The 278,180-nt window shown below is 50.6% G+C and overlaps 3 protein-coding genes, 2 non-coding genes and 1 pseudogene across 8 annotated transcripts; 3 read left to right on the top strand and 3 right to left on the bottom strand.

Annotated features, from left to right (window-relative positions):
* Window positions 1-6,401: 6,401 nt before the first annotated feature.
* Window positions 6,402-31,131, bottom strand: LOC109687223 (uncharacterized). Its single transcript, XM_074041142.1, has 13 exons — window positions 31,126-31,131; window positions 30,739-30,872; window positions 30,173-30,471; window positions 26,777-26,940; window positions 21,302-21,381; window positions 20,286-20,409; window positions 17,652-17,772; window positions 15,919-15,977; window positions 14,620-14,728; window positions 10,783-10,980; window positions 9,980-10,071; window positions 7,466-7,595; window positions 6,402-6,570 (listed from the first exon to the last, which is right to left on the bottom strand). Exons 1-13 carry the CDS (start codon window positions 31,129-31,131, stop codon window positions 6,566-6,568), a joined length of 1,521 nt encoding a protein of 506 aa, XP_073897243.1. The 3' UTR covers window positions 6,402-6,565.
* A 20,263-nt stretch (window positions 31,132-51,394) lies between these two features.
* Jakmip1 (janus kinase and microtubule interacting protein 1) lies at window positions 51,395-188,668 on the top strand. Of its 4 annotated transcripts, none has more exons than XM_074042656.1 (23): window positions 51,395-51,689; window positions 115,366-115,631; window positions 119,012-119,506; window positions 134,123-134,332; window positions 135,169-135,288; window positions 138,596-138,742; window positions 139,509-139,649; window positions 141,444-141,503; window positions 153,722-153,850; window positions 155,690-155,818; window positions 157,341-157,424; window positions 160,316-160,378; window positions 161,765-161,863; window positions 164,383-164,484; window positions 165,097-165,150; window positions 165,653-165,718; window positions 171,334-171,402; window positions 172,624-172,701; window positions 175,519-175,722; window positions 179,655-179,720; window positions 181,993-182,037; window positions 183,460-185,772; window positions 188,004-188,668. In XM_074042656.1, exons 2-22 carry the CDS (start codon window positions 115,503-115,505, stop codon window positions 183,487-183,489), a joined length of 2,520 nt encoding a protein of 839 aa, XP_073898757.1. In that variant the 5' UTR covers window positions 51,395-51,689; window positions 115,366-115,502; the 3' UTR covers window positions 183,490-185,772; window positions 188,004-188,668. The 4 variants fall into 4 exon arrangements, with proteins under 4 accessions (XP_073898757.1, XP_073898760.1, XP_073898759.1 ...); XM_074042659.1 differs by having other exon boundaries at window positions 181,962-182,037; XM_074042658.1 differs by lacking the exon at window positions 51,395-51,689 and adding an exon at window positions 52,098-52,119.
* Window positions 95,070-95,175, bottom strand: LOC141411155 (U6 spliceosomal RNA). Its single transcript, XR_012435995.1, has one exon. It is a non-coding gene; the product is annotated as a U6 spliceosomal RNA (small nuclear RNA).
* Window positions 188,669-194,729: 6,061 nt separating the features above from the next.
* On the top strand, window positions 194,730-236,035 carry C9H4orf50 (chromosome 9 C4orf50 homolog). Its single transcript, XM_074042655.1, is given in 10 exon segments — window positions 194,730-194,863; window positions 209,060-209,174; window positions 212,639-215,053; window positions 221,322-221,504; window positions 224,374-224,430; window positions 225,631-225,813; window positions 230,404-230,452; window positions 231,974-232,095; window positions 235,615-235,726; window positions 235,729-236,035. Coding segments are annotated over 9 exon segments (3,330 nt in total). The 5' UTR covers window positions 194,730-194,863; window positions 209,060-209,141; the 3' UTR covers window positions 235,905-236,035.
* On the bottom strand, window positions 231,225-231,297 carry Trnaa-ugc (transfer RNA alanine (anticodon UGC)). The gene has a single exon. It is a non-coding gene; the product is annotated as a tRNA-Ala (tRNA).
* A 10,760-nt stretch (window positions 236,036-246,795) lies between the features above and the next one.
* Window positions 246,796-247,893, top strand: LOC109695707 (small ribosomal subunit protein eS6-like; annotated as a pseudogene).
* The last annotated feature ends 30,287 nt before the right edge of the window (window positions 247,894-278,180 follow it).

The raw sequence follows: 278,180 nt of genomic DNA, 5'->3' as shown, positions 1-278,180 counted from the left end.
GAGGTTTCCATAGCTCTGAGAAGGGGCTCTCCTGAGAGGGCACAGCTGGCTTTCTTAGGGGCTCGCATGGGACGTGGCTGGGGACATGTGCTCACGGCCTCCCTCATTCTCTCTGGTTATAATGCTTTGCTCTGCTCACCCCCAGCGGCCCACTGAATGCTAACGGCGCCTTGTTCTACATGCTCATCTATGGAAGGTTTGGGTCCCTATCTCACCCACTCCAGAGGGGTGGGGAGGGTGGCCACAGCCCCGAGGCCTGCTGGACATCTCTGGCTGCATAGGAAGAGCCGGGGTTCAGGGACACTCAATAGCTGATGCTGGCTGATGTCAGACTCAACTTGAGGACTGTCTGGCTGTGACTCACTCTGGCTGTTGTGGGACACAAGTTATAGTCAGTGAGTGGCTCTCACCTTCAGCCACACACTACACTCTCAAGGACTTTTTAAGACCACGGGTATTCAAGCCCCAATCCTCCCCGCGCCTCACGCAGACTGCTTCCTCCGCCCTGGGGCGGGCTGCTCTGGAGGCGATGCCTGGTGCCTCAGGACCTTTGCACCTGCCAGGGATTGGTTTCTACACACAGCATGTGTGGACTCACAGTGGCAAGGCCAGCCTGGTGACCACTCTCCAAGGCTCAGTCCAGTACAGGAGCACAAGAGATTTTCACAAGTGAGACGTTTTGAACAGGTCTACAAGGAAAGCGGGAATTCAGAGGCAAAGAGGGCATTTCTACCCAGGGTACAGGGAGGAACAGCCAGGTGGGCTTCAGGGTTATGGCATTGGCTCTTAGCTCTAAGAAGATGCCAGGCATCCTCTGCACACAGGTGCAGGTAGAGGGGACAGCTCTCTGGGCTGGAGGTGGGGCAAGTGCAGGTGCCTCCGATGGCCTCCTCTCTTCCACCTTCAGCCCCATCTAGGCCCACAGGCAGGCAGAGTAACATCAGGTGGACAAACCTGTCTAGGGACTTATATAAAATATAAGTATAAAATCAAAATTTTATGTAAAATTTTGGTTCAGTATAAAATCCAAATTCCTTCCAGTTGCTGCTGAAGTCCTGCATGACCTAGATAGGTTGTCCTGGACCCCATCTCCCACCCATTTCATTGTTCTGGTCTTGCTGAGCACAGAGTCCACTCCTGCCGTGGGGCCTTTGCACTTGCTGTTCTCTCTGCCTGAATGCTGTTCCCAACAACCACACAGACTCCCATACTTCATGGTCTGCACTCAGGGCCCATCTTCTCATTGAGGCCTTCCCTGACCACTGACTGTTCTTCCTCCTGCCCTGCTGGATGCACAACCTCCCTGGTGGCTTGTTGTCTGCCTGTCTCTCTCATAGACAGGAGCCTGGAGAGGTGGGGTTTGTCTGCTTGCTCACTGCTGCCCCTCAGTGACAGGAACAGTGGCTGGCACCTGTAGCTCTCTATTAGCAGAAGTGAAAGGTAGCGGGTGGGCTTAGGGAAGCCCAGCAAGTGGGTTGAACTGGCAGAATGGCTGGGTGTGCGTTACTGAGGTGAAGTTGACTCCACAACCGGAAGGACAGTGAATGCTAGTCAAGTAGCTTGACTGTAACTGCATTGTCACCCAGGCAAGAGGGGCCACAAAGGGCTTGTGAGCAGGGGTCCTAGGGATGACAGCCCACCACTGAGGCCCAGCAGACCAGGGGCTAGCATCTCTACAGCCAAGCAGAAGACTGGATGAGAACAGGGGTGGGGGGTATAGAGAGCCCCCGCTCCTGTTATCCTGCAGAAACCCCAAGAGTTCTAGGCCCACTGGCAGCCTCTGCAATGCTGGCGGAGGCTTAGGAGCTCTGCTCTGGGAAACAGGATCTGGGAGGACATCAGTGAGCGCCAGCTTCCCCAGGACCAGGCTGGAGACCCATCCTGCTGCAGGCCCCAGGGCCCTGGGAAAGAGGCTTCCACATTTGGGATGCTGCCCTTGGCTCTTGGACATCTAGTTTCTGGTCCTTACCACCATCTGGCACAGAGGGGCTGGGCCTCAGTTTCCCCATCTGTGAAATGGCTGGGCACATGCCATCATTCTACCCCTCTCTACCCATGCCGAGAACCTGCTCCACCCAGAGGCAGAGCACTGCTGTCTCTAGAATGCTGGGCACCCATGCCTGGCAGCCACCCTGACTCCAGGGAACCCCAGGTCTCCCCAGGTCTGTCACCACGTGTGAGGAGCACATCTCACCTGTGGGGAAGAGCGTGAAGCTTGATTACGTTTTCTTGGCAGGATCCGGGGCCACGACAGAAGGCTGCACAGGAGGTGACCCGAGCTGAGGCCTTGAGCTGAAAGGGCCCCTGGAATCCTGCAGCCCAACGGCCTTCACTTTGTGAATGGAGACCTTGGGCCAAAGAGGGAAAGTGACTCACCCTAGTGCATCCAGGGAAACTGGTTTCTCTGTGGAAACCAGTTCTTTGACCTTGGGGTCAGCCTGCCCTTTGCAAATGCAGGTTTTCAGTCAAACACGCCTTTGAGGAGGTCAGTGGAAAGCTCTTCTGACATTGTTCTTTCTCCAAGCTCCTGAGTGGCGAAAGGAATAACTAATGCCTGGCTCTGGTGCCCTCCTGTGGTCACATATGGAATTGCAACAGTTAGGACTAAATTTACAGGGCAAATCCCCCCCCAACTGTTCACCTCAGGCTGCAGCGCTTAGACTCCGAGGTCCTACACATCATCATGGAATATTGTTAAAATGTAGGGGCTGCCTCAGTAGATCTGGGGAGAGGGCTGGAGATCCTGCATTCGTAGCAAGCATCCAGGATATGTGCGTGCACACTGCTGGGCCTGGAGCCCACTTGAGTGGCCAGGAAGGAAGGTGGCACCTGCGGTCAGGAGGTGCCTCCATCTCACTACTGCCTGACAGAGGAAGGGTGCAGCTGTGACTCCCCAGTGACAGACAGTGGGGAGGGTGGGGTTTCCCGGAGAACCTTTTCACACAGAACTAGCGTTCCCATCTCCCCATCCCACCCCCTCCCCCTGCCAGGTACAGCCACATACACATACTGGTGGATGGAGGGAAGAAGACAATCAAACTATCCGTTCATAAAGTGTTATTTCTGAATTCCTGCTCCTACTTCCACACCCCGCTGCCCCAATCCTCACTGGTTCAAGAAGTCTGAGCCAGACACCTGTGTCACAGCTCGGCTCACTGGGGGACACACTGGTGGCCACCACAGCCCTGTAGTCTTCCTACTTCCAGGTCACCAGGGAAGCCTCCCCACCCCACACACCCCTCTCTGTCAAAGGGCACCCTGGTCTCATTCTGTGCCCTTGTTCATCAACTGAATGTCTGGGTTTCCTGGGTCCTTTAACTCATCCAGAGAAGCAGGTCCTGCTGAGGCCTGGGTCTGAGCTGTCTGGCCAGGGGCCCCTAGGTGACCATCAACAGGGAGGAGTCATGTTTTGGGGAACGGGTGTGTGCTGAAGGCTACCTTCCAGCAGCCCCTCCATGTCCCTGCCTTGCCGGAGGCTGTATCATCTTGCAACCTCAATTCCACCCATGACAGGGGAGAGGCATGGGATCTTGTGAGTGGCAGCTCAATGGATGGGGGTGTGGGGACACCTTGATTTGGGGACTTGTGGGTTAGACAAAATACCCAAACGCTAGTTGAACTCCAACGTGCATGGAAAATGGAATCATTTCAGCAGATGCTCGGCCGGGGGTATCCCCCAGTGTGTGTCAGGCAGTCCTCGAAGGTGCTGTTGTGGCCAGGACCAATCCTGGCAGAATGACTGCCAGAACACAAACAACATCTCGAGCCCTGCACTGTGCGGGTGCTGGCAGGGTGCTTTATAAAATGTGTGTGCTTTACTCTGGGTGTAAATCCCACTAGGTGCAGAGATCCTATTTCTCAGATCAGAAAACCGAGGCTCAGGAGGAAATGCCTTGCTGGGCACCCCACTCAAGCTTAGTGGAGATAGCATTTGTGTCTTCCTTCCTTCCTTCCTCCCTCCCTTCCTTTTTATCTCTTCCCCCTTCCCTTCATAGTGTGATTTGAACTCAGGGCCTTGCACTTGCTACAAAATTGCTGTATCACTAAAGCCAAGCCTCCAGCTGTTGTGTTTTTTTGACATCCAGATTGGATTTATTAGACCTGCTTGTGCAACTCCCTTGTGGCAAGTGGTGAAGCGAAGGTGAAGGGATGGCTGGAGTTCCCACAGGCTTTTCCAGGTGGAGCCAAGAATTGCCCTGACCTCCATCTCAGGTAAGCTGCATATGGCTGTCTGCACCTGTCCCCACCTCCAGGTCCTTCCTCCCCAGGAGCCTGCCATTCCCTGCACCCCTGGCTGGTTAATTTTGTGTGTTGTTTTGTGAAAAACCTCTGGTTTGCTGTGAGTCCTGAGAGAAATTCTCCCCACCAAAGGAAAACTGTTTTTAGGGGTGAGCTACATGAGCTACAGGGCCAGGGAGGCATTCGTCTCAGGACTGTGAAATAAAACACAGGACACCCAATTACATTAGAATTTCAGAGGAACGGTGGAGAGCTTTTTAATCCAAGTATATCCCAAATACGGCATGGGATATACTTATATAAAATGTATTATTTATCTGAAATTCAGATGTGGTTGGTGTCTTGTACTCTTATTTGTTTTATTCATGGTCACACATGGACATGTTCACCAAGGTGGCTGGGCATGCACAGGACCTGCCTCTGGAGGAGCATCCAGGCTAGAGGGGAGGTGAACAATGGCTGATGCAGGGACCACAGGAAGGGGTCAGTGGAAGGAGGTTCAGGGAGCAGGACAGATGCAAGAAAGGAGAGGCTGAGTTGGGCTGGACACAGAAAGACGTCCCCCCTCCTGCAAGGGGCTAATAGCCCTGCGGTCCCCAAGGTTAGAGCACCCAGCTGGAATTTCTGTCACATACCACTTTAATGGAAATGAACCCTGCCTCTTGCCAATGGCCTCCCCAGCAAGGAATCTCTCCCCATCTGTGAGTGGTTCAGGTGCTACATGCATGCAATGAAGTGAGGTGTACAGAACCAGGCAGGCCTTGAAAACCAGTGTAGCCCTTATCAGCTGGCACGAGGACAGAGCTTCACAAGGCCAGAGCCAGCCAGACTACCCTGGCTGGGGTCAGAGCAAGCTGGTTCCTCCTGCTTAAACTGTGTTCATGGTGGCTGACTGCTCTCTGTCCTCCCAATACTTTTCTGATCCCTTCTTCTCTAACCCAACCCTAGTTTTATTTTGGGCAGCCACATTTTCAGTCAAAACTACATTTCCCAGCCTCTCTTGCAGCTGGATATGGCCAAGTGCTGCCATTTTGGTCCTTGAGATGCATTGGAGGTGCTGGTTGGCTCTTTACAGGAGGCAGAGCAGCTGGCACAGGCCTTGTGTCCATCTCCTTGCCTCCTTCCTGCCTGGAGTGCAGAAGCAATGCTGGATGTCAGGCAGCTGTGTGGTGCCATGGGTATCAACACAATGCCATGCTAGAAGAAACTGCGTGGAAAGAGAGCAGGTGCCTGGGCCCCTGTAGACTGCATTGCTCACCACTGGACTTTTCCTTCTGTGGGGAGGCTGCTGTGACCAGGCCTCTGCTGCAGGCAGTCAGCCCAGACCTGGTATTTACATCCTTGTACTGCACAGGGACCATGATGACATCCCCTCCTTTAATTCATAGCTACATGCCCATTTACAGGACATGTAGCAAATACAGATGCTGTTGGCACCCCACCCTCACCCTCAGGGCCCCCAGTGCACCTTGGCTGACCACCGACAGTGGCATTCAGTACATTTCCTGCAGGACCCTCCTGGCCTTCTGTCTCACTCTGCCACACGCACAGCAGGCTGGAAGGGTAGAAATGAGCCCTCTTGGCAGCTCTCTTCCAGCAGAGCCTGAAGGAAGTTGGTGAGTGAACACCCTGGCCTTCCTCAGTCCCTCGCCATCTGGTGGGCCACACAGTTGCATGTCCTGTGTTGGCACCCAGTTTCTGGGAGCTCTAGTTGCTTGGATTCCTGACATTTCATGGCCATCTTCTCTTTCTGCCTCTCTTCCTCACTCCCTTACCTGGGATCAGATCCCACAAAACCTACTCATCTGCAAATCCTGATCTCCAGGTTAGCATCTAGGGGGCCCTAGCCCAGACCAGTTGATCAGTTTACTGCATCTTCACTCATCCTTGAGCCACAAAAATCAATGATTATCCTTATAAGTCAGTGGAGAAAACAGAAACATGACCCAAGAGACGGGTGACAAGGGCCCCAGAGGTCAAGGTCAAGCCTGCCTGTGGCTACCTGGCACCCGGGTACTCTTTGAGTAGGTGTATGTCATGCTCTACCAGGGGGCCAGTGTGGAAAGACAACACTGTTCTCAGGTCTTCCAATCTGTAGTCAAGGAAGAACATTCCCTGGACAAACATTCTGCTGAGCCAGACACAGACGCAGGTGGAGTCCATTGCTTGAACATGCACTCACGTGTGTGCACACATGGTTTATTTCCTCCTCTGTTAGTACAGCCATCCGATTGTCCCTCTGCGAAGCTTCAAGACCTCCCAACTTTTCTCCACCTGGGTGTCTGGGTGATGGCCAGGTCCCATGGCACAGGGCTGGGACTGGTCTTCACACTGCAGAGTGGGGAGTGAGGTGGGGGGGGCAGAGGAGCTTATTGCTGGGCACAGGGCACATATGCACTTTGTTTGTCCACTCCTGACACCTGTGATGCACTGGGCCTGGACACGGAGTGCAGAGCTCCCTCTGCAGGACGGGAGCCCCTACTCCTCCCGTCTTTGCCCAAGCAGAAGGCGACACTGGTGTGTTTTCCAGGGATTGCTCCATCAGGCCAGTAGCTCCCTGCGTTACCTGGAATACCACCCCTTGGAGCTCTGTGAGGTCAATGAAAGGTCCCCTCTCACACCTAGGCCAGGCCTTGGCATGCAGAAGTGCCAGAAAACACCTTCTGGATGGAACAAACTGGGTTGGTGATTGGCCAGGGCATGCCCAGAAGCTTGGCACTTTCTGGACTATACTCAAAGCAGGTGCATTTATCAGAGTAAGTGCTTCTGAGAGCAGCTTTCTTTCACAGCATACCATCTAGGAACCAGGCCGGCCCCAGGAAGGACACTCACATAAACACCCTGGACGACAGTCAGCCTCTCCCAGCACCCTCTACCTGCTTCCCAGAGTGGCCAAGGTTAGGACCCAGGATCTGTCTCCCTGCCTAGAGATTGTGACCGGGATGGGGGGGCCCTTTGTCTTTGTATCCCCAGCCCAGTACCCATCTTGGGGCCCAGCATCTATGGGTGCTGGGTTAGAAAGGACTAATGTCATCCATGGCCACATCCCCCAGCACCCAGAGCAAGCCAGGATGCCCTGGCCATGCAGGAATGTTTGCTGAGTGACAAGAAGAGTGAACACATGCATGAAGTAGTGAGTGGGTGTCAGGAGTCTCCAGGGCCCGGGTTTCATGGACCAATGAGGACCGAGGGGGCAGGGGGGAGGGGAAAGCCCAGCTTGGCTTACCTGCGTCCATCACCTGCAGGCCAAAGTGGGACAGCATCAGCAGCATGTTAAGGTTCTCCAGCTCCTTCTCCAGGGCCATCCCGTAGGTCCTAAGGCCCGCCAGCTCCACCTCCAGCCTCTGCTGCTGCTTCTGAAAGGGTGGTGAGATACGCAGCCACTGGGCCTTGGGCCTCCGTCAAAGCAACACTCAGGGTGCAGGAGTGGTAGGCAAGCAGATGGGTGAATAAGAACACAGATGGGTAAGCAAATAGACACGCACATGTGCAAGTAAGTGCTATGTGAGTGGCGTAACACCAAGCAGGCAAGCAAATGAATATGTAAGGAGTATAATAAGTAAGTGCAGAAGTTAACAAGTAAGTCAAGAAAGATGACGTGCAGGGCACACAGGCCCAGGAGGCAGAGTAACCATCCCCTGGGTCCCCAGTATGAATCTTGCCACTTCCTGCTGGGCCCTCCCCAGCTCTGGGAGGCATCCCTGCCTGGCTTCACAGGCTGGGGAAGCGAGGCTCCTAGGGGCTCAGTGACCTGCCCAGAGCCCCCAGCTGGGGAGGGAGCTGAGACCCTTCTGCCCACAGGGCCTCACATCAGGGCTGGGCAAGGAGAGATCAGGAAAGAGTGGTCTCTGGGAGCTCAGCCAGGTGAGATATTTGGTTCACAGGGTCATGGTCATGATCAGTAAGGGACAAATGACAAGGAGCCTGGGCATAGCTAGTTTTCAGGGACCTGTAGCAGGCTGGCTTTGGATAACAGTGTGTTTCCTCTTATTTGATTTAGTCAGTGCTCTTCAGCAGGGGAAGGACAAAACTCCACAAAAGGAAAAGGGAATTTGGGGTGCACAAAAGTCTGGATGTAGGGCCTATTGGGGGAACTTGAGCAGTCAGCCCTCCCACCTCAAGATTCAAGGTGACTTCTGGGGCACCTGCCAGGTCTGCCAAGTACCCGCCATGGATCAGCTCACTAGTTACCACCATGACCCATGACCCATGGACAGACCCTGCTGGTTCTCTCCCCAGGTGATAGCAGCTGCTAAAGGACAGCCAGGACTCCAGCCACAGAAGCCATGGCGACACCACCTCCTCTCATGGACTTCCAAAGGACTGTGTCTTTAAAGGATGCACTGGATGTGGCACTGGGGGCCCTCCTGAGGGCCCACAAGGATGAGCGCAGATATGAGGACAATGTTAAGCATTGGGTATTTATCACAGGGTAACTGGATGCAACCGAGATGCCCAGGTGGGAAATGGGTGCCCTCTGTACGTCATCCATGTTTGAAGGATCATGCAGACTGAGAGGCATGTCATGAAAGAATGCTGGAGACATATAAATGTGTACACTTGAGAGAAAACAGAACTCAGGAGTCAAAACTGCCTGGCTTAGTCTGTTCTGTTTGTCTTTGTATCTGTCTCCCTGTCTATCCATTCATTTATCTATGTATCTATGTGTCTATGTAACTATGTATCTTTCCATCTATTTATGCATCTACCTATGCATTTGTGTCTATGTATCTATCCATCTATCCACCCATCCATCCATCCATCCATCCATCCATCCATCCATCATCTCTCTATTTACATAGAAACGTAGATATATTTACATGTATTACTTAGCTACACACAGATGTGGTTATCTATAGAGACAGTTACAGATGGACAGACTCCAGTATTTACTGAAGACAAGACTACCACATGCTACAGTGAAACACTAGCAATGCTTCTCTAATGTCGGATTTGAATTACCTTCAGATACTTTTCTGAAATTTCAAATTTTCCTTCAACAATTATAAATTAATTTATAGGAAAATAAGACAACACATTAAAAATGGCTTCCTCTGCTTTCTCCTCTGCTTCCATTAGGACAGGCACCCCTGCTCTGAGCCTGCACAAATGTGTTCAGACTCGCACTGAGGCACGCGGGTTCCCCGTGACTAGGAACCACACCATGGAGCATCCGGTCCAGAGTGTCCGCCACACAGCCCCACCAAGGATGTGAGGGAGCATATTCACCACACCCTTCATGCGGTGTGGGGGCTTCTAGGTGGGGCAGGCCTGTCATGGGTGACAGGTACAGCCCCACTGTTAGAAAGACACACAAGAGCTGCATGCAACGGGGATGAGACAGTGCGAGAGAAGCATGGGACACAGAAGGTCAGGGCATACACTTCTGTACCCCAGGGACCCTGTGCCTTTTAGAAGGACCCATAAAAATGTCCTCTGACACAGGAGGTGGGGAGTGGTGCTGAGGCTTTTTATTGATTTATTTATTTTTGCATGCTGAGGATGGAACCAGGGCTTTGCACGTGCAGGTGAGATGGTTACTACATCCCCAGCTCTGGGGACTGTAGAGGTTGCTTTGTTTGTTTCCTGTGGTGCTGGGGGTCAGACTCAGCGCCCCCCACACTAGTGCTCACCACTGGGCGGTCCCCAGCTCCAGGATAATTTTAAGGGGCCTACCCATCTTAAGCCTCCCTCTTTTGCTTCCTGACAACAGCAGCCCCTCCTGCACCCAACTCCTCACCTGGAACTCCATCAGCTGCCTCTGCAGGGTTGCCTGTTCCACTTGAGCTCTTTCCAGGGACCTCCTCAGCTCTCCAAGCTCAAACTCCTTGACTGGGAGGGAAGGGAAAAGACTGCCTCATTGTCTTTCTAGTCCAAGCCTCACTTTTCAAGCTGTGCAGCCTTGCCCTGGTTACATCACCTCTCTGGAGGTAACACTGTTGCCACTGATACAGGCAATGTCATCCAGGCAGATACATGCAGGTCATCCTGGAAAATCTTTCAAACTGTTTCTCCCTCTGAGCACACAAGTGAACAGAATGTGGCAGGTGCAGAAAGGGATAAAGAACACAAGACCAACCCTCCTGATCCTGCCTGCCAGAGATAGTTGCCAGTCATGTGAGTATGGGCTTCCTGTGTGTAATTTGTACAGTTGGCCTTGTTGCAAAGCAGTGAAAGCAGAGGTGCTGGAGCCAGGCACCTGGCTGTAAACCTCAGCTCAGCTACTCACTAGCTGTGCAACATCAACAACTTACTTCAACTCTCTGTGCCATCTTTAAAAGGAGGTGCTACTGTTGCCTACCTCGAAGTACTTTAGGAGAATCAAAGGATGTCATTTGCATAAAGTGCTTACAACTGTTCTTGGCCCCTTGATAATCCTTGGTTATTGCTCATTTGGTTATTATTTTTCCTGTTCTTCTTCCCCTCATCTTTTCTTCTTTTTTGCTCAGCTTAATATAATAACCTATGATGCAGATACCATGCTAAGATCCTACAGCTCCAGGTCACCAAGATGGCCCAGGCACCAAGGGACCGATCACTTACTTCTCAGCAGTTTACAGATGAACTCCTCCCAGAAGCACACATCCAGGGATGCAAAACTCTCCTCCCGAACCAGCCCTCCTCCTAGCCGTGCGTTGGGCTCAGCCTCCTCCTCGGACTCCACTTTATTCACATGCTGCCCTTCCTCCTCTGGGAGCTCCATGAACCTCGAGTACTCAGCTGAGTCTTTCTCAAATTCCCCTAGAAAGCAAAGATACCCATGGGGAGGCTCAGTCGGAGAGCATGAAGCCAGTAGCTACAAGGGACAGCCACCTGCAGGTGCATGGAGAAGCCCAAGTGCTCCCACCAGAGATGACAGGGGATGCTTCCTGGAGGAGGGGCCTTGACTATTTTGCTGCTGTTGTTCTGTTTTTTTCAGATGGGGGTCTCACTATGTAGACCAGGCTGGCCTTGAACTTGCCAATCTCCTGCCTCAGCCTCTTGAGTACTGGGATTACAGGCATGGCCACCACCTAGGTATTTTTTTTCTAACAGCTCTGCTGAGGTCATTCACCTGCTACACCACCCATGTGCAATTTGCAATGTGTGGTCTGGGGAGGGGGTGTTAGCAGTGAACCCCTTATCCTCCCACACTGTGGCCCAAAGTGGCCAGCAATCTCCTTCCTGCCTGCTGGGGTTTGGGTCTGGCGTGTCCCCCAAAGCCCAAGTATTAAAGGTCTGGTCCCCAGCCTGTGGTGCCATCAGGAGGCAGGACCTAGAGAGAGGAAGTTGACACTGGGGCTGCACCCTTGAAGGGGATTTTGGGATCCCAGCTACTTCCTGTCTCTTTGTGCTTCCTGGCCACCATAAGGTGGACAGATCTTCTCCACCACATGCTCCAGTCCCATAGGGGTGTGAGGCTCATGTCTCCATTCCAGTCAGGACCACACTGCCAGCAGCCCTGCTCTCCAGCAAAAGCAGACCCACAGAAACAGAGACAAAAGAGCTCTGCAGGTCCCCACTGTACCGTCAAACTGTAGGCAACCCAGAGGGAAGACGAAGGGTGGTTTCATCCATCTGTTCCTCTCAATAACTGCAAAGGCCCTGGAGAGTTACACCAGGTCCCAGCCACATGTACACCCACAATGCATCACCCTCCCCCAGGTCCTGGCTGCATTGATTTCAGAGGAATCCTTCATTGTTCCAGTGGGTGACTTATAGGGACTAACTACATCCAGATCACACATTATCCACCCTGGTGGGGAACGAGGCACTTTTGTACTGTTGCTGCCTGGTGTGTTCGGAGGAGCAGGGCTGCCCAGAACCGGACGCCAGCTCGACAGCACCTCCTGTGACTCCTTGAAGATACTTGTCACCTCCTATGGGCAGGGGTGCAAGGAACCACATGGCACCTGCTATCTGCACCTGTGCATGGTATGTATTACTGTGTGCAGCATACTGTGTTAGTGTGTGCTGTGGGTGGGTGTGTGCACAGTCTCTGTGTTGTGTGTATAGTATGTTTAGCATGTATATGTGTGTTGTGTGTTTGCTGTGTGTGTGCTGTCTGTGCTGTGGGGTATGTGCAGTGTCTGTGTGTTGTGTGCTCCTGTGTGGTATGTAATGTGGGTCTGGGGTATGTTATGTGTGTTATATGTGTGTGCTGTGTACTGTGTGTTGTATACTATGTGTGTGGTGTGTCTAGCATGTGGTGTGTGTAGTGTGTGGTTGCATGGTGGTGGTGACAGTAACGGAGGATGGTAATTATGAATTAAAGGGCAAGTGTGGCAGAGCTCTGAGGAGGCTCCAGCCCAGGTCTGGGTGGGTCACAAAGCTTCTTGGAGGAGCGTGACACACTGCATCATAAGAGCCCTATAAAGGCGAGCTTGTCCTCATTTGACAAATCAGTAGAAGGACAGAGTGGTCAAGTAACTGACCCTGTGAAACTCAGCAAGAGTGTGTAGAATAGGGGCTATTTCTGTCTTATCAACATTAAGACATATGTGGGAGAAGAAGACAATGTAGCCCCTTGCACAGTACCTGCCACAGGTCCTCGGGGCTCTTTTCTAGCTTCTGAGCACATGTGTGACTTTATACAGCTGAACCTGGGTGGGGGGTCTCTGTTTTGTGAGTTTCATTTCACTTGAATGTGAGACATTTTAAGGCAGGATGCTCATATTAACTTGTACACTTGGCCCTTGATTTTCTTTAGGAAAGGCCTCTGTCATCTGTGACTGTAGCACCTATCTGGCTTAGTTCCTGGAAGATATATGTGCTCAAGAGTCACCTGTTGAACAAATTCATCCATTCATCCATCTATCATCCACCCACTCATCATCCACCCATCCATTTATCCATGCATCCATGCATGCAGGCATCCATCCATCATGCATGCATGCATCCATCCATTATCCATCCATCCACCCATGCATTCATCCATCCATCCACCCGCATGGTAGTGGACCAATCATCTACCCACTTACACATCTACCCATCCATCTATCCGTCTGACCATCCATCCATCTATCCATGTAACCATACCTCACTTTGTCCATTTGTCATCCATCTATCTTTCTGTCTCACACCCATTCACCCACCCATCCATCCATCTAACCATCCATCCATCACTTACTGAGCACCTACTGAGTGCTAGGCATGCTAGGCATGGCTCTGGCCTCTGCTGTACTGCAGTGAGTTATACAGGCAAAACATCCCTGAATTCTGGAGTTTCTGTTCTGGCAGGAGATGACAGACCATGGCAGAAAGGAGCAAATTAAAGAGGCTGTTAGAAGGAAATGCACTGATGAAGAGGAATGAGGCAGGGGCAGAGGTAGAGGGGGGCAGGGCTGGCAGTCGGCCCCTATGAACAGGACTATTGGGGACAGCTGCCTGGGCAGGTGAGAGTTAATTGAACACTGTGTCTGTGCATGGTGCTGCAGGCAGTAAGATACCAGGTGGAGGTGGACCTGGGACAGGCATGCACAGTGAACAATTTAGGAGCCAATGGGTTGGTGGACAGACCAGAACTGGGGAGCCTTGTTAAGTCAGAGGCAAGTTGATGCAAAGAAGTAGAGAGTGGAGTGTTGGTTGCCAGAGGCTGGGCAGAGGAGTTGGGAGAGGGGAGAGCTTGGTCAGTGGGCACAGAGTTACTGTAGATGGGAGGAATGAGAGCTATCATGCTACTTCATAGTAGGCTGACCATACTCTGTATATGTCAAAATAGCTACAAGAGAGGGTTTTGCATGCTCTCAGCACAAATGATTGATGTGTAAGGTGACAGATATGCTACCTACCTTGAGTTTGATCAATACACAATGTATACATGTATGCAAACATCACAGAGTACCCCAGAAAGATGTACAATTGTTCTGTCGATGAAAAGTGAAGCTTAAAAGAAGCCCATTGGTATGGTGTTTCCTGGAAGACTTTCTCCCTGCTAAACACTGCCTGACATTGGGTGAGTTTGAGTAGATCCTGTCCTAAAATTAAACTGACATAACAAGACAAACCCTCTGCTCAGGTAAAGTGACAACATTGCCAGCTGAGGCACCTGTGAGACTGGGTCACCTGTGAGGCTGGGTTTCCTGAGAGGCAGGTCACCTGTGAGGCTGTCACCTGTAATGCGGGTCCTCTGAGCAGCCAGGTCACCAGTGATACTTGGTCACCTGTGAGTCTGGGGCCCCTATAAGACCTAGTCTCTGTGAAACTGGGTCCCCTGTGAGGTCTGGCCCTCAGGAGGCAGGTCTCCTGTCATGAGGTAGGTCCCATGGAAGGCCTGTCCCCCATGAGTCAGGTCCCTGGTGAGGCCTGCCCCCCATGAGTCGGGTCCCTGGTGAGGTCTACCCCCCATGAGTCATGTCCCATGTGGGGTCTGGTCCTCCAGAGGTGGCCCCACCCCGTCACCTGTGAGGTTGTGCAGGTGCTGCCTGCCCAGCAGGTGCTCCCTCTTGTTGTGCAGTGAGCTGAAGAACTGGCTGCAGGTGCGGCAGTACAGGTCACTGTTCTCGTCCGCCTGAGGACAGGAAGGGCTCAGGTGAGCAGGTGGGAGGCTCAGGGTCTGCCTTCTCTGAACAGAACTAGCTAAAGGACACAGGGCCTCAAGGAGACAGCTGCATCCATGCCCTCTCCCTCTGTAAAGCCCCTTGCTCATGGAGGCTTTTGGAGCCTAGCTGAGGAATTCAATTGCTTGGGTGGGGGCAGAGGGGAGAAATGACCCAAGCCTTGTATGCACATATGAATAATAAAACAATAAAAAAAAGACTCTGTAACCGGTGGACAGGAAATGGCAGGTGCATGGCAGAGATGACATAGCAGGTGGGGTCTGAAGACTGTGGGTGTTTGAAGGGGCACACAGTCATCCTGGCTCTTGCTTACTTTTAGAGTTTGCTTGGAAATCCAAAACCAAAATGAATTCTATGACTAAGTAACAAGAATGTGTCCTACAGTCGAGCTCTCTGCTCCAACTGATCAGGGCTTGTGTCTGTGGAGTGTTTGTGTCAGTGTTCTAGACTGATCATGGTAGATGTCTTGGACAGGACTCATGACAGCAAAGTCCTGCTGTAATCTATTGGTGTGATCTGACTCTCTCTGCCAGGGAACCTGGGACTGCCCTGCCCATCTGTGTGCCCTGAGCACTTGGACTTGAGCTGGGTTAGTGCCCATCTGTCTAGCGAACTCAGAAAGAAAGGCCTGTCTGAGAGTCCTCTGGGTCCAGCTCCAGCAGGACAGGCCCCCGAGGTTAAGTGCGAGAGTGTCTCGGGGTGCTGTGACCACCTGCCACCTACGGGGAGCCTAAGACAACACAAATTCACTCACTCAGTTCTGGAGGTCAGCAGTCCCAAATCGGTCAGTTTGGGCCAAAATGCAGTGTGGGTGGGACTGCTCCTTCTGGGGACCTTCGGGAGAATGAGCGTGTTGCCCTCCCCTCTAGTGACCCATGCTTCACTCCCTCGGTGGTCACGTGGGCTTCTTTTCTGTGTCCAAGCTCCCCGAGTCCCTCTTGTAAGACCCTTGTGAGCACAGTTGCTCCAGCTCAATAGCCTTAACTTACCCACTTCCTCAAAGACACCTCCCCACCCTTTGCCAGGTGAGGTGACAGTCACAGGTTCCAGGGATTAGGAGGAGGACATGATTTTTGCAAGGGACTGTTTTTAGTCTGTCTCTTTAAATAATGGTTACTTTTCTCCCCTCCTGAACACTTACATCAATTACTGAGAGGTCAAGGCTCTCGCTCTCAATTTCACTTCCTGGGGTCCCTGGTCCTGATGGAGAAACAAACACATCAGTTAAAGAAGAGTTTGTCTCAGAAAAGGCTCTGCCTTCTGTGGGGCATGAGTAAGAGGGGACCAGGGTCTTCTCTGGCTGCCAGTGCCCTCTTTGGGGGGAGGGAGCTGCCTGCTGGAGGCTCAACACCCAGCTTCAGCTGCCCAATGTCAGCCAAAGTCTCAAAAATCCCAATAAGCCCAGGAGACACTGGTGCCTCTGACGCCTGCTCCCCAGCACCTGGCCAGGTGCGGCATGAAGATGGAAAGATCAGAAAACACGAAAGCGAGTCATTTCCTAGTACAACAGATTGTAGGTGGTATTTTACAAAAATGTATATTGTGATTGTCACTATTAAACTTTTATACAGCAATTCTTAAAATTATTATGTTTTGAGTAGGGCAGCAACATAATTATTTGTTTAAAAGCCAAGCTGGGTGGAAGGGGCCTTTCCTTGTCATGTGCTAGGATTTCACATGGAACAACAATTTACCACCTCAGGGCCTCAGAACAATGAAGGATTAGCACGATGAAGGTTCTCTGCGAAGCTCTGAGGAACGGTTTTTGGGAGGAAAGTAGGAGTGAGGAGTGGCAGCTGCTCACAGGGACACCTGGAGTCTACACCCTGGCCGCTCAGAGGAGGCTCGAGGTCTCAGGCCCACTCTGATCAGCTCTGGTACCCACAGACTTGACATCCATGAGGAGGACGGAGACCCCCCAGCCCCCTCAGAGCCATCAGAGGTCCACCATGCTTGGTGGGTTTGAGTGTATGATAGACCAGTGGATTTCCAATTGCTGGTTTTTCTCCATTTGAGAACAAGTGCTGGCTGGAAATCCAGTAAGTGCAGTGGGCCAGAGTGGAGCTGCCTCTGGATCATCTTGACCCTCTACATGTTTCTGTCAATAAAGCTTTACCGGCACATAGCCATGCCCCTTGGCTTTCACATTGTCTGTGGCTGCTTTCCTGCTACAGACACAGATTTAAGAGGCTGTGACAGACACCGTGTGGCCCACAGCACCTACAATATTTACCTTCCATCTCTTTATAGGAAAGGTTTGCTGGCCTGCTTTGGGTGAAGCTAGGGTAGGGGCCTCTTGGGTGTGTGGAACACTTCTCAGATTCGTCCCACCATGGGGCAGAGAGAGCTGGTGTCTCTCCTCTGATCCACATGTATTGGCCCACAGATGCTTGGCTTGGCAGTTCCCAGGGCAGGCTGGGAAAAGCCCATGGCAGGGCCACTGGAACTGCCTCTGGGTGCTGCTGACACAGTGGGGGTGTGTTTGGGGGTGGGAATTACTGCGGGGACATAAGGCTCCAGCATCATCAGAGAGTGGCCCCAGACCACCAGCATGAGTTACCCAGGGACGTGTTAGAAATGCAGTTTCCCGCGCCCCACTTGACCCTTATCCAATCAGAGCCTGCCTGTGAGTGAGCTCCCGAGTGACTGTGTGCAAGCTGGTGTTGGAGAAGCGTGGACTGTCCCTTTCCCCAGACCCAAAACATTGCCATGGCCCGGCACTGCCCGACTGCCCTCTGGCCATGCTGACTGAAGAGATGGAAGCCTCCATCTTCAGTCAGAGAAGAGGACGATCCATCAAAGGCCACCCAGCCTGTGGGGATGCTGAGGAGGCAGACACACCACGAGAGTCCCAGGCCCGTGTCCCCCACTCACCACACAGTGCCCTGTGGGCCGCCCGCCTCCTCAGGAAGGCACGATAGGCCTCGGAGCTCTGGTAGGCCTGCAGCTCTCGAATGTAACGTTGTTTGTCCTCATCAGCTTCATAAACGTACCTCTGGGAGAAGGACACAGAGATTCTGAGACTCCTGTCCAATCTCCCCAAGGACAAAAAGCAATAGTCAGCATTGGCTTGCCCACCTCCAGGGACGGGGACCACACTACCCCATCCCCGTTCATTCCTGGTTTGACTGAGCTGACTTGGCAGAAGGTTTTTCTTCTGGTCTGCTGGATGTGGTCTAGTGGAGAGGGCTCTGTAGCTGCCTGCTGAGAGACACTTTTATCACTCCTGCCAACTCCAGTGCTTTACCCCAAAGAGGGGCCAGGATGGCACTGCTGAAGCAGATAACTTAGCCTTCATCCCAGTCCCTGGGATTGTCCCTCAGCTGCCCTGTGGCCCATCCTGTCTGCTGCTGCCTCCTTCCACCAGTAACAGTGCTCCTCTGCAAATCCTGCTTTTCCTTCCAGACCTGCTTCAGCACAGCACTGCCCTGCAGTCTTCTCTGACCACCGTGGGCTGGGTCAGCCACCTTCTGGCACCCCCAGCTCCTGTGCAAACCTTGGTCCTGGGCACCCACTCTGGACTGCATGTGTCCAGATGGACAGCTCTGGGAGGCCAGGGGCTGTGACTCATCTCCAATCACTGAGGCTGGACCCAAGCCAGTGTTTTGAATACTGGCGGGGGTCATTGACAAACCCAGGGACAGCCAGGTAATTGCAGAAGTTACTTTATGCACCTGGCCCTTGATATAGCTAATCACACCACCGAGGACAATTTCCTTCCAAGCACAGCTGAATTGGGATGGTCCTGGAAACTGTGGCACTGGCAGCCTCTCTCCTTGGGTTCCTGGACCCTCTTTCCAATGGCCTGTCCCAGCCCTGTGGGGACATGAGTCTGGCCAAGCAGATGGCTGGCAATGGTTTAGGGAAGAGCTTAGGACTGGGCTTTGGAGGATCCCCAGGAGGGGAGAGTGAGAGGACTTCTGAAATTGTGAATGTAGTCAGAGGTCCCCAGAGCCTGGTACTGGACTTCTATGTCTCACTTCCTGAGCGCTGCTTGCATGTGCCATCTCCATGTGTGTCTGCAAAGCCAGTTCTCATTTGTCTCTGCTGGTCAGGTTCCCAGTGTCAGGCTTAAGTCACTGCAGCAGGGAGAGGCCAGCTGCCCTTACCCAGCTCTAACTACAGTGGCTTTGCCATGGGTTGTTTAACGTATGTGTTTGTGTGTGTACACGGTGCATACGCCTGTGTGCATATGTGCCTTGTGTGCATGCTGGGGTACTCCTTCTCATCCCCTGTGCTGTTTTCTTCTATATGGAGAGAGCTGCCTCAGTTTATCCTCCTGGCCACTCCTGTACTGCTGTCCCGTCCACTGGAAGATGGGCTCATCTGGGTGGTGAGTTTGGGAACCAGAGGCAGAGGTGCCCATTGAGCCCCTCCCTCCTCCTATCCCCTGGGATCTGCTGGCCAGCAGAGCAGGGCTCTGGTCTGCTTTACCCACGTGGTCAATTATCCAGCTCTGCGTACTGCCAGCAGCCACTGGGCTTCTGATCCAAAAACATCCCCACCCAGCTTTTCAAAAATACAGCGGGCACTTCAATCTCTCTTGGTGGCTACTGGGTAGTTCCTGACCAGTCACAAACAAGGGCAGGAGGGAGAGGTGTTATAAACTGATGTCCCTACCTTAGGATTTCTCTGTACTAGTTAACTTAAACCAAGAGTTCTCAATGACCCAAACAGATTAAAATTGCAGAAGTTTAAAGAAGTATATCTCAGAGTCTTTACGCTCGACCCAGAGGAGGGACACTCTGGAGGCTGACTGCTATACCAGGACAAACACAGACATACTTAGAGTAGTCTGGGAGGGCTTCTCAGAGGAAGTGGCACGAACACAAGCAGAAAGCATATGGGACACTGTGTGCTGACATGTGTTTCTTGCTAAAAGGACTTTGCCTGCACCCAAGTCAGTGTTTGCTCCTCTTGTCTCCTAGTACATATTTGTGTAGGAGATGAGCAGCTGTCTAAGGGAAAGGAAGGGCTCCTGGGTAGAAATAGTTTGAGAAATGGTGCCGTCTACAGCTCGCACTCAGAGACGCTGGCGTCTTCTGGTATGCTTGTCTCTGTTTCTCCCTCTCAGCCCTCAGCCCCACTCCAACACAGCGGGGACCTCAAGTGGCCTGCTCTCTGTTGTATCACCAGAACCTAGAACAGTTCCAGGCACATGGTAGGGGCCCAACAAGGATTTTCCTTAACTGAACAAAACTCTATGTAATGTGCACAAAAGTCCTGCGGGAGGTGCTATTTATTGATCTGTTGCACAATTTCGTAAGCTCATTCAACAATTTTCCCATGCTTCACGGATTGGCCTTCCTGCCTGACCTGCTTTAGGAGACTCTGCCTGACCACCAGGGACTGACCAGTGCTTGGAGGTCAGTCAACATTCCAGAAAGGCCCCTCTGGCTCCAGTGTGAAGGACGGATAGGAGAGCTCAGCCCACGCCAGGCTGCAGGCTGCTGGGGCCACGTTGCAGACAGGGACCCTGCCCACTCAGGACGGCGGAAGGAGACTTACTTGCTTTTTCTCCTGAGACAGCTGTGCCCACTGAGCAGCCAACATCTTCGTTATTTCTGTGAAAGGCACGTCGGGGTGTTTGGCCCGCAGCTGGCTTCTCTGTTCGTTCAGGAATATCACATACCTGTGCAGAAAGGAACACACATCTCAGCTCCGGGTGCCTATTTTCCACTTTTCACAAAAATAAAGTCATGATTTTTTCCCAGAGTTTTCAACTTAACCAGCAAAATGGAGACTAACTTAAGGAAAATACTTGTCTGGCTGTCCGTCTGGACCCAGGATCCAGAAGAGAGGCTCCCTACAGGGCAGGAGATGACACATGTCCCAACTCCTGTGCAACCTGCCGCAAGCAGTCACTTAACCTGCCAGAGACCCAGTTTCCTGCTCTGCAAAGGGACACGACACCCCCCTGCTCACAGGCCTGCAGCTCCAGGTTCAGGCCCTCCCACCCTCCTGATAAGAAGTCTTTGTTCTGAGGGAGAGAGAAAGGCTGTGGCCACGCCAGTCTTCAGACTGGAAGACCCATTCCCGTGAGTTACGGGAATACAGGGAAAGACCTTAACCGTAGCACTGTGCACCCGGATGCAAAGACAAAACCATGCAGGATTGAAAAGGGACAATGGGGCCGGCCCCTGAGGGAGTGGCCAGTGGCTGGCACAGGCCCTCTCTTATGTGGCACAAGATGCAGAGGATGAAGGACAAGGTCACAGGGCACTGGGAGGGAGTCGAGCCTGGATGGAGGTCAGCCAGCTTGTTCCTGGCCACAGGGCACCTGTGACTTCAAGCCTGGAATGGAAACCAGAACTGCTGCCCCCAAATCTCCTCTGTCCTGTCTGTGACCTCACTGCAGCTTAAGAACCAAGCAGCTCACCCTGCATTCCCTGTAGTATGAGGACCCCTCACCATCCAGGACCTAAGCCAACAGATAAAAGCCGGGATGGGCTGTGGCCCAGGTCACATGGTGAGTGCCGAACATGACATTCTCTCTGGGTCAGCGGAACTGCCCCACACCTTACCCTGTTGTAGGTGCACGGGGCACAGACAGGTCCCTCGGGGGTTTCCTTTTTTTGCCTTTGGGCCAGCCCCCCTTCCTTTTCTGAAACAGAAACCGAGGAGAAAGATGTCAAAGTGGTCAATGAAGCTTAGCACATGTGAACCAGAGCATCCAACAATGACAACAAGGTCCTCTCTGTGCCACACTAACCTTCTGGCCACTCTACAGAGTGGGAGTAACCTTCCCCTGCAGGGGAAACAGAGGCATGAAGAGATGCAATAGCTGCCTAGCATCACCCAGCAGGTGTGGGAGCCAGGATCTTCCTCCCTCTAGGGATGCATAGAGCCATTGGCCACCATGGAGAAAACAGCCAAAGGTTTAAGTCACTAGGTTCCCAGTGGGCAGGACCCGCCTCAGCACAGGGGCACAGTGGGCGAGGGTTGACCTCTAGGCTTGGCTGGTGCTCACCCTGGGTTCCCGTGTCAGCCCTCTCACTTACCTGCTGTGGCATTTGGCAAATTATTAATGTCCTCATGCCTCAGGGTCCCTACTTACAGAATGAGGGTGACTGCCATCCCTACCTCATGGGTTGTACTGAGGACTGAATGTAGTCCCAAGAGCAGGGCCAGGTACCCAGTAAGTGCTCAGTAAGTGCTCAGTAAGTGCAGGCTGCTGCCACTGTATACAGGACCCTCCCCCACTGAAGCCAGCTCTCAAGGGAAGTCCAAGGTGCAGGCTCACCCTTCCATCCATTCATTTCTAGGTTCAGCAACCAAGTGACTGAGCCCACTGCAGCTGGGACCCCGTGCCATGCTTGGATTCCAGAAGGCTGGACGAGGCACAGGCCCTGCCCTCAGGTGACTCGCTCTGATGGAACAGGCTGATGGGACATGAGGAGGAGGCTTCAGGGGCCCAGGTCAGAGAACAATGACCCGAGTGCATCTGCTCCCAGGGAGAGGCTTCATATTTTCCCTAAACCACTCATGTGTCAAAAATGGAGGAAAATCATGAGAATGTTCCCGTAAAACTTCCGCCTCCACTGTGCTGCCTTCCATGTCTCCAAGCTGTCTAATGAGGTGACCAGAGCAGCATCAGGGACAAGGAGCAGGCCTAGCAGAGCAAAGAGCTGGGGTGCTGACCACACGTGCTAATGGATAATGCTGCTGAGGACGCCAGGTACCAGACATACAGCTGGCGCTCAGTGGATGAAGTCCTCCCTCTCTCACTCCTGAACAAAAGACTGAGCTGTAGTGGAGTCAGATCTTGAAAAAAACAGGACAAGGCTTTCAGCACCTTGGACAGCGCCTGCACCCTGGGCCAGCTATGCTTTCATTTGACAAGTACTAAAACCAGCCGTTCCCGTGGTCCACGGTCACCAGGGGGCTTCACGTGCTCTCAAATGTGAGACTCACATTTACAACTTGAAGCAAATATTACCTAGCATCCCATGCCACCAGAAGTCACTCAGAAAGATGTCATGACTTGGTCAAGCCCAAAGCCTGGAGCACACTCATGGCTTTCACTGGACCCTACAACTTCCTGGTCAAGTAGGACATGGGCTAGATCTCCTTTGCCCTGGTCACATGGCCACCTTGTCCATTTTTCCTACTCAGCTCCTCTGCTGTAGAAGAGAAGAGTTCTGTTTTGCATAATTGCAGGGAATATTTTAATAGATTTTATTGTAACTGCTCATATTCTAGTAGTCTAAGTAGAAAATCAAAATAGATGTGCTTCTGATTTCACAGCCATCCTCAACCCTTTGTTTCAGCCTTTGTATTAAAATCCTTCCTCAGTGCTTTCTTACTTTGCCCAGAAACCATAGTTACTAAGACAAAGGAAGGGATGCTTTCCTTAGAAGCTTTTTGTTCTCATCGAATCTCCCATGCAGGATTCATAGTAAATTGCCTCTGCCCCAAATAGAGCCAGGCAGACGAGCTCATCATTAGCAGAGTGTTCCCACATGGACAGGGCTGCCACACACTTGAGTGCATCAGCTGAAAAGGAACACGACCCAGCAGGAAAGGCTGGCTTTTAAAACAAGTGCAGCCGGCACTGCAGCAGAGAATCAACTAATAGGCAAAATCCAAGGAGAAAAAACTCCATTCTGATGGATTCCCCATCAGCACAGACCTTTTAGGCTCAAATCTCAGCAGACAGTGAATATGGGATATTTGGCTTTAGAAATAGGATTGTGTTTCACAAACACAGTCTCCTTTGGGAGTCAGCAGGGGCTCGGATAACAGCACACTCAGCCCCAGTTCTACCCAGGTGACCTGTCAGCAATTTTATCTTGGCAGTGCTCAACTGCAAAGAGACAAAACACAGCCTGGGGATGATGCACGAGCTGTTTGTAAAAGGGCTTGGCATACAGCAGGCACTCAATGTATGTCCTCCTTCCCTGTCTTTGTCAGGAAGGAAAAAGACTCAAGTATAGGTGGGGTATAGTGGTGCGTGCCTACAGATTCAGCTTCTTAGGAAGCAGAGATTGGGAGGATGGAGATTCAAGGCCAGCACAGGCAAAGAGTTAGTGAGACTCCATTTCAACCAACCAGCCAAGCACGGTGACACCTGTCTGTGAATCGGGAGGCGTAGGTAGGAGGATTGAGGTCAGAGTCTGGCCCTAAGAACATAAAGCATGAGACGCCATAGGAAAAATGACTAAAGTAAAAAGGGCTGGGGGGGGCGGGGGGGGGCTCAAGTGGCAGAGTGCCTGCCTAGCAAGTGCAAGGCCCTGAGTTCAACCCCAGTTCCAGAGAGAGAGAGAGAAAGAGAGAAGAGGGACAGTAGTAAAAACCAGAAACTTTGGTTCTACAAGGTGCCTGGGTAAGTCCCAAGGGGAGAAGAAATATTTTAGTTTCTGTAACTCCTCATGTCATTCCTCTAGGAACAAGACTCCTGCTCATTGCTAGGAAATGGCTCACGGCTCTGTGTTTTACAACCAAGTTCCCCAGCACCTAAGTCCTCGCTGTCCCACAAGAACGACTCTGTCAAAGACGAGCACTTCCCTCCCCCCACACCGTGTGAACGTTAGGATGTGTATTACAAGAGAGCGTCCATAGCACAGATTTCAGGCGGGGCTGGCTTCCTGCCTTTAGATATTGTGGTTCTCACCCGAGTTAGAACTCGGGTTATTTACTTAGGAACTAGGTGAACACGGTGGTGTGTGCTGTGGCCCGTGGACTGTGTCCCACAGGTTCATCTGTTGAATCCCCAAGCTCCTAATCATCTGGAGATGGGGTGTTAGGCTGTACTTAAGGTTAAATGGGTTAGAAGGGTGGGGCCCTAATCCTGTATTAATCCCATATGTAGGACTGTGTCCTTACACAAAAGAAAATATAGATTCGGAGCACGAGATTTGGGGCCAGCCCAGGCAAAAAATTATCAAGATCCCATCTCAACCAGTAAACCAGTCATGGTGGTAGACACCTGTAATCTTAGCTAGGTAGGAACAGGTAGGAGGATCGCTGTCATGCCAGCCCCTGTACAAACTCCAGACTCCATCTGAAAAATAACCTACAACAAAAAGGGAGGGGGGTGTGTCTCAAGCTGTAGAGTGCTTGCCTAGCAAGTGAGAGGCCTTAAGTTCAAACCCCTGTACCACCACCATCACCACAAAAAAAAAATCCACCCTCTTCCTTTCTCTCCCCATCAGGAAAAGACACAGCAAGAAGGCAGTGAGCCGGAAGAGGGATCTTATCGGAACTGGACTATTCTGACGGCTTGCTGTTGGACTTGAGCCTCGGGAGCTGTGAGATCCTAACAATCTGTGTCCCTAGCATTCCGTTCCAGCCTGAGACACTGGCACAGAGGCCCTTCACGGGTTTTCACAGAGGAATGCTGGACACCAGTGGTAGCCCTCTGCCTGTTGTCCCACTCACTTCAGCCAGGTGTCCAGGCACCTGCCCAGACACAGTGGTGGGCAGTGGTGACAGCGTGGGTCCTGGAGGCCAACTGTGGGGAGCTGAGTCCCAGTGTTTCCATGTTTTGGCAGTGAAACCTGAGCACATCCCCAGCCTCTCCTGCCTCGGTGCCCTCTCTGCGCACAGGTACCCAAGCTTTCCCCTCACCCACGCTGTGGGGAGCAGGACCACAGGACACCCTTTCGGGGGAGGGTTGCTACTGTAGAGGAAGTCAGCCTCATGTACTAATCCTGCTCCATCACCTTCCGCTCCTGCTTCCTGGGGAAGTCACTAGACCTTTCTGAGTGTTTCTGTAGTTGTCTTCATTCTACCTGTAAAATGGGCTGGCTCATTGTGAAGGTCACACAGGGAAGGTCAAAACAAAGGGGAAGTGTGTCCATTAGTTTGGACCTGGCGCAGGCTCTGAGAGCAAGGGCCTGAGCTAAGCACAGCACAAACTTCTCTGTGGCTGTGAAACATGCTGCCAGTTGTCTACCCTTCTTCAGGCTGGCCATTTCTTAGCCACCTGGAATAGGTATGTTTCTTAGCTGCCCTTGTAGCCAGGTGGCTCACATGACTAAGTTCCGGCTAATAAGACCAAATTGAAGTATAGTATGCAACTTCTGGAACATATTCCCAAAGACAGGAATGGTATCTTTTTTCACCCTGCTGGTTAGAAAGAAGACACGAGGGGTGGTGCTCAGCGGCCACCTTGCACTATGAGGTAGCAAAGTAAGATTAGCAGAACAGTGAGCTGGAAGGGGTCTGGGCCCCTGCTGAGTGAGACGCCTCCATACCTGAACTACCCACCTTCAGATGTCCTTCACATGAGAAAGAAAGAAGCATCTATCTCATCTCAGCCACCATTACCAGGGGAGTCTTTTGTTATGTGCAGCTGAGTCTGATTGTAACTGACACAGACAGTTACTGCTTCTTTTTTGTCATCTCTTGCCTAAATTATTACAAGAAAGTAGAAAGACAAAAACTCAGTTGTGTCCCTGTTATGGCCAGACACTCTGATAGGCGAGAGCTGTCAGGCTGCAGAAATCCTTAAAAAGTAAGGCAGTGTCACTCTCATTATATCAAGAAGGAAAGTGGCATAAAGAGCTGATGTGTCCTGGACAGTGTCACTGCCATGTGGGGTTCCCATGTCCACGTATCTGCCTCCAGAGCCCATCCTTGGCCTCTACAGCCCTGCCAGATGCCCCCCTCCCCTCCAGTCCTTGACAGCTAGCTGCCTTTCCCACACCAATAGCCAATGCACCAGGGTCAGTGCCCAGTGAGAGCTGCTCATTTCCTCAGAACACTTCCCAGCTGCCCCAAGTTTCCTGGAGCATTAGGCTCAGGAGACAGACTCAGTTCAGATCCGGCTCTGCCAGCATCCTGTGTGATCCTGGGCTAGTTCCTTTGCTCCTCTGTGCCTCGGTTTCATCCTTACTGAAAAGTGGGGGTAAAAATACAAACCTCACAGGGCTGAGAGGGTTCAGAGGGGATGCACCTGATGCCCCCGCCTAGAGCGTGGAGCACGGAGAACACAAAGCACGAATGACTGGCTGTCGTTTCTCTTGTTAGAGGCAGGCCCTGGGCACCACACTTGCCTTTGGCTCCTCTGTGTCCTGCTCCTTCGGGTGACCCTGGTCAGCCAGCACGACATGCTGCACAGGCAGAGATGCCAGGTCTGGGCAGTGGATCCGGAGCACGGAGCTCCCAGGGGGCGGTGCACACAGCCCACTGGGAGGCAGGAAGAGGAAGTCTGTGGGTTCTAAAACAGCAAGAAACGGTCCCATAAGGTGGGACCCCAAAGTATCAGCACCCATTCTCCACCAGCAACCTGTGCATTTCAAATGTCCACAAGTGATAGACAGCAAATGCAGGAAACCTGAGCCAATGGCCACTTTTCTGGGCACTGTTCTGCCCAGGGAGGCTGTGCATCGGAACTAGCCAATCCCCAGCAAGGAAGTGGGACCTGGGGCCTGGGGCCTGCCCCTCAAGCCCACAGTTGTGGGAGCTGACTCTCAGCCCGCAGCCCAGTGGAGCATCATGGCTCAGTGTGGGCTCTGGCCCTGGAGCAGATGGGTTTAAAGCCAGCTCCCTGCACTGGCTGCACTGTGTGAGCTGCACCTGTCACGTGTGGGACCTCAGTCTCCCTGCTGATAAATCAGGGTGAATTCCAGGCCAACTTTATCAGGCCACTGAAGGCCCATCAGCCAGGGTGTGTTTGCAGAGTGACTGCTGTGTACCAGCAAGGCAGACCTCAGTGCACAGACAACCCAAGCTTCCTGAGGTGACCTTCGGGAAGCAGGAGGGAGCCAATGAATGCATGGTGTCCTCCAAGTAGTCCCAGCCTTGGTAAATGTCAGCTGGCAGTCCAGAAGCATGTGCAGCTCTCTGTCACTTGAAATGTCAAGAGCTGACTGAGGTCAAGTTACTTCCTCCCCTCTCCCTTGTCTAGGAAGGAAGCAGGGCAGGGATTATGGCCTCATTCTACATATAGGAGGGAGGGAGGTGGCCACTGGACATTCCAATAGCTCAGGCCCCTCAGGTGTACACACACACGAACCCACATGTAGATGGGGAGTGAGGTGTAGGGAAGCAAGTGACAGTCCAGAACCACACAGGTGGAAAGGGGCCAGGCAAGGTCTTGAACCCTGATCTCCTGGCTGCCAGCCCTTGGGGCTCACCCTCCACATCCCTGACGCACTCATGGCTCCTCATGCTGAGCAGGAAGTAACAATTCTGAAGGCTTCACCCTCAAAGGTGACTCATCAGTGCTCCGTGCCCTTACTTAACAAGCCACAAAGCAGAGCCCAGCTACCCGCTGCAGCATTCCAAGAGGAGGGAAGCCAGGAGAGGTCCTCTGCATCTCCTTGGGGCTCCCCGGGAAGAGGTGATACCCAGAGCTCCAGCCCTGTCCTCCTCTGTCCCCTTTTCTGTGTCCACATGGCCAAGTTTGGTTCAAATTTGGGACCCATTGCTGAAACTATGCTTACTCTTTCTGTGGAATTTCAGTTTTGAATCATAACTGCTGAGTGCGGCTCAGAACTTGAGAAGGATCTGGGAGGCAGAACTGGCTCTGTGCTGGCACACAGCCCTCCCCAGAGGCAACTCTTCTGGGAGCTCACCCTGTCCCCTTCCAGATCTGTGCCTTTACAAACACTAGCACACTGAGCACATGCCCTCTGCAGCTGCTTTGGAGGACAGGGTGCCTTGGAACCCTTCTGCATCTGCACATTCCGAATCTCTACCTCTCGCCATGCACACAGACAGTGAGTCAGCTGCCCTGGTACATCACGCCTGGCCTCTGCACACGTGGCCCTGCATGCATGTGATGAGCTCTCTAGGAACCAGGCTGCTGGGTCAAAAGGCACAGGTGCTCGTAATTCAGACAGACTGGCCAGCTCATTCCCTGATTCTGGGCTGGGCCACTTTCCCTTCACCAGCAGTGGACAACTGGTCTTCCTCCCAGAGACTCCTGTTTCTGGGCCTACAGGCAACTTCCACTACCTCCCTCTAGGCTAATGCCATCCCTGGCTCCTTCTGCCTTTTGGCATGAAGTCCAGATACCCAAGCCTGGCATTGGAGGCTCTGGGAGGCTCAGCCTCATTTCTCCTTCAGCTTCACACACAGTCAACCCATATGATTGACTCTGAAAGATGATTATCAAATGGATCACAGTCAGACCTTTTACACATCACCCCAGTGGGACCAGTCTCCCCACCTGGAGCTATTCCTAGGGCCCTGGCTCAGCTGGGCAGCAGGGCTCATTCATTTGGCAGACAGACATAAGGCCCCAGCAGAGGCTACGGGAGAAATCACAGTGGGAAGGACGATGAAGCCTGCAGGAGGCTCAGTCAACACCAAATCTTAGTTCCATGGAGGTGGGGAGAGGGGCAGCAAGACAGTGATTGCCTTGCCTCATACTCTTATTTTAATTACGGGTGAACCAAGGTTCAGGAATGGTCTATGACTTGCCCAAGATCTCCAATCCAGACAGGGAATTGCCTGCCTTGAGCCCAGGTCAGCCTCCAGACCAGCTGGATAGTGCAGTGGCCCCACCTGGGACTCAAATAGTCTAGCTTTGGAACCATTTGCCCATGCCTCAATTTCCTCACCTGTGAGAGGGGGCTGCTAAGAGGGGACCACTGAGGATTAACTGGGTTATTGCCAGGCCTGGCACCCAGAAGGTGGTAAAAACCCAGAACAGCCGTTTTTACAACTCCAAGGTCTTCCCCAAACATGAGTTGCCTGACACCACTTGACCACCCAGCAACATAGGCACAGGAGCCAGGAGCAAATGTGAGTTTCCCTTAATTATCCTTCAAGAGCCTGAATGGGGGTCTGCGTAGGAGAAAGTGCTCAGCAGAAACTGAACCTTTCTAACATCTGCATGGCTGGTGCTGAAGGCTGACACCTATCCACCTGGGTTCAGCAACTGTTTGCACCGTTAACGAAGCCTGAGGACAGGTTCCAGACACTGAACGCCTTTGGATTCACTGGATTTGGGACAGTCCCCTCTGATGTGGGCGGCACATAGGACAGGTGAGCACTGGTGTGCTGAGTGCAGGGCCTACAGGGCCCCATCAATGTCACTGGTCTCAGGAGGACAAGAGTGACCTCCCTCGTGTCGCCGCCCGTTCCCAGCACTGACCCAGACAGCAGGCCAGCTCCTAGCCCGCGGTTCCTGTTTCAGCACCGGGGCCGCGGACGGCGCCAGACCGCGGGAGGCCCAGGCGGCTAGGGGGAAGGTCACCGCGGCGCAGGGCGCGCGCCGGGCATCTGCGCCAAGGGACGCGCGGGGCGCCGACCTGGCCAGGAGCGCAGGCCCCAGTTGCGTGCCAGGGCCTTGGGGACCGCCCAGGGCGCCAGACTGCACAGCCGGGCTGGGCTGCATATGGGGACCCGACCCCAGCCCGGGGAACCCCTCCTCCCCTCCACCTGTGGGAAGCAGGACGCGCGCGACAGAGGGGGCGGGGGACGCAAGTCCAGCCACTGACCCGCAGCCTGGCCGCCGTCCCGCTGCATGTCGCCCGCCCGCCCGGGCCGCCGCTCCGTCCCGCGCCCCGTGGGCAGTGCCCTCCACAGGGCCGGGCCGCGGTCGCCTGCTGCGGTCCTGGGGCGCCGGTTCTGACCGCTCTGGACCGGGTCGCGGGCGCGGGACGGGGGTGCGGGCGGCTCAGCGTGCTCCGGGCTCCGGGCTTTGCGCGCAGCCGGGGGTGGGCGGGGCCCTGGCGGGGGCGGGGCGGATGGCCGGGAAGCCCCGCCCCCGAGGCTCCCGGAGCCTGGGTTCCTCCACCTGCAGCGCAGTTACGCAAATGCGCCCAGGGACAGGAGAGAACCGGCTGGCGAAGGCTTCTCTTCTGAATCATTTATGCGTCTTTTCCTATTTGCGAATCACACCGGAATATGTGACGCACGACAGCTGTGGCAAAGTTGGAAAATTCAGAGCAGTCGCTCTGCGAGAATGCTATTAAGAAACAGCCACCTGTTAACCCTTCGTGTACCTCCTTTATATTAGAAAATTCAAAATATAATTTAAACGATATTTCAACACGAGCTGCACCCCCTCTTTCCAATGGCAATGCTCCCACGCTTGCGTATCAACTTCTGGTCTGTGCAGGTGACCCGAAGGCAATCCTGGGTTCGTGCACTCTTTGTGGATGGTAATATTTGAGGTTGTCCGTAGGACAGGAGTCCCTGGAGCAAGACGGTCTGCTGAATGACCTCTCAGCTCTGGGTCTCAATCTTGTCTCCTAAGTGGGGATAATAACGGTGCCTGTGAGATAGGAAGGATTCTGGGATTCATAGGAAGTACTCAACAAACATAGGAAGCACTCAACAAACACCTTAGCTGTTATCACTGCGTGGATCAAGGATGCTGACGTAATGTGGCCATTTCACACGCCCACAAAGCGCCGCGCTCCGTTTCGGGTTTTCTTTTCTAACCAACCAACATCGTCAGTAAATAAGTCACCCAGGCTTTCTCTGTAGGATGGAGGCAGTATTTATAGTATCTCCCAAGGACGTCTGAGAAGTAAATGAGGCTGGGGGCGATAAGTGCATAGTACTGATCCGTATTGATGTCTGTTATCTGGTCAATAAAGACATAAACAGGTGGGGGTCCTGGGGGTTCTTCTCTGCTGGGGAAGCCCAGGGCTGGGACTTCAGAGCAGGAAGAGGGCCCAGAGCGCGGGCATTTCTTCCTTCAGTAGAGGAAACAGCCCTGGAGAGGGTCAGAGGCTTGTCAGGTGACACTCCTTCCTCCCCAGGCAGCTTCTCAGTTCTTTCCAATTATGAATGGCCTACGCACACCGAGAGCCATCTCCTTGCAAAAATGAGTAAAATTGTTCCCTGCAAAGCAATCCTGGAGAATAGCCAAGAAGGTTACAAAATACAACGTTCAAGTGAGATACCTGTTGCCCTACAATGGACAACGCAGAAGCCTCTGGAATACAATCAGTATGTATTGATATGGAGATGGACCAATAAGTGAGTGGGACAGAAAATGGACCATGATTAAATCCAGAATTTGACAACGACAGTAGCTGACATCAGTGAAAGAGAATGAATTAAAAATAAATATAGCTGATAACTATAGCCATCTGAAAAGGGGAAAATGGACTCCAATCTAATTCAAAATAAGATTCTAGATAAAGAATGTGATAAAGTGAACAATAGACATCTTCAAGAGGCTTTGGGATTCCAACAGTATGGAAAACTAGAATTGCTCAATGGAACTGCCCTCAGGGATTATTTACAGTAGACTTAAAATGTTCTGCTAAACTCACAGGAAATACCCAAGAACCACAAGAAGAGGAATCTTCAGTCCACACCAGAGTGGCTATGACTATGGAAACCTTGAGTCGGATGGTCAACCACCTGCAAAAGAAGGTTTATTGACAAGATCGTCTATTCCTGCTGCCTCTGCATGCAAAAACATGAAAATGATGGTCTTTCCTGAGAATATGGAGCCAGAAGACGGCTCTGCTGTGGCAAGGAACCTCACCCATACTACCTTCACCTTAAAATGGTTACTGGTTAGTAGCACCCCCTAAAGCCCAGATGAAGCAAATGCCAGCCCTCTATGAGAGGAGCATCTCCTCCATCCAGATCCATCCCCACACACATCTGGGCTCCCACTAAGACTCAATGCCAGTGTGCATCAGCAGAAAAACAAATAGGTCTAGATCGTCAAGCATCTCTGGTAGTAGATAATGCTTTGCAGAGCAAAAAATAATCAGGTAAGTGCACAAAATATTTTCTAAAAATAAAAAAACGGAATTACAAAAGTTCAAAGAACAATAGCCAAACAAATAACCAAGAAGATTTTAAAAATACTTAAAACATCTTGTAGTAAGAATGTAATAATTGAAAGCCAGGTGTGGAGGTGCACTTCTGTAATCCCAGCTATGCAGGAGGTGAAGGTAAGAGGATCATGGCTAGAGGCTGGTCAAAGCAAAAAGCTCAAGATCCTATCTGAAAAATAAACTAAAGCAAAAAAAGGCTGGGGTGTGGATCAAATGATGGAACACTTGCCTACCAAGTGCAAGAACTAGAGGTCAAACACCAGTTCACCAAAAGGAAAAAAAAAGATTATAATAATTGAGATAAAACTCTCAAATGATGGGTTATGCAGCTGATCACAATGGCTGAAGAGAGAATTAGTGACTTGAAGGACAGATTTAAGGACATTACCCAGAATGTGATTCAAAGTAAGAAGGTTGTAATAAAAAAGGGAGGCTGGAGTTTTCTCGAGTGTCTGGGTGAGGACTGAGCACAGGCCAGGTGAAATGTTTTGAGTCCTTGTCCAAAAAAATAAAGGTTACAAGTGAGCAAAACTCTGAACAACTACTGGATCTGTGGGAGGCTGCTGCGTCCTCATCAACCCCCATGGAGAGACCTTGTTGAGGGGAAAGCCTGAGTGGCCCTGCCATAGGACCAGGGCTGATGTAGTGCGAGTGTAAAATCAGTCCTAGGACCAACACCAACAAAAGTGAAAAGTAAACTTCAGAAGCATCAAATGGACCTGCAAGTATTTTAACTAAGAGAAGAAAGCCAAACATTCTTTAAAGGAAGAAAACAGATTAAACACTCAGCAACATAAAAGTGACAACATCCAGTAAACAAATGACTAGACAAATATTTTCATGTTTAAAATAAATTTTTCCCATTACTAGGGGAAAATAAATGAATACAAATGTTCCCAGATATGTCAGAATTGACACTCAAGGAATTAAGAGAAGTTATTATTAATATGCTTAAGAATTTAGAGAGAAAAATGAAAGTGCTGGAGAGATGAAGTAAGATAAAACCCAGACTGAAATGTGTGAGATTCAATGACACACACATACAAAAGACTGGTGAATATTAAAAAAACCCATAGAAAATATCCAAACTGGGACTGCAGGTGTGGCTCAAGTGGTAGAGCACCTGCCTAGCAAGCACAGGCCCTAAGGTGATCAAACCTGTTCTTCAAGGAGAGAGAGAGAGAGAGAGAGAGAGAGAGAGAGAGAGAGAGAGAGAGAGAGAGAGAGAGAAAAGAAGAAAAAGAAGAAGAAGAAGAAGAAGAAGAAGAAGAAGAAGAAGAAGAAGAAGAAGAAGAAGAAGAAGGAGAAGGAGAAGAGAGAGACAAAGAAAAGGAAGGCGAGAGGGATGGAGGAAGGAAGGAAGGAAGAGAAAAAGAAAGAAAGATCCAAATTGAAGTATAAGGAAAACCAGATGAACAATGAAGAGTTGTCAGTGACTTACAGGGTAGTATTAACAGGTCACATATAATTAGCCTTGGAAGAAGATGTCAGGAAAGAATATTTGAAGAAATAATGGCCCCAAATTTTAAATTTGATGAAAGCTATAAAAGATGCAAACAGCTTAATAAATGCCAAGTGTGCACCCCACCACACCCCTTACTCCAACTGCTGAAAGTCAATAGTAAAGAAAATAATCATAAAAGCAGCCAGAGAAAACATTCTATAAGGCATTAGAAAATCTTGTAATTAAGTGTTACTGACATAAAAAAATAGACAGATTAATGGAGCAAGACAGTTTCCAGAAATAGATCCACACATACACGGTCAACTGATTTTTGTCCAAGATGCAAAGAAAATTCAGTAGAGAAAGGACAGTTCTTTTTTTTTTTTTTCAACAAATGGTATTGGGTACTATTGGAAAATAAATTTTGATCCATACATTGAACCGTATATGGATGAATTATCTCAAAATAGATGATAGACCTAAATGTAAAAGCTGAGCGTATGCAACTTCCAGCAGAAAACACAGAAGAGAATTGTGCGGCTTGGGTCATGGAAAGATTTCTTAGCTACAGTAGCAAATGCATGAGATATTGTTAGACAATAAAAAGACAAAAAACCTGGGAGAAAACTCAAAATGTTCCCGGCTCAACGAGAAAGCAAACAATCCAATTAAAACAGACACTACTCAAAGAAGACACACAAGTAGCAACTCAGCACATGGAAAGAAGGGCCCATCATTAATCATGCAGATCAAAAGCCCAGTGACTTACCACCACAACTGACGAGCATGACAAAAATGAAAAAGACCCATGCAAGGTGTAGGTGAGGAACTGGAGATTCCCTGCACCACTGTGGGAGACACAAGTTCAATGTGCAGAGCAACCACTTCAGATAACATTCTGTTGTTTTATATTTGTTTATTTTTATGTATGTATTTTGCAGTACTGGGATTTGAACTCAGGGCCTCACACTTGGTAGTGAGCCAGGCCTCCAGCCCTCTTTGGCTTTTAGTTTGTTTTTGAGATAAGGTCTTACTAAATTTTTTCCCAGACTGGTCTTGGAACTGTAATTCTCCTACCTCTACTTCCTGAGTGGCTGGGATTATAGCTGTGTACCACCATGCCCAGCCAGTCCTTAAAATGTTAAATTTACATTTACCTCATGGCCTGGGCATTCTTAGGCATACAACCAAAAGAAATGAGAGAACGTGTTCAGATTTAAATACAAATGTCCACGGCAGGTTTATTTGTAATAACCCAAAACTAGAAACAACCCAAATGGCCATTTGGATATGCATGGATAGATAAACTGTGGTCTACTCATAAAATGGGACACTCCTTAGCAATAAAAAGGAGAGTTCCTGACATGTACCTCAGCCTGGACAAATCTCAAAATAAAAGAAGTCCTGTAAAACAAGACCAAAAAGGAAGCCAGGGGGTGTGAAGGAGGGGGAGGAGGGGGAGGGGGTTGGAGAAATGTGGAGGGTGACAGAGATGTCCACTGTCTTGGTTGTGCTGATGTTACATGGGTATATACATTTGTCCAAATTTATTTGCATTTTACTAAGTGAAGTTTATTCTAAACCCGCCTTACCTCAATAAAATGATTGCAAAAAGAAAAATATGTAGTTGACTGTTTTCAGTAAAAATAATTATAGTGCAGTTTTTTATTTAAAAGAAACTTAGAATGATCTGACACTAGCACAAAGGGAAGGATGGGAGAAACAAAGTATATGGTTGGAAAGTTTTCACAGCACAAAGGGAACATTATATTTTATTTGAATTATACTGTAATAAAGATGCTATAAGCCAGGTGCCAGGGACTCATGCCTGCAATCCTAACTACTTGTGAGGCTTTGATCAGAAAGATCACAGTTTGAGGCCTGTTGGGGCAAATAGTTTGTGAGATCTTATCTCCAAAATAACCAGAGCAAAATGGATTGGAGATGTGGCTCAAGCAGCAGAGCACCTGCTTTGCAAGTGTGAAGGCCTGAGTTCAAATTCCAATCCCCCCCAAATGCATATTATAGATCCTAGACCAATCAGAGGAAAAATAAAATAGAGGTATGGCTAATAAGTTAGGAGAATTATACAAATACGTAATTCCAAGTAAGCTTAGGAAAATTAAAAAAAGAGCAATTGGGGAAAATAAGAAGAAAATATCAAGATGGCGGATTTCAACTCAGCCATGTCAATATTGGATTAAAGAAAATGACCATGATGTAAGAGACAGAGCTTGTCAGACTGGACAAACAGGGAGAACTGGGGTTGCCTTCTCTGCAGGAGACCCACATTCAATGTGCAGGAAGATGGGCCGACAGTGAGAGGTTGGAGAAACAGACCCCATGGAGACCAAGGATAAGAAACTGAGTATGTATGAAACAAACTCCACCACAAGGAACACTGCCAGGCTTGTGATGAGTGATGAAAGGGCCAATTATTTGAGAAGATGTGACAGTCCTAGATACAAATATCTGTGATGATAGGTTCCCAGATACACAGGTCAAACACCAGAAGAACTGAAAGGAGGAGCAGACAAGTTCCCAACTATACCAGTGGTTTTTCATGGTTGCTTTCTCCATGTTGGACAGAAACAGTGGACACACATTAGTTAATGTGTGAGATCGGCACAACCCTATCACCCAGTGGCCTAGTCACCATTTATAGAACCCTCCCCCCAATGGCAGCAGAAGTCACATCATGTCAGGTGTGTGGAAAAGTTGCTCAGGTAGGCTGTGCTGGCCCACAGGACACGTGTCAACACATTTGGAAGGACTGAACGCATACCCAGCATGTTCCTTGATGACAGTAGACTTAAAATACAATTTAGTGACAGCAAGAGGTATACAAAATCCCCAGGTCTTAGAAAATCAAGAAATACACTTTCAAATAATACATGGGTCAAAGAAGAAGTCAAGAGAATGACTGAAAACAAGGAAAAAGAATAGAACATATTTTAAATCAAATAGTAATACATTATGCATATGAGATTAGCCAGTGGGTCTACTTTGTAGGGTAAAGGCAGAGAAGCCAGAACTAAAACACGGGCAAGACCCACCTCATCTGGGAGAGAGAGAAGGGGCGAGGTTAAAGCATCCATTGCTCATGGTGAAAACTGAGATTTTGATTAATTTAGGCTTTGTGAAATAAACACGGTAAACACCTAATCACTGAAGATGGAGAGAACCTGACTTTCAGACAGAGGAAGAAAATGGAACAGGAAGGAAAGCTGACAAGATCTGAAAGAAGGGATGATGGAGAAAAAGGCAAAGGAAACAAGAAGGGCAAGTGTTTATTTATTTATTATAATAATTACCTTTTTATTATCACATCATCATTGTACTTGGGGTACATTGTGACATTTACAAAAGTTCTTAGAATATATCATAACTGAATTCACCCCCTCCATCATTCTCCCCCTCCATCATTCTCCCCCTCTTCCCATTCCTGGAATAGTTTCAATAGGTCTCATTTTTCCATTTACATACATGAGTGCATAATATTCCACCATATTCACCCTCCTCCACCCTTTCCTTATATACACCCTCCCACTGGTGCCAACTCCCAGACAGGAACTGTTTTTCGTTCTTGTTTTCCATTTTTGAAAAAAAGATGTTTTTGTTTGTTTAAGATAGCTACACCTGGAGTTTCATTGTGGTATTTCCATGTATATATGTATTATAACCTGAATTGGTTCATCTCTTCTATTTTTCTCCTTTCTACCTTAGTCCTCTTCTTATGGTTTAAAAATTCTATATTCATTCTTGTATAGGAAGTACATCAACCATGTTCACCTTCTTAACTTCCTTCTTTTACCCCCCTCTCTTGTTAGTGACCTCCCTTAGAAACGTAAAATCAGGTGGGTAGAAAAGTCCCATGGCTCATTGAAGCGGAGTCAGGTTGGGTAAAATACAAATCTTACCATGTGCTGTTTTCAAAGAGTGAGGGAAGCCGTGGGGAGGTAGAGAGTAAGTGTGGAAAAGGAGGGTGAAACAGCTGTAAGGGCTTCAATATTGTACACAACCAGCCTTAGACAAGCCATCAGGATAGAGGTTTCCTACCAAGTGACATGTCCACCAGCAGAGGGTGCCACCCTCAACTTCACGCATGGACTATGAAGCAAAGATCAGAAAGCAAAGGTCAAGGGGGCTAGAAGGAGGAGGAATGAACAGATCTACTGTCTTAGTGGGCATTTCAACACACCTCGTAACATTTCTGTGGCTAAAATACACATAGCACAACATTTGCCATGCTAACCATGCTAAGTGCACAGTTTAGTGATGTTTGTTTGTTTTTGTGGTACTGGGGTTTGAACCTTGCTAGGCAGATGCTCTACCACTTGAGCCACTCCACCAACCCCCACAGTTCAGTGACGTTAAGTGCAGTTGCCTGTTGGGCCACCATCGCTGCTGTCTCCAGAACTATTATAGCTTCCCAAAGAGAAAGTCTGTCCCCCAAACACACCAGCTCCTTGCTCCCCTCGCTCGGCCCCTGACAGCCCTCCCTCTCTCCTTATGACTTGACTCCCTTAGGACCTCATAGAAATGAAATCATAAAATATTTGTCATCATAATTGGCTTATCTCACCTAACATAACGCTATCCATAGTGTACCATGTGTCAAAATTTCCTTCCTTTTTGGATGTATGAGGATAGGTAAGACACCCAAAAGACTAGATAGCATTTGTTGCCCTCAATGCAGAGAAACTAATGCAGATACTTCAAAGCAACAGAGGCCAATAGGACAAGGGGACCAGGAACTAGAGAAAAGGTTAGTTTGAGAAGAATTAACCTAGAAGGTAACACACATGCACAGGAAAGCAATGCGAGCCAACTCCCTGTATAGCTATCCTTATCTCAACTAGCAAAAACCCTTGTTCCTTCCTATTATTGCTTATACTCTCTCTTCAACAAAATTAGAAATAAGGGCAAAATAGTTTCTGCCTGGAAGCGAGGGGGTGGGGGGGAGTGGGAGGGGGTGGGGGGAAGGGTGGAGAAAAGACCCAAACTTTGTATGTACATATGAATAAAAAAATTTCCTTCCTTTTTAAGGGTAAGTAATACCCCACTGTATATGTATGTCATACATTATTTATCTGTTCTATATCCATGGACACTTGCTTTGCTTCCCCTTTCTGGCTGCTGTGACTAGATATTTGGGGGTACAAATATCTGTTTGACTCCCTGCTGCTTCCTTGGGTACATCCAGAAGGGGAAGTTCTGGGTCATGTGTTAATTCTATGTTTATTTATTTGTTTTCCAGGCGCTTCCATACGTTTCCCAACATGGCTGTGCCATCTTACATCCCATGGACAGTGCACAGGACTCCAGTTCCTCTACATCCTTGCCAATACATAATTTCCATTTTTTTTATAACAGCCATTGTCTTAGTCTGTTCTACCATAGCTCACAAACAGTAAGACTTCATTGCTCACAGTTCTGGAGACTGACAAGTGCAGCAGAGTCCACGTCTCTCTGCGTTGTAAATGGTGACTTCTGCTGTATCTTCACGTGGCAACCTTCCTTGGTCCTTTTCACAAGGGCACCATCCTCATGACCCAATCTCCTGCCAAGGGCCTCACTTAGTCCTGTCACATTGGGGATTACATTTCAACATATGAATTTGGGGGGTGGGAACAAGCTTTCAGACTACAGAGTCATCCTGATGGGCCAGGGTAAAAAGCAATAAGGATGGAGAAGATTGGAATACAGCCATTGGGTTTGATTTAATAAATGCATGCAGAATTTCCTATCTCTCAAATAAATAGTATTGTAAGAAAAGATACCATTTACAATAGCAACCCAAATTTACTGAAAAACAAATCTCTTGACAGATGTGCAAGACCTTTACTCAGAAAATTGTAATTCCACTGAAAGATGTTTCAAAGTCCTGAATAGAGGGATGCATAAATGGGAAGACTCTATCTTATAAGCTATCTTCTTCCAATTTGGGTAATACATTCAATATAGTTTGTATCAAAATCCCAACAGGGCTCTTCTCAAAATTTATCTGGGAGAGAAAAGAGCTAAGAATAGCTAATGTGCACTGGCAAAATGACGGGCTTAGGAGGGTTGCTGTGAGGGACGTCAAGACTGGCTCTAAAGCCGAGGTAGTGTGGCAGTGGCTTTAGTGCAGAGACAGATAGGCAAGTGGAGCGAGAGAAGTGGACACGTGGGATGGAAACTCGATTCATGTCACGGGTTGAATTGCAGTTCCCAGGGAGACGGGATGGAGCTGTAAATAAGTGATGAAGGAAAAGTGTGTGTTCCTTGGGGTGAAAAATGAAGTAGGATCTCAGTTCTCGCTGTTCATAAAACTGGATCCCACAGACATCAATTCCCAAAATGAAAAAGCAAAGCCTTAAAGGTTCGGGAGGAAATAGGGGAGCATATTTTATCGCCTCAAATAGAGAAGAATTTCTTCAAACACAAAATGCCCAAGTCACAAGGGAAAAGACTGAAAAGTTGGCTATTATTAAAGGTAATATTTTTGTTCACCCGAAGGAAACCATAATAACGTGAAACAATAAACCCTTCGCTGAAGGAAGATGTATGCAAAGCAGACGCCCAGCAAAGCATTAGTACCTGAAGTTATAAAGAATCCCTGAATGGGGATGAGAAAAAGAACCTGAGGAGAACAGCAGGCGGTCTTCTTCAGAAAGAAAGCACAAAGAGCCAAAAGCTCACGCAGCTGCTCAGTCAGAGACACCCAAGGAGCCACTTCACTGGGAAAAATGTAGCATTCAGCCAGTATTGCATGTGGCAAAGGGTAATGGGACTGGATTTCTCATGGACTGCTGGTGTGACAGCTCAGACGTGTATAAGGAACGCCATGGACTAGATTGGTTTGACAGAGACATTAATTCCTCGCAGCTCTTGATGCTGGACGTCCAAGGTCAGGCCAGCACAGTGGGGTTCTTGTGAAGGTCCTCTTCCCAGTGTGTAGATGGCCCTCTTCTGGCTGTATCCTCACATGGTGGTGGTGGGGAGAGAGAGAGAGAGAGAGAGAGAGAGAGAACGAGGCTCTCCATTCCCTTCTGATCAGGGCACTCACCCTATTCATGAAGTCTCCACTCTTGTGGCTCAATTACCTCCCAAAGACCCCCATCTTAGGGGAACTCAACATATGGATGTGGGGAAGACACAGATATTCAGTCCTTTGCAGTTGAACAATAAATGGGCGTAAACACTTTGGGAAATTATTTTATAGTACTTATAAAGATGAAGTGCTCATGTCACTTGAACTAACCAGTCAGCCATTCCCAGGGCATGTCCTCTAGAAGAGTGGCACCCAGCCAGGGGTGACTTTGCCTTCCAGGGACATTTGGAAGGTGTCACACCTCAGGCGAGGATGTACCTGGCATCTAGTTGGTAGAGATGGTGCTGTGCAATTTGCAGCCCCTCTCAAAGAAGCCCCTTGTCCCACATATTGATAGTTCTGCTGGTGAGAAACTCACTCTAGAGACCAGAAGATATAAATTCGATGATCTCAGTCTCACCATTTAAATATTGTAATAAAGAATGTTTGCTCTCGGTTCAGCAACAGGTATCAAATAGATGAATTCTGAAAAGTTGATACTGAATAAAAAGTAAAAGGCAGAAGAATATATACAGGTATGACGCCATGAATGTGGAAGTAGGAAGAAAGATAAATCCACACCTGAGGACTGTGGTTGCTAGCTGGGGACACGGCTCATTGTCTATTGCTGAGCTGAACAGTGGGTTCCCCATGTTTGGCATTTTATACTCCTTGAATATAGTAAAAATCTTGAAGTAATGTGTCCTGTGAGAGCACAGGCCCCTATTTAACAGGAAGTGCCCTCATCAGGACTCTGTTCACTCTTGTTCTCAGAAAGGGGAAATCAAAATATCTCCCTGTCTGGAGGGGCAGTGTGGTGGAAATGACTGCTATCTGGGATTGTCTCAGGTCTAGACAGGCCACTTGCTCAGTGTGATTTCACTCTCTGTTTTGTGCCTTTTCTTTTTGAGGCAGTTTTGAAATGCAAGTGACTTTTAAACCTCCTTACTAAGCTTTGGAGAATGTATGGTGTTCCATTATGTTATTCGGCAATATTGCAATATTTCATACAAAATCCTTTTAAATAATAGGAAACTTCTCTATTTAAAGATATTTTTAGGGGTTCATATTTTTCCAACCAGGTAACTTTTTTTTTTGTGGGATTGGGGTTTGAACTGGAGATGGGATCTCTCAAACTATTTGCCCAGGCTGGCCTTGAATTGCGATCCTCCCAATCTCAGCCTCCCAAGTAGCTAGGATTACAGACTTGAGCCGCAGGCACCCAGCTCAGATAATTTTTTTTTAACTTCTAACTGTGAGTACACACTGCATGATAACTGTCCAAAAGAACCTCGTTTGCTTGTACATGTGTAGTATACAGATCTTGGAGATTTTCTAACCAAAGATAAAACTTGAAAGCTATAAAAAAGTGAAAGCCATATTCACCTATACAAAGTTTGTCATGTGACAAAAGATGCCACCAAATCAATATATATAAATATATACCCTACATATGTATAAACACCTTTAGATTTGTTCTTTTGACTGTATGTGTGTATGCCTCCAAATTCACCAATGGACAGAGAGATGCAAAGTGGAATGACAAGGACCTGTCACGTACACCCCTGACAACCCCACAGCTGCTGTGACCTGGGTTGCTGTTGGGAACACAGGAAATGCATACATGAGGCAGATGGGTGACATGTTCCAGAGTCCTGGGAAATTAATCTGTCAGCATCTATTAAAAAATAAGCTCAGACCTTCAAGACAGCCACTCTCTGCATGGGAATCCATCCCACAGAAGCAGAAGAGCTGTATCTGAATGCCTGCGTGAAACAGTATTTAGTGCCACGTCCTTGGTTGGGAGTGATGAAGAGGCTGTCTACCAAAAGGAAATGGACAGTGAGCTGAGGTGTAGACATGGCACAGTGTGCAGCCTCTCAGAGGAGTGAAGTAGGGACCCAGAGATGCTCAGAGTGAGAAGCAGAGCAAGGGGATTACGATGGATTCATTTTGTACAGCTCCAAGCCCTGGGGGTCCGTGTGCATGCATGCGTGTCTGTTACACATCTACGTGCCTATGGGGGGAAGATGGAACAAAACAAGCAAGGCTCTGAAGATGGGCCACCTGGGGGTTGTGGGGAAGGAACAGGCACACAGTGTGTCAATGAGCCGGTTCCTGGAAAGTTCTACCTTGTGTCATTATACAAGGAGAGACAGGAAGGGAGCTTATGAGGTTGTCCTGGGAGGCAAGAGTCAAGGTGACCCTTGTTTTCGTCTTCATGTCTGCCTACACTCTTGGATTTCCATGGTGTCTGGGAACAGACAGAGCACACAGAAAGTCGCACTTGTGGAAAGGTGCAAAGAAAAGCAAACACACACCGTGGCAGAGGAACCGGGCTCCTCCTGTTGCACGCCTACATTTCCGGAGGGAAATCCCACTGGTGCCGCTCCCACCTCCCTGCCTGATGAGGAGTCCTGTGCAGCCCAAAATCCTTTCTTCAAGGTCACTGGGAGGTGAACAATGTTCATCTTTGCCTTTTTAAAAAATATTTTTCTATTTTAAGATAATCGCAGTGTCACATGCAGTTGGTAGAAATTACGTAGCAAGGTCCCTTATGCCCTTCCCCTTATTTTCCCCAGATGGTGACATCTTCCAAAACTGGCACAGTGTCCCAGTCAGGAATTCACATGGGTTCCATCCAGACACCTGATTCAGACTTCTCTGGTGCGACACGCACGTGGGTGTGTTTGTGTGTGCGCATCTATGCACCTGTTCACATGTGGATCTGTGTGTCCCCCACTGCAGCCAAAATACAGAATGACTCCATTCAAGGAACCCTCACGTCGCCACAACCACCTCCCTCCTCCCCTCCCCAGTGCCTGGCGACGACTCACCTGTTTCTTAGCTCTATAATTTTGCCATTTTGATGAGGGTATATAAATGGGATCATGCAACATTTTTCACTTAGCTTAGTTCCCATTCCTGTCTTTTTGGATTTTAAAGTTGAAGTGCCAGAGACAGGACCCGAGCTGCTCTTCCTGTTATGCAGATGAGGGGACCAGGGTTCAGGGTGACAAAGGGAGTAAAGGTGGAGCAGAACTTCACACCAGTCTGGTGGTGGAAGGAGGAGGGGTGCAGCCTCACCTCTGTCACACCTGAGGTTCACAGGTGTGACAAGACTTGTCCCAGCACTGAGCCAGTGACAAAGCTGGGCACTCTCTCCCATTCCTCTCCCCACACTGGCTTTCCTCTCTCCTTTGGCCTTGGGTGGGACTCTCTCTTCACTTCTCAGAAGCACTGAAGCAAGTTCCTGCTATGACAGAGACACTTTGCTGGGTTGTGGGTCCTGCTCTTCCCCTTACCAGCTGGTGACCTGAGGCAGGTTATTGAACCTTCACATTCCTCCTGTCCAGGATAGGATAGGGATTAAGAGGAAGTCAGTGCAAGCTGGGCTCCAGTGTCTCATGCCTGTAATCCAAGCTACTCAGGAAGCAACGATCAGGAGGATCGAGGTTCAAAGCCAGCCTGGGCAAATAGTTTGCAAGACCCTATCTTGAAAAACCTATCACAAAAAAAAGGTATGGTGAGGTGGCTCAAGATGTAGGCCCTGAGATCAAACCCCAGTACTACAAAAATAAACAAACAAATAAATAAAATAAAAGGAGTCGGCAAGTGAAACTCAACCATGCCTGGCACAGAAATGTGCTGGGAGGGTGTCATTATTTTGCTTTGTTATTATTTATTTACTCCTGCAGCCAAGCTCCTGGGGTTTCCGTCTTGACTGTCCTGGCTGTGATCTTGGACAGGTTCTCCAACCTCTCTGTACCTTGGGCTGTTGAAGATTAATGGAGTGCTACCTGTGCTGCTGAGCAGGTGTAACAGGTGTTGGCTCTGGTTATTATTACTACCCCCTCCTGTTCTGGCAGCCCAGCTCTGCCCAACAGCCCACCACTGAGCAGGCAGGTCCCTCAAGAGGGGTCCTTTTTAATCACCCGACCCAGGAGGTGCCACTGGAAGGGCTCTGGTCTCCTTCTGGGGCCCTGGCTCTGGCCCTCAGCCTCCCTCACCCACTTGCTGTTGATCAACCTCCCCCCGACCTTTCCACACAGACCCTTTGCAAATGGTTCTAACCTCGTCCACAGGTGTTGCTGTTCAAAACGTGCCAACAACCAGGTGGCCGGTGGGGACTGCAAGACTCAGATCTGGCCAGGGCAGTCGGTAGTGGGCAGTGGCTGGAGATGCATGTTGGGGTCTTTGTACTTCTGGTCCCTCTGCAGGTGGTGCTCTATGCCTGGCAGCCTTGTCTCTTCCTTCCCACTCAACCTCAGCCCAAGCCTCTTTGTCCAAGAAGCCCTCCAGACCCAGGGAACATCCCTGGGCAGCTCCTTCCTGGGTGCTTCCATGGCCCCAGGCCACCCCAACACAATGATCCCGGTTCTCTCACCTACTACTGGCTCATGAGCCACCTACTACTGGCTCATGAGCCCTTGAGAGCAGAAACAACTGTTTTCCTGCTGTGCTCCTGGTGCCTCTGCAGAGCCTGGTATATAGGAGATACCAGTGGGGCCAGCCTGCCCTTCCACAGGTGTGCACCAGGTTTCCTGTCATCCTGCCACTCCTGCTCCTCCTCAAGAACCCTCCATAGTTCCCTTCAGTGGGAAGTATGAACTCACTTTGAAGGACATTCTTTTCCTCTTCTAGCTGGGACTCAGAGCTAACCTCTCCAGGAAGATTCTCTGCCCCTCAGGCCAAGCCAACCCCCATGTTGGTCCATCTCCCACACCTGTTCCTCCTCTGTAGGAATTATTGCAACTGTGGATCAATAACTTTAATCAATGATTTAAGTAACTAAAGAATCCCCATCCTGGAGCTTGTGATTTGGGAGCTTATTTGGAAAAGGTTCCCTACAGATGTTGGTAAGATTTTTTTTTGTAGTAGTAGTGGGGATTGAACTCAGGTCCTTGAGCTCGCTAGGCAAGCGCTCTTCCCCTTGAGCCATGCCTCACCAACCCTTTTGCTTTTAGTTTACCATTTAGATAGGGTCTTCCACTTTTGCCTGGTCTGGCCTCGAATCTTGAACCTCCTGATAGCTGGAATTACAGGTGTGAACCACTATGCTTAAGGATTGAGGTAAAATCACCCTACATCATAAATCCAATGACAAATATTCCCTTAAAAGAATGAAGAAGTGACACAGAGATGGCAGACAGAGGCAGAGGCTAGATCCCAGCAGCTTCAAGCCAAGCAGAGCCTGAAGCCCCCAGAAGCTGGGCGAGGCAGAGAGGGTTCACCCTTAGCACCTGAGGGTGACTCGTAGCCTTCTGACTCCTGGATTTCAGACGCTTGCCCTACAAAGGTGGAGGCTGACAAAGGTCGGTTGACTTGAGCCTCCTAGCGTGCGTAGCGTGTTACGGCAGCCCTAGGGAAATAACACAGATTCAAACATAGACGTTCATTACATTTCTACCAAGCCTCGGTTTTACAGATGGAGAAACTGAGTCACGCGAAGGCTCCATAACTCACCCAAGGTTGCTGTCAGGTCTCAGCAGAACCGGGGTTTCATCCAGGCAGCAGGAACCCCAGGTTCTTCCCAGGCCTGAGGTCTTCTTCCCCAGGACTGGACATCCTGCCACAGGATAGAGAACCCTGACTTCTCGGAGGGGAGCCTCTCTGATGACCCTGCATCTTCACATGGAGTCGAGGTGCACCTGCCTGGGACTGTCAGGCCTGGGCACATGCCTGAGTCCCATGGTGTCAGGGGGCAGCTTTGGATGTGGACACTCTGGGCATGCTGGCTGTGTGTCCCCAGACACTCAATTCCCCGGGTCCAGCCTCTCATCCTTAGCCAGGAGATCATGGTGGCACCCATCTGCCTTGAGGGTTATTCAGTGAGCACATGGTGGCACTAGGATGGACTCAGTGCCAGGGAGGGACGCTAATGCAGCAGAGCTCACAAGGCCTGGCAAGCCTTGAGCTACAGGTTCATGAGGTCATGGGGTTTGCAGTATTTGGGAAAGTGAGACATTTTAGCTGTGATGGGTTCAGGGCTGCCATAACAACAACAGAGGGCTTAAACAACAGCCCATGACTGTCTCACAGATCTCCCGCAGGAAGGCCACGGTCAAGGTGTTGATGGGGCCAGGCCTCTCTTCTGTGTCCTCCCCGAGGACACCAGTGTACACCAGTCAGATGGTACCCTCCACTTCATCACCTAATTTTGCCTTAATGACAGTTGTAAAGACCTTGTCTCAAGCACAGCCATGTTCTGAGATGCAGGAGTTAGCACTTTAAGCTACAGATCTGGGGGCATGATGAGGAAACCAGCAACACCCTCTGTCTCTTTCCATCTGACTTTTTTTTTCTGGTACTGGGATTTGAACTCAGGGCCTGTACTTGCCAGGCCTGCATTCTACCACTTAAACCATGCCTCCCACCCCTTTTTCTTTTAGATCTTTTTCTTTTTCAAAAACATTTTGTTAGTGTAACAAGGGGTTTCATTGTGACACTTTCATGTATACATACGTTGTACTCAGGTTTGGTTTATCACCTCCTGTTTTAGTTATTTTTCTAATAGGGTCACACTTTATGCCCAGGCAGCCTGGCCTGAGAGCCTCCTATTTATGCTCCTCTCACAGCTGTGATGGCAGATAGTGAGTCACCATACCCAGCTTTTTATTAGCTGACAAGGGGTCTCTCAAACTTTTTGTTCAGACTGGCCTAAAACTGCAATCCTCCTGGTTTCTGCCTCCTGAATAGCTGGGATTACAGGTATGAGCTACCATGCTCAGACTGATTTCTTATCACTACTTCCTTTCATTTTGGAAGCTGCCAGGGTGGCCAAGAGTATTTTGGGGATGTAGCTGGAGGGAGGTGGAGTTGGGGTGCCTGGGCATGGATTCAATGGGATGTGCACTTGGGGCTGAGCCAGGCTGTGGGGGTTCCGTTGGTGCTCACTGAGTATGTGACAGTGCCACCAGAAATGTCCCTTGCCCATTGTGCCAGCCCACACCATTATCCAGGAGCTTGTACCACAATGTATGGCACCAGAAGTACATGGCAGAGGCAGAGGCACAGGCTTATAATGAAATTCCCCCAGCAAGGGAGATTTGCAGACCTTCAGAGGCACAGGGTGATCTGGAAGTCACCTACTCCAGGACCACTTGGGCTTTAGCAGGTGTTGGAGTCAGGTGAGGGCCCTGGGCAGAATACCACTTTCCCCGGCCTGCTTCTCAGGGGCTGTGTTCCTCTGACTGGGGGTGGGGGAGCATCTGCGTTTTCACCCCCGTTGTTCCCCAGGTGCTCAAGATGGAGGTACTGATTTGAAATTCTACAGCTGCCTTTCACCATGAAAATTAATACATTCACGCCGGGTACCAGTGGCTCACACCTGAAATCCTAGCTACTTAGGAGGTAGAGATCAGGAAGTCAGCCCAGGCAAATAGTTCATGAGACCCTATCTAAAAAAACCATCTTAAAAAAAGGTGGAGTGACTGAAGTGGTTAGAGTTTCTGCCTAGCAAGAGTGAGGCCCTGAGTTCAAACCCCAGTACAGCCCCTCAAAAAGAAAGAAAATTAATATATTCACAATACAAATAGCAAGAGATGATTCTTCTAACCCTAGCATTCATTTACGCAGATAGACATTTCCCCAGTTTGAAAACTGTTGATCTGTATTTCCAGTCATGAGTTACAAGGCTGAGAAAATGTTTGCAAGTCAACATTAAATTTTTTTCCTCCACTGATCAAGAATCCTGAATTATCTATTTTCTCCATAGAAAAAAATATTATAAAATCATTGTCCCAGAAGAGGTGATGCAAATGAAGAAGCAGAAAGGAAATGGACACAGATGCCATAGTGGGTGTCAGGAAGTCAATTGTTAAAATTGCCGTGTTATTTTCCTGGATTTTGTAATGTTTGAGGGATTTGTAGCTTAAAACTTTGTTGTGTGTACTTGTTATTCTAAATAAGTATCGATGTATCAAAGTTTTATTTATAATTTTTTGACTCTTTATCTTAAGAAGGCCTCCTAGTCATAGCAACTACAGGTCCTGTGAAACTGGATCTAGCCCAGATAGCAGCCTGCTGGACTCCACCCTTCCTTTAGCTCTTCTTCACTAATGGAAGTACGGAGTTTTGTCTTTAGGCATCTGAAAAATGCCTCTTTAATTAATTATTATTTTTTTAAAAAATTTCCCAGCCTTCTCTGAAGCCTGAGGTTGTCACACACAATTCTGGCCAACCAGATTTAAAAAAACAGAGGTCTCCGGGGAGAATTTCTAGAAAAGAAGTTGAGGTCACTGGCTCAGAGGGGTGTGCCTTTTGCCTTTCCCCTGTTGGAATGAAATCATGATGGGATGCTGTAAGAGATACAGGCAGCCATCTTGCCACCTTGAAGCTACTCTGAGGAAGAAAATTACATGCTGAGGATGAAAGAGTGACAGATGGATAAAGCGAGGGGTGGGCTACCTTTGTGCTTCTTGTTGAGTGAGAAAAAGCAATTTGTTTAAGCCTCTGTATAATTATGAGTGTGAATACCCACAGGCAATCTTAAACTGATACACATGTATCAAAGCAGTGCAATCAGAATGCTTAAGCAACAGCAACCTTCTGTCTCTGCTCTGTGTGAGACCTGGGAAGGTGAAGGGAAAGCCTATTCCCAGCCTCTGTCCCAGCTTCTGTCTCAAGAGGGGGTTCTAGTCTTCCAGGTTCCTTGGCTAGTTGAGGCACTGCCTGACCTCTGCCTCAGTGTCAGCTCGCATGTTCTCTCTGTGTACCTGAGTCCAAGTCCCCTTTTACAGGAACAGGAGTCAGATTAGATGAGGGACACTCTTATCCCAGTATGACCTCAGCTTAACTCATTGCATCTTCAGTGTCATTCTCTTCCCAAACAAGGTCACATTCTGAGGTATAGGGAGTTGGGACTTCAACAAAGGAATATTTCTTTGATGGGGAAGAGACACCAGTGCTTTCTCCCTCCTGCCCATGTCCAAGTCACGAGCCCCACGAGCCAGGCCTGTCAACCCCACCACCTGGGCCTCTCTGATGCCCCCCTCCCTTTCCTCACCATCACTCTTCCACTCCACCCCCATCACCTTCTTGTGTCTTCACTTGCCACAGTCCCTCCAGCAGTGCATCTGTTAATGACAGGCTCCGCCCCCTTTGGGAATCTTTCAGTTCCTCCCTGGGATCATGGGAGGTCTGCACTTCCCACTTGCCTGTGGGAAGTTATGCATGCCCATGTGACTTGCTCTGGCCAATAAAATGTGAAGGGAAGTGCCCGTGACTCTTTGGTTATGGCAGCTTTAAAATCCAGTACAATTGCCCCTTTTCCATCATCGCCACCAGGGAGACTGTGGGCACTCACTGCCAAGGAGCCCCATCGCCTTGGGTCCCAGATTGACTTCAAGGAACACAGTCCCAATGACCCAGGCAAGATGAGCAGGGTGAACAAGGAACAAGCCAGTGAGATTTGTGCTTGGTTGTTACTGAGCCTCAACATAGCTATTTACAAAATGTAAATCTGACAGTGGATCCATGCACCACCTTCAGGCAAGACACTGTCAGGATAAACACCAAACTTTCTCATAGCCTGTAGGATCTCACAAGTGCTGGCCTCTGCCCACCTCCCATTCTCACACTCTCTCCTCACCTCTCCGCACCAGAGACACCCACTTTCTCAGATTCTCAAATATCCCCCATTTTCTTCCATGCTGTTTCCTGCGTGCATATGCTCTTCCCTCTCGTCTCCTTGCATCCTCCACTTCCTCTCTGTTCACTATGGCATCCCTACATCTTAGGGACTACCTGGTACATAGTTACTGTTCAATAAATATTTGTAGACTCACACCGAATGAATGAATCTTTGGCTCACCAAATGCTACCCTCCTTCAAGACTCAGGTTGACATCTTATGATTCATTGAACTACGATTTGGCGAGGTGGTTTTGACCAGTGGTGAAGCTTATGGAGTCAGGTCTAGGATTCCCTAGGTTGGAATCCTGGCTCGGTCACTTGTTACTTGTCACCTTGAACACTTCGCTTTAACCTCGGACCTTCGGTAGCTCCAAAGGAGGAGCTACAGTATCTGCGATGATTGCGCTCTTTCCGAACCACGTTAAAGACACTGTCAGGTCCCACGTTAAATACACACGTGCCCCTCCTGGGGATCATGTGCCCCTCGGGGATCTTTTGCCCTCCCAGGCATGGCTGGGATCCAGCAAGGCGCCGGGGTCCCGGGAGGGCGAGGGGCGCTGCGCCACCGGACCACAGCGCTCCGGGACGAGCGCGCACGTTCAGACCGCCCAGGCCTCGGGCAGAACCGCTCCCAGTGTCTGCCCCGGGCGGGGCGGGGTCGGAGCCACGCCCTCCTCCTTGACTGACGGGAGGACGCACCAATCGGAGAGGCGCCGCGGGGGAGGGGCGGGGCCGTGCTGCGAGCCGGCGCCCGGCAGCCGCTGGAGCTGCGGCCGCTAGCGTGCGGCACACGCCGGCCGCCTGTCCAAGCCGGGTCCCCACGTCGCGTCCCTCGACCGCCGCCTGACCGAGTCGTGTGCACATCTGCTCGTCTTCCTCAGTTGCTTTTTAACGATTTTTTGCATGCTTTTTTTTTTGTTCCATTTAATCCATTTTAAGGCGGCAACAGCGGCGTACGCTCGGGGCGGGGAGGGGGCGGCCGGAGGATGCGGCGCGGGACTGCGCTCGCTACGCCTGCTGCTGTTGCCTGGCTCGGGCCGGAGCGCCGAGCAGGTGGGTACAGGTGCGCCGGGGCGGGAGGCGCGCTGGCAGAAGGGACCCGCGGACTCCGCGACCGATGGGCGGACCCGGTGGCCAGGGACTGGTGTCGCCCCGCCTCATCGTCCACCTTTCCCTCCTCTAGCCATTGCTCCCCCTCCTGATCCTACACCCCCTCACTCGCGTATCCCACCTCCTGGACCCCCCCACCCTTCCCTTCCCATCCCCCACTCCTCTCCAGAACCCCCTGCAACATCTTCCACCCGCGGCGTCGCTTCCCCCAACGCCCTCTCCCCGTCCCGCCCCCAACCCCCCCCCCACGCCTCACGCCACCCTTCTCTCCATTCCGCCCCGGAGCCTAGGAGCGGGAGGGGGACACACCCGGTGCCTCCAAGGAGTGGCGCGGGGGGCGTGGCCGGCCGGTTTCTTCAGTGTCCTCCGCCGGGTAGGTCGTGGACCCCCGCCGAGGTGGCACCGAGAGTGGAGCCCGGGATCGCTCCGCGGCGGCGGCGGGAGTCCGGGAGGGGGAGAGGGTCCTGCCTGCACCCCACCCCACGCATGACACACGCCGCAGCGGTCCGCGCCACGCACACCCTCGCGCTGCTCCGCCCACGTGGGCGCCGGGGAGGAGGCTGGAGAGATGGAAAGAAAGGCTGGTACCCACCCTTTTGCCGGGCGGCGCGCCCCGGGCGCACTGGGCTCCGGAGATGGCGCGCAAGGATTGGCTCCGCGGTGCCAGCACTGGCACCCTGAGTTCCGGCAGGCGATCTTTGTGGCCTGTGTTAGTGAGCCGCCTGAGCCGCGGCCTCGCCTCCCCAGCCCCTTGCTCCAGCCCTCTGGCCTTCCATTCTCTCTGCGGTGGGCTCCGGTAGGCAGGCCTCGTCATCCCAATAGAGGCCGCTTGCCAGGCAGGAGCCTTTTGCCTTTGAAGCTACCTCCCCGTGCATCCTAGGCCTCCCCATTCCTGAGGCTTGGCTGGCCTCGGCCCTCTGCCAGCCTCTGCCACAGTCTTTAAGCATCAGTGATATAGTATCTATCTGCCACCCCTCCTCTGTCTCTCGCCCTTCTGCTCTCTCACAGGCACACTGTCCTTGGCCTTTTGCCGTGAGTTCCCTCTGTGGGAACGCCCTTACTCATCTAGCATGCTCCTTGTAGGCCAAGGTCAGGGAGAGCCCGTTGCCCCGCCTGAACTTCTCTGTATGGCAGGGCCTGTCACTCTCTTGTCATGGCTGTGCTTCCCAGATCAGAAGAGACCAGGAGGGCAGGAGCAGTTTCAGCCTCCCCCTCCCTTCCACCTACAATGAATGTCACCCCCCAACTTAGGGTAATCCCCTGGTAAGGGATGAGGCTGTGGGAAGAGCTGGCCCTATTTCCAGGGCCCTGGATTCCTGGGTGGGACATCCATTAGCTGGAACCTGAAAGGGGGAGGGGCAGTTTGGGGATGGGTGTGGTGGTCTCCTTTCTTCCCAGCACTTCTTGCTTAACCCCGTTCCACATTCTGCACTGTGGAAAACTAAGGTTGTACCATCCGCTGGAGGCCTGGGGGGGTTGTCACAAAGCCTTTGTTGTTTTTGAGACTTCCGACCAGGTGTGCAAGCTGGACATCTTTGAGGTAGCTCTCTTCTGGGTCTTTTCACAGCAAGAAACCTCCAAAGCGTCATGGTGCAAGACTATCACCATTTTCCCCTTCACAGACCTTCCGTATCTCATTGCCCCCACTATCAGGCATGCTCCTCACGTCCGGGCTTCTCTGGCCCATCTGTCCCCCTACCCTGTATCAGCCCCAAGAAGGACCACCTTTGTGCTCTGTGGACATGTCTTCACGCAGGTTTTTCCACATGTAATTTTTTTCCCATTTCCCCTCTCTTGTCTGTGTGGAGAACTTCTATTCATACCGTAAGGCCCAACACTCAAGCTGCTTTCTTTGTAGCTTTCTCTGAATCTGCCAAATTGGGGTTCTCTCACCTGGGCCTCCCAGGACTTCACATGCGTGTACAGCATAGTGTTTGTGTAGTTTTTTCCTTAAGCAGACCATGCTCACTAGACACTGGGGACACAGGAGATCTGAGAAGCTGGTAGCCTGTCTTTGTTGGGGCTCTGTCTTCCTGGGGAGGGGGTCACACTGGCAGTGTCAGGGCTGTAAGAGAGACACATGCAGGGACGCATGACAGGAAGACTTTGTGAGGAGGTGGCAGATGGGGCCTTCTCCCATGGTGTGGGGCCAGGGACAGGCAGGAATAGGACCAGTTTCTAAGGCGTAAGCTAGCAGTAGTCTCCACTGTGCTCATGGCTGTCTTTTTTACTACCTGAAGACATAACCTGCTGGCCAGTGATTGTTTTATTCAGACCCCTCCCCCACTCACCCTTGGGCTTCCCAACTAAATGGGGTCCTCCCTTGGACAGACTGTGGGGTCTTCTCCCGGTCAGTCTCCTCCCTACAGCCTTGGTGGTGGCGGAGGGGCTGGAAATCTGCAGGGCTTCTGAACTTGGGCTCCCCTGTGTCCCGTTTCTTATTGCTGTGTGGTCTTGGGCAAGGCAGTTAAACTCTCTGAGCCCTCATGCCCTGTACCAGTGGGGAGCAATGGTCCCCATTGGTCCCCCGCTCTGGTGGGGACCAGCAGTGTGTTCTACGAGGAAGACTTTTTCTTTAGTTACGTCATAGAGCAGATGCTCACATCAGAGGCCCTCTTTTGTCTTTCTCTGGCTGACAGTGGAGATAGTGATGATAAGTAGCAGCCACTGGCTAGGTGAGCAGGGCTGGGCAGAGGGACTGCGGTGAAGACCAGCCCAGCTCTACTGGCTGTGACCTTGGCCGAGTGACTTAGCCTTTCTGAGCTCAGTGCATTTTTCTGCAAGTGGGAGTGAGGGTTATATAAGGAGAACAGCTCTCATTGCTTCACTCCCACTCCTGCCAGGAGTGCTCTCCTGACAACTGCACAGCCGCTCAGGTAAGGAGCACTCGATGAGGAAGAGCAGTTGCAGGGCACAGGGGTTCAGCCAGTCTCCCTGGGACCTCAAAAGCTGTCACCCCACAGGCACACTGACCCCTGCAGTGCAAAGTCACCTCCTTGCAACGCCATCTCCCTGAGAAATTGCTCAGCCACCTGCTCAGTGGAAGGGTAGCAGTATAGTGTAATTTGTGGCCACTGCTGAAGTCAGGCTTAGAGAAGGCTCCCCAGGCCGGCTGGTAGTAGGACAGATCTCCAAGTCTTGGCCCCTACCCTGATACCTTTAGAAAGTGTTTTGTTTGCTCCTGCTTTTCCTGGACCAGGTGGGCAGTGAGAGAGGGGACTCTGAGCCTGCTCTGTGCAAGGGTGGCATATCCCTCCTCTAGGTGGTGGAAAGGCAAGAGCCTGGCAGGGACTGGCCAGGAAGGCGGTGACACATGCATGTGGCAGGATCCCAGTGGGGAGCAGAAGAGAAGGCAGCCCTCTGAGGGTGGCAGGGTAAGGGAGGACACTGTTGGGGTAGAGGTACTCTGCTCTTGCTTTGGCATGAGTATTTATTCGCAGAACTGCCCCAGGAAGTATTAAACCTCTTGTATATCTGCAGAAGTGGGCTAGAAATTATCTTTCTAGAACAGTTAACATTTGCCAAACGCTTATCAAGCACTGGGGTTCTTGCCAGGAGCTGGCAAGCTAAGGCTTGCTGCCTGTTTTTGTAAATAAAGTTTTATTGGAACACAGCCACACCCATTTGTGTATGAATGGTGTATAGCTGCCTGCACCACACTGGCAGAATTGAGCAGTTGGGGCAGGCAACTGTGAGGCCCCAAACATTTACTGTCTGGCCCTGTCTAAGAGGGTTTGCTGGCTGTGTCCTGTGCTATTGTGACCTGACTGAGTCCATCCGGTCCCTGAGTGGAATTTTTAACAGATGGGCACAGAGAGTCTCTGAAGCCTACCCAGAGTCACGCAGCTGATAAGTTCCACGGCAGGGATTTGAAGGCAAGAAGCCCATTTTCTTTTTGATTTTTTGGTTCTCCAGAAGATTTATGTTTTTTTGTTAGCTCTAATTGAATCTTGCCATGTTCATACAATGTAGTGTATATAAAAAATGTGTTGACAGTCTAGTACCTGACCAATGTAAATATTTGTAGGTTAAACGGATGTATTTGATATTTAATAACAGCTAATATGTTAACTCTTTTAAGTATGAGACTCACTTACATTGCTGCACAGTCGTCACTGCCATCCACTCTAGAACTTTCCATCATCCTCCACTGGCACCTCAGATTCTTCACTGCTGGCCCTTGCTGCCTGTTCAGTTTGCAGAGAAAAGCAAACATTAACAACTTCCTGGTTGGTAGAGAAGGCGTTGACATCAGCCTCAGGTTGCCTCCCAGCTCTGTTGTTCATCAGCTTTACAAGCCCTCAGAACCCCCATCTTGGGGAGAGAGGGTGACCCCATTTCCATCCTTGCATATCACGAGGGTGTGAGGATGAGGTGGAAGAGCAGGGAAAGGGCCTGGCCTAGGATCGGGTTGTGGACGGTAGCCCCAACCCGATGGTCCTTGGGACCGGCTGCTGGGTAGCCTGTGCCTCCCATGTGGTCTGCCATGTTAGAAGCATCCTCAGGACCCATCAGGTGTCCCAAACTCTTAACCTGGACTGTGGAGACCCAGAGCCTGGTGCAGGGCACCACCCTCCTCTCCCATGGCTCAGGCTTGGCTGAAGGGCCACTTTGAGTGAAAGGGATTTCACATGCACCAGCAGGGACTGCTCTTTGTACCCGTAATGCCCTTGTGTGTGCCAGGTCAGAGGGATGTGCTGGCCCGGTTCGCTGGCCTCTGAGCATCTCCCTTCACTGTGTTTTGAGCCAGAAGCCTGGGACTGGCCCTGGTTCCTTCCTTAGGGCTGGAGGGAGTGGGATGCACTCCCAGGGGGATGTCTTGCTTCCCAGGAGGCATGTGGTCAGGTTGCCAGGCTGTGATCGAGTGATGTCTCTGTCCTTTTCTTAAGGCCTGGGACTTCTCTTGTCGCACTTTCTTCTGGTGCTTCTGGAGGCTGGTGCTGTGTCTGCTGTTCTGACTTGTGAGTTTTAATTAGCGTGATCACGATTCTCATTTTTCATTGAAGCAATTCTTTTCCCCATTTTAAAAATGGAGATGAAATTCACCTAACATAAATTAACCATTTTAAAGTGTGCAATGTAGTGATATTTCGCACAGCTTTGGCAGCCACTCCCTCAGTGTAGTCACCTTCATCTCTCCCTTAGAAAACCCCATGCCCATTAGTGTCACTTCCCCCATTTGCTCTCCCTAGTCCCTGGACCCCCTGATCTGTGTTCAGCCTCTGCATTGACCTCCTCCGGACATTTCCTAGACACAGAACCATGCAGCTCATGGCTTTGTGTGACTGGCTTCTTTCACTGAGCATCGTGTTTTCAAAGTGTGTCTGTGCCTCATTCCTTTTGATGGCCAAATAATATTCCATTGTGTCTGTCCACTCATCTGTTCATGTACATCTGGGCTGTTTCCACCTTTGGCTATGAGGGCTGGTGTTTGAAGCAGTGCACATAGTGCTACAATCCTCTTCTTCCCCTTGCCCATTCATTCATCAGTTCAGCCACTTGTCAAACAGTTGTGAATACGCCCTCCACGCCAGCACTGTACTGGGAGCGTCTGGCCTTGGCTTGTTCTTAAAAAGCTGGAGATTGGTGTATGGACTCTTGTTTTCCCAGCAAGAGCGTGGGAGCATCCTGGGGCAGGAGGGACAAGGTGGAGGCTGAGGAAATAGCCAAGGGAGGCAGCTGGCATGGTGCAGGAAGCCCTGGCTGCCTTTCTGCTGGTTTCTGGAACATGCTGGACTCTTCCTGCTTGGAGCATTTGCTGTTTGTTGTTTGAAATGTGCTCCCTGCCCTCACCCAGACTGGCTTCTTCCCATCTTTATGTACCAACCTCAATCACTGACTCACGTAGGGACTCGACTTTCCCTCACCCTCAGCACTCTTTCTTCCAGAATCATTTCACTTCCTCAGATACCATCATTTCTCCCTACTCCCCCAGAGTAGAATAAAGCACCATGAGGGGCCAGGTGTATTCGTGCATGCCTGTAATCCCAGCTACTCAGGAGATGGAGTTAGGAGGCTGGTAGTCTAATGCCATCCTGGGCAAAAACATAAGATCTTATCTGAAAAACAAATGAAAGCCAAAAGGACTGAGGTTCAGTTCAAGTGGGAGAGTGCCTACTTCACGTGTGCAGGTCCTGGGTTCCATTCTCATACCACAGAGAAAGGAAGGAAGGGAGGGAGGAAGGGAGGAGGGAGGATGTGGGGAGAGAGAGAGAGAAAGAGAGAGAAAAGAAGGGAGGGAGGAAGGGAGGGAGGAGGGGAGGAAAGAGAGGGAGGGAGAAAGGGAGGGAGGAAAGGAGGAAGGGAGGAAGGAAGGAAGGAAGGGAGGGAGGGAGGGAGGAAGGGAGGGAGGGAGGAAAGAAGGAAGGAAAGAAGGAAGGAAGGAAGGACCATGAGGGCAGGAACTGCCTCCTGGGTTTTCTGGTCTCAAAAAAAGTACTCATTGTTATTTATTGGAGGAAGCTGTGACTTAATTTCCTAATGCCACCTGGCTTTGTGGTAAGGCTGGTGACTTAATCTTTCTGGCTTCACTACCTCTTGTGAAATCTGGAGGATGTCCCTGCCCCTTGGGATTGGTGTCAGTAACACATAAACTAACAGAGCAGACAGCCCAGTGCAGGGTTGGCCTGCAGTGGGCACTTGTAGGCTGGCATGGCTGCTAGTGGGGGCTGTAGATGTCTCGGTCATCGTGATCATGAGCAAGTCTCCTAAGGCCCAGGACTCACAGACTTGCCCCGAGGTGGCCAGAGGACCTCCTGGAGCTGAGATCTTGAGTGAGTTTGCTAATGCCTGGTGACTCACACACTTGCCCCAGATGGCCAGGGGACCTCCTGAGCTGAGCTGTCCTGTTACAGCAGCCACTCTCTGCTGTGGCTCTAGAGCACTGGAATGTGGCACCGAGATGGACTGTGAGTAGACAGTAAACAGTAATCCCTGGATTTCAGCCTTTCTATGACAAAAGGAGAGTGTAAGAGAGCTCAGTCATGACTCTGACATTGAGTGTGTGTTGACATGGTCCTACTTTGGATATTTGGGGTTAAGTGAAATGCATTCTCAATTTCACTGTATTTTAAAATTGTTTTGAAATGTGACTACTAGGAAATTTAACATTATAGGCTGGGAGATGTAGCTTGGTGGTAGAGCACTTACCTAGCATGCCTGAGATTCTGGGTTCCGTCCCCAGCACCACAAATTACATGTGGGGCTTACATTGTATCCCTTCCTGCAGAGCCACTGTAGGCTGTAGTCCCCCTGAGGACCAGGCTCAGCTTGGTGGCACCCAGGGTCCATATCCCAGCTCCACTTCTGTTGCACGTGCGACCTTAGGCAAGGAAGGTGAATGATGTCTGTGTTTGTTCCCTTTGTAAACAGGAAGCTGAGTCTGATGGCAGTGACAAGGCCTCCTTGTGTCCTGCTAGGGCCTGGAGCCCCATGAGGCCTAGACATGGTGCCCTCGGCAGCTTACTTTCTGGGGGAGGGAGACCCACAGTCCATGCAATTTAAATAGACTAATCCAGTCACCAAAGCTCACCGTGAGTTCTTCGAAAGCTACAAGTAGGGAGATGTGACAGTTTCATGGGGGTGACAGCCAGTTTCTAGCTCTGTGTCCCCAGGAGAGGCCTCATAGCTGTTTCTTGCCACCGGCAGCCAGGTGATGACTTGGGTACGGCCTGGAAGTGTCCGGCCACTTCTGCCTGGAGTGACTCCCACTGATGGCTCTGGCCTGTCAGTCACTCGTGGTGTTCATTGCACCAGGATTTAAGAGCTGGCAACCTCATGGTGTCCTGAGGGAGGCAAGTACTGGCGACCTTTCCCGCACCTCCCCATGTGGCCGCTGCTACTGCTGTCCCCAGGCTGGGGCTGGGCGTCCGATTCTAGGGTGTGGCACAGGCCACTGTCTTGTTTTGTGCACCCACTCTGCTCCACTGCTTTCTGCCACGAGGGAGGGGGACTGTGGGCTGGATCCCTGGTATAGCCAGGAGCCACGAGGGAGCATGTTCTTTTTCAGCATGGGATATCACTGGTGGAGAGAAGCATGGGAGGACACCGTCCTGAGTGTGTCCTCCACGTCTTACTCAAGCACATGTGCCTGCAGGTGTCTTGTGTTGTGCCACCTGCGGGTGTGGGATGGGAGACAGCTGTACTCACCCATAAACTAGCATGAGCCGTGGGTGGAGGGGGTTATTGAGAGCAGCAGTGGGTCATCAGCCCTCTCCAGCCTGCAGTGGCCTGGCGCCATCTCGCTGGTACAGAAGGAGTGACAAGTCTGTCTGCCCAGGCAGAAATGGTGGTGGTGGGTTTCAGACCAGCCTTGGTCTTTCCCGGAGGAGCTGACTACACATGGCAAGAGTGCGGGGTGAACAAGTCTCGCGAGCAAAGGTACAACGCAAGGACTATCGTGATAAAGTTGTATTTGTGGGAGATCTTTGTGAAATATGCAGATGTTAGCTGCGCCTGTCACATGCACAGTGACTAACTCCCTCTGTGTCCCAGCCTCAGATATACACAGTGAAGTTTACTAATGGTAGAGAGTGCAGTCCCCTTAGCCTGGTACGCAAGGACCATGGCAGGCCCCCAGCTCAGGTCCCCTCATTCTTCCTCCTCAGACCTTGCTGCCTGCTCCCGTATCACGCTTCCAGGCAAGACCCTGGCCTGTCCGGGTGCCTTTTTTGGCCTTGCTTAGTCTATAAGTGCAGATTGAAGGAATGAAGTCAGGCTGGACTAGGATGGGGCCACCCCAGGGCGGGGGGATGGACCGAAGGGGCTTCCTCTGCTCCCCTCTGCTTTTGCCAGCTTGTGTGGCATGGTCCACTTTGCCTCCCTGTCTTGCCATGCCTGCCCTGGAGCCTATGTCCAGCTGCACCATCCACTTGCTGTTTCTCACTGAGCCTGGTCTTTGCACAGGCTGTCCTTTCTGATGGAGGTGGATCAGCCGTCCATATGGTGAACACTTCCACTTGGACCTCAGATCCATTATGGGCCTTCTGAAAAACCTTCCCTGACTGCCTTCCTCCCATGCCCAGGAGGGGCCAAGCCTGTCCCAGGGTCTCTGTTACTGCCCTGGACACTGTACTGTCACGGCCTGAGACTCGTCTGAGTCCCTCTTGAAGGAACGACAAGGCTAGACATGCTGTCTGATTCCTAGTGGGATTCCCAGGCCTGGTGCAGGGCAGGGCGCACAGTGGGTCATACTCTTGGCTTGTAATGTCAGCGTCTCATCAGGAGCACAGCCTGCTCCTCTATCTCTTGTTCACATCCAATCCACCTGCCCTCAGTGTCACTGTGCTCTCTGAGCAGCCACCTCTAGGGTGGCTGTCTAAACCCAGACTCCATAATGCTGGGAGTTGAAACACCCCAGGTTGTTGTATCAGCCCCAGGATGACATTTGGGGAGCACCTCTAAAACTCATAGGTCCCCCCGCCCCTCCAGACTTGCAGCCTTTTTCTAGTTTAGGGCAGCAGAAAATGTCCAAGAGCTACTCTTCAGAACCCAAACTGCCCCGCGTTTCTGGGAGGCTGCATTTCTTCTGAAATTGGCTTGGGTTTTCTTTCAACTGCCTGCTCACAGTGCACTTTGGAAGCCAGCCTCTCTGGATGTTGGCTGGGCTGCTTGCTGGGTGAGTGCACATTAAGCCTGTATAGACAGATTCTGCTGTGAGGCTTGGTGCCTCCGGGTTTGGGTGCAAGGAACTGCTTTTTTCCTACCAACTGCCTTGCTTTGAAAGGGGCACCCTTTCAGGGAAGCACTACATTTGCCCTGGGAGAGCCATGTGCGAGAGGACCTGTGCCTTACGGACCCCCCGATTTTTCTGGGGGATGGTGAAACACAATGCAAGATGCTTCAGACTGAAGACACCAGCAAGGCCTGTGGCTGGATAGCATATCAGAAATTGGGGGTCCTGCAGCAGAAGATGGGTGGGGGTGCCAGGGTGCTGTTTCATGGCATAGGTTGTGAATTTGGGATTTTACAATTCCCAAGCTCCTGGGGTTTGCAGCTGCCCTTCGTTTTCACTGGTGAACAAGAGAGGGCTTTGTAGGTAATGTAAGAGGTCAAGCGGCGAGGAGGTTTGGGAGTACATGGCTCTCTTAGCAGCGATGCGGATTGCGGTCTCCCGTGCTGTCCTCTCTGTCCATTGCAGCAGCCAAAGAAAGGGCCTCCTTGTCACCTGTGCCACGTTACATGACAGCAAGGTGGAGCATATGCCTACCTTCCTGCCCTTCCCTTTCTGCCTTGATGTGAGCTTGTCACCATATGCCATGAAGCAGATCCCAAAACACCGAGGCCTCACCCTGCCTTCTTGTGGGGAGGTCAGCTTGTAAGACCTCAAACCCTCCAGCCCAGGAAGCTGGCAATGGATGTTTCTCTGGATGGCGTCCTGTGACCATTAGACAAATAATTGATTTGTCCTCACTTCCTGGAAGCAGAGAGAAAAAAATCATGATCGATTTGAAAATGTGCCATTTAGGAGCTTAAAATGGTCAGCGAGGTAAATTTTCTATCTGAATTGAGTGGCAAGAGCTCTTTGAATCATATGCCCAATGTAATGCCTGAGTCATTTCATGCAGAAGACAGCAATAAAGAGGACTAGAGGGAGAAAAGTGATATGAGACAAACAGAAAACAAAAAGCAAAATGACAGGCATAAATCCAGCTATAGCAGTAACAATAGCAAATGTGAGTGGATTAAAAAATCCAGTCAAAAGATAGATATTGTTGGACTGGATAAAGTAGATGATCCAACTATATGCTATCTTAATCCTCGTGGATTACTATAACAAAATGTCGTAGGCTGGGAAGCTTATAAACAATAGAAGTTTTATTCACATGGTTCTGGAGGCTGGGAAGTCCAAATTAAGGCACCAGTGGATTCAGTCCTCATAGGTGCTTTTCCTGTGAGGTCATCACATGGCAAGAGGGGCTAGCTAGCTCCCTGGGGTATGTATGTATGTATGTATGTATGTATGTATTTTGATGGTACTGGGGTTGAACTCAGGGCCTCATGCTTGATAGGCAGGTGCTCTACCACTTGAGCCACCCTGTAGCCCTTTTTTTTTTTTTTTTAGTTTCCTGGTAGGGTTTTTCCATTTTTCCCTGGGTCTGGCCTCAGACCATGATCCTCCTCCCTACAGTTTCTCACATAGCTAGGATGTCAGGCATGCACCAGCACACCTGGCTTATTGATAGAGATGGGGGCCTCCAACTGCAATCCTCCCAATCTCCACCTCTCAAGTAACAGATTACAGGCATGAGCCACCATGCCTTGTTCTGAGGTTTCTTTTCTTTCTTTCTCTTTTTGCAGTACTGGGGTTTGAACTCAGGGCCTACACCCTGAGCCGCTCTGCCAGCCCTTTTTTTGTGATGGATTTTTTTCGAGGTAGGGTTTCATGAACTATTTGCCTGGGGGCTGGCTTTGAACCATTATCCTCCTAATCTCTGCCTCCTGAGTAGCTCAGATTACAGCGTGAGCCATTTTACAGGGCAAAGCCTCAGGAACCACCTCCCAAAGGTTCACCTTCTAATACTGTAGCATTGACTAAAATTAGGTTTCAACATATGGAGTCTGGGAAGACAAACTCATTCAGACCACAGCACTGCCTGTAGAAGACACACTTTAGAGTCAAGGCACAAATGGATCGAAAGTAGAAGGATGAGAAGAGATATGCAAATGGCCACCATGAGGAAGCTAGTATTTGGCAAAGTAGACTTTAAACAAAAAAAACGTTACCAGAAATAAAGAGCAATATTTAATAATGGTGAAAGCGGCAATACACAGAAGTATGTAACAATTGTAAACATATTTGCACCTAATGACAGCGCACTAAAATACATGAAGCAAAACCTAAGGAAGTGAAGGAGGAAGTAGAAAAGCAATAATTATGATTGGATACTTCAGGACCCCTGCCCCCTGTGGATGGGGATGGAACCCAGGGCCCCTACATGTTAGGCAGGTGCTCTACCATTGAGCTACACCGCACCCCAAGACCCCACTTTCAAAAATGGATGAAACAACCATAGGAAACAAACACCATCGTAAACCCACTAGAGCTGACAGATGTCTACCGAACATTCCACCAGCAGCATGACAATACACGTTCTCAATGCACAGGAGTCATTCTCCAGGACAGACCTATGCTAGGCCACAATACAACATCAGTTAAATGAAAAGCAGAGAAAAAATACACAAGAAACCTGTGACCACTGAGATCAGAAGTCAGTAGCAGCAAACACCTGGCCATAGCTGACCTCAGCTCTGACCTTGGCAGCCAGACATCCACAGCCCCACCTTTCCCTTCCATCCTCTCCTTAAGTGATGGACTCCTTACCTGTTTACTTCCTGGCTGAACTGACCCCTGGCGTTTCTCTCCCACTGTTTCCAGCTCCCCTGCCTTGGCTCATGCTGGCCTGCTGGACTGCCCACTTATGCCTTCCCCACCCTGCCTGCCTATCTTGCCCCTGATGGGCTCCGGGCAGCCTTTACTGCTCTCCCTCCCCTCCCCTCCCCTCCACTGCCCGGCAGCCTTCCCACTCTGGGCCTTGGTCATTTGCAGCACCACTTCTTTCTTGGCCTCCTTCCTGTGCCTTTACCAGAGTTGAGCACCCCGCTGGGTGCTTGGTTCTGTCCAGGTTGGTCCCAGTACCAATGGGAGGGCTCTGGGGGTGGAGCCTGTGACTAGTGCCTCTTCTCCTTCTACTGCCCAGCACCAGTGGGAAATGACCTCTTCAATGAGGTGACATGATCTGAACTATTACAATAGCTACTTCAAGTCTATAAATATTTTTTCAATGTAATTTTAATAGTTTAGATAGCAAAGTTGATGCTGGGCTATGAAGGGTGATGCCTGGAACACTGTTGTCATCAGCCTCACTGGGGTTTGTGCAATGCACAGATCAGAGCAGTGGGGTCCTGGTTAGCAAAAGCAGCAGCAGCAGCAGCAGCAGCAGCATCCGGGTCTTGTAGAACCACATGTCTTCTGGTCCAGTCCTGACCTGTTTATGCTGAGGTCCTGGGGAAAGCCCCAACAGTCTTGTATTTATTTATCTATTGAGATACTGGGGTTTGAACTCAGAGACCTGGGCTTGCTAGGCAGGCACTCTACCACTTGAGCCACACCCCTACCTCTTTTTGTATTAGTTATTTTTTGGGTAGGGTCTGGTGTTTTTGTTCAGGGCTGGCCTCAAACTTCAATCCTCCTACCTATGCCTCCTAAGTAGCTGGGATAGCCTCCTAACACTGTGACCAGCCTGAAGAACTTCTGATACATCCTCCAGTTCAGAAAGTAGGGACAACAGGACCCCTTGCTACTCATTCTATAGTTCTGTTCTGTCTGTCTGTCTGGTTCTTTCTGAATAGTTGACAGTGGGCAGAAGTCGCTCTTCTCTCCTGCTATACACTGTCCTCTCTGGCTGTAGGTGAGTGAGGGGACTCCGGCTTTGTGCAGTGCACAGGTGTTTCCTCTGCATATGCAGACGCGTGTGCTCAAAATTGGCACTGAGAGGGGAGGGTGTGCTTGGCTTTGCATGTTTTGTGGAGGAATGAAGTTGTCCTTGCTTGCACTGAGCTCCCCCTGCACTCTCTCCCATCTCATGATGGTGGGTGTGGCCTGTGCCATCCTCTGGAGGGAAGGAAGGAAGGCTAAGGGATGTGGAAAGCAGGTAGGGGCCAGGAACTGGGGGAGAGGGTGCTGGCTTTGATTCTCCCCTACTGCCTTTCTGTGATGCCTTAGGCTCTGTCCGCTGTGTGCAGAGCAACTGGCTTCTGCCCACTGAGCAGGGATGAAGTCCTAGAGCAGTGTGACCAATGTGATACCCTTACCTCATTCTGGTCTCTTTCCCCATCTGCAAAATGAAATTAAAAAAAAAACAAACAAACAATGAAACCATCCTGCCCTGATACACAAAACTGGGAAGTAGTGATTTATTAGCGCTTCTGTCCTGTCTCGGATAGCACTATTTGTAAGGCAGTTTTTTACTTTAGTAACATGGCTTTTGTTTGTTTGTTGTTTTGTTTTTGGTCTTAAAGTCTTTGTACTTGATGAATTTAATTTTCTTTCTTTTTTTCTTTGGCAGTACTGGGTTCTCTCTGGTTTTTTTGGCAGTACTGGGGTTTGTAGGGCCTCATGCTTGCTAGGCAGGTGCTCTACCACTTGAGCCACTGTGCCAGCACTTTTTTTGGTAGAACTAGGGCTTGAACTCAGGACCTTGTGCCTGGCAGGCAAGCACTTTACCACTTGAGCCATGGCCCCCACACTCCTTTTGCGTTTAGTTTGTTTTTTCAGATAGGGTCTCGTGCTTTTGCCCTAGTACTCAGACTCCTATCTCCACAACCCAAGAAACTGGGATTACAGGCGTGCATCATGATTTAACTTATGTAAGGGACGCATCCCAAGTGTTCGTGGGCTTTGCTGTGGCCCTGAAAATGTCCTGTGTAGTGACAGCTGTCACAGCACATCTGCAGCTGGCAATGTCTGTGAGTAACTTGTCTCTCATGCTCCAGCCTTTCACTGGAGAGGGCAGGAGTGGCTGTGACCCGAGACTGGGACTTGCTGGGTGCTCACCTGACCCAGGCTTCTGCAGTGGGATCTACAGAGGATTAGCGTTTGGGGGTGAAGCTTGTTTGAGTTTGTGCGATGTTTGTGGAATTTTAGATGATTACACCTAGAATAAAGAATGAGACATTTTTGGTATCCCCCGAGAGTTCCTCCCCCAGCATCTTCGATGAGCACCCAGGCTTGGAGGAACGGGGTTTAAAGACCAGTGCCCTGAGTGCTGACAGTCCTGCTCCATTTCAGGCACAGGCCACCATTCCTCACAGGTGTGTGTCAGTGTGTTGTCGTCTGCTCAACGGCATCATGGTTGGCCCGTCGTTGTGTCCCAACCTCCAAGTGTCCTCATGTTCCTAAGGCCGAGATCATCCAGCACCACCATTGGCTGCTCTAAGCCCCACACTTGCCTTCCTCCTAGTCTCAGGGAACAGACGTGGAGAATCCTGTGCTGTCCAGGACTGATGGGGCTCCTCTGCACTCCACCTCCCTTGGAGTGGCTCTGGAATTCATGGAATGCTTGGGAAGGGAAACCAGGGTACCCAGCTGGGGTGACATCTTCCTGAAACCCGGATGAAGCCCAGATTCCTTGTTGCCACATGTGTGTCCTCACCTCTTGACATTCCTGTTAGTGCTGTCGTAGTGACTTGTGGCTGCTGTAGTAAGCACCGTAGGCCGGGGGCCTATCTTTAGAGACTTGCTAATCACGGTCTGGAGGCTGAAGTCTGAGGTGGAGGTGCCATCCAGTTCCGGTCCTGGGGAGAGCCCTCTTCCTGTTTGGCAGGCAGCTGCCTTCTTGCCTCATAGGGTACAGACAGGGGAACTAGCTCTCTCATGGGTCTACTCCTAGTGTCAGTGATCTTCACCTTCACCTTCCCGAAGACTCCACCTCTTCACACCATCACGCTGGGGGCTGGGGAGGATCAACGTACGCATTATGGGAGTCACAGACATTCAGTTCCTGACACCCCCTCCTCCATCACAGAACTGTCTATATTCCCTGACCTCATGGGGCCCTCCCTCTTCCTGTGTGCACAGCTGAGCTACTCTGCACCCTTTCTGCTGCCTCTCCCATTCCTCAGGGACTTCCCTCCCCTCCAGGCTGAGGCAGGTACCTCCTGCTTCTCTCTGTCACTGTCCTAGCCACACTGCATGGTTCTTGTCTTTCACAGTCTCTCCTCCCCAGAGCAGGAGCTCCAGAGGGCAGGGACCATGTGAGACTCACGCCTGAGGCCCTGCACTCAGCACAGGGCCACCATAGGCCAGGCGTGGGATGCTGTTGAATGGAATGAATGAATGAATGAAAGGGGCAATGTGTTCTGGCTGCTGTCCCTTAATCTTCTGCGGGCCTCCATTCCTCTGCCTGCATTTTCTGATGCTCCTTCTAGATGTCCTCTCCGTCATCGCACTGGTCCCAAGAGCCCTTGGTCTACCCAGATACCACCTGGACTTGTTAAGGTGTCTTTGCATCTCATCTGGGAGCTCCTCATGGCTGTAGTGGGAGGGGGACACTGGGACAGCCAGCCTCCGGCTGGTCCCATGCGTGAGTCTGCAAAGACTGCCCCCCAGCGGTTGGTCTTAGACTTTCCTTCCCTCCCTGCTGAGCTGGTCATAACCTGACATCAAGTGACTGAGTAGCTTGGCAGTGAGCTCATCTTGTCAGAGCACCTCAGGCCTGTAACCAGTGTCACTCTTTGAGTCCCTGGTCTCTCCCTACCCATCTCAGCCCCACCCCCATGCCTCTTTTCTGGAGACACTTTCAGGAGGGAAGGTGGCACCTGTGAACTTGGTGTCCCCATCCCCTGCTTGTATCACAGAGCTCTGTGCATGCAGTAGATGCTGGCAGGTATCTGCTAGGACTGTCCCGGGTCTACCAAACCACCGTGAATGACTGGTGTCAAAGGATGTGAAAACCACATAAAGAAGTTGCTCTCTGCCTGGGTGTCGCCAACACCCTTGCTTGCTCTTGGCAGTGTTCAGCCTTGTGACTCATTTCAGCAGAGGTGGGATAGAAATGACCTGATGACTGGGGCCAGTTTGGGGACTTCTTAAGCGACCCTTGCATGGTAAGGGGAGGGTGCTAAGTGATGCAGGCAGTGCCAAGAGTCAGCAAACAACAGTGGAAGAGCAAAGGCTTTGCATTCAGGTGGGGGCTCGAGCAAGTCCTAAGCCTGCTTGGTGCTCAATGTCCCCCTCTAAAGTGAGACAGTAGCAGGTCCTTCTCAAGGACCCAAGGAGCACCAAAATCATGTGTGCAAGCCATCTACCCTCAGGTATGTCTGCAGAATGGCTGGGACTTGTTGCCCTATACATGTAGTTACTTTGTCCTTCTCTCTGATGGAACAGTGTCTGTGCCACCTTTGTGGCTCTATCCTCAGTTCTAGTGTAGTACCTGTTACCTGGAAGCCACACAGCAGAGCAGGTGAGAGCACAGACAGTGGGGTCACACTGCTTGGCTCTACCCTCTCACTGCCCCTTGCTGGCTATCACATTGCTCAAAGTATTTCACCCTTTCCTGCTGGGACCCTAACATGATCACCTATTAGAGTGGATGTACCGATGCCCTGGGGATGCAGAGTGCAAAGTACTTTGGAAAGCTTAGAATGGTTCCTGGCTCATAGTGACAGGTACGTAAGTGGTGACCGTTGTTATTACTTGGTGTGTGCTTGTTGAATTGTGTTGAATTCTGTCTGATCGGGAGAGGGTATAGAGTCTGTCGTGGTCCTTAAATCCCCTTGCAGTACGTATACTGCCCAACCCCACCTTTTCAGCACCTGATAAGAGTTTACAGTGCAAAGCTCAGGAAAAAAGAAAACTCCACATGTCCAGAATGTTCTAAAGGAAGCATCGCTATGTCCTGGATTCTGATAAACAACTCTGATTCCTCCATCTGATGCGTGCATCCTGTGGATTCTGCACATGTTATGAGTAGCAATTTTATCAGATATTTTTTGTGTTTTGGTGGGGAATTGAAGTGGGTGATTTTTTGGTGATACTGGAAACATTTCATGAGCTGGAATATTGAGAAAGTCCTGTTTTCTGGGACTGTCTTGGTGGCATTTCATTTTCTGTCAATATGCTTTGTTTTTGGCAGTCTACAGTTTGATGTGCAGTAAGGAACTTGTCTGTTCACCCCAAATGTGCTCTTGGATGTCTGCTGTGAGCGTGCAGGCTCTGCTGCTCCCAGGGACAGAAAACTAAACAGATGCAGTTCTTAGGGCCATTGGGAAGTGGCCTGAGAGCCAGACAGGTCTGGGGTTGACCCCTGACTCTTCCATTTAATGCTTTGGGTCTTGGGAATGTGACTTCACCCCCTCCAGCCTCAGTTTCCTTATCTATCCAATAATACTGTTACCTGTTTTACAGGAGGCTTGGAGGATGGGCCCAGCACACTGCCCAGCACAGAGCAGGCTCTTACAAATAGCTGCTCTTGGTTTAGCTGCGCTTCTGGGCCTGGGAGCCTGCTTCTGATGCTCTGATTTTGGCCACCTGAGCCATTTCCTTGCTCCTGTTCTCTGTCTGGTGCACTGGGCAGAGGTGTGGGAGGGGACTGAGAGGTCTGGTTTCCTGTGGGGTTTGGCTTTGCCTCTTTGTCCTATTGGCAAGGATTGTGGGGGGTTCAGAATGGCTGAGGAGGCAGGGCCTCATGCCTGGGGCTCAGCCTTCCTATCCCTCCCACAGTCTGCCTCTGGGCTGCTGCATTTACTGAGTGCTCCATGGGGGGGAGGTGCTTTGTGTTCCTTCTGCAGCCTCTCACCCACCATGCCGGGTGGAGGAAGCCAAGGCACAGAGTCATCAGGGTCAGAGTTAGTGATCGGGGGCCTGGAGTGACAGCATTGCCCCTTTCCACACACAGTACCGTCTTTGCAGGTGGTTCAGTGAAGTCGTATGGAAGGCAGTTGGGAGGGTCTTTCCAAAAGCAGTTTCACGGGCACTGCCAGATATTTCATTTCATGAAAAAGAGAAAAAACTGTAACTATTTGAAAAGCACCTTTCAGTGTTAATTTTTTCACCCTCTGAACATCTTTCTAGTTTTGTTTCCTAGGAACACAGTATAACATGGACTTTTAGGATGCACTCATCCACACCAAGACTGCCCCATTGCTTGCTTGCTTTGGAGTATTTTCTCTGTCTTGGACAAGCAATTGGTAACCAATGAATGACCGGTGCACCTCCCAGCCAAGTACTGGAGGTGGGGACAGATGTGAGCAGTCTCCCTGTGATAGGGAAGGGACTTGGGACAAGAGAAAGGGATTTCAAAGGAGATAGGCATGTGAGCTGTGTTTGGGTGGGTATGAGGTCAGCAGAGGCCTCCCTGGGGAAGTGACCATGGGGCATGGTAGGAAAAGCTCCTTACCTGAAGGTAGCCAGCTCTCAATAGTGGATATAAAACACTAAGGGATCAATTTTTCAATACCCACCTGGAGTGTGGCTAGTTATGCCAAAGGGCTGGACTTTTAATTTCTTCCCCCCCGTTCCTCCCCCCAAACCCCAGGGAGGAGGGGCCAGGACAGAAAGCAAGGAATCTTGTGTGGCTTGGAGAGGTGGACTTAGGGCAGGGCCAGAAGCAGAAGGGAGGGGCTCCATTGGCTTTAACAATGTCCAGAAGTAAGGACAGGTGCTCAGGAAGTAGAAGTGGTGTTTTAGGGTTCATTTCCCCTCCTTCTGGCTTAAAATTGACTTTGGAGTTTAGGAGGCTTAGCAGGGCTTGGGGAGGAGAAGAGTCACCGGCAGAGGGATGGGCTTGGTGCGTGATGACAGTGGCTCTGACTTAGGTAGTGGCATTAGAGGTAGGGCAGAGGGGTGGATCACTGATGTTCAGGAGAGGGGCAGCCATTATCAGTATGGCTCTTCCCTGTGTCTGTGAGAGGGGCTGCGTAGCCTCAGGCCCTGCAATGGTGTCTGAATTTGTTTAATCCACACAGAGTCTCAGGACTCAGAGAGGTGAGGCCATTGGGATGAGAGTCTCTCAGGCAATTTAGGGGTTGGGGCTGGGATTTGACTGTACATCCCACGGTGAAGTCCAGGTGCCTTTCTCTATGTTCTGCTGCTCTCTGGGGAGGACCACAGTAGTCATGGGCAGGAACTTTGGCTGTCATGGAGCAAGTGATAGTGTAGCTTATAGGCCTTTATTGCTGTGAGTCAGTGACACGGTAAGAAGAGCAGAGGACTGGGAGTTAAGACTCTGGGTTCAAATCCTGCCTCCCTGCTTTCAGATACACACTCTTCCCTTGACTTGGACCTCCAACTGTGGAGCTCATTCCTCTACGTCAGTGTTTCGAAGACTGAAACTGGAGTTTTAGCCCCAGGGCCAAACTTCTGGGGTTCCTCATGTCAGGTCTGGTCACTTGCCTCAACACTCCAAGTAAAGAAATGAGTATTGGTGAAGGGCAGAGAAATGAGATTTTTACACAACACAGACTTGAAGTAAGCATGTCAGCCCATCTGTGGGGTTCAGACATGAGGTATAGGTTTAAACAGAGAAAGAGAAAGAATTTAGGATGGGGGAAAAGGTATGCATAATTAAACAGTTCCAGCCAGTGGCCTGGTTGATCTCTATTTCAGTCCTGGCTCTGGGAAGGGTTCAGGGGGGTCACTATTGCTGTCATCACTTGAAGGGAACAATCTGGTCAAGATAAGCAAGTCACAGGCCTGTTCTGTGAAGGCCCTGCTCTTCCCTTCCTTGGGTACAGCTTCCTCTAGCCCTCCTACCTCCTTGTATTTTTTAATTTATTTTTTGGTGGTACTGGGGTTTGAACTCAGGGTCTCATGCTTGCTAGGCAGGAGCTCTACCACTTGAGTCACTCCGCCAGCCCTCTTCTTGTTATGTTATCGATCAGTTCTGTTCTTCCTGGATTGCAAGGTGGTTAAAAGGTGGCTCAGAACACAGATGAACACAAAAATGAAGGCAGGGATACCAAGTTTTTTACCTGCTTTTTGTTAATTTGTGGGTCCATGTAAGGAGTGAGTGCTTTTCAGCAAAAGCAGCTTACAGACCTGACGCAAGACTGACATGTGTCTATAGGTAACCTTCTCCCATACCAAGTTCCTTTGCGGTTTCAGGATGCCAGTAAGTGCCCAGGCAGGGCCGCTGTTCATGGCAAGGCCAGTGTCCTGCTGGCTCTTTTAAAATAAGCATCAATACTTTCTGGCCATACAGGCTGATAGTGCTGTTTTGAGGTTCACCTAGTGGGGCACCACGCAGGGAGCTCTGCTGCCTGGCACTTCTGTGTTTGAAGTCTGGGTTCACTGGGCTCACTGCTGTGGGCCTCAGTTTCTCCAATGGTAGTCATGGAAATCTTATCTCCCAGCCCCTAATCTCTTTGATCTTGCTGTGCCATCCTGAGTGAGTCCGGGGACATGGCACAGTGCTGCTTCCCCTTTCTACAGAAAAGCAGCCTTAGTAGGAGTGATAAGGAGCCAAAGTAGATCAAGATGTACAGTGTAGCTTAACCCATGCCTTAGGAATTCTTCCCTGTCCGCATTCAGTTGGGCTCTAAGTCCTGTCTGGTTTTGCCTCCTAAAATGTTCACATCCCCTTCACACCTCAGGCCTCTTTGCCCCCCCTCACCAGACACAGCTTTACACAGCCTCCTCACTGCCTCTGTGCTTCCAGGGGGTGCCCTCCAGGCAGCTCTCCTTGTTAATCCAGGAGTACTGCTCTGCAAAGCACCAGCCTTTTCTTTTCAGCCATAAACCTCTCTGTGCCCCAGTCTGTGCTTAAGGTTAAGTTCTGGCTCTCTAGTAACAGACACTCCTTCTTTCTCTTCATGAGCCATAAGGGAGGTGGAGGTCAGCCGTGGAGTTTGGCTTTTACCCCCAAGACAGCAGGGGAGCCAGGCATGGTCTGTGGATTTGCTGTCTTCTGATGCTGAGGAAAGTGGTGGTAACTACTAGGGTCAGGGGGCTCATGGGGATGTATGGGTGGGGCAGATGGGGAGGAAGTGGCTAGGGGCACAATGGAGTGGGGGGCACAGAAGGAATGGTCCTTGACAGATGAGGGAACTGGGTGTCATGGTCTAGTTCAGGGGCGCTAAGGGACCAGAGTGACAGACCAGGGATAGCTGCAAGGACCCCTTTCAAGAGAGCCTGCAGTAGTTGGGAGCAAGTTTAGCTGTTTCAAGAAAGAGCTGATGCTTTGCAAATGGGGAAACTGAGGCCCACAGCAGCAGCGTGACATCTCCACAGTGACTCAGCAGGTAGAGAGGTATGAGAGCAGGTTCCTGGCTCTTCAGCACTGTGGTCCCTCTCTGACTGACACTGCCAGCTTCCAGGACAGAGGCCATCATGGCTCCGGGATCATGGCTTCTGATTTCCCAAACATGAGCCCAAGACCAGACCAGGCATCAGCCGAGGATTCCTGTCCTCTGTCACTGGGCCTGGATGCCCTTCTGCCTGCCTGGCTGTGCTCTGCTGGCTGCTGTGGTTATTGTTGATTGTCACTATTTTGGGGAGGTCTGTGGTTCAGAGCACCTCCGACAGACCCGACTGCTTTTCAGTAGCGCTCTGTGGCCTGGATCAGGAAAACAATCCTTTTGCTATACACTTGGTGATATTTGAGTGGTGACAAATGATCAATGACAAAATTTCTGATTTTGATAATTGTGCAATTGTGCTTCAGTATCCACAGGGGATTGGTTCTGGGAACGCCTCAGGTATCAAAATCCAAGGATGCTCAGGTCCCTTTAGGGGTGTGTGGTGTTTGCATAGAACCTATACACCTCCTCCCGTGTACTTAAAAGCATGTCACCCAGTGCAGTGCAGATGCTATGTAAAGGGTTGTTGTACTGCATTGTTCGGGGAATAATGACAAGGAGAGAGTTTATATGTGTTCAGTACAGAAGCAACTTAAAAAAATATTTTTGATCTGTGTTTGTTTGAGTTCACAGATGTGGGGCTAACAGATAGGGAGGACTGACTGCTTTGTGATTTTATAGTGTCCTCAGTCATAAGACATCAAAGTCTAGGATGAGATGTCATGGTGTCTGAAGCACCCAGATGGAAATGTATCTTTAGAGTTGGACAAAACAGGTAGGGAAAAATGGGAACGGTTGGTGAATCCAGGTGAAGGTACAAGAGTTCACTGTGCTATTCTTGGAACTTTTCAGTGGGTTTTGAAACTTTATAAAATAAAAAGTTTTAAAAAATGTGTTCCTAGTGGCAACAGCATCTTGGGGAGTCTGTCGTGTTCCCCAATCTACCCTGTGGTCTTGACCCCTCCATGTCTCCATCACTGTGCCTACCTACTAGTTGAGATGGGGGGGTCTCACACACAAAACAATTTGTCTGGGCTGGCCTTGAACCATGGTTCTCCCAAGTAGCTAGGATGATAAGTGTGAGTCACAAGTGTCCGGCTTCCTCATAGCTTTAGCATGCCTGTGTGTGGACCGATTTTCCTTCTCTTCCATTTTTCTTAGTTTTATTACCTTTTAAAATTACTAAAGTGTCATTGTACTATCCAAATAGAGAAGGGCATAGGAAATGAATAGGCTGCTTTCTCTTTAGCCCTCTGGCCTGTCTGTGTGTTGGCAGGAGACTTTTCCCCCTTGCTCTGCTTGTGGAACATATACATCTGAACATGCATAGCTTGTGGGATGCAGGCCAGGCCTCCTCTTTTCGTTGTTTATCCTTTGCGAACCTGGGTAGCCTCCCAGAAGTCTCAGTGAGGGGCTCACCTCCTCTAGGAAGCCTCACACCCTGAGTGCTACCTCTCGCAAGTAAGTCATCTGATTCCAAGCTGCCTCCCCTGTCAGCTCTCAGGTGACAGGAGGCAGGAGGCAGCAGCTGTTCCCCTCTCACCACCCATGCTGGAGCTGGGGGCCCAGGAGATGTGTGGTCAGTATGTGTTGTGAGCCAAGAGCCAGGGGAAGTGGCCTGGGTGAGGTAGCCATGTGTGCAGACCCTCTAAGGAAGAGCAGCTTTCTTGGCCAATCACCTCTTCTAGCCCTTGGGAACAAGTCCTGGGCCCTGAGAATCTAGGTCAGCGGTCACTTCGGGAAACTGGCCACTGCCATCCTGCAGTTCCTGTGCCCTGGCACCAAGGCCCTGTGTGGGTTGTGTGGACAGGATGGCCATGAGCTGCCTACAAATGAACCAGGACTGGGTCCTCTCTCCTCCCCCCAGGTCCAGAACAGGCCTGGCCAGCTGGGGTCTGAGGTGACAGGAAGGAGGACGGGCCAGTTGCCAGAGCAGCACAGATCTAGATATGGGCCTGGCTGTCTCTGACTTTCCACAACCCCTCTGCTTCCTCCTGGGAGCCCTGGCTTTCTGCAGCTGGAATTACTAATGTTATCTGCAGATTGTCTGGTTGGTGCCAAGGAACCAGGCACTGCCACCGAAGGAAGTGAGAAGTCTGCAAGATGGACAGCCGAGGGGCAACTTCTCAGCCAGTGCAGTCTGCTAGGTCTTGGCTCGAGCAGCTTTCCTGAGCTCTGTGCCAAGGCAGCTCTAGGGGATGGGCCATTGAGACTGGGGATCATAGAGAGTAAAGCACTAGACTGGAGATCAAGACTTTCCCTTCAGGGAGGGCAGTGGGCTGGGGACCCTTGGGTGGCTTGGGATAGAGTGAGTCAGGGAGTCACCATCTGTGGTGTTCTGGGAGCCAGTGAAGAGAAGGAAGGGAGATATCAGGCTTCATTGTTAGTTGCTTATTAACAATAAACAGCAGTAATGCTTGGCTAGTGAATGTCAGCATGGCTCTGCAGGAACATACACACCACCAGGTTCAAAACAAGCATTGCCCCAGCGAATGGAGGCACAGACTGGGCGGTGCAGAGACTGTAAAGTTGGTGCCTCTTGGCACCGTCAGTCACCAGAGGAGCTCTGATCCTGCCCTGCACTGGGTGAGGAAGTGGACTCTTGAGACAAGAGAAGGCCATCCTGCCTTCAAGGTCTCCTGGTCTAGGTGTGTGGTCTCTGGAAACTCTGATCAGAAGACACTTAGGTTCTTGGGTCCTGGATGGAGGAATCCAGGCAGCACACGTGGATTTAGTAAAGGAGATAATGAAGTTTATTATAGGTGAAGGAGGGAATCACAGGGTGGTGTGGTCTCTGCCAGGTGGGGTGGAGAAGTGTCAAGTAGGAAAAAATGGTGGTCTCTTTGTTTTAAGGCATTTTAAAATCACCAATAACCTGTAGGCGGGGAAGGATCTGGACGGTCCCTGGGTAGGGCGATAGATCATTCTGCATACATTTATGCTAATTTTCAGGCATCCTAACTTGAAGTGGATAGAATTTTCCCTAGTTTGTTGTTGTTGTTTCTGGCTAGCTCTGTAGCTAGCAAAGGATTTGCAATTGAAAAGAGCCCTGAGGACTGCTAAAATCTTGCAATTGGAAAGAGACTCGGAGAGAGTGATGAAAGTGTCTAATCTGAAATGTCCTAGGCTAAGGTATATGATGCCTGCCTAAGAGTCCCAATAACATCCTTTCCCTGTTTTTAACCTTCCTTAAAGGTAGTTTTGGAGGTTGAAATCATCAGCGCTTCAGAAATGAAGAGCTGGGTGTGGTGGTGTATGCTTGTAAGCCTGACTACTCAGGAGAGAAAGGCTGGAGAATCTCAAATTCCAGGCCAGCCCTTAAAAATGAAATACAAACAAAAGTGTTGGGGGCATGGCTCAAGTAGTAGAGTACTTGCCTAGCAAGTGGGAGGCCCTGGGGTCAATGCTCAGAACTGCAAAGGGGGGGACCATGAAGACTGTCTTTCCACACTGTCAGTATTTTGCTCTGATGCTCTCTGCCTTGCATGCTGAACAAATATGGAAGAGAATCAAGATGGCTGCACTACAACAGGCTCTCTTTTTCTTTGGTTCTTGTCTGCCTTTCTACCTAGATTGGTGTGCTTTGATGGCTGGACTTGGTTGTGAATGCTCCCGAGTAGTGATGGTGGTGGTGATGGTGAAGGTGATGGTGGTGGTGAGGGTGGTAATGGTGGGGGTGGGGGTGATGGTGATGGTGGTGGTGATGGTGGTGATGGTGGTGATGGTGGTGGTGATGGTTGTGATGATGGTGGTGGTGATGGTGGCGATGATTTTTTTTTTCATTTTTCTTTTATTATTCATATGTGCATACAAGGCTTGGTTCATTTCTCCCCCCTGCCCCCACCCCCTCCCTTACCACCCACTCCACCCCCTCCTGCTCCCCCCCCTCAATACCCAGCAGAAACTATTTTGCCCTTATCTCTAATTTTGTTGTAGAGAGAGTATAAGCAATAATAGGAAGGAACAAGGGGTTTTGCTGGTTGAGATAAGGATAGCTATATAGGGCATTGACTCACATTGATTTCCTGTGCGTGTGTGTTACCTTCTAGGTTAATTCTTTTTGATCTAACCTTTTCTCTAGTTCCTGGTCCCCTTTTCCTATTGGCCTCAGTTGCTTTAAGGTATCTGCTTTAGTTTCTCTGCGTTAAGAGCAACAAATGCTAGCTAGTTTTTTAGGTGTCTTACCTATCCTCACCCCTCCCTTGTGTGCTCTCGCTTTTATCATGTGCTCATAGTCCAATCCCCTTGTTGTGTTTGCCCTTGATCTAATGTCCACATATGAGGGAGAACATACGATTTTTGGTCTTTTGAGCCAGGCTAACCTCACTCAGAATGATGTTCTCCAATTCCATCCATTTACCAGCGAATGATAACATTTCGTTCTTCTTCATGGCTGCATAAAATTGCATTGTGTATAGATACCACATTTTCTTAATCCATTCGTCAGTGCTGGGGCATCTTGGCTGTTTCCATAACTTGGCTATTGTGAATAGTGCCGCAATAAACATGGATGTGCAGGTGCCTCTGGAGTAACAGTCTTTTGGGTCTATCCCCAAGAGTGGTATTGCTGGATCAAATGGTAGATCGATGTCCAGCTTTTTAAGTAGCTTCCAAATTTTTTTCCAGAGTGGTTGTACTAGTCTACATTCCCACCAACAGTGTAAGAGGGTTCCTTTTTCCCCGCATCCTCAGTGGTGGCGATGATTTTGATGTGGTTGTGGTGACTAAGTTGTAGGTGCTGATGGTGCAGGTGATGGTGAGGGAGATGGTGATGATGGTGGTGGAGGTGGTGATGGTGGAGGTGATAGGATGGTATTAGTGGTGGTAGTAAAACTTATAAAATTACAGGGAGCATCAAGGCCCTCAGTGAGCATTCTCCTAGTCTACTAGCCCACTGCCTTCTTGTAACAACCTATGAGGTGGAAAGCACTCCTTGCCCCATTTTCCAAGTGAGACCCTGAAGGTCCAAGGCCACATGGCTCAATGCCTCCGGAGAGCAGCTCCTCCCTCCTCCAGAGCCACCTGATGATGGCCTCCTCCTGTCTGGTATCCCGCACCCCTGTGCCAATCCCTGGCAGCCAGAGCCATTTCCTCCAGGAACCCTGCCTGGACCCCAACCCCAAGCCTTTCTGGGTCCTCATTCCTCAGAGCCACCTGGTAGCCTTCCTGGTGGACAGACAGACCTCCTTGTCAATGCAGGGAGATAATACCTGGAGTCTCCTCCAGGGCCTGCCTTTGCAGGTGTGTGGGACCAGCTGTGACACTGAGTACCTGTGTGCCAGGCACTGTGCCAAGGCTGGGGCCACAACAGAGCACACAAAAGTTCATATGCCTGCCATCATCGTGACAAATGACACTAGGGGTCAGCTTGACTGACTAAGGCTTCCCTTTTCTCTTCTTCCTCGAGACTTTCTTTTCTCCTTCCCTGAGCCATCAAAGCCCCAGGCTCTGGCCTTGAACTCCAGGACTTGTACCAGATCCTGTCTCCTGACACCTATGTTCTCAGACCCTGGACCTCTGAGTGACAGTGAGCCATTGTCCTCCCCTGTTTTGAGGCCTTTGGACTTGGAACAAGCCATTCTGCTGGCACCCGAGGGTCTGTGGCCTGCAGATAGCTGACGGGAGACTTCTCAGCTTCTGCCATCATCTGAGCCAGTTCCCCTAATGAGTCCTCCTGTATCTCTGTCTCTTTACCTCTACCTCTACCTCTATTTGTCTCTGTCTCTGTCTTCTATTGACTGGGTCTCCCTAGAGGCCTCTCGCCAATCCTAGACCAGTCCTATTGGCAGGGAGTCAGGAGAAGTGGGCAGGTTGTGCTATGAGGGGCTGAGGGCATCCTGGTCTGGGGAAGGAGTTAGTGATTGTTGCTGTGTTGGACTTGGTGCTTATCATGATCCTTGTCCCTCTTTTTTTTTTTTTGGCAGCACTGGAGTTTAAACTCAGGGCCTCATGCTTGCTAGGCAGGGACTCTTACTACCCGAGCCACTCCACCAGGCCTCCTGTCCCTTTTTTCCTTTTCAGCTCTCAAATCCTTCTCCTGGTTGTCAAAGACCTTGAAGGCTGTGTCTAACAAAGTAGGGAAGAAGGTCTGGCCCAGCTTTTGGAGTTTTTGTCCAAAGTCTGGTGAGGATTGGCTGATGAGATGCAGAGCAGGGATGACAAGTCTGTTCTTTCAGGGCCCATGGTGGTGCATTTGCACATGGCCTCTGCCAGCCTACAGTGGAATAGGCTGCATTTTCAGTAGGGACCTGTGTGGTTTCTCCTAATTTTTTTTGTAATTGGCTGGCTTAATTATCGCCTTCTTCACATCTTCTACAAGACAGGTGATCATATACTCTTGGGAGTCCCTACCAGCAACCCCTGCCTGGGAGACCCAACTGGGGTTTGTTTTAGGTTGCAGTCTCTGAGCCAGGGGATCGTGAGTGTTGCAGGCATGAGCCCAGGCCTCAGCCTGGATCTCTCTTCATGAGTGTGACAGATAATAAGGACAACAAGGTGATCCCACCAAGTTAGGTCAAAGGTGGTGGTGATTTTGATGTGGTTGCATTGACTAAGTTGCCTTAGATTGTAAAATGAAGGCAGGGGTTCCTTTCGTTTAGCCAGGAAGCAAGGCTGGCCAATATCTTGTCCAGGACAGCCATGGGGAAAGGAACATGAACCTTGATGGTACCATTGTTCTGTTTGCAATCTTGTGGAGGAGTAAAGGCTCTGTCTGGGGCCTTCTTGAGTTTTAAACTTTTGCCCCGGCTTTGTATGTGAGAAAGGGATTCAGTCATCTGGATAAGGTGGCGTTGGGTGTGCTAATGTGAGGAGGAGGAGGAGGAACTGGGAGAATTAGGGGGTAATATAGAGCAGTGGAGTAGCACTGAAGAGAGTCGGGATCCTCTAGACTGTCCTGAGATTCTGAAGGCTCTGGGAAGTGGGCCAGATGCCTCTGGCATCCTTCCTACAGGTCCCAGTTCTGTGAGAGAGACCAGATTTCCTGGTCTGGAAGCTTGGATGCCAAGCTATATTGCAAAGAAAAATCTTTTTTTTTTTAAGAGTCTGAGAATCAAATTTTGCAACCAAAGGGGTGAGTGTGAGGGGATTGAGGCAGTTTGACCATGTTGAGGTGGGAGTTCCCATGACCTTAAGTCTTATTGGGGCATCCTTCTGATAGAGCCCAAGCTGTCAGCAAGAAACCCAAGGTTCACCTAGTCAGAAGTCCCTCTGGGGAGCGAGTGAGGTCCTCAGAGGTGAGGGAACTCAAAAGACCAGTGTGACTCTAAGAAATGAGGGAGGGACTTGACCAGGGAAGAGGAGCAGGGGAGGGAAGACTGGGGCTGGACCATCTTCCAAGAGACAGAGATGGCGTCTCTGAGGAGGGTCAGAGGGATTTGAAAGGGAAAGGAAAGGTGGGGAAAAGTCACCCCCAGCGTATACAGACTCACCCAGGACAAGCTGCTACTGACACTGTGCTGTGTGTTGGAAGTGGGACATGAAATGGAGAGGACAGTCAGACTCTTCACCCTTGTGAGCTTGTAAAAAACAGGCCCCTGTTTCCTCAACCTTTGGATCTCACCAGAGAGTAGGCTTGGCCAGAAACCCATAGGTATCAGTAGGTTGTTCCACTGAGGAGTCTGTGTAAGGCTCAGATCCTTCACCCCTAAGGGCAATGGGTCCCTGATGCCTGAGAAGAGGGGCTCTACCATGGAGTCTCCCTGGCCAGAGACCTGCAATTGTCCCCAGGTCTGAGCGCAGTACTACCGAAGTTACCAATATGAAAAAGAGAAAGCTAAGGTCCCTGTACAGGCCACCAAAATGGAAATTTTCAATGCTACAGTTTGGTAAAAGAATTCACCAAGACAAGCAAGTAGGAGAAGCAAGAAGTTTACAAGGACAGGCGCTGCCAAGAGAAGCAGCAGGCAGCAGCACACGAGGGAGTGTTACCCTGGTATATTTGGGGCAGTCTTTTATGGGGGCGTTTCTTAGTCTGGGTGGGCTTTACTGCTTGGTTGGGAATATGTAGCTGTGGCCTTGACTTTCTCAGAACATTCTGTGTAAGTATTTTTGTAGCCATGCACTGTGGCCTCAGCCCTCTGTACACTGTGGCCTCCACCCTCATTTGCTCATTTTGCTTGGGTTAGCAGTTCCCTCTCCCACACTGTACCTTCTTAAGGGGTGGGTGTTCTCCACAGAGACCTCGGCCCATATGCTGGTGGGGGGCAGGACATATGCACACAGACAAGGGTGTGGCCTGTGAAGGGTGCTTTGCTCTGGAAAGATGTGTCTGGGTGGTAAGGAAAGCCTCTGAGTAGGCTGGGTTTGCCCAGTAGGCCTGAGGAAGCCATTGGGCATTTGGGGAAGAGAGTTCCAGGGGAAGGAAGTGACAGGTGCAAAGACCCTGCAGTGGAACATTCCTGAGGGGCGCCAGGAGGCCAGTGTGGCTGGGGAGAGTGGCTGAGGGTGGAGGACATGAAGTCTGATGGAGTTCGGGGTGGTAGGTCTAGGTAGGTGAGGAGGCAATAATGCCACCTCATCAGAGACTTCCATTTTACTGTTGACTATGGGGGATTTTTTTTTTCTGGAGGATAGAGCTCAATGTCCCACTCTGAAAGTCATCCCCACATGCATCATGCAGTGTGGAGTGCTGGCCGGTCACTGCACAGTGCACCAGACATGGCCAGGGGAGCCCCCCGCTTTGGGAGGCCATGTCTGTCTGTGTGTGATGTCCTCTGTTTCCAGGGACCCTCCTCTTCCCCCACAGCTACATAGGACCGGGAAGAGCCTGGGCTCTGCATGGGACCAGCCTGGGCAGTTGTGTCCTTGGACTATTTCCCAACCCCACCCCACCTACCATTGCCTCAGTGGTCTTTTCTTACCTGGTCTTGTCAGGAGCTTTCTATCTTCTCTTTCTAAGGATTCTGTTTTCAAAGAGCCTCGTTCCCCTAACCCCAAGTAGAAATTCTTTCTTGGTTTCATCCAGATCATTAGGGCTGTATGTTAATGAGAGTTTAGTGAGGTCTTTCCCCTGATAAGTGGGCTCACACCCTGTGTGACCCATGTTCAGACAGCAGGTGTGATGAACACCTCCCACATCCACTGAGGTTTGGTGGTCTGTGACCCCCTTTCCCAGCCCCTGGCCGAGCTGTCTTTGTGGGTTAGCCCCTAGGGCAGATTCTAGAAGTGAGGCTGTCTTCCTGAGAGACTGCAAAAAGTTGCCAGTTTTGACCACTGAGAGTGAGCAAGAATAGCGATTTCCAGAGCCTTGCTGGGTGAGGACCTTCAGTCTTTGCGACGTGACGGGTGAAAACCCTCACTGTGGCTTTTATTTGGTTAGCATGGAGCTGAACCCCTTGGCTGCAGGGTACCATGTGCTTTTCTTTCTTCTAAGAGTCACTTCATTATTTTTCCAGGAAGATTGATTTTTATCTTTTTATTAGCATATGTTAGTTGGACAAAAGGGTTTCACTGTGATATATCCACAAATGCAATGTACCCCAATCAAATTCACCCTCTCTAGCCCTCCCCCTCGGAGGGCTTCCCTCTCTTCTTGAAACAATTTCAACAGGTTTCTATTTTCTGCATGGGTATAAAGAACTTCGACTTTATACCCCCTTCCTCCTCCCTTCAACCCCTTCCCCCTCCTGCTGGTACCTGCCCCAAACAGAGCCTGTTTGCCTTCCTGTCATTCTTTTTTAAGGACTAGACTCTGTAGAGGAGAGAGAACATGTGATATTGTCCCTCAACAGGGGGATGATCTCTAGTTCCCTCCCCTTTTCCTGCCAATGACATAATTCCGTTCTTCTTTATGGCTGAGTAATACTCCATTGGGTGTACATACCACATTCTCTTTGTCCGTTCATTGGTTGATGGGCATCCAAGTTGGTTCCATATTTTGGCTGTTGGGAATGGTGCTGTATAAACATGTCTGCCTATGGGCTGTTTGCTTTTCTTCTGAGAATTACTTCCTTGTTATTTTTATGAATTTTTCTTTTGGCATGTTGCTTAAAGCAATCTGATTTGTGAAGCCTCTTCTTTTAGGAATACTAAGTTACAGGGATACTAAGTTACAGGGATCTGTCTCAAACACATTTTCTCAGCTCATGGCTTAGTGTGTTTGTTCTGTGAGGCTTTTGCTGTGCAGAGGTTTAAAGTTTCTCTTTTTTTTTTGGTGCTGGGGTTTGAACTCAGGGCCTACACCTTGAGCCACTCAACTAGCCCTTTTTTTGGGTTTTCTGAGATAGGGTCTCACAAACTATTTGCCTGGGCTGGCTTCAAACCACGATCCTCCTGATCTCTGCCTCCTGAATAGCTAGGGTTACAGGCATGAGCCACTGGTGCCTGGCTAAGTTTTTCCTCTGTGAATGCTCAGACCCTTTCTCTTCCCTCCTGAGAGTCTTTTTTTAATTAGTGCATATTAATCATACAAAGCAAGGGGTTTCATTGTACAGAGTTTCAAACAACTCTGGCGGGGTGATCTCGCCCTTCGCCCCCAGCCCTGGGATATCTTCATCCTTTTCTCTTACCCAGTCATGTCCTGCATGTAGTTCCAAACCCAAGCACAGCCCTCTGCTTCAACTCCATACATCTGCTACCATGCCCTGTGGTGGGCACTTTACTGGGTAGCCAGGTGAAGGTAACAGGGCGCCCACCCCCAGAATCCCCCAGAGCTCTTCTCCACCCACTGGGAAGCCTTCTGGGATCCAAGACCAAACTATCTGGAAGCAGATCAGCAGGCAGAGGCCCTCACACCCCGCTACTGTCCTTCCCCATGGTGGAAGGTTCTGGGCTTTCAAGGGCTTCACACCTCTGTCGTGACCACTGGCAGGAAGCCTGGTCCATCCATGGGACAAAGCTGGGTGTGTGGGGCCCTCTGGGCCCTCTTCTCCTCCAGGTGGGGGTTGGAGGGGTGGGGAAGCAGGAGTAATGGGGCCAGGGTCACACATGAGAAGGGGGCAGGGTCAGCCCACCATTCAAGTCTGCCTTGGGTGTGATTCTCCGTTGCTGTAGCCCTGAAACATGGCCCAGATAACTCTTCTGAAGTTGCAGACGCTTCCTTAGTGCCATTCTTTCGTGGAAAAAAATGAGCCACAGAGAGCGAGCCATTTCACTGACAGCAGCGCTGTGGATGTCAACAAAGCCATCTCTGTGGGTATCTCCCTCAGGTCACTCAGACCCCTGTGGGGCTGCTTCAGGGCTGGCACTTTACTGAGAGGTGGTCTGACCTCATGGTGACCATGAGACCAGAGACAGCTGGCATGTCCCGCTCCTAGGAAGGTGGCTGAGCTGGGCTTCCCGCCCCAGTTGCCTGGGTCTTACTGGGGTTCTCTGTGACCCTGGCTCAGGAAGGGGCTGGGAAAAGGAGGGCTTTAGCCCACAGAGGTAATTACCATAAAGTATATGCTGCTGCTGATTCCTGTATTTTGCTGTCAGGAATTACCTCTATGTACGTAAGGACTGTGGCTTTTCAGAGAACGTAAGCAAATCCATCTTCACATCACAAAGCAGCCCTGGGTTCTGGGCCACAGTCCTGGCCTGGCCTCCATCCTGCTCCCATCCCAAAGAGCATTTGGGGACTGGAGGTGTGGCTAAAGTGGTAGAGTGCCTGCTTTGCAGGTGCAAAGCCCTGAGTTCAAACCCCAGTCCTACAAAAAAAAAAAAAAAAAGAAAAGAAAGAAAGACAAATAAAATTCTCCAAAGAGCATTCATCTCTCACTGGCCATGAGAGTAGTGGGGTGTGGGCCCCCAAATAATCACAGCAGGACCAACAGCTGTCACTGACAGACCAAAGTCTGTGTGCTATGTGTGACCTTGAGAGTCCCAATGCCAAACATCAGGGACCATGGAGCTGGGCTGTACCTCGGGCAAAGCCCAGAATTGGCCTTGGCCTTCAAGGAAGGAGGGAGTACAGAAACCCAGCCATGCTGTCCAGAGATCCCAGAGGAAGACAGATGAGAGCCTTTCATTTGCCTGGGATCTGCGATGTGCACCTCAGTGCTGGGTCGTGGGGCACCAGGATGGCAGGGCTGGTGTTGAAAGCACAGAGCAGATGGACTGGATTTATTTTTGCAAATTGGAAGAGGGGGCATGCACAGCAGTCTGGAGCTGTGTGGACACCTGCTCTACATTCTTAATCCGACTTTTGGACTCTGGTAGGTACTCTATTTTATTAAACGGAAGATGTCACCTAGTCAGTGATGACAGAGTGTCCCAACAGCATTCATATTAAACATACACGCCAGGGTCCATGCAGTATGACAGATGACTTCCCAGGGCTGTCCGTGTGCCTATCTGGCCCTGCAAGGTGAGAAGTTTGCAAAACCTGTTTGTTCCCAAGAAGCATGAGGATAGGTCAGGTGCTTTAGAATAGCTTGTGGCTTGATGGGTTCATTCAGTCAGGAGCTTTTTCTTGACCATCTGCTATGCCAGGCACTGGGGCTGACCATGGACAAAATTGCTCAGAGCTGACTCTATGGCAATAAGCAGCCATCCCCAGCAACTATGTGGAAAAATCTCTGTGCAGGAATTTTGGTTGACAGATCCCATGTCCAGATAGCCAACCGTTCATCCTGGATGGGACACAGTGCTCTGCACCCTGACAGACACACTGGGGGTGGGCACGCAGGGCTGCAGACCAGAATTTAGGAACCAGAGCTTCAGTTTGAAGCACTTCTATTACTTTGTCATATGAATGCTGCATGGCGTGTTCAGCTGTGGCTATTTATCAAACATTTGCTTGGTTTCTTACCTCCCTCTTGTAAACAGCACATCCATGAAGGCCTCTGCAGCCATACACTCCTGCACATCCTTGGTGGGTTTCAGAGTCCAGCAGGCAGTGATAATTCAGGTGGGTTTCTAAGGGTGACTAGGAGTTTTTTGGCCTTCCTCTGCCACTGCTACCATCCTGAAGCCAGGCTGCCTATGTTCCAATCCCGCTTATTAGCTGTGCACTTTTGGGCAAGTTCCTCTGTCTCTCTGTAATTTTTTAATTCCTAAAATGGGATAAGAGTAGCCCCCACTTTTTTAGGTTATTGTAAGGATTAAACACAGAATGCTTGGAACAGAGCTGATCCCTGGCAAAGGCCGGGTGAATCTGCCTTGGTGGCATTGGTTGCCATTGTCCATTGTGCAGGTGATGCTGTTCTCTCTGTGAGGGTCACAGCCCCTGCTCCTTGGACACCTGGGGCCACTGTAGAGGGACACTCTGGACAGGAGCAGCCCAGCATATGTATGCTTTTGGATGCTAGAGGATAAACTTTGTGGTCCCAGATCCAGCTTTTTTCTTTCCCCTGCACTGTCACAAGTCTCTTCCCACCACACTGGTCTGGGTATATGGGTGGCTCACATCTCTTGTCTGGAATGAGAGGCAAATTCCTTTAAACACTGAACAAGGAGGAAGGTCACTTAACCTGACCCCACCCAGCTAATGCCTCTCCTCCCTTCTCTGGAAGCTCTGTGCAGGTTTATGGAGGGAGAGACTTCCTGGGAGAAGGCTTCCTGTGGGAGGTGGGAGTTGAACGGGCCTTTGAGGAATGAGTAGGAGTTTCCCAAGTGGAGAAAGAAGGAAGGGCTGTCTAGTAAACTGGCACATGCAAAGGCATCTGTGGTGTTTAGGGAAATGTCTGTGGTCTGTCATGTTGGGTGGGGAGCTGGGACAGCCTGGACAATGAGGCAGTTGATGCAGGGCTGTCATCTGACTGTTGTGACATGATGAAGGCTTACCAGCCAGGGTTGTAGGGAGGTTGAGTAAGGCTCCTGCTTGCAATGCGGTATGTGTCCCAGGGACCTTGGCAGTCCTCCAAGCTTCCCTGCGTCTGCCTCTTCCATACTGTCTCTTTCTAGACTGAAACACACCCCTCCCTCCATTCATTGTACATCTCCGTTTTTTTAGCACTGTAGACATCTGACACAGTCGTCGAGAATTGCTCAGTGCAGCAGGCTTCCCTTCAGTTATTTAGGGTTGTGAAGTGGGGTGTGGAGGGTGAAGCCTGCTCACACCGTGTAGTAAGCCCCTCTGGACTCCAGACCCCACTTACTAGGGCTTTGCAGGCAGTGGGCTTGATGTGAATTATTAAAATAATGTATGGGTCAAGTCCAAGCAGGTGATGGAATTGGGGCAGCTCCATCAGGTGGGTCCTCCATGCTTCCATAGGTTTGTGGCTCATTTCTGCCTCTATCTCCCCCTGAGCCCTGTGGTTCCTCTGTCCTTACAGCAGGTGTCCCCTGCTTGCAGATCTGTCAGCTCTGCTTCTCACCTGGGCAACAGGGCTGTGTTGCCGCAGACAGTTGGGGGGCTACAAAGATGAGCCTTGAATTCCCACTCTGGCTCAGCTGCCAGAATCTAGGATATGACACTGTATACTGGCCTGGGGCTAGACTCATTGGTGGGTAAAATATGGAGTACAGGTTTTTGGAGTTGGAAGGGGTCTCAGGGTTCTTGTTTCATTAGGCATTTCTTTCTTTTTCTTCCTCCCTCCCTCCTTTCCTGTGGTACTAGGGTTTGAACTCAGGGCTTTGCACTTGTTAGGCAGGTGTTTTACTGCTTGAGCCATACCTCCAGCCTTTTTGCTCTGGTTATTTTGGAGATTGGGTCTTGCTTTTTGACCAGGCCTATCTGAATCATGATCCACCTATTTTAAGCCTCCTGACATCACTGGGATGGCAGGCATGTGCCACTACACTCAGTTTTTTCCTATTGAGATGGGGTCATGTGAATTTTTTTTTTTTTTTGGCCTGGACTGACTTAGAAACTCCCCATCTAGCTTCCCAAGTAGCTAGGATTACAGGCATGAGCCACCAGTGCCTGGCTTCATCAGGCATTTCTTAGCAAGACTGTGCTTCTGTTGGTGCAAGACAAGATTTTAGGTCTCATGTGGGTAAGTGTTTATGTTAATATGTGTGCATGTATTAGGGAAAATAAAAGCACACTAAGCCTTTGATTTCATGAAATACTTTTGCTTAGAATAAGGCTGAATTGATATATGTATATTTGAAAAATCAGTAATATTAAAGACAAATTTTAAACAAATAAGGCAGACTTGAGGAAGCTTTTTGAGGGTCTCTCAAAGTGTTTATATCTCCATTGTCAAAAGTCTTTGAGCTGTATACTTAAAGTGTGAACTGCACTTTAGTAAAGTTGATTTTTTTTTTTTTTGGTGGGACTGGGATGTGAACTGAGGGCTTCACACTTGCAAAGCAGCCACCCTACTGCTTAAGCCTCACCTCCAGTCCATTTCTCTCTGTTTATTTTGGATATGAGGTCTCAACAACTATGCACCCCAGGCTGGCCTTGAACCTTGACCCTCCTGATCTCAGCCTCTTTAGCAGCTAGGATTACAGTGAGCCACTGATGCTTGGCAAAATTAATTTAAAAAAGTAAATGCAGGGCTGATTACGTAGCTCAGTGGTACAGCACTTGCTTAGCATGAGCCCTGGGTCCCAGCACTAAAAAAGAAAATGAAACGCGTATCAGATGCTGTAACAAAATGCCTGACACTGACAACTTAAAGGAGGAAGGGTTTATTTTGGCTCACAGTTTCAGAGGTTCCAGCCCAAGGTCAGCTGATCCATTGCTTTGGACATGAGGTGAAGGGAACACAATGATGGTGGGAGTGTGTGGCAGAGGAAGCTGCTCACCTCGTGGCAGCCAGGCAGGAGGGGAGAGAGAGAGAGAGAGAGAGAGAGAGAGAGAGAGAGATCGATCGATCGAGATCCCTACTTCCTCCAGCCAGGCCCCACCGTTACTGTTTCTGCCTCCTCCCAGTAACAACATCCATCCAGAGATGAACCCATTGATGAGGTCAGAGCCCTCAGGATCTGATCACTTCTCAAAAGCCCATCAGCTAGCAATGAAGCCTTTAGCACATGAGCTTTGGGGGACATTTTAGGTTCAAACCAGAGCAGATGCACTGCAGGCAGACATCACAGCAGCAGAGACTGGACGCCTGGGAACCCTGACTTGTCCAAATGCCCACTTTTCAAAGAATGAACTCGAGACCTAGAGAGGGTCAAGGGCACACAGCAAGTTGGTAGGGAAGCAGGCTTCAAAGTTCCAGGCTTGTTTTTCTGCCATAGATCCTCTCTGTGGCCAAGCTTGCTGTAAGGAGGCTGGGGTGCCCATGCAGGAACCTCCAGAGAAGAGGCTAAGCAAGAATCAGGTGCTGCTGGGGCTGAGCCTCTGCTGAGGCAGGTGGCAGAGCACATCTGGGTGGAGCAGAGGCCTTGGCTGGAGGAGAGTGGTTTCCCTTGTGCAGTGGTCATCAGGCAGGTGGGAAGGGGACATTGTGGGTGGCTGGCTACAGAACACTGTGGGTTTGTTGTGGCAGGTTTATGGGTTGGTTAGCATTGCTGGGAGGGTGGCACTAAAGGAGATTGTGAGGATCTACTGCAAGAGTGAGGTTTCATAAGTGTCACCATCAAAGAAGCAGAGTTGAAGTGGAGGGACCAAAGAGTTGCGCAGACATTCCCAGTGTCAGGGAAGATGCTGGGTTTCTCTTGCAGACACTGAACCAATGCTTCCCCCAACAGGCTTTGCCTTTATTTGGAGCAGAGCCCCAGGATGGTTCCCAGCAGGGTGGTGGCAGATGGGCACTGGGAGTCTGGTGCAGCTTCCTCCAGAGTGTAGGAAAGGAAGACTTGGCTTCAGGACAGTTCCTCTGTCCAGCGGGTGGCCTGGCCAGGTGAGAAGGAATGTGGCCCTTTGGCTCCCGTTTAGCTGTCTGTCATTCCAGGTGACATGGTCAGATAATGTATTTGCACTTCATCCTGGCTCCTGGTGTACAGCTCCTGCAATCCTTGGAATCCCCAAAGTGGTGTCTTGTGTGTGCTAATGACTGACTGGTGGCTGGCTGTCCCTTGGTAGCTTCAGGGTGGGGAAGGGAGAGAGGGTGAGTTGCTCACCACTGGCCAGTGGTTTAATGAGCCCTGCCTGAGGAAGCTCCCCCGCCCCCAGCCTCACTAATACGTGAAATGTAACTAAATTGTTTTCCCAAGTTCTGTGAGTCACTCTGGCAAGTTAGTTGAGCCCAAGGACTGGTCACAGGTAACCTTGATTTATAGCTGGGCAGTAGGAGCCCAGGTGGTCATACAGAGGGCCATCTAGCAGGACTGGGCCCTTCTGTGGGATCTGACCCTGTCTTCAGGTAGATAGGTTGGAATTGATTTTGAGGAAGCCCAGCTGGGGTCCACTGCAGAACTGATGTGGGGACCCTCTCCAGTGTGTTGGAAAGGTGTGAGAGTACAGTGGAAGAAACAGAATTTAGCCCTGTGTTCTCAGAACTGACTTCCACCCTTTGTCCCACCCTTTTCCTCCTCCTCCTTCTTTTTCTTCTTCTCCTCCTCCTCCCCCTTCTCCTCCTCCCCCTCCTTCTCCTCCTCCTCCTCTTCTCTCCCTGCATCCCTCCATCCCTCCCTCCTTCACCCCCTCCTTCCTTCCAACCTTGACACCTTTATTAGGTGGTTACGGTGTATCAGACCTAGAACTGAGGCGGTACACTGGGAAGTTACCATGTGTCTACTCTGCCCCTACTAGCTCACTTGACTCCTAACAGCATTATAAGAGGGGTGGCTATTTAATCCCATTTTGCCAGTGAGGAAACAGGTCTAGACAGGAACAGCTGTGCCTAAGAACCTCCCTCAATACTCTTACCACTTTGCTGTCTAGCTGCCATCACTTTTAGCTCTGGCCTGCAGAGCACCTTGAGTGTGAGGAGAACTGGTGGCTACAGCCAGGAGGACTGGAGGACTGTGAGGAGTCCAGCCTGGTCAGCATGGACTGTGAGCAGGGGCCTGAAGGCAGAGGCCAGCCTGGGCAGAGCTGGGGGCCCACAAGGGGGTGCTGTGCACTGGTAAGCAGCAGTATGGTGCAGTAAGAACAATGGTCTTCAATCTTGGCTTTGCCATTGCAAAGCTTAAGATCTTAAGAAAGCTGCATAAACTCTGAGCCTCTGCTTTCCCATATGTGAAAATGGGCTAATAAAATTTGCTGCTTAGGGCTTCTGAGGATTAAGTGAGGTAATGCATGGAGCACACACATGGTGGCTGTTGGAGTCTGTCTTGGTGTGTGGACTGGTGTGGCCATGTCACAGTTGGAAGGGAGGATGGTGACAGGCTTAGGGGCCAGATGATGGAGGGCTTTTTTTCAGACTAAAGCTCCTGGACTGTTGCCTGGAGACAGAGGGGGCACAGGAAGCATATTGGATGGGGCTGGAAAGGCTGGATAGAAGCCAGGGCTCACAGAGAAAGAGCTGCTCTCCTCAGTAGCCTTAGGCTTTCACTCTGGTGGATGGTGGCGAGCCACCAGTGGGGTTGTGAATGTGTGGCAGTGAGCACACTGATGACAGCTGCTCCAGGTGTGAAGCTGGGTTCTCCCATTGGAGATGTTAGTGCTGTCTTGCTAAGATGGAGGAGGCTGGGCGTGGCTGTATCCTCCATGCCTTCTTATTTCTGTGGAGGTCTAGAAAGCTCATTTTAGAGGCCTGCAGCTGGAGGTACTTTTGGAAGATTTTGCTTCCTACCAGTGGCATCAGGATGATTTTATGGGCCCAGGGAGAGTCTGTTGGGTTTCAGGGAGGAAGCCAGACAGACACTGAGGTAGGCACTGCCCGCATTGGGTCTATTCATTAAACTCAGGCCAGTTGAGTGCAGTGGATGCTGCCTCGGATGCAGGTGTTTATTCCTGGATGCAGAAACACTCAGTTCAGCAGGCAAGGCTGAGGACCTGTTGTGTCAGGCCCCAGGCTGGGTCCTGGGGATGCAGAGGTGGACAAGCCTGGATAGGCCTTGGATGCTGCCCTTGAGAGGTACAGGCAGAGTGGTGGTTTTAAACAGACAGAACCCTGGTGGCAGGTGCCATTTCCAAGTCCCTGGTCACAGGCAGGCCACTTATTTCTCTTTCTCCGTAATGGTGCAAGTGGGGGGAATGATGGCGTGTGTCTGAGGTCCTTCAAAGACTCCGAGCTAATACATACATGGCATGCTGCAGGGGAAGGCCTGCCGTGGCAGTTGTCTGCTGCTCTCTCTAATGGAGGGGAACATGCTGGGCTGTAGGGAAGCAGCCGTGTGGGGTGGAGGGACAGCTCCACCTGTCTCACTCACTGTTTATCCCCAGTGCTTGCCACACAGCAGATACTCCACAAACTTGCTGGTGTGTTCAATGAAAGATGAAGTGTGAAAATGACTTTGGAGAATGGAGACATGGGAAAAGGGTGGTGGTGTCCTGGGGAGGGGGTGATAGATGGAGCGGGAGAGAGGCTGGCTGGAAGGGCCATGTGCAGCGAGGAGTGAGGGCTGACTGGGGCAGCCAGAGCTGTGTCTAGATGTTGCCCATCAGTGGGAAGGGGCTTTTGAGCCTGAGTGAGATGTGTCTGGCCTCATCTTCCCCAGGTGGTGGAAATGAGGGTCTTCTCTGTGCTGTGTGACAGGTGGTAAGAGGTACAGGTCCCTGGTCAAGTTGGAAGAAAATGACCACATCACTTCAGCTCACTGAGGCTCTGTGTTTGCATCTGTGAATCCTGAGGTTTGTCCTCCTAAGGCCTCTGGGTCCCATGGAGCGGCCTGCCCAGATGGAGCCTGCCCATTACTGCTGATTGCTTCCTTCTGGGAAGGCACACGCCAGACCAGATCATGGCTGTGTGTACATGTGGTGTTGTAAATTTATTTTGTCTTCTCTTCTGACCCTTCTATGAGGGTGTGATTTTATTTTTACTTTTTTTTTTTTTTGCAGGGAAAGGTGTTACAGTGCTGGGGATTGAACCTAGGACTTTGCAAGTGCTCTTCCACTGAGCTACACCCCAGTCCTTGATTTTACTTTTCTCTTCTCTTCTCCTTTCTCCCCCTCCTTCTCCTTTTTCACAGGGTCTCTAACTTTGAACTTGGTTCTCCTGCCACATCCTCCTAAGTGCTGAGATTAAAGCTGATTTTATTTTTATAATTAAGAATGTTACTTACTAGAAACAGACCTGGCAAAGTAATTCACTCACTCAGGTCTCTGCCCTGAACACTGGCCCCATGCGCACTGGGGCAGGTGAGGGACTCAGGAGCCCCTGCCCGTGGTGAGTTGATCAGAGCCTCAAACTGTTCCAAATGCTGAGGCTTTGTAGCAACCAGGAGGCAGGAAGACCCTCAAACTCAGGTGCCTCACCCATGTGAGCCTCAGGCTGGCCATCCCACAGCCCTCCAGCTTCCACAGTACGTCTCTAAAGCCATGGTCCAGGTTGGGACCTGGGGTTCCCCGTTTGCTGGGTGTGTGTTCTTGGACAGCTGTGTTTCCTCTTGGAACTCCCCTCTCCCCACCCAAGACCTAAAGCTTCCTGTGGCACCATGGGTCACCTGTGTGTCATCCTTGCCTCTTCTCCTTTTCACCGCCCCCAGCCCCCAGACCCTGTAGGGAAAACCTTGTCTCCTATCTTAATGTTTGTGCATGGACATCCATTCATAAATAAAATGTGTGCTTCTTCTAGGCCAGGCCTTTGGTCACATCAGGAGATGAGGTCCTGGCCCCTGGATCTCATGCTCTAGAGTGTGTGAGGGTGCACATGGGAGGGACAGCAAGAAGCAAATGCAAAAGGAAGAAAACCCACAGGCATGCATCCCCTCCCTGTGCTCCTGCTTCCCATGCCTGCCAGGCACCCGGGAAATGCTGTGAACTGCACTGAAGAAATATGGAGAAACTGGCTCCCATCATCCTAGGACCCACTCTACAACTTCCAGCACTAAGAACATTTTCCTAAGGGAACTTTGGGGCAGACAGGCACAGCTGTTTACAAGGGTCCTGCATTGGCTGCAGATAAGAGTGGCAGATGAATGCACGGGATGAGAGTTCGGGGCTAGAAGGTCATAAAGAGGATGATGCCTCTGCATTGTTGGTGTGCAGAAGGGTGTGCTGGAGCCAGGAGTGGTGATGCGCTTGAGTTCAGGTTTTGACATACACTGAGGAGTGTGAACCAGGCTTCTGTTGCTTAACTGGTTAACCTTCCTGGCTCTCCTCCCACCATCCTTGGCCCTTGTAATTAGACGGAGGACATATCAGAGTTCTTAACACCTTACCCAACACGTAGGATTGTCAGAATGCCACCCTGCCAAGGAGGTCACCCTGTTTTCATCCTGCTCTTGAGGCCTTGCTCTTAAGGAATGAGAAGTCAGGATGTAAGCCTGAAGAGGGAGGGATTTCTGTTGGTCTTGTTTACCCAATGCTGAGAACAGTGTCCCACCCATCAAGAGACTCAGTAAATATTTGTTGAATGAATGAGCAGTGGGAGGGAAACAAGTCCATAGGTGATGCCAGCCTGGGGTGGCCAGTATGGACGTTGGTGGGAAGCATAGGACAGTTTGTAGAAGCTTCTGGGGTAGGGGGAGACGTGACCAGAAGGAGGTGGTGTCCCGCTGAGAGCAGGCCCTCTGGGTAGGGGAGGTGCCAGGCAGACCCATGCCTGTGGGTCTGGAAGGTTGGTTATTTTTATAGACTGCGGGATTGGTTTTCTAGTGTCTTGGTGAGGATTTTTGCATCTGCATTTATCAGCATGTTAGTCTTTGGTTTTCTTTTTTGCATAAAAGTATGAATACTTCACAAATTTTGGTGTCACCCTTGTGCAGGGGCTGTGCTAATCTTCTCTGTATTGCCCAGTTTTACCATATGTGCTGCCAAGGCCAGCGTGAAGCTCTGGTTTTCTCTCCTTGTGATGTCTTAGCCTGTATGGGGATCGGTGGTGTCCTGGCCTCCCAGAAGGAGTGGGAGGGTTCCTTCCTCTACTTTTTGGAAGAGTTTAGTATTGATTCCTCTCTAATCCTTGGTGGAACTTCCCTGGGGCCAGGTGTACATCATGTTTATTGCCTTCCAATGTCCTCTCTTCTGTGGTATTGCGGGTTTACCCAAGTTGGAAAGGAGTGGCCGACAAGACCGGGGCTCTGAAGGACCGATTTGCAATAGAGTACAATGCTTTGCATATCCAGGGTGCACTGCAAGGCAGGAGGGCAGGTGTTTTGCCCAAAGCCACCTTTGCTGGCATCGTGACACAACCTCTTCCCGAGTGTCTTCCGGACACCAGGCTCTGGGCTGGCAGGGCCAGCACCCCCCTTTGCATCCCAGGTGACTGCCGGGGCCCTGTGCTGTGCTTGCCCAGAGTCACCAGCTGAGAAGTGGAGTGGGGAGGGCAGGGCGGGTGGCACAGGCCTTCTGTCATCCCCTCCTGATTGGAGAGAGACTGAGACCTGATCAGGTCAGTGTGGCACTGGCCACTCCTCAGGGTGTCTTGCAAAGTGCTTCCCTAGCTAGAAAATGATGATGGACATGAGTTTAAAACGTAAGTAAAAATTACAGCTAGAGAAACAGCCTAGGAGGACGTCGTCAGAATGTCAGTGGTGCTCTGGTGGGTAAGGGGACATGAGAGAAGTTTCCTTTTCTCTTTCTTTTCCTTTCCTGTGTCCTCCCAAGTTTCTTTCATGGAGTATTCTTGACATGTATTCATTCATTCATTTTTATTTTGGGCTTTGCGCTCAGGGCCTCAAGTTTACTAGGCAGGTGCTCTCACTCCAGGTGTACCTCCAGCCCTCTTTGCTTTAGATTATTTTTCAGATAGGGAATTGGTTTTTGCCTGAGGCTGGTCTTGGACTGAAATTTTCTTTCCTCTGCCTCCTGAGTAATTGGAATCACAAGGTGTATCACCTCTCCTGACTTGTTTGTTGAGATGGGGGTCTCAATAACTTTTTGCCCAGTCTAGCCTTGAACCATGATCCTCTTGATCTCTGCCTCCTGAGTAGCTGGAATTACAGGCATGTATCATCACACCTGGCCCCTATTTATGTCTTCCTTGATGTCCAAAAGATAGCAGCAGGGGAGAAGAAATTCTGTTCCACTAAGTTTTCTGGGACACTCTTCCATCCTTTTTTGTTTGTTTGTTTTACGATTGCATTTTCATGTGGAAGTTGTCTTGGAGAAGACAAAGAGGTAATTAAAAATCCTTTTCCACCCCTCGGAAATCCGTGAACAAAGGCCCACTGAGGCCCTCACGGTGCATTCCACTGTTGCTTCTCCTGCCCCAGGAGAGACCCCCCCCCAGCTTCTGTCAGACCAGGGATATGGAGACTCTGCAGCACCCCTTCCTAGTGAAGCCCCAATGCAGCCTTCCCGGAGGCACACCGCAGTGTGCCCCAGCAGTTTGGGGAGTGGGACTCCCCTAAGACAGTTGTTCCATGTGGGGAAGTGATGGCGAGCCCATCTTCAAATGTAACGTGTATCCCGCAACTGATCACAGTCCCCACTTAAATAAAGACAGGGAGGCACAGCCTAGATGCTCAGGGGCAGAGCCCTTGCTGGCATTCCTGCTACTTCTGTCAGGCCTTTCTCCTTTTGTGCATATGTAATGGGTCTCAAAAAACTGGGACAGTGTTTCCTGTCTGTTCTTATTATGAAGTAAACACTTGAACATCCTAAGCCTGCTGTATGAGGTATAGACAGTGGTGTGAACACCAGAAATTGGCTGTCCCATCATAGTCTTGGAGGCCAGAAGTCCAAGGTCAAAGTGTGGCCGGGCTGGTCTCTTCTGAGGCTTGGCTTTTATGTCCTAATTGTTTCTGATAAGGACACCAGTCACAGTGGAGTATAGCCCACTAATATGGTCTCTTTTTGTCTTCATTATGTTTTATTTTTCTCTTTTGGTGGATTGGGGTTTGAACTCAGGGCTTTGCACTTGCAAAACAGGCTCTACCGCCTGAGCCACACCTTCAGTGCCTTTTGCTCTGGCTAGTTTGGAGATTGGGGAGGGGAGGGGTTCATTAACTATTTGCCAGAGTTGACCTCAGACTGCAGTCCTCCAGATCTCAGCCTCCCAAGTAGCTTGGGATTACAGGTGTGAGCCTCCAGCACAGGGCTGTTGTGCCTTTAAAGGCTCTGCTTCCATGACCATGTTCCAAGGTACGGAGGGATAGAAGTCCACATGTGTGTGTGGGGGCATGGTTTATCCTGTCACATGTATCAAGAGCAGTTTCCATGTCACTCACTGATGAGTTCTGATGAGGTGGTTTTCAGTAGTGTTTTTGTTTGGTGTGGGGCCCTTTTAAATCATGAGAGCTTATCTTGGAGCCCATGTGAAACACCCTAAAACAGGTTAAAGTTGGGAGGGTAGCACCCAGGCTTCAGAAAAGTCCAGAGGAGAGCAGTGCTGGCCCTTGCTGTGGTGTGAATGTACCCATGAGGGCACATGTGTGTATGTTTGCGTGTGTATGAACAAGATTGTTGTTTCTCTGCTTCTTCATTTAAGATTGTTTTGTATGACCTCCCACTTTTTTTGGGGTGCTGAGGTTTGAACTCAGGGCCTCACACTTGCTAGGCAGCTGCTCTATCATCGGAGCCACACCCCAGCTGCTTTTGATTTAGGTAATTTTTCAGACAAGGTCTTGTACTTTTTGTCAGGAGCCAGCCTCAGATTGCAATCCTCCTACCTGTGCCTCATACATTGCTGGGATTTCAGGCATGCATTGCCATGCCCGGCCTTCCTGTGACCCTTTTAAATTCTACTCAGGCTCTGGGTGCCCCAGCTGCAGCCTGTGTCCAGAGGTAGCCATCTGTGAAGATCTACTGATGAAGAGGGACAAAACCCCATTGTGCTTGGGAGGAGGAGCAGGGGCTCAGGACTGGCCTCCTGGGACCTGCCACCTCTGCCATCTGGGATGCTGGTGTTGGGGCCACATCTCAGAGCTAACCCCAGCCTCAGCTCTGAGCCAGGGATGAGGAGGCTGTGGTCATCCATCATCACATGGGTCATGGTCAGTTGGCCGGGGGTGGGGTGGGGTGGGAATCTTATGTATTTATTTATCGTTGTGTCGGCTCTCTTTTGGAATTATAGATTCTTTACCTTGCTTTGCATCTTTACTAGCACTAGTCACCTTCAAAAATAAGAAAAGCAAGACAGAAGAGCATCACAGAATGAGGGCCATGGCAGGTGCTGGTGTGGCCAGCACGCACTGCAGTGTCTCATCTAAACACTGGAAAACCAGGCCTTTCTGCCCTCCTGGGACCTCTGGGTTAAGCAGACCCTCTGTGACACTTGCATGTTCCAACAGGACCTGATTGTGGCTTCCTCCCTCATGCCTGCTCCAGAGTGCCTCAGTGTTCTTCGTCTATTTTGGTGTAAACAGACGTGGGCCTCACGGAACTGGCAGGACACTTCTGAGTGCACTGAAGGGGTGAGAAGTCCCACATTGCTTATTTCCAAATGACTGCCATTTCCCAATTCCCTGGGGCACTTGTTCTCCGGGGCGTTGGGCAGCAATTGGAAATGTAAGAACTTCTGTGAGGGCTGCTGTTCTGCTGGGCAGTGGGGTTCAGGGAGGAACCCTAGAATGGGCTTAGGAGACTTTGGTTCAATCCCAGGCTGACTGTGGTCTCTGAGTCACCACGCCTTCTCCAGGGTTTTGATGCCCTATTCAGTGACGTGCATGGACAGATTTTTTTCAGTCTGCAAAGCCCTGTGTACCAGATGACTTTTTTTGGTTGGTACTGGGGTTTGAACTTGGGGCCTTGTGCTTACGAGGCAGGTGCTTGAGCCTCTCCCTAGCCCTTTTTGCTTTTGTTTATTTTTAGTTAGGACCTTGTACTTTTTGCCTGGACTACCTTCAAACCTCAATCCTCCTTATCTCCTTCTTTCCCCACTGCCCAGTAGCTGGGATTACCAGATGGTGTTTTCCTTAAGGGTGGGCCTAGCTAAGCCTGGGAGGTTCCTAGACGAGGGTGGGGGAAGTCCATGGGCATTTGTCTGCCATGGCCATTGTCACCCAGGCCTGCAGGCTGGGGCCTCAGGAACAGGTTCACTCAGTTCTGAGGCTGGAAGTCCATGACCAGTCAATGGTGCTGGTTCTTCTTTCTCTGGTTTGCATGTGTCTGTCTTCTCCTTATGTCCTCACATGGTCAGCCTCTGGTGTCAAAGTCCTAATCTCCTCTTCTTTGTAAGAATACCAGTCAGCTTAGATGGGGTCCATGCTGCTGACCTCATTTTACTTTAATGAGTTCTGTAAAGGCCCTGTCTCCAAATGTAGTCTCAGTCTGAGGTCCTGGGGTTAGGGCTTAGCATACAGATTGGGAAGGGACATGCTTTAGCCCCCCCATACCATGGCTTGGGCATGGGAGAGGAGTGGGCCACAGGGACACTAAACAGCCCTGCCCCAAACTCAAATGCCATCTCTACTTGCCCAGGGCCTCCCAGTCGTTCCCAGGACAGCTTACACGCTGTCCTTGGCATGGAGCCTCTGGGCCACAGTGGCTCATCCCCACACCATTTTCTGCTAGGGCTGTGGTGGTCTGTGGACACGTCAGCCTGCCCCACTGGACTTGAGACTCTGGCTGGGGAGGGGAGGGACACACCTGGCTGTGACTCATGTCTGCACACCTGGTACAGCATGGTGTGTGCATGGAGGAGGGCGTGGCTGTGCCACATGGGTGGACACAAGCAAATCCACTTTGTAGGCACTGAGCCAGGCTCTTGGGAGAATGAGGCAGGCAGAGCCCCAGATGTCACAGAGAGACCGGCAGTTACAACACAGCATGATCGGGTCTGAGCAAAAAGGGAGCTCAGGGGACCATGGGTGTGTAGAAAAGCCTCCCATCTGCCTGGGGGCAGGAAGTGACCCAGTGAACGTGTCCCTGAGGAGGTGCTACCTGAGCTGGTTTTTGAAGAAGATGAAAGACAAACACTGGCTTTTAAATGCCTCAGCCTGGAAGTGACCCAGGTCACTGCTGCTAACACACGTCATTGGCCTCGTATAGTCACATGACCCTCTACTGCAAGGGAATCTGGGGAGTGAAGGGAGCCAGCTATGTGGGAGACTTGCAGAGCACATCCTGGGGCAAGAGGATGCAGGAAGCTTGACACAGCTTCTCGCTGCCCACTGCCCACCACTGGCCACTAGCATCATGGCTGGAAGCAGACGGTGGGAGGAAGTTTCACAAGGTAAACCAATCTGCTTCCTCCATGCAGGGAGGGATTGATTTATCAGATCTTTCATTTCTTAGGGAATTGGGGTTTTACATTGCCTCTGTCTCTCTTTCTTGCCTTCCTTCCCACCCTCTGAAAGAATGAGTAACGTGGAGCATTTGCAGAAGGCTATATGTGTCCTCTAAGCCTTACAGACAAGCTGTGAGCCCAGCCACCATCCCCCCCAATCAAGGCGGACATTGGCAATGGCAGTGAGCAGGAGGGAGACCTGCTCATAAGCTATTCAGGAGCATGCAGCGAGCAGAGTTCTGCCTAGCCAACTTTGCACTTCTCCCTGGCATGGGTTTTGCCTTCATTCAGACTCGTTATTTTGCCTTCCCGTGTTCTACGGGACTGCAGTATCTCATAAAGTACTCTGGTGTGCAATTTTTATAATGTAATCTTACCTCGTTGGGTTTATTACAAAGATCTTTCTTTAATCCAGAAAGGGGGGGGGTTGCTTGTTTAGTTTAGAGATTATTCAACAAACACTGAAGGGTTAGTTAGCAGGAACTGGGAATTAATTCATGCTTTTCTTTTGTAATTTTCTATGAATGTGCACAAGTTGGGTGGCTTTGCATGTACAAGTCTTAAGATTCAGTGCTTCTTTTTTTTTTCGGTGGCACTGGAATTTGAACTCAGGGCACCATGCTTGCTAGGTAGGCATTTTACCACTTGAGCCACTCTACCAACCCTTTTTTATGATGGGTTTTTTCAAGATAGGGTCTTGTGAACTACATCCAGCCTCTGGATCCTCCTGATTAGCTAGGATTACAGGCGTGAGGCACCAGTGCCTACCTTCAGTGCTTTCTTGAAGACAACAAATAGTTGGGTCTTATTTTTTGATCTGCTCTGAGAGTCTCTGTCTTGCATTGATGCATGCAGACCCTAATGTTTCAAATGATTATTGACATATGTGGTTTGTATCTCCCATCTTGGTTACTGTTTCCTATTTGTTACTCTGTTCTTTGTTACTGTTTTGTCTTCCACTCTGTTTCTGCCTTCTGGGGTTTTAATGTTTTCTACTTTCTCTTCTTTACGAGGATATCGATTGTACATCTCTTAAAACTTTGTTAGGGGTCACAGGAGACTTCGCAATATACATTTACAACTAATCCAAGTCCACTTTCCAATAGCAAGGTAGCAATTCATGTATAGTGTGAGGACCTTGTGACACTGCTGTCATTCATTTTACATAGCCATCAGCTAGAATCATTGAACAACTTGTTGCTCTTAAATTGCTTTTGGACAAACTTATCTGTTAAATCAACGAAGAGTAAGTGAAAACTTTTATCTTAGCTTTAGTTACCTCTTCTCTAAAGCCCTTCCTTTCTTTATGTAGATCTGAGTTTTTAAATTTTGGGTTTTCCCTGCTTCTGTTTAGGTCTGAGTTTTTAACATATGTCATTTTCCTTCTCTCTGAAAAACTTCTTTTAACTTTTTTTTTAAAAGCAGGTCTATATGACAGTTTTTGTCTGTGTGAGAAAGTCTTATGTCTCCTTTATTTTATTTTGGTTTTTTGAAATAGGGTCTCACTGTGTAGGCCAGGATGGCCTCGAATTCTTGATTCTCCTACCTCCACCTGCCAAGTGCTGGGATTACAGATGTGTGCCAGAAGAGCCAGAGGTGGTGGTGCACACCTGTAATCCTAGCACTTCTTTGCTTTTGAAGGATTATTTACAGAATACAGGATTGTGGATTCATTGTTTTCTTTAAACACTAAATATTTTACTCTGCTCTTTCTTGCTTGCATGGTTTCTGAGCAGTCTGATGAAACTCTCATCTATGCTTCTCTTATCCTGACTTCCTTCAGGATATTTTCTTTATCTCTGATTTTCTGTAGTTTCAGTGTATATTTTTTTTCGGAGGCATTTATGCTGCCTCCCAAGTGTTCTACACTTTGTGGATCTGGGGTTTGTTGTCTGACATTAGTTTGGGGAAAAATTCAGACATACTGCTTTAAATATGTCTTCAGTTCTTTATTTCTGGAGTGAAACATGACATGGAAGTTACACCTTTTACAGTCTGACAGTCCTGGAATATTCTGTCCTCATTTGTTCCATCATCATTCCACTCTTTTCAGTGTGGGAGCATTCTGTGACATGTCTTTAAGTCACTGACTCTTCAGCTGTGTGCAGTCTATCATTGAGCCCTCCAAGAGCTTTCTTCCTTTTCGTTACAGTATCTTTTATTTCTAGCACTTCTTCTCCCCACCCCCCACCTTCTTAGAAATTTCCAGCTCTGCCTACATTAGCCATCTTTGCTTACATGTTGTCTGTTTTTTCCTGGGGCTCTTACCATATTAGTCATAACTATTTCAAAGTCCTGACAATTCAAGTATCTCTGCCATATCTGAGTCTGGGTCTGATGCTTGCTCTTACTCTTCAAACTGTGTTTTGCCTTTTAGTAAACCTTGTAATTGTTTGCTGGAAGCCAGGCATGATGTAGTTGGGGAAAGGAACCTGAAGTGGCATCTGTGCAGGTCTCCTGATTTTCATCTGATTTACCTTATTTTGGTAGCCATGACTTCCAAGTACTTTACACAATGGGCCACAAACTACAAGTCTGGCTCAGTTCTTCTGTGTCCTCACATCCCCCCACCTTCCCATCTGTACCACACCCCTTCATTGGGCAGTGCTCTCTACCAGAGTGGCCACGGAGCAGGCCACAGTGTTCCCTGACTGGAAGTGTCTTTTTTTTTTTATTTGTATGTGCATACAATGTTTGGGTCATTTCTCCCCCTTCCCCCATCCCTTCCATTACCCCCCCACCCCCTCAACTCTCCCCCCCACCCCCTCAATACCCAGCAGAAACTATTTTGCCCTTATCTCTAATTTTGTTGTAGAGAGAGTATAAGCAATAATAGGAAGGAACAAGGGTTTTTGCTGGTTGAGATAAGGATAGCTATACAGGGAGTTGACTCACATTAATTTCCTGTGCATGTGTGTTACCTTCTAAGTTAATTCTTTTTGATCTCACCTTTTCTCTAGTTCCTGGTCCCCTTTTCCTATTGGCCTCAGTTGCTTTCTTTCTTTCTTTCTTTCTTTCTTTATTTTTAATTTTTTTATTTTTTTTTCATTTTTCTTTTATTATTCATATGTGCATACAAGGCTTGGTTCATTTCTCCCCCCTGCCCCCACCCCCTCCCTTACCACCCACTCCACCCCCTCCCGCTCCCACCCCTCAATACCCAGCAGAAACTATTTTGCCCTTATCTCTAATTTTGTTGTAGAGAGAGTATAAGCAATAATAGGAAGGAACAAGGGGTTTTGCTGGTTGAGATAAGGATAGCTATACAGGGCATTGACTCACATTGATTTCCTGTGCGTGTGTGTTACCTTCTAGGTTAATTCTTTTTGATCTAACCTTTTCTCTAGTTCCTGGTCCCCTTTTCCTATTGGCCTCAGTTGCTTTAAAGTATCTGCTTTAGTTTCTCTGTGTTGAGGGCAACAAATGCTAGCTAATTTTTTAGGTGTCTTACCTATCCTCACCCCTCCCTTGTGTGCTAAAGCTTTTATCATGTGCTCAAAGTCCAATCCCATTGTTGTGTTTGCCCTTGATCTAATGTCCACATATGAGGGAGAACATACAATTTTTGGTCTTTTGGGCCAGGCTAACCTTACTCAGAATGATGTTCTCCAATTCCATCCATTTACCAGTGAATGATAACATTTCGTTCTTCTTCATGGCTGCATAGAATTCCATTGGGTATAGATACCACATTTTCTTGATCCATTCGTCAGTGGTGGGGCATCTTGGCTGTTTCCATAACTTGGCTATTGTGAATAGCGCCGCAATAAACATGGATGTGCAGGTGCCTCTGGAGTAACCTGTGTCACAGTCTTTTGGGTATATCCCCAAGAGTGGTATTGCTGGATCAAATGGTAGATCGATGTCTAGCTTTTTAAGTAGCCTCCAATTTTTTTTCCAGAGTGGTTGTACTAGTTTACATTCCCACCAACAGTGTAAGAGGGTTCCTTTTTCCCCACATCCTCTCCAACACCTGTTGTTGGTGGTGTTGCTGATGATGGCTATTCTAACAGGGGTGAGGTGGAATCTTAGTGTGGTTTTAATTTGCATTTCCTTTATTGCTAGAGATGGTGAGCATTTTTTCATGTGTTTTTTGGCCATTTGAATTTCTTCTTTTGAGAAAGTTCTGTTTAGTTCACTTGCCTGTTTCTGTATTGGTTCATTAGTTTTGGGAGAATTTATTTTTTTAAGTTCCCTATATGTTCTTGTTATCAGTCCTTTGTCTGATGTGTAGCTGGCAAATATTTTCTCCCATTCTGTGGGTGGTCTCTTCAGTTTAGAGACCATTTCTTTTGTTGAGCAGAAACTTTTTAGTTTTATGAAGTCCCATTTATCTATGCTATCTCTTAGTTGCTGTGCTGCTGGGGTTCCATTGAGAAAGTTCTTACCTATACCTATTAACACTGGACTTCGATGGTGTTTGTTGTTATCTCCCCTTTTGCATTCCTGATTCTACTAATTTGGGTTTTTTCTCTCCTCATTTTAGTCAGGTTTGCCAGGGGTCTGACAATCTTGTTTATTTTTTCAAAGAACCAACTTTTTGTTTCGTGAATTCTTTGTATGGTTTTTTTGGTTCTATTTCGTTGATTTCAGCTCTTATTTTTATTATTTCTCTCCTATTTGTTTTGGGATTTTCTTGTTTTTGTTTTTCTAGGAGTTTGAGATGTATCATTAGGTCATCGATTTGGGATCTTTCAGTCTTTTTAATATATGCACTCATAGCTATAAACTTTCCTCTCAGGACTGCCTTTGCTGTGTCCCATAGGTTCCGGTAGGTTGTGTTTTCATTTTCATTGACTTCCAGGAACTTTTTAATTTCCTCTCTTATTTCATCAATGACCCATTGTTCATTAAGGAATGAGTTACTCAGTTTCCAGCTGTTTGCATGTTTTTTGTCTTTATTTTTGTTGTTGAGTTCTAGTTTTATTGCATTGTGATCAGGTAGTATGCATGGTATAATTTCTGTTTTCTTATATTTGCTGAGGCTTGCTTTGTGCCCTAGGATATGATCTATTTTGGAGAAGGTTCCATGGGCTGCTGAGAAGAATGTATATTGTGTAGAAGTTGGATGAAATGTTCTGTAGACATCTACTAGGTCCACTTGATCTATTGCATATTTTAGATCTTGAATTTCTTTATTGAGTTTTTGTTTGGATGACCTATCTATTGATGATAATGGGGTGTTAAAGTCTCCCACAACCACTGTGTTGGAATTAATATATGCTTTTAGGTCCTTCAGGGTATGTTTGATGAAATTGGGTGTGTTGACATTGGGTGCATATAGGTTGATAATTGTTATTTCCTTTTGGTCTATTTCCCCTTTTATTAGTATGGAATGTCCTTTATCTTATTTGATCAATTAGGTTTGAAGTCTACTTTGTCTGAGATAAGTATTTTTTATTGCTACTCCTGCCTGTTTTTGGGGACCATTGGCTTGGTAAATCTTCTTCCAGCCTTTCATCCTAAGCCTATGCTTATTTCTGTCAGTGAGATGGGTCTCCTGTAAGCAACAAATTGTTGGATCTTCCTTTCTAATCCATTTCATCAAGTGGTGCCTTTTGATGGGTGAATTAAGTCCGTTAACATTAAGCGTTAGTACTGATAGGTATGTGGTGATTCCTGTCATTTAGTTGTCTTAGTTGTTTGAAGGTTTGATTGTGTGTACCTAAGTTGAGGTTACTCTCTACTGTCTTGCTTTTTCTTTTCCTGAAGTTTGGTGCTGACTGTCTTTTCATGGTTAGGTTGGGTTTCACTTTCTGTGTTCAGAATCCCTTGAAGAATCTTTTGTAGTGGTGGCTTTGTAGTCACATATTGTTTTAGTTTCTGCTTATCCTGGAAGACTTTTATTGCTCCATCTATTTTGAATGATAGTTTTGCTGGGTAGAGTATCCTGGGGTTGAAGTTATTTTCATTCAGTGCCCGGAAGATCTCACCCCATGCTCTTCTTGCTTTTAATGTTTCTGTTGAGAAGTCTGCTGTGATTTTGATGGGTTTACCTTTGTATGTTATTTGTTTTTTCTCTCTTACAGCCTTCAATATTCTTTCCCTAGTTTCTGAACTTGTTGTTTTAATGATGATATGTCATGGGGTAGTTCTATTTTGATCTGGTCTGTTTGGTGTCCTGGAGGCCTCTTGCATCTGTATGGGAATATCTGTCTCTAGATTTGGGAAATTTTCTGTTATTATTTTGTTGAATATATTATGCATTCCCTTTGCTTGCACCTCTTCTCCTTCTTCGATGCCCATGATTCTCAAGTTTGGTCTTTTGATGGAGTCAGTGAATTCTTGCATTTTCTTTTCACAGGTCTTGAGTTGTTTAACTAATAGTTCTTCGGTTTTTCCTCTAATTACCATTTCATCTTCAAGTTCTGAGATTCTGTCTTCTGTTTGTTCTATTCTGCTGGATTGGCCTTCCATTTTGTTTTGCAATTCTGTTTCATTCTTTTTTCTGAGGTTTTCCATATCCTGAGTCCCTTCTTGTTTAATGTTGTCTATTTTTGTCCTGAGTTCATTTATCTCTTTATTAACCGTGTTCTTTGTTTCACTTTGGTGTTTATACAGTGCTTCTATGGTTTCCTTTATTTCTTCTTGTGCTTCTTCAAATTCTCTATTTTTGTTGTCTTGGAATTTCTTGAGTGTCTCCTGTACATTTTGGTTGACCTATCCAGTATCATCTCTATAAAATTCTCATTGAGTACCTGTAGTATTTCTTCTTTTTGATTGTTCTTGTGGGCCTCATAGGGTTCTTTGGCATAGTTTATCTTCATTTTGTTGGAGTCTGGATCTGAGTATCTGTTTTCTTCATTTCCCTCTGGTTCCTGTACTATTTTTTTGCTGTGGGGAAACTGGTTTCCCTGTTTTTTTTGTCTTCCTGTCATTGCCCTTGGTGTTGTTACTGTCCCTGTACTGTGTGCAATTAAGTATTTTCTAGCTTGTAATAATAACAATGGTGATATTTAGAATGGAAGGGTGAGGGGAGATGGAAAGCAAAGAAGTTAAAGAAAAAGGGAAAAACAAATAAAGAAGTAGGAAAAAACAAAACAAAGAATCAAACAAAAAAAGTTTCAAAGATATAAACAGGGAGAAATAGTGTACTAATCAACAGTAAGCTGAATGGGCATTAGAGAGACAGAGGATTGAAAATAAAAAAATAAAATAAAAATAAAAATAAATAAATAAATGAAAAAAATCTCCAAGTTTAAGTGCAATAAAGTTTCAGTATTAATAATTTTGGTGTTAGTTCTTCAGCCTCCAATCCTGGAGATGGTGTCTCAGAAGTAGTTCTGTCATTGTCTCATCAAAGGGAAAAAAACCTAAAACAAAACAACAACAAAAAAACACAAAACAAAAGAAAAACCCCACAAAGTGTCCCAAGTTCAAATGCAATACAGTTTCAGTAAGTTTTTCAGCATGCAGGTGTAGTTCAGTTGTTGTCTCATCAAAGGTAGGGAGAAAAAAAAAAAAAGAGTCTGGAGACAGGTCTGTGAATGGTATCTGAGGCTGTGGCTCGCGTGCCCGCTGCTGTCAGCCTGCTGTTGCTGGAGGCGTTATTTATGCAGATCTCAGGGGTGAGCTTAGCACTCACCTGGCCCTGCAGGCTTTGTTTACTCAGAGTTCTCCTGTGCGGGAGCCTCTGCTACAACCTTTCCCCTTTCCAAGCACACTGGGGAAGGTGACACTGCACCTGCTTTCTCAGGCTGGCTTGTTTATTTACAGCTCACGTGGGAAGTGGGTCTTCCCCCTTCTCCTGTGGAGTTTTCTTCCCACTGCTGCTTTTACAAGCTTTTCCGCTCCTGGTTGCTGGGCGTGTGCGGCGCTCCTGCCTTCTCCAGCTGGCTTGTTTATTTACAGTTCCATGAAGGAATTCCCCTCCCCTCTTCAGCGCTCAGTGCGCCCCACCCTCTTTGCTACGTGTCTTTATTGTTCTTATTGCTTATTACTCAGTTTCTCTTTTTCCCCCAGGTGGGGGTCAGTCTGTCCAGGGGGCTATGCTGATCTGGCCCAGGGTTGTCTGTGGGAGTACCGTGTACCACTTAGCTCACCTTGTGGTCTGCATCTTCCCAAGCCGTCTGGGTGCTGCCTGGAAGTTTCTCCTGTCTTTAGGGGTTACATGATGAGTGTGGACTGGGCTCTGGCAATGAGGCCTGAAGTTCCAGAGTCTGCCAAATTTAGAGAGGCCTCACTTGCTTGGACTTTACTTCTTTAGGACATATCAAGATGGCCACTTTAGGACCAAGAGGTGGAGGGTATTGTAGATTCCTGGGCCCTTCCACCCCTGGGAAAGCAGCATCCTCACAGTGTCCAGCTGTCACTGTGTCACCTGTGACCCTTCTCGTGGGCTTGAGCTTCAGTGATGAATGTGCTGATTCTGTGACTGGGGTGACAATGACAGTTGACACAAGTGGTGGCCATTGAGAAATCCCATTCTAACATCTGTGGCCATCTTTAAGATGACATGGGTCTGATTTCGTGCTGATCTGCATGTGCACTGAAAGGTAGGAGCCTGGAGGAAGGAATTTTAGGTGAGAGAGGCCTTGGGCATCCTGCAGGCAGAGCAGGCAGGATCTGCTTTGTATCCTCAGCCCAGGCAGCATGGCACCTGTCATGTGGGAGGCCTGCAGCTCGTGCAGAATGACTGTGAATACTGTGTCCAGCTCACTGACTTCTTCCCTGACTCCTTAGGTCTGTGGCCTTGTAGACTACAGATAAAATGCACACAGCTTTGTTTATCTCACAACAAGGCCCAAGCCCTGGTTGGTCAGTATGTTAGTATTGTGCTATGGCCATATCAAAATATGGAAGGTGTCCAGCAGGCACAGGGAGAGGCCAGCTAGGAAGTGCTAAGCCAGCACCAGGAGCTGGCATCTGTGCACACACAGCTGGCTCTTATCTACTTACACTCAGCTTTATACAGCGTGTGTGTGTGTGTGTGTGTGTGTTGGGGTGGGGGAGGTTATATGCACAAGGGACTATCTATGTACCTTTAAGGACTTTGTGTTTCTTTCTGCCTGAACTTTGTCATGTGAATCCACAGTGAGTGTGGACTGGGCTATATGATATTGTCAGACCTCCTAAGGGAACTCCTGGTATGGCTTAGCCCTGCCCCGGGATGGGCTCTTTGCTTGTTACTCAAGGGCCTAGATTTGTTCAGAAGGGCAAGCAGACCAGTAAACAGGCACTGGGGGAAAGGGGCCTAGAAGGTGTCCCATCAAGGTCACCACAGTTGTGATTATTATTTTCTCTGCAGGGGTGGGACTTCTGCTTTGGGAGACGCCCTCCCATGGCTGTGGTGACTATCCAGGCTGCAGGTGGCAGGGCTGGGGGAAGTGCAAGGACCAGGTAGGTGGGCTTGGGCGGTACCGGAGTCAATGAAGAGGTGGGGACCAAGCTGCTGGGTCAGCTCCCTGGGCTGAGTTCTTTCTGACAGTGTGTCCATTCACTTTCTTCTCCACTTGAAAATGCACATTCACCACCAGCAGGGGCTCCTATAGTGGGGACAAATCCCCCAGGCCACAGCCTGGCCCTGATGCCAATAAAGAATCTCTTGCTTCCCTGCACTTCCCACCCCACTTCTTTCTGAGCTCACTTGCTGCACATGGCCTGGGCACCTTCCATACCTGCATTTGGAAAGACACAGCCCCAGCAAGCCCTCATTGCTGTGTCTTCATGGGGGCTTCCACTCACTGAATGCTGAGAGTCTGGAGGCTTTGCCACTGTGCAAAGCCCCCATTTCACAGATGGGGAGACAGAGACCCAGAGAACTCGGAGCCCTTACTCCAGATCACGGAGCAACTAGTCCAGAATTCGAATGTACATCTATCTGACTCCAAAGTGAGCCTCAGGGAGGAGAGTGACCTGCTGCTTTGATGGCTCAGTGGCGTAGGGCCGATTAAAGGGAGGCCGGTGGTCTAGGGCCCACTGTAAGCCCACTGATTTTGACCTTAGTAACCCTCCCCTCCTGTACCATATATCTGCACACTTCCCAAGACCCTGTCCTGGCAGATTTTGGAGGGTGGGCTGTGGTGAGCCGAGGGTGGCATTATTCATCCTGGCACATTGAATGTGGGCTTCAGGGGTCAGGGCTTGGCCGACCGAGAGGAAGTCAAGCCCCTAAAGGTCTGTGTGTGTAGGGGTGCTGTCAGGGATGCAGACCCAGGTGTGCACCTGCTGCCAAGTGGCCTTTTCCTTTGTGGTGGGGGTGGGGCGAGCTGTACCTAGCCATACCTGGGGCCCAGCAACCTCCATGCCAGCTGTCAGCACACCATTGGGCAAGTGGCCCAGTTAATTTTTCTCTGGCTTTCTTCTTGTATCCTCCCAGCTAAATGCAGGTGTTTTTCTGAAACTTACCTTCCTTACAAAAACCATCTACGTGGCTTTCTTTCTTTGAAAAGCAGTAACATAAATACAAAATTAGACTTATCTGGAAAAATAGGGGAAATTAAATGTCATCTGTAGTCATATTAGCCTTTTGGAGGTGTGGCTATCTAGTTGTCACCACTGTATCCCAGAGGACAGGGACAGTCACCTTGCAGGTGCTCAGTGAGTATTCGTGACTGAGCAAAATGAATGAACACATGTGTATGTTACAGAAAAGTGAGATCATAAGTGACATCAGGCTCTGCACCCTACCCTTTTCACTCTTTGTGACATTAGCCTGCCCCACATAGAGTGTGCTCTCAGGGCTGTGATATGGCTTATGTAATCCATCCCTTAGTGCTGTTGGGACCGACATCAGGTATGTGTATCAGAGACAGAGTCTCTGGTCATTTCCTTAAGCACATTCCTAGTGGTGGCTACAGGATGGACTAAGGTGATGTAGACTTCCACCACAGAGTTTCCTGTGGGTCAGGGTGAGGGGAGGCCTTGGAGCAGAGGCTGGATCCTGAGGACCCTGTGGCTGTAAGCAGGCAGGTCTGAGGCATGACAGATGGGTGATGTAGGAAGTTCTGATGGTCAAATCAAAGCAGATGAAAGCCATTGGCTCACACCTATAATCCTAGCTACTCAGAAGACAAAGATCAGGAGGATCAAGGTTCTGGGCCAACCTGGGTAAACAGTTTGTGAGAACCTATCTCAAAAAAACCCAACACAAAACAGGGCTGTCAGAATGACCCAAGTGGTAGAGCTCCTGCCAAGCAAGTGCAAGGCCATGAGTTCAAACCCCAGTATTGCCCCACAAAAAAACCAATGGAGCCCATGCTTACCTAAAGACAGCATGTACCTTTCTGGAACCGGCCAGTGGGGATGCTGGTTGCCCCTGGGTAATCCCTGCTGGTGTGTTAGAAGCATCGAGCTCTCCTGAAAGAGGCACGTGACCTTCCTCATGGCCTTCCAGATTTTCCCATTAGGATGGACATCCCAGGCTCAGATCTGGCAGGGCATGATTGACTTCAGCTCACAGCACTGAGAATCTTGCTGGATTCGCTGGCACTGATGAGCCAGTTTCCTTCTCCTGCCTCCCTGCTCTGTACTTCCTGTCAGCACAGCTGGCTGTCACCTGCAGGCTAGGGTCTCACTGACTCCATGTGGCTGAATTCAATAGCCAGTTTCTGGTTTTCATCTGGCCTCCCAGGAGCTGGCCACTATTGCCTCCAACCTTCTAGAACACGTCCTTCTGTCAGTTTCCCTGGTTCTCCATTTCTTTTCTTTTCTTTTTTTTTTTTTTTCATTTTTCTTTTATTATTCATATGTGCATACAAGGCTTGGTTCATTTCTCCCCCCTGCCCCCACCCCCTCCCTTACCACCCACTCCACCCCCTCCCGCTCCCCCCCTCAATACCCCGCAGAAACTATTTTGCCCTTATCTCTAATTTTGTTGTAGAGAGAGTATAAGCAATAATAGGAAGGACCCAGGGTTTTTGCTGGTTGAGATAAGGATAGCTATACAGGGCATTGACTCACGTTGATTTCCTGTGTGTGTGTGTTACCTTCTAGGTTAATTCTTTTTGATCTCACCTTTTCTCTAGTTCCTGGTCCCCTTCTCCTATTGGCCTCAGTTGCTTTAAGGTATCTGCTTTAGTTTCTCTGCATTAAGGGCAACAAATGCTAGCTAATTTTTTAGGTGTCTTACCTATCCTCACCCCTCCCTTGTGTGCTCTCGCTTTTATCATGTGCTCATAGTCCAATCCCATTGTTGTGTTTGCCCTTGATCTAATGTCCACATATGAGGAAGAACATACGATTTTTGGTCTTTTGAGCCAGGCTAACCTCACTCAGAATGATGTTCTCCAATTCCATCCATTTACCAGCAAATGATAACATTTCGTTCTTCTTCATGGCTGCATAAAATTCCATTGTGTATAGATACCACATTTTCTTGATCCATTCGTCAGTGCTGGGGCGTCTTGGCTGTTTCCATAACTTGGCTATTGTGAATAGTGCCGCAATAAACATGGATGTGCAGGTGCCTCTGGAGTAACAGTCTTTTGGGTATATCCCCAAGAGTGGTATTGCTGGATCAAGTGGTAGATCGATGTCCAGCTTTTTAAGTAGCCTCCAAATTTTTTTCCAGAGTGGTTGTACTAGTCTACATTCCCACCAACAGTGTAAGAGGGTTCCTTTTTCCCCGCATCCTCGCCAACACCTGTTGTTGTTGGTGTTGCTGATGATGGCTATTCTAACAGAGGTGAGGTGGAATCTTAGTGTGGTTTTAATTTGCATTTCCTTTATTGCTAGAGATGGTGAGCATTTTTTCATGTGTTTTCTGGCCATTTGAATTTCTTCTTTTGAGAAAGTTCTGTTTAGTTCACATGCCCATTTCTTTATTGGTTCATTAGTTTTGGGAGAATTTAGTTTTTTAAGTTCCCTGTATATTCTGGTTATCAGTCCTTTGTCTGATGTATAATTGGCAAATATTTTCTCCCACTCTGTGGGTGTTCTCTTCAGTTTAGAGACCATTTCTTTTGATGAACAGAAGCTTTTTAGTTTTATGAGGTCCCATTTATCTATGCTATCTCTTAGTTGCTGTGCTGCTGGGGTTTCATTGAGAAAGTTCTTACCTATACCTACTAACTCCAGAGTATTTCCTACTCTTTCTTGTATCAACTTAAGAGTTTGGGGTCTGATATTAAGATCCTTGATCCATTTTGAGTTAATCTTGGTATAGGGTGATATACACGGATCTAGTTTCAGTTTTTTGCAGACTGCTAACCAGTTTTCCCAGCAGTTTTTGTTGAAGAGACTGCTATTTCTCCATCGTATATTTTTAGCTCCTTTGTCAAAGACAAGTTGGTTATAGTTGTGTGGCTTCATATCTGGGTCCTTTATTCTGTTCCACTGGTCTTCATGTCTGTTTTTGTGCCAGTACCATGCTGTTTTTATTGTTATTGCTTTGTAATATAGTTTGAAGTCAGGTATTGTGATACCTCCTGCATTGTTCTTTTGACTGAGTATTGCCTTGGCTATTCGTGGCCTCTTGTGTTTCCATATAAATTTCACAGTAGATTTTTCAATCTCTTTAATGAATGTCATTGGAATTTTGATGGGAATTGCATTAAACATGTAGATTACTTTGGGGAGTATCGACATTTTTACTATGTTGATTCTACCAATCCATGAGCATGGGAGATCTCTCCACTTTCTATAGTCTTCCTCAATCTCTTTCTTCAGAAGTGTATAGTTTTCCTTGTAGAGGTCTTTCACATCTTTTGTTAGGTTCTCCATTTCTGTATCTCCATGTAGAGATGTTCTTCTTGCCAGTACCATCTTTTCTGTCATCCCTCCCTGCTGGGATGTTCTCTTGTTCTCATCTGCACTCTTTTCCCAGGTGATCTAATTCTGGTACCACTTCTTACTAGCTGTGCAGACTTAGGTAGCCTGCTTAACTTCTCTCTGCTTCAGTGTCCTGGTCTGTAAGGGTTTAACAACTATACTCCCTCTTCAGGTGTTCCAAAACTTACAGGGTAGGATGCCAGCTCTTATCATAGGATTTGGCACATAGAATGCCTCATGATTGTTCCCTGTTGTCACCCAGTCATTCATCCCCTCATTCAACCCATGTTGGAGGGCCTTCTGCATGCTGGACTCTGTTCTAGGCACAGAAAACCTGATAGGTAACAAAACAGACCCAGGTCTTGTGGACTAGGTTGGGACTGCCATTCCAAAGTAGGGAAAACAGGTGAGATGTAGGTAGACACACAGCTTGTCATGGAAAGCCACAATATGGTGTGGGGGGATGGGGACCAGGGATGGGCTTACCAGGCCATGGGGGCGTGTGGTTAGATTAGCACAGTACATGGACCTGGGGAGTCCGGGCGGGTGCAATGCAGCTCTTATCCCTGACTCACAGCTGTGGACCTCGATCAGGTTAACACTGTTTCCTCTTATTAGCTGTGTGCATGGCTGGAACTCAGCCTGTGTGTGCCTCCATTTCCCCTCCTGTAATACTGGTGACATCTACATGATAGGGAAGGAACTGCTAACCTCATGAAGCCTAAGAGCCCATTTCAAAGTGTGGTCCCTTGACCCTGCTCTGGAGTTACTGGGGGTGTGGACAGAGGATGCTGGGATGAAACTTGGACCTGCCTTTTGAACCACGGGTCGGGTGGCTCAGCTCACTGAAGTTTGCAGACCATGGCCAATGAGCTGTGTAGCTGGGTCACCTCAACCTGGTGAGGGAAGGATTGGAGCAAATGTACAAGAGGTGTGGTTACCCACGTGAATCAGCTCGGAGCTTGTCAGAAATGCAGGTTGGGTCATCAGGGGCAGAAAGACCCTGTCTTTCTTAACTTGCAGGTGACTCTGATGCAGCCCAAGGGAGAAGCATCAGTTCAGTCCTGGGGGTGGCAGGCATCCTCCAGATGGGAGAGCAGCCCCAGCCCCTCTGCTAATTCACTCCCCTCCTTCCCCAGGTTCCCGAGTGATGGTGGGTTATGCAGAAGAGGAGCGGAACCCTGCGCCACTGGTTAACACGGCCGAACTGGCAGCCTTGCCTGCTGGTGGGTGGGCGTGAACCTCAGGACCCCAGCATCTCAACCCAAGAGGAAGCATGTCGAAAAAAGGCCGGAGCAAGGGCGAGAAGCCCGAGATGGAGACTGACCCAGTGCAGATGGCCAATGAGGAGCTGCGGGCCAAGCTGACCAGCATTCAGATTGAGTTCCAGCAGGAAAAGAGCAAGGTGGGTGCATGAGTGGGCCCTGGCCTCCCTGGGGGCTGGGCTGTGCACACTGAGGGCAGCACTGTCAAGGTGTGTGGAGGGCATTGTCGGGACACTGCCCCTCCCTGGGCTCTGCCTTCCTGAAAATAATCGCACCAGTGCAGAGACCGCTGGCGCACTTGGTGGCCCTGCCACCTGCTGGCTGTGAGCTCTGTCAGGCTGAGATACTCATATGATTCAACTCCCCTTACCTGAAAGATGGGGCTGGAATGGTTCCCCAGCAGGGCTGGAGTCAGGACGGTGCTACACAAGAGCCTGGAACAGGCCTGGCTCTTTGCCATGAGCATTTTGCCCTGGTAGAGCAGGCAGGAGCTTTGAAACTGGTCATGATGATGCCTGGTGGGGGCCAACCTACAATGGGAGGTGCAGCCCACCACAGTGGGAGGAGCCCAGGCTTCCTGACCTCTCAGATTGGTGTCCATCTTCACTTGTCCCAACTAGCTTCACCATCTTGAGCAAGTGACTGAAAGTGTCCAAACCTCTCCATTCGGCTTGCAGTTTAAGGTTGCTGTAAAGGTTTCATGTTCTGACACAGTGAAAAGCCCCATAGCATCTGGTGTTCAGGTGCCACCCTGGTCCATTTGGTTGGCATGGCTCTGACTTGGTGGGGTTGAGAGCCAGTCAGGGGTTCTGTGAGTGCAGGAGGGTGAAGACTCTGGCTTGCATTTGAGCAACTGAGCAATGGAGGGTCTCTGCCCAGCTGGGGAGGTTACCCCCAAAGCCCTGAAGGGGCCCTCAGCCCTGTTGTGGCATCTGGAGTATGGGAGGAGGCCCCTTGGGGAACTGCCTCAGTGGCCCATCCCACCAAGCACTGGGGCCCAGGCAGCAGCTAAATGGGCTGGGGCCTTGGCCCCAACCCCAGGTCTGAATGGCTGTGCAGAGAGTTCAGTTCAGACCAGGGGACTGGGGAGGAAGGTTAGTTTCAGGAGCTTAGGGACAGAGGTGCCCCTCCCAGCTCCTGCATTCAGGACTCCAGGCCTAGTGCACCCGGCCTCTTCTAGTCATGGTTGCTGGTGATGCCAGCCTCTGCATACCCTGCCCTCAGGAGGGACCCACCTGCTGGGGATCCTTCATAGCTGGCGGCTGAGAGCTCAGGGCAGCAGGTCTGACCCACAAGGAGCAGTAGCAGCTGCAGTAACAGTGGAAGCTGCACACCCAGTTCAGACAGTAGGGCTCCATCCCACCTCCTCCACCTCACCATGAAACCAGGTCACAGCCTCATACCTCAGTATTTCCAGCTGTTAATAGGGCACACTAAAGTGTCTGCCTCCCAGGTTGAGGAATAAACAAGAGAGTCACATACAGGGCCAGAGGTCGCCAGTCCTATGTACTCCTGTGGACAGGGTGCTGACAGTACCAGCTGCCTTAGAGGCATCCTGACCTTGCAGTGACCTGTGACTTTATCCTCTCTCAGCTCTGGAAGCTGAAGCCTGAGAGCCTGGTGTGGTAGGGCTGGTTCCTCCTGAGGCCTCTCTCCTTGTTATTCAGATGGTGTCTTCTCCCTGTGTCCTCATGTGGTCATCCTCTGCATGTGGTGGTGGTTATCTCCTCTTCTTATAAGAACAGGTTGGGTGCAGTAGTTCCAGACCAGCTTGCACAAAAAAGTTAGTGAGACCCCATCTCAACTAATAAAACTAGCATGGTGCTGTGCACCTGTCACCCCATCTCTGAGGGAGGTATAATTTTGAGAATTTGGGTCCAAGCCAGATTGCAAAAAATGCAAGACCCTGTTCAAAAAAAAAAAAATAACTGAAGAGAAAGGGCTGGGGGTGTGTGTCTCAAGTGGTAGAACACCTGTCTATCAAGCATGAAGCCTGAGTTTAAACCTCAGTCCCACCAAAAAAGAAATAAAAAACCACAAGTCAGATTGTATTAGGACTCATCCTGATGACCTCATTAAAGCCCCTGTCTACACACACAGCCACCTGCTGATGTCCTGAGTGCTAACCTTTAGCACATGAACTTAGGGTGTACCCAAGTACACACAGTATACACTGTGTTACCCGCTCTCCAGAGGTGGGCACAGTTGTGGGGGCACTTCTGGGTGGAAGCCAGTCCTGCAGGAGGAGACTCCCCATCCCAGGCTGCCTCCGTACTTCCGGGACACACAGAAATTCCCATGTGGATACAGCCTGGCTGCCCATTTTCTCCATTATCCCCCCACCACACACACAGCTGCTGGGTCCTCCTCTGCAGGGCTTTGCCTGTTAGGCTGCTGACAGAATTTCTGTTCTCAGAGAATTCTGCAGTGTGCTCTCTGGTTAGTACAAAGGCATTAGTGTAAACTTTATATTTGAGTGCTATTTTCTATGATCTCATAATAACCATCGATGTCACATTTATTCATGCTTTGCTATTTCACCTGAGGATCCCTGTTAAATATTGTAGGCAAGGGAACATGTAAACTTATCTGCATCTTACCTTGCAGTTCTTGGAGCCCGCTGTTATGTAGAATGCAAATAGAGGGGAAGGTCCAGTGGGATGTGTGATGTCTGAAATGAAATGCTCCAATAAGGCATTTTGGAGTATCTTCTGAAAGCATTGCCTTGGTTCATTTTACAAACGATATTTTAAAATGAGTAGACTTGGCGAGGCTGGTGGCCTGGTGTCCACAAAGCATAGGCTGGGCCAGGTGTCCCTGGAGAGGCTTGAGTCTTGGGTTCCTTGTGACAAACTGGGGAGAGGGAGGAAGGAAGAGCCCTTCTCTCCCTGGCTGGCACTGCCTACTCCTTCCCTCCCCACCCCTGGGCCTGTCCTGTCCTCCTCTAACTCCCATGCATAGAGGCACTGGGAAGGTGTTTCTGGTTTATAATCCACTCAACCTCAGTGAGAGATATCTGCAGTGTGTTTTGTAATGGGCACATTGTCCTTCCTCATAAATCTTAGAATTTAGCCGGGCATGGTGGCTCACACCTGTAACCCTAGCCACTCAGGAGGCAGAGATCAGAAGGATGACAGTTTGAAGTCTGGCTATCTCGAGAAAACCTATCACACACATAAAAAGGGCTGGTGGAGTGGCTCAAGGTGTAGGCCCCGAGTGCAAATTCCAGTACTGAAAGAAAATCTTAGAACTGAAGTAGTGTCCGAGGCTTGGCTGTTGCTGCCACCATCCTCAGGTGTTTTTCCACCGCCATGGAAAATCCGAAGACAATAACAAAATCCCCAATTGTAGTAGGAAAGATCCAAGATGGGGCTGGGGGTGGCTTGAGGAGAATGGGAGAGTGGGGGCCTGGGAAAGAGTCCCGATGCTGCTGCTGGTGTGTGTGTGTTGGGGGGGGGAGGCGAGGGGAGGTCTCCCCAGCCTTGACCTGACCGTGACCCCTCCCTCGCTCTGGCTGTAGGTGGGTAAGCTGCGGGAGCGGCTGCAGGAAGCCAAGCTGGAGCGCGAGCAGGAGCAGCGGCGGCACACGGCCTACATCTCGGAGCTCAAGGCCAAGCTGCACGAGGAGAAGACCAAGGAGCTGCAGGCACTGCGCGAGGTGCTCATCCGGCAGCACGAGCAGGAGGCGGCGCGCACGGCCAAGATCAAGGAGGGCGAGCTGCAGCGGCTGCAGGCCACGCTGAATGTGCTGCGCGACGGCGCGGCCGACAAGGTCAAGACGGCGCTGCTGGCCGAGGCGCGCGAGGAGGCGCGCAGGGCCTTCGACGGCGAGCGCCTGCGGCTGCAGCAGGAGGTCCTGGAGCTCAAGGCCGCGCGCAAGCAGGCGGAGGAGGCGCTCGCCATATGCATGCAGGCCGACAAGGCCAAGGCCGCCGACCTGCGCGCCGCCTACCAGGCGCACCAGGACGAGGTGCACCGCATCAAGCGCGAGTGCGAGCGCGACATCCGCAGGCTGGTACGTGCGTCCCCGCAGCCCCGCCTGGCGGTCCAGGCCCGCGGTCGGTGCAGGGTCGAAGCCCCCGCTGCCTTGGGTGTGGCAGGCAGGCTGTCCTTGCTTGGTGTGGTCCTTGGTGGAGCATCAAACCTGGAGCAATTTGTCCAGGTGTACGGGGGAAGTGAGAAAGGGCTGCGAGGTGGGGTTGCAGACTCACACCTGCAGGTAAGACGAGGTGGAGGGGAACAGCTGTGCTGTGGACTGGTGGAAGAAACTAAATTGCAAAAAATCAGACTTACAGCTGTCAGGGATCCGTGAGGATGTGAGGTGTAGATGAACCAGAATTCCAACGGAAGGGGGTGGAGACTTTCCTGGGCAAGCCGGCAGTCACAGCCAGGTCCTCCTGCGGCCATTCAGAGTCCAGGTGGGGCCGAGGATCGGGCTTCTCCAGGCAGCGATTCTCCTGGAGTTGAGAGGCGAGTAGGACTTTTTGCCATCCCTCAGTGTGGCGTGAAAGAGGAGCCCCCCAAATAGGCCGGCCTGCTCTGTGGAGTGCTCTCTGAGTTGTGGGGTGACGTGGGAGGCCACACCTGAAAACAGTGACGTCTACCACAGCCTTACTGGTGTTGGAGGCAGAGCTCGATAGAGGAGGGAGCTGCCGCACACCGCCCACCCTGCCTGCCCCTCAGTGCATTCTCGACCGACGTGATGTGGTGTGGTGTGGTGTGCGCCGAAACCCTCCGCTGAGATTCCCAGACTGCACGGAACAGCAGCCATATCTGTAAGAGCTGCGTTCTGATGATGAGCGCGGGGTTAGGTGCAGCTGGGACGGGTGGGAGGAGGCACCGTGCAAACATCAACCAGAAGTGAAGCTGGGCTGAGTGGGGATACTTCTTAATAATAGGGGACCAACTGAATAGGGAAGCCATTAATAACACAACTTAAAAAAAGTGAAAGAAAAAATTCAAAGGAGAAACTGATGCACAATTATGGTCAGAATGAATGAATTTCTACCAGCAATGATTGAACACACAGACAAACAAAAGACTAAAGATAGGAAGGTTTTTTTTTCTTTTATTATTCATATGTGCATACAAGGCTTGGGTCATTTCTCCCCCCTGCCCCCACCCCCTCCCTTACCACCCACTCCACCCCCTCCCTCTCCCCCCAACCCCCTCAGTACCCAGCAGAAACTATTTTGCCCTTATCTCTAATTTTGTTGTAGAGAGAGTATAAGCAATAACAGGAAGGGACAAGGGTTTTTGCTGGTTGAGATAAGGATAGCTATACAGGGCATTGACTCACATTGATTTCCTGTGCTTGTGTGTTACCTTCTAGGTTAATTCTTTTTGATCTAACCTTTTCTCTAGTTCCTGGTCCCCTTTTCCTATTGGCCTCAGTTGCTTTTAAGGTATCTTCTTTAGTTTCTCTGCGTTAAGGGCAACAAATGCTAGCTAATTTTTTAGGTGTCTTACCTATCCTCACCCCTCCCTTGTGTGCTCTCACTTTTATCATGTGCTCATAGTCTAATCCCATTGTTGTGTTTGCCCTTGATCTAATGTCCACATATGAGGGAGAACATACGATTTTTGGTCTTTTGGGCCAGGCTAACCTCACTCAGAATGATGTTCTCTAATTCCATCCATTTACCAGCAAATGATAACATTTCATTCTTCTTCATGGCTGCATAGAATTCCATTGTGTATAGATACCACATTTTCTTGATCCATTCGTCAGTGGTGGGGCTTCTTGGCTGTTTCCATAACTTGGCTATTGTGAATAGTGCCGAAATAAACATGGGTGTGCAGGTGCCTCTGGAGTAACCTGTGTCACAGTCTTTTGGGTATATCCCCAAGAGTGGTATTGCTGGATCAAATGGTAGATCAATGTCTAGCTTTTTAAGTAGCCTCCAAATTTTTTTCCAGAGATGTTGTACTAGTTTACATTCCCACCAACAGTGTAAGAGGGTTCCTTTTTCCCTGCATCCTCTCCAACCCCTGTTGTTGGTGGTGTTGCTGATGATGGCTATTCTAACAGGGGTGAGGTGGAATCTTAGTGTGGTTTTAATTTGCATTTCCTTTATTGCTAGAGATGGTGAGCATTTTTTCATGTGTTTTTTGGCCATTTGAATTTCTTCTTTTGAGAAAGTTCTGTTTAGTTCACTTGCCTATTTCTTTATTGGTTCATTAGTTTTGGGAGAATTTAGTTTTTTAAGTTCCCTATATATTCTGGTTATCAGTCCTTTGTCTGATGTGTAGTTGGCAAATATTTTCTCCCACTCTGTGGGTGTTCTCTTCAGCTTAGAGACCATTTCTTTTGATGAACAGAAGCTTTTTAGTTTTATGAGGTCCCATTTATCTATGTTATCTCTTAGTTGCTGTGCTGCTGGGGTTTCATTGAGAAAGTTTTTACCTATACCTACTAACTCCAGAGTATTTCCTACTTAAAGATAGGAAGGTTTTAACATGAAAACCAACTTGAGCTAAGTGACAGAAAAACGTAGTCCAGCCAGCTGTAGGGGACTGCAATGGGCATGACTCCCCTGTTTTCAAAGTAGGCTACATTTCAAAATGCGTGGGTTTCAGACAAAAAGAAATGGTGAAAATCAATCGTCTAAGCTTCCATCTCAGCAAGAAAGAAAAGAGCAGCCATCCAGACTCCCAGAAAGGAGAATGAAGAAAATCATAAAGAAACAGAATCAGGCTGGATGCAGTGGCTCACGTCTATAATGCAGCTTCTCAGGATTGTAGTTTGAAGCCAGACTGGGACAAAAAATTATTGAAAGCCCCATTTCCACAAATAAGTTGTGTGTGATGGTTCATGCCTTTAATCCCAGCTACAGGGAGGCAATTACAGTCCAGGGCCATCCCTAGGCAAAAATGCAAGACTCTATCCAAAAAATGGCTAAAATACAAAAAGGGCTAGAGGCATGACTCAAACAGCAGAACACATGCCTAGCAAGCATGAGGCCCTGAATTCAAACCCCAGTACCACCACCACCACCAAAAACCTAAGACTCACTGAAATATCAATACAAGCAATCCGCATATTCAAACGTTAATAAAAGCAGTAATTAGTGCACCTCTTGTAATGCTGATGGGGGAAGCAGCTGTAGTCCCTGACAGAAGATTGTAAAAGGGGAAGCCGGCAGTTCTTCAGTCAGCAAGGACACTGAGTGAACGGCCTACGCCAGCAAACTTGAAGTGAGACGTGGGTGCGATGGGCAGAGGCCTTGAATTTACCAAAACCGACACACGGGAATGGAAATCTGAGTCGTCCTTTAGCTGTTCCAGACGTCAAGTCTGTAATTAATAGCTTTCTGCACAAAGGAAAGCCTGGACTTGGGTGCCTTCGCAGGTTAAGGAAGAGCTCAAGCTAACTGTAGTCAGACCCTCCCAGAAAACAGAGTAGTGCTGCCATATTCGCTCTCATTTAAGAAGCCAGCACAGCTGTGATTCCAAACCAATGTGATGATTTAAAACACCAAATGTGCATTTGGTGGGGGAGGGGGCGCTCCTATAAACATAGGTAAGAGAATATTAATGAGGTATTCACAAATCAAATCCAGCAACATATCAGGACCAAGGTGAGTTTATTCCAGGAATACAAAAATTAGCTTAATATTCTAAAGTCAGTATTAATTCAACATAGTACAGCAAAGGAGGAAAAAAACCCTTATGATCCCTTTAGTAGATGGCAGAAAAAGCATTGTAAAATTCAACATGATGATATAAACTCTCAGCAAATGAGGAAAAGAATGAAATTTCCTCAATCTGACAAGCTGTCCTATTGATAACCTACTAACAAGGCTGGGCACAGTGGTGCACACCTGTAATCCCCTCACTTGGAGCTGAGGTAGGAGGATTGATAGTTCCAGGCAGACCTGGGGGTGGGGGGAGAGAACCAACAATGTACACAATGATGAAATAGTCACCATTTCCCACCCAAGTCCAGGGCCATAAGCCAGAATCACCACTTCTGTGCAGCACTCCACTGGCTAGCACATCAAATACAAGAGAAAGTTTGAAAGTCTGGAAAAAAGGAAGCAGAGTTTCCAGATGCTGTGGGTGTAGAAAGTCCAAGGGACCTGACTTAGCTTGACCTCCTGCTGTAAGAAAATACCACAGGCTGGGGGATTTATAGACAACAGAAATTATCCTCACAGTCTCCAGGTTGGGAAGACCAAGGTACCAATGGCACTGTGTCTGTGAGGACCTGGTCCTCACTCCCAAGATGGCAGTGTGGATGCTGTGTCCTTATGCAGTGGACACAGGGCAAAACGGAGGCGGGCAGCTCCCCCACTCTTGTCCCTAAGGTCGTTAGTCTTATTACTTCCAGCAGCCTCCACTTCTTAATACTGTCAGATGGCAGGTAAGGTTCAGTGTATGACTTTTGGCGGGACACGTTCAGACAATACAGAGTGTCGCAGCTAAGGTGTGACTTTGTCAAAAGCCCTGGACACAGATTAAATACACAAAGGCACATTTTATTTCTGTATACAAGCAGTGAGCAACAGGAAAGTGACAAGTCTTTAAAGTGCATTTATTATACAGCACCAAGTTAAATACCTAGGAATACCTGTAACAAAGTCTTGTGAGAGTCCTCGGCCGACACTGTAAAATATGGCTGAGAAAAACCAGAGGAGTTTTAAATAAGTAGAGATGCAGCCTCACTGCTGAGTGGACTGAGCACAGATGCACCTCTCCCATGGTGGCTTTACTAATCAATGCGATCTCTACCAACCCCCCCCCCCAACTTTTCATTGTTGACGTTGACGAGCAGATCCTAAATTTGATACAAAATTTAAGGGACCTGGAATCGCTGTCTTTTTTCTGTGTGTGCTCCTGGGGGTTAAATTCAGCCTCCTCCCCGTGCCGGCCAGCTGCTCTACCACTTGACCACACCCCAACCTTGGAGTCACCATCCTGAAGAAGGACACATCAGAGGTGACACACAGCATGCAACAAGCCTTGCTCCAAACCTGCAGCAGCCAACACAGTGACACTGAGGGATGAAAGCAGAGGGAAGAGGAGGCCAGCACAGCCTGCACTTACACGGCCACCCGACTTGGGTTGAAGATACAGCTGACTGCAGGTCTGTACAGAAAGGGTGGTCTTTCCCTAACGATGATGGAACTGCGGGGGATTTGTCAGAAAGAAAGAAAACAAGGGTGTTGCTCTCCAGCTCTTCCCAGCCACAAAGATTAATTCAAAATTGGCCACAGACCTAAGAGTAAAGCAGCAGGGAAGCTCCTGGAAGAAAACAGAAGGCTATGCTCCTGGTCTGGGGCAGGTGACTCTTTCTTAATCAGGGAGCAGGTGCCCTGTCCATATAATACCTCACTCTGGACAGGTCGTACCTTGAACACTAAGGAATTTCTGCTCATCTCACTGGAGGGCACCAGTGGACGAGACAGAAGACAGGGAAAAGATGCTTGCAAGACGCACGCCTAGGGAACCCCCACTCAGATTGTGAAGCAATAAGGAAAACAACCCCGCTGAGAGATAGGCAAAAGCCGGGCTTCCCAAGGGGCACTTGAATGACTAATTGACCCAGAAGAACTTTCCTGATCTCATGGGCATCAGGGAAATGCAAAACTGCAACGAGACACCATTTTGCACCCACGGGAGTGACAGTCATTGGAAACCAGACACGGCCAATGTCGGCTGGAGGGTGGGGACAGCAGGTTGCTGGGGGCACAGGTGTAGAATGGTGATGCCTTCCACTGTGGAGAATGGCGTGGCTGATTCTTCAGACATTAAACATTGGTTTACCTAGCGACACAGCAGTTCCATGTTAGATATCTGTCCAGGAGACCTGAAGACTCAGGTCGCTAGAGAGACCTGTTCCAGTGTCACAGCAGCAAGTGGAGGTGACCAGGGTCCACCACTGGGTGAATCCGTGAAGTGCAGTGTCCCCATGGGGTGGCTGTCGTAATGACAAGGAATGGAATATTGGTGTGTGATGGCAGGAGGACACACAGGAGCATCATGTTGAATGAAAGGAGCTGGACACCAAAGCCACCTGCCGCAAGGAGCTGTTCACGCGAGATGCCCAGGACCAGGAAACCTTCAGGGAGCTAAAGGATGGTGGGTCAGGCATTGGGCGGGGATTGGCTGTGAGTGGTGTGGCGGGTGTCACTGGGCTGAGGACCGGCTTCTAAAATGGTTGTCATGACCGTCACACAGCTCTGTAAGCTTATTAAACAAGGGGGAATTTATGACATACAAGTTATCTCAAAATGTTTAACACAAAGTAGAAATCTAGGAAACTTAGAATCAGCGAAAATTTAACTGTGGATCTTGTGTTTTTTTAAAAAATAATTTTTTTGTGGCTTTGGGCTTTGAACTTGGGGACTAGTGCTTGCTAGGCAAGTGCTCTACCGCTGGAGCTTTGGCCACTCTAGTCCTTTTTGCTTTCAGTTATTTTTTAGATAGGGTCGTGTACTGCGATCCTCTTGCTTACGCCTCCCATATAGCTGAGATGACAGATGCGTACTACCAGGCCAAGCTTCTTTGTTGAGATGGGGCCTCACTATTTGTCAGGACTGGCCTCAAACCTCGAGCCTCGAGATCTTTGCCTCCTGAGTAACTTCGATTACAGACGTGAATCATCATTCTCAACCCCAAATAACCCCAAATAACCTATGCTTACAAGAGGATAAAAAGCATACTGCGAGACGCCTCTCCGTAGGCAGCAGGGTGACCAAACTTAAAGGGTCAACAGTATTAGAAATGACGAGGGTATCAAGCAACCAGAGCTCTTGTATCTCACACAGGAAAGTGCCTTGAGACCAACCAACAAAGAGTCTGTCAACTCAGAATTCCATGTCCTGAAATAAAGACATTTTCCATTCTATAGAGGCGAGTTACTTTGTCACCAGAGCCCACAGCACTGAAGATGCTAAAGGGGGCTGTGGCAGTGAGGGGACAGTGCTGAATAGGAGGAATCTAGCTCTATGGGAAGGGGGTGTTGAGCATCGGAGCCAGGGAGAGAGGGCAAGTGTATGGCTTGCCTGCTCTTCTTGTTTTTTTAAGACACCAGTGACTGCTCAAAGCAGAGGAGAGTACCATCCTGTGAGGCTGATGACATGCAGTCAGAGGGGCAGTCAGAGGACCGGGCCTCTTGGAAGTCCTTCCATCTGACCCTAGGTAATTCAGGCAGACTGTAATAAACCAAGGACAAAAGCAAACCAAAACAAAAAAGAGCTCAGGTCAAAAGCTGATTGAAGAAATAAAATGAGAAACATTTGTTTATACAAGGAAGGATCAAAGAAATAAAACAGGCCAAGTGGTAGAATTCAACAAATCCAATCCATAGTCACAGCGAACATAAATGGAATAACACGTTAAAAGGAAATTGCCAGGCTGGATGCAGAAGTCATAGTTTTAATATAAAGGCCTCTGAAGTGGAAGATTAGAAGATGTGCAACACAGGTAATAAACTTAGTAATAGAACAAATAATGGCATATCCAGTTGAAGGATTATTACACAGCCATGTAAAATAATGGACTTCTGATATGCATGAGAGTATGATGAATCCTGCAAACTTAATGCCAGGAAGAAACCAGAGACCATCAGCAGAAGCAGCCTGCTCTGCTGTCAGGTTCCAGGTACATGAAGTGTGGGAAGGGGAGGCCAAGGTGGATGCTAGAAGTAGAAGCATGGCTGGCTTCTGGGACCAGGTTGCTGAGAGAGCTGTCTCGGATGTTGTAATGTTTCCTCACTTTTCTTTTTGTTTTGGCAGTACTGGGGTTTGAAATCAGGGACGTAGTGTTTACCAGGCAAGTGCTCTATCACTTGAGTCACACTTTCAGCCTTTTTTGCATGGGTTATTTTTGTGTCTGCGCAGGCCTGGACCTCAGTCCTCCCTGTTTATGCTTTCCTGTGAGCTGTGATAACAAGCACACGCCACTGTGCCCAACCATTGGTTGAGATGGGTCATCTGAAATCCTCCCCCCACCCTCGCTGGCCTCAAATGGTGACCCTACCAATCCACCTCTCATGTAGCTAGGATTACAGGTGTGAGCCACCATACCCAGCCTAATGTTTCCTGGTTTGATGGGGCCGTGGCTGCAGCACCAGTGCTTGCACACGGGCTGTTGCTGATTCGCACGGTACCAAGGCATATCTGAGCTGTGCCTCACTTTGCATGTTTCTGGATGACCAAGATCAAATCAGAGCTGTCACTCTGAAGCAGGCAAGGCAAGGACTTCATGCTGAGGTGCCTGCCTGCCCATCACAGTAGCACACCACAGAGGAGCGTGGACTGTGTGTGCCAAGACTCATTGTTTACCTCACTCTGTTTTGATATTATATCTCAGCTAAGAAATTAGATGCTGAAGAAAGATAAATTGCCAGCATGGTTAGGATTTTGAGGGGCCCCATGCAGCACCCTAGGACCTTCTGCACTGACTGCACTCATTGAAGAATAACCAACGATATCAGCAGAGGAAGATGCAGCTTGGCACCTTTACTGCTGACAGAGCCTGGGCGGGAACATCACAGATTTCTGGAAAGGCCAAAATGCCTTTCTGACTTTTGTCCTCAGTCTAGACCCTGTGGTGGCCTAGTTGAGGGGACATCTGAATCTGCAGAGCAGCTGTAGCCACTGAAGTCCCTCCCCTCGCTGAGGCAGGTGAAGGGGGTAAAGGCAGGACGTTCTGGGCACTCAGGACTTCCATGGCCTGGCTCCATTGAGTTGAGAACATGGAGGAGGAAGGGGTGGAACAAAAGGCCAGGGGTGGGCAGGGAAAATTGTTCTCCAGGAAACCCTGGGGGTGGCATAGGGGGTTCCACCTGGCAAGCGGGAACAAATTGTTCTCATTGGGCCCTTTCAGGTGCAGGGGCAGAGAGTGGAGCAAATATGGGGATTGAGAAACCACGGGTGTCTGGCTTGCTGGATGGAAGGGCTCCTTTCTCTGTCTCTCAACTCTGCTGTCCCCTGTGTTGGTGTCACTGCCGGACCACAGGGGACAAGATGGCTGTGGGCAACATAACTTTCTCTAGCTCAGAACCTGGTGACTTTGGTCTTCAATGGAGAGAGATGTCAAATGGTGCTGGACTGGGCCAGCTGACCCAGCAAGGGACACAGGAGCAGCCAGCCACCTGACCCACCCAGCTGACAGTGAGGAAGGCCACCAGAACGAGGTGTCCACAGGGACTGGTGCGGTGGAGCCCACCTTCTGCCTCTCTGGGAAGAGCACTGGTGCACACCTGATGGAGGCCACCAGTCCAGTTTCCTGCTTCCTGTGGTCCAGGTCACAGTGCTGCCCCTCTGTCCACCAAGGAAAGGGATCTGTAACCACATTGCATTTAAATTATTTTCTGGCTGCTCAGAGAGAATTTTCATGACTCCTCAAATCACCAAAAAACACAACCTGCCATCCTGCCTGTGAGTGAACTTGGACAAGGGCAACAAGATGGCTTCCCCTTGAGGTCCAGGGACAGGCGTGGCTCTGGCTTTCCCTGTGGACACATGACTGACCAACACCACTGGCCTCACGCGTTTATTGTCACAAAACAGGGCCACAGTGTTACAGATCCCTGTCCTCCCCGAGATTTCTGAGCATAACATTCATATGCCCTTTTTACAGGCTAAAGTGGAGTAGGATTTTATACTCTGCCTCAGGCCACAGGTCATCTTTAGAAAATTGTGAATGATCTGGTGTTAAAAGCAATGTCCAGGATTGGTATGGTGGCCTGTAATCCTGGCTCCTGGGGAGGCAGAGATTGGGCCTGGGCAAAGAGTTCATGAGACCCCATCTCAGCCAACGGTCAGACATGGTGATGCACACACACCTGTCATCCCAGCAGAGAAGCACAAATAGGAGGATTGTGTTCCAGGCTGACTGAGCATAAGGTGAGACCCTATCTCAACAATCACCATCGATGGAAGGGCTAGAGACCTGGCTCAAGCAGTAAAGCACCTGCTTGGCAAGTGCAAGGTGAATTCAGTGAGCTCTGAAATGAATTTCGGGTTGTACTTGTAATGATAAAGGTAAATGTTCCTCTACCTCAGTTTTTCCAGCTGAGTGTTTCATACATAGACCAAGTGCACAGGTCTAGAAAGAGGGGGCGGATATAAATTGGGGACATTTTAAACACAGGGTGGCAGAGAAGTAACATTCTTAATATTTGAAGAGTTTGCAACCTACGAGAAAAACACCTCATTTCATCCTTCAGCACACAGCGTGAATACACAGTTCACAAAGGAGAAAAGCCATGCCCGTTGGCCAGCTAGGGCAGCAGAAGAAAGGAGGGGCAGGTGGACCCTGGAGCCCTGGGCACCCGTTGCCAGACCCCTGGTGGAGAAAATCTACCTTGGGCGACACTTCTAGACTCCCCTCCCCTCTTGTTCTCTGTGTGGCCCTGGGGAGGTTGCTTGCTGTCTCTGAGCCTCTGGTGCCTCAGCTATAAAATGGAATAGTCGTGTCTGCCCCAGGGTTATGAGAACGAAGTGAACTGAAGCATCCCTGGCAGCTGTGTTTCTGTAGCACAGGATGTGTAAAATACGATCCTCTGTTGTGGGGACACTGTACGTGCAAGAAGTAAAATGGGAGCAAGCCATGTATTTGCACAGAAACTGCTGGTGTTAATTTTAAATGCACCAAGGATTCAGTGACAGAGAGGCTGTGTCCATTTTGGAGTCAAACAAAAACGTTCCCCATTCAAGTATTTGTGTGTGTGGTTTCCATGTATAGTGCTCAGCTCAGGAGGGCAGGAGCAGCAGATGTCCCTTTTACTGTTCCGTGGTACGATAGATGTCACTCCTCAGCAGATCTGTTGCCCAGGCAACTTCCTCATCAGCTGGATCGGATTAGATCTGTAAGGAGGCTTTCTGACTCTGCTTACACACTCAGCATCTCTTAAGAAAACACTGGCTGGGCGTGGTGGCACATGCCTGTAATCCTAGGTACAGAGGAAGTGGAGATCCAGAGGATAGTGGTTCAAGGCCAGCCAGGCAAAGAGTTAGGGAGACTACATCTCAACCAATAAGCTTGGTGCCTCGCAAGTCCCGCTGTGGTACTCTTTTTGCTTCCCAGGGCTGCCATAACAAGCTCTTCTTGGTGTCTGCATCCTCTGTTCTCCTTATAAGAAGTCTAAAGTCAGTGGGTTCCCCCTCTCCGGTAGGACCTCCTCTTAATGTCTTCCATCTGGAAGATCTTACTTCCAACAATTGGTTGCACTATTCACCCAGTGGGGTGTCAAGGAGGAAATGGGGATGGATGTGGGATATTGGCCTCTGCTTCTGTCTTTGATCCCCCAAAACATGGCAGAGAAGGGTGCTCACACAGTTGTTTAGGAAGAGGTGGGCTGATGGCAGCTGCCCAGTGGCAGCTTCTGCTGAGCTGCGTGCCCTGGGGGCCTGCCTGTGAGAAGTGACCACATAGACCCTGGTTCCTGCATTGCAGAGGGGATGGGAGACTTGGAGAGGTCACTGCATTTGAGTCATGACTTTGCTGCCACCCAGAGTGTGGCCATGGTCTCCTCTCTGGGCTGAGGTTTGTGTGTGGAGTTGGGTAGATAATGTCTACTTCAAGGTCTTTAGAAGACTGCAGAGCGAGTGTCTGTGGTATAGCCAGAGTATTGCTCACACAGCCCATAAGGAGAAGCGGTGACCATTGTTGAGCTGGTTTCTCTTTCCAGTCAGTGCAGGTTCTTTTGGTTGCAAGTGACAGAAACCCCACCTCATGCCAGCTTCATCCTTGAGAGTCTATGGGCTCTAGTAACTGAAGTCCTAGGACTGGCTTCAGGCACAACCCCAGGGGTACCAGTGATGTCACCCAGGTCTGGGTTTCTCAGACTCTGCCTGTGGCTGATGCTCAGGCTCAGGGTTTTCACATTGTGTTACTGAGATGCCACCCCTGTGCATGTCCACATCCTCAATCACGCAGTTCAGAGCCCTTTCCTAACTCTCAAGAACAAACGAGAAGGTCCTAGAGATGCTACTTCAGGATGTTGGCTCTGATTGGGTGGCACATGCATCCCAGGCCAGTTATTATTGGGTGGTCCATGTGGGTGTCGAGAGCCAACCAGGGACTTCCCTGGGAACTTGGGATGGTTTCAACCCCTCCCTCCTTCTCCTTACCCATCGATGGATGCAGGGAGGAGACCAGAACGTCCTGCACCAGAGCAGGTTCAGTGAGTTTTGAAGTTCAGCGTGGATGATCCACCACTTCATCAGGCTTCTGAAGGAGGGCAGTGGGGCAGACCACCCAGAGCTCAGCCTGGGACCAGATGAGAGTGGCTGCCATTGGCTCTGTGGGCTGGGCCAGTGACCCAACTCTGGACCCTCAGGGCTGGGGAAATACAGCTGTCTGGAAGATACTGACTCCAGAATGCGTTCTGCATGGCCCAGCCATGCTTGGATGGGATTGTTTTCTAGAAATCTTTTTCCATATCTCTGTGCTGTCACTTCCCAGGATAATGGGGATTGGTGCTCTTCTTGAATTTGGCTGGGAATGTGGGGTCCTTGAGACGCCCTGCTCTGGATTTCACGGGGAGCTCATGCAGGGTGGTGGTGGTTCCACTGTGACTCCAGTGCAAAGTAGGCAGTTTGCAGCCAAGATGCTACTGTGAGAAGGGGACAGACTGCAGCCGTACCTGCCTAGGCTACTAATGTGTGACATCCCTGACTGCCAGTGTTGATTCCTCTTGCTTCAGTTTTCTTTCTAGCACTCCTCACTCTGGAATCTCCAACTGCGCTCACTTAATTCTTATGTTTACTCCCTGCCCCGCCTCCCCAGCGAAGCTCTGAGGACTGGGCAATGGGTCTGTGGAGTCATGCATGTCTCCCCCTCCCACTGATGGTGCTTGGCTCAGTGTTTACTGGATTCTGGAAAGCACCCATGGATTCTGCTTGCTTCTGCATTGGCCAATCTCATCTGCACCTTTAGGGCATCCTCAGCATCTTTAAGGGTGCTGCCCAGCTGCCAGCAGATTTGCCCAAAGCAGGTGGATGCTGGTGGGTCATCAGGAAGGGGAGCAGTGGGTACCCTCTGCAGCTGCCTGAGGAGCTGGCCTGGGACACTTCCTGGGTGGCAGGTGGAGAGCATCCTGTGTCTTCGAAAGAAAGGTGACTCAGGGTGTCAGGATGACTGATAATCTGGAATTTGGTGGCACCACTTCCCTCCTGCCATAATCTCACGTAGATTTTTTTCAGTGGCTTTTCCTTTTAACTGAGACAGCCTAGTTAGGTAGAGCTAGAAGAGAGGACAGGTGGCAATGGATTGTCGTGCTTCTGACATGTTACCTCCTTTCTGTGCTTGCTGAGAGCTCGCCACCAATTCTACAAGGTAGCATCTGAGGTCTGCTCAGTGTCCCCACATCCCCATTTACCAGAGACAGGCTGTCAAGGAGGAGGCCAGCCTGCTGCTCCAGTCCCACAGTAGGGCACTGTGAGCTGGCTTCCACAGCCAGCGCTGTCTGCTGTGGCTGTTGGGGTCTGAGCAGAGGGGTGCAAATTTGAAGTAAGAGTATGGGTTACAGCAGACTGCAGCATGCATGTGCATGCACTGCAGGTGAGGGATGTTTGTACCAGCCTGTGCAGCAGCCTTACCTACATGCTTAGAGGCTCAGAACACTGAAGCATGTTCTCTCGTGGTCTGGACTCCCGTAAGTCCAAAACCAAGCTGTGAGCAGGACCGTGTGCCCTGCTCTGGAGACAGGGCCTTCCCACCTCTCCCAGCTCGTGGGGACACCTGTAGCTCTTCCATCCCCTGGCGGTGACTGCCTTGCTCCAGTGGCTTTCCTGACTGCTGGCTTTGTGTCATGTGGAAGTTGAAATGATGACCTGGGGCTGGAGTTTCCTCCATCAGCATGGTTCCCTGCCATTACCTGGCTATTGTGCTCAGGCTGTCCCTGTCTGACATGCTGTCCTGGGGAAGGCTGGATGTGACCGGGCTGGGGTGAGTGGGGGCTTTAAGTGCAGCTCCCACCTGCAGACGCTTAGGACCTGTGGAGGTTGAGCTGAGCTCAGGTGACTCTGTGACTTTGGAGTGTAGAAGGAAGCTGGGGGTGTACATTTCAACATCAGATGCATAAGGAGAGAGTTTATGTCACGGTGGGGAGACAACATGGCTGCCTGGGGACAGGACACAGGGAAAGGAGCGAGGTCCAAACCTTGGGGGCTCCAAATTTCGATAGTAGCCAGAATAGGACAGGACACACTTGTGGAGAGGAGGGAGCTGAGGAGTCACTCACATGAAGTGGGGAGTATGGACTGTGTCTGTGTCACGTGCTGGTCAAGTCAGGGAGGACAGACAGTTGTCCAGTGGACTGGGGGCCAGGAGAGCAGTGGTCACTTTCCCGGGAGCTGTCTTGGTATGGGTAACGGGGGACAGGCAAGAGGGGGTCAGTGAGTGAGTGGGAGACAAGAACTTGGCAAAGCCCGGGGGCTGGGCAGCTGCCTTTGGGAGGCAGAGCAGGTGCTGTACGGTCTGTGGGTCCAGCGTTCACACACTTCACTAAGGTGAGGAGGCATGAGTGGGGCTGAATTTGGTGACTGTGCAGGTCCTAGAACCCAGAGCTCGGGGCTGTGGGCTCTGGCAGCCCTGGGTCCTGAGTGTGCCCAGTTCAGTTGATCCGGGTCCGAGGCCCAGCTCCGTATCTGATTTCCCATTCCTTCTTTTCCAGATGGATGAGATCAAAGGGAAGGACCGGGTGATTCTGGCTCTGGAAAAGGAGCTGGGTGTGCAGGCAGGGCAGACCCAGCGGCTGCTCTTGCAGAAAGAAGCTTTGGACGAGCAACTGGTGCAGGTCAAAGAGGCCGAGCGTCACCACAGCAGTCCCAAGAGAGAGCTTCCGCCTGGCATTGGGGACATGGCTGAGCTCATGGGCGGCCAGGTGAGGGCAGCTCCCACAGCCTGGGCTGGGCTGGGCTGACCACCCACCAGTGCCTTCCCTTTAGTCCTGCTCAGCTTCCTGCCTTTCTCAGGCCTTTCCTCCATCCCCTCCCTCTCTCTCCTTCCCGTCACTCCATCCTTCCCTCATTCCCATAGCCCCTCCTTCCCACATTTACAGTCACCCCGTACATGCCAGGCCCAACGCTTGGCACCAAGAACAGAGAGGTGCAGAATTTGCTGCCTTTGCCTGCTGTGGCCTCAAAGTTACTATGCAAAAAAAAAAAAAAAAAAAAGACAAGGTGCTCAGAGCAGGACACACGACAGGAGCTCCAGAGGGGACTAGAAGGACAAAGGCAGAGTCCTATGGGATCAATAAGAGCTTCCCCAGTGGCCACCCTAGTGAAGGCACGGAGGAGCACTGGCTCATTCGTCCCCTCACTCATCCATATCGGAGCATCTGTGGTGAGTGCTGGCACTTCAGCGTTGAGCAGGGGGAAGGACACAGTGTTGCTCCTGAGGAATGTACCAGTACATTCTCGGGGCCCCAAGGACTGTGGGATGGGCCTTCCTAAGAGACATAGGTGGATGAGCTTTATCCTGAGGGCCTCCCTCTACCCACTGCCACCAGATGTTTGGGAGCCGTTGAGGGACTTAAGTCCCGGTCGCTGGAGGTGGAGTGTGCCCGCACCATGTGGCAGGCTTCGTGTGCTGTCCACCGTGCCGAGTGGCACACGGTCCTCTTAACAAGCACCTCACCTGCTAGGTCGTCCTGGGGATTTTCTAATGCTGAAGGGAATGGTTTCTTCAGAGTACGTTTGTGTCTTGATTTCTTTTCAGGATCAACATATGGATGAGCGAGATATGAGACGGTTTCAACTAAAAATTGCTGAACTGAATTCGGTGATCCGAAAGCTGGAAGACAGAAATACCCTCTTGGCAGACGAGAGGAATGAACTGGTAATTGGCTCGAGACAGATGATGTCTTGCGGGACACAAGGAAGGGTCCCGGGGCCAGGAAACACTTCTCAAACAGGAAATGGAGGCAAAGGCCTCCTGGGTTTCTTTTCTTGCTTTCTCTTTTCTTTTTGTCATTAAAGAAATCGTCCATGCTGTTGTTTCTGCAGGAACTTATCCTTAGAAAACAGAGTTCAGGGAGAAGTGTGGAGAGGGTGATAAGTGCAGAAATATCTGGAATAGCAGCCGAAAACAACGATAACAGAACCCAGTTAGTGGTCGCATGCCTTTGGCCAGGGTAACCGTGGAAACGCCTCACGTTAGTCTGTACAGTCGCTAAGGCTCATGCTGTAGACTAAATTTAGCCAAAATGGAAATGTGCTCTGAGTAATTAAAATGGTAAAAGTAGTTTACAGAACCAAGTTAAATTGCCACTGCTCTGGCTTATAACGAGGAGCGAAGAGCTGAGCCCAAGGAGCAAACGAGGGTGTTGAATCCCCAGCACTTGATGGCAGAGGCCTGTGGGTTCCGGGAAGGGAAGGGCTGGCACGGCTTGGGGCTCGTGGCCCTGAGTGGTCAGTGGTCACCTCTTTTGCCACGACAGGCTTCCGTTTCTCCTATGCAGCGCGTCACTGGGACCAGGAGGCAGGTCTGAGCCTTTGAGTGTGGAACTTGGAAGAGAAGTCCCAGCTAGAAAAAAAATAAGTCAGTCGTCAATTCCAGTCTGCCGGGGCACTTCCTGGGTCTTGCTGCTATGGATAATTTGACCCACAAACCCACTTCTTTTCTTTTTCTCTGTAGTTTAGAGGCATAATCAAACCTAATTACTCCGATATAATCCGAAAAAACTTGAAGGGAAGTCCTACCATTTCCCTGGTTCAGATTATCCTAGATCATGCCTCAGGGTAGGGAAGGGACACAGCCAGCTTATTAAAATGCAGTTTAGGGGGGTTGGAGCATGGTGGCTCATGCCTGTAATCTCAGTACTTGGGAGGCTGAGGCAGGAAGATTGGGTGTTTGAGACCAAGATTGGGCTACATAGCAAGACCCTATCTCAAAAAAAAAATTTCTGGATATTGAAAGATATTCTTTCAATAGGTGGTAATAGTTATGAATTTTATTATTGTTGTTATTATTTCTGGTGGTACTTGGGTTTGAACTCAGGGCCACACACTTGCTAGGCAGGTGCTCTACCTCTTAAGCCAAAGCCCCAGCCAAGTTTTTATTTTTTATCTCCTTACTTTCCTTTGCATAAAAGTTTATGCACTTCTAACTTTAAAACTATTGAACAAGGACTCCTAGTTAAAAAACGTATGTACATCTGGTAGAATATAGCAATTTCATGCATGTGTTTAAGTTGCTGGATAAACAGCTAAAATAATGTTTATACAGCAGCAGTCTGTACATAAACCTTAACAAATGCATCATAATTTTTTGCTTATTCTAATTTTTCCTATGAAGGGAAGTGTTTGTAAGTACCACTTCAAGACGGCTACATTACTCAGGCCCCTTCTCCCTGTCTTCCCTGACCTCAGGTCCAGCCCTGACACTTCTATTCTTCTGTGACTCATTCATTTTTTGGTTTGGTTCTGTGGTTGCAAAGTGGGATTTTTTTTCCCCCTGTGTATTATTTATGATTTGCTTTTTTCACTTTGATTTGTCAATTACAGCCCTCCCTGTTGATTTTTTAAAAATTTTTTTATTTTGTGAACTAGAGTTTGAACTCAGAGCCTACACCTTGAGCCACTTCACCAGCCCTTTTTTGTGATGGGTTTTTTTCAAGATAGGGTCTGGAGAACTATTTTCCCAGGCTGTCCTTGTACCGTGATCCTCCTGATCTCTGCCTCCTGAGTAGCAGTCTGTCTGACACGGTGGGCTTATATTCCCCTGCATGGGTACACCAGGCTCATCCATCCCCTCCCCTCAGGATGGATGTTCAGGCTCCTCCTAATTTTTTTTTTGATTGTACTGGGGTTTGAACTTGGGACTTATGCTTGCTAGGCAGGCTCTCTACCACTTGAACCACCCCACCAGCCCCTCCCCTCCCAGTTTTGTTGCTCTTATAAACAATGCCACATAGAAGATCCATCTGGCTTTACTGTCTTTACTGGGGAGTAGATTTCTGGAAGTAGAACAGAGTCATGTGGTACACTCTATCTTTTCACAGATGCTATCAGAGTATTTAACTTACAGCCAGCGACTGAAGGCTGGGGTCTCCGTCAGTCCTGTATTTGGTTCTTGGTTCTAACACTGTTTCTGTGGCTGTTGTGCCCTCATGGCCCACCTCTCTGTGCTCAGGTTCTTGTCGGTAGTGTGAGGTGGGGCTTGTCTCTCCTTGGTACTGGTAAGGGCCAGAACCGTTTCAAGTTCACGGTGAAGACTTGGTAACATGGTGACTGTTGTGTAGTTGCGACACTGATGGACATTTGAGTTGTGTATTTTTTTTTTTTTTTGTCTATAAAACTACCTGGTGAAGACCACCAGTATGCATTTAATTCTCACTATGAGTGAGAGGCAGGTGCTACATTATCTATATTTTTATAGATGAGGAAACTGAGACTTAGAATTTGACCGTGATCATGCAGCCAGTGAGCCTGCTACCGGGGATACTGTGCTCAGAAGGAAAGGAGTGGGTGCCTTACAATAAGAGGCTCCTGGTCTCCCTCCTCTGTGACTTCTCACCAGTCTCTATTTTACTGGTCCAGCCCAACATCACAGTCAGAGCCATAGATTGTACAAGAAGGCAAACCATACAATATATTTCTCCTGCTTCAAAGACCCCAGGGGTTGGAGTGGAGACCAGATGGCCAAGAGGGGGCTCCCAGAGGTTTCGGAACACCTGACATGTCACAGGGATTGTCTGCTGTGCTCTCCTCTGTGCCCAGCACTGAGCCTGGCCCCAGTTCCTTCTGGGCTGCTGTCTGAAAGGCATTGAACCTCACCAGCCTTGTATCTGGGAAGGGTCACCAGCAGGGACTAGGTGAGTGGTCCATGACCTCTGGAGGTCATGCCCCTGCAGAAGGGTGCACTCATCACAGCCACCTGACAGCTGGCAGCCTGAGTCCATATGTGAGTTGTTCTGCAGGCTGCAGCCTGCTCCTGGGGCCTCTGGCTTGGCTGGTGCAGGCTTCTGTGATGCTCAGCCCGGGGAGGTTCTTTCTGGTATTTGCATCACCCCAGAAATGTGGTCCTCATGGTACAAGCTCTGAGGAGGCTGCCTTGAATCTGTGCTTGCCTCTGTGGCATGGCAGGGGCTCCACAGCCCATAAGACCTTCAAGTTGCCTGCCCTGTGTCTGTCCCCCACCACAGCTGAAGCGCTCGAGGGAGACAGAGGTGCAGCTGAAGCCCCTGGTGGAGAAAAATAAGAGGATGAATAAGAAGAACGAGGACTTGCTGCAGAGCATCCAGAGGATGGAGGAGAAGATTAAGAACATCACGAGGGAGAACGCGGAGATGGTAAGGCTGGTCAGGACCACATGGGGCAGTCCTGAGCCTCAGTGCAGGGCTTGCAGGCCACCCAACCCTGCCCCCAGGATCAGGACGCCCTCAGCAGGGCCATCTGCAGCCTCGCCCCTGCCCTGCGCTGCTGGGGGCATCTGTGCCTGGAGGAGCCGGACAGCTGCGTCCTTAGACACTTCTCTCACTCTCTCTGAGCCTCAGTTTCTCCACTCATACAATGGGAAGGAGGAAATCCACACTGTGGGATCACACACACAAAGGCCCTATAAAATATAGGATCATAGCAATGCTATCTGTTGATGGTGGCAGAAGAGATGGTTTTCCTCCCACAAAGATGGTAGACTTTGTGGTCAGGGCAGGATCTAAGACTATGCTTAGGTTTGTAGTAGTTTCACAGCTGGGAAGGCCAGGTGTGGTAGGAGTGGGTGCTTTTCTTGCTGTACCACAGTAGGTGCAGGTGGGAGTTTGGGGACTTCTGGTTCGGGATCCTTTTCTTCTGCCTTTCCTCGCAGCTTTCAAGGCTGGTTTCAGGCCATCCTCTGCCCTGATGACCGGCCACCCTTACCAGTGAGCATCATAGCCATGCCTCAGGCTTTGATGTGACCTGCAGCTGTCTACACCCCTAGCTTGGGGACCAGATGGCTGTCCTCCCCCCCAATCCTTCCACCTGTCTTTTCATTCCCCAAGTCCAGACTCCAGCACTGTCCCTAACACTGCTGCAGCACAGGTCACCCTATATAGCACTCTCTCCCTTCTGTTGCAGAAAGAAAAGCTGTCAGCCCAGGCCTCTCTGAAGCGCCACACGTCCCTGGATGACCTCAGCCTGACCAGGGATGAGCAGGAGATCGCCTTCTTGAGGCTGCAGGTGCTGGAGCAGCAGCACGTCATTGATGATCTCTCGCTGGTATGTCTCTGCTCGGCTCAGGTGGCACCATGTGACGTGGCAGTGTCAGGAGTGGGCGTTGGGGAACCAGGGCACAGTCAGTTGGCACAGTTTCTGGCCGCCCCCCCCCCCGAGTTCCCTGTGCTGCACGCACTAGTTTCATGCTGCTGGGAAACGGCCTCAGCTCCTCTGCAATGAGACCACTGCTACCTGGGAACGGTTTCCATGGTTACATTTGCTTCTCTGATTGTCTCCTACTTTGCTATGGTTAGGGGAGCCTGGATTTTAAGAAGAATGAGCACAGTCTGTCTCCGAGACACCTTTGAATGATCGATTGAATGACTGATCAATAAATTAGTTTTTGGTTTTTTTTTTTGTGACAGGGTCTTGCTATGTGCCCCATGCTGGTCTGGGAACTCCCCGTGTAGTGTATTTCTATTTTAAACTTAGCAGTTACTGACCACGAATGCGATTCTGCAAACATGAACCTTGTAATCAGACCGGAGTTTGAAGGGCATGCTAAGGCTGTGTGTGGGTGTTTCGTGACTGTCAGGGTGAAGATATGTTAAGGGAGTGAGGTGGGGAGTTGGCCTGCTTTGGGGTGTTTACCCAGAGAATTCATGGGGCACCAGCTGGGCACCCCTGCAGTGGGCTTCAGCTGCCTCTTAGAAGCAGGGTGAGTTCTTGCCCAAGAGATGTGCGGTAGTCATCCATGGGTCTTTGAAGAGCAGGGAAGTGGGGAATTAGATTCTAGGAAGGGCTTGACCAGACTTGCTCACTCTTCTGCCCCTCTCCCTGTCCCTGTAGTCCTCCCTCCCTCCCTCCTTTCCTCCCTTCCATTTATGCATCCATCTATCTTTTCTTTATTACACAAGACTTGATGCAGCTTAGGCTGAAAACATGTACTCAGTAAAGAAATGATAAGTGAGAAGAAGGAGGAAAAGGAGGAGGAGAAGGAGGAGGAGGATGGGGAGGAGGAGAAGAAGAAACCAAATCAAGAAGAGGAGGAGAAGGAGGAGGAGGAGAAGAAGAAACCAAATCAAGAGGAGGAGGAAGAGGAGGAGAAGGAGGGGGAGAAACCAAATCAAGACTAGGGAAAGTAAAGACAGCATTGACAAGCCCAGGCAGGATAGACTCCAGACTGAAACTAAGAACCAGCTGTGTTCTGGGGGAGGAGGATGTGCTTGGAGGACAGGCCCTGATTCTGTCTGTGCACAGTGCAGCCACTGCTGCTCCTGCCCCAAAGGGCCTGTTTCTACCAATACTGGCCCCCAGGAACCCCCAGGAGCCCCCAGGCTCTTGTCTCTTTCTTAGAGCAATGTCGCAGGGCAGGTTTCAGCTCCATATAGCAAAGGAAGAAATAGAACCAGTGAAACAAAGTGGTCACCTGACCAGGAGGAGGCTCTAGGGGATTTGATGTACACTCTGGCCAAGTTCAAAGTCACAGGTGTCCTCACACTCTCCTGCTATCACAGGCAGAACTTCTGAGGCAGCAGAGCTAATGAATAATCCACACTGCTTAGTGTGACTGCCACAAGACCCTGATGAAAAAGACAGTCATATGGGGAGATGGTCAAATTGGGGCCTGTTTCCTGGAAGGCCTGAGTCCAGATAAGGGCTTGAGTAAGTAGCTCATCCCTGTAGTTTTCAGAGTAGCATCACTTGGGTGCCTAGAACAGGCAGTGGACCAGCCCATGCTGGGGGAAATGGATGGGTGCAACAGGGCAGTGAGAGCTCCCTTTGAGAACCAGCCAGTGGCATGGCTTGGTGTGACATGAGGCTAGTGAAAATGCTAACCGTTGTGTTTCCTTGCAGGAGAGAGAACGGTTGCTACGTTCCAAGAGACATCGAGGGAAGAGTCTGAAGCCACCCAAGGTGAGCCCACAACAGTACCCTTGCCCTGCTTTGGTGCCAGGTCACAGACCTGCAGGGCAGGCAGGCTTCAGGAGGGGTGAAGTGTGAGCCATTCACAGAGGGGCCAGCAGCTGGGGACACATGCCTGAATGTTGGATGGCTAAAACCTGTTATGACCATCTCTCAAGGAATTGTAAATTGTGGCTGCAAGATGTGACCCAGTTATGGTAATTTATTCATGAAGACTTACTGATGAGATTCTGGACTTAGGCACTGGTTATATTCACACAGAATTAAAAACATAAGTACTCAGACCTTTGGAAGGATTGAAGGGTGCTCAGGTGCTTTGTGCCTTTTTTAGAATAATGCAGAACTCTGTGTGTGTGTGTGTGTGTGTGTGTGTGTGTGTGTGTGTGTGTGTGTGTGTGTGTGTGTGTGTGTGTGTGTGTGTGTGTGTGTGTGTGTTTTTAAAATGTAGTTCTACTAACTCCCAGTGGCAGTGCCCAGTGTTCTGGCAGGGATGTGGGGAGCTGGGCTTGTGAAACTCAAACGGCCATGGGGCCACGCTCGGTGTCAAGCAGCAGGTGGAGGGAGTTTAAATGAAGACATAGCTTGCACGCCAACCTGTAAACCTATCTTCCACCTGCACAAAGACATGGGCGTCCTGCCTGTTACTGAACCAGGTACCCTGCCTGTTTTTATCTTCTGATAGAGAGATGATTATAAAGCAGTATTTCTCTTCTGTAAGGAAAATAGCTGTGCAGATGTGATGGTGAATATCTAAAGACATATGGCCTTGGAGTCAGGGTGATGGTAAGGAATGGTGGGGACAGTGCCAAGCCAGGCCCAGAATGCTGGTCACTGTAAGCAAGTAGGCCAGACAGTATGAGACGTTCAAAGGAAGTGTAAGACTTTCTATATGAATTTTCTAGGGCTGTCTTAACAAAGTACCACCAAATGGTTCACTTAGAATGACAGAAATGTAGGGGCTCACAGTTTTAGAGGCTGGAAGTCTGAAATCAGGGCGTTGGGAAGGGGCATGCTCACTCCTTCTGAGATCTGCAGGGTCCTTCTGTGCCTCTCTGGTGGTTTCCAGGCCACCTCTGGCATTCTAGACTTACAGATGCCTAAGTCCACTGTCTGCCTTTGTTGTCACATGGCTTCTCCCTGTGGGTCTCTTTGTCTTCACGTGCTTGTCTTTAAGGACACTAATCACTGAATTTGGAGTCCTTCCTGCTCCAGTGTAACCTCATATTAACTTAATAATGACATCTGCCATGACCCTGGTTACAAATAAGGTCATGTACTGTAGGACCAGGGCTAGAGCTTCAGTACTGCTTTCGGGGTGTGTCGGGGCGGGGGGCACAATTCAGTGCAGACACCTTTACGTAAAAGGTAAGGATTTCAAATGTGCATAGTACTGTAGACCACAGGCTGACTCCAGGTGGCCTGGGGGGGCATGTTAGAGTTAGTGCCACTAGCAGTGGCCTGGGCTCATTGGTGCTTTGCTGTGTCCTGGATGCTCTGGTGAGTGGTTATTTATGCCAGCTCATTTAATCCTCACAGATGCCACATGAGGTTGAAATTATTTGTTCCATTTCAGTTATAGGAGACAAGTAGAGGTATGAAATAGAGAAACGGCTCAAAGAGAACAGTGGTTTAGGCTCAAGTTCAAGCCTGGTACTTAAAGGCCTAGGTGTCTCCCACAGACAAATCGAACGTGGCTCAGATCTCTGCACACTGACCTTCAGAATCTCAGAAACAGGAAGTGATTCGGACAGAACATGTTTACATCTTAACATATATTTTTATTATGGAAATAATATAACCACACTACAGAATACGCAGGAAATAACAAATGATGCCTCCAGTGCAGTCCCTCCCCTCTGTGGTCAGTGATGCCGTCAGGATGTAGCCCCTGGCTGTGACTGGAGAATAGGTTTTGTACCCTGGATTCGTCCTAACAGTATTCTGTAACATTTGTCATAAATACACCTTTTATGGCAGCATTTTCTGCTGAGTGCATGGTCATAAATTCGTTTACTATCCTGCAGCTGCCAGGCACATTTGCTTGCAGCTCCACGGGGTTGCAAATGCTGCTGTAATGAATGTTTCTGCCAGGCGGCCTTTCTGGGCCAGTTCTGTTTCATTCCCTGTTGAACATTTCATTCGGTGACTATGCAATTATCTAGCTACCCTTTCCCCTAGTGTTGGACTTTCTGCTTCTAGCAATATCGCCGAAGCAAAGTCCTTTTGTGCAGAGAGCTGTGTGCACAGTCTGGATGGTTCCCATGGATGGGTTCCCAGGAGTCGGAAGGTGGACCTGCGGGCTCTGGCGGGCAACTGCGCCCCCTGCTGCTGTACGGAGGTGTTGCGCCATTTTGCACAGCAGCCTCGGGTTTATGCCTGTCATTTTTATCCCGAGTCAGAGGCTAAAATGCAAGGGGCGCACATCCTGTGCGGTTGGCCAGCCGGGCTTGACAGACGCATTAAGCTTCCATGTGGGGTTTCCCGGACACCCAGTGTTGACCACGACTTTATTTTTCAAACCTCTACAGGTTGTGACTCCCTAATCCAAAACCCCTACGTCTGAAATTAAAATTTTTTTTTTCTTTGACAGTATAGGGGATTGAACTTGGAGCCTTTATGCTTATGATACGCCTACCTTCTTTGCCTCCCAAGCATCTGGGATTACAAGCATGTCCCACTGCACCTGACTTGAAATCTAAAACTTGTGAGCATCAACATGGTGCTCAAAAATTTCAGATTTTGAAGCCAGGTGTGGTAGCATATAATCCCTGCAATTCGGGAGGTGAAGGCAGGAAGATTGTGAGTTCAAGGCGGGCACAGCTCAGGTGGTAGAGTGTTTGCCTAGCATGCACAAAGGCCTGGGTTCAATCCCCAGCCCTACCAAAAAAAAAAAAAAGCTTCAGATTTTGGACTCCAGATTTCTGGATTAAAGATACTCAACTGGTAAAATTCTATACAAATATTCCAAAATCTGAAAAACTCTGAAAGGGTAGGGCTACCTTTCCTGCCCACCATGTCCTGGCCAGCGTCTCCTCTTTCTCTCAAAATTCAATGCAGGTCAGTTTTCCTCCCACGCTCCTACTTGACCCCAGGGTAGGCCCAGATGGGTGTATATTTGGGGCCACCCAGGCCTGCAATGTTTATCCCCAGGGCTGCCTTTCAGCCCTGGTTCTTCCCTTTCCCCTCCCACAGGCCACAGCACCGTGCAGGAATGCCTTTCCCTATAAATGGCTCCCTTGTGCTCTGCCCCTATATAACGAGGCTGTGCTCCTTTGCCAGGGCCTTTGCTTGACAGAACATCGGTGTAGTTCATAGAAAGGTAAAGAATGTTCCAGAAGTCTGACAGTCCTGCCCCTGCTTTCAGCTCCTGACACTGCCTCAGAAGGATCCTTACTGTCGCCCAGACTCTGCTGTGACCCCTGAAGGAGAGCTCCTCCAATTCCACACCCACCCCAGGCTGTCTGCCCAGGAGTCCTATGTTGGGTCCTCTCCAGGGACAAGGCGATGACCGTTTCTGCCCGTGACCTGCTAGTTCAGGGCAGGCTCACGTTGTCCCTCCCTGTCAAGAGGGTTTCTAGAGAAGGACCATGAGCGTTCCTTGGGCCCTGTCCAGGCCGGGGCCGGGGGGAGGATGTCTAGCCACAGAGAGCCCCGGTCATGGGGTGGTCCATGCTGCAGGCCACTGAAACCTGCTGTTCAGCAGGCACAGAAGGTGTAGCATAGCAGAGTTCCAGATGTGTGAAAAGTGACTGAAAAGGAGCAGAGTTTGCTCCCACGCCTTGTTGAAAGCAGATTGGGGGTTCTTGGATGCGCTGAAGAACTGAGGCCCTGAACCACACGGGGGTGAGAGCCACCAGCTCTAAGGTATTAGGCAAGGTGTCTGAATTCTCAGAGCCTGCCTTCTGATTCCTAAGATGGAATTCCATCCACAAGATCAAATGAAGCTTCTGACTGTGTGCCTGGCGCATAGTAGATGTGCAGGAACTTATAGCTTCTCATCCTCCCTTCGTCTTAGAGCAATGGCCGTCCTGAAGAGGAACTGATAAATGCAGGCCCTTCTACTCCACGGTGCACTCTGCCAGCTAATGTGAGACAGCAGTAAGGGAGCACTCGATGCCCTCGAGGTTACTGTTCTCTCTGGGAAGGCTGGGGGGTCTGCTGGGAAGGCCCCAAGCACCCCCTGGAAACTCCTCAGTCTGCATCCCCTCCTCTCCAGGGACCTTGGCCTGCTGCCAACAGGGAGCCGCTCAGGCCTGAGGTCTGACAGGTTCTCTTGGCCAGAGTCTCTGTTGTCAATTCTGATAGCATGTGTAGGACACATCCAACCTTGAGCCTGACCCCAGAGGCCAGTCTGCCGCCCCAAGGAAGGCAGGACTGGGACACTGATGGCTGCCCTGGAACAGAAGGTGCGTGGGTGCCTTTGCCTGTCTGGGCTGCCGGGACACATGCTTTTTGTCATGTGTCCAAGATTTTAGCTTTTAAACAGAGGTATCTTTTTGCCTATGGTTGTTTGCAGCTGACCTCATTCCTAGACAGTCCTTCACCATGGCTCTGCCACTAACTCATAAGCTTGTTCAACCTGACCACACCCTGTGTGTCCAGCTGCTCTCAGCAACCTCCAAGGACTGAGTGGTGACTGCATGAAACTGTCAGGTGCTTCATGTCTCACAGGCCTTTAGGCCTGGCTTTTGTGCTTGGCCAGGAAGGACAAGGGCTTGATCCTCCTGGCTCAGTAGTGTCCCCATCACCTGGTCCCTGCTCTGCAATAGCCATAATGGCTCAGTCTGTGTAGTCCTGATCAAAGAGACCAAAACTTGTGGCAGACCTGCCTGCCAACCTAGCCAGGCAGGTGGGCTGGGTTCTGCATCAGAAGCATGGGAGGCCACTCTGGGAATTGCTCTGTGCCCTGCCTGCTGTGAGCCTTTTGGTAAAACCCTCTGGGGGAGATTTGGGTCCTAGACACAAGACCCTGGGACAGCCATGAGAAGACAGGAGCTGTGTCTGGTGCTATATCCAGGCACTTAGTAACACAGGCGCCCACACAACCTGAGCTGCTCTCATCCCTGGGGAAATCTTACAGGTTGCTAGGCAACAGAGGAAGATGGAGCTGGCCCAGGTGGAAGCAGGCCTTGGGATTCTGATCTAGCCACACAGCTGCCTAGGATACTTTGTCTGGTGTAGCAAAGACCAGGGGGGACATCCAGACCCCATTGGGAGGCTTTGGAATCAGGAAGTTCCGGTGGCTCTAGGTCATTTGATCACAGGGGGCAGGGAACTTAATGCTAGGAGGGAGCATGGCAGTGAGCCTTGGGAGGGAGTGGTGGTGGAGGCTGGGTCTGCAGACTCCTGGCCCTCCTGCCTGAAGTTAGGAGGGGACCCATGGGGAGGGCCTTAGGTAAAGGCTCTGGATTGAGATCCTGCCCCTCCAGGCCGCTTGGGGTCTCTGCTCAGGATTTCTGTTGCCTTGGTTTAAGCTTTTATCCCTCTTCCTGAGATGATTGCCACAGTGCTCCTGCTGCACACCCTGCTCCTAGCACCTTCTCTCCCCTCCAGAGCTGTGTTGTGAATGGCAAGCACAAGTCTGGCCTTGCTCCCTTCTTCCTAAGCAGTCTGCAGCCTCCCCATTTTCCTGAGGCTCTGTGGCCACATTCCCAGGCCTGTGGGAGTCACCCTGCTTGTCTGCTGCTGCACTGTCCTCCTGGGCTGGTGCCCTCGCCTCTCCATGCAGCCTCTTCTCTACCTCTGCACAGGCAAGTGCCCTTCACATCCTTTACTCGCTGCCTCTGCTCCTTCGGGGTTGGGCTCCATTTCTCTGGGCCTCCTTTGCCCTTGAGTCCCTTCTGCCCTGACATGGGTGCCGCCCCTTGTCACTGTTCATTTCTATGTCTGCCTCCACTGGGGCTGAGCATCAGACAGGGCTCAGAAGATGCTGGTGGCTGAGTGAGGGAGTGTCAGGGCAGTGGGGGAGCTGGATCGAGGCCATATTGTCTGCCTGGCAGCCTAGGAGCAGGGCTGGAACCCAGTACTATATCTGACGCCTCAGGTGTTCAGGTTGGCTCCTGGGATCGAGGGCTGAGAAATGGAGCGGCTGTTGTCATCAGGCATCCTGCCTCTTTTGAGTTGGCATAGTCGGCTCAGTGGTGAAGGCTGAGGGTGTGTGGCTTTCAGCCCTTCTTGTCCCCCATTCCTCTAGCTATTGTCTGTGGCTTGTCTGCCTTAGATGACAAGGTATAGCCTTTGAGCAGAGGTGGGGAGGTCTCAGTAGCCCTAGGAGCCAGCTCAACTGGACATGTTTCCTGGTTTCTCCACAGTCTCCCAAGGGCTTGTGCAGCCCTATTTCTTTGGCTTTGCCATTTGCTGTCCACATGGCCTTTCTCTTGGGTTGGCTGCCTACAGCTTTCCTTAGCAGATAGTCCATGCTCCTGGCATCTCCCACATCTTGGGGTCTCCACTGTAGCTTAGGGTTCCCTCTCACAGCTTTATTATGCATCACCCTTGCAGGGGCTGCCTGCAGGGACTCTGACCCTGTCACACATTGCCTGGTCTCCCAGGCCTTTCTTTGAAATCTGGGTGGAAGCCTCCATGACTCCATAACTCTTGCATTCTTCAGTCTGCAAAACCAACAGCACTTGAATGATGCCAAGATCTGCTGCCAGCTCAAGCAATAGTCAGGCCCCTTGGACCATGGCTATCGTGGCCTTTAATTTCCTGGGCAGCTGAGCACAATGAAACAAATCCTGAGAACACAACTTCCTAGGCTGCCCTGAGTGAGCAGAACAGAATTCTTAAGCGAAAGTCTTTCACACCCTTGAGCCTGTGATGCTGGGATCTGGCCAGTTCCTTGGGTACCTCAGGTTTCTTTCCTATTGTCTCATGTAAGGTGCCTGGCTTCTTTCTAATGGGACTAATCTCTTCAGAGACCATACCTTCCTCAGCCCCGACTTTACACTGACTTTTTTTTTTTAAACCAAATGGCAAGTTTTTCAAGTCTTTCTATTCCAGATCCTCACTGTAAACCTGGTTCAAAGTAGCTGGCAATACCTTGCCACAGCCTGTGTGCTGGGCTGCCTTAGAATTCCTTCCACCAGATGAATTAGTCTGTCACCTTTAAACTCAACCTCCCTCAAAGTCTCAGGGCATGGACAAAATATAGCCACGTTCGTGGCCAGCAGGTAACCTGAATGGCCTCTGGTCCAATTCCCAAGAGTCATGAGCCTGGCCTTCACTGTCCACGTTCCTGTAGGCATTCTGGTCTTCTGAGCTCCCACCAGAATCACTCACTGGGCTGTGCTGTAGCCTCCACATTCCTACATCTCCAAACATCTCCAAATCCCTCCCACAAGCCAACTGCAAAGGCTTAAATTCGCATGGTCTGGTTTAGTCACAGCAAGGACCTCATTTCTCTGGTGCCAATTTTTTGTGTTAGCTACTTTTCTTGTCTCTGTAACAAAACACTTGACATGAACAGTGGACATTTTATATTCCAACTAATAACACAGGCCCAACCCTACCCCAGGTGCAGCCCTGCCCAGAAGGCATCACTGGGAAGCCCTACGCAAAGGACCTGTGAACCATAAGCTGGGGAGCACGGTGTGGTTCCCAAGCTCGTGAGGTGGTTGCTTTGTAAGGAGAAAAGCATCAGGCTCTGTTGAAGCTGAAATGTGTCTGCACGCAGCTATCTGCTTCTCCTTTCATGAATTGACCATGGCCTTTGAACGAAGCCTTGGTATCTGCTGAAGCATACGAGTCTTACCTTTTTATGGTAAAAGCTGTGCATGTTTCTGAATATGAGGGTCTTTGCTTCTGATGTCAAGCCTCTCTTGGATGCCTGCTCCGGGCAGAGGACCAGGACTCTGTGTGACCGGGATTCTCCTTCTGGGGTATTTCCCCAGCAGTGGTTTGTTTATATAAATAATATTGCAAATGCTGAGGGAAAGACTGGAGGAAGCCAACAGTTTGGGCTCACCCAGGGCACCCAGCAGGGACATTTTGCAGACACACGAGAGAGGAGGTGCCATCTCATTTTAGGGCTTTGGTCCAAGAGCAGAAGTCTCTCGCCCAGCTACCGTTGCTATTGCTATACCTGGGGACCTCGCTGCTTCAGGGACCCAGGCCTGGGTGGTGCTGTTGACAACTGCTTCTGGTACAGAGAGGCTGTGTCCCAGGAGGCAAGTCCCCAGAGGACAGGCTGACTTGCAAGCTGTCCTCGTGATAAATGCACCAGACCAGCCTAGAGACTAGCTTCTCTCCACCCACAGCTGCATTGCCAACATCTGGGAGCAGCCCAGTGTCACATCTCTGTAACCAAGAGGGTGGTTTGGGGGCATCCCTGACCTCAGGCCTCTGCAGCCGATGACTCTTCAGGAAGTCATGGTTGCAGCAGGGCAGGCATAGGAGAGGACAGGCTTTGGGGGAGGCTCAGTGCTTTTTCCGGGGACTGGAGAGGTGGAGAATGGTCAAGCCAGCCCCCATGGAGTAGCAGTGCTGCAGCCGTTGCCATGGAGTACATCCTGTTCGTGCTTTACTTCTCCTTCTTCCTCTGCCTCTGTGCCCTCGTGTGCCTCTACTTCTCTGGCTGCCAGGAGATGACCTATAGGCATGAAGGTAAGAGCTGGCTCAGGGAGGGGAGGTTCCCAGCTTAGATCAGAAGCTGCTCATGTTCCAGGCAGAAATGCTAGAAAGACCAGAAGAGAGGTGATGGCTCAATCCAGTGGGGGAGTTGACTATTATGGAGGGGGACTCCTCACTTCTTCTGTCCCTGTCAATCTGCTGAGCACAAGTCTCCTGTCACCTCAAATGTCCAGGGAGAAAAAAGGTTTACTCTGCAGTCATTTTTGCCAAATGTAGATTAGTTTGAAGAAAGAAGTTCTCCAGGCCCACTGGGGCCGTAAGAAGAAGGGAAGTGTAGAGGGGCAAACCCTTTTCATACAGGCCATGGCGGAGATCTCAGAATGGAGACAGAAAGTGTGCCAGTGTCTTTCATGCTGAGAGTTTTTGCAGAGCTCACTCTGTACCAGGCACACAAGGAAGCTCTGTCTTCCAGGTGGTTCTGCTTGGCCCTCAGGAAGCTGGTATTGGGTGGCCTCCTGTGTATCTGGGGAAAGCAGTGTAGAGCAAGCTGCCTCATCATCAAAGGATACAGCCCATGTTCATGTTCGACGTGAAGACAGCCTTTTCTATTTGGTTTGTGTTAATAAGACCATAAACAGACTAACTACATAATTACTTAGGAAAACGAACCCATAAAGGATACAACTGACCCACTCTGCATGTCCTAAAGCTGAGTGGGCTCCTCGCTGCTGGGGGAGTTACGTGGTCCATACAGAGCTATGGGTATTTGTGTTGGTTTCTGCCCTGCGAGCTGCTTCCTGCAGCCTGGGTCTCTGTGGTCTTGGCCTCTGGAGCTGTAGTCCACTGCAGGAGACTCCACTTGTGTCTGAACTTGGGCTGTTGACACAGGCAGCTCAGCTTTAAACACAAGTCAGCAGCATGGACAGTTAGCACTCTGTTATGAGGACTCGATAATGAGTACTTAACTAGCAGTCTCAGGTAGTTTCAGAAAGCCATCATCTTAGGTCCCTGGACAGTCATCAGTCCCCAGGACGGTCTGTGATGCCAAACACAGATGGCCACAGCCCAGCACGGTATTTTGATTATTTGAAAGTGTGTGACTTCAGATGCTTCTCAGGGCCTCCTCATTGTGCAGGCAGAGCCCTCCCTGCGTCATGGTGTCAGTCAGCACAGCAAACACACAGAACTGTCCCCTGAGGCGGGGCAATTAGCAGTGTTTATGGGAAATAAGGTTGGCCCAGTGGTGGCGCAGCAAAACATGCGCCTTTGAGCTGGGGGTAGGGGAAGGAGGAGACTGTGTGTGCAGAGGTGTCATCCATGATAGGTGCCATTATCGTCACCATTGTCATTTCCACTGCTCTCTAGAGATGGGGGAGGGACTTCTGGTGACTGTAGTCAGGTGGGGCTTCACATCTGTGGGAAGGGTTGAGTATGCAAGGTCCCCGACCCCCCCTAGAGAAAAAGGCCATTTGGAGCAGATGGAGCCTAGTAGGGTGTCACAGCCCCACCTGTTACAACACTCACATGGATGTGATGCTCGCTATATGCACAGTGGAAAGAACGTCAGGTGCAAACCAGAAACCACTGCGGACAAGCAACTAGTTTGGGTTGAGTTAACAGACACCTGCTGGGAGTACTCACTTGTCAAGCAGTGCTTCCTGTGAGAGGGTCCTGGGCTGCAGTGGGGAACAGAAGGGCCCAATCCCTTCCTTCATGGATGTTCCATTCTAGAGGGGGAGGTCAAGCAGCAAACATGCAAGCAAAATGTGCCTCACAACAGGTGCTAAGTGTACAGAGAAAAATTAAGGAAGGAGGGTAGAGGCTCGGTGGGGCAGGTAATAGGAATGTGGACCTGGTGGTCAGGGAAGCCTTTTTGATTTGGTTGCATTTGTGTAATACCTAAGGGGAGTGTGGGGGAGAGCCATGTGGGTGCTGGGGGAAGAGCATCTCAGTCGTGCAAAGGCCCTGTGGTGGGTACATCTAGGGTGCAGGAGTATGCTGGGCTGCGTGGCTGGAGCAGAGCTGAGGAGAGGAGGGATGAGGTCAGTCTTGCAGGACCTTGCAGTTCCCTGTGTGGACATTGGCTTCACTCAGTTGTAGTGGAATTGCCACCTGGGGGTTCTAAGCACAAGACTGGTGTGACACAGCTTTTGTTTCATAACAGTTACTTTGGCCATCAGGTGGAGAGACAAGGGCAGGAGGGAGCAGGAAGACCAGTAGGAGATGGGTGTAAAAGTTTTGGTGGGAGATGAGGGTGGCTCGGGCCAAGATGACGGTGCAGGTTGATAGAGGGGTTATGGGGTGAGAGGGTGGATGCTGGGTTCAGGGTGAAGCTAGCAGGGTTTCTCCTTGAGGGGCCAGGCACAAGGGGCAGGAAGAATCAGAGGCTCCCTGGGTTTGGAGCCTGAGAAACTAAAAGTCAGGGGCTGCTGTTGTACACAGGTGTGAACGTGGGAGGAGCAGGGTTGGGGTGCTAAGGTGGCTGCCCTCAAGGCCCTTGCTGAGGGTGAGGCCGATGTAAGAGTCTGGAGTTCATCAGGGTTGGGTTCATGCTTTGTGCAGGTCAAAAACAAAAATGTAGTGTGAGGTGAAGGCCATGTGCAGAGGATCAATGCCAAGTACAAGAGAGAGAGTGTTGTGGGTGGTGTGTTGTGCCAGGTATCTCCTGACAAGCCCCTTTAGAAGCCCTAACTGTGTAAAGGGGCAGGTCACCCCCCCCCATCTCGTCTCCTACCTGTATCTGATTATTTCCCAATTGCATTATTCATGGTAGCCCCAGTCTCATTTTGCTCATCTTTACAGATGTGATTGCAGTTGTGCTGGCTTAGGCCCACAGGGTGGGAGGCGCCCTCTAAGTGAGATGGGAGGGACTCCACTTGGTTTAGATTTTTGTTCCCCAAGCCTGACCCTGCTCAGTCAGTGTTTGCTGAGTGAGTGAGCAGGTGAATGGATGGATGAAGCCCCAAGTCCTGTGCTGTTTGGATTGGGGGTGGTGTAGGGTGGGGTAACCTGGAGGCCGGCACACAGGGCATGAAAGCTGTCTCCCAGTCTGAGCGACAGGTGCAAAGGTGCTGTCACACTATTCCTTCTGATTTTGTAATGTTCTGAGTTGCCTAAAATGAAAGGGGAAGTGAAAACTGTCTCTTAGCAGAGGCCTGAGGATGTGGGCTGTGTATTTGCTCCTCTGGCCCAGCTCTGGGGTCGGTTTGTGGCCTCTCCCCCTGGAACCTTGCCTGCTCCTGGTTTTCACACTCATCCAGATCCTTCTTTGTGCAGCAGGCATCAGTCTCCTGCTTAGTACACACATGCCTACTGTCCACTGAGCGTCCTGGTGCTGGGCACTTCTCAGGGCACAGGGCAGGCCCAGTCCCAGAAGGCAGGGGAGTCAGGGCTCCTTCCACTGCTAGAGAGGGAAGAGGGCTCAGGGGGGCTCTGTAGTTTGTGGGACATCAACAACCCCCAGGCGGGACCAGCCCACTCTGGCTGTGACCCCCTCGGTCAGGTCTGAAGTCCACAGTGACCCAGATACACATTGTAGCCCCTCTGTACTGGGAGGGCAGGGGCTGGGGCTGCCGCCATCCCCCTGCCCGCCGTCCCCCCTCCCCGCCGTCCCTGACATCCTGCAAATTGCCTTACAGAAGCATGTTGTGGAGACATTTTTTGGATTTGACGAGGAGTCCGTGGACTCAGAAACATTGTCAGAGACATCCTACAACACGGACAGAACAGACAGGACCCCGGCCACGCCTGAGGAGGACCTGGATGATGTAAGTGAATAGCAGATATACAGGGCCTTCCCAACTCTGACACTGCCTGGGGGGTGACCTCTGATGGCTTCCCCAGCCCCGAGGCCAAGGGAAGGTGCCCTCCTGTCAAAGTGGACAGTCGTAGTGAGGACAGCAGGTGGGCCCCTCCTTCCTCACTGTGGAACCTGTGGCTGCCAAGGCCACGTTCAGCCATGGACCGTGTGGCTCTGGAGTGCTTACTACTCCAGTGTTAAAGTTTCTGTGTGACATTCTGCTCCTTCTGCACCTCATCCCCTCACCCACGTGTACACACACACGCCACCCCATGGACATGGCATCATTGTCTTTTTGAGTAGAAAGATGAAGCATCCTTGTAGAAAAAAATCCAAGCAATGCTTAGGGGTGGGGAGCCAGGGAGCCACCTGAAGTCCTGTCACCCTGGGTGGCTGCCATGCCCTTCCTGCCCATCTGTACCCATGTCCCTGCTGTGGAGCCAGCCTTGTCCTTGGGCTGTGCAGCGTGGCTCTTTTACTCTCTCACCCATCTGAGTCCCCTCAGGAAAGTCATAAACCCAGTGGGTTCTGGGACTTCCAGTGACAGGAGTGGAACTACCTGGTGACTTTCCTAACTCCAGATTTCATTCAGCACAGACTTCCCCTTCCTGCCCACTGGGCCCACACCAGCTGAGCTGCTACTTCCAGCCCTTCCTTTTCTGCCTCTCCTCCCTGCACCCCATGGGGGCTTTTCCTGAACCCAGGGAGGGGCCTGGGTGAGAAGGATGTGGGCAGACATGCAGGGGCAGGGGGACTGCAGGGATAGGCCTTCTGCTGGGGCAGGTGGCTGCAGACTTCCCTCACTTTCCCCAGCTCCCTGTGACTTGCTTGCTGGGTGTGGACATTGCAGTTCCCAGCACTCCTCATTCTGCACTCTGGACTCACACAATCCCGGGTGGGTCCTTTTCTCCCTCCTGGCAGCCTTTTCTGTGGAGCGTCTTCTAGAATGGTGTCAGGCCAGCTTTTCCATAGCTGAGGGCACTGTCACGTCTGCCCCAAAAGCCCTTCCTCATTGCTCTGCCATTTCATGGTAAACTCCAGGGGACACTGTCACCTCCCCACACGGTCCCCTTGACACCCCTTCTTATGCTGGGAGGAAGGCACACTGTGTCCTGTCAGCCTGCGGCCTTAGCCTGGGTGTCTGGATGGGGCTTTGTTCTCAGCCATGGGCCTTGCCCCAACACGGAGGCTCAGTTTACATCCTGTTACAGTAACTTAAGTTGGACCAGCCGGACATGGCTCTGACTTACTTTTCCAGTCATCAGTAGGTGATAGGCATCTTTTATCAGTGAAACTCACGACCCTGCCCATGCTGTCTGGTGGCCACACGGGGGCTTCTCGTGTGGAAGCATTTAAGGGGTCTCTGAGGTTGGTCATTACGTGGTGTTGAGAGTCCTTCACAGCTGTAAATGGTGCTCTGATGCTCTTTTGTGACTTGCATCTTTGCCATATGGCTGTCTTTGGAGAAGAAATTCCCAGATGTGTGGGTTGAAGGGGGCCCTTACGGTTTAAACCGTCACCTCAGGAGGTGTGCCAGCTCCACGGTCTCCGTGCCCCTTCTATGGGCTCCCACATCACAGTGACTCCCAGGAGGTCGGTGAGCTCTGGGAGGGGCACCGCCAAGGAGAAGGCGTGTCCTCTCAGCAGCCTTCACTCTGGAGTCCTTTTGCTCCCTGGCATAACCAGCTCATTCAGCACTGCAGGCAGCAGTGCCGAGAGATGGCATTGCCTTCATCTGCGTGGACTCTGGCACTCTGAGACTCATTAAGTCACATGCCCGTTATGTTTTCCTCTCCCTTGTATTAAGACCACAACCAGAGAAGAGGCTGACCTGAGGTTCTGCCAGCTGACCAGGGAGTACCAGGCCCTGCAGCGGGCCTACGCCCTGCTTCAGGAGCAGGTGGGGGGAACGCTGGATGCTGAGAGGGAGGCCCGGGTAAGTGCGAGGCCTCTGCCTGGCCAGCAGGAGTGGGCAGAAAGCTGTGGTGGGGTTGGAGGGCAGGGCAGAAGACTAGGGGCGGGGCTGGCAGGACACATGCCCTGCAGGAGCTTGGGAGCTTGGAGTCATGCTCTGTCTGCATGCCCTCTGCTGTCTGTTATACTTTCAGAATTTAAGACCATCATGAGGCCACTCAGTAATGAGCTAACCTTGTAGGCTTTAGGCCCATCTTTCTGCATGGTGGAGGACCCCAAAACATCCCTGCGGGACACTCGACTCTCAGGAAGTCCCCCACCCCACAGTCACCTAGGGTTCATCAGCCACCTCGGTCCAGGCCCTGCCTCCCTTGTGTGGACCGAGCTCTGCCTTCTAGAAACTTCCTCCCCCGGGCCCCTCTCCCACCTTGGAGTTACACAGACCAGGATTTGCTTGACCTTCTGAAGCCCAGGGGACGCCCAGAGAGCACACACCAGGGCCAGTGCTGTCCCATGTGCCCCCGAGGTGGGAGGCATTGGCCCCATGTTCTAAATGAGGAAACCTAGGCTCAGGAGAGCCTGAGTGGCTTGCTGCAGGTGTCCAGCTGGTCCCTGATGGGGCTGAGGACAAGGCTAGGCTGCTGAGGCTCCGAGTGCCCTGAGAAGGGTGTTGGAATCCATGTGGGGTAGACTTCAAGCAGCACAAGGATGTGTGTAGTCCGTAGGCTCTGCCAGGTGGCTGATGCAGATAGGTGCCACCACTCCAAAGTGAGAAGCACCCTGGGAGAAAAGTGGGGGGCAAGAGAGATGGGGAGCAAGCTGCCACTGTGAAATGCTTGGTCTTTCTCCTCTAGATCAGAGCAGGTACGTGACTGGGCTTTAGCTGGGTTGAATTGTTTTGCTCTGTTGTGTTTAATGGTATCTACTCATCCACATTCAGTCAAATGGTTTCCTAGAGAAATGTAGATTCCTGACTTCTCTCAAAAGATGGGACCACGTGACTTCCCATCCCCAGGGCAGCATTGGGCTATAGCTGAGTGGCAGTGTCTCTCTGGGTTGGGATATGTCCCTTCACTTTGTCACAATCATCACCATTCCTTGTTGCCCTAGGCTCAGTTTGGTCCTTGTCTGGGTTTTCAGCGTTGGCTAGAAGTGGTCAAGGGCCACTAAGCCAGCAGGAAAGCACTCTGTAGTTTTGCATGATTGCTGAATGAACAAAGCTGACCAACCTTGGTCAGAGCTGGGCTTGGGACCCTGGTGAGTCTGGCTTCTGACTCACTCACCTCTGGGAGAAAGTGTCCCTTTTCATCCTGTTTGCTGCCTTGTGAGATTGGGGAGGTAGAACTGGCACTTCCTACACTTTCCGCGAGGCTCCAGCCACTGGCAGATGAATGAACCTCAGCGCCACCAAGTGGGCGAGTGTGAATATGCACTCCACACATGAACCCGGTACCAGGCTCTGCTCAGACCCCAGCAGAATTAGTCTGGCTTCTCCTCTCACTTTGCAGGGTGACCTGCTCACTTCCTGGTCCTTTTCATTCCAGACTCGGGAACAGCTGCAAGCTGACCTGCTGAGGTGCCAGGCTAAAATCGAGGACTTGGAGAAGCTACTGGTGGAGAAGGGACAGGTGAGGAACAGGATGGTGGTGTTCCTGATGTGCCTGGAGGGATGATCTGAGGAGCTATATCAGGAGCTCTGGGGACATTAGGGAGAAAACCCTAGTAGGATCCAGATGACACTATGTTGCCATTTAAAAAAAAATCAAAGCATGTTATGAAAGTCCAGATTGGCTTTTTCTTGGTTTGCCAAATTCATAAAAATAGGAGGTAATTCCAAAAGCAAAATGGTGACCAAAATCTTTTTTTTGACTTGAGCTGAAGAGAAGGTGCCATTGCTTGCCAAGATTTAATCCTGGAGCAGACTGATGCCTGTGGCTAACTGAATTACTACAGAGCCACACAGCAGGCCCCATAGCAACCGGGATCCACACTGTGATTGTGTCATAGGCTGGCACTTGAGCTTCTCAGACTTGTGTCACCCTCATGTACCTACTCTGAGTTTGATCAGGCCGGGCCTGGTTGACAGAGAGATGCAGAAAGTCAGTGCCTGGGCCTAGACGGCACCCTGGATCTGGGAGACACAGAGGACTCTGGGTGGAGCCAGCCTCTACAAGGTGGCACCCAAGGGCCGTGGCAACAGGAGGCCCAGAGGTCAATGCAGAAGGCCATGCTCTGTCAGAAAGTTCCTGGCCTGACGGGACACCTAGTGACCACCTAGTAGCTTAAGACTATCTCACCCTTAAAGGGTGTGAGGAGGCTCATCTCCAGCTTGCACCTCAAAGCCCCTGCAGGCAAAGAGTTGTCTGCTCTATGTGGTTCCTCAGGGACCCAGTGATGGAGGCGCCATGTTGTAACTGCTCTACCTAGAATTTGCCTCTGTTTGGCAAGGTAGGTAGAGGCTGTCACATGGCCCAACAGGTACCATGGTCCACGACTTCACAGTGCCTAGAAGCGTGTGTGTAAGGGGGCCCTGCTTCCAGGTGGAGGCCAAGGAGGACCCCAGATCCTGGGGCCTGGTGGGGCACTCGGAGCAGGGATGGTGTGGAGGGGAGGGGTTATGAGAGGTTCCAGCAGGTCCAAGGGTTGCTCGGGGTAAGCTCTGCAGAGCTGATGGCTTGGAGCCAATTCCAGCTAATTTCCTGTTAGGGGAGGGCTCAGGACTGTGGCTGAGATTCAAACTCAGGGGAAGGGCCCATGATCAGAACTCATGCGGGGGCCAAACAGTTTGCCACAACAGACTTTATGCGGGATCTGAGTGTGGGAGGTGGGGCACACAGCCCCCAGGAGCGGGGTCCAGGAGTCGCGTGTCTCTTCCCTAGAAGCAGGTAGGTGGTACTGAGCACACACCCTGGTTGTTGCACAACCTTGGACAAGTTACATAATGTCTTTGTGCCTCGGTTTCTTCATTTATAAAATGGGGCTGGTATGAACACTTTGCCTACTGGGGAAGGGCAAGTAAGGAGACACAGAAGTGGCCAGGGTAGGAAGCAAGGTAAGCAAGGACCAGACTTTCTCAGACTCCATCCTAATTTGCCATTTGCCTCAGTGTCCCTCTTCCAGGCTTAGTTCACCTGTTTGTAGCTTGCCCAGTTACAGGCTATGTCTGTCTTTGCCTCCCACCCTACGGTGCTAGATCCTGTTTGTGGGCCAGCTCTGCCCTCAATATCTCCTGAAGGAAGAGGCAAGTTTGGGGCAAAGCAAATGGTCATTAGGTCAGCAAGCACTTACCAGAGCCCTTGTCCTACACCAGGCCCCTGCTTAGTGCATGAGAAAAATGTGTCCCTTAGCTACTACTGTGTAACAAATCACCCTGAAACTTAGTTTCTTAAAACAATGTTTCATTTGCTCTCCTGTGGATTGGCACCTGGGCTGGGCTCCACTGATGTTTGTTCTGCTGGCCTGCTGTAGGGTCAGTGTAGAGACTGCATTGGTCAGGTGGATTAAGTAGGGCTGGAAGGCTTGGAATGGCCTCACTCTCCTGTCTGGACATTGGTGCCAGCTGTGGCTGGTCTCTCCTCCTTAGTGAGGAAGGCTGTCCTCTTTACCTGGTAGTCTTGGGGCAGGAAAAAAAACAGTAAGCCCCTCTCCCCCCCAAAAAACACTTAAAAGTCTCTGCTTATATCATATTTGCTAATGACCCAATAGCCAAAGCATGTCACAGTTAGGCACAGGTTCAAGTTTGGAGCAACAAGCCCCATCTCTTGCTGGTAGCAGGTGCTAGGTCACATTGAACAGGGTGTGCACACAGATGGGAGGAGAGGTTGGAGCTCACAGGATTCAGCCCTGTGAGCCTATGTGTGGGTCAGCACAGCCATCATCTGGGGTGACTGATGTCAGGTGGAGAAAGCCAGGAGGTGACCAAGGCTCTTCTGGATATTCCCTGTCAGTGGGGTCAGACCTTAGGTCAGACTCTTTGCTGTGAGCACTGGAGTCCAGAGCTGGGTGAGGTTGGAAGGGGACCTCTGCCCTGTCCTCGCTCTGTGACTTACCAGCAGGGGGAGGGAGGAAGAGAGCTGGAGAGGGCTCCATGCCTTTACGTGATCATCTTCCTCCCACCTGACACTGCCCAAGCTGGCTGTGTGTGGCCCTGGCCTGGTCCTGGGGATCCTGGGGTATCAGGACAGACTATGTGTCATGTGCTCGTGGACTGCTCATGAGTGAGATCCCAGCAAGGAACCGTGACAGGGCAAGTCCACAGGATGTGGACTGGCCTTCAGAGTGCAGATGTGCTACCACGGAGCGGTGTCCTGTGCATGACATGGGGACTCGTGCCTGGGAGAAGCCGGATGAGGAGAGAAGGGTGTGTCACAAACTACCATTCTCTTTCTTCAGTGGAAGGGTTTAGGGGGATGATGGGGTCACATAGCTTCTGTCTGCTTCTGTGACCTTTTCCTCATGGGGCTTTGTTGCCTGGCTGATGTCTGCTCAGGCAGGAGTGAACACCCAGTGTTTCCCACAGGACTCCACGTGGGTTGAGGAGAAACAGCTGCTCATCAGGACAAATCAAGAACTGCTGGAGAAGGTATGTGCCACCTTGGAGCTGCAGACAAGGTCATGTGACCTCCAAGGCCAACTGACCTGGAATTGCACCCATGTGGGGACTAGGAGGCCCAGGTCTGAATGGCTCTCACAGGACAGGTGTCTTCTTCTGAGTCAGAGCCCGACTCCTGGGTCTGTCCTCTGGGGTAGGCCTAGGACCTGGACGAGATGAGACTCTTGGAGGGGAGAGGGGGCCTGCACTCCTGGGTTAACTGTAGGAAGGGTGAGGCTGGCTGTCCTCCCAGCATTGGGCTTCCAGGATGCCTCTGTCATTTGGGGTGCAGAGTCTACCCTCATCCCACATCCTGAATGGAGGACATCTGAGGCACTGGTAGTGGGCAGCCCTCGTGCTATCTCAGCCCAGGTCATCCAACTCACCCTGGTTGCTGAGCCTCTGTCTGAGCCTAGACCTCTCCACACCTGAGGGAGTCTCTGTGGGTAGTAGAGACAATGCTTTGGGTGAAGACTGTAGCTCCCCCCTCCTTTGTATAGGAGTCAATTATTTTTAAAGTCAATATGAGCTGTGCCTCCTTTGCCCTATGAAATGGCACCTTCAGAGCCATTTCAACCCTGTGTGAAGCCCCCTGACCAAGTGGTCACTCCCCCTTCCCTCCATTCCAGCCCTGCACCCAGCAGCCTTTCCTGTGTGTCTGTAGACCCATCTCTTCTGGCCATTCCAGGCCAGTGGGTCTGACCCTCGGTTGGCCTTCACTTTTAAGCATCCTTGAATGCTAGTCCTGGATGACCTGGACCTTGCTCTTGGGGAGAAGGCCTGGTCTGTCTCAGCTCTGCTGTGAGGCCTTCTCTGGCTCACACTTTGCTTTTGTCCAGGTGTCTGGGGTGGGACAGTCACCGTTGTGTGACAAGCACATGTGTCAGGAGAGCTTGGTGACCTGTGCTCTTGCTCACCAAGTTCTGGTGAAAGCTGTCACACCACTTCCACATGTCCCCTGGGGACCTTCTGTGATCCTATGACAGGGGAGAAGGGAAATGGGGACCAGGTGGGCATTCTGGGGCCCTCAGTTCTGCACCTTGTCTCAGGGAGGTGTCACGGCCTTGGGGCTGTGACACTGCTGTTCACTCTTTTGGGCAGAAACTGAGTCATGTAATGTGTCCCCATTTCCAGCTGGGTCCAAATGCAGGCAGGCTAGCTTCTGAAGGTGGTCTGTGCTCTCTGGGTAACTGCTACTGTTGAGGCTCTGGTAAGAGTTTTGTGGGTAGTAAGAGAGCCCTGAGAGCCAGCTGCAGCCAGCTGGGGCTTGGACCAGGGGCTGCTCCTGCCCTATCCTCTAGTGGCTGGTTCCCTGCCACTCCTAGTACAAGACTGTGGCTGCCACTGCCCATTAATGCACAGGTGTCTTTGCTCCAGATTTACAGGCTGGAAATGGAGGAGAACCAGCTAAAGAGTGAAATGCAAGACGCGAAGGACCAGAACGAGCTGTTAGAATTCCGAGTGCTAGAGCTCGAAGTAAGAGACTCTCTCTGTTGTAAGCTCTCCAATGGAGCAGACATTCTCTTTGAGCCCATGAAATTCGTGTAAAGCTCCCTGCCGTTTCCACGCATGTGTGAAGGGACGTGTTACCGTTTCTCTCCTTCCTTCCTTCCCTCTTCTTCTTCTTCTTCTTTTTTTTAAATCTGTATGTTCAGAATAATTTCACTGCCTTAACGTGTTCTGGAGGGGATGCTCGCCGAAGTCTGTGGACCTGTACCAGAGCTAATATATTTATTGCCTATGGCTTGTTTTGCACTTAATAAAATAATTTGTTTTTGCAATATTTTGCCTTTTTTATTTGTGTTTCATTTCCATAACTACTTCTTTCCTGCATGCATAGTCACTGGACGTGCCTTCTGCACACTCAGACAGAAGCACTGTTGCAATTAATAACACACCTTTTTAAGTGATCTTGCATGTAGCAAATTTCACTTTTTGAAACAGCAGGGTCTGACCCAGCCAGCTGTTGACTTTCCATTGTGTTTAGTGCCAGTTTGGGCCTGTTTTCTGTTTGCCAAGGTAAATACAAGGTAAGTGGAGGCAGGGCAGAAGGCTGGATTAGAATAGGTGACAAAATTAGATACATTGCTCAAACTCTTCTATCCAGTAAATACAGACGCGGGCACTGCAGCATTTGCACTAAAGAAATTATTATCTGTAGCTCAAAACTACTGGAGGGAGACTGGATGCTGTTCACATGTAAAAAGTGTGTTCCCTCCAGGAACTTCCACGGGGCACCGAGTGCGACTCAGTGAGAGAACATTGATTGTTTCATTGCTCCCGACTGAAGTCTTGCCTCGGGTGTGTTACTGCATTGCCTTGCTTTCATGGTGCCTCACAGTCCCTTTTGTTTCTGTTTAAAAGTCATCAACATTTAAACATCACTTAAGTTTTGTGACGAGCTTCTGTAAGCTCTGTGACACGGCTCTGCTCTCTCAGCTGACACCTCTGCATGTGTGAGTCCCCTCCGTCGAAGTGAGCGACTTCACTTGTCTGTGGCTTCTCTGATTTTGTTTTCCCCTCCTGCTTGAGTTCAAGTTCTGTCTGCATTAGAATCTTCCCACCTGAATCTTGTCCTGCTCGTAGGGACCAGGCTGAGTATCTCCCGATACCAGGTGCCACTGTGTTACTCAGTTCTTGCTTGACCTGAGTACTTTATTTTGGAAGTCATGTGAGGTCATCATGAATATCTCTGCCACTGTTAGAAACCTTCCTTGAATGAGCCCCTCTCAGGAGAATTCCACAAACACTGCTTGGGTTACTAGAATTTTCTTTAAGTGTCTCCACTGGCCTTCAGAGCCATTGGAAACCAGTTTTCTGACTTTTGTTTGTGAAAAATATAAATTTCTTGAATGTCTTTTTTTTCTATGGGAGTCCCGTTAGATAAGTATCCATGGTGGGAAAGCGAACACTGCAAATTCTGTTCTTGCTCGTAAGCCTGTTTCACAGCTAGCATGGCCAAGTTGGGGCTTCTAGAAATTCACTGACCTGAAAGCCCCCCTCCTTCCTTCCGCCCCCCCCCCACCCCGCCCCAAGAGCAGCTTAGTTGAATTCTTAATAGAGCCCACTGGTTGTGTAGCTATATTCTTCCGGAGTGGTCCAGAGCAAGTTATTTTTTGTCGTACTGTAATTTCTGTGAAATAAAAGCAGCTTGACTTGAGATACAATTATTAGTCAATCCTAACTCACCTGCTCGTGCCATGGGCTTAAGCCTGCTCTGGGTGGGAGGCACATTCAAGACCAGGACGCTGCTCTGCTCGTGTGTTTTATCCCTGGAAGCAATGTGGTTCCTCTTGGCCTTTTAAAAACTTGTCGCTTGGTATTTGATTCACGTGCACCTCTGTTGGGAAAATCCTTCCTTTGCAATTGAGATTTGACAATAAATCTAAGGCAGGGGTAGAATGATCACTGGTTGTGTTAGTGTGGTTCAAAAAAAGAAAATGGTGAGCTGAGCAACAGATTATAGTGGAAAAAAAGTAAGGCGGGGGCCAGGCCCTCCTCTGCCACTCACAAGCAGGGGGACCTCGGACCCAGCTTTCCTGAGCCTCTGTCTCTATCTACAAAGTAGAGTGATGGTGCCTGCCTTGAGCGGTTGTCCGAGGATCAAACAGGGTAAAAAGATGTGTGTGACACAGTTATCCACTGTAGCTGGTGGCTTCTGTTCATCCTTGAAATTCAGTGCAATTATTTTTCTCAAATTTTGTAATTTTGTGACTTCCTGGGTTTTCAGTCTTGCAACAGGCAGATTTGTGAGACCCTGTTAACCATTTCTTCCTAGCTGAGTGGGGAAGAAGTAAGCAAATGCCCAAGGAGGTCTCCTGTTGGAGACAGGTGTGAAGACATCGTTTGTCATGGACGAGGATTGTGAGGTCCTAATGTGTGCCATATGTTAACCCTTTACCAACTGGAACTCGGTGTTTGCAGATAATATGGGAAAACGGCAAGTGGCAGATAAACCAGTCAAGTTCTGTCTTTAAACCGAATCTTTTCCCCAGGAGAGAGAGCGGAGGTCGCCAGCCTTTAACCTCCAAATCGCCACCTTCCCCGAGAACAACAGCAGCGCTCTCCAGCTATTCTGTCACCAGGAAGGAGTTAAGGTAGTGTGCTTGTTGGGGGGGGAGGTGCCCACTCACCTGACAGCCAAGGGCTTGCTGAGTGATGGGCTCCATACTGGAGGGGGGTTGTGTCTTTGGGTTAGGGACAGACTCACTTGTCATGAGATACCTCTGGGCTCTAAATTGAAAGCCATAGGGAGTTAATATTTTAAAGGGTCACCAAGTGTTGCCCTATGTTTATCCAGAGAGTCTTGGGACGTTGGCTGACTGCAGACTCAGCCTGGCCATGGCCTGGCTGTGGCCTGGAATCTCTCCGAGACTGTCTCTTGATTATGAAACCCAAATGGCAGTACCCACCCAGGAGGCCAGAGTAATGAATAAAGTGTCTAGCCCAGTGCCTGGCACACAGGACTGGAGCCCTGCCAGCCCCGGCGGGTGGCGTGTTGTGGACTAGCATGACTCTGTGAGCCTCCAAGGCAGTGTGTGTGCTGGTGGGAGGCTCAGCAAATAAGCAATAGCTGTGCCCAAGATCAGAGCTAGGTGTAGAGGTCCCCTCACTGTAGGAACCAAAAGGAAAGGAAGGCACGAGGCCATGGCTCTGGGAGTTGGTGTGGACGGTCTTTGTGGCTCACAGAAAAATGAAATCTCTTCCAGGATGTGAATATTTCTGAACTTATGAAGAAATTAGATATCCTTGGCGATAATGGGGTAACTATGAGCGATCGGTTTCTGGTTTTGTGTTCTTATTTTGATCCGGGTTATTCTGTGTGACTTTTTTTTTTTTTTAATTTCTCTTTGATTTAAGAGATCTAATAAGTGCAATGTAAGGCTTTTGTATGGCCGTGTTCCTGTGTGGGTGGGTCTGCACTTGTCAGAGTGGGGTTCTGAAATGAGATTATCCTTACAGCCTATGAGTGACAATGGGGGACAAAAGCCCCCAAGAACCAATTCCAGAAAGATGGTGCAATGACTCAAGATTACTGAGATCAGAAAGTGACGATCTGCCTTTCTAAAAGATTGGCTTGAATGAGGTCCTTTTCTGAACACCTTCATGCCACAGTGGAATGTCCCCGTCAGAGGCACAGGAGCCTCTGAGTTAGCGAGAGAGGGCCAATCGTTGGGGTGCAGCTCAGAGAGGACGGTAGTGTTGACTGACTGCCCGTGCACTGGGATGCGCTATCAAACGCCCTTGCCCGTTTTTGTGTTTTAGAATTTGAGAAATGAAGAACAGGTTGCAATAATCCAAGCTGGAACTGTGCTTGCCCTGTGTGAAAAGGTAGACCCGGTGGCATTTCTGTGCTCACATCTTGTTCCCGCACCCAGCACCATACAAGAAACTGTACATTGGAGTGTCGCTTTGTCTGGGCGCATGTGTGTGGGTCCGTCCGCGTCTGCATGCACATCTGCATGCTTTTTGTGTTCAGGTGGAACGTCACATGCTCATTGCAGAAAAACTCAGACCACGAGAGGAAATAAAACTTCCGTCAGGGAAATGCGCTGTGACATTGGCTCATTTCCTCAGTTTTAGCTCATGTCCACTTTTCTTAGCTTAGTTCAAATCACACTTACCGTCCATTTTTTTTAACCCTGTGGAAAATGGCTCACATGTGGGTTGCAGTGGCTCTGCACATTGCCACACACAGTTGCACCTAAGTCCTTACTTGTCCCTGGCAATGACGTGTGGGGGTGTTGCCATTTTTTCCTATTTTCTTGCATACACTGGGTGGGCACCCTCACACACAAATTTCCCTGTACGTTTGAGAGCCTGTCCATAGAGTGTGTTCTAGAAAAAGAGTCCTTGGAACAAATGGTAAGACCATTTACAAGGGCTTTGGTATCACCAGCAAGGTTTCCCAGAACACTGGTACCAGTCACAAATCCACCTGCAGCATTGCCGTGGGCGGATCTGATCTCATGCTAGCTGTGGCATTTTACCACTAAGAAATTGACTGGCAGAAAGCTCATGATATCACGGTTTGCATTTTCATCAAGGGAAGTTTTCGATGTGTATTACCTATTTTCTTCTTCCTTGTGAATCATAAGTGATATTTCTTTTGAGGATTTTCCACTGAGTTTGCTTATTCATTCGTTCATTCATTCATTCAGTCATTCATTCATACAACAAATAAGCATTTGTTGTAACTGTTTTTCTTACTGACATTTGTGTGCTTTACATATTAAAGATGCTAACTTTTAACCTGTTTTCTTTTTTTTCAAAATACATTCCTGGTGTGTTTGCCATCTACCTTGGTTCAGGACATTGTAGATACACACAACTTTTCCTGTTCTGTCTGTGGATCTTTTCCTTTCAGAGCACACAAGTGAGACTTTAAAAGGCTCCTTTTGGGACAATTAGGTCTTCATGATCATCAGAACTCCTTCCAGAATCTTTGGAAGGACATTTAAGTTAAGAGTTTTCTTCCCCTCGCCCCAACCAAATAGGCTGGTGTTAGAATAGCAGAACTCTGTCCAAGGTCACATACTTGGGAAAGGGTGACACGGGACTGGAACCTAGGTCTCCCTGGCTCTTCTCACATGGCTGAACTGGACAGGATGGATGAGACAGGGCTGGTGAGAGACAGGTCTGGCATAATGCAGTCATATTGGGTACACAGCCCCTGTTGTCAGCAAAACTAAATGTGTCCTGTCTCCCGTAACAGGGCTCTGCATGGTGTCATCTCAGTGTGACACCACGTGGTATGTGCCAGTCAGCCTACTCCACATAGAAGAGCCTCTGGGCCCTGAGGGTCTCACCAGCAGCAGGGGTTGGCAAGTCAGTCACTCAGGCTCCCAGAGCCACCAAAGTGAGGGTCCCCATGTTGCAGGGCCAGTGTGAGGACCAGCACCACACATATTTACGTGGAGCCAGGCACCACTAAGCCCCAGGCCAGGCTGGGTGCCTGAAGGTGCTTCACCAATGCTGTGGTTTGATGGACAGAGTGGGAAACTGCCCGTGACACAGCATGGCTGGGTTGCAGAGGGACAGGGCCAGCAGGTGTTGGGGGACTGCTGTTTCTCCAACCCCCATAGTTCTAGACGGCCAGGACTGCAGGTAGATGACATTAGGGACCTTGTGGGAGCAGCCAGTGCAGAGTTTTCCCATCTAAGCTTTCCTGACATGTGCCTCCCACACCTGACACACAGGTGCGTAACAAGCCCTGCACCCTAGGTCCCCAGGGCACCTCATCTCTCCCACCTTTTTACAGTGGAGGAAGTGGGGCCCATCTGGCATTTGGCTACTGCCTGCTTTGACCCTGCAATCTCCCGCTCACCTCCCAGCCTGTACTCTGCCTGCCTTTGCCAGCCCCATGCCAGCTGCTGCCTGTCTGTCACTGACCACCAGAACCTCACCAAACTGCTCAGACCGACTGCTTCGGGCCCTGAATGCAGTGCCTCATGTGCCCCATGAAAGTGGGAGGAAGCAAGGGGCTGATGTCCATGAACCCCAACTCTGAGTCTGGTGCAGAGGCGCCCAGCTCCCATGTGGGGACTGGACTTCGATCAGATTCTTCTCAGATCTTGTTCTGGGAGACTCTGGCCTTCCTGTTTGTCTATGAATAAAGGTCAAATCAGTTTGGGAGTGACTGTGTATCTCCTCCCTGCTTAGAGAGAATGTTCAAGAAAGAAATGGGCTGGGCTGGTGGGGTGGCTCAAGTGATAGAGCACCTGCCTGGCAAACATGAGGCTCTAAGTTCAAACCCCAGTACTACCAAAAAAACGAAAATAAAAGAAGCCATTGAGCATGGTGGAGCTGGACCCCTGAAATGCAGGTCGCACTGCACAAGGGCATGGCCAGTAGTCCACTTTTCCAGGGACCTGGGGGTGTCTTGGGACTTGGGAATTTCAGCTAAAATGGACAGTGAAGGGTAGACAGAGGCAAGTCAGTTACCTGGGAGTTGAGAGCAGGGCTGAGATGGGGGACCTGGCAGTGGAAGAGGTCAGTCACAGGCCCCAGGTAAGCCCCTCTCCAATAAAGACACCTTTCTTAAAAACCTGTCATTCAATGCACCGTGGATCTGAACCAGCACAAAACCTGTTTCTTGTCAGTGAAGAACATCCCACAGTGGTCAGGAGCATCCTGAGATGTTCCTGTGATGATCTCACAGCAAGTAGCACCCTCCGCCTGCCCATGCCCTGCTTGTGTCATTCACTGAACCCTGCTCTAGGATGCAGGCCATCCCCATCCTGACCCTATCAGACCCCGCTCACCTTGGCACAGGGCACCTGGCCAGCAGAGATGCTCAGATGCTCAAGCTTAAGGCACGAGGACTTGTGGATCATTGTCAGACGTGCCTCTTCTCCCTCAAGTTCAAGACCATTCGAGAAGTAGACACAGAGCTCAAAGAGATGGGTCTTTAAACACCCGTGTTCTTGCTGGTTGCAATGGACAATGAGGCTTAGTTAGACCTGTGGTCACCGCCAAGCTTTCTCATAGTTAGCCCTGAGTCAGCTGAGGTCTTGGGACCTACCCTGAATGGAGAGGACAAATCAGCTTCCAGCTGCAGTGGCCCAGGCTCTGCACAGAGGAGCCCTAGGAGCAGAGTGTAGAGCTGGCTTTACACCTGTGACTGCCCAGAGGATGCTCAGTTCCTTGTCAGCGTCTCCCAGTGGGCGAAGCCACCTCTCCTCCCTGCCCAGACCTCACCCCACTCCCACCAACCCCCAAGTGAGATCGAACTATAAGCAGTAAATAATGTCTCCTTGGAGTGAGTGAGGCTCAGTAAATATAAAGTCCTGACACCCATGGCCACATCTCCTGCCCAAGTTTCTCTGCCCTTCAGATACCGTCTACTGTCCCAGGTGCTGAAAAGGATACCATGCTAAGGTTTCCTTCACGTGCACACTCTGCACACTCAGGTCTACCTTTGACCACCACCACCATCCAGCACCCCAGGCACTGCAGAAACTTCTGAGAGTAGCTTGGTAATGACTCATAACTGGGAATTTTCCCATTTTAGTTCTATTCATTTTGCGATTGCTTGCATTAGGATATTTCAAATGAAGCATTTTAAGTTCCTTATCACAAATACACTTATCTATTCCCGAGAAGCCTGGCCCCACACCCAGCAGTTTTTAAGATCCTACTTGGTTGGGGTCACCTTTTGCTGCTGCCCCCAGAGCCATGGGAGCAAGCTGACCTTGACGTTGTGGGGGTCTCTGGCCATGGCTTTACCATCTCTTGGTTCCGTTATGGAGCCCACCCACACCCACCAGGTCCTCACACCCCACAGCCTCCTTCACTCAACACCTGTTTGTTTGGCACCCACTGTGTGCCAGGCTCTGTGCTGGGCGAGGACATGGGACAAGAGTCAGGTGTATCTCTACCTGTACCACTGGGGAGAACTAAATAGACTATAGCGTCTGTCAGGTGAGCGTTGTGTCAAGGTGTTCAGATGACAACCCTGTGGACTTGGGAAGCAGGGTAGATTTCCTGGAAGAGGTAGAGCTAATTTGGGACTAGAAGCTGGGTAGCTCTGTAAAGGCCTAGGGCTGAGGCTGGGATTGGGACTGTTTGGGGGGCACATGAACAGCATGTGCAAAGGTCCTGAGGTGAAGGAAGGTTTGGCTAGTCTGAGGAGTTAACTGTAGCTCCGGATGACTAGGGCTCAAGTTTTGAGCAGGGAGCAGAACCTGCTGGGTGACACTGTGAGACTCAGCAGGGCCACCCTGTGCCTGGCCTTGCCAGCTACATTGTTAGGAGTGAGGGGATGTCTGGAGGGCTCTGATCAGGAGCAGCTAGTGAGGACAGGGAAGCTTTGGGCAGTGTGCAAGTAGTCAGAGGTGCGCCTGGGTCCTGGGAGGTATCTGAGTTGGGTGGTGACCGTGGTTGAGAAACAGGAAGGGTGTCCTGCCCCAGGGGATCTGTGCAGGGCAGAGACACATCAGAGTATAGGGGAGGGCAGAGCCAGAGGGCAAAGGTCAAGGCAGGGTTCCAGGGCAGCAAGAGTTCAGGGTGGCTCCCTGGGGCCAAGGGGCTGCAGCCAGAGGAGGAAGTGGGGAGCCCAAGGAAGCGAAGGAGAGCCTCAGAGTTAGGAAGAGGTGCAGTCACTAAGTTAGACTGCAAGGTTTAGCAGTTAGCATGTCAAAACCCGGACACCCGTCGGTGACACCCCCTCTCCTTCCCTCCCCGCAGGTCAGTCACCTGGGGATGGGCACTTCCTCCCTCTCGGGTGGGCTCCCCACCTACCTACACCTGCCTCTGCCTGCCTCAGCCTAGGCCTAAGAGGGGTGCAGACAGGCCTCTTGCCTCCTACCCACTGTTTGGGAACACACTCCCTTACGGTCATGGCTGTCTGAGGGTCACTTTGAACTCTGCTTTTATGCCCTTGCCCACCCTGGCCTCGACCTCCTCTGTCAGCCCCCACACCACGTGGAGGGAAGAGGACAGAGGCTCTAGAATCTGATAGGCTGGGTTCCATATCCTGATCCCTACTTATGTGACCTTGAACAAGGGACTTAGCTCAGCCTCCATGTTTTCACCTGAGAAATGGGGAGGGGTGCTGCCTAACCCTGGAGGGGTCACAAGAGGATCAGACGAGGTCACAAGTGATGCACTCAGTACATAGCATTGATGACAGCAACCGCACACATGCTCACTGAACTGAGTCTCCCGAGCACACACAGCCCTCCCTGCTCCCGTCCCCCTGCACTGAATCCTCGCTTCCACGCTGCATACATGTTCCCTGCACACCTGTCACCTCTTCACATGCAGGCCTGCTGTGCACACACACCCACACCCAGGCACAGGTCTGTTTGGCCTCCACAGCCTCCTCCATCTCTGAGCAAACACCTGTCATGCATGAGGCTGAAGCACCTGTGCAGACTCTGAGCCCTATCCCGAGCAGAGGTTCTCACCTGGTCTCGTCTCCTCCCTGCCCCGCTGTCTTCTAGTGGCTGAAGCAAATAGAAGGAACCGAGGCGGCCCTGACCCAGAAGATGCTCGACCTGGAGAAGGAAAAGGTAAGACCCACCACCTGGGAGGATGACGAGAGTAAGTGCACACCTTCCACACTGCAGGAGGGCCGCCCAGCTTTTTCCACATTTATTTGTTTGCACACATTTCTAAAGCTGCTTTTGCCTTCCCCTTGGGGCTGTTCTGGGTAATTTCAGGCAGTCACTTCCTCTCTCTTGCGCACTTAGTTATTCTCCTAAGACACATTCTCAGAACCTTTGCTATGTCCCAGGCTCCCAGGCCCAGGTCCTGTGGTCACACGAGTAAGTGCAGCCTGAGGACATTATAGACACGGTGGTGATGCCCAGGCACTTGGCCAGTGACTCTTGGGGACCTGGGCTTGGTCTTCTCATCCATAAACTGGGGTTTTGAATCCATGCCTTGCTGGGTGTGCCCATGGGGGTGCCACACACATAATTAGTCTCGCACAGTGCTGGGCACCAGGGGTCATAAAGGGTGGAGTGGGGAGGTTGGTGACTCGTGAGGGGCTGTGGCATATTGGGGAACCATTGTTACGAGCTGAGGGAGGCCAGAAAGACCTTCCAGAGACCTGGTTCTTGAGTTGTTTAAGGCCAATTTGAGTTTTCCATGTGGAAATGGCAGGTGAAAGAGGAGGTGGCAGAATCACACAGGCTGGGAGCATTGTGTGGGATGTGAAGAGCCTTGAACAGGCCCCAGAAACCTCCAAGGAGCTGTGGACTCTAGGGCAAGACTCTGGTCCTCTCTGGCCCTCTGTTTCCTCGTCTGTAAAATGAACTGGCAGAGGCATGAGGTCTGGTTTCCAGACCCTCATGTCAGTAATGGAAAGAGATTCCCTACTCGGGTCAGCTCATGCTTGCAGGACATAGAGGGACTTGGAGGCTGGGGTGGTGCTTGGCAGTGACACCAAACAGGAGGAGGGGCTATATTCTAAGCAGAGAAGAACCACAGCGAGAAGTACTGGTATGGCTTCAGGGGTCCCCGGCCATGGCAAGAGGAACCTAGAAGGACTCCTGCAATTTGGGCTTGGGAAGGCGATTACAGGTGATGTCTCTTTATTGAAGTCAGGCACCCAGTAGACCAAGGTCCGCACAGAACCCCAGGGCAGTGAGGGCCTTGCTAGGCACTCAAACAGGGCTAGCAGGGAACCACTGAGTCCCTTCTCCTGAGCGTCTCCAGCCTGGCGAGACAAGGTGAATAGGTGGCTCTCACTCAGGGCTCTCCCTGACTGGTGCCTCCCTCTCTCCCAGGACCTGTTCAGCAGGCAGAAGGGCTACCTGGAGGAGGAGCTGGACTTCAGGAAGCAGGCCCTCGACCAGGCCCACCTGGTAGGACCGGAAGTGGGTTGGACACTTTGGCTTTTTACACTCATGTTAGAGGCTGTCTTCCCTGCCAGGCGCTGCCTGCTTCACGTGTGACTAGAGTGACCTGCATGTGGTCACTTGTTTCCAGTCACCCACGACTTGAAAAAATGCTCAGTTGCCTTGGTGGTTTCTTTAGACATATTTATTCAATAGTAGCAACCGTTTGAGATGAAGAGGAAGAAGCTTTCCTGTATGTTTGTTTATATTTAAATGTTTATACTTAAAATCCCATGGGGTGGATGGGGGTGGGGGGAGTTGAGTGAGATAGTGGACATTTCCAGGTTGTCACCATGGTGGAGAATTGAGAGTTTGGGGCCACCTCTGTCAGAGGCAGCTGGTGTCATGCAGTTGTGAGCCAATCTTTGTCTAGATTGTTTGCAGTTAAAATCATTTTACAAAGTGAGTTTGCACCTAAGAAATGCAGAGTCTATGACAAATCACAACTTTCAACCTAGTTTCCATGAGAGACTCCTGATCAACGACGGAGCAGGACACCTGGCAAAGCTGGTCCACGTCACTGTGACTGGGCACTTCCTGTCTAGGCTGAGGCTTGACCCCATGAGACAGGGAGCAGGAGCTGAGGAGAGATAAGGATGATTAAGCCCTATAAAGACACAGTATTGCCCTTCCCATTCTTGTTTTTGACACATGATATGACAACAGTCCTGGGGGCAAATGACAAATGAAAATACTCTTATCTGTACTCTAGGCCAACTCCCTCTCCCCCCTTTAATCACTTTGATTTTTCCTTGCCTTCAAGTTTTGGTCCTTGTAAATAACCCCAAATGACATGCCATTTCTGTCCACACAGCCTGGCCCTCCAACCACCTCTTCAAAGCTTTGGGGAGCACATCTCTACAGCAGGGTGCTGGAACTTGGCAGCCCCAAAGAGGAAGTGTGGTACAATACACTTGGGAACTTTCAGGGATTTCCGGGGCCTTAATATGCTGAAGGATGGGCTGAGGCTCCAAGAGGGATGGGGTGAGCCATTTGCTAAGCCCCCTGCATTACAGGGATTTTCAAGGGGCCTTTTACAGAACTGGCATGTTCCAAAGCACACGTTGGAAAACCATGGTGTTACACTGTTCCTTAGTCTAAGTCCTGCTTGCAGGAAGGCGTTTGGGACCAGGGAGATTTGGCTGTGCAGAAGACACCTTTTGCATGCTGATCTGTGCCCTGTAAAGGCTGCATTCATGCCTGAAAAATGCCCCCAGCCTGAAGTGGGCAGGGGACTTTAGTCTCATGACCAGACAGGAGTCATTGTGCAGCACTAGAGACTAGAGAGACAGAGAAGTCAGTTGCTCCCTGAGTCCAGGCTGGGGCGGACAGGTGCTGGACGCAGAGTGTGGAGTGAGGACTGAGTGAGGTGGGGCAGTGTTTTGGGTTTGGGAGAGGTGTCCTGTCTGGAAGCTGCTAACCCCAGGGTCTCCTAGGAGTTTGGCTATTGGCCACAGGGTGAGCCAGCAAGAACAGCACCACGGAGCCCAAGTGGGCCTCCTTGGTTCTGCCATTGTTTGGACTCCACCTCTTCACTGCCCAGTGGCAAAGCAGGCAGTGGGGAAGGCATTAATGCCTGTAGGTACAATCGGTCATGGCCTGATGGGTTGGGATCCGGTCTAGAAGGTAGATAGTCTGCTGTAGTGAGGGTGGTGCAGGGCCAACAGCTGGGCCCTGGGCTTCACCCTGCCTCGTGGCACTGACCTTTGAGATGATGAGGGGCTTGTGGTTTCTTTGCAAGAGAAGCTGCTATAGAGCCTTTGGGGTGGGGCTTTAGGGAGACAGCAAGGGAGGCAACTCTCTCCTGTGTCCCCAGATGTCTGGTGAGGTGACTATGTGAGTGGAGTGAAAGGATTAACGTCTTCTAATGACTCAAACCCCGAGCTCCCCCAAGGCACTCCAACAGCACCAATGTCTCAGTCACCTGTGTCAACAATGGGTGTCTTGCTGTTTCGGGGGAGGTGGTAATCAGAAACTCATTACCATTGCTTTGGGTTCAAGTTGCATTCTTAGAGCAGCTGACCCGAGATGTGTGCACGTGAGACACCTTTGTCACTGGCACATTAGTAAAGGAAAGATTTGTCCTCCCCAGGGCAGGACAGCAAGCTGGAAGCCACAGTTGAGATGTAGCTGAGTCACAGCTGTTGTGGGACTGAGACCTCCCCTCAAGGGGGTGTGTGGGAGAGTTGGATTATTTCTTCTTGTTCTTGTCCTCTCATGTACAGAGGATGGCTTGGTTGCACTGAATAAAACACTGAGTGATGTGCGCATGGGCTGAGGGGACTCCCCACTGCCCCCTGAAGGCTTGCTGCTCTGCTCAACCCTGCATGCCCCTCCCTGGCCACGAACCCCTCCCCAGCAGCCTCTGTCCACATTGAGAAAACCTAGCCTGGCCTAGTCCCCTTAATCAAGAGTGCTAGGTCAAATTACGGTGCTGCTTGTCAATAAGTTGATGACCTTAGAAGACAAAGGGTACCCCAGTTCAATATTCCTAGGGCTTTTTTTTTTTATTAGAGGATACTATTTTAATTGAGAGATTAAAAATTCCTTCTAGCTGAAGTTCTAAATAAATGGGCTGTGCCTTTTACCTAATATGATTATGGTTCTTTTGGGGGATTTGGCAAGGTATCCGTGTATGTTTCTGCTATAGGCAGAGAATTTATAGTGAGAGTGGGGGTAGAGAGAAGTTTGGTGGGCAGAAAAAGCTCCCCATCCGCATGCATGTGCACACACGTGACTGTCACCTCGCTGCAAGCTCAGCTGTCTGTGATTTGGGCCTCGCAGAAAATCCAGGACCTGGAGGCCACGCTGTACAGCGCGCTGCAGCAGGAGCCGGGCAGGAGGGCCAGTGAGGCTCTGAGCGCCGGGCAGCGCGCGGACCTGCAGGCGGCCGTGGAGAAGGTGCGCAGGCAGATCCTGCGGCAGAGCCGGGAGTTCGACAGTCAGATCCTGCGGGAGCGCATGGAGCTGCTGCAGCAGGCCCAGCAGGTAGGGGCGGCCACGGAGCGGCTTCTCCACCCCGCCCCCCAAACACGACGGGTACCTGGTGTCTCCCGCACGTTCATAGGAGAACTGGTAGGCTGTGTTTTGTTTTCGAGATAGGGTTTCTAACTTTGCCCGGACTGGCCTTGAACTTGAAATCTTCCAGCCTCTGCCTCCTGAGTAGCTGGGATTACAGGCGTGTACCACCATGCATGGCTATATGGCAACCTTTTATTCTTTTATGAAGCATGCATACAAGCCAAATCCACTCTCTGGGCACCTGCCCTCCTGCGCTGGGTTGGCGGCCTGTGGCCACAGACATTGGCCAGATGTCTTGCCATATTTTGTGATGATGAGTAAGTTGAGGTTTGGGCCAGGAGGCTGTGTCAGTTGTAACTCTGAGGACCTCGCTGTATCCCAGGGTTTGCTGTCCTCTGTGCTGCTGAGCATGGAGGGAAGCAGTTCCAAGGCTCCTGCCTGCAATGAAGAGTGAGTGACTCAACTCGGACAGTGTGCACAGCCTCCCTGGGAAAGTGGCACAGCTCCAGTGGCGGGCAGGGCCTCACGAGGGGCTATTTGCGCCCTGTGCTGTCATCCTTTACCTCACGGTGCCCCTGCTGGATGGGTGTTTTCCCCATTTTCCAGATAAGAAAACTGAGGGTCAGGAGGTTAGCCCAGGTGCCTGAAGGTCATACAACTGTCAGAAATCCTATCGGTGCTGAAGACCCCAGGTCACCCTTGGGGGTGAATGTGACAAAAAGGGCGTGATTGATTTATTTTAAGGAATTGACTCAGGAAATGGTGGATAGTCTGGAGACCAGAGAAGGGTTGAAGTTCAAGTCTGAAGGCCTCTGCTCCTAGAATTCCCTTTCCTCAGGCGAGGTCAGTCTTTTTCTTAAGGCCCCAACTGACTAGGCAAGGCCCACCCACATAATGGAGGGTCATCTGCTTTTCTCCAAGATTTAGAAATTTATCTCAGATAAAAAATACCTTTGTAGAAACATCTTAAATAATGTTTGACCAAATATGTGGGTGCCATGACCTAGCAAAGTTGACGTAAAATGTTAACTGTCATCACAAATGAGAAGAGCCTTCCTTCCAGACAGCAGAAGAAAAAGGTGTGGCAGCTGAGGGTAGTAAGCAGATTGAAAACACAGGCCCAAAACCACCCGGCCTGGCTTTGAACCCTGGCTCTCCCAGTTATTAGCTGTGTGATTTGAGACAAATTATCTACCATCTCCAGGATTCAGTTTCCCACTGGAGATGAAAATACAGCCTATGTCCTTGGGGTGCTGTGGGGTTTAGATAATCATCTTGTGTGAGATGGTCTTGGCATGGACTGTTGGTGTCCTATGGGTAGAGAGTAAGCAGACGGGGCAGACATAGGCCAGATGGGGTGTGTGCAGGGAGGGTTTCTGCTGAGCCAGGCATGAGTGGCGGGGCTGACTTCCTGTTCAGGACTCCAGCTCAGAGCAAAACAGCTGTGTGTTGAAAGCACAAACATCATGACCTGAGGACTTGAACTCACAAAATGTACCGCTTTGGGAGCCAAGTGTGAGATGAATGATGGACTGGGAGGGGTCCCTGAAGACCCAAGGCAGTGCTGAGAAACAAACCCAGGACCAGGGTGATTTTAAACAGCACAGAGCCAGCCACAGAGCTTGTCCACCCGCTGGGCACTCGAGGACCAGGATCCTTGACTAGAGGGAGCCATTTGTGGTGGCAGCTTTGGGGAGTCTGTGTAAGGCCACATGGGACCAACTTCTTCACATCTCTGCGTCCATGTACGCAGTAACCTCATGGGGACAGATGACTGGGAGATGACATGGAGCTAGGGCGGGCTTGTCTTCTATCTTTGCATCATTTTTGAATTAGAGAGAATTCCACAGGAGGTAATTTAATAGACACCCCTTCCCCCTGCTGAACACCAAATCGACCCAGGTGCCCCCTTGTACTCAACCTCAGTAAGGCATAGGTGAGCCAGTGTCATGAATGCACTCAATAATGCATCACCTGGTGTCACCACCAGATGAGGTCACACACAGTTCCACCACGTAGAAGACTCAGGAAAGTATGACTTCCCCTGGACTCAGTGCCACTCTGAATATAGAACAAGATTCCCTCCATCCTCCATCCCAGATTTACATGCATACCAGGCCATCAGGGGTTGGGAAACTGGCCCAAGTTGCAGGTCTGAGAGAAGAATTTTCTGTCCCTGTCACGCCAGCCCAGTCTGTTGGCTGCCATTCTGGTCTTTCTGAAATCAACTGTCATTGTTTCCCTGCCTACAGCCCTTCACTGGCTACCTGCAATAATTCCTGTCTGTGGACACCTCATGGGGACATTGCAGGCTCTCTAGGCTCCCCTCATCTCTACCCAGACCCCTAGGCTCCTTGCACACACCATTCTGTCTGCAAGGGCTTCCCTCCCCTCCTGTGTGTCTGCCAGTCTATTATGGACCCAGGCTGGGTTGCACGCCTCCTCTGTGCCCCACAATCCTCAACTCAATTCTTCATCCTCCTCACCTCTCTCCAGTGTGACCTTACAGTGAGACCTCCCTAGCACTCATGTAAAGATAGCATCTGGCTGCCACCCTCCCAAATGCCACCTCTCCATCCTCCAATCCCATTCCATTCTCCCCCTGCAACCTCCCCCTCCCCCTCCAACCCTCCTTCTTTTCCCTCCTCCCTCTCCTCTTTATCTCCCACCCACTCTATCCCCATCTTCCCATCCCCCATGTCCTCTTCCCCTTCTCTCCCCATGCCCACCCTGTCCTCTTTCTTTGTCTCTATGACACTTCGCTCACTTGTCCCACTGTCCCTTTGTTTGCATGCTGCTATCTTCTGATCCCTAATTAGACTAAACGCTCCTCAGTAGTAGGGTGCTCGCCTGGCTCCCCAGGACACGCAAGGCACACTTGCTGAGTGAGCGAATGCACCTACAGCACTGGTTTGCAAAATGGGTCCTCAGTCCAGCCCCATCCACGTCACTGGGGGCCTGCTGGAAACACACTTTAGGTCCCACCTGATGCTCGGGGCTGGGGCCCAGCGATCTGCACAGCACCAGGTGATGCTGACCAGGTGGAGCGCTATGACTGCCTCATGCATACCCTGGTGAAAGGGCCATGGAGCCCATGTGCTCATTCTCACAGGCCTCAGTCTGCTGCCCCTCAGTTTGACAGCGTCCTCCTGATGAATGACATCTCTGTGTTCAGGGCTGACAAGGAGCTGCAGCCTGCTGGGCATTGCCTGGGGTGCCATACCTGGAGTGCTGCAGTGCAATTGAGCACAAGACAAGTTGGAACTGGGGGATGGAAGGAATGAGGGATAACCTGCTGGGGTGCCCACGGGGAGCACAGCGGTGCAGTACCAAGTAGAAAGAGCAGCAATCCTGGTCTGCCTGGACAGAGGGCTTCCCAGGACTCAGCATGGAAGTGAGGAAGTCCTGGCAGACCAGGACAAGTGGGCAGTGCCCAGTGGGTAGGTGGGTCACAGCAATGACTGCCACCAGCATTACTCTCTCTGCCCCCTTCCTCCCTCCCACAGCCCCAGCCCCCAGCTGAATAAATGTCAGGCAAGTTGGTGATTTGGGGTCCCCTCCAATCCATGATCATTTTAGCCTGCCAGGGATGTCTACATGTCTTGGTCCTGCCTTGACGTTTATACTTCTAAAGGTCACCTCTTACAGTTCTGCTTCCATGAACTTCAGAACAGGCACAACCCTCCCTTAGTGACAAAACTCAGAACAGAGTTTGGGGGGGGTGGTGCTGACTGTACGGCAGCAGGGCCTCCCAGGGTGTGGTGGCCATGTGGGAAGAGCATGTATAGATGCCCATAGGGCTGTCCACTGAGGATCTGATCTTCCTCTGCCTCCCTGCTGGGCTGGGCTTCCAATCTGGGAAGTCTCCTCTTAGTGAAACTGAGCCCGATGTGTTTCAGAGAATCCGGGACTTGGAGGACAAGCTGGAGCTTCAGAGGCGGCACCTGAAGGAGCTGGAGGAAAAGGTGGGTGGCGGGAACCTTCTGTGTTCCTGCTGTTTTCATTAGGTCCTGAAAACCCATGCCTTCCCCAAATGCTCTGTGGCATAGACACTCCTGTCTCAGTGACTGTCAGACCTGTGCAGCCCCGGCTGTGTGTGTATGTTCCACAAAAGCCCCAATTCCTGTGCTGCTACCTCGCTAGAAAACATGAGGTGACCTTTGTCACCAGGTTAGCTTGTGATGAGATTGTCACATCCCCAGACACAGACATAGGTCATCTTCCATGGATTCATCCATTTTAAATGATGCCTGAAGGCCAGTGTGCTCCTGGAAGACATGGCTTTTTCCCTCCAGGAAGGAGCAAGGCTGGCCTTTCCCGGCCTGGTGGTTTTTTCATTCTGTCCCTACTGCTTCGTTCCAGTCTGTGAGGGACAAAACCGAGGCTGAGGTAGATGAGGAGACTGGCCTTTGGTGTCAGTGAGGAAGATACAGCTGGGGTCTCCGAGAGTGATGTGACTGCTCCATCTGCCCCCAACCTCATGCTGCTGCCCGGGCAGTCCATGAGTCTTGCTCAGGGTCACAAGGCAGGACTGCTTTATCACAGCATTGGTCACTTCCTGTACACTGCCTGGTGGCCACACACTGCTTGAGGACAGGGACTGAGTCTTTTCAGCTCTTCATCCAAGGCAGAGATTGGAGCTCTGTGGTTCTTGTGGACTGAGTAAGTGGATGGCCACGGATGAGGACTGAGGAAGGCAGTAAGGGCATATTGTATGTCACAGAGACAAGGGAGTAGGACACACATGTGCAGCGACAAGGTGCAGGGCACCTGACCCCTCTGTTTGCCTGAGGAGGTGACCCAATCTGAATTGTCAATGGCCATGTGCAGACAATTGGTGAAGGAGAGAGAACAGGTGTTTCTGGGCTTAACTGTCCAGGGCCTGTCTTCTGGGAGAGGAAGCTGACTCCCCCAGGGCAAGCTAGGGCCTGGGATACCATGAAAGGCAGATTTCAGGACTGTCCAAAAATGGGACAGCAGCCCTCCCTGTTCTGTCTGGCGGTTCTCTAACATGATAGCACAGAGACTGGACGACTCTGAAGATGCCACATGGGCTCAGAACTTCCTCTTCTGGCTGCCATGAGAGTTGATTTTCCTGTACTTTAATCACTTTCTGCCGCCATCCCTCTGTCAGCTCAGGACTTCACTGGCTGCACCCCCTGGGGTGTCCTCAGGGGGGCGGCAGAGGTCACAGCCAGAAGTGTACTGGGCACTGGGCCAGTTCTCTGGGGCCCACCTGGGAATCCCTTACATTTTGGATCCTGAGTCCTCATCTGCCAGATGCCTTCCCACCCCAGACCCCCAGGGTTCTCTGAAGACCAAGAAGGTCTTGGGGGTTCTGGCTTTGCCCAGGTGGGCCCGAGATCCTGATCCTTGGGGGATCCTTAGTTTCTGCTGGGGTTCTCACCTGCTGCTGGGATGAGGCGCTCTGTCTCCCAGGGTGGGAGCAAAGATGTGAAATGCCTTAGGCCCAGATGAGGTGGTGGGTAGCACTTCCAGGGGTTCTAGAGAAGGTGGTGGCTCTCTGTTGGGCTTTTACATTTCTCAGTGAAAAACATTGTTTGGTGTGGGGGAAGGGAAGAATTATTTTCAAAAGCCCGATAGGATCCCATATGTTTTATATAACACTCTATCTGAGCAAAGCAAGTTGTGAATAGATTAAGAAAAAAAATATTCTTCCAAACTGACCTATATGAGTTTTTGCTCCTGTAGGCCATTTTTTTTCTTGCCATTTTTTAAAGTTGACAAATCAAATGGCACAAAGAATTTTAACTACCAGGTAAATCTCTTGGCAGGAAGCGCTCTGGCAGGGATAGTGTAGGGAGAAGGCTTGTCTGCGAGTTGGACTGGCCGACCTGAAGTGGCTCCTTTGTTGTACAGCCCGCCATGCTTGTCTCTTGGTGGGAGCCACCACTCATGAGCTTTGGAAGGTCCTTCCTGTACACTGTCCTTCCCAGCCCCATCTTCACACTAGAAAGGCCCGGTTGGTTGGTGGCACAGATGTCTTGGGTTAGCAGGACACTTGGGGAGTACTTTGGAATAACACCAGGCTACCCTGGTGCAATCCACTCCTGAAAAGAGTTCCACTCTTTTTTACCCAACCCCAGTGTTCTTGTAAAATGCTGTCATTGAGTTTCATACCACATATCTTACATCTTTTTTCTTTCCTTTTCTTTTCCTCATTTTCTTTTGGTCTTATGTTATAGTTTTTGTTCCTTTTTTTGTTTTTCTCACTAGCATTCATTCTGTGGCCTTGACGACTCCAGTGATCCAAGAACTCGGGTTGGTGTCTTTCCTTTCCACCCATAAAAAACAACTTTCTAAAAGTGGAGTCCTTCCATCGGGCTGGAATGTGGATCAGATGAGGAGATGAGAGGCCTAGAACGTGGCTTTGTGCCGGGCTCCTTAGTTCCCTGGCTCCTTGGGTACTGGTGGTCTGGGTTTCTGGGGTTCCCACTGCAGGAGGAAGATGGGAGTGCAAATGACCTGGGGATGGGTTGCCTCTACTCAGGGGCCTCTGCTCTGTTCCCAAGGCTCCTTCCAGTTGGCCTCACTTCCTGGTGCTCTGTTGTGGACCAATAACTCTGCCTGGGCCAGAGAGAGGGGGCTTCTGGGTTCTGGGGTCTGCAAGAGGGAGAGGTTGATGGGGCAAGCAGCTCATGAGACCAGACCCTGACCTACCTGCAAGACCTGATGTACCTGCAAAATGCCCAGGCAGCCGTGTAAAGAGCCGCCCAGCACCCTGTCACGGACCCCAGGCCTGGATTTTGTTTTTTGGTGGTCCTGGGGTTTAAAATCAGGGCTTTGTGTCCTACCACTCGAGCCATGCCTCCAGCCCTTTTTGTTGCTCTGGCTATTTTTGAGATGAGGTCAGCCTGGCCTGTGATGTTCCTATTTTATGCTTCCTGTCACTGCTGGGATGACAGGCATGCACTGTTGCTTGTGATGGGGTCTCTTAACCTTTTTGCCTGGGTTGGCCTTGAACTATTCTCCTCTTGATCTCAGCTCTCCAAGGAGCTAGGATTACAGGTGTGAGCAACTAGCGCCCAGCTCTGTGCCTGGTTTTGATGCCTGCAAGAAGGAAACCATCTTGGCCACTGGTCCTGCACTGACCATTGGGCCCTTGTGTCCCCACCACCCAGTTGTCACCCTGAGTCCCTGATTTGACACCTAGACCCTTCCACAAGTGGCTCACAAGTCTCACCACGCTGAAAATTCATCTCAGGACAAGTGTCAGCTGGAGCCCCTAGACTCTAGGATTCTGCCCCTGAATCCAGCCCAAGTGAGGGACAGTGAGCTCCAGGAGTCACACTGAGAGTGTCCACTAAATGCCTGGACAGCCTGGCTGAGCTCTGATGCCAGGTCTGCTTGACATCCCCACAGACATCCCTGGTGCTGACCCCTACCCAAAAGGGCTCAGGACCGGTACCTTCTGCACCCCAGGGTCTGGCACATAGAGGCTGTCTACTAACATGAAACAAGTGAAAGATGACCTCGGGTCTGGAGGTTGCCAGTCTCACAGATGGGGGTGAAGGGGCGGAGTGGGCATTGCTTGTCTCCTGGAGTGTCCAGGAAGCTCCCTAGGGTTCAGCTGGGGGGGTTCTGGAGGCAGTGGGGGATGAGCAATACAGAGAAGCCAGGGCTCCTCCAGACATCCTACCCCTTGGATCTTGGGTCACTTCAAATTATTTTTTAATCTTACAGGATAGAAAAAGAGTGTATGGGATAAACTGAGTCCCCATGGCAATCCCCACCCCACTTGAACCAAAACTCAACAGTGAAACAAGCCAAGTCTAGAGGCTGAGCACAGAATCTGCGTGCATTTGACCGCAGATCTACGGGGAGGCCTTTGGACATCAGGCTGGGTCCTGGCGAGCCCCAGCTACAGAACTCTTGCAGGGACGGACAACGGAATGTGTCAAACTCAGAGCCACACCCGTGTCCCAGCAATGGCACTTTCAAGAGCCCAAGGGCCAGGAAACTAAGTGCAATTAGCAGAAACCCAGGGGTTGGACAGCCACTGCATCATCTGGGGACAGGGTAGAGTCCCTGTCCCCCTGTCGCATGCCTCCAATACCCTTGGTGTGTGTGCCCGGCTGGACACAGACACCCCCTCTGCCCTGTGTACATAAATCTCCACAAACCGTGTGTGTGCATTGAGTCTGTCTATCAGAGTGACTTGCAGATGTCCCTGTGATCTGAACCTATGACAGTCCTGGTCAGCTGAGCCTCTGATCCCTGCACAGAGAGGTTTGGAGCCTCGCCACTGCAGAGAAGACCGCAGATTGTCAAGAGAAGCTGAAACACCCACCGTCAGTCTTCATGGCAAAAGTGCCAAGGTGTGGCTGACCCTGGGGCAGTGAGGACTGGGAGAGGAGACACCATGTCTGTCTCATGCCTCAGTTAGAACTTGAAGGGGCTGTTGAGGATGAAGGCTGGCTGGTAGAGCTGTGCCCAGAACCATGCAGGAACTGGGCTCTTTCCCTCGGCAGGGCTGAGGCCCCGCACTCTCCTGTGACCTTGGAGAAGCTGAGCGCTCCCTGTCCTGGGAGCAGGAGCCACCCTTGAGAAAGGACAGAGGACAACGAGGAGGATGGGACACCGGCCAGGAGGAAATTTTTGGAGAAGAAGTGACTGATGTTCCTGTCATTGTTCTTGGGTGAGTGGGGCAGGGCCACTTCCAGAAAGCACTTGCCTCTGTGACTGTCCCCTCCCAAACTTACGACAGGTAAGACATTCCCGATCAAGCTAGGCAGGGTGACAATGAAGACACGGACGGCCAAATGTGTGTGGAGGAGCTGGCCACAGGCAAGGATGCGGGGAGGCAGCAGCTGGCCGGGTGACCTCCATGTTCTGCATTTATTGGGCCAAATTGCAATCTTGTGATTTCCATTGAGAGGGACCCGTGGAGAAAACAGAAATGACTATAATTCAGGTCGCTGAGGGGACCCATGGGGCAAGGACCTGACAGAGGAGCTGAAGTTCTCAGGAGGCCAGATCCATGAGTGGAAAGGCAAGGCTCCACACAGAAGGGGACACAGAGAGGCCACACACACTAAATCTAAGGTTTGGGGGCTTGAAGCACATCAGGACAGTTTTTGAGTGCTTGTTCTCTGCTGGAATCCAAACGCCAAAGTCCCCCAGCCCTAGCTCCCAGGACTTACCAACACTTGGTGACCACATATGAAAGGAACTGGAGACTTCAGCTGAAAACACAGACATGCACATCCGAGGCTGTGACACGAGTGCACATCGCCAGTGCGTGAAAAGGAAAGCACTCAGGCATCCTCAGGCCGGTCAAGAGGTACAGAAGCTGCTGTGCTGAATTCTGTGGAAAGGTGTCCCAGGGTGGCTCTGGAAGAGCCCATAGCTTGGTCCCTGCAGCACCGTGTTGTCCAGTTCTGCACACTCTGCAGAGTGTGGTCCTCATGCCTTCTGTCTGTGTCCTTCTGTGAGGGAGAGGACAGTGTCCCTGTCTGCCTGGCTCTCCCTCTCAGACTGGTGACAGTGGCCTTGGCTTTGAAGTCAGCCCCATCTGGTCACTCTCAGCCAGCCACATCTCTGCTAAACATGGGCCACATTCTTATGGTCCTGAGAAACAGGGGTGACGGACCCCATGCCACATCTCACAGAGGTCTCCTGTGGCCACGGCAGCCAGGCTTGGGAGACTCCATCAGTCCCTCGGCACCCCAATGGCTGCTGGCAGGAGCAGGAGTGACTCTGCTTTCCCTCATGGGAGTGGGCCTCATGGGGGTCTGCAATGATCCCCAGGACTGTGCACATCCTCTGTGACCCTGGGGGGCTGCTCAGGCCTGAGAGAATGTGGGTTGCACAGGCATGTGTGCACACTGCCCTGTGAAAGCCCAACTAGGACCCAGTGTTTCTTGTCATCATCCCAGGCATAGCTGCCCAGGTCCTGGCCAGGGACAGTCCTGGGTATAGGAGCCGTATACTCTGGGGAGCCTCTGAGATGTGGGAGCTGCCAGACTTCCATCTTTTCCACAGCCCTGGGTCCAGGTGAGCTGTAGCTTCCTCTGGCTTAGGACTGTTGTGACAGCTTTGTGGTTCCAAGGAACCCCAGAAACACCAAGTCAACCCCCAGGTCACTTTCTTCTGCAGAAAGGAGAAGGGTAGTCCACCTTCTCCACAATTCTTCCCCCAACCACTTAGAGGATGAGGCCTGGACCCCACGGAAGCTCCTGGCACAGAGCCAACAGACACAGAGTCCTGTACCTTGTCCTTGTGTCCCAAGCCTCTGTAAGCCTGTGGAACTTGCAAGGAGCTGGCAAGAGAGGTGGAGGGTCAGAACTGTGCTGCCACAGTTCTGGAAGCCCACAGGGGCCGAGGAATGAGGCCAGGCTTTGGCCTGGAGGCCATCTGTGTGGGGTGATGAGCTAGTCCACGTGCCTAGGACTGAGGGCTTCTGGTTTCCCCCATGGCTGCTAGGCCTCTGTCACTGGGTGCCCCTTTGCTTTGGGTCTCCAGCTGGTGTTGGACAAGGTTTTGCTCCAGTACTGAGTGGAGTTTTCATGGGGCGCAGAAGGCAGGGCCCAGGCTCTGGGCCAGTTTACCAAGTCAGTGTGACTCGAGGCCCCACTATCCAGCTCCAGCCTGGCAGGAAACACTGCACTGGCAGATGGAACGCCCAGGCCCCTGGATGGGGCCGTGTCTACCCTGGGTTTGTTTCCCCTCTTCCCCAGTGTTACGTCTATAACCAGTGCTATACCTGGAGTACTGCCTGCCATCCACCGTGCCACAAGCACAGGTGGATTTTTGTTTATTTCCGACTTTTAATTGGAACCTGCTAGGGATCTGCCACATTGGGTGGGAGATCCCAGACCTGCCAGTTTGGAGTCCTCTTTCTCCCTCAGGTTGTCTTAGAACTCCTGGGGGCTTCCTCCCATGGCCCCAGAGTCCTGCTCTGTGGGTGTAGAACCAGTCTCCAGGGGCCTGTCTCCTCCCTTCCTCCCCTACCTCTCCAGGGTTGCTGTCCATCTGGGATGGGGACTCCAGGGCCTTGCTCTTGGCTATGACCTGTGTCCTTCCTGTGACCACCCTTAGCCCTGTCCTTACAGCAAACTCTACATCAACCTGTTGTCCCCTCTACTCTCTCCCAGGGCCTGTGTGTCAGAGGAGACTGAGGGCTGCATGTCAGGGAGGCTGGAGAGTGCCTGGGCAGCCAGGAAGACTGGGAAACCATGTACCTGACCCATCTCTCTGTCCATATTATTCTCCCAAGCATCTCAGCTACTCATCTAAGAAGAGCCTGGAGCTCCTTCCTCAGGCAGAGGCCCTGGCTCCAACTTCCCAGAGGAGGACAGGGTTGGGAAAGGGCTGCAGTGGCCTCTCAGGAATCTCCCAGCTTGTATCTCTGCTGCCTGCCTCTGTCCGTCAGTCCTCCTGGGGAAGGGGCCCTCTAGGGTGCCAGTGCTCCTGGGGTTCATGTGCCAGGCTCTCAGGGAATCCTCATGGGAGCCTGCGAGGGAACTGCCCTCAGTCTCACTTTACAAGAGGCTGGGACACTGCCTAGGACCATGCAGCAAGTAAGTGGCAGGGGTGGACGCAGCCAGGACCATGGGCCACGTGATCCAGGAGGCACGTGACATGGTCTCTACTCCTAGCATCCAGCTAGCACATGGTGGATGCCAATCCAGTGTGTGTTGAGCACTCAGCTGAGTGCACTGCAGGTGTCAACTCATGTATTCCCCCACTGGACACAGACCCTCCCAAGGAGATAGTGTGTGTCCCCTGTCCCTTATGGGATGCTAAGTAATTTGTCCAGGATCACAGCTGGGGAGGGGATGGACACAGGGTTGGAATGCAGGCAGTCTGGCCCAGCACACAGGATCCTTCTCCCTCTCTGGCCAGCATTGCTCCTTACCACTCTACCTGACATGTGTGGCCACCCAGACATTGCCACTGTTGGGGAAATATTAAAAACAAAAGCTGTTGCCAACTGAAGGCCTCTCTGCAAGGTAGAAAAGAAAGCAGTGTTATTACTGAACAAGAATTAGGCCAGGGTGTGGTGTGTGCTCTGGGCAACCCTAGGATTGCAAAGGCAGACAGGAAGCTCCTACCCCACACCCCACACGGGACCCAACACAAACCATCGCAGGTCCACAAGTGCAAGGGTCTGATAGAGTCTATGACACATGGTTCATCTAAGTTCACCTGCTAACTGTGTGCCCCTCTGTACGCATTGAATTCTTTCATACAAAGAATAAAATAAACTTCTATCTCTATGGCAGGAGGTGATTTTACACCTTGGAACCAGGCACCCCCAAAAGAAGCGCCTGCTCTCCAAAGGAAGAAAGGGGTGCTGCTCACCCTGGATATTTACACTTCATAGAGAGGGTCCCCAGTCCTTGGGACAGACATTCTTGAGCCACAAAGCTGGCAAAGGCTTATTTAGCTCAAAAAAAGGACTCACATATATGCCCGTTCTTCTGTATCCAGCTGTGGATTTGACCAATGGCAGAGAGAAAACATTCAGGAGAGAAGTTGTGTCTGTACAGAACACGTGCAGACTTTTTTTCTTCGTCGGTATTCCCAAAACGACACAGTATACAAAGCCTTTGCGCTGTATCAGCGCTGAGTCATTTCGAGCCTGTGGAGTGGTGTGTGTAGGTTTGGGAACTACTACACTTCTACATAGGACTGTGAACATCCACGGATTTTGTGGGCACCCTGGCATGCCAGCCCTCAAAGCAGGAAAGAGTCTCAGAAAATCACTTGGAATTAAATGCTAGCAGTGTGCGCAAAGCTGTCCAGAGAGGACCTGGAGATCCCTCCAACCCCCTCCAGACACCAAGGGACAGCTGTATTTCAAAGAGATGAACGCAACACTTGTGAACTCTCCAGGACAATTGCCCTAAGAAAAGGGAGGAGGGGACCCTCTTCCATTACTTTTACTAGAGAGGTAAAGTCTCTTGTTTTCAAATTTGTTTGTCCTTTCACCATTCAACCTCAACCTGGCCTCCTGCATCGGTGGCCAGCCTCAGGTCTCATCCCCTGCAAACCCTGACCTGCTCTGTCCTCAGTGTCACATTGGATCAGCCAACTCCTTGGCTCTCAGTACCCCAGTGACCACCCAGTGCCAATTTCCTTGAGCACCTGCATGGTTGTTGTCCCCAACCCTCTCTGGGTTCCACTGAGCCAGCTATACCCAGCCCCTCAACTCCCACGGGGCTGTGGCCTGAGGATTGCCCCCCGGGAGTCTTCTGCCAACTCTAGCTGCTACAGTCTACTACCCCTCCTAGCTCTCTCAACCTTGGGCTCCCCCCTCTCTACCTCTGGGCTCCCAAAGACTGTTTTTTCCAGCCCTGTTGCACTCCACACCAAGGGTTGGAGTTCCTGAGCTAGAACAACACTGTCCAGTGTTGGAGTCAGATCCAGGTTTGAGTCCTGACTCTGCCACATTTCTTACCATCTGTGGGGCCTGGACAAGGTCCTCTGCCTTCTGGAGCTTCCATTTTGACATCTGTAAAATGGCCACACTAATGCCGGCCTCAGAGGGTCACCAGGAAAATCGATTAGGTAGGCATGAGAACACCCCCCCTCAATCCTGTGTCAATTTCCTGAGAGCTTTGCCTGGCAAACTATAGATCTTTGATAAATACATGCTGTTGCCAAAGAGATGGAGAATGTTATTCATTAGAGGGTGAAAACTGGGGCTTCGTTTTCAAGTGAGAATTTGTAAATTCTGAGAGAGCTTTCTGGCAGTCTTATTTTTCCTCTTTGTATGCATTGCTGAGCACTTAATTCCAGGTGGTTTTTCTGTGCCTTGTTCCTGCTTTGGGCAAGTTCTGGCAGCTGGCTTGTAAAAGGAGAGGCTCTCATTCATATTGTATGTCCTGTGCGAACGAAACGGAGTCCATCCACTCATGAATAATCCACCTGTTCTTGCCCTCCTCAGAGGACATTTTCCTGAATAATCTGAAGACCCAGCAGCCACCTCAGAATCTCCCGAAAACCTATGTTGCAACTGCACTTGATCTTATTAAGTCTGGGTCCATGAACTAATTCAGGGATGGAGCCCACAGCCCAAGGACGGACTGAAAAATGTTTCAGCTACATCGTCAGAGCCCCCAGCAGTGATGGGTTTGATGTCATGAATGTCGATGTGAAGATTGACACGTGCTGGGTGTTTCAGGACCTGGAGGAGGGCAGTGAGGAGCAGGGAGGTCTTCTGGAAGAAGCTGTCAGCAGCCCAGATGTGGACACAGGGCTGCCCCAGGAGCAACTGGAAACCTCGGAGCAGAAGCTGTTGGCAGCAGTGGACAAGAATGTGATGTCAGAGTCCGGGCTGAGGAGCAGGTGGGTGTGCCCCAGGAGTTCTTCTTTGTGTGTTTGGCAAATTCTGGGTGTCACCTTGTGCCATCCTGGTGTGTTGAATCATCACTCCAGCTGGGGTCCATAACCTGCCTGCCAGTTGGTCAGGTCATTTGCTGTTGCACCCTGTCCTTCCCATCCCTGCTCTGCACCTGCAGAGGTGGTTTCTCAGGCTCCCCCGCTCATGGCTTCCACCTGGGTCCGGCTAATGGGAGGCACTGAAAGGGAGGGAGGGAGGGAGAAGGCAGGTCATCCTCTGCTCTTTTCTGCCCTGCTGTAGCTGTACCTCAGATGTGCTCTCTGCCTCTTCTGTGGTCCCAGCACTGTTGGGGGGCCTTGATCCTAGGCCCTTGGCCCTGGTCACATCTCCTTGTGTGGCCCTCCAGCCCCAGGGACAGAAGTAGCTTTAGAGTTGCTAATCTGGGCTGATACCACCTTTGGCCTTCTGGTTTCCTCATTATCTTTGTACAAGGAGTTCCACACTGTTTCTGTCTGCCGAGCTCCTGTCATGGGCTCCGTGGCCCTGACAGAACTGACATGGACCCAAGGGTGAGCATTTGAAACCAAACATCGTGCTCTTTCCTGATGATTTCTTTCTTTCTTTCTTTCTTTCTTTCTTTCTTTCTTTCTTTCTTTCTTTCTTTCTTTCTTTCTTTCTTTCTTTCTTTCTTTCTTTCCTTTCCCTCCCTCCCTCCCTCTCTCTGTCTCTCTCTATCCCTCTCTTTCTTGGTGCTGGGATGGAATTCAGGGCCTAGCACATGCTAGGAAGGCACTCTGCCTCTGAACCCACCCCTCACCCGCTGGATCATTTCTTGGTGCTTGTCTGCTAGTTAGTTTTTCCAGTGCTATCAGAGATTTGAGTTTATGGCCAGTTGGCTCCATTACTTTTGATGCAGAACGTCATGGTGAGAAGCACATGGTGGCCAGAGACAGACAGAGAGCACAGAGGGACCAGGACCAAGACACATCCTTCCAGATCATGTCCCCATGTCCTACCTCCTCTAACTAGGCCCCACCTCCTAGTCTACAACTTCAAATCATGAATCCATCAATGGCTCTATTCATTGATGAAATCAGAGCCCTCAGGATCCAGTCACTTCTGCAAAGCCCCAGCAACTGGCACCACAGGTGTGCTTGGGGACATTTCAGATTCAAACCCTAACACCTCGGCCAGCAGAATGAGGCCCACCTTGCTTCTCAGAGGCGCCCCAGCAGTTACATCTGGGTCTGTGGTGGCTTTGTGACCTTCCCAGCAAGTGCACCAGGTTTTGTGGGACTTCCCTGTTTGTTGGTATTTCCCTTAGTTTCCATAAGGATGAGTCATTAATTGTGAATTTATCTGGGATTTACTGTTTTTCTTCTTTGTAAAACTTTTCACAGGAAGAAATTCATACCTCAGGGATAGTCTTTCTTTTCACTGGGTGACTGTGCATTCCTTCATTTCACCCCCAGGCACGTCACTGGCTGTGTCAGTTTGCTTGGCTGCCCTACACAGAGTGACTGAGCAGAAACTTATCCCTTGAATTTTTAGGTGTCAGAAGGCCAAGGCCAAGGACTGGACTCTCCTGAGATCTCTCTCCTTGGCTTGTTCAGTGTCTTCCCCATGTGTCCTCACACAGTCGTCTCTCTGTATGTCTGGGTCTTTCTCATAAGGACCCCAAATCAGGTTGGATTAGGCCACATTTGTGCCTTTCATTTTTCTCAATCACCTCTTCACAGCCCCTGCCTCCTAATACAGCCGCATGCTGAGGTCCTGGGAGTTGGGAATTTTGAGGAGGGTTCAGTGTCAGTTCATAACACAGGCTCTGGGTGCTGAGAAGTAGTTAGGGCAGGGCTCTGGCCCCGAGGGACCAGCAGTGGAGCCCGCACATCATGATGCCTTCTAATCTTCCTGCACAGAGGAAAAGTAAAGACCAGAGATCAGTGGGCTCGAGGAGGTGACCAATGCTATCCATGTGAGAGAGAAAGAGAGAGCCCCAGGCACACCATGAGTGCTGGAGAGGAGGGGGCCTCCACAGCTGGGGCTTGGGGGCAAGGCCATCCTGGAGGGGTGCCCTGACCTCCCATGGTGAATGTGGGCTGTGTCCTCTGCTCTCCTCAAAGAAGGGCTGTGGTACTGGGCACCAGCGGCTCATGTCTATAATCCTAGCTATTTGGGAGGTTGAGACTGGGAGGATCACGGTCCAAGGCCACCCCAGGCAAATAGTTCAATCAAGAGACACCCACCTTCAAAACAACTGGAGCAAAATGAAGGTGTGGCTCAAGTGGTAGAGCACCTGCTTTGCAGGCACAAAGTCCTGAGTTCAAACCCCAGTCCCACCAAAAAGAAGTGTGTTTGTGGGGGGAGCTGTGCCATCTTGCAGGAGACGGGTGGCAGGGGCAAGGAGGAAAGGGAGTTTGCTGTGCTCGCCCCCAGGCTGGCCTCACCTCACCTCCCCCGAGCCCTGTGATACATAGAGTGGTATCATCGTCTTTTAAAGATGGGGAAACTGAGGCAGAGGATGGACTGTTTCCCAGGCTGGCTTAGAGCTGAAGCCAGGCCCTGTGTGCACAATTATGAACGCAGATAGTAGGTGAATTTCAGGATGGATTTGGCCATGCTAGAGAGCGGTGATTGGTTGGATTTATTTCAGTCAAACAGCTAATATTTGGCTGTAATTATAGAAACAATGGAATCACATGGTTAGAAATTTGAGAAAGGAAACCCTACTCCCATTTTCTTAATGGTCGTTTGTTGTGTGCATTTCTCTCTTTTTTAATTTGAACTCAAGCTCTCACACTTGCTAGGCAGGTGCTCTTCCACTTGAGCCATGCCCCTAGCCCTTTTTTACTTTAGTTATTTTTTTTAATAGGGTCTTGCATTTATGCCCAGGTCTGCCTGGCCCACGTTCCTTCTATTTACATCTCCCATGTAGCTGGGAATGCAGGCATGCACCACCACACCCAGCTATTGGTTGAAATGGGGTCTTGTGAACTTTTTGCCCAGGCTGGCCTTCAACCATGATCCTCCTGACCTCCGCCTTCTGGGTAGCTGGGATTATAGAGTGAGCCACCGCGTCTGAGTTCATGTTCATTTCTCATGTAAACACAATTCATACAGCTGCGCACTTTCTTGGCAGTAGACGTTGCTTACGTACTTGCAGTGTTAACACGATCAGTTCTTAATAATGCTAACAATAAAATATTCGGTTCTTAATACTAACACGGCCTGGGTATTATATAATTTATCCAACCCTTCCATCCCTGTGGGGCAGTGCGACTTGGACCAGGCAATGAGTGGTGTTTGTGGCTACAGTGGGTAGTGCCTCCTGTTGCATGTGGAGGCTCCTGGTTTCACCGCACTCTTGTCACTAGTTTAACCAGCAAACCTGGTGCCCTCCTGTCCACGTGGTAATTGTGGGTGTTTGCTTTTCCCAAGGCTGCCATAACAAATGACCACAAACTTGTGCTGAAACCAGCATCATTGCTTGTCCTGCAGTTCTGGAGGCCAGAGATGGCAGCCAGGTTCCTCGGGCTGAAGCAGGGTGTGTGCAAAGCTGTGCTCTCTCCAGAGACCCTGGGGACACTGTTGTCCTGGCTCATGGCCCTTCCCTGTCTTCAAGTTCTAGAATGGCACCTTGCCTCAGGGGTCATGTGGCTCTCTTCCCGATGGCCAGCTCTTCCTGTGCCTCCCTCTGACAAGGACACTGTGATTGCAGTTAGAGGCCACCTGGGTGGTCCGGGGACCTCTCCTACCTCACAGCCTGGCTGAACAGCTTGTCCGTGGAGGCCATGGGTCCACTTTTCCTGTGCCTGGTGGTTTTCCAGCATAGAGGCAAGCTGGCACTGAAGGGGGCATGGGAACTTCTAGTCTTTGTGACACTTCCTCTGGGCTCGGCCACTCTGACTTTCTCTTTGCACTGTCTCCCCAATCCTCTGAGTGTCTCCAGACCTGTGGTCGGGGTTTGCTTGCAGCCCAGCACTGCCTTTGCTTGTCACGGTGTGTCCCAGGACGGCACAGAGCCTCTGTGTGGCTTGAGACTCCCACCTTCTCACTCAGAAGCGGAGATTATTCAGAGATGAAGTTTTTCTCATTGCAGAAATCTTTTCCGGAGTTTCAGTCATTTCCTTACAAGAGAGTCACCAAAAAAAAAAAAAAAAAAGGTAGCCAAAATAGGAGGCAACAGAGCACAGAGGTGAAAATGTGAATTTGGAAGTCATGTGGCATGAATTCCATAATGCTGTGTGAGTGTGAGCAAATTACCTGACCTCTCTGGTCCTGTTTCCTCCCACGTGAGGTATGGGTAGCATCACCAGCCACCACAGCCTGGTAATGTGTGAAGAAACAATGCAGATAAACCAGTTAGCCCGGGCTCAGCCACCCTTGGTGACATATTCCATACCTAGATATGGAATGACTGTCTCATGGGTGAGGACGCTCTTAAGATTTCGGATGTATGATACCTTACTATTCAAATGATGTCTTTGAAGCAGTGTAGATAATCTTTAACAAGATATGTATGGATATTTTTTTAAATGTAATTTTGTCAGAACATCAAGTGGCCAAATGACATGAAACAGCCTGGCTGTCCCGGTGGCTGTGGAAGCCTTCAGGGGTTTCCTTGCACTGATCAAGTGCCTCCCCCTCCCATCCCACAGGGTCCAGGAGCTGGAGCTGTCAGAGAGGAAGCTGCTCAGAAGGGTGGACCAGCTGAGCGCCTGTGTGGCCCAGGAACGAAGCGCCTCTCTCTGCGCCCAGGAGCAGCTGCGGGCACTGCAGAGGGAGCTGGCCAGCAGGGTTCGTGTCCTTCCTCCTCCCCACGCTTGTTCCCAAGCAAAGTGAGGGACACCACAGCAGCTGCAGCTGAGCAAAGCCAGTGTGGGGGCATCCAGGAGGGTCAGAGGAATCCTTCTGTAAGAGGGGACCCCACCCTCCCAGGCTCCCTGGGATGCACTCGGGGTGCAAGAGCATTGGGTGGCCCATGGACTGTCCCCTTGGGGCTCTTCTCAGAGACTCATTGTTGGGGGGTTGTGTCTGAGGCCTCAGGGTCAGGCCTCCGCTGAGGATAGGAGGTGACTGAGCAGGTCCCTGTCTTCAGGGAGATGCATGCAGGTGGGGGGGCAGATAAGAAAGCCTGAGGCCATAAGACTGGGTGCTGGAGCTGGGAGGAAGTGTAGGCACACTGTGTGTGTGCACAGAGGTGGGGGGTAGAGAACTGGGGCCATGTGTAGGAAGGACATGCAGTACAAGGGATGGCCTGTTGCAAAGGCACCAAAGGCATGGGGCTGAGGAAGAGCCTCCAGGACCAGAGGGCAGATGCACACAGGGAGAGGAGGTGGAGAGACAGAGGGAAGGCTCTGGGGCCACTGCAGGGACCACCTTCTGAATGGCCTTAGGGGACCCAGGTGGCAAGGCTCAGGGTCAGATGATCGTGTTAGGGATATCATTCAGGTTGCATGGGAGATTCTGAAGGCAGGGACACAGGATAGAGAGCGCTTTGGAGAAGTAGCAGAAGCTTAAAGCTCAGGCTCTAAAGGCAGAAATCTGGAGCCAAACCCTGGTTCTACCACCAAACTAGCTGTGCGACATCGGGCAAATGACCTAACCTCTCTGGGCCTAGTTTCCTCATCTAAAAAATGGGAATAACAGGTGCCCCCCACTCTTAGATTTGTTGTACAGGTCGAGTGAATTCATGTAAAACACATTTAAATAATATTATCTGCATTTATAATTCTTAGCTATTATCAAAATATCCAGGAAAGAGAAATTGAGGATTAGAGGGTGAGACCACAACTAGCAAACACTCCAGAGGAAGAAATGCAAGACCTCGGAACCACAAGGGGTACCCAGGAACCACAAGGGGTACCTGAGGCACCCTGTGATGGCAGATCGTTATTCAGTGCACAGCCCAGGGATTTTCAAGTTGGGGGGTGTAGCCGGTCAGTGCAATGTGAAGTAAACCCAGCATCAACCAGCATTTTTAACTGAAGGAGGCCAGGAAACGTGAGAGGCCTGGTGTGGGCTAAGGGAGGCATTATTTTGGGAGTCTTTTGTTACGTACGCGAGTGTGCAGCATGGTACGGTGTTCCTACGTCTTCCTCCCTCCCTCCCTCCCCTTTCATGCAGTACTGGGTTTGAACTCAGGGTCCTGAGCTTCTGGGCAGGAGCTCTACCACTTGAGCCCCGCCCCCAGCCCTGCTGTGTGTTTCTGCCAGTGGGATGCCATCGGGACAGGCTGAGAAAGCACCGATCCAGCATTAGCAGATGGAAAGTGAGGAACCATTCCATTCCACCTAGCTCAGTCCTTGGTGTGCCAGGAGACCCTGGGGAGAGGGAGTTCTCCTCTTTACCCTGGCCCTCCGAGGCAGAATTCTGTTAATTCCTTTCCTTGATTCACAGCGCCCTGTCCCCTCCTTCCCAAGGAGAGCTCTTACTGTGCAACACAGGGCTGTTAGGGGGCTCCTCCTCCCTAGGGAATGTACCTCTGTGGAAAGCACTGTGGCAGAGTCTGTGGGCTGTTCTCTCTGGATACCCACAAGTCCTAAGGAATCAAGAGGTCCACAGGGCCATGGGAGATGAAGGACGAGGGTGACATGCAAGCCAGTGCATTGGGCACTGTGAGGTGCTGGGGACCCGCAGTTTCCATGGGGGAACACTAAGATCTTTTCCCTACAAACTTAGACTTCTCACCGTGTGCTGTGATATGTGTATGCCTGGACAGACCTGTCAGGAAATCTTCTTTCCAGGTGCAGGGCAGAAGGTCAATGTAAAGGGGTCCCTTGGCTGCCACTTGGCCAGCCCCAGTCCAGCTCTGGCCTCCAACCCTCAATCTTGTGCTGGAGCCATCTGGACTTGGAAGTTAGTTTTGCAGGGGACATGAGTGAGTGCCCTTTGCATGGATACTTGCCAAGTGCTCTGTGGTTGACCATATCACCAGGAAGTATTTGCACACAAAGAGGCCTCATTCCCTAGCTACCTGTGGTCATCCTGAAAGCTGTCAACAGAGCACCCACCCAGGCCCTGGAGCCCATCCACCAGCATCCTGTGACACTAGCTACAGAAGTCTTTCTTACCATGAGAGCTGAGCCTCATGGTAAGAGGCTCAGCCTGAGCTGGTCCTGAGTTTTGTCTGATCCCTGTTCCTTTCATCTGTAGGCTGTCGGGCAGTAGTGTCAGCATGAAAAAAGCTTAACACAGAGGTTGCCTTTGCTTCAATTAATGAATTCTGAAAATCAGGTGAAGGCTCCCAATTTTCAAGGTTGTGCACCCCAGGCCAGTTCAGAGCATGTGATGGGGAGGAGCAAGGCGTGGAACACCCAAAGATGTTCTCGGGACAGGCAGGTGGCCAAATTGAGTCAGAGGCCAGGCTTAATGGTGAATCCCAGCTGTGATATTACACACCTCACTTCCCAGTATCCCATGGGACTAGCGACAGCCCTGTCTCCTGGGGGACCATTCACAGTAATGAGTGGTCACATTGGCCAGCTGACCCTGCTGGGGCAGGTGTTAATATTTTAGGTACTGGGGAAGGAAAGTTCTGGACGGTTCTGGAGTGGAAGTTGGATGTTGGGGTCTCTAGGCTGGCGAGGACTGGTCCGACTGGAGCAGCTCCAGTGGTCCTCCTAGGGTATACCTGCCCTTCCATCTACTGCAATCCTTCCAAAGAACTGGGGGGCTTTTAAGGGTGCGGGCCAACCGAGGATGAGGTGCAGATGGCCCTTGGCTCTGTGCCAATGGAAAGGGAGGACCAAACACTGAGTAATGGAGATAATGCAGCAATATTTTAATGCAAAAACATTAACACAAAAACCACACCGTGCACAACACAGGGAAATGTTAGGACAAGGCAGGGGCATTGTGAGCGATGGTGTCCTTGGGGGCTTCTGACGCCCTCATCACCGCCAACCTGTAGGTCCGGGAGGAGGAGAGCGCCGCCCGGCGGCAGCGGTGGCGGCTGCAGCGGCTGCGGGAGCGGCTGAGGTGCAAGGACCAGGCGCTGGGTCGTCAGGAGACGGCCCTGGAGCTCTGCCAGCGGACACAGCGGCGCCAGCTGCGCCTGGTGCGCGAGCAGGAGCGGGTCCTGCGCGCGCAAGTGCAGCGGCTGGAGCGCGATGTACGGCGCCTCTGCCATGCCGCAGGCCTCCTGCTGGCCCAGCTGGACGTCGCGGTCCGCAGCCGCCTGCGGAAGGTCCTGGCCAGCCCCCCGGACGCCCCTGAAGTGGCCGCGGATCTGCGCGCCCTGCGGACAAGGGCTGAGCGCAGCGAGCGCGAGCGGGAGGAGGCTGAGCGCAGGCTGCGGGAGCAGCGCGCCAAGGAGCACGTGCTGCGCGGGCAGCTGGAGGAACTGCGCTGCTGCATTTACGGGCTGAAGCTGTCAGAGATCCGCCTGCAAGGCCAGGTGGAGGAGCTCGCCCAGCACAACCAGCGTCTGCGAGCCAAGCTGGGAGCCCAGGCCCCTGCTGGTCTCTGCAGCCTGGTAAGTGGCCAGAAGCCTGGGCAGGAGTGATTGTTCTCGCTTCTCCAACTCTCTCGTCCAGCCACTTGGTCAAGTCATTCCGCAGGATCCCCTGTATACACCCACCCGAACCATCCACCTATCCAGCCAGCCACCCATTTATCACACGTCCATCCACCCATCCATCAATAAGCCCATCCAACCATCCACCTATCCATCCGTCCATCCATCCATCCATCTGTCTATTCATCCATCCCTCTGTCCATTCATTCACCCAGCCATCCACCCACACAACCTCACTACCCACTCATCAACACATTAGCCTCACCACCCATCTGCCAGTTACCACGTTTCAATCCATTCACTAATGCACCCTTTCATCAATACATCCATCCACCCACCCACCAGACTGTTTTTCATTCAAGTTCCTGTTACAGAACACTGTCCATGCCGAGCTTACAAATAGCAGCAATTTCTCACAGTTCTGGAGGCTACAAGTCCAAGATGGAGAGGCTGACAGATCCAGTATTAGAGGTCACCATCAAACCAGACAGACCCTTTGGCTATGTCCTCACATGGTGAAAAGGGCGTGGTAGCTCCCTAGGCTTGTTTCATAAGGCACTAATTCCATCCAAGGGCTCCACCCTTGTCCTAAACCCCGCCTCCTGACACTATAGTGATTAGGCTTAAACATAGGAATTTTGGGGGGAGTGGGAAACAAACATTCAAGCCACAGCGGCCACCCACCCAGCTACCTGTGCGCCATGTTTTCTCACCATCCTGCCATCTTCTTTTCCATCTCTCCACTCAGCCAGCCACTCACCAGCAGCCAGCCACCACCCCATGTCTCTTGTGGTCAGTTCCCCCTCCATCCATCTACTCAGCATTTTATGTGTCCCTGCTGTGTGCAGGCCCTGTGAGAGAAGAGGTTCTTGATCACTCTCACATACTCTCAGTGTTTTCTGACCCAGCACCAAGGGTGACAACTGCTCCTGGTAGCAGTACTGGGTAGCATTTTCTAAGCGTCCCTAGACTGTGAGCTCCTTGAGAGCAAGGTCTAGGTTCTGTTGCTTGTTGTCTGGGCACCCAGGACTGTGGAAGGTCTCATAATTACTGTATGACTTTGGGAAAGTTTTTTAAACTAGGGAGGGCAGGCTGAATGTTGATTTCTTCATTTCACTGATGGAAGAGTAGCCATGCCATTGGGTGCTTTTTTTAATGCTCACGAAGACTGAGCCAGGAACTCCCACCATCCTCATTCCATATAGGAGGAAACCGAGGCTCAGAGAGGTAGCGTCTTTTACCTGTTGTCACACAGTTATTAAGGGACCAAAACTGAAATTGGATACAAATTTGATGTGAGTCATAAGTACATGGTTTTTATGGTGCTGCTGCCTTCCTGAAAAGGAAGCGTTAACTCAATCTCTCAGAGAGTCTAGGCTCGAGTCTGCATTGGTCAATGTACACTGAAGAAAAACTCAGCTTGTACTATTGCCCAAAGGCGGGGCTCACTGAAAAAATTCAAATCCATCCATTAACCATTACTTGAAGTGTTCCTTGAAGTGTTCCTCATGTGCTCAGGCTAATAGCGTGTATCTTGCCTAGGTCACTTCAGTGATGGCGTCATTCATGGTCATAGCTTGCCTTCTCACTCCTGTAGCCTCAGTTGTCCTCAGAGTGCATTCTTGCTCTTCTCTCTCTGTTCTGTTCATCAGGTGAAAGGAACACAAAGTGTACACTTAATACCAGCACCCGCTTGTAATTTTGGAAAATAAATCATGTACACATGGAAATTGTCATTTAGAATCTTTCCTGTAACTGACCTGAATTCAGGCTGTTGCCTTAAGTCCTTATTCTCCTATGATTTCCTATTTCTTCAAAACCACTATCCATGAGAGAAGAGTACCTCAACACTCAGCAGGTGCTGTGTTCTGTCCAGCGTCTGTTCTCTGTAATCCATAGCACAGATGAGTGTGTCCCCTCACTATAGGATGGAGAAACAGCCTGGGAGGATAAGGGAGGCACCACAGGCACCAGTGACCAGGACCATCAGGGAGCTGTACCTGCACCCTGCTGCCTTCCCTGGAGGTCAAGGACCAGAGTTGGTTTTGATTCTGGAGGGTCTGGGCTCCTCGATGGCTGAGTCCAGTAGGTTCTGTGCCATCAGTGCATGAAACCCTTGCTGACATCGCTGTGACCTTCTTGATGTTTCCCATAAGGTCCCAGTGCTCCAGTGCTCAGACCCATGTCTTCTGTGGGGTAGAGCCATCGGGGCTGTGCTGGAGGCTGGCAGGAGTCTCCTGCCTGTCCCTGAGTTGTGGGTAAAGTGTGGCCCCCAGGGCTGCATATAGCCCTGGAAGACACCAGCCCCTCACCTGCTGAGCAGGGGGGAAACCTGGGGAACAGAAAACCTGGTCCTCAGCTGAGGAATCATGTGCTAGAGGGTGAGGTGCTCATCTGAGGGCTCCGGGGGAGACCCATGTGGGGGGCAATCAGAGATTGTAGTGCAGCCACCTGTGGAATGATAATTGCACTCCCTGGTAATTACACTCCCTGGGTGAGCATGAAAGGAAGAATTACAGGGAAAGCTTCTAGCAGAGTGCCAAGGGCAAACACGCGATTGCTCACATTCAGCCCCTGTTGTCCTCACATACTCTGGGGTGGGCCTAAGGTCATCTGGTGTGCTGTTAGGTGGAGTCACCTGCACTTCTTACCACTTCTTACCCCCTTTTTGTTCACTTCCAAGGGCTGATTCTTTGGCAGTGTGGTTTGTCTGCCTGGATCTGCCAGGAGGGCTGGCTCTGCACAGGCTAACAGGGCCTAGGAAGGATTTGTTCTGTGGTCACTGTCCCCTGCCTCACAGTAGCCTGGGCAAGGGCCAAGGGGGACAAGCTGCAGTGGCTTTCAGGAAAGGGCTGTCCAGGGTGGGGTTCCCTCAGTTTAAGGATCTGAGAACGTGGTGCCAGGGGCTGATCAGGTACATGGGCTCCCAGGCTGGAGAAGACTCAGGTGGAGGTAGGACAGGGGAAGGGGCTGGCCTTCTTCTCAGGGGCTGCCCACCTGTCCTTCATTCTCTCCTCAGGGGCCCCTGCTGGGCCCTCCTGCCTCACAGACAAGGAGAAAGGAGCCAGAGACAGTGTCCTGCTCCATCCCACAGCCACAGGTGAGGGTCTGGCTTTGATTCCAGCCCCTAATCCCCCATCCCCATCCACCCACCTTCCAGGTTTAGGGACTTCCCAGGGTGGGACTTAGTTTGCTCTTGCTAGGAGTGCAGAGCCCCTGCCCATGGTGGAGACTGCACCTCAGCAAGGCAACAGGACAGGTAAGGTGCCCATGGGCTGGAGCTGGCTGCTGCAGGGAAGGGCCCGGGCACCTGACTTACTCTGGGTGAGGCACTGTGTCTTCATTTCTTTGGAGCACAGTCTTACAAGCCAGGCAGCTTAAATGGCTGACATTCACTTTCCTAGCTCTGGTGGCAGAGCTCTTGAGGCCCTAGGGGACAATCTTTTTCTTACCTCTGCCAGGTCTGGCAGGCTGGTGGCTCCTGGCAACCTTTGGCTTGAAGACACATTGCTCCAGGCTCTGCCTCCTCTCTACATGGCCTCTGTCCTCTGTCAGCCTCTGGCTCTTCTTTTCTTTTAAGAATACCTATCTTACTGGATCAGGGCCCAGCCTATACCACTCTGACCTCACCTTAACTCAATTATATCCAAATAAGGTCACATTCAACATGTCTTCTGAGAGACACAATTTGGCTTGCTACATGATGGTTCTGGCCTCCTGTCACCATCCTCCAGGTGGTGTTCCCTGACCCATGAGCCTTTCCATCCTCTCACAGCCCCAGGCTGCCCTTCTCTCTGCCCTCATGACACATATTGCCAGCACCAGAGCAAGGTGAGGCTGTGAACCACTGAGCAAAATGGTGGCAGGCCAGGGTGCCCCATGCATACCTGACATGTTGGCAACCTACACGTTTGTTTACTCTTGCTTCCTTACACCATGAAGTGGCATCTTGTGGACAGGCACTGCCCTCCACTCTCTGCTGTGACCCTGCTGAATGGAGCACAGTGCCTGAGGTGAGAAATGTACCTGGTAGATATTCATTAAGAGCAAGAGAGAGGAAGGGAGAGACCACTGGCTCCTGGCTACTAGAGCCCAGGTGAGGGCTCCAGCCCTTCAGAGGCCTTGAGAGGCTGTGGATTAGATTATGTGGCTTTGGGTGTTGATTGGGGCCCTGTGTAGGCTGCGTGGGTTTCTGCTGAGTGGCAGATGGTGCCTGGCAGTGCCAGTGCTGGCTGCCTCACTAGTGGTGTCAGAGGAGAGCATGAGATGGCACAAGGCTGAGGGAAAGATGGGTCACATTCCAGCATAGAATGTCTTTGGACAATCAGGACTCTGACTTCTAGTTGTCTAAAACAGTGGCCCATGACAAACTAGGCTCAGAGAGTTTAATGAGCAGGGGGCTGGCTTGGACACCTCCGTGTTTATCCGGTTTTCATGGTGTGTGTATCTTATTTGTTCTTCCTTCCCGTGGAGGCAGACTCTTACCCCACTTGCTGATGAATGGCTCTTAGCTTCTTGCTGAGGCCAGGGACAACTGGTCTCCGTGGTATAGACAGGTAGGACCCCGAGTGACCCCACCTGGGTGGGGCTCTGTGGCAGAAGCTCTGCAGCCTCCCAGCCTGGACCCTTGGAGACTTAAGGGCTTTGCAAGACATTTCCCCTCTTCAGCCTTGATTACCCAATAGATAGAACGGGGCTGAAACATGGTATCCGTTCACCAGCTCCACTGTAACAAAGTATCCCAACCAGATGCCTTAAGCAGACGAAATTTATTTTCTCTCAGCTCTGAAGGCTGGAAATTCAAGGTCACAGTGCCACCAGAGTTGGGTCCTCCTGAGGGAGGGTCCATTCCAGGCCCTTCTCCTTGACTTTGAGGTTAGTCTTCATACCAGCTTGCTTTTGGATCTGTGTCCTCATTTCCCCTCCTTATAAGGACATCATTCATATTGGATTCAGGTTACCCTGCTCCAACAGGACATCATCTTTAAAAAAAAAATTATTAGCATATTGTTGTACAGGGAGGGTTCATTGTGACATTTACATATAGGAAATCATCTTAGTGATGACACCTGTAAAACCCCTATTTCCAAAAAGTCACAGTTCGTTCTGGGGGTTGGGACTTCAACATATGAATGTGGGGGAGGAGGAGGTCATGATGCAACCCACAAGACTCCCTCTGGATGAAGTGTTGTGAGGACCCAGGAGGTGATAAACTGTGGGCTCCCATCCTTTCTAGAAGGGAACCCAGGCTACTGCTCAAGCTTGCCTGGGCGGATGTGAACAACCCTCCACCTTGCTGAGGGTGTTTTGTGGCAGGCGCTGCTGTCGACCTTTTCCCTGCTGTTCAGAGGAGCAGTGGGGTACCAAGAGGTCTACAACCTGCCCAGGATCACACAGGTGTCAGTTCATGTGGCTGCCACAGCAAGTTGCCATAGCCTGGGCGACTTCAACATCGACATTTCTTATAGTTCTGCAGAGTTGGTGTCTGGTGAGGGCCCAGCTATGGTTTTAATAAATGTCCCCCAAAGGCCCATATGCTAAAGGCTTGGTTGGCAGCCTGTGGCATTATTGGGAAGTGGTGGAATCTTTAGGAGGTGGGGGCCTTTGGGAGGAAGTGAAGTCACTGAGGGTGTGCCTTGAGGGGATATTGGGACCCCAGCCCCTCCTCCCCTCTCTCTGCTTGCAGCTGCCATGAGACTAGCAGCTGGTCTCCATCATGTGCTCCCCATCATGACGTGCTGCCTTGCCACAGGCCCTAAAGCAGTGGGGCCAAATGACCGTGGGTTGAAACGTCCAAACTTGTGAGCCGACATAAACCTTTCCTTTTTGAAGTTGATTTTATCAGGTGTTTGATGCAGTCACAGAATGCTGGCCAACATGGTGCCATCTCACTGTGTCCTCATGTGGTAAAGAGCAGAGAGGAAGTGAGCTCTCCCTCTTCTTACCAGGGCACCAATCCCATTCATGGGGGCTCTACCCTCATGACTTAGTCACCTGCCAATGGCCACATTTGGGTTAAACTTGAATTTTGGGGGCACAAGCATTCAGAGCACAGCATGGTGGGACCAGGCTTTGAGTCCTGGTGGGCTGGCACCATGGCTGTGTTTTAAATGCAATGGTTTCCCTCCTCCTGTACTCAGTGGGTTCTGGTCAGCACAGCATTTTGCCCTCTTAGTGCCCACACTCAGCATCCCCTGGGCTCAGTACAGGGGCTGGAGAGTAAGATGAGACCCCTGCCTACAGGGCATGGCAAAACAGCCTGGTGACAGTGGAGAGGACAGAGGAAGAGGCAGTGGGAGGCCCCTGATCTGCGGACACTGCCCACAGGGAAGGGAGATGTCTAGCTAAAGGGAATGCCTCAGAGAGGCAGTGCTGGAAAGTGAGACACGGATTAGGTCAGCAGACAGAAAGTTGTTACCAAAGCTGATGTCATTGACTGTTTATTGCCTGGCATGGCAATATTATGCTCCCCACAGCAAGATCATGAAGCAGCAGAATTGTCGATCCTCATTTTTCTTTCTTTCTTTTCTTTTCTTTTTTTTTTTTTTGTTTTGAAGTTCTGGGGCTTGAACTCAAGACATCCACCTTGAGCCACTCCAGTAGCCCTATTTTTATGAAGGGTTTTTCGAGATAGGGTCTTGCAAACTATTTTCCTGAGCTGACTTCAAACTGTGATCCTCCTGATCTCTGCCTCCTGAGTAGCTTGGATTATAGGCATGAGCCACCAGCACCTGGCTTGATCCTCATTTTTCAGATGAGGAAACTGAGTCAGGGACACAAGTCACATGTTCCAGGAAATGAAGGAAGCAGAATCTGAAAGGAGCATGGGCTTCAGCTCCACCTGAAACAATAAGACTCTTGCTTATTGTTTGATGTGCTCTGGGAGCCGTGGTGTGAGTTATGGTGAGGGCAGGCATTATGAGAACGTATTGTATTTGCTTCATATTTACAAATCACTTTCCTGAATAGGATCTCCGGCATGCTGTAGGCAGGCAGGGTAGGCATTAGTGCCCCTGTCCCCAATTCCAGAGTCTAGAGGAGTTTTTTAGAGCAAGTGAGTAGCTCAGGTCTGGGAAGGAATGGGCCACTGTGAGGACAAACCTGAATTTGGGGAGGAGTTGGGGAGAGGGTTGAAAAGGATTGTGTTGGCAAGGTGTACGTGGTTTACCTACTGATGTGTTGCATGCTTTCTCTTGAGTGTCCACTGGGCACCTGCTGCATCCCAGGCACAGTGTGAGCAGGTGTGGCCCTGCTTTTCTAGAGTTCCTAAGGGAGGCAGACAAAGGTAGTGAAGATTTGGGTCTTAGGCCTGCTGCAGCAGAGCATTGTGCAGGACTAGCCTGTCCCCGAGGGGGCAGAGAGGCTCCTGCAGAGAGATGAAATGTCAGGCTCTTGTAAGTACCAGTGTGTTGCCATCTGGGAACTGATGGGTGTGCTGGGATGCTCCCTGCCCAGCAGTGTGTGTAGAGTAGCCCCCTTTTGTGGGTAACTCAGCCTCTGTGCCCCCTGCTTGCTAGTGGTGTTGAGCTTTTGCTGCTCACTGGGGCAGCAAGTAAAGGCTTTAGAAAGCAGTGTCAGTACTATAAAACAAGCAGACAAGGTCTACTAACACACAAATAATACAAATGGCCAGCGTTCTCACCTAAAAGGTCAGCTCAGGCTGGTGGAGTGGCTCAAGTGGTAAAGTGCCTGCCTAGCAACATGAGGCACTAAGTTCAAACTCCAGTACCACCAAAACCAAACAACCAACCCCAAACCCTGTAAGGATATAGACGCTAACACATTAACGCTTGTGTCTGGGTGTCGTTGCATTCCTCCTTGTCTTCTATTGTGTTTAGCTTTCCAAATAATTAATTGCACATCCAGGCAAAACCAGCAAAGCTGCAGGGAGGGACTGACAAAGATGAGCAGAGTGCAACACGGGGGGAAGACTAGGGACTCCAAGGTCAAGTTCAGAGCCGCGTGTTCAGCTCCGTTTTCCTACGGACTGTTGTGTGACGTGGACAATTCACCCTCCCTGGCTGAGTGTGGATTTCATCAGTCATGAAATGAATGGGTACACATTGGTACCAGTGGTAACATTTCAGCCAGCATCATCTTCTAAGGAGGTCCCTCTCAAGGCGGGGATGAGTGTGCATTTAGTCACAGCCATGGTCCCCACTCCAGAACAGGGCTGGCTGCATTGCTAGTGCTCAGTAGTCATCTGTGAAATTGCATTGAAATCGACCTACAGATTGTCCTAATAAAATTCAAGCAGGATTTGCGATAAGCACAGGCGTGACCTTTCCTATCTTTGTGAGGTGAACAAATGACTGCTGACACTGCCTCGCAGCCTCTTCCTTTCTCTGCCCATTCCCTTCCTTTCCTTCAGCTCCTCTCTCTTTACTCTTACTTTGAGTTTCTGTCTCTTCCCCCTCCGCCCTCTTCGATCTCTCTTCTTCCTATCTCATTTACTTTCTTTTCTGCCTTCTCTCTCAATTTCTGTTCTCCATCTTGCTGCAGTGAGTCTAAGCTGTGGACAAGAGTGTTTAATTCTGATCAGGTGAGAGACGGATGGACAAAAACAAGAAACAGGTGATAGTGCTGTGAACACAAGGACAGCAGCTGGGCTGGCCAGGCCTGTCCGAATGTAGACGGTGCTACCCAGGCACCACAAAGCTGCCCAGGTCCCCTGGTTTCATTGGCTGGGAGATTTGCGATGTAGCCAGGGTTGAGGTCCCTGGTTCATGAGCAGAAATGATACAAACCCTTGCACAGATAAATAGAAGGCCACAAACTTGGAGCAGGTGGAGGAGAGGCCACAAGGCAGAGCAACAGGACTTGATTTGGGGAAGGGTCAAGGAAGAAAACCTCATTAATGATGATGCCTGCAGTTCCTATAGGACACTAGGCACTTTTCTACGCGTGTCCCTTTATTTATTGCCATCTCCTGTGATGTATGTGCACCAGGACAGACCTGTCACCTAACACATATTCCAAATATGGGACTGGTTCATTGTGATGGGGTCTTTTCCAGGGTCCCTCAGCTGCAGCTGGCCCAGCTGCAGCCCAGCTCTGACCTCCAGTCTGTGATCTGAGGTTGGACAGGGACACAAAGGCAGGTGGTATGGCAAGTGTCATCTTGCAGTGCAGGGGAAGAAGGCTTGGGAACAGCAGGGGGAGGCAGAACTGGTTCAGTCCATGGAGATGGAGCACTGAATGCTGAGTGGGGCAAGCAGGGAGGATTGCCCATGGGTGCCTTCTCTGGAGATTCCACCCCAGGCAGAAGGAGCCACCTATGCAGAGGCCCAGAGGCAGGGAGGATGAGGCAGGATGGGGCAGGTCACGAGGCCACTGTGAATGGGGCCAGGATACAGAGTGTCGGGGCCACAAGACACCAGGGTGGCCATGACAGCTGTAACAGCTCATGGATGGCCTCAAGTGCCTTACTGTAGATTTGAACTGAATCTGTGGACTGGTGGGAGCCAAACACAGCATGCAGGTTATGGGAGTGGGGTGGGTGGGTCTGTGGAAGGGAGAACAATGTGAGAAGAAGCAGAGGGATTAGCCAGGAGGGTGATATGGGATCTGATAAGGGCAGGTGAGGAAGGGACGGGACATTTACCCATTTCCTTCTAGCCTACAACAGCACCTGACACCTAGTCAGACCTTATGGAGCTGGGCTAAGTAAAAGCATCTGCCTTTATGCTGGTTCTGCCTGTCCCTTGAGCATTTATTAAGCACCTACTGTGTGCCAGGCCAAGAGGAGGTACGGACAAATGAAGTCAGAGTCCTTCCCTGAAGGAGCTCACAGTTCAGCAAGAAAGGTGGCCTCAGCCAACAGCACCATGGGAACATACGGCAGGAGTGGCCTGGGCAGTGGAGTTTGGGGCCCTCATGGATGGTGGGTGTTGGCAGGTGGAGCTCTTCTGCCAGCCCCATACCTCTGGCCCGTGAGCGTTGGGGCAGGAGCTTCCCTGGTAACCATGGCCAACACTGGTGCTCACTGGGCTGCTCCCTGGCACATGTTCAGCTGGCCTCCTGAGAGGCCAAGGGACACAGTGCTGCCCATTGCACCTGGCTCCTTTGGCCTCTGGCACTTGTTGACAGTTGAAGGACAGGATGGTGCAAAAACCCTGGCTAGACAGAGTGGGACACAGAACTGCACAGGAGGGGTTTGTGGACCTGAGCCCCTTCACAGAGCCCCTGTGCATACTGGCCAGATGGACAGACTCCTCTGAGGATAGAAGGCTGTTCCCTGTTCTCTAATGAAAGGAGTCCAAGGGCCAAAAGAAGCATGTAGCCTTGTGGACAGGAGCACGGTGTCAGGCTGAATGTCTGGGTCTTGCATCCTCTGCTCTCTGAACCTCAGAGACACCCCCCCACCACCTTGGAGGGGGTCCAACCCTGGCTGGGGAGCAAGGGACTGTGGGATGGGCTGGGAGAGGACACTTCAGCTGGGACACTTATGATGCTTAAATTCTGTCTCTCTCAAGGGTACTCCAATCTGTGTTCAGGGTGATGCAGGGCCCCTGCCCTGGACGGAGGCCTTAGGTTCCTGCAGAAGCCAAAGCTGCTATGGTGATGCCTGTGGACACCAGGCCTCAGCAGGTTTGAGAGGGCCCCAGTGTGTGGAGGATGGGATACTTTGTCTTATATCCACTGCTTAGTCCTCACAATGTCCTGATGATGCTGCGTGGCAGGGGTGGGGGTAGGGGGAGAGCAAAGTGGTCTCCCTGTTCTCCGGATAGGAAGCTGAGGCTCAGAGGGGCAGTGGCCCTTGCTCAGTGTCACACAGCAGGACAGAGTCCGTGACACACCAGGGGTCTTTGACGTAGGCTCAGGTGAACATTGAGACTTGCACCCTCAACCCTCAAAAGAGTCAGCTGGCAGCTTGCCATGCCCGTGGGCAGCAGTGGGTCTTGCTTTTGCAGAAGCCCTTGTGATGACCAGGAGCTATTCTGTCCCCACCCCACACCAGGTGTTACCTCAGTTTGATGGGTTGGTTCTTGCACCTGGTAGGTCAGGTTGCTGCCAGGGCTTCATAGCCCGAGTCCGTCAGCCGTCTGTCCTGTAAGCCGTTGTGTCTTAGAGCAGATGTAGGCATGGCTCCCTGCTCCAGGAGCCCTGCTGTGATCCATTTGCAGGTACCTGGGCCCAGAGGCGGCTCGGCATTGCATAGTTTTAGACCTTTACACTCCAGCTGTGGCCTGGCTTCCAGCTGATGTGGCTGACGTCTTCTTCAACTCACGTCTAGTAATGGAGCTGCCAGGTCAGCCTGGGTCAAATCTGACCTGCCAGTTTGTTCATTCATCCTCCCGCTGGCTGTGCAGGTGGGGCTGGTGGTTATCACCCTATGACAGTGGGGACCCCAAGGGTATGAAAGGTTTCGGGGACATTGTCCAGTGTATGAGCACTGTGGTCAGCAGAGACTTGGAGAGAGCTGGTCATTTCACATCTCTGTGCCTAAATTTTCTTACCTGACTGGGGACAGGGCCCATCAGGAGTTTCTGGATGGCCAAAGGCCTGAGTCAGAAAGGTCTATCCTGGTCGTTAGTGGCTATCATGGTAGAGCCTAGCAGAGTCTTTTTAACCTTGGAGTCATGTTGCTCCCAGGCCAGCTCTTGGAGGGGCCCTGCAGTGGCAGTGGAGCTGGACGAGGCTCCTGTGTGGTGACACCAGGCGCAGGGACCGAAGATGAGCTTCAGGGAGACCTTGATGTGTCCAGCCATGGACAGGTGAGGACTGAGGCTTGTGCACAAGCAGGGGCCACCTGGGCCTCATCAGCCCTACTGTGTGTAGCGCAGTGTGGCTGCTTTCAGGATGAGGAGTGAGGAATCTCCCAGTTTGGAAGAACATTCTAGAAATAGCTGAGAGTGAATTGTGAGGAGGTGAAATGAAATGTCTGAGACTTATGTGGGGAGTGGAGAGGAAGGGGAACCGAGATTGTGTACCAGGGCTGGGCTGTCATGTGGCAGGCTTTACCAGGATGGGACCTCCTGTCCACATATGGAGTAAGATGAGACTCAGGGGTTGCCTGATAACCCAGGGCTCCCCAGCCATGGATGTGCACCCAGGGCCAGGGCGCCAGTCCCCTTTGCCACACTCTGCCTGCCACATGCTAGTCCCTAAGGGTCAGGAGCCAGGGCTTGACTTGCTTTCCCTGGGGCTGTGGCAAGTCACTGTCCTTATCGTCTTCTGTTCTCCTGTCACTAGTGCACCCAGCCATGCTGAGACTGGAGCAGAGGCCCCTAGCCTGATGTGGTTCTGTGGTGCTGATCAGAGCCAGGCCTCAGCCCTTCCCTCACTCATCCATGTCCTGTGCAGCCCACACCCTCAGTGAGAAAGGATCCAAGGCCAGCAGTGTAGGGAGGGCTTCCTGGAATGACTACAGCTTCAGCCAGGTCCCCACTGTGGGTTGGGGTGGCAGGAAGACAAGGCCCCATGCGGCAGGTGCCCTTACCTGTTTACAGACATAGAACTGTGGCCCAGAGTGGCCTCGGGAAGGTCCTGCAGTCAGAAGGTCCAGGGGTGTGTGTGGGGGTGAGGAAGAGCTGGAATCTTTCTGTGCTGCTTGTTGAACCAAGTTGCTCCTGACCTCAGGTGGCCCCTCAGCCCCCACTCCTGAACTGTGGCAATATTTCCTTGCTCCCAGAAGTCACTTTGAGACCACTCATCCCTAGGTCCCCATGTTGCTGATGGGAAGTGGGCTGCAAGACTGCCTGCTGCCACGCAGCTGTGTCCTTGAATGTCCGGGGACGTGCCCGTCCCTCCCCTCGGTCCCTTCACCAGCAGAACAGCATTAGCTCAGCTTTGCAGTGACTTTCCAGGACTGCCTCTAGTTCCACTGTTCTGAATCTCACTCCTATGCTCCAATCCCCTGCAGCCCCTTCCCTTGGAGCTCAGGAAACACCTTTAACTCTGTGGTGTCTAATTTTAAAGAGGAGGAGCCAGAGGCTCCAGGAGACTAAGTAATTTGACCCAGATCAGAGGCAGGATTTGAGCTTGGTCTATATATCACCCCCCCACCCCCCCACCCCCACGGAGGCACTCCTCTCCCTGTGACGGGAGGTGCACTGCATGGAGGGACACAGCAGTCAGAGGACAGAGGATAGGCATGATGCCCACAGGCTGCGCCAGGGAGAAGGGGTGTAGAAAACCTGGGCAGGTGCAGCCTTGCTGGCTTTCCTGCCCTTCTGCCCAGGGGTGATCAACCTGCACCTGGTGCAGCAGTCCAAGGGGCTGGGCCTTGCTGACCTTTCAGATGCTCCTCTACCCTCTCACCTGGACCTTAGACCTGCTGGATTCTTCCTGCTGCTAAGAGGCCCCTCTGAGCCTTCAGCCTGCTCATTCTCGCAGTACGGGAGGGGAAGAGGGGTGTTGGGCTGGTGCCTAGCCAGGGTGTGCTGAGAGCAGAGCTGTCCTCCTCTCTGGATAGACATGTGCAAAAAGTGACTATAAAGACATATTCAGACCTATCCAGAAGTCCCTCCAATGTGCCCAGCACAGCTCTAGGCTCAGGTGCTGATCAAAAACGAGTCCCTGCCATTGCAGAATGGACAGTCCACAGGAGTGCTGTGCATGGCCTTCCAGCGTGACTAATGTTCTACTTCTGCACACACGAGACAGGGCTGTGGATTTACTGAGAGGTGGCTCGTGCCCTTCCAGAACCAGTAGTCCCATGGGGCTTTTGACTACTGTACTGGACAGTGACAGTAGGGGTGTCGGGGAGCTGCACCATGCAGACGTGTGTGTGAGACATGCCTCATGGGGTATATCCGGAGAGAAGGGAGGTGACCAGCCAAAGAGTGCTGCAGGACTGGGGGCCTTGTAAGGGGTAACATTTGAGTAGAGAAGTGAATGGATCCAGGGCATTCCCCAAGAGGACATCTGGGTAGCAGGAGGGGCTTGTACAAAGGCTCTGGAGTGGCAGTAGGCTGGGCAGCGTGAGGAGGAACAGGGCGCATGTGTAGCTGGGTGAAGAGGTACAGAGCACATCAGGAGATCAGATTAGGTGGTGGGCAGAGCTGAGTGGGGGAAGAGCTACTGGACACCTGATTTCTCTCCATTCACAGGTTACTCTGGAGCCCAGCTGGGATGGACAGATGCTTCTTCTGCTATGTGACTCCCCCCCAGGACAGTGCATGGATGAGTTGCTCATGCCCTTGGACCTGGTCCAATCTTCAGAGTGTTTCAAAGTCACCCAAGCCCAGGAGCCCTTTCTTCTGGTACAGACAGCCACACTCCCACTCTGGGGCACAACTGCGGACCCTGGGCCCCTGTCACCACCACTACTCCAGGATCCTCCTCAAGAAGAGCTCCAGACCCAAGATGTGCTTGACATATGGCCTCTGCTTTCCCCTGGGGCCTCGGCACAGCCCTGCTGGGATTGTCATCGGATAAGGAGGAAGGACACTTCTCCCTGCCAGGAGTGTCCACACACCTCAAAACACCCCTCTCTCAGAAAAGGACCCAGAGGTCTCAAAGACACTTGGAACCAGAGAGCGGGAACCCCAGCAGGGAAAGCAGAGGTGCAAGAGGCAAGGAGGACTTTGGTAGAGTATGGTGACAAGTGCCAGCCAGGTCAGGAAAGCAGTGAGGACCTGAGCTTGGGGACTGGGGTTCAAATCCCTATGGGCTTGCAGGAGGAGAGCTGGGATTTAGAGATGCAGGCCTCTGCGCACAGCACCTGGCCCCAGCAGGAGTGTCCAGCGCCTCTTCTGCAGGGGGCAGCCTGTGGGTCAAAGGAGGACCCCAACTCCCTGAGGAGAGCAAGGATAGAAGGATGTGGCTGGGGCCTCCTGGGAAGGCTGTCATCAGAGGATACAGTCCCCATGACCAGCAGCTCCAGGGCTCATGGGACCAGAGTGTCACAGCTAACCAATGGTCAACTCCCTGCAAGGAAGGGCCGAACCATCTGGAGGAGCGCACAGGGCAGGGAGGGCCACCAACTGCGGTTCAGAGGTGCTCTGCTCCCACTAGATGAGGGACACGAAGAGGAGGAGGAGAAGGCGCTGCCCCAAGAACCGTCCAGTCTGGAATACAGGGGGCAGTCTGACCGCAAGGTGCCTGCGGGCCGGGAAATGCACTTCTCACCAGGAGATCGAGGTCCACCATGGTTTTCCAGATGGGCAGCAGCAACTGACAGAGGTGAGGCCACCTGTACTCCTCAGCCTCTGAGCACAGGACAGGACGGGTGTGCTCTCCAAATAGATGCGTTTGAGAGGGAGGTGGAGGCATGTTTCCAGCAACTGAGCATTCTGGAGCTTGGCAGCAGGAGTCTGTGGACGTCCACAATGGCGGGAGAGAGCTGGAGCTTCCCTGACACACAGCAGGATGGCAAGGAAGGCATTTGTCTTCAGCTGGCCTGGGCCAGCCAGGGCTTAAATGCCTGCTCTACTGAGGATGCAAAGCCCAGTGAGTGCAGCAAAGGTGTTAGTCTGGAAAAGACCATGACCCTGGACACTACTGAAGTTCTCCCAGAGATGGTGCCTAATCGAGGCAAAGCCAGCCAAGGCCCCGCAGAGCCAGGTAGGAATGAACTCTCCCTGCGGTGGGGAGCCCTGGAGAGGGCAAGGGGCCGGTTCCAGCAGCTCCTTGCCAACCTGAAGAAAGAGAGAAGCCAGGTCTTACGTGACAATGCCAAGCTTCAGGGAGACCAAAAGAGATGCCATCATAAAGTGTGTGACCTCGAAGAAGAGAGGGCAAGGGATGCAACCAAAATATGCAGGCTTGAGCAGGCTAACCACACGCTGGGGGCAGAGCTGGCTGGCCTGGAGAGGGAGCGAGACCAGTGTCTGCGGGCCATTTCCCACCTGGAAGACTGCAACGGGAAGAGTTTCAGCAAGATTTTGGAGCTCGAAGAGGAAAACGAAAAACTGAGGTTGGACCTGGGCCAGCTCCAGAAAGCCATGTCTGAGAGCATTAGAAAAGCAGGGGGCCACATGGAGGGCGTCACCCTGGAAAACAGGGAGCTCAGGGGGCTGATGTCAGAGCTTGGGGTCAGTTACAAAAAGCTGATGAAGGAGGTAGTGCTGGGCCTCGAAGACATGGTCAGGACCTTAAGGGGGGAGAACCAGCACCTTCTATGCAGGGTCCAAGCCTTGGAGCAGGAAGTGACCTTGAAGATGAGCAGGGATGTGGGGTGGATGGTGGGAGGTGGGCAGCATGTCCAGGGAGACACCAAGATGGCAGGGGACAAGATGTGTTCTGAAGACAAAGAAGTTCAGGTGACTCCACTTTCAGGGCTACCTGTGGAGGAGGAAGCGGGTGTGACTGGGAGGCAGACAGGACTTGCCTCAGACTTGGAGGGCTCCAGATGTGGCACTGACTCTACCACATCGTCATTGGTTTGGAGAGATGCCAAAGAATCCAGTGTCCTCCAAGAAAACTTTGTGGCAGGAAGAAAAGGAGCACAGAAAGAGAAGATGAGACTGGGCTGTTGGATGGACCAAGGAGAGGCTCTGAGGTTTCTAAGTCCGGACTCCCAGGTAAGTTGACTTGGTCACCTGCTGTGATGGCTGCTCCAGGGTCCACCCCACAGCCCCACGCATTCCTCCAGAAGCCTTAGGTGGGAGGCATGTCATCATCTCCGTTTACCAGCTGCAAACACCAGGCACAGAGAAGTAAAGGGACTTGCCTAGGTCACGCAGCTGCTGAGGGTGGAGCTGGGACCCTCACCCAGGTGGCCTGGCTTGAGCCTGCCCCTCCATGTGGTCTGGAGGCACATGGAGGGCAGCTTGCTCTGTAAGATCAGACCTCGGGGTTTCCCAAGTGCCCCAAGTCATAATTCGGCATGTTGTGTTTAAAGTTGCCATGAGCAGAGCAGTGGGCGACAGAAGGTGACATAGTAGGATCCAGAACTGGTTGTCTCTGTACTTAGAGATCTGGGACTGTGAGCCCAGAGGTGGGCTCCACTCTCTGAGCCACTGCCCTTCTGTGTGGCAGTCTAGATTTTCAGGACTCCCAGGATGCAATGCTCACCATGTTCTTACCTGCCCTTTCATGTTTGTAGATCAGGGGGCCACAGAGCCCCTCGTATCCCCTCATGCATTCCCTCTTCTGTCTCTGTCCACCTGCTCCCTCCTTTCCTTCCTCTCTTTCCATCTCTGTCTCCTTCCCTCAGCAACTCCTGCAACCATTTCAAAGGATCAGCTCTTGGCTTTGACTTTCTTTATTGTTTGTATTTCATTTCTCTGGTTTCTTCTTATATCATTGTTTTCTTTCTTTTGGTTTCATTTGATGCTCTTTTTCTTGCTTCTTGGGTTACAAAATTCAGATTGTTTTTTTTCAACCCTTCTTTTGTAATCTGTGTGTTAAGCTATAAATTTCTCTCTCAGTGTTCCATGTATTTTGATATGATGTGTGTTCAGCTCAGTGCTGTAGTCTCTTGACTTCATCTTTTTTTCTGCAGTACTGGGGCTTGAACTCAGGGCCTACACCTTGAGCCACTACACCAGCCCTTTTTTGTGATGGGTATTTTTGAGATAGGGTCTCACATACTATTTGCCCGGGCTGGCTTCGAACCACAATCCTCCTGATCTCTGCCTCCTGAGTAGCTGGGATTACAGGCATGAGCCATGACTCCAGGCTTGATTTCATCTTTGATCCACAGGCTATTTGGAAGTATGGTTCTTAATTTATAATCTCTGGGGATTTTTAGTTATGGCTTTTGCTACTGATTTTAGCTTCATGTCATCTTTGTCAGAAAGCATGCATTGTAGTATTTGAGTTTTGTGAAACTTGTTAAGACTTGTTTTTCTGCCCACATGATGGTCTATGTTGGTAAACATCACGTGTGCTTTTGTAAACAATGAGGAATCTTTAAGTGAGTAGCGATTAGGTCTGCCTGACCCACCACACTCCTCAAAGCTTCCTAGCTTTACTGTGGTTTACCAAGAAGCGTTTAAAAATCTCCAAAACTGAGTGTGCATTTATATATTTTTTCTTTTAGTTGTGTTGATTTTTATTCTATTTATTTTCTTTTTTCTGTTTGTCTCACTGCTTTGCTTCCTTTTCTTCCTCCTTTCTGTATTGGTTGTTCTCTTCCCATAGCTTGTGTTATGCACTTTAGTATCACCCCTTTAATTATCACTCATTTCAAAATGTCTCTAGTATTTAAATTTACCCTAGGTTAGTGTTTTTACCATGTCCTGAAATCATGCAAAAATCTCTTAGTAGTTCAGCTCTGTTTATTCTCTTTCCTTCTTTTATTATATTATTTATTGTTATCTTATTATATATTGTTATTATTACATATTTCATTATATATTGCTTCAATATATAATAAACCCATGCACCATTGCTATTACTGCTTTAGGCAATCATTAATCTTTTCTACCCATATTTTTATTTTAGTTTTGGTGGTATTGGGGTTTGAACTCAAGGCCTCTGCTTGCCAGGCAGGTGCTCTACAACTTGAGTCACACCTCCAGCCCTTTTTCTCTGGTTATTTTGGAGATAGGCCCTTGTTTTTTGCCCAGGTTGGCCTGGACAGCAGTCCTCCTATTTTACACTTCCCACCATGGCTGGGATAACAGGCACATTCCACTGTACCCAGCTATTCATTGAGTGGGAGCCTTATGAAGTTTTTTGCCCAGGTTGGTCTTGAACTCTGATCCTCCTGATCTCAGCTTCCTGTGTAGGTAGGATACAGGCATGAGCCTCTGGTGCTGCACCTCCATTGATCTCTGAATGATCTCGTGCTTTTGTTCTTCCACCTCTGGTTCTGCTTTCCAATGAGCAGAACGTTGGTGTTTCTTGCAGTGAGGGTTTGCCAGTGGTTGATTTTCTTGTGTTTCTTTTTATGGAAACAATTTTTTCACAGCTGCATTTTAAAGATTTTCTTCCCTGGATTCAAAATTATAGCTAGGCAGGTACTTCCCCCTCATTTGGGACTTCATTCCATTGTCTCCTGCCTCCCATAGTTTCGTCAGAAATCACTAGTAATTTTCATTTTCTCCCTGAAAAAAGTATGTGGATTTATTTCTAACTGCCTTTAAGATTTCCTTCTTATTGTTGGGCTTTGATGGCTTGACAGTGGTGTTGCTAGATATGGCTTTATTTGTATGCATCCTACACAGTCTCCCTGAGCTTTGTGAAATGGTATATTTATGTCTTTTGTTAGACTTGAAAAAATCTTGGTTGTTATTTCTCAAATAAATTTATTCTGTCTTATTTTTCTCACTCTCCTTGACTGAATCCTTCATCTCTTCAAAAATGTGTTCTATTTTTCCTCTCTGTGCTTCAGTTTGGACTTTCTGATCACTTTTTATTTTGCTAATCAGGACTAGAATATCCATTTTATTATTTTTTTAAAAAACACTGATTCTTTGCTGGAATTATCTATCTTTTCACCCACTTACATGTAAATGTATAAATCACAGTTATTTTGCAGGCCTTGTCTGCTAACTGTGATATCTGGATCATCTCTTTGCCTGTTTCTATTGACTTTTTGATTTCTTGGTGAACAGTCACATCTCCTGCTTGTTTACATGTCAAGTAATTGAAAGATTTTTGTTGTTGGACCTGCATATGACATGTGGTGGAGATCTCTGATTACCATATTCCTCTAGAGAGGAATTTTCATTTAATTCTGGCAGGTCATTGAGTGATCAGTAGATCATCTTATTCCTGTGTGGGTCTGTGACAGTCCCTATGCCCTTCAGTGGTATCCACTAAGTTCCCAAAGCATTGACTAAGGCTGTTTCACCTTGGCTCAGCCAGAGCTACCATTTTCTTGGTGCCATGTGATCTCTGGGACCTCCTTGGTGATGAGCCTCATCTGCTGTCCCCTGTAAGGCAGTGAGTGCCACACAGCTTATGATTCAGTTGAGGGGCCAAGGGCATGTTTAAGACAGGATTTGGGTGTCTTCTCTACATCTCTCTCCTCTCTGCTTTTCCTGTACATCCCAGATGTCTTAGCATCCCTGGACTCTACCTCTTTTCCCTCCAGTCAGCTCTGCTTTCAGCATGGACACTGGTCTCCTGAACCAGGTTCATCAAATTGTTCCAGAGAGAGTCCAGGAAACTTTTCAGCTTGCTTTTTTTGTGCTTCCTTTTCATTCAGTATGGCATTCCTGTTTTGGTTGCCTTCCAATGCCTGAGAAGAATTATTTTTGTGTATTAGCCCCAGATTTCATAGTTTTACAATACCAGCTGCTCTGACTGGAGGTATTGGAAGTCGAAGATGGTAAATATGGAGTTCAAACTTTCCAGGTTAGAAAGCATCAGTGAGGAAGAAAGAGCATTTCAGGGCAAGTGGCCAGCCTCTGGGCAGTGAAAAGACAGGCTGTTGAAAACCAGAAAGTGGCTGGTGTGGCTTGTCACATAGGGCCAGGAGGAGTATGGTAATGTGAGACAAAGGTGAAGAAGCTGTCATGAGATGGATCCCAGGGGCTCATAGACTGTCTTCAAGATCTTTTCTAAATATAGTGGGATTTTGGCAGGAAACCAACATGATCAAATATATACTATAAAAAGATTGCTGTCTGCTGTGAAGAAAGGGGCCAGGTAGACAGGGGAGCAATGGTGAGGAAGGCTGGGATGCATGGCTAAGAGGTTACCTAGAGTTGGGAAAATTGGGATCAAAACTAGAGATAATTCCATGGAATTTGCTGATTTAAGAGGCAAAGGGTGATGAGAGGTCCCCCTTTCTGTCACTTTTGGGCCTAAAGCCCTCCTTATAGCACTGGGTATGAAATCCAGACTCTCACAGTGAGTAATAACCAGCTGAGAACCCCAGAAACTTCAGCTACCATTGTTTGTAACCTGCCCACCATGCTCTGAGCAGCAACCCTACCCTGAGTTCTCTGCATCCTTTCCCTGCCCCTTTGTGCACCCCATCTTTCTCTTGGGAACTCCTGCCTATCTCAGGTCTTCCACTGGGGGCCATCCAGGCTGGACTCAGGGAAGAGGGCTGCTGGGGCTGACTTATGCATACCTCTTCACACTTCTGTGTTCAATTACATCATTTTGGTGGCTCACAACTGGCCATGGTGGGGTAGCAGATGCTACAGATTGGTACTGCTCTGGCATGAATGATGGCATTTGCCGTCATGGCATGGACACAGCCTCTGTTCATTGCCTCCCAGAGGCTCCCACAGCCTCCTGACCTCCCTTGCCACACTGTGTCCAATGGCCTATGTCTGTGCCATTTTCCCATCAGCCAGAGCTCCTTGAGGGTGGTGTCCCCACCATCTTCAAGCCAAGTACTCATGGAGTCCTGGCTGGAGCATGTGTTCACAGTGTCTGGTGAGTGGGGCAGTCCTAGGGGACATGCAGGCAGGCCCTGCCCCACTGTCATTCTCTTTGGCTTGTACTGTGGATGCTTACTTAGGACCTGTCAAGCAAAGCCCTTGTTCAAGCCACCGCCAGAGGAGGGTGGTAGCAGCCAGGCACCAAACTTCCTGAAAGGCTAAGTTGTTTTGGAGTCTTGTTGCTGAATTTGATGGAACCATTCGGAACCCCCATCTGTTCTTGACAGGGCCCAGCCTGTGCATCTCAGGCCCACACAGTGTGAATTTCTATTAATTTTTTTAAGTCACATTCTGCTCTCATGGTCTTCATTAAGAAGGAGAAGCTGGATCAGCCATGGCATCCCTGGCACTCCCTTTCTCTCCAAACAGAATAGCTCAGAATCCCTCACTTTCCTGCTCCCACCAAGTCAGGAAAGGTAGAAACGTGAGCTTTGTGGGGCTCAAAATACCCCGGTGACTGCTTTAAATAAAGCTGTCCTACACCAAGCAAGGTGGGGGGACGTTTGTGAGTTTCTGGGCTCCCCAGCCCATCTTGAAAGTGAGGACATCTTAGCGGTTTGAAGTGGGAGCTGAATTATGGCCGGATCCCTGGACCCAGAAATCCCCCCAGTGCGGTCTTAGGGAAGAATGCACAGGTGCGTTCAAACACTCCAGCACAGTCTCTGTCATGCCCCAACGTGTCTGAGTAATCCGAGCATTCAGCACGGCCACAGAATGCCACCAAATGCTAACAGCAGCATCTGCCATGGCACTTGGTCAAAGGAAAATGCTCGTGGCACAGTGTCGAGGGAGCAAAGCTGAAGATAACGTGTTTATGAAATGCGTGTTGTACACCTGTTTGCTGTACATATGAACACAAGTTAGCAACACAGCGAGGATTTAGGATCAGGGACCATTTGGGGGCAGCAGGGTCCCTACCAGTTAACCCCCTTTCCACAGTGCCTAGAGGACTGATTCCCCTGGCACCCATGTGGACCCTGCTGCCCTGGCGCTCCACCCAAGCAGAGCAAGAGGCACCTTTGTGCTGATTTCAGACATGCCCACAGGCAACCCAGCACTTTCTGCTTGATTGAAAGACAGAAGGCTTTTGTGGAGTGGGCATCGAATTCAATTTGGATATGAAATTTCATTCATTGAACCATGTTTCTGCACAATGGTGACTGATGGCTACTAGGCCGACCCTGATCTCGTAGGTCCCATTCTCCATAGTGTTCCAGTACTATTCTGGGATATTGTTCTGGGATTCCTGGGCCCCCCCCCCAGGACCCCCTCCTGAGCCACATGCTCACATGGAGCACATGGAGGCACAGTAGGAGGGTCCTGTAGGAAGGTCCTATAGGACACAGGGATGACAGCAACAGTTACGTCAGGCCGTAGCATTTGGATGTGTTTTCCCCTTATTTTCTAAATTGTTTATGTGAGGAAAGCGTAAGCAGACAAAATATGACAGACAGAAAATGGACAGTACGCTAAGGAGTTCATTCAGATCTGCTTTGAGCAGCTGCAGGACTCAGAGGCCCAGGTGACAGAGGAGACAGAGGAAGACCTCCGGCTGTGTGCTCAGCGGCTGCGTCACCAGGTGCAGACACTGCAGTGCCAACTCAGAGACCAGGGCTCGGTGCTCCAGGAGCTGCGGGTGGCCCTGCACGAGGCCGTGTGTCTCCAGGACGAGCTCAAGGGCAAGGTAGGCCTGGCCAGTGCTTCCTTCCACCCTAATTGTTCCCACACCTCAGGAGGTGGCCAGCAGGAACAGACCAGCTGAGGTCTCCCTGGCCACAAGTAGCAGTGTATTAAAATGTTAGGTATTTAAAGTATAGAACTGTTAGTACAGGGAAGAAAGACAAGAGGCCTGTAATGTCTCCAAGGTTCAGCTAACCTCTGTTAATTTTTTTTTTTTTCACTTTGGTGCTGAGGTTTGAACTCAGGGACTACAACTTGAGCTACTCCGTCAGCCCTTTTTTGTGATTTTTTTTTTTCGAGATAGAGTCTCATGAACTCTTTGCCTTGGGCTGGCTTCGAACCTTGATCCTCCTGATCTCAGCCACCCAAGTAGCTAGGACTATTGGTGTGAGCCACCAGCATCCAACTAACCTCTATTCAGTAAAATTTTAAAAATTCAAGCAGGCCTGGCACTGGCAGCTCACACCTGTAGTCCTAGCTTCTTGGGTGGCTGAATCAAGAGGATTGCAATTCAAGTCTAGCCAGGGCTAAAATTCTCAAAACTCCATCTCAACCAATAGCTGGGCATGGTGGCACTCACCTGCCATCCCAGCTACACCAGAGGCTGAGTCCACGGTTACAGGCCAGCCTGGATAAAAGAAGTTTGTGAGACACCCCCACGACCATCTGAACAGGAGAAAGGCACATGTCTGTCATTCCAGCAACAGCAGGGGCTATAAAATAGAATTGAAGTTTAGGCTGGAGCAAAAAAGGCTGGAGTCGTGGCTCAGTGGTAGAACGCCTGCCTAGCAAGTGTGAAGCCCTGGGTACACCGCAAAAAAAAAAAAAAGAAAGTCAAACAGATTCCACTGCTACCTGAAGGAAGGTGAAAGTTTTTCCCGGACAAGAGCAGCACGGGTGTGACTGTAACAAAGCAGCAAGAGATCCTGGGGGGTGGGGTTGGAGCTGTTCAGGATCCTGACTATTGGACCCGAACCTCCACGGGGTCCAATTGCATCGGCCCAGCACACGCTCACAGGAGCTGGAGAGAGGTCAGGGCTTATGTTGTTCTCACTGGGTATTAGGCCATAGTCTTGCAAAACGTTCCCATTGGAGGAAACCAGACAGTGCCCATGGGCTCCCTCTGCGTCATTTCTTGTAATTCCATGCTTCTATCAATTGATAATTAATTTATTAATTTGAATTGATACATAATAATTGTATATACTCTTTTATGTAAAAAATCCTAAAGAATCCATAGAAAGACCCCATTCCAACTGAGGAGTAAATTCGATTAGATATGTGATTTTAAAATATTTTCACCCAAATCCATGGGTTATCTTTTCACTTTCTTCTCATTCACTCTTTTTTTTTTTTTTTTTTGGTGCTGAGGATTGAGTTTTACTTCAATCTTGCCACGCTTCTAGTTTGTTTGTCAGATGGGGTCTTGTACTAACTTTTTCTGGGCTGGCCTCAAACCATGACAACCCTCACAATTTCTGCCTCCCGAGTAGCTGGGATTACAGACATGAGCCACCACACCTGGACTCTTCTCGTGCACTTTTCATGGCAAATGATCCAGTACACATTGCACAGCAATGTACTCATGCTAGTTCGTACATTGAGGCTGGGGGAAGCCTGCAAATATTATTGGGTGTCACTGAAATACTACACAGTGTGCTTGAAGCTGGGCTTTTCTCTTTGACTATATGAGAAAAGCCCACTGAAACAGATGTGTAGAAATGTCCACTGAAGCTTTGTTTGTAAAGTAAGGAAGCAGAAGCAGTACAAATTTCCACCCACAAAGATTTGGTTAAATGAGTTATGTGTCAGCCTCATGCTAAAAGAGAATGCAAGGTTTTAAGGGATGCAGTCAGCTTGTACATACAGATGTGTCACCAGTAAATGACAAAGCAAGGTGCAGACCACTGTGCGTGGTGTAGTTTCACACGTCCACAAACACACATGTGTGCACGCATTCTGATTCACATGGGCGCATCAGGCTGAGAAGATATTAGTGGTGAGAAGGGGGTAGGGTGAAGCAGGACTGTGACTTAGGTGGCTTTCTGAGTCTTTACTGATACAGAGGAATGAGGGAGTGTGTGAGAACTCGTGAAATCCCCATTTTGTCACATCCATGGGTCAGGAATCAGACAGGACAATGAAAGCATGAATCAGGTGACCTGGTAGCATTCAGATGGATGCTGGCTAGGCCAGAAGGTCCAGGATGTCCCCCTGCATGTGTCTGGCACAGTTGCATGGTGGCCGGAAGGTGGTCTCAGGATCTCCCCATGCCTTCCCAGGGGGAGATGGAAAGTAGAAGCTTCCAGGCTCTTGAAGACCAGACCCGGAAAGGCACTTCCAATGCGTGCTGAGCTGGGTGCCACAGGTCAGCCCTGAGCTGAGGATGGGGGACCTGACCCTGCCGCTCACCAGGAGCAGCCTCAAGACTCCATGTCCACGGTTAATCTGTCCCTGACAGCAACACTAGCTGGCATTTCTGAACTGACCAGATGCCCAGCCTGTCTATGTGCCCTGTATCAGTGGATCTCCTGATTCCTCACTATGGGGCAGAGAGGGTAAGAGAGGACAGGGACTCACACAAGGTCACAGTGAGTGGTCAGGCTGGGACTTGGGCCCAGGGCACCTGGCTCAGGAGCCTGCATGTTTCACACTAGACTGAAAGTCTCTTAGCTCTGTGTGGGGAGCTCATTGTGGGGTGTCACAGCCTCCCACTAATCCTGCCTAGCTGGGGCAAGGCCCCTGTTTTGCGCAATGGGTCCCCACATGGGGAGAGGAGGAAGGCAAGGCGCTGGCTGCTGCACCACTACCCGGGGGACCTGGGCTGCCATAATGCCGGGGTGACACTGTCACAGATGGCGCTTTCGTTTCAGCTGGAAGAACTGCAGAAAGAGCAGCACGAGGCGCGTCTGGCCGTGACTCCGCTGAAGGTACCGTGCACAGTCAGTGCCACCATCCCTTTCCCAGAGTCCAGTGCTTTCCTGTTGCACATGTCCTGCGTGTCTGCCGTGGGGAAACACTGAAGGAGATGATTACCCAAGTCCCCATCCGAAGGTAGCATGTCACAACTTCCTTCTGGTCATTTTTCTCATGTTCCCGAGATCCTACCCCACAACACACGCCCCGCCATGGCCACCTGCACGCTCTTGGGTCCTGCTCTCTCCCTTGATGGAATAACCTAGAGGTGTGGCCAGCCTGTCAGTCTGTCCTTCCTGTTGAACTAAAGGTGTCATGAGATGCCTCCATTTGTAACACCTATCGGTGGCTGTGGTATTCACAATCATTGGATGGGTGCTCAAGTTCACCTCTGACTCTCTCTCTCTCTCTCCTCATTAATACCATGATACTCATTTTTCCTTAGAAAGGTTCTCCCTACCTACTCTTACATTTGGGACAATTCCCAGAAACGTGTTCCTTGTTAGCAGAACATGGCTATTGTTAAAGGTGACATTTAATCTGGGCCTGGATTTGGGGAGAGGAGGAATGTCTGTCCTTCCTTCCTTATCTCCAGGCAGGGGGGCAGGGAGGGGCCCAATTGTCGGCAGCACACAGTGACACCTGGGACCCCCACTGCCCACCATCCTCTGGGGACTCAGTTCCCTTAGCTGTGAAATCCGAAACGTGAGCCACAGTCCCTAAAGCCATTTCCCTCCCCGCCAGGTTTCCATGTCCTGCTGACACTGCGAGTGCAGGCAGAACAGCAGAAAGAGACGGTGGTGTTCAAGAACGTAGGCTGCCACCCTTCTTAGGTTCATAGCATGACACGCACCACCATTTAAACAAGGACCACATCCCTCCTGCTTTACAAACGTGGTCAAAATGAAAACTCAGCCCCATTGTACAGATGGGCAAGTTGAGGTGCAGAGAGGAGCTGGGCAACAGAGCTGGGCAGTGACAGAGCCCAAGTCCATGCTCTTAACCCTTGCTGCCCTGAGCCTGGAGCCCATTAGGAAACAGGGCATTGGGGAGTCCTGGAACCCCAGCTTTGGGATGAAGAGAGTTGCTGGGGGGCTGGGGGCTGCCGCTGGGCTAAGACACACCTGGGGGTGGAAGTAGGGAGCCTCCCACGGGGTCCCCAGCTGAGCTGTGCTCCTCCCGGGAGCCCTGCACCCACAGACTCCCCCTTTCAGGCCACGCTGGCTTCCCTGGTCCGCAAATGCCGGGAGAGGAACCACCTGATCACGCGCCTGCTGCAGGAGCTGTGCAGGGGTGGGCCAGCCGATCCCCTGCTCTCCGAGCTGTCACAGAACATGGTCAGTGACACGGTTCTAGCTGAGTATGCGGCCACTTTCCTGGCACCAGGAGTCCCAGAGGTAGGTTCCCACAGACAGCCCTGTCCAGAGTCCCTGTCCATCTGCCTCCCTGAGCTGCTCTCTCCTTCTCTCCTCCGGCTACTGAGCTGCCCCAGGACTGGCCCCTCCCGTGGGCCAGCAGCTGTGCTCTGGGCTGCTGCGGTACCTTTGCCCTTAAAGTGCCTGTGGCCTGCCGCGGGGGACAGACACAAACAGTGATTCAGACATATGTGACGTGGCACCTATAAGAGAAGAGGGGACATTTGTGACACCTTTCTGTTGGGGCCAGAGCACTCCATGGTCCTCTCTGCTTCCCCAGTGCCTGGCGCAGAAGCAGTTTTGGAAAAGTGCTGGGGTTGGACCCAGGTGGGCAAGTGAGCCCCTCCAGCCAGGGGAGCCTCATCAATGAATGAGATAATGAGCCAAATGAGCCAGGATCGTCTTCCTGAAGGTCAACAACAGAGGGAACGGCGGTCAGGCTGTCAGGGTCTTGCTGAAGGTGACCATGTGGTAAAGGCGCCCATTCTCCTGGCGCAGGTCCAGCGGAAGTGCTCCCGGGCCTGCCTGCCTCTGAACAGCACTGCTCGGCACCCACGGGTGCTCGGCTGCTTCTGCCCACACTCGTGCGTGGTCCTGTTCCTGGAAAGAAGCCAGACGCGCCCCCCCCCCCCAGACTAGCTCAGCTCCTGATGGTGCGAGGGCGGAATGGCTCCGTGGTAAACACAGCCGGCTGTTTTCCCTTCTCTCTCGCTCTGTCTCGGGGCTGCTCAGCCTGGGCGCTTGTCCCCTCTTTGCCCTTCCCAGTCCTGTGCCCACAAGACCAACCTTCTCCATCTCCTTCCCCCACAGTCAGCAAAGAATGTCATGTGTCCCCTGGTCCAAATTACCACACAGCCGAAGAGGTGGAGCCTGGGACCTTGAAGTCTGCTCAGGGACACAAAGCCACCTGGTGCAGAGCTGAGCTTGGATCCGAGAGCCCCTGACTGCAAGGCCAGTGCTCTTGAGTTTGCCCAAGGCCTTGAGCTCTGCAGAGCCGGAGAACAGATGAACAAGGAGGGTAGACTCTGCTGAAGTGCCTTTTGCAGCCCCTGGGGTGCAGCAGGTGCCAAATAACCTGTGTTGAGTGAGCCAGCAAAAAGCAAAGTTCCAAGAAGTTTTGGGCACTTCAGGTATCACCCTGGGTGACAACTGGCTGTTTGCCATGCAGGCATCATAACAGTGAGGCCCCACCTTCCAAGGACTACTCCCCAGTCTTGTGGGCCCTGAAAAACTGCAACCAAAACATTCACTGGGGTTGTACAGGATGACCTACAATGACCAAACTCACAGAGGCTGATGTATAAATAAGAACATTAGTTAATTCTGTATGAAAAGCAGAATTATTCTGCAGACAGTTTGCAGGCGGGACAGAGGATTAAAAAATGTCAGCATATTCTCTTCCTGTGGTCGAGTTATCTGGAAAGTGAGTTCATTAGCTGACTGGCTCACTTGTTAGTCAATAAGCATTTGTAATGAGGTCACCTGGGACAGGGAGAGTTAATGGTGGCATTGGGGTGATGGTTTATCTCCCGTGAGGATGTCCCTCAGGCCTGGACAGCCTCCTCTCAGTAGAATGGAAAGGCCACGCAGCCAGGTATACACGCTCCCGATGGCCAGCCCCCAATCTTATTTTCCACTCAGGATGTCAGCACTCTGGATCTGGCCTTGACTGAGCTCCACACATGCCCCTACTTTTAAGGTGTCTCTCCCTAATCCACCCTGCATTATTTTTACAGCTCAGTTCTTAGAGGACACCTGTTGCTCAGTCTGGAAACCCCGCCCACCTGGCCTGACCTGAATATTGACTGAGCCACAGTGCTGGAGCTGGGGCAGGGAGGGGGAATGGAGAAGTGGACAAAAGTGGGCAGGCCCAAACACGCAGGCAGAGAGGCAGACCGGGTTGATGATGGATTGTTTACACCTTAGCAGGACTCAGACAGAGACTGACCCATGCCTGTGTGTCTTTGGGCAAAACCCTGGATTTCTTTAAGCCTCGGTTTTCTCATCTGTAAAGTGAGGACAAGCTAGACGCACCTCTGCAGAGCTGCTGTCACGTCTGAATGCGATAGCTCGTCCCCCACAGGGTGAGAGCCTGGTCCTCGTGTGGGCAGCTGGGAGATGCCTGAGGCTGGGAGCCCATGGGCTCACATCCAGCATTGTGTCCATCTAGCTCTCTGACCTCAGGGCACTGGCACAGAGTGTGTTCTGAGCCCTTGCTGTAAATTAACTCGGCGGTCTCCCACAAGAAGGGGACCTCATTGTCCCCCTGCCCAAGTGGGAAAACAGAGGCTCAGAGCAGGTGTGGGCCTCGCCCAGACACACGCATCCCAACTTAGCTTTCTAACTCAGTCCTTTCTGGAGGTGGGGGAAGTTCTGTGATTTGAATTCAGGGCCTTGTGTGCTTGCTGGGCAAGTGCTCTACCACTTGAGCCATCCCACCAGCTTTTCACTTTGGTTATTTTGGAGATAGGGTCTCAAGTTTATTCCCCCAAGCCAGCCTGAAATATAATCCTCCTATTTACATCTCTTGCATAGCTGGGATGACAGGCACACTACCACAGCCAGGTATTGGTTAAGATGGGGTCTCATGAACTTTTTCCTGGGGCTGACCGCAAACTGTGATCTTTTCAATCTCTGTTTCCTGGGTAGTTGCGAGTCTGAACACAGCCACAGCAACGATAGCCTGGAGGTGGGAGGGAGGGAGATAGCTGCTGGGCAGGGCTGGGGGAGGTGGGCTGCAGCTTAGGTCTGGTACCCATCATGCCCTCCATAGGCAGGTCTTTCTGTCTCTGGAAGGCTAGTCTTCAGTGTGCAGAATCTGTCCAGCCATCAGGCAGTGATAAAAGTTGTGGTGTGTTTAAGAAACCAAGGGAGTAAGCCTGGCTGTAGGGTGAGGTCCTGAGAGGCGGTGTGGGAGCCGAGGTTGGATGGGAGTTCATGGCACTGACCGACGATGGAGGGTTTGAGCAGGACCCGTGCGGTTCTGGGAAGACAGGTCCTGCAGGTGTGTCGTGTGTGGCTGGCAGGGCCTCTGCTCTGTGTTCCAGCAGCTGGATGGGATGGGCTAGGCCATGTGGAGACCCGAGGCCTTGTGGTCGAGCAGAGCCTGGAGGAGGGGCACTGAGCCCCTCAAGTGGCAATGGCAGCTCCTCCCGCTGGCAGCTGGACAGGAAGCGGGTCCAAGCTTCTTGCTTTATGGGCTGGCTGTCACTTCAGAGAACACAGATGGGGTTCCCGATGGAGGCCTCTGGGCTCTGGCCAGCAGCCCGGGAGACACTGATGGGCTCGGGGTGGGACCAGTCCTGGGTCCCGAGGCCGGCCAGTGTCTTTAACAGAAGCATTCTGTTCAGGCGCCCATCCCACTCCCCAGGGATAAGCCAGGCCTTGACCGTGCTCTCTGTGGGGTCATCTGCACCCCACGAAGATGAGGGTGACCTAGAAAGGAAACTGCTATCCCTGCTCCCTCCTCCCATGGGCCTCCCTCTGGTACTGGTTGGGGTGGCATGTGACCTCAGAGGCATGGCGATGGAGTTGGGGCTCCTAAGGACTCTTAGGGTTATGGTCGCAGTGGAACCTCATGGAAATTGTGTCAGATCCCTGCGACTGTAGAATGGCTCCTCGAAGTGCCAACTCCCTGGTTCATGGAGCCAGGATCCCCGAGCTCCACCTCAAGGACCCAAGCAATTCCCTCCTCCTTGGCTCCTGCATTTACAAAGGTTAGAACATCACCCAAAGTTCATGGAATTTTTAAAAATTTTTTTCTATGAGCACATGATAAAAGCGAGAGCACACAAGGAAGGGGTGAGGATAGGTAAGACACCTAAAAAACTAGCTAGCATTTGTTGCCCTTAACGCAGAGAAACTAAAGCAGATACCTTAAAAGCAACTGAGGCCAATAGGAAAAGGGGACCAGGAACTAGAGAAAAGGTTAGATCAAAAAGAATTAACCTAGAAGGTAACACCCATGCACAAGAAATCAATGTGAGTCAATGCCCTGTATAGCTATCCTTATCTCAACCAGCAAAAACCCTTGTTCCTTCCTATTATTGCTTATACTCTCTCTACAACAAAATTAGAGATAAGGGCAAAATAGTTTCTGCTGGGTATTGTGGGGGGGGAGAGGGAGGGGCGGAGTGGGTGGTAAGGGAGGGGGTGGGGGCAGGGGGAGAAATGAACCAAGCCTTGTATGCACATATGAATAATAAAAGAAAAATGAAAAAAAAAAGCAGGATAAAAGAAAAACTAAAAAAAAAAAACAAAATGTTTTTTTCTTTTAATACCAATTTCTAGAATGAATTTGTCACTGTCTCTGTTTGGAGATTTACTTTGAATAAAGGAAATGGATTTTTTTCCTGGTGTGTGTGCCTTAAGAGCAAAGCTGAGCCCTGGCTCCTTTGAGGGAGGCTGAGGCGGAACGGAGGCCGGGGAAGGAGGGAGGCCAGGCAGGTGGTGACCACGTCCTCTAGCACTCAGCAGAGTGGACAGAGCCGGTCACAGAGCACAGCTGTGTCCTCTGAGCGTTGCTTGCTGCCCTGCACCTTGCAGAATAACTGCTGGGCTCTTCTCTTCCAGGAAAGCCTCTGCCTGGACGTCGGCTCCGAGGACACAGCAGCTGGAGGAGGTCAGTGCAGCTCCCAGGGAGCAAAGTCTGTGTGTTCAGAAAACGTCCTGGGTGCAGGACCCAGGGCCAGGTGGCCCGGCGTGGAAAGTGCCCACTGCCACGTGCATGCTGCGGAGAGGGAGGGACCCCTTAGGAATTTGCTCCATTCCTCAGCCCTGGAAATCCCTCCCAAGTAAATAATTCCTTCTGCGTAAAAGAGCTCTTTGGACAGGCGTCCCCGTGCCTGTGTGTTTGAGAATGAAAATGAGGAACCTTCAGGGTTGTCAGTTCACGCAACACAGTCCTTAAAATGGCTGAGAAGCACGATGTGACAGCGAGGGAGTCATGACATCCTACTAAAAAGCCACTAGGATGTGGACTGCCCCACACGGTTACAGACCTCTGGCACGCCTGTGTCTGCGCGGCGCCTCACACGAGCAGAGCGCGTTTGCTGTGCTTACTCAGAGAGATGGTAGCGAGTGGTTGTTGTCATTCTGTTAAAAGAAACGAAGACGCTACATCCTCAGATAGCAAAGGGTTATGATCACTGCAGGTGAGTGCAGTGGGTTCTTACCGCTAAGACTTGCTATCAGAAATCTGTTCATCTATGGTTCTAGGTTCCATCGTTGTCAGCTGTGTGATCTTGGATGAGTTAATTAACCTCTCTGAGCTGCATAATAGGACCTTCTTGTGTGATGCCTGGCACATAGTAGGGTGTTGATAAGCAAGGCTTCTCTATTTAACTGATCAGGGTGGGCCCACCTTTTTGTACCTTCATCTTTTTTTTTTTTTTTGGCAGTACTGAGGTTTGAACTCAGGACCTTGTGCTTGCAAGGCAAATGCTTTATCACTTCAGCCATATTCCCAGTTCTTTTTGCTTTTTATTTTCCAGTTTATGTTTCAGATAGGATCTGGTGCTAACTTAACTGGATCTGGTCTCAAACTGTGATGGTCCTCCTGACTCAGCCTCCAGCATGGCTGGGATTACAGGCATGCACCACCACAGCCAGCCCTGCACCTTTACCTTCTACCCCATGGCCTTAGTCGGTACCTCTCTGGAGAGGTGTACATGCTAGCTGGCACCATGTCTGCCACTGATTTTCTCTGTCACCTCAGGCAAGTCTCCTCCCTTCCCTGGGCTCAACTTTCTCACCTGTCAAAGAAGGAAAGGCAATAGATTGGTGGAGCCAGTCATCTGTACAGGATTCTGAAGGCACCACCTGTCACCTGTGGGTGGGGGAAGCATAAAAGATAAAGTGCTGGCCAGGCTGGTGGCTCCCACATGGAGGGCCTTGAGCCAGGTGAGATGGGCAAGCCTTGCTCTAGGATGTTCTAGCCCCAAGGCCATGACAGTGTCATCGAGGGAGCGGCCCTTGGGGAGTTCCAAGGCCTTGGGGGGTGGGGGCGGGCCCTGTCATGGAGTGAGGCATTCTGGGAACAGCTGGAGACACCAAGAGAATGACGCAGTTACCACGTGGCTGGGGCCTTGTTATTTGAGCATAGCTTCCTAGATGAGGCCTGACTTAGAATATTCCCTTCCAGCTGAGAAGTATCTGCTGAATTCTGAAGTGGACCGTGTCCTCCCAAGTCCGTCGTGTGCGGAGTCCTGGCCTCTTCCCGAGGCTGAGTGGGCAGCACAGACAGCTCGGCTGGACTCGCCAAAGGTGAGCAGACATCTGTCACCTGATTTCCTGGGTTTGTTTTTCACTGAGAGTAGGTGGATAGCCCACTCAATCAATTACCCAAGTGACACCCCCTCAGCAAGCCAAGCCCCCCAGGTTAGGAAATAGAGCCTAACCAGTACCCCAGTGGCTCCTGGCTTCTCATCTGGGTTTCTTTCCCTCGTCAATATTTACATTTCTGGTTTTGGGCAAATTGTGTGGTTCCTGTCTTGTTATTTTCTATTGAGTGCTGGACACCGTGTGTGAAAACCAGGGCCCCCATGTGAGTTCCACGGATGGCTTCTCTACCCAAGTGGGCGACGGCCTTTGGCTCTGACAGGGCTGGGTGGGGCAGTGGTCTTCCTCACACCCAGACTTATTCAAAGATGAGCCAGCCCGAGGAGCTCTCCCCACATCCCATCTCTCCCTCATTCTCCCCCGGGCATGACAGCCCACAGAGTCCTCAGGGCCCCTCTCCAGGATGCCACCAGCTGTGAGAGCTCAGCCCAGAGCTCACCCTCCCTGCCCTGGCCTGGAGGGGAAGGACGTCCCCACACCGTCCTCTCTTCCTTGGCTTCTCTCCCCCTGCTAACTTCAGCCCCACAAATCCTCATGGTCTTTCAGCTCCCAACAAGGGAGCTACAAAATCTGCTACACTCGTCCAGAGTTTCAGGTTGTTCTGACCGCAGGCTTGGTCCAAAATCCCCCAGTCTGCGTCTCAGATGGAACTCACTTAACTTACAAGCTGTGGCTCTGGCCAACCAAGTTCAAATCCCAGCCCTGCCCCTTGTGAACGTGGCATACTACTTAATCTGCCTGTGTGTGATGCTCCTTGTCTGTAAAACGGGGACACTTTTGTGACTGTGAGGGTGGAAATCAGACAAATAGAACTGTGAGTGGATGGGGACATTAGGGGCGCTCAAGGGGAAAAAAGACACCATTGCTTGGGAGGAACGGTCTGGTTACACGTCAGTGGACTGAATTTTTTGTCTTTTATTCCTGTGGCATCTCCCCTGTCCCCATGATTCACTACTTTTTATCTAAAAATGACGAGAACGATGTTTAAGTCTCAGGGTGTCGGGCAACGTGGTGAAAAGTATTTGTGAGAGACACTGAGAATAAGCGGTATGGCCGCTGACCTTCCCCTCTGTTCTCCTGACTGGTGGGTTCCGTCCCCGTTTCGGTCTTCAGGCGCATGGTGGAGAACTGGGAGGTTCTTCCAGTTTTCCTAGGAAAACTGCCTCTGACTTGATCCCACCTACTTTGTCACAAGCAGGTACACAGGAGCACTGTCACCACTCAGGGGCTCGTGTGAGGACAGCAAAGCAGGAGGAAGCAGAGCAGAGTCAAGGAGGAAGGGAGGAGCCGGGCACTGGCTTGTCTGTTGTCACACAGCTGCAAAGTAGACATCAGCCTGGGTCCTGTGTTGTCCCCTGAGGAAAGTGAGGCATGGAGGAGACGATAGCTCTCCCAGGTCTCGGCCACCTGGCTCAGAGCTAGGGCTGCTGTGTGGCCAGATCAAGCTGGTGCTGATTAGGGATGGGATGGGTGCAGTCCCTCCCACCCCGCCTGAGCTCAGAGCAAGAGAAACCCCAGCTGCCATCTGTTGTCCCTGGTGCTGCGCAAGAATCCAGAGCCTGGCCTTCCAGGAAACGGGTGGAGGCAGAAGTGAGCAAAGGACCACTGGGGGAAGGCTTCTCCAGTTGGAAGTCACTTCCTGCCCACAGGGGACTTTCGTTCTTGTTCAAGATGCCAGAAAGTCAGTGGAAATGTTTCTGTCCCCATATTTGCCAGGTACCTGGCATGAGAGCCCTCAGCACACCTGTGGGGCCAGGGATAAAAGAGGGGTCATGGGCACCTCATCTGGTTCCAGCAATGGGTTTTTGGCTGTAGATTCCATCCTGTTCAGTTGTCACAGCACATGGGACCAGAGTCCCTGCCCCGGGGGAAGACAGACCAGGAGCTACAGCGCTAGGCTGGCTTCAGAGAACAACCACGTTAAATAACCACGCCAGGGGATCAGTGACCTACAAGCAAAAGAAAGGTCTCTGAATTTTAGAGGGCAATAACTAAATTAGTCACACGTCACAGGTCACAGTTATTATACGGTTGAGGGAGGGTCTAGGTAGTGTAGGAAAACCCTTAGCAATTGAAGAAATATGTCACCCTCTCTGCTCTAAGCCTGATCCTGTCACTTCCCTACTTAAGACCTACTGCTGTACCCCAACTTCGGCCGGCAGTAGGCTACAGTGGAAGCAATGCAGGCTTAGCAGCTGTGGGGCCAGTTCCAGTCTTGGCTCAGCTTCCTTAACTGTGTGAGCCAAGTGACTTAACCTCTCTTTTGTGGGACTTTTTGGTAAATGAATCCATCTGTGTAGAGTGCCTTCAACCATGCCTGGCACACACTGAGAGCCCAACAAAGTGTTCACCACCACAGAGAATTGAACCCTAGAAGTCACCTGCCAATGCTATCTGCTCTTTGCCTATGGGACCAGCAGGGTCATATGGCACAAACAGTTATCATAATCTTAGGAGACAAAGAGCAGACTCCTGAAGCCGGCGTTTGCATTATCTGTGCACCTTCCCCTTCCCACGGCATGTCCTCTCTAGAGCCCTGGTGGGTGGGCCCCGCTCCAAGAGGCTTTCCTGCACCTGAGTGTGCAACTGGCGCCCCCTTGTGGTGTCCCCAGGACTGGGCCGGGCTTGGTGCGTGGGTAACTCAAGGCGTCCCACTCCTCCCCTCTGCTGCCTGCCTCTTCCCTGAGTCTTGCAGATGACACCGAGTGTGCACAATGTCGCTGCTCCCTGTCCTCTGGGCGGGTGGAGGAGTTTGCTGGGTTCTGCTAGTGTGGTTGGTGGCACAGACAACCGAGCCACACGGTGAGAGTTGCTCAGCCAGGACGGCTTCCTGTCCATTGTGGGAGGGACAGTGCTCAAGGATATGTGTGAGAAGGACTGACACACACACAGGAGTGGCTGGTGGAGAACGTGCAACCAGTGGGGACTTGAAATCAAATGTCCTAGGTGTGGCACAGAGCCAGCTGCTTCACAGCCACACGTTTGAAGGCTTTGACCGTGAGCTGTCACCATGGTGCTAGGCTGGGGACAGCCTGGTGGAAGGATTAAGGCAAGTTCAGCGTGCATCATCCAGGAGTCCAGGATGCTGGGCATAAGGTTGGTGTTCAGTAGACATGGACGCCTTGTAACAGGAAGGGTGTTTTCTCTTGTCACTTGGAACAGGATCCTTGAACAGCACCTCTACTCGCTCTGCAGGAACACCCACAGGCACCTGTGTTGTCAGGTGTGTGACAGACAGACCCCACCCCAGTCTAGGTTTCCTCGGCCATGACACAGTGACAACAGCATCCTGGAAGTGAGCCAATGAGCCAGGAGCATTTGGTGCTAGGCAGAGAAAGAGCCACTAAGCCTTAGCTGTCATTGTCATCTCTTCTTTGGATGCTGTGGTCCAAGGGCTTCATCACTGGGGACACAGCGATCGCTTCTTTGTGCTCTTCTTTCTAGCTGCCCCTGCCCTTGGGGCCCACACCGGATCCTGGACAGTGCCAGGTGGCGCTCACGGAGGAACCAGGACACCCCACACAATGTCCACAAGGAAGAATGCCCTGTCCTGCCATCTAGTCAATGGCCTCCTGCTGCCCTCAGAGCCCCCAAATGGGGCACAGATCCTGGCTGTCCACCAAGAGCTCAGGCCAGGCCTTTGCAGTGATTCCCAGGTCAATAAATCACCACTGGCATTATGTCACAGGGCTGCTCGTTCTCGGGGCTGTTTCCAAGACTCCATAAATATTTGACGCAGAACCTTCAAAGAGCGCTTTAAGAAATTGTTAACGATCAAAGCTCTCATCTAGTGACAAGTGCTTTTGCCTTTGGCTTAGGGACTTGTGTTTTCTGCCAGAGCTTGGGAGATGCCAGACTGTGCCTTGCAAATTCCATGGTTGGCTTTGGCAAATGCCAAGGAGGTGGCAAAAGCCAAGGAGGTGGCAGAAATGGCTACAGCACCCAAACCATGGAATGACCAGGCCTCTGGTTCTCAGTGGGGCACAGTTTTACCTCTTAGAGCAAAATGTGGTCATGCCTGGAGACATTTGGTCATTACGGTGGGAAGCTATTGCCACGGGCACCCAGAAGGTAGAGGGCAGGGACACTGCAAATGCCCTTCAATGCAAAGAAGGACAAAAAAAAGCATGCAGCCCAAATGTCCTGTGCCCAGGTGGAGAGCCCGGGGCTGGCCTGGTGGCTCCTAAGCCATCAGCAACAGAGACCAGCTTTATTTTCCTGCTCCTGGTGCCCCTCCCCATGTCTTAAAAGATTTTTACCTACTAAATGAAATACCTAATTTCCGTAATTGCATATTTTGCATTTAAAAGCACTAAAACCTTTTGGAACTTTCTACTGTTCCATTCACTGCAAGTCATTTGTCAATATTGACTATATGCCGGCAGTGTGGGGTATGGGGTGGGGCGGTGTGGGGAGAGAGAGAGCCATGTGTAGTAACCATGGTGCAGTTTCTTGTTACATGTGCTGTGAGAGGTGGGGCCCAGGGAACGGTCAGTTCTGCTGAGGTTCGGGCTCTGGGATGCCAGCCACAAAGGAATAGCCAAGCAGAGTTTCTGGGGCAGCCAGGTGAACAGCCTGTGGGTGAGATGAGGAAGGGTGTTATAGTCAGAGGGCACAGCATGTGTGAAGGCTTGGAGGCATAGAACTGAGCTGTGGACGTGCTGTGCAAAACAGCCCTGGCCAAGCCAACCACATGGGCAGGGTGGCTGCCTCAGCCTATCCACCATCCAGCATGGCCTCCCCTAAGAACAGAGAGCCAGGGTGGGGCCAGGAGTGGAAGAACACCAGCATCTTGAGGGTAGGCTGCCCAGGCAGAGAGGCCAGGAGGCCTTGGTCGGCGTGAGCCAAGTGCCCAGGCTCTCCCTCTGGGGGTCAACACCTCTTGAGAAGGGGCCAGCGAGGGGCTTTTGGGAAAAGTCAGAGCTACTTGCTAGTTCTGGTCCCTTGGGGAGTGGCTGACCCTTTGTGCAGGGACAAGGAAGCCAGGCTCCTCAGGAAGGAGGCAAAGCCCACAGATTCTGTTCCAAAGCATTTTAGCTTTTATTTTGAAATGAAAAGTACAGAGCGTGCCCTGATGTTAACATCTCACGTAGTGAACCACAGGCCAATTCTAGCAACAGTGGGTTTTATTTCAGGCAAAGGGGGAGACTTCGAAACGTTAGTGAAGTGCGCTGGGTTCTATGTCACATTAGTGGTGGGGTTTGTGAGGGGTCGTCACACCTGTGCACGTGTTCCTGGGGCATTTACCAGTGGACCCCTCTCCCCGCATCCTTGTGTAAACTCAGTGTTCACAGTAACGGCTGTGTGAGCCCTGGGTCCTGTGCAGGTGCTGGGCGAGGGAAATACAGACAAATGCTGAATGTCTCGGTGTTCGGGAACCCCCTGGAAGCCCTGTGTCCCCATTGCCACCCAGTGGAGCCCCTAGATTGTAAAGCATGGCTGTGATCACCTTAAGACGTTTTTAATTAACTGATTAACTAACACGTGCGATCATGCTCCCACACTGCCATAGTGTCGTAACATTGCCTTGATGACCCCTCTTCTACTCATCCCTGCCCCTTTGTTTTGGGACCATGTCACTAGCTCAGGGCATGGGAGCATTGGTGGACAATGGGGAGACGTGAAGCAAGCAAGGACAGGTGAGGGGCTGCCCACGCTGTCCGGTGCGGAGCCAGTGCCATGCAGCGGTTGCTCCGGTTTTCAGGTGTCACATTCTGGACCTCAGAGGACTCAGGAAAGTCCACAACAGTAGCAATCCATGTAGTGTGTTTCTACGGCTGTGTAATAAATCATGTGCCCTAGCCAGAAATCACCATTACTGCTGTGCATTCCCGCCTGGGGCAGGTGCTGAGGGACTCGGCGGGGATCAGCTCTGTGCTCCAGCTCCCTGGGGCACTTCAGCAGTGGACAGCCGTAGACTCCAGCCTTCTTGCCTGGTCTGTGGACCCCAGCCCTCGGAAAGACACTCCATGACCCTGCTAACCCCTTGATGGACTGGATTTTGACTGACGCCCCAGGCACAAGACCTGCTCCAATGGCAGAGCTGGACAGGCAGGATCTTGGCCTTCAAGAGCCACCTTGAAGTGGTCACAGCCACCCACACACCAGAACACTGCTGGAGTGACCTTGAGGCCTGTGCAGATGGCCCAGCTCTGCGGCTGCTGCAAGAAACAATTTGTCATCCTGACTGTCACCAAGCAACAATGGAGGACTCCCCTGGAGCCCAGCCAAAGCCAGTGAGGTAGAGCACCCTGCTTTCTAGCCATGCAAGGCCCCCTGGCTTTCAGGCAAAGCAGATGGGAGGGGCGACTAGGGTGTGGCCAGGAAGGAATGGGGTAAGTGTGATTTCCCCGCTGTGGTCAGATTCATCTTCCTGCAATTCTAGGAGGCATTGCTGGAGTGCAGGCAGCTGTTTTCCTGTGCACCTGCCCAGGCAGGGGAAGGGTTGGGAGCTGAGTTACAGGTGTTCATCCCAGGCCCCCTTCTCGACAGATTGTTGTGTAGACTATGGTGGAGTGCCATGAGCAGGGGTGAGGGTGGGGTCACAGAACTGGCAGTTGACAACAGAGGAGTCAGAGAAGGCTTCTTGGAGGAAGTGTCCACTGTGCTGGGCTCCAGAGATCTGCCAGGAAGGGGAGCCCACAAAGATGGGGCAGCCACAGGAACCAAAGCCTGGGGTCAAGGGGGCTTGCAGGTTGCAGAGCCTGGGGAGCTGTGGAACCCGTGGCCATCACACCTTCATGTGAGGCGCTGGTGCAGTTTAGAATTGAGAATGAGCCCTGCTCTCCTGGGAGCATCTGAATTTGGGCTTTTATCAACCTCAGTGACCGACAGAGTTTCTCCACAGTGAGCACCTTTGTGTGGGACCAGCTGAGCCCTGCAGTGGGGGCAGGCGTCCTCAGGAAATCACGTGGGCAAATCCAAGGACATTGAGGCCGGGAGATTTGAAAGGCAAAGTGAGGAGGGGATCTAAGTTATTTTGATACCATAATCCTTGGCCACAAGGAGCCAGGGAGGCACCTGTCCAGGTGTGGGGCAGATGTCCTGGCACACCTCTTCTTTGCGTAGAGTTGCTGTGGCCTCTGGGCAGGGCTGCAGCTCTGGCAGACTTTTATAACAGTTCTTGTGGCCAGGCATGCATGCGAGATCCTTTCTTTCTTAATCCCCGGCTTTGTTCATTACTTTTGACTTTTGTAGGACCTGAAAATTGACTCCATTTTGCTTCTGAGAACTCTCATGCAGTTAATAGGAAATGAGTCCCTGGCCCCCACAAGGGGTGCCCTATTTCCACCTCCAGGTGCTGCTGGCCTGGGAGGAAGTGGATGCACAGGCAGCAGTGGTCAGCCAGGAAGTTGTGACCTGGACTCTGGGATGGTTGAGAACATGCTAGGGAGTTGGGAGACCATAGAGAACAGAGCAGGTGGTGCTTGGGTTGAGCCCTGAAAGACAATATGGTTACAAGAGCAGAGGTGGTGGCCTGGAGAGCCAGTCAGACAGGTGGGAACTTGGCTTTGAGCATCTGCTGAACATGGTGCCCTGCATAGAAACCTCAGTGTCCGTTTCCTTTGGAGACTGGAAGTTTGGCAGTTGCAGAGGAAACCAGATGAGCTCTGGCTGGGGTCTGGGCAGAGGGGGAATGGGCAGACAGCTCTGCAGACTATGGTGGAGTGTGGGCTCAAAGGATGGGGCCCTGACGCATCACCAGTGCACACCATCTTGAGCCAGTGCAGCTGAAGGTTTGGCTTCCCCTGGAAACCACACCATCATGACGTCACCCTCCCTGAAGGCCTGGACCATGATGTCACTGGCACATGAGAAGCCCCTACCTGCAGCCCAGGCACAGGTCCCTCTCCTTCTCTTTGCCCCTAAGACTGGGCGGCAGGTGGCCTAGTAGCTAAGCAGGCCTTTCCTGATGCCTTAGACTCCAGCTCTGGCCCTCACCCCACCTCCCAGGGCCTCAGTGTTCTGATCTGGGAAGTGGGACGCCTGTCTCCCACCAGATCTGGAAGGAGTGAGTTACTGCTGTGCTGCACTGAGAAGAGGCCCCGGGGTGGGGTGAGAGCCATGAAGCACTACACCGTGTGCCCCTTAGTGTGCAGTTTTACAACCGGGTGCCAGCGGAAGCTCTGAGTACAAGATAAAGCAGGCAGATGCCCACAGCAGCTAGAGCCCATAGAGAAGGACCAGGGAAAGGAGCTTAGATCACAAGTGGCAGTTCACCACATGTCCCAGGGCTCCCCTCTGAGACCTGCAGAAAGCTCAGCAGGGTTGCTGAGGCCTCTCTCCCTGATCTCTGGTCTTTCCTACCCTCCCTCTCTTTAAGAAAAGTTTCCCTTGGATTGAGGGTCACTTTGTCAGGCCTTCTGGAGGTGGGCAGAGCTGGTGTCCATATTCCTGCATGTCTGGTCTGTTATCTGGAAGAATGCCTGTCCTGGCTGATGAGCTGAGCTCCACCCCCGTGCAGGAGCCAGCTAACGCCCTCTTGTTATTGGCGGTTCACTCCTGGCACACCCATTGTGGCCCTACTGTGTGCTGCTGTCAGGTGTGTGGCATCAGACTTCCCACTTGGGGCTGGGAGCCTCGCTGTTGGGCCACAGGACTTTTCTAGGGCCATGAATCTGGTCGTTCAGGAGGCGTGCTCTTGCCCTTCCTCCTCTGGTATCTTCAGATTGGCTCTGTCTTAGAATGTGCACATGGCTGGCTCCCGCTCCCTCTCCCCAGAGCTGGTTTACTCCCCGTTCACCCCCACTGCCTGGCACTTGTGAGGCACTCGATGATCGCTGGTGGACCGAGTGCATGAATCAGCTGCTAGTTTTATTTTAGCGATGCTTCCCAGCACCTTTTTTATTGTATCTGGCTCTCTAGTGCAAGCTCCTTTGGGTGAGAACGTATCATTATCCTCTTTATTTTTGCTTCGGGATGGAGGGGCAGGAAGGAAATGGGTCCGAGAGGAAAGAGGAAGGAGTTCTCCCCCCACCCTGCCCCTGCCCCCACCCCCAATGCATTGCACACGACCCTCCCTCTGCCCTCCACTGAGGAAGGAGTGAAGGGTTGGGAGGAGGGAGATCTGGGGCAGCAATCTTACAGTGGAGATGTGGGGCCGATGGAGAAGAGGTCAGAGGCGGGGGTCGGGGGCAGGGGTTTTTGATCCCTCCTCCTCTCGCCAGGAGAACTGGCATTTATTGCAAGCCATCTGTCCTCGTCCATCGAATGCAGACACTGCATCTGTGCGTGATTAGTAGGACCACACATTTCATCTTACAGAGAGTTGACATCTTTGTGCATCTCAGATTCCCAAGGTTACTTCCCAAAGGCTGCTTTGCAGAGCCATCAATAAAGATTCAGAAAATTGCCAACTGGAACAGCAGCCTGGTCTGTCTCTAACTAAGGTCTAAGGTGACACAAACTCTGAACCTCAGTTTCTCCTTCCAAAGTTTCCCTATCTTCACAATCATGTGCTCTCCTCCTTCCATCCCTCAGTGCTGGCCTTTTTTGTGTTGTTATGAGGACGGTGTCTAGCTTAACTAATTCTCACTAAGCTGACAAGGACTGCTAGACACACTTGTGTTTTGTTCAGAAGATACCTGTTAGCACAGAAGGAATTTCAGTTGTCCAGTTGAGGGACAGTGAGGTTAGATGAAGTGGTGTCCCAGAGTACACTCGCTTTGTGGGGGGGACGGGTCTCAGGGCACAGCTTTGGGGGGAGGCAGGTGGCTTGCTGGGCCATACAGCTCTCATTGGGGTGGTGTGGAGGAGCCTGAGCACCTGGTTCCATGAAGACCCTCAGTGCTCAGCCTGGTTAAGTTCATTTCTGGACAACTCAGTCCCTTCCCCTCCATTCTTAATGCTTCAGCCATCAGCTTCTCAGCATCACACTTCTGTGGGGAGGTGGCCAGCTGACCGCCACACTCCTAGGGCCAAGCCTGTGGCTCACATCAGTTTCACATGCCCAGAACCCTGGAGCGGACTCTGGTTCTGGTCAAGAAAGCAGCTGAGCACCCAGCTGTGAGTCAGTAAGATGACTGCCAGGAAGCTGGCGCTGCCTGTGGCAGGAAGGCCTGCTGGTGAGACCTGCTCTGGGTTCCTGGAGCTGAATGCCCAGCTTTCTCCTGCTCACACGGACCCCAGGAGAGAAGTCACTGCCTTGATAGTATGGATGACTCATTAACTCACTCACTCATGTCATCATGCTTGTCCATTTCATTCTGTGTTTCTAGGGAAGAGAAAGGACACACACAGGGTCACAGATTAATCAAGTCATGATTAATTCCGGGACAGTGAGGGAATGAAGGGACAGGAGATGAGCGAGGCCTCCTTTACTACCAGTTGTCACTATTCTAGGCTCCTCTGAGGACCAAGTGGATGGGACACTGCTTGAATATGGACAGGGAACTGAAGAGAGAGGTGAGGCAGCTTGCCCATGAGAGCTCACCGGCACAAGACAGGTTTAACCACATTTTGGAAAACATTTTATTATGGAAAATGTTGATTGACTACCAAAGTAGACAGAATAATAAAAGAAACCACATAGTCATCAATCAGCTTCAAGAACCACACGCTGTGCCCGTCTCCACCCACGGTATTTTGAGTGAAAGGAGACACCATCCATTTAATTCATAAATATTTCAAAGTCATCACTCCATCATCACACCTCAAATAAATGATGACACTTTAATTTTATCAAATATCCGATGTGCTCCTACTTCTCATTATAAGTTTTATAGTTAATTTGTTGCACTTTATTTGAATTCGGATCGGCTACTGGAGCCAATCAGTAGGTCTTTTTCAGTAAATGTTTATACATAAAATTTCTTTTTGCCATAAAGCACATTCACGGTGTTGTACAGTTGTCACCACCATCCATCTCCAAAACGTTCCCATCTTCCCAAACTGACACAGTCCCTTGAAACATTGACTGTTTCTCCTTTCCCCAGGGCTGGCACTCCCATTCTACCTCCTGTTTCCGTGGAAGTGAGGTCCTTTGTGTGAGTGGAGCCTACAGGGTTTGTCCTCTCCTGCCTGGTTGGTTGCACTTAGTGTAATGTCTTCAATGTGTATCAGTGCAGTAGCAGGTGTCAGATGTCCTTCCTTGTTTTTTGGTAGTATTGGGGGGGTTGAATTCAGGGCCTTGCACTTGCTAGGCAGGTGCTGTACCAATAGGAGCCACTCTGCCATCCCTTTTTGTGTTGGATGTATTTTAGATAGGGCCTTGCTTCAAGCGATAGTTCCTGTTAGCAAGCATGTGTGTGAGATTTTGCAAACTTGGCACCTCTGGTTTTATTATTGGTGTTGCTGTAGGGTTTGACAGAAGTGACTCCATTTTGATTCTGAAAGTTCTCACGAGGGTGAGAAGAGGGCTGCTCTCCTGGAGGCTGGAGAATGAACTTGGAGCCTTCTCTCCTCCCTTCCTCCAGGCTCTTTGTTGTTGGGCTCAGCCAAACTGGAACCAGAGGTCAAGGAAGCTGAGTACACACCCTTAGAACCGGCTTTTGGGCTCATCCTTAGGGGTTGGCCTCCTGGGGCCCATAGCCCAGATGAGCTGGGGCCAGAAGTAAAAACACAGATGGAGACCTACCTCGCTCAAGGTCAGTCAGGGCCTGGCACAGGGCCAGTCAGCACATAGTAGATATTCAAGAAAGATTGGAGATGCCCCCAAAACATTCACAAAAGCATCTGGGATGCTCTGTGTGTGTGAGGAGGCAGAGGCAGGAGGCCTGGGCAAGTCCAAGCCATGCCACCGTGGGCAAATGGCAGTCCTCTCTGGGTCACAAGGTGAAGGTGCTGGACCAGATCTGGCATCCCAGGCTCTCCATGGCTTCCACCTGCTCCAGGACTCCTGGGCTCCTCTATGCATGTCACCAGATCTGCAGATGCCATGTGCCCACATTTGTGAATGCAGTTTGGGGTTTTCCCTCCTCTGGGGAGTTGGGACCTGGCCAGGCTCATCAAACACAGAAGATATGGAAGAAGAAGAAGTGAGCTTTGGCTCAGCTGGAACCCAAGAGCAAGCAGCTTCTCAGTCCCTGGGGAACCTGGGCCAAGCTGGGTTGTGGGAGCCTTGAAGGAAGATGGATGAAGATGTCACAGCGAGGCTGTCAAATTAGAATGTCGCTTCCTAAGGGACCCCCTCCCTCACTGGGGCTCACCTTACACAGGGAACACTGTGGGCACTGGGAGATTTGGGGACCCAGGGACTCCTGCTTCATCGGGTGAGCTGTCAAAGTCCTCAGCCCTGATCGCCAACCTGGGTAAAGAGACCTTGGACAGGTGTCTCAGTGGCTCTGTGCCTCAGTTTCCTTCCATGTAACATGGGCGATTATAAGGAGTGAGTTAGGGCAGGGAGTTTGGAAAGTGTTGGTCTGCCCTGGCCTTCCCTCCCCTAGGAGGCCTCTGGGACCCCTGTGCCCAGGCCACTCTACTCCTGCACTTCCATTTCCCAGGGCACTTCCTTGTCCAGGCCTCTTGTTCTGTGTCCTTGTCACCTCAGGCTGTGTGCTCCTCAAAGACATGGGTGCATCTTGTTCCATCCTCCATCTCTCAAAGGCACCTCCTCTCTGCAGCTACCAGGAGGTTCTCTGAGGTCCTGACTGTGGTATGGAAGAATGAAGGATGCATCCAGTGACCCTGGTCACATTTTCTGTCACGATGCTTGCCCTGTCGCTCCCTCCTTCCATTTTCTCATTCACTTGTTGGTTCCTCAAATGTGTCTCCAAGAGGTCCAGGAGCAGAGAAGAGTTGATGGGCTCCTGATGGTAGATGGAGAGAGAGGCGGCCATGTAAATAGGCCTATTCCCTGTGGTGGCTGTGGGGACAAGAGAACACACATGGGAGGTGGTGGTTGGTTGGGAAAGACGTCTGGGGAATGCGCAGGGGGCTGGGGCCTCAGCATGGTGGGGAGATGGAACTTCCACCTGTCCACTGTGACACTCCAGAACTTGGAACTTGGAACTTGTGATAGGCTCCAGTGACTTCCTGTCCAGGTGTCTATCTCATCAGCTATGACATAGGGTGTCAGAAGCACTTGGCAGGAGAGAGGAGGCTGAAGGCCTTCTGTCAACCTTCCTAGTCATCGGGGGGACTGTGATCCCCCCCACTATCTGATCATGAGTTTGTTGGAATCCATCTTGGTATTTAAACAGCTGTGGAGACTAATCCTCATGAAGGAACTCACCTTGTGAAGAAGTGAGTTTCCATGGGGTTCCCTAAACCCCAGACAGTTCAGATGTCCTGCTCTGCCTCACTGCTGTGCCTCGGCTGTCATAGAAGCTGTGTGGCTGAGATGCTCACAGGCATTTTCTTCCCAGCGCTCAGGAGGCAGAGGAAGGAGGATCAAGAGTTCAAGGCCAGCCTGAGCTACATAGAGATATCCTGTTTCAAAAACCAAGGGCAGGGAGTGTAGCTGAGTGGTAGGGTGTTTGTCTACCATGCGCCAGGTCCTGGGTTTGATCCCAGCACTGAACACACAAGTCCTGCCCATCCTGTCTGGAGAAGACTTCACAGTTTGTAAGACATTTCCCGCTGGTGCTCTGTGTGAGTCTTATAACACCCATGTAAGACAAGGGACAACAAAGAACTGAGTCATGGTAAAGGTTCCGAATCTTCCAAGGCCACACAGCTGGAGTGAAGGGCAGAGGCTGGCTCTTCTCTGACCCTCAACTCCCAATGGATTGATCTGGAAAGGCCATCTTGGGCTGCCCCAGGTTCCACCTACTGGTGCTTGGACATCCACATGAAGATGTGACCCCACTGAATCCCCAAATTCAGTGGTAGAGATTCAGATGTGACCCCTGGGAAATCGCAGAGCCCTGTCTTCCAAGGGACTTAAACAAAATCAAGACAGTTTGAGTCTGTTGTGTTCGGAATGGTTTTGGAACAGATGTGACCAGTTTGAGAGGCTTGCTGCCTGCCAGGCCACTTGGTGTCCTAGCAATGGCACTGACATTGGGAGAGAGGAAGCATACGCTCTGGATCAGGCTAGAAGCTTCCCAGACACTGTGGGAAGACCAGGGTGATCTAAGCCTGGTGCCTAGCCATGCCCGGTACAGAGGACAGTAAGACATATGCATTAAATGGTATGTTTTCTGCTTGTGAAAATTAATTTATTGGGGTGAATTTGGAAAATGCACACACTAAAGTAACAAAAACACATGGGGCCCACCACTGGGGGCCACGCCCCTCTGCAGTGGCACTCACCCTCATGCAGTCAGGCCTTTGCAGAAGCTGAGGCCACACTGTGTGTGATGATATTTAATGTTATGTCCCAAGTAACGTGCTTCATCACACCTCCTTTTGGAGAGGTGGGATGATGTTTGGTCAAGACAGCAGATTCTGGAGCCAGCACATTTACTCCTTCCGTACCTCAGTTTCCCCACGTGTAAGGTGGGAAGTGCAACGCCTCCCTGTCACACTTGGGGTGAATGGTTTAAGTGTGTGAAGGCTTAGAATAGGCCTGGCGTTATTATGGTTTGAATCTAAAATGCTCCCCCATGGGCTGGTGTGCTGAGGTTTGGTCCCCAGCTGGTGGGAGGTGGGGCCTGGCTGGAGGAAGTGGGTCCCTGGGGGCGTGGCTTGGAAGGATAACTTGTCCCTTAGCCCCTTTCTGTTTGTCTCTGCCTCCTGTCCACCATGAGGTGAGCTGATTGTCCACCACACTCTCCCGGCCATGTTGTTTTAGCCTCACCTCAGGCCCACAGCAATGGAGTCAGGCAGCAATGGACCGAAACCATGACCCAAAATAAATCTCTCCTCCAAGATATTTCTCTCAGGTATTTGTCACAGCAATGGAACGTCTGATGAATACAGGCATATAACAAGTATTCATTGAATATTTGATGTCATTTTTATTTTCATATTAAAAAATTGTAGTTATTGACATCCTACCAGCTACCTACTATGTGCTGGGCATTTTCCGAGGTCTTTTCACACATTGCTATATTGAATCTATAAATGGCATCAAGAAATCAGTCTTGGCTTTTTTTGAGGCACTTCCCAGGCCAACGGCTGCATTGAGATGGAGTTGATTGCTCCTTCCCAGCCAGAAACTCATTGAAGTGGACAATGAATGCAAACTTTGTACTTTCTATGAGAAGCAGATGGTCTCAGAAGTTATTCCTGGCGCTCTGGGTGAAGAATGAAAGCCCAAGTCAGTAGCAGGAATGACAGACAAGGTTTTCCTGTGAGGCAGGGTGTCTTGACCCATGGCCAACTTCACCTACTACTGAGGAGAGTTCCTGCTACAGACCAAGGAGAACTAGAGAGAGAAAGCACCCATCTGTTAGGGCTGCATTGTGGATGCCAACTGAGTGCTCTCAACTTGGTTATTATAAAAAAAAAAAAAATAAAGGAGAGAAGGGTATTTCTGGATTGACTGATACAACTGTCCCTCGTCATCTGGGGCCCAAAAGAGCTAGCAGAATCTGCAAACTTTTCAGTCTCTCTAAAGAAAGTCAGAAAGTCCTTGAGCAAAGAAGGTAAGAAACCCAGGACCAAAGCACCCAAGATTCAGAGACTTCTTACTTACATGTCCTGCAACACAAACGCTGGCCTATTGCTTTGAAGAAACAACACACTAAGAGAAATAAGGAAGTGGGGGGCAGAATATGCTAAACTTTTGGTTAAGTGGGTGAAGGAAGCCAAAGAAAAATGCAAAGAACAGATTGCAAAGACATGAATGCTGTCCTCTCTGAGAGCTTTGCTTCTAAGTCTGAGTCCAGTCAAAAGTAAGAATCTTTAACAAATAAATGATCAGACCTCAAAGAAAAAAATCAGTCTTGTCTGCCGTTTCATGGATACTGAAACTGATTGACACTTGGAGCAGAAAAGTCACTTGCCAAGTCATATAGCACTCAGCAGAGCCAGGTTTCCAACTCTCAGTCTGGTCTGACCCCAAGTCCCTGGCCTGAGCCCAGTTCACTGCTCCCTGTCTCAGCGACCAGGAAACCAGACTGGTGCTGTTGACTTGTCTAGCATTGGTCGTGCTGCTTCCTGGGGCTGTGTGTGCAGAACAGGAGACATTTATAGTCCATTTGCAACCCACCCCCTGCCCCCAATTATTTTAAACCAGCTGCCACCTCTCCCTGAAGCATCCTTATGTAGCTGGGACAGAAAGACCCCAGAGCCAGCCTTTCCCTAGGGCCTGCCAGATGCCGGCATCCCATAAATGAGCACACAATCAGGCCGAAAGCCACTGACGTCAGGAACTGGAGAAAAGACCTAAGGACAAAGAAAGGACATGGGCTCTTGAGTTTGAAGTCTTGGGACCCATGTACCCCAGGAATGAGTAGCAGGGGGAGTCCCATGGTAAATTGGGAAGAGTCTAGGTGGGTCTTAGGTCAACTTTAGTACAATCTGTGTGACCTTTTCCTCCACCTCATCTGTAATGTGGGGCTGTGGGTGGGGCACTGATTTCCAGCAAGGCTGCAGCAAGGACCAGGAGAACGGAGCTCAGAGTGCTCAGTCCAGATCCCTCAGAGCAGAGGCCTGGTCTACAGTGCTCTGGACTTTTCTCCATGATGTTGGGCACACAGTAGTTGTGAGGAGTGCGACTGAAGAGGTGATATGAACACCCAACAGATTTGTGTCTATGCTTTCCCCTCTGCCATCCTATATGGGTTCCAGTGGGTAGTTATGGGGTGCAGGGAAGGGAGCAGGGGAGGGAACATGAGGGAGAAAAGCCTTGTGAGTAATGGCCTGTGCAGGAACCAGAGCCAGCACACCAGTGTTCCAGTCCTAGTGTTAAAGTAAGAATCTTTAACAAATAAATGATCAGACCTCAAAGAAAAAAAATCAGTCTTGTCTGATGGGCCCCAGGGTGCCTGAGACTAAAGTCAGCCATAGTTTGAAGTATAGCTTGGTCATAGAGCAGTTCCCTAGAATGCAAAAGGTCCAGGGTTCAATCCCCAGTGTCGTAAGAAAACAGATCTAGGACTGCAGAGGGCAATTTACAGGGGACTTAGGGGCAGATAGGTGGTCATGGATGGTAGCAAAGCCAGTGGATCCCCAGACTTGAGTCAGAAGAAGGGGGATGTATATTGGTCAGGACAAAAGTGACTTCATTCAAGTGGGCATGCACCTGGTTTATCTTAACTAATATGGAAGAGTCAGGCACACTCCTGGTGCCAGGGTCCAGTCCTAAGTCTCCACATACCTTGTTAATGGTTTTGACTGTTTGCTAGGAAGCAAACCCACCAGGGTCACTCAGGGGCAGTCATGGAGTTGTGATTCAAGATGGCTTCAATTGTGTCAGGAAGCATCCATAAACTCAAGTGCCAGTCAAGGCTCCGTCACCTGTGAGCTCTGCAAATCAGTTATCTCACTTTCCCCTTTGGCAGAAAGGGCAAATAATATGCTTAACTCATGGAGCAGAATATGTGTTTAGCTTCTTTTTCTTTTCCTTTTTTTAGGACAGGGTTTCACTATGTAGCTCATGTTGATCTCTAACTCATGATCCTCCTACCTCAGCCTCCCAAGTGCTGGGATTACAGGGGAGTACCACCATGTCTGGGTCATCATAGAGCCTGGCACAGAGGAAGCACTCATTCATGTGAATCACCACCACCAATCATCATTGCAATATTGTGTTAATTGAAAGAAATAAGGTGTATTAGCTACATATTATAGGTAACAAATTACCCCTTACTCTCTTAAAGTCCTCACCATTATCCATTTAGAAGGGTTGGTCATGTGGCTTGGCTCTGCAGGATGGTTTTCTGCTGGTCTTTCCTGTCACTCTGCAAAAGGTTCACCTGGGGCCTGGTGGTTGAGGAGGACCTTGGGGCTGGTGGCTGTGCCAGCCATCAGTTGGCTGTTCTGTTGAGCTAGTATGCTTGTCTCTGCTTCATGTGGCTGCTCAGCCTCCAAGAGGCTCACTCAGGTTTCTGCACACAGAGTTCTAAAGGCAGTGTTCCAAACTAGAAAGGAGGATCTGCAAGGTGTCCTGAGACCCAGACTCAGAACTGCCAGGGTCACTCTGCCCCTTTCTATCAGTGAAAGCATGTGACAAGGCCCAAACTAGGGGAAACTCTTTCTTTCTGGGAGGAGCAGCGGAGTCTCATTGCCATAGATGTGTGTACAGAGGTGGGAGAGATCCTTGCAAGCAGTCCCCCCGGGAGAGAACCCACCTTTGGAGGTCCTGATTCCTCACCAGGCACTTTAACTTCCACGAGCATCACCCATGGCATCCACATGGCAAAGCCAGCAACCTGGTGATTGAGGGCTTTGCTGTGGCACTAGGAATATTCTGGCCAAGTCTGCAGAGCCGTGAAAATGACTGGGATGGTGGGATTCTGGCTGTGCTCTGGAGCCAGGAGCAGGGCACTGGGTGCTTTTCCTCAGTGAGCTTGCAGGGTCTTAGGAAACTCTGTAACAATACAGTGCATTCTGAACTAGAAGTAGAATTCCTGCTGAGCAGCAGGATCGTGAATTTGTGTTGAGTTTGACAAGAAGCCTGTGCATATCTGCAGAAGTGCACGGTTCTACCTGGGCCTTGGAGGAGAGCTCATGATTTTTGAGGGGCCTCACATGGCAGAGGAAATGGAATGACCTGGCTGCAGTGTGTCTTGTAGGAGAACTTGGGAGCTCTAGGGGAGCTGGCTTTAAAGGCCCAGTCATGCTTCTCCATCTGCACACTAGTGGCTTCTGCCGGTGAACTTTTGAAACCCATAGTTTTGGGTTGAATGGAGTCATTAGCAGCAGAAAACTGCTGCTAACGACAAGAAAGGTGGTCTTACGTAAAATATAAAAATTATCCAATAACATCCCCAAAGGGCAGCTGCAGCAGCGAGGACTAAAGGGCCCATATCATGGAGGGGAGAACCATGAAGAGTCTGTCCTCTGGGGTCTTCTGACATGTGGGACAGGGACAAGGCTGAGAGTCCAGATATGGTGCCATGGTTTGGAACTGGAACATCGTCCATCCTGAGTTCAAACCCCAGTACCACCAAAAAAATAATAAATCTGTCTTTGTGGAATGTCCTCCAAAGGCCCAGGTGTTAAAAACCTGGTCCTTGGTCTGTGGAGCCACTGGGAGGTAGTGGGACCCTAGTGGGAGGTAGTTGGGTCACTGGGGCCATGCCCTTGAAAGGGTACGGGGATTGGGCTTTTTCCTCTCTTTGCTTCCCAGCAGGCATGAGGTAAGCAGCCTTCTCCACCACGTGCTCCAGCCATGGTGTCCTGTGCTGCCACAGGCCCAAGCAACAGGACCAACCAACCATGCACTGAAATCCCAGAATCTATGAGCCAAAACACACTTTGCTGTTTTTGATGATCTTGTGTATCTTATCACAGTAATGGACAGTTAACTGGCACACCTGTTCTAGGTGTGTGAGACAGAATGGGCTTCCCTCACCTGGCTGGCTGCAACCCAGACAGACATTTGCCAGATCCCACAGCTGTGCAGAGCGGGAGGAGGAAAATGAATAAGAAGGCCTCTGAGCAGCAGAGCGGCGGTCTTCACAGAGATGAATGGATGGGCCCTCAAGCTCGATTGGAGCCAGAGGTGCTGTGGGTACACAGAGCCTCATCTGGTGCCTGCAGGCTTTCTGAGCTCATGGCCCCCTGCCACCTGAGGGGGCACTTCCAGCAGGGTGCTGACCTCACGGGGGTTGGACCTAGGGTGAAGATTGAAGAGGATGAGAAGTCAGAGAAGAGGGTAGAGTGAGGGAGTGTCACTGGCTGAGAAGCTGGGAGGTGACTGATTTGTTCTCTTCTTTCACAAATGAAGCAGATGAGCAGGGTAGACAGAGGCAGGCATGCTCCTCGATGAAGGAGCCATCTGTCTCAGCAGCAAACTTGGAAGACGAGGGTGAGGCAAAGGCGGGAAAGAGGCATCGGTTGTCTTAAGTGATTAAAAAGGAAAAGAAAACTGACATTCTATTATGAAAGGGGTTTGGCAGGTTTTAGAGAGAGAGAGAGAGAGAGAGAGAGAGAGAGAGAGATTTGTCTTGATCAGTGTGATATTTAGCAGAATTGAAACTGGGGATGGATTCAGATTAAGTTGAAAAAATAGAACAGTTATCTAAGACTCGGGAATGGCTCAGCCCACTGTCTCATTGGGAAAGCTGAGGCCTGGGGATAAAAAATGGCTGTTTAAGGACCTCGTAACTGTATTACAAAACCACTCTATTATTTCTTCTCTGGTGCTGGGAACTCTGGTATTTTCCCATCTCTGGGTCACCTCCCCACTCATATGGTCCCTCCTTTTGTTCGGCACCCCCCAAACCTGCCCCCAGGTCTGAGCACACCTGTTCACCTGTTGGAGGGGGTCGCTGAACAGAGCCACTTGGTGGCAAAGGCTATGTCATTGTCCCCATTCCTTAATGATTCATCTGGACCCATGAGTTACTTAACGGCATAGTTTCAAATTCTTAACGCATGGATTTTTCCTTATTTTGTTATCTGTATTTTAATTGAATTATAAATAGAGAATAATGGTCTATATGATTTTGATCTTTTTAGTTGTTAGGGATTGTTCCATGCATGTCATTATGTCAGACTTGTTGTGGTCTTTAATTTTTCTTTGTCCTTTTGGTATATTTTTTGTGTTCTTGATCAATCAACTTCCAAGAATGATCCATACCTATGATCCATTCCTACATTTCAGTGAAGGTAGATTCAGAAATTTCTCTAAATTTTTAATTTCTTATTAATTTTGGTTTTGTGTGTTTTGAGGCTGTGCTTTCAGTGCCTATGAGTCTGGTGTTTACCTGTTACACAATAGATCTTTTATAATTAAGGGATCTTCTTTATCCTTAATGCTTTATACTTTCAAGTGTGTTTGTGTAATGTTAGTATAGCTATATTTATTTTATTTGGTATTTGCTTGGTTCAATTTTTCATATACTTTTACAATTAATCATCCTCTGTCCTTATATTTGGGGTATGTCCTTGTTAACAATGTATAGCTGTATTTTTTATTTTTAAAACTCCAATAGGATAATCTGACTCTTTAATGGACAGCTCAGTCTGTGTATAAGTATTATGATAATAGGTATATACATTTACTTCCACCATCTTTTACAATCCTTACTATTCCTGCCTTTGCTATGTTTCTTGTTTTCTATTTTCTTGCTTTGTAGAAAACAGATGAAGCTTTGTTTTATTTCCTCTTTATCCTAGGTATACATGCATGTCAATTCTTCTTGCTTCTACCCTTTTGAGTTTCAGTGTGCACTCTTGGTTTATTATCTCCAACTTCTCTTACACATCAGACCCTGAGCAGCTTTCATTCTGATGCCTCCTTCTGTATTACTCTTATGGCCCAGTAATGTAGTTCCTCTTGTTCTTCTACTTCTCACACCCCTCTGATTGTTATTTTATAGTCGATACCTGCAATTCTTTTGCTTATTTCTTTTCCTTTTGGGTTCAATTAATTCTCCCTGGGGCACATTGTTTACTAGTATTTGTTCAGCAAGGCATTTGAGCAGTAAACCTCCCTAGACTGCCTGAAAATGGATTTTGTGTTCACAGGTGAATGATTATTTATAAGTTAACCCTGGTCCCAGTCCTCGGGAGCTCATAGCGCAGGACACAGACACCCAGCCTCCACCTTCCTCAGGGACTCAGATCCTGGCAGCAAGTCCTGGATCGATACCTGCTGTATCGATGCCATGTGTACAGGATGATCCCGGAGCCCTGGCCCAGGGGGTCCCCCGTGGTGGCAAATGGAGAACGTGGGAGTGGAGGAGCAGAGACAGGAACTGGCACCCAAAGGGGAGGAGCTGCAGGAAGGTCCTAAGCACCAAGCTCTGTGATTGGCAGCTCAGCCTCTGGGCCTTCCTCAGAGTGGGCAGGGAGCATCCAGACAGTTCCCCAGAGCAGGGATGAAACTACACTTGCACTCTGTGATGCTCCTTTGTAGTTTTTATTTACTTTTATTCTTTTCAGTTTTTGAGACAGGGTCTGGCTATGTAGCCCAGGCTGGCCTCAAATTCTCAATCCTCCTGCCTCAGTGCTGGGATGACAGAGCTGGGGCCACCACATCTGGCATCTGTAAAGCTCCTGTGAGAGGCATTTTCACAAATTGTCTTCATATACATCTCTGCATCTGTACCATCTTCCTGCTCAAGAGAGGAGGGCAGGCAAGACAACCATGGTGCAGACAGACAACTGTGAGGTAGAGATGGAAATTTGCAGTGTGATGTAGAATCCATGTAGGCTCCAGCTCAGCGCCCTGGCTTCAGTGGCCCTAACTCCTGGTTTGGGGGGAGCTCTTCCAAAGAGAAAGCAGAGACCAAAAAGGCAACATTTAGTAGTAATTGTTACCCTACTGTCACTTATCGAGCACCAGCTGTATGCTAGCAGCTAGCTGTACCTGTCACAAAAACAGCATCTCACTTAAACTCCATAATGACTCAGGAAGTTTGCGACAGTCACCTCTTGCAGAGAAGAGACTGCAGTCCAAAAAAGCCACTTGCTTCTTGTGCAGATCAGAGATTAAAATTTGGCACTCTGTCTTTAAATACTGCAATTTCTCCATCACAGATTGGTGCCTTCCTTCTCTGGACAGATGATAACCTGGTCACTTCAGGACCAGGGATGGGGCACCCTGGATAGCACCAGGTACACTGTGCCTCACTGGCTCCCTCTTTGATGGCCAAATTCCCTGAAGGAGCCCATGTGGGTCCTGCCCAAATGAAACAAGGAGAGGATGTGTTAAAGTGGAAACGGTTGACTCTGCTGCTCCCTAGGGCACCCGACTAGGAACTGTGGGTCTGCTTCACTGGCAGTTGCCCTGGAGGATGGGCACAAGTCCACACACTGCACAGAAACCAGCCAGGTGAAGAGGCAGGGGGAGAGGAGTGTTAGAAACAGCTTCAGATTTGGGGGTCATGGTGTTCATCAAGTGAGCGTGTTGTCGCATGGCTCTGGTCTGGCTTTCTGTGAGGGCCTGCACAACTGGCTTGTCTCATCTTCTGTAGGTGCTTTGTGAATTTTCTTGAATAAATGAATAGAGGTGTGACATGGAAGGAGATAGTGACAACACAGAGCATGGCTCCGTTAAAGCCCATGAAAGGAGAGGTGGCAGGTTAGGCATCTGGGTGGGCTTCCTGGAGGAGATGGGGCTGGACAAAGGGTCCTCCTGGTCCCCAGAGTCAGTCTGAAGTGACAGGCAGATGAGCACAGGATGGAGAACCAGGAGGAAAGGGTTGATCCTGAACCAGCCCCTGGCACATAAAAAACAGTAGTTGCTATTTTCCAAAGAAATGGAAGGTGCCTGGAGACCACTCAGTCAACATCCCTGCTGAGTAGAGGAGGAACATGTGGCTGAAAGACAGGACTTTGAATGAGGTCCCATGGCTGGTCAGGGGACAGCTGTGACATGACACCAGCCTGGTGCCCTGATCTCAGTTCTCACCCCACCACACAGGGCAGCATGGATCCAGCATTTTCCCAATCAACACCTGCTTGTCATTGTGCCTGGAAGTGTCGCCTGAGTCCTGTAGATCCAGGAGCAACATCTAAAGGCTGTAAACATTCGTGAGACTATTAAGCTGCTGTGTAAAAGCCACCGCAGACTTCCTATTTCTGGGAGTACCCTGAAGTGTGCCCAGGACAGTCGTCACTGAAGAAGGCTTTTATTAGTGTGTAACTGGAGGAGGCACTTGGCCTGACTGGCTCCCATCCAGGTGGCAGCGGAGCTCTCCAGCAGCAGCGTTGGGGCTGGGCTCTCGCAGAGTCCTCAGCAGTCCACAGTTTGCTGCCATTGCATCTCTCCAGGTGTATTCCCCGTGTACTCGCTTCTCACGTACATGCCTCAGTGCCGAGCTGCTCACTGTTTTTGCGAAGCAGATTGTGACCTCCTTCTTCCTTCTCTCTCTGTGCTTCCAGTCCAAGTCCCTGCTGTCGTCATGCAGTCCCCTGCTCAGTCTCAGCTTCCCTTTCCCTAAAGCACGCATTTCACCGGGCATGCGCGGGAAAGATGTGATGTTTGCTTCCCCAGAGCAAAACGGAAATTCTGCCTGCCTTGGTTGTCGGTTTTGGGATAAAGGAGTGCTTACATAACCTCTGACCTTTGAAACGACACAGATAGTGCCTTGAAAAAATGTCAGCTGCCAGATGAGTTGGAGCCTGGAAAACGCCCACCCTCTGCGGAGCTAAGAGCTCCTTTGGAGGTTCTCAGTTGGTCATTGAGAAACGGATGTAAGAAACTGATTCATCATGGTGACTTCTAACAGCAAGTTATTAGAAACAGAAAAGTGTCCAATTGATTAAGTAAACGAAGCAGTGGCTGTTAACATGCATTCAGCACATATTGACTGCCTACTGTATACCACGGTGGGCATTAGGTGGGAATCCAATGAGGAATGGGCCATGCAGCTGTTAACGTAGGGTGCTAGGGAGGTGATACTGGGGGAGATCTTACAATAAATTAAAAAATTCCACCATCTTAGTTCTGTCGGAAACTCATGTGACACTGGGATAGTGGGGAAAAACAGAGTTTTTTAAAAAAAAACATTTGCATATTTTTAATTTGGAAGTGCTTCTGGGAGGCACTGTGTGTGTCTGCATGTCGGAAGTCACAGCCCTTTGGAGGTGACATGGGTGTCCCCCATGTAAGAAAGGCTGCTGGCCCCAGGACAAGTTTTCTCATGGGGCAGAGTGCAGAGTGTGGGTGTGTCAGTGCATGTCCACACTTCTTCCTCCAGGCTCTCAGGGGACCTCCAGGTCTTGGATCCACTCATGCTCCTGCCCCAACAGGGACCTGCTGCCACCTCCACAGAGCACTGTCCTTGTCGGAGCAACACAGGTGTTTCTTCACCTGCCGCACATTCTCCCCGGGGACCAGGAGCTCAGCACAGCTGTTGGAGGTAGCTGCTGTGTGCACGCCCTCTGGGAGAGGGAGATGAGCCAGTCACCAAAGGGCTTTGTGTACTGGCTTGCCTTTGTCCTTGCACCATGAGCTGGACTCTACTACTGTAGGTGCTTAGTGGATTGAAAGTGAATATTATTCCATGGGAATTTTGTCTTTTTATTTTTGACTTAATGAGATCTACCTGAATTAAATTGTCATGTGTACAATGAACACTTACCATTTATAGAGGACTGTAAACATTACGCTCCTTAATATTGAAAATTCTCCATATTAATTTCAGCTTCACATTTGCAGAGGCCTCCAAGGAGTTGTAATTGGGGCTCAAAGACGAGTGAGGCAGGTTTCCAATCCTGGTGGGGTTTTAGGGTTCCCAGGGATGCACAGCAGGCTCTGGGAGACTGGGGGAGATGCCTGGCCCCATGGGAACTGGGGGTGGGGATGACAGGGTGGCTGAAGAAGGTTGCTGGAGGAGGACATGTCCAAGCTGGACTGTGAAGGCTGGATGGGCATTAGCAGGTGGAGGGCAGGCACAGAAAGATGGGGAGCTGAGTGTGAGGAGCAGGTGGAGGGCCATGAGGCTAGGACTACCCTACCCTTTGGACGTGGTGGTCCCAAAGGTGACCTTGGACACAGGAGGCCATCAGATCTGGTTCTGAGACCCTAACTGCACAGTCACACCCAGTGCTCTGGGTGCACAGCAGGGGAAGACTTACTGACCCAGTCACTCCTGCCAACCCTCCTTCTGCTGTGTTGCTCATAGCATTTGCCACCGTCCCACACAGACATCTGCTCCGTGTCTGTCTCCTCCCCTCTGTGCCGGGCTGGGAGAACTGGGCTCCTCCGTGCAATTCCCATCCCTGGCACTCAAAAAATATTCAATGAATATTAGAGTGAATGCATGACCTAACAATGAGCAGTTAAGCACTTTGGTTCTCTTGAAAGCCGGATACTCCGTGTCCTGGTGTATGGAAAAATGGAGAAATGAGGGGTCGCAGGGGAGGGCTGGCGAGGGAGTGCCTTCTGCATTTATAAGCTGGGTTCAACCAGTTTATTTAGTTTTTCCTCTGGCGTAGAATGGGGGTCTTCCAGGCCCTGGGTACAGGTGTTTGGCTGGGTCATCTACTCAAAAAAATGGAGGGTACTATATTAACCATTTTCACGCATACGATTCAGTGGCTTTTGATGCATCCACAATGTTCTGTGTCTATCATCACTGTGTAATGTCAGAACACTTTCATCATCCAAAAAAGAAACTCTGTGCCTTTAAGCTATTCTCTCAGTGTGGGGCTCTGGCAGCCACAGATCTGCTGTCTGTCCATAAGGATTTGCCTCTCCTGGACATTCCATCTAAGCAGAATCACAGTGTGTGGTTTGTATCCGGTTCTTAGCATAGTGTTTTCAGGGTTTATCCACATTGTATATTGTTCCTTTTCATGGCTGATTAATATTCTTTATGAGTAGACCACAGTTTGGTGGTCTCTTTTTCTGGGCTGTTTCTACTGGGGCATCTATGAGTAATTAACTTCCAAAATGAACAAGATCTCATTATAAAGATCTAAACCTTATGGAAAGACACACACAATAAAGGGACCATTCCCAAGGACCCCGCCTCCCAGTCATCATCTGCCTTTTCTATGGCCAGTGGACCGAGATGCAGTGACCCCAAGTCCCCCCTCTCACCTTTATGCATGGTCACAACCTTTCCTATGTGGCTTCCAGGTTTCTCTCCATACCGCCGTCTGCTCTCCCTGGGGCTGGGTCTCTCCCCAGCCCCCTCCCCCAGTTGCCAGGACCTCCTCGCAGCTTCTCTCCCGGTGCATGGGACCAGCGCCTGTGTCAGTATTTCTGCAATCGTCCTCACCCTGCATCTGGTGTAAGTGTCTGTGGGTCTCTCCCAGTGTCTGTGGGTCTCTCCCACCAGAGTGTGGGCCAGGGACCATACCTGGTCAACTCTGACTGCAGAAAAGTGCTTTGCTGTAGGGGAACATTTGTGGGATGGGTGAGTTGCCACAGAAACCCAGTTTTATGTCATAAAAGGACAGAATGTGACCATCCCTCAATAATGTATCCCAGTGACCCTGTGCCTACAGGTGGCCACTGTCTGCCTTCCAGCCTTGGATGAAGTTTACAGTCTAGACATCAGGCTACCAAATGAATGGCTCCCCTGCCCTCTCCCCTCACCTAGAATAGCTGTTCATTAAGAAAACTGTGACCTGGGGCTTAAAGATCCTTCAACTCCACTCCATAGCTTACTCAGCCCCTGATGGCACTTCCTTAAGGCCTGGATACCCTATGCTGCTCTATCTCCCACCCCTGCCTCTCAGAACTTTCTTTTTTTTCTTTTATAAACTTTTTATTAGAATATATTCGTTATACAGGGGGATTCATAGTGACAATTCCAATTAGACTTATATTGCACATTACTTACATTGCCCCCAGCCTCTCTCCCCCTCAGCCCTCTCCCCGCCTCACTTAAAGCAATTGCGAGAGATTTCTGTGTTCTGTTTCATATGGGTACATGAAGCCCATCTACCATATACCCGCACCTTAATCTCCTTCCCTCCCCTCTCCCCCTCCCACCAGTGCCCCCCACACCCTGTGCCTATTTTGCAGTGCAGGCTTTCCTTATTAATATTTAAGTGATGTTCAAAGGGGTTTCTCAGCCTACCCCTGCTGTGGATATACTTTACTTTGGTCCATTCAATTCCTTCCATGACTCTCTCTTACCCCTCTACTTCCCTCCCCACCGTTCTTCAGCAGCTTTCAATACACATCCTTACATCCCTTACCTTCACAGATGTTCTACGATGTTACTGATGCTCTATCGTTCTCTTTTCCTTTCCCTCCTTCCCCAAGTTCCATAGAGTAGTTCCAGTGTTACAAACATGTCCTACATATGAGTTTGTATATGGTCGTGCTTGTTTCTGTGCATATGTTTATCTTTTGGATCTCTCTTCCATGTATGAGAGAAAACATGTGGCTTTGTGTTTCTGAGCCTGGTTCACTTCACTTAACATGATGTCCTCTTCTCCTGCTGAGGGAGCACTCCCTGGGCTCTCACACCTGGGTCAGAAAAATGAGCTCCATGGAACTCCTGACCTCTCTACCTGTCTTCTGAGCACTGACCACCCCATTCCCCTGTGGGTCCTTACAGCCTCCTGTCTTCCAGAAGCCACCTACCTATTCCCACCAGGATGTGGGTGGGAACTGAAAATTCAACCAGCTTTAAAGTGGGCTTGGCGTCCTCACCTGTAGACCTATTACTGGGTCTTTCCCCGCCCCCTCCACTGCTGATTCAGAATTGCAGATCTGGGTCCTCTGGGGCTGTCCTAAGGGCAGCTGTAGCCACTAGGTAGGAGAGGCACAGGGCTGTCATGCCAGGCCAGTCCTGCTATAGCATAGCACTGACCTCGCTGCCTGCTTGCAGAGGACAGAGCAGGGACCCAGTTCTCCAGTACTGCCCACCTCTGGGCTGATAAAGGAGCTCCGCCCTTCTTGGTTTCTCATCCTGGCTCCCCGTGTGTGGGGCAGGTTGTGGGTACAGTGTCCCCACGGTACAACTCCAGGGCCAGATGACCTGGTGAGGTTTAGCGGTCCTCACTTCAGGCTGAGGACTGGCCCGTGAGCACCAATAGTTTATGAGAAGCCCAGAATGTGGGCTTCCAGCTGACTGTTGGCGCCCATGCATGAAGCCGGAGGCTCAGGCTAGATCCATGTCGGGAAGGACATGGGGTTCTCAGGGCAGAAGCCACAGCTGCCCACACTCCTGCTTACACCTTCTAGGGCCGCTGTCCACTCCAACCCTGTCCAGCCCCTTCTCCAAGTGCTGCTTCCACTTCCTTCCCTTTCTCAACAAACCTCTCCATCTACTTTTGCCTTGCTGTGGGGTGGCCCAGGCTCTAGCTCTTCCCCTCCCCCAGCGTGCCCTCCATCCCACAGAGTGATCCTTGCCTACTCCCTGGTGCCCTTCCCTTGTTAGCAATGAATAAAAGTAAAACCCTGGGTTTAGCCCAGAGTTAGCATCAACCAGTGTCTCATATCATCATTATTGTTTCAGCATCAACGTGGTCACTATGACAAGTCTGGGGGTCACGGAGCTCCACCCTCCTTTGCTGTGGTCCCAATTTCTCACCCACTTACCAGGAACTAAAACAGTTCCCGTGCACGGTTGCTAAGATAAATAAATTACAGGTGAAAAATCACAAATAATAATAGCTGTAAGAGGACTAGCATGTGTGTGTTTGCGGCGGGGAGCACTTGGAACACGTCAGGCCTTTCCCTCCTGCAGCAGGGGAATCCCATCTGCCCTCAGGAAAGCCCATTTCACCCCTCGGTTTGGAGTCCCATGGGCTCCCAGGGAGATGATGTGCGGAAAGTGGTTTGTAAGAGCTATAAAATGTTTATGATGATTACTACTAATTAAAATTTAGGGCAGCCAGGAGAGAGGCCTGGTGAGATCTCTGTCCTCCTTGTGGGAGTCTGTAGTCACAGAGTGAGACATCACAGCCAATGACAGTGGTGAGGTGGGCAGTTCCTGGGTCCTTGTCCCGCATCCTCTGCCCGTTCCATGAGCAAGTGATGAGTGGCCACTCTGCCAGGCACTGCTGTGGACATGGATGGCAGGGGGCCTTCCCTCAAAGTGCCCATGTCCATGGGTGAGACAGTCTGACAGGCAGCATGTAAATCAGAGTTATTCCCCAAAGTCCTCCCCATACATATGGTGCCAGCCCCGGCCTTCCCACCCCCCACCCCCAGGCCACCAGCTTCGTGAGGCCAAGGACTCTCTCATTTCTCTGTATATCCCCAACCCTCAGGGTCTGGCATTTAGGAGGTGGAGGGTAAATGTGTGGGTGACAGCTGACTTTGGATTAGGGAGGGACCAGGTGCTACAACAGGGCTCTTTACACCCCCCCTGGGACATTTCTCACTTCCTGGAATTCTCCCTCTGGCAGAAGGGCCCAGCAATGGATGGGAAACTAGAATCTTTCCAGATGTGGCCAGACTCTTCCAGGCCCCTACCTCAGTGCTTGCTCAGGTCTCAGGTCACCTGGATAGGCAGGACACTTCACGCAGAAGTCCTGAGTGTGGACAGATCTCTGCAGGCTGAGGGCGATGTCCACCACGCCTGCTTTCATGGAAGACACAAAGGGAGGCTTCGGTGGTCTTAACTGTCACACCTGCGTGGGGGACCAGTGTTCAGTCACTGTGGAGCTAAAAAATGCATCCTTGCACTCAGCAAGTCATTTGCTTTTGCCTTGCTATCATGGTGCTTATGGTTGAAGACCAAATGCAAGATTTACAATCTCCCCCAGCTAGTGAGTAGCAAAGGTGGAAACTTGACTCTGGTAGGCTGGCTCGAGAGCCTGAGCTCCTAACTACCATGCAGCAAATAATGAATACACCTTGTTCCTACTTGAGACTTGTCGGAGGTGGCGCTGCTTCCATACGAGGTTTTGCTGAGGCTCAGGGGACAGCATTTCCGTCTCTACCCACCTCACTTGGGAACATTTCACCCAGTGTGGTCGAACCCTGCAGAGGTGCAAAGATGAAACTGGTAGGCAGGGGTTTCCTGGCCTGCATGGATGACCTGACCCCTCAGATCAGGGAGGTTCCTCTTCAATGAAGGCCTTGGAGACAGAGCTCCCACCCTTCTGCTGCCATCCTGGGAAACCTCAATCTAGCTTCCTACAGGGCTCCATTCCTGCTGGAGGCAAGTGGCAGGTATGCCTCCCTTAAGAAGGAGGTGTACCTATCACACCTGCACCTGTCTTGGTTCACTACTTCCGAAGAGTGACTAGAATATTGGATGAGTCACCTGAGAAGTGATACTTACCCCAAGTTAGTCCATGCAGACTTTGGAACCTCCCTGAGCTATGGTACCTGTGGAAACCTGAGCCGGATCTGCCTGCTCCAAAGTCTGAGGCTTGCTCTGAACTGGAAACAGGCCCCTGATCCAGGGCAGCACATTTAGACCGGGAGATGATGCTGCAGAGAGAGTGAGGAAGGAGGGCTGAGACCCGAGGTGCTCCCTGCCTGCCACTCTCTGTGATATCACCACCTGGGAAAGAGAAGGACATGCCTGCCAGAGCCAGGAGCACCAGCAAATGCTCTCTGAGTGGCACTGAGCCTTGAATGAGCCCTCCATATCTTAGACCTCAGTTTTCCCACCTATGGAGAGATAAATGTGGTCTGGAGCAGTTTCTCAGCCTTGCCTGCATAGGAGGATCATGGGAGTCCTATACCAGAGACTATAGTCCTAGGTCCTATACCAGAGACTACGTTCATTGGTCCAGAGGGGCCAGGGACTGACACTTTTGGAAGCCCCTTAAGCAGGGATTTTGGCATGTTGACAGGCATAGAAACCCTGGCCAGGTGATCTCTGAGATGGGAGCCACCAGGAGCTAATGCAAAGAAGACTGAATGAAATGCAGAGGGCAGAGAGGCTGGCTAGGGATTTCCTCAGTGTGCCTTTGGGAGTGCAGGCAGTGAAGGTGATTTACAAGCACCTGCTGGGACTGGATTTGCTGTCTCCTCCCTTTCAAGCTTCCCTCTGAAAATCACCAGGTAAAGCTGGAGCATGTACAGCCTGAGCTCCACACTGCTGCAATGCCAGCCCATGGGCAAAAGGGACCAGCAGTCCAGCTCAGGACTGATGAATGGGACCCCTTTAAACCATTTAAGTACTTATCTGTGGGAAGAGACTGGACTGTCTTCATTTTCGTTTTTAAAGATGATGGTGTGAGCTGGTTAGGGCTGTGGCCCAGGAGTGAAATTGCCTGGATCTGAATTCCAGCGCCCTGAGACTCCATCCCTCCTCCATGATGTGGGCGTGCTGGCCTATCCTAGCCAACGAATCTACGCTCTGCTGTGTGACAACCAACATCCCACGTCCGTCCCCATCGTAGTAGAGGTGGTCCTGGGGCAGGGGGTGGGGGGCCTCTCTTCCTTTCTTGTAGTTGAGTTTTGGGGGCTTTTTCTCCAGACTGCTTTCCGACAACAGAAATGACAGCATGACTTCTTCAAATGTTGCTCTTTCCGTCTGTGCCTCACCCTCAGGGCCCTCAAATCATTCTTCTTAGTCATCATTTGTGTCGGTCCAGTCCCAGCTGGCTGATGAATGACCGGCTGTCTCTCATCGCACTCTGCAATTGGCTAGCCATCCAGTGACGGGGTCTCTGCCAGGTCTGTAATGATTTATGGAAGTGGGAGGCTGGGTGACTTCTTGTGACCTGTGCAAATCAAGACCTGGGGTAGACACAGCTTGAAAAGGCGGGACGCTCAATAATTAAATGCCTTCTGGGATTGGGCGTGTGTTTTTAAGACTCAAGAATGAAACACGCTACAGCTTTCAGTGGAAATATTGCACGCAGCCCTCAAACTCTTCTGCGTTTTCTATGGGCAATGAGGTCATTATTCTTTCTGGAAGGATCGCTAACATTTTTCCCTGAGCCTTTCCTAAATGTTATGGTTCACAGCTGCATTTTAGTTTAAATGGTAAGAATGTTTCGCTTTTGCAACCCCAGGCTGATAAGAATGGTTTTCTGAATGAGGTCATCGTTTCAGCAGCTCCCATTCCACTCGCCCTCACAACTGAGAGTGTCTGGTGACAGTCAGATGCTCTTGGGGTTGCCTGGGCTGTGGAGCAAGGCAGATCTTGACTCCAATGCCGTTTTGTCGCTCCCCACCCTCATGTACCCCCCTGTGGGATGACTTCGAGTAAGGTACTCAGTGTCTCTTAGCCTCGGTTTCTTCCTGTCTAATTTGGGGATAAGGATGTAGTGATTGTAGGATCAGAGAATTACACTGGGAAAATGTGTGACATTGGGACAGTATGCACGTTGGAGGTGCTCTGCAGATACCAGTCTACTTCTGCTTGTCCAGATCTTTATCTGGGTCAGGCTAATTTCTCAGGAAAGTCAACTATGGCGTTGAACCTGCTCCACCTGTGCCTTAGAGGCTTTGGGGACCTGCTGACCTTCTGAGTCTGCCTCTGCCCTCAGCCTGCTCTCAGGCAAGCTCAGGTTCTGCCGGGCCCACCTCAGGCACCTGCACCTGTTCTGTAAGCAGAAAATCAGCGTGGCCTTCTGTACACTTCTCAGAGGTCCCTGACGGTCACAATTCCATTGCTACAGGAGAAGTGACCTCATACCCACCTGGACATTGGCTTTTCCACCTTCCCTCTAGCTTCTGACTCAGGCACTACTGTTCCCGCGCCTAACTGCACCCACAGCCCGCCTGCAGGCTCTACACTTGCAGGAACCCAAGCCAAAGCCATCTGCTTTTACAAACTCGGAGAGTACCTGCGTCCAACTCTGGCCTTGGCTCCGCCTCCTTCTGCACAGTGGGTGGGGCCAGGAGAAGAGGCTGGGTCACATGGCATGGCTCCGCCCCTCTCGTCGGCAATTGGTCATCAGCCAGACACCTGACCATTGCCAGGCCAATCAGAACTTGTCCAGGATCTTTCACTTTGAAACCTCTCTGCCTGGGATACAAAATAACCTCGGGAGTCGCGGTGTGACAGTTTCCTGTGCCGAGAAGGAAGCTGGGCTCAGTAAAGAGAAAAAGCTGCAGGCCACGGGAAGGTGGGGAGAGCCTCCTGGGGACGCTGGGGGCTGGTCACAACTGTGAAGCCAGCTCTGCCCCGGGGGCTGCTCCTCCCTCGGGAATAGCAGAGCCAGAAAGCCCCGGTTCTCCTAGGCGACTTCGGTTTGGTTTCATTCACAGATGGCCACATGTGAGCAGATACACAACCTGGTATATCTCAGGAAAACACATGGTTCTGGGTACAGCGTGCTCCCAGCGGATGAGTCAGTGTGGACCAAAAGGGAAGACAGGGGTCTAAGGTGGATTGAGCTGCTGCAGGGTTCCAGGCACTGAGCTCCCCACTTTGCATCCGGGTCCTCATGTGAGGGAGGAGGAGCCAAGCAGGAGACAGTCAGCTGCACAAATACAATCCCTCAGTCTGGAACAAGCACAGGCTATGACCTCACTCATCAGGGAGCCTGCGGTGCATGGCAGCTCCACGATGGCTACCAGCCACTCCGCTGCTCCCCATCCTTGCAATCCTCACTGTTCAGCATGCTGTTATTTCATGCTGGTGGTTGTTGCCACATGATCACAAGGTGACTGCTGCAGCTTCAGGCTTCACACCTGTGTCCCAAGAGGAAAGGCGAAGGCAATCCTTTTGTTTTGACCAACAAATAGTGTCTTTCCTTAGTAGCGTGAGTAATGCACAAAGAACAAGCTGTGTCTGAGAATGGTAGAAACTGGCTTTGAGTGGACCTTAGAGTGTACGGACAGGACTAGAAAAGTAATGCGAGCAGGCAAGATGGAGAAGGGAGAAGGGCAGCATAAGGGGGAGCCCTTCAGAGACCCTAGGCCAGGTGGTGGGAGAGAGTGCTTCAGGACTGGATCCTCTGGAAAGATCACACTGTCTGTCACCTGGAGGCTGCTTGAGGGGAGTTAGGCTGGAAGCAAGTGAGAGGTGGGAGCAGTCCTCACTGTGAATGGAGGACGGTATTTTCAGGTGTAGAACTTAACTCCTTTCTGGGCTGCTTTCCAGATCAAGGATGTGATGGGACAGACAATTGAGACTAAACCAAACCCCAGGAGAAATGCAGATTTTACCTTTGTGGGGAAGGAGTTGATGAAATGGCACCACTATCTGATTTTTGATTTGGCAGAAGTGGCTTTTATTTGCACTTCTGTGTGCCTGAGTAAATTCCAAGCTGCATAAAGTCACTGACTCAAGCATGAAAAGCAAGCTGGAGGTTCCAATCCCTAAGTGAGGTTAAATACAAGATATTTAACACTGTAAACTGGACGTTAGTTTTCCTAGGTATTTCTAACAAGAGAAAGGTTAGAGGTACCATTGCACTCATTCCCTCAAAAAGAACTGCTGGCTTGTAAGAGAGTGCACAGTTTACTTACATAGGTATTGAAAAAATCAAATTTTGAAAATTAATTTTAAGTTATGTGTGCTTATTACAAAGAAAAGTAGAAAACAGAGAAAAGCAGTTAAGAAGAAAACATTAAGATCCATAAAAACTAAGTTACTGTTAACCTTTTGCCCTGCATCTTTTTAATTTCTTTCCAGTTTCCTTGCAATATTCATGATCATAATTAATACATAATTTAACCTACTGCAGTTTTTTCTGATCTCATCTTGTAGGCATTTTCTCCATGCTAGATAAACGTCACTTCTCAGGGATACACAACAACACTTTCCTGATGCTGTTCTTAAGCATCTAGGCTGCTTCCATTTTGGAACCGATTATCATTGAATATAAATTGTAATCATCCCCCTCACAGAAGACTATTTCTGGGAGATTGATTCTGAGGAATGGAATTACTATATCAAAGGAAATAAAACATTCTCAAAGCTATTGATACCTATTGCTGGTTCAAAAATTCAAACTTATAATAAAAGTTAAATTCGAAACAGACAGTGCAGCCAGGAAGCCCTGTTCCCCTCGGTGGTCTCAGTGCCGGCAGCCTGCTCACAACATCTGTGGACGATTTATTGCCTTATTTGTAAATAGGCGGAATATACCCAGGAGCCTGGGTGTAATGAGATTCAGGGAGCCTCGACTCCTGGACAAATCCATCACTTAGACCAGAGTGTTCAGAACAGGAAAGTGGAAGTGGCCTCCATGAATCTTGATATTGAAACACAGATTAGGGCACACTGCAAACAGAGCATTTTGTCTTCATCTCTGATTTTGGTACCTAGACTGGTAGGAAGCTCACAGAAGCTGGACAGTCTTTCCACACTACACACTAGAGCACTGATCCCCACCAACCTCCCTCAGAATGTATTCCAACAATAGTCACTGCATGTCTGCCATGCTCCAGGAACTGTGCAAGCCGCGGGGGCCCGGCCTGGTCCCCAAGGAACTGTAGTCGGTGTCTCTGCTAATTCAGCCCCAGCTAGCAGCTCTGCCATTTGCTAAGTTCTCTGAGTATTGGCTTCTTACCTTAGCCCTCTGGGTGGGGAAACTGAGGAAGAATGCCCAAGGTCATGTGAGTAGCAAGGGCTGAATCTGGTTGTATTCAGTGTTTTTTTTAATTTTATTTTCTGTATTTTGTGACACTTTGCCATCTTGGGGCCTTGCTGACCATGGAGAGATGGTCCTGGCCAGGGCTAGCTGATTGAAGAGTGCCCTGTGGGTGCTCTTTCATATGCAAACCAAACAATCCAGAACTGCACCCTGGTCCTTCCTTATCTGATTCTCACACACCAGGCCAGCATTTCCCAGTCCAACCAGACAGAGACACCCAGATTGCCTGGAGCCCCAACAGTATTCAGACTGTCTAGTCAGGGGGGCCAGGTCCTGCCTCACCTACTCCTTCCTGCAGAACTCACAACAAAGGCACTGAGCCACCCTTTCTCTGCTGTTTCTGCCTCCTGCCTGGGCCTAGTGCTCCCTTGTGACCCTCCATCACCAGCCTCTTCCTCTGGGGAACTGTGGGTGACCCAACTGTGGGTGGTCTCTGTGTCTGGGATGCTCTCGTAGCTGGTAGAAGCAAGATCCTGTACACATATTAGAACATTGTGTGCTTTCCTGCCACACCCCGATGTAAGTTTTTTGGACATGTATTTCCTTGAGGTATCTTGGAGACACTGCTAACAATACCTCTCACACTGACCCAGGTGGCTTTCATAAAGTCACATCTACCATATTTGGCCCATTCCATATTCACAAAATTCATTCCTGCATTCATTCATTCACTCCTTCCCCAGACTCCACGCACACACTCATGTGCACACTCAGTAGGGTGCTGGATCTGCCTCCTCCTGCCTCGTGAGACCCAGCTTCCCAGAGACATCATGTTGGGGGCTTGAAATCAGCCATGGTGGGAGTTTTTACACCCCGGAGATTGGCAAGTGTTAAAATCAGAGTCAGTTGTTACCCAGTGGTCAACTCCCACTGTGGTCTCCTTTCTGTGATCTGCCGGGATCTGTGAGCCATGTTACTCTGCCATCTTTTCACCTGTGGCAGACAAAATGGACTGTGCTGCTTGGCAGGTGAGCAGACAAAGCTGGCCTCTCTAAGGTTCTCTTCCCATTCAGAGGAAGAACTGGGCAGCCAGACTCAGTTTGTCTGTACAGAGGTCTCTGTCTGTAAAGGGACTCCCAAAACATGGAAAAGATTCTTTCCAGGGCTTCATGCATCCTAGCCGGTCTCGTTTTAACTTCACTCATGGGTGGATTTCCCAACAGTCAGAGATGCCTGGTGGAGTAGCCTTTCCTGGCATGGTGGTACATCTCCCCACCAGATAATGTATCCAGGGAGTTCTGGAGCAACTGCATTCACGGCCACTCCAGCTGGGAAGGTCCTGGCTGTGAAAAGGCCAGCAAACCCTACAAGTTCATTAGCACAGAGGAGGAAGAATGCAACACTCTGCAGAAGCACCCGTTAGAGAAATGGGGACACAGACCTGCAGTTCAATAGGGAGGCGCCAAAAATAATAAACCAATCCATAAATAAGAGCATCTCAGGGTTGTGGAAGGGATTCCGTGCTCAGCCATGTTCGAGTTGGAAAGTTACTGTGGGGTCTCTTTCTCTTTGGGGGTCTGTTTCCTCAACTAATTATACACCAGTGCATTCTAGAAGGCTTCCTAGGAAGAAGTAGGATGCTAATTAAAAGACCAAGATTCACACCTGTTTATAGTATAGTGTGGATCATAAACACAGACACCATTAGAAATACAAGAATTAGTGACCAGATGGAGCACATAAAGTAGGCTCTTAAATTTTGGAGGCGTTTGTTTGAAAAAGAGAAATCCTGAATTTTACACTTGATTCCCTTTACCTGCCAGAAAATGCTGGCTATTCTCTGGGGGCATCTGTTGGACACAGTTACAATTTAGTAAGAATCACATTAAGTTGATCTGGGTTTGGTCTATCCTTGGTCAGGAACTGCCCCACTCACAGGTTCTTGGGCTTTTCTTAGGTGTTCTCTGCGTCTGGCTTAAGGAAATGGGTGTTGGATCTCCCAGGTCTTCAAAATTCCACTGCTATCTGACTGTGGGACCTTGGGGACATTTTCCTGTAAGCCTCAATATCTTCATCTGTAAATGGGAAAAACGATTAACACACAGCTTAGGAAGCCACAGGGACTTAGAGTGACAGTCAACTCGGAGTGGTGGTGTCCCAGGTTGTCATCCTGTGATCCCTGGATCATCTGTTTTTCCCCCCTGGTTTTCTATCCTGGAGCACTAGACTGAATCCTTCATGTTGGGCCCTCCTGGGCAGAGGCCTCCTTGGTGCCACATAACCCTCCTCACTCTCTGGGCTGTGCCCTCTCTGCGGACGTCCTGGGTCTGAGTTTCAAGGGACCACTGGGAGAGGCAGGCAGGGCTAGAACTTGCAGAATGTTCTCAACGTCTCGATAAGGCGCTTGGATGCACCCTAAGACCAGAGAGAGACACAGGGTGGTTTGAGGTAAGAGAAGGATGTCATCAGTTTTCTAATCATTCTGGATGCTGTGTGGATTGGGGTAGGAGCAGCTGGGCACAGGAAACCTGTTAAGCTGTCCCCAGCCAGGCAGGAGATGGTAGTGATGGGCTCGGGAGAGGCAGTACGGGAGAGAAAGATGGAGTGGAGAGCCCAGCTCTGTCTTTTCATCTGTGCAGCAGGTCAGGTTGGTTCTGCTTTGATTCACAGGTCAGGGTGAGAGAAAGGGAGTGACAAATGGTCCCCTGGTATGGCCTTCCCATCAACCTATGCATCCCCACCGAACTGTACAACCTTGGGCTTGGGAAAGAGAATGGTGTCAAGGAGGAGTGTCTCTGCCAGCCTCCCATTGGGCTGGGTTCTCTTGTGGAGGAGGTGTCTTCACCAGAGTCTAGAACTAAGTAGGGCATGCACTAGTGTCCCCATTTTTGGCCTCATTTTCTGGTACCCCAGGGCTTCTCCCTCCCCCTCCTGTGATCACCTCCCTGCCTGGAGTCTCTGCCTCTGTCTGCTCAGTCATTTGCCTCCTCCCTTGGACACGACTGGGTCTGCAGCCTGGTCTCACCTCCCCAGAGCACTGCACTGGTTGTATAAAGTTGTCACCTTACAGGGCTGGCAGGGACCTTAGAAGTCACTGGTTTAATGCTTCCCAGCTCAGGAGTCCTCCCTGTTTTCTGCAGCTGCACTACAGTGTGTTCTCTGGTTTCCCAGAAGTCCGTCCTGACGCCTCACTTGGGTCTGCCTACTGGCATCTCCCTCTGGCTCCCTAAAGCCACCTCCTATTTCTGCCAAGCCAGGTTTTCTTTCTGTTTGTCATAACCATTTGCTTGTCAGTTTTACTCAGCTAGTGGCCCTCGAGGACAAAGGTGTCTGGGTTTTATTCATCTCAGCATTGCCCATGACCTCGAGCAGTGTCTGGCCAGTAGTGTGGGTTCTTAGTAAGTAGCAAACAAGTGAGTGAGTGCGTGCGTGAGCAAATGGTCAGTTCTCACCATTACAAAGTCCTTGGCTCTCAACTTGGATACATCTCCTGTTAGCCTCACTTCTGAGCTGGTCCCTCCTTGGCTCCACAAAGAAACTCTCCTCTTTCCCATATAGTGGGGCTACAGCGTCTGCTTTCTGTCCTTCAGACACACCACCCTGCTCCTGCCCAGCTCACTCCACCATTTGCACTTCTGTCTCTTATGCTTGGGACACTTGGCCCTGTTTCTGTCTGTGGCTGGATCTCTCTTGTCATTTGGCTTTCAATTCAAATGTCACTAACCACTCAATCTAGAGCCCTGTCCTTCCCCACACATCTTTATCATCTGAGCTGATTCTGGGTGATTTCCTCAGATTGGTCTTTCAGTTCACTAAATCTCTTTTCATCTGTGTCTACTCTGCTGTTTCCTGCGTGGAGAGGTCATATTATCAGTCAATCTGTTTGTCACTTATAAAATGCACATATGTAAAAGTTGTGAGAATCTTATTTTAACACCCTTTCTAGAATCCCTATTCTGTGTAATCTCTTCAAAGTGATTCTCCCCTACCTTTTTTACGTCTGCTGCCCACCTCTCAAGATGTGTCTTTGTCACTGTTGAAATATTTTAAGTATGACTTTGTCAGGAGTTATCTCCTGTGAGCATTCCACATGGATTTTGGAGGCAACCCTATGGCATTCTTTAATTCTGGAACAGTTGTTACATTAATTTCTTGGTAAATTCAAGATCAATGAAAGAATTTGACTGTCAGCCTTCTGTGTGTTATGGATAAGGAATGATGCTTTCTTGTGTTTGCTGTCATAGCTGCTTCTAGTGATAGTCACTTTGCTTTACTACTTTGTCCTCAGACAAAATTCAGTGCCACCCAAAGGTCAGGTCCTAATGCATGAGTTTAACAGTTAAGAATTTCCAGCTTCATGCAGGAGCATGAGACCCAGACTTCTGAGAGCTACCACATGGACAGAGTCCATAATTCTGAGATTGGGCCTAGGAATCTGAATTCTTTTTTAAATAGTGCTAGGGTTTGAAAACAGGACCTTGAGCTTGCTAGGCAGGTTCTCTACCACTTGAGCCACTCCACTAGCTCTTTTTTGGCCTCTTTTCTTTAGTTATTTTTCAAGTAGGGTTTTGTGGGTTTTGCCTGGGACTGGTCTGACTATGCCTCCCTCATAGCTGGGATTACAGATTTGCCAGCTTATTTGTTGAGATGGGGTCTCACTAGCTTTTTTCCCAGGCCAGCCTTGAACCGTGATCCCCCCAATCTCTGTCTCCTAAGTGACATTCATGAACCATTGCACTCAGCCAGGATCTGAATTCTCAGAAAGCTCTTCAGCTGATTCTGATGTGAACTGAAGTTTGAGTACCAGTGCTCCCACAAGGCTGGAGGATTTGAGTTGAATTTAACTTTGTCTTGCTTATTCCCTCCCCCAAAATTCATACGATGCAGTGCACAGGGAGACAGAGATAAACACATTTTGCAAAGCAGACTAAAACCACCTACACACACAGACAAGCTAAATGAGCAAGATCTGGTTTTACTCCAAGACTGGGGTACACGGGGTGATGCAGGTGGGGGCTGTGTGGGAGCTGTCGCTGTCCAGCTCTGCAGTCACTCAGCATAACAGCAGAGCCTGCCTTGGTGATGTCTGCTATGGAGGCAGCTGGGGATGCTTCACTCTGACGGGATTCTTGCTTTCCTTTCACAGGGGTCCCCTCTGTAAGCTGCCACATTGCCAGATGTGCTATGAATCCTGTAGCCTCCATGCAGGCTCCTCTGGGCTCCTCTCCAGGCCCTCTCTCTGCCACCCGCCTTGCCAAGCCCCTCCCAGCCAGCATTGTCCCAGGGCTCTTGGCTTCTGCCCAAGCTGTGTTCTCTGCCTAGAAAACCATCCATCTTTCCCACCCATTGCAAGTGTCACCATCTGCAGTTCCCTCTCATTTCTTCCTTTCCTACCTCCCTTTCATCCTTCCAGAATCATCCGCTGTATCCTTACCGTGTCCCAGTTCTGCCCGGCAGCTCCCCCCAACATCCCTCCCTTCTCCCAGCACACAGCCCTTCACTCCTCTGTTCTCTCCACACTGGCTTCTCACACTCCCTCCCTCTCTCAGCAGAGTCTTTGCATAGGCTGCCCTATAATTTTCTCCTCCTGCCCTCCCTGCCTTCTCTGCTCCCTCCCCCACCCTGCCACCAGGCCTACTCTTCCTGCCTCTACTGCCCATTCCTGGCCCCTGTGGTTGTCACGATTTGCCCTCCTTCATGGTTACAGCAAGGACATGTATTTGTCCTGTGAGTCCTACACCACCTGCTATCTCCTCCTGCTCAGTGGCACCTCTGGAGGGCAGCCCATATTCCCAGGGCCCACAGGTGTCTGGTAACCGGTGGATGGAGATCCCTGAGAACCTCAGGTTCTCTCTTCCTTTGTGTCCGTTGTTCTTAACCTTGTTTTTGCTGTTGGCTTCTGTGTATGACTCACAAATGCTGGGGACCCCATCAGCATGCTGTACTCAGTGCTTAGTCGCAGGAAGTTTCCACATTGTGTCAAGGGTTCACAGACACCCAAATAAAGAGGCTGTTCTCTGTGAATGTCGAGCAGACTCTCTTCTAGAGAGAGCAGCTGGCAAATTGTATTGCAGACACTGGGACACTGGCCCACCATACACAGACATGAAGGCGGCCTCCCAGCAAGCTTAAGGCCTGTGCATCTGCACAGCTCCACATGGGAGCCACACAGGCCGGCAGGCTCTCTTAAGGACTCACCTCCCTGCTTTCCTTTTTGCAGGAAAGAAGACAGCACAGACAGGCATGTCACACTGGAAAAGATTTACGTTCCTCCCAGAAGACCAATGGAACAGAGGTGGCCCCATGATTTACGATCCCTTCACAGAGCATTTACAAACTGAATGACGTCCTCCTAGTTCAAGTCATTCATGGGTTCATGGGGCACATTTCTGCAAGACTAACTGAAGACCCAGTGAGATGACTACTGCTTGTACGAAGCCCTCATTGATTGGCAATGGGTGTTAGCAGCAGCCTGGGGTCTGGAGCTCCCAGGACTGGGCTGGTTGTGCCACACCTAAGCTGGGTCAAATGCACAAGTCACTTACCTTCTTCAAATGTCCCCCTTTTCATCTGTTTGAGGTCCTCCTGTCTACTTGACAGTTGTGGCTGATGGCCAAATGAGCTCATGGCTAGGAAGGTGTCCTGAGCACTGTTAGATGGGTCCCAGGTGTTGTATTTGTGAAATCCCAGGCCATTTCCTGCCTGTCACTCTCTGACGTCACTCAGACGCCACTCTGCTCTGCCTGAAGTACTGACTGCACTCACAGAACCCTCTCTGCAGGGTCTCGCCCACAGTGTGTGGGGGGGGGGGGCTGTGGGATGATGCTTTTAAAGTTACCGTGGTAACCATCTGGGCATCATGGAGCCCTACAGAGCTTGGGTGAGAGTTGCTCCCAGCCCTGGTGGGAGGTTGTGTGAGGAGAGGGCCCTAGCACCCTGAAACAGAGGCTCCTTTAGTGCCCAAGCATCCCTAGTCTAGAGGGAAGAAGCTGCCAGGGAACCCAGGCACCCGACTCTGCCTCTAACTTGCTGGTGACTGTCAGGCCAGCCCTTGGTCTCTATGGGCCTCAGGTCCTCATCTGTGCAATGCGCATGATGACCACATACCTTCCAGTCCTCCTCATGGCTCATGAGTCTGCAGCATTTCCCTGTACCACATCCCCCATCCTATCCTCCTGCTGGGTTTCTACTGACCAGCAGAGAGCTCTACTTTTCTTAATAGATGTCACTTATGCCACCAATCATCCCCCAAATGACCACAGCATCCCAAAGTGCTGGAAGCAAATAGCCTTGTGCCAGCACCTGTCTATTTCTGGCAGTTAAAGACCTTTATGGCCCAGCAGCTGTGCTCAGACCAAGGCGGTGTGCTTGCCCAGACATTTTCCTGAGAGATACAGGACTGTGAGGCCATTTCACTTAGGCAGCTGGGGACCAACAGGGACACTGGGAGTCTGAGCAGTCCTGGGAAGTGCCACGCACAGTGAGCTGCTACACAGTGAAGCTGTGAGCCCAGTTCTCCAGCCCTGCTGCTGTGAGATGGAGGCGATGGTGGGAGAGCAGCATGGGGTGTGGACGGCAGGACTGGAGCTGTGGTCAGAAGGGGTGAGTGACAGGCGGGCACTAAGGCCCCCGTGGCAGAACTCTAGTCCACCATAGGTATGCAGGGAACCCTTGGGCTGGATCAGGCCCCTAAACATGTCTTGTTAGGCTTACATTTTTTTGTCACTTAATTATGGTAAAATGTACATAACACAAAACTTACCATCTCAAGTGTCCAGTTCTGGGGCATTCAGCCCCTTCACCGTGTCACGGAGCTGTCACCTTTATCCATTGTCAGAATTCTTCCACCTTCCCCATGGAAATCTGTCACCATTTAACACTGACTCTTTTCCCCTTCCCTTTCCTCTGACAATCCCATTCTTCTCTCTATGAACCTGACTTCTCCATTAACCTCATCCACACAGGATCATATAATGTCCTTCCTCATATAACACATTTATTTAAGTTAGCATGACATTGCCGGGGTTCATCTGTGTTGAAGCATATGTCAGAATGCCCTTCCTTTTTTAAAGCTGTGTAATACTCCACTGTGTGTATTTACCAACTTTGTTTATCTACTTGCCCTTCAACGGACGTGTGGGTCCTCCCACCTCTGGTCTATTGTGACAAATGCTGCTATGAACATGGGCACACAAATACCTTTGTTGTATTTTTTAAATATTGGAATTAGCGAGTAACATTCAAAAACTAAGAGGCTCCCTATAAAACCTGGATGCCTAGCTTCTCTTGGGAAATCAGTGGATCTGACAACTTTGGACCCTGTCTTCCTGGCCACAGTGGGAGCAGCACGAGACTGGACCACCCTCCCCACTGGCAGGCACCTCGTCTGCTGGGCTTGGGCGTCTGATGTCTTCTTCTCAGTACATAGTCTGCCTGACCTCTGCCAGCTGTGACTTGGAGACACCTGGACTCTCAGCATTCACATTGTTCTGAGAAGGCAAAGTCCTAGACGGGGATGGAGCCCTGGCCCCAGTGTCCCAGCTACAGAGTGACGCACGCCACCACTCTGCTCCTGGAGAGGCCTGGGCCAGCCGCTCCCTGTGACCTGAGGCAAAGCTCTGAACTGTTCCGAGTCTCGGTTTCCTCTTGTGGGGAAGGGGAAACACAGGAGGGCGTCTTCTCCTGCAGCCTCGTGGAGTAACCGTGAAGGTGGAGGAGGAGGGCGTGCAGTGACTCTGAGATGAGCTTGCTTTAGAGGCACTGATAACCCAAGTCAGGTGACTCTGCATAGGGACCTCTGTTTCTTCAGTTGCAAAGTGGGAAAAGGGACCTGCTACCCCCCAAGCTTATTCCAGGGTTATTCCAAGGATCCCAGACGCCTGGCAGGGAAAGCCCTGAGGACTGGGCACCCAGTGAGTGATCCACAATGCTACTTTCTATCAAGCAGGGTGATGTCCATCCATCCGAAGGCTCGGATTGCCTTCCCCACAAGACGCTTGACTTCGTGGGAGCAACGTGGGGCTGTCAGTCTGATGTCAAAAGTCCTATTCAGCAGGACAACCCCCCGGTCTGTGTGCAAAGTCCTCCACTGGGAAGTGGAGGTCCTGGCACCGTCCTCCCGGCATCAGGAGGGAGAAATGGGACTCAGTAAAGTCCAGTTCCCTTCCCCTCCTAAGCAGATGCGTACCTCCTAGGTTAAAGTATTTTTCCCAAAAAGACAGCCCAGGCTGCAATTACAGTGTCCCTGGGGTTATGGCTTGGAGCTCGCCAGGTTTCATTCATTCAACAAACCAACAAGCACTGGCTGTGCTCACTACATTCCAGGCACTGCAATGGGCCTGTGGTGATGAGAGAAAAAAGTCCCGCCAAACCCCATGCTCCTGGAGAAGGAGGCCACGGCAGTCAGCTGGGCATTCAGTCACACGTAGGTGCTCCCTCTGAGCTGGCTTTCTGCAGGCCCTGACTTTACCTGTGACACTCGTCCATGGCTGGACAGGAGCTTCCCCTGTTTCTGGCTGCAGTCTAGATGGCACGTTTGCCCTGGGACCCCAGTCATCGGCTACTGTTGGTCTTTCTGCCCACTCACGCTGCTAATATTCCTTCTGTCCTTTCAAGAGACCACTGAGCCCCTCAGAGCCAGTATGGTGCCCCTGGAGTGAACGGTCCGTCCCATTGCACATAGAAGACCCAAAGAGGCCAGGGGTGCAGAGCCCCTGCCTCCTTCCTTACCTTTCAGTTCGGAAGGAAAGGGAACGCGGATGAAAAATGTAAACTCTTACACCCTGAATAAATACAAGGATCAAAGTTATTTGACTTTCATATGTTAACAAGAAGACAGAGACCACCTGGTAGAGGAGAAAAGATTAGGGTTCAAACCTAGGCTGCAGTCCCAGTTCCACTTGCTAACTCTGGAGCCAGGGAAATCGCTTCCTCACCTCAGTTTCCTCACCTGGCAAATGGGGTAGCAAAATACCGGCCCCGGTACCTGTGTGAGCATTGATGGAGAAACTGGACAGGGAAGCATATGTGTTCATCAATTGGTCATCATTCCAATGGCTGTTTACTGTGCGCCTACTGTGTACCTACATGGCAAGGTGTTCTGTCTTAGGACAAAGTGGAGAAAGGCTGCCGGCTGAGGAAGACGAGAACGCATGTCAGATGGTTGTACTGCACATCCACAAATCATGACTAGCAACCGG

The sequence above is a fragment of the Castor canadensis genome, chromosome 9, assembly GCF_047511655.1.
Source record: "Castor canadensis chromosome 9, mCasCan1.hap1v2, whole genome shotgun sequence".
Lineage (NCBI taxonomy): Eukaryota > Metazoa > Chordata > Mammalia > Rodentia > Castoridae > Castor > Castor canadensis.
Note: the sequence above shows the minus strand (reverse complement) of the source record. Positions and strands in the feature narration are given on the sequence as shown.

Coding starts and splice junctions, on each gene's coding strand:
- LOC109687223 (XM_074041142.1), bottom strand. Junction 21,382..26,776: donor AGGACACAGAGGAGCCAAAG/GCAAGTGTGGTG, acceptor TTTCTGTTTCAG/AAAAGGAAGGGGGGCTGGCC. Junction 10,072..10,782: donor CATCTGTAAACTGCTGAGAA/GTAAGTGATCGG, acceptor CTTCCCTCCCAG/TCAAGGAGTTTGAGCTTGGA.
- Jakmip1 (XM_074042656.1), top strand. CDS start 115,503: ATGTCGAAAAAAGGCCGGAGCAAGGGCGAGAAGCCCGAGATGGAGACT. Junction 139,650..141,443: donor TCATTGATGATCTCTCGCTG/GTATGTCTCTGC, acceptor GTTTCCTTGCAG/GAGAGAGAACGGTTGCTACG. Junction 179,721..181,992: donor TGAAGGAGCTGGAGGAAAAG/GTGGGTGGCGGG, acceptor TTTTCTCACTAG/CATTCATTCTGTGGCCTTGA.